General features: G+C 38.9%; 1 protein-coding gene across 1 annotated transcript; it reads right to left on the bottom strand.

The window, feature by feature from the left end:
* Positions 1 to 63,739: 63,739 nt before the first annotated feature.
* Positions 63,740 to 211,084, bottom strand: LOC121958119 (glutamate receptor ionotropic, NMDA 2D-like). Its single transcript, XM_042506990.1, is given in 18 exon segments — positions 63,740 to 66,904; positions 79,944 to 80,114; positions 82,210 to 82,271; positions 92,585 to 92,702; positions 93,374 to 93,443; positions 97,647 to 97,807; positions 99,656 to 99,772; positions 103,688 to 103,800; positions 107,246 to 107,371; positions 127,858 to 128,011; positions 135,266 to 135,434; positions 140,659 to 140,864; positions 152,767 to 152,881; positions 187,657 to 187,797; positions 195,190 to 195,304; positions 195,307 to 195,376; positions 206,857 to 207,123; positions 211,073 to 211,084. Coding segments are annotated over 18 exon segments (5,352 nt in total).
* Between the last annotated feature and the right edge of the window lie 67,417 nt (positions 211,085 to 278,501).

Here is a 278,501-nt window from a genome sequence, read left to right as displayed (position 1 = left end):
TGGTTTGAGTTTGTTTCCACATTGAGCCACTAAAAACCAAAACCTTTTCATACTGTTGCACAGACTCCGACTGGCCATATAGGGCAATTCTGGCAAATGCAAGATGGGCCCACACTGTGGCCCAAAGAGCCATTACCAGACAGTTTTTTTTTGCCAAAACATTACTGGCACTAACTTGCATATAATCTTGATGATGTCTTCCAAGTCAGGGCTATTCAGAGGGCAAAGGTCATTTTAGCGGACCCACATCTCCCTCTACATGCAGAGTTTGGACTTCTGCCATCAGGGAGGAGGTATACTCTGGGTAAAATCAAACAGATTTCTTAGATCATTCGTTCCTTCACCTATTGGGTTTTTATACAAGCTTTAGGCTCTGATGTCTTTGTGATGAACCCTCAGTGTTTTACATTCATTACAACTAACTTTGATGACATCTACTGTATGTTATATGTTAGATGTATTTATGCCTTTATTTGTTGCATTTATTTATTATGGTATGAACTGATTGTATTGACTACTGTTGCAAACCAAATTGCCCCTCGGGAACAATAAAGACTTTATAATCTAACAGCAAAACACTGTAAATTTGAATGCTTCAATTTTACTGCTGTAAAAATACGATCGAATTCTGGTGTCCTTTTTTTTCAAATTACATTAAAATACTGAATCTTAATGCTTTTTAACTGTAAATGTAACGGTCTAGTGCAGAATATTTTGATAGAATTAACAGTAATATGCTGTTGAGGTAATTTAGTGACATTATAAAATAATGGTAAGCTGCTGGCAACTACATGCAACTCAACAGATATCTCAGCTGTAACAAACTGCTGTAACAAACTGCTGTAACAAACTGCTGTAAAAAAAACAGCCAAATTCTAGAAATATTGTATAATTTTGTTATTTAGTTTGTTTCAAAATACCGTAAAACACTATTTATCTTAATGCTTTTGCGAGACAGTTACTTTTGTAAAAATACATACGATGATGCAATGATAACATCAATACTGAGCAATAATGCAGTATTGTGTAGGAATAAGATGAAAGCGTTAATCAGCAAATGTCATTATTGCATCATCAGTTGAAAACACATAAAAGAATGATTGATAATGAGTGAATTAACAGGAGTTTAAGGGACTTCAGAGTTATAATATAAAAGCTGACCGGGCCCCGACCCTCAGGAGGGCCTGAAGGCTTCAGGTTCAATCTCACTAAGGCCTTAGCTTGTTTTTGACCAGGGCCCCCTAGAGCACAAACCGGTCCACAGGGGGGCCGGTGTGGCTGCAGGTTTTGTTTCCAACCAAGTAGCAGCACACCAGACTTGACTCATTTAATCAACTGATCTCCGTCTTCAGACAGTTGATTGGTCAAACTGTGTGCTCTTGGTTGGTTGGCACAAAAACCTGCAGCCACACCGGCCCCCCTGTGGGCCCAGTTTGACATGCCTGCCCTAGAGGGTTAATTCGGTCCAGTTTGGTGCAAGTTAGACCAATTCAGTTGGCTGTATGATCAAACATTTGTGAAATACTAACACAGTTTGATTAAAAGGGTCAATGGTATTCATTTTTCAGACTTGTATTTTCAAATATCTTTTTACTCAGAATGAGATTTAAGAGTCCTGCCAGTCTTTGATCATGACTGGCCTAACCACTGACATAATCTTTGTTTTTTATTATTTCAGTACTTTGTTTTTGAACTTGAACTTTTTAAAAGTTTTTTCCACAGTTTTTGTACAAACTGTAACATTGCATAACATTACATGACCGGTCCATTAATACAAAAGAAAAATAAAAGTGAAGGTATTGCACAATAAGAGGCACAATATGATGAGGTCAAATAATGACTATTTTGTAGATCAATCTGATTCATAGCCAGCGCCCCCAATTCAGACATTTTTTTATTTTTTATCTTTGTTAGTCCAAATTAAATTGAAGTCCCAGAGATTTCTTCCATTTCTTCAAAAACAGCTGAGTCCTTCCATCGATATAATGTTCTTTTCTTTCCAGAGTCACAACCTCAGAGATCCCAGATTTCTTTATGGAGAGAGAAAGAGGATCGTCCCTGACCCGCATCACCATAATGGCTTTCCTCGCCAGCATTAAAATCGATTAAACTTGAACTTTTTAGAGACGTTAAGGTACAAACTCGAAAACATATGAGAGAGAGAGAACGCAAGAACAGGATGTCACGTTAGAAAAAAAAAATTGTGCATGTCTCCCTGTGCTTTTGCATGTGATATTGTGTAAGTGTGAGAGCGTGTGTGTGTGTGTGTTTGTGTGCTTGTCTGTTATGCCTCCATACCCTCTTTCATGGTTGAATGGCCCCATCAGCCCCTGGCGACCCACAGACTGATACAGTAGGCTGTGTTGCCCTGTGACTCACTCTGTGCCTGTGTGTGTGTGTGTGTGTGTGTGTGTTGTGTGTGTGTGTGTGTGTATGTGTGTGTGCGTATGAGTTCATGTGTGGGCAACAAGGGAATTCATCCCACCTGTCAACACTAAGTTAACACACACAGACACATGGGAAGACACACACGCACGCACGCGAGAGCCTGCTATTGGTACTCAGAGAAAGATACTCGCTGGTTTGTTTGTTTTTTGCCAGAAGAGTGCTGCAAGAGTGAGTATTTAAACCTGGAAATGAGTTAGCATTTTTCCACTTCTGGTTCCCTTGTCTTAGTGTAAATAAAGTGGATGGGTTTTGGTTAGATGCCTGAAATAAGCTCTGTGGTTCACACTTCACATTTTATTCTACACATAAAATGTGTCAGTAAATATCCCTCGTAAACTTTAAAAAAGTAAAAAGGATACAAAACACCAGGTCATAAAATTGTACAAACATTCCCAGAGCCCATGCCACTCGTTCACAAATTATGGTAAAGATAGGCAATGCAACTTTATTAAGGTTTGGGAAAGATTGTGGCTACAATCGATAAACAGGTCAATATTAACTGCAGTTATGTAAGTTAAGTTTCAAATTCAGGTCTTTTGCTTTTAAGTAAAATGTGCAAAATCTCCACACCCTTATTTTCTTTTCCTCGCATTAACCCTTTAATACCTGGACTGACATCAGTCCTCTTGTGCTTCATGTAGATGCCTTTCCCAATCATTTTAACCTCTGAAAGCTAAGAAAACTGGTTTGATTTTTTTTTTTAAACATAAGAAAGACATAATCAATCATTCGCTGCACTGCTTTTACATTGAAGAGCATTTCTTGCAGGACAAACACAGCATGGGCGCAGCTGAGGACTCCTGCAATGACAAACAACACAGCAGCCAGTGACACACTGGTAAATATCGTGAGGAAATCTATATCATCTTTAAAATGATGTGCATGCCTGCCTTCTATATCATAATCCTTTCAAGTGCATCAAGAGCCTGATGTGAACTGACATGTTCCATGTGGTCTCTATAGGGGACAGCGTCAGTGGTGATCACATCCTTCAGTACGTGTTGACGCTTCACAGCTGCCGGCCTATATTCTCACACCACTTAGTAGTATCTGCCTTCAGATTAGTTTAGTCTCAAAATGGGTCGTCCCCACTTCAGGTAGGCTCTCATCCCTCCGTGTTACAGGACGAGCAATCTGCCTCCATAAGTCCCGTTCCCAGGGGTGGACTATAAACTTCTTATGCAGGGTTGAAAATGTGTGTGAGCTGGAGGGAAGATGTTTCATCATCTGCCCAGCTCGGGCTTCATGGAAAATGTTGTCTGTAGGAACTGTGAAGGTGTTTTTCTTTTCTTTTGTCATTTGTAGGTATCTTTGGTATCTGGTAATTATGCTTTATGTCAAAAGTCATATGACACAATCCATCATATTGTCTTGGATTGCTGACAAATACGAAAGCTCTGTTAACCTTTTGAAACCCAAGCAAACTGGTGTGATTTCTTTCGCAAATATGAGAAGAGGGCAAAGAGCAATAAAAGAACAAATTATTCAAAAATAAGCAATAAATCAGGAAAAATGTACAAGAAAATTACCCGAAAATAAGTTTAAGAAAAAATAAAAAAAAGAAAAAGAAATGATTATTATAAATATAGTTTTTTCCTAGCTTTTTAAAGATGATTTCCTAATTCTACTAATTTCAATTTGTGGAGCATTTCTCACTAAGTTGTTCATTGCCTTGTCTCTTATGTGTTTTGAAAGAATTTGCATTAGTTTACTTTGGGGTTTAAAGGTTTTATTACTTCTGTCACCTCAAAAAAAGAACATGGTACATGGTAGCAGCTAAGCCAGCAGCTCACAGCTAACAGTGCTAACTCGATAAACAGCACTTAAACACAACTACTATAACTTTCTACATATAATGAGATATTTGCTGATGAAATAAGTTGCATTTACCAACACCAAGTTTTGAAGAATTACCATTACTATTGTTTATTGCTGTCAAATTTAAAGGTCAGTACTTTAACATTAAATGGAAACCCTGCTTTGGTGTTGAAACTGCTGACTTTGTAAACCACGCTACACATTTCTCAGACTGTAGAATAATTATTTTGAAGTAGCAGATTTGCTCAGAGACCTAACCTCAAAAGCAGAGATCTCATTTACAGAAACTAAAAAGACTTTTCAAACAGAGCACAGTTCTGTTTGAAAAACCCTCCACAAGGCGGGTTTCCATTCCGTTAACTCTTGAAAACAACAACTTGAAATTGCAAATACAAACTGTGCCTGAATGGAAACACATCATTTTCAAAAGAACTCCCATTTATTGCAAAAAAGAGGATTTTATGCTCACATGAGGTGATATTTAGATATATTTCCCAAAACTGCGATGGAAACATTTTTTTCACTTATAACTAACTATCACATCCCAGAAATCCCTAATACATATAAGGGGCTTGCCTTTCCATTATCGCTCACATAACACGCCTACGTTATCTTTAATTAGAAATAATGACGGCTAGTGTGGTGGCTGCAATAGAAATAAACCTGCAAATGTTTTAAACATCCATCACCATGCTTCTTAGCATATTATTGCCAGAGGAGAAGTTAGTTTTGAGCAAATCTGTGATAGAAACCAACCTACTACCTATGCTTTTTGCATATTAATCTCCCAAACTTTCAAACAATAGGTATATTTATTTAGACCTCCCTCACAGTGGTTAACAGTGTGAATTTGGAGCAGTGGTGAAACAGTAAGACTTAAGCAAAGTCTGATGGTTGCACCAGTAGTTATTTTTTCCCCAATCTGTGCAGCAGCAGAAGGCAATTTGACTGCGGACCAGTTGGCCTGACTCTGGAATAACCAGTTAAATAGGCCATGTGCTCCCTCGCTATTACTATGTTTGTGATTATGAGTCACACTTTACTCCATAAATGGCAGGAGGTTCCTTAACCCTGCGCTGTTCTGGGCCTCATTAGGCGTGTTTTCACTGGGAAGATGAGTTTCATTTGATATCTAACTCTGTTTGAGCTCTTTGCCATTAAAACAAAATATTAAAAATAAATAAATAAATTCAGAGCACTGTAATCTGTTGAGTTTTAATGTTTCAAGGAAACAGATAACAAATAAATACACACAAATAATTAATGAGTAAAATTATTATTTCTGTAGACTCAAAACGATATAGAATACCAATACTTTTGTAAAGCCTATTATTATGCAGGGGATATGTGGAAATCTTACATTTTTTTACATTTCAACAGTGCTGTAGTTAACCATTTTAAACCTGGATCGACATTAGTTTTCTTCTGCTGCATTTGGATGCCTTTCACAAGTTATTTGATTCTTTGAACCCTGAGCAAATAGTTTTAATTCTTTATCTTAAACATGAGGAAAAAAGGCCATGGCGAACTTGGCAGAAATGTCAAAGAAATCAAAGAAATTGTCAAAAAAAAAAAAAAATTGAACAAAAATATGCAAAAATAGACGATAGAAAATAAAAGCCAATTTCCACAGTTTTCAAAGTGTTAACGACTAGATTATTAGATTAAGGCACAAAAAACCACCTGTTTACAGTCATAGTCATGTGCACCGCCCGCCCGGCACACTGGGTGACACAAATCAAACACCCCCAGAAGGTGAACGTCAGGTGCGTGCTGGGCGTGGCCAGCGCAATTGGGCGGGGTTAACTTTTTAAATTGTTCATGGCGTTTTCTCTCTGTAACGTCTTCGGTCACTCAAGAAATTTCACCATTGAGCTTCAATCTGCTGTGACTTTTTTGAAAAGTTTGAGGTCAAAGACGCTGAGTGGACTGGTTATACTGGGACAGAGAGGCCGAGAGGACTGGTTTTATTTAGCACTGAGAGTGAACAGGAAGAGAAGTTGGTACTGGAGCAAACTGCGAAGTTCACGAACAGAACAACCTTCAAACAGGTGAGTACAACAACAGCAAACTTTTTCGCTGTTCGCGCGCATTCTGTCCTTTTACTCTGCTGTGTGCGTTTGTTTGTTGGCTGCTGTCAATGTTTCTTTTATATTTCATGTCTGTGTTGGCTGCTTTGGTAATGCTTTATTATGCTGCTTATAGTGTCGGTTTATGTTGTTGATGTGGCAAAAGAATCCTTGTAGCCACTGTGGTGTGTGGTTTATATATATATATATATGTAATGCGCGCCATTTATTCGTATTTCGCGCGCCTTACAATAAGATGCGCGGCCTGATTTACTAATGGTTAGTCTAATCATAGTGATTCATAGTGATTTTATCAGAGTGTATCGTCCACCCAGTCTCTTTTACCTGTTTAGATTTGATAAATTGCACTTTTTCACCTTCCAAAAAATCATTGCAGTTTCTATTTTGTCACTGAACGTTTGTTTTGGCATCAGAATGACTTGATTTCTTTGCCAAGGGTTGTAATTGACTGTAAGGACTCCATAGTTCACTGCTTGTTGGTCTTTTTTGGTAAAGGCTAATTGTCTGAATTTGTTCTGTTAGCTGGTTAATTCTAGTGAGGCTACAGGAAGGCAGTTATATTACTGATAATTAGTTGTTACAAAGTATAAGGTTGCAAAATGTTGCCTTTTGAAAATAAACCAAATATTGTTGGTTTGGGCATAAGTTTTCTTTGTTTGGATGTATAGGCTACAGTTGATGTTACAACACTTTACTTTTTTGCACTTTAGTTTGTTGATAAAACACTGGCTGTGACAGTGCTGATGCTCACCAGATGCAGAAGGGCAATGCTTGCAGGAAAGCAACATTTGAATTTATTGTTCAGTGAGTTAATAAGCTTGTCAGAATATAAAATGTGAGAAAGAAGAGATATATCATGATGCAAAATACCACAACGTGTTCTACTGTTTGAACTTATCGCCAGTCATCAAATCAGTTTTAACAGTGGAGTAAATTCCCTTGTGGTGTAAAATTCTTCCTTTTTGCTTTCCTCTGGCTTTGTATTGTACACTTAAACTAAAGTGTTCCTTTGTGAGCAACTGTAAATATCACAGAATCAATACTAATATCCGTTAGAGAGGCAGAAGTCTTTTTTTAAAGACGGAGTGATAATCAATAATTATACAAAGGGCAGAGTTCAGAGAAGGATACTTTATTGGCTCAGAGGGAATCTTAAAATGGCAGTTCACAATCAATATGGTTATTGATCCAATGCTCATAACACCAGGAATGTTACATGAGTGAGGTGACTGACATGTCAGCATGTGAAGAGCTAGTTTCTGGCAGGAAAGTGACCCACAGTGATTTATAGCTGAAAAACGTAATTTTAAAAATTATATTTTTACAATTTATTTTTGAGTCTTTCATAATAAAATTTATTATGATAATAATACCTTTATGAGGTAATGAGGTAATTCATTTTTTATGCATCCTTGTTTAAAAGCATTCCAGTGATTATATTTCAGTTGGTAGATTTTGCTGTAAAATTGAGATAAAGCAATCAAAATGCTACACAAGAAGCACCCATAATTAATCAAGAGATCTAGAAAACATTCACATTTCAGCCAAACTGGGCTCAGCTGTAGCCTATGCTTTTGTCTGGGTCCTCAAGTTAGATTTTAGGGTCTAAAACAAAGTGGCCTGCAATAGTGTAACTGGTAGGTCTGGCCTTTATTCTGTCTTATCATAATAGTAGTAGTAATTTAAAAAAATTGCTTTGCATGTAGTTTTTTGAAAATAATTATTTTTTAAAGGTTTTTTTTTCCATCTAAAAACATAGTGGCATCATGACAAAACCTGGCATTTAAAGGGTTAAAATTCTGAAAATTATTGAATATTTGATATCTATGATTATGACTTTTGGTTTAAGAAATAAGATTAATGAATGTAGAAAATCATTTTAACGTATGATATTTTTATAGCTCGATTTTGATTTAAAAATGTCACTTTGGGCTCTGGAAAATTCCGATGGCAATTAATTGTCCATTATTTTCTGACATTTTATAGCCCAGACTAAATGAATTATCCACAGATTAATCTGTAATGAAACTAATTATTAACAGCAGTAATCTTGGCACCTCTGTACAAGTCAACTCTGAACAAAACAGTTTATCTCAAAGAAGTGATAAAAGGGTGAGTCCCACCTCTCCTGAATTTTAATCAGCCTGATGTTCAGATGGATAACGTGAAGCTGGCATCCTCGGCTGCAGCAGCAGCTCGATCAGCGCTGAACACAAGCTTCTGCTTAGCACAGCTCGTAAAAACCTCCCAGTGGACATAGAAACCTACTACTTGTGCCTGAGGCATCCTTTAAGAGCTCCGCTGTGGAGTAACTCCAGTAAAAGTCCCTCAGCACCAAGTGGTGCTATAAGGGATAAGTGGGCACTGCTCCACAAATGTAACCGTCCGGGGTTTAACCGCCCTGCCGCTAACTGCTGCCATTGAGAATTTTGTTGTTTACACATCAATGACAGAGAGGCAAAACCAATTATAATGGCAACATGATGAAAATTTAACAGTAATCTCCTGTTAAAAGACACTTTTTGAACAGAAACAATGGCAAGTATGCAAAGAAGAATAATGTAAAAGAAAAGCTGCATTGCAAGTTCATCATGCAGAGTCCATATAGATTCTCCTCCCCCTCCTCTATCCTTCTGTGTTTGTCTTATTCCTTTGGGGTCCCTCTCACCCCCTCTTTCCTCGCCCCTCGCTCTATTTTTAGCTCCCTGACAGGGAAATCCTATACATGAGCCGTGCTATATATAGCCAGCTGTACATTGATCTACACACGTGAGCAATAGCAGAGAAAGCAGGGATTTCTACATCAATGGACTGCAGACGCTGCTGGTGGTAATGAGGGATAGTTAGCTGCCACGTCTGCAGTTTAATGGTGTGCTGCAGGACTGTATGTTTCCTGGAGGGGTTTTATTTTTAAAAATGCTATATTTCTGTTTTGAAAATATTAAATGTGAGCAGATTTATTCTGGTTCACTTGGTTGCAGGCTTTGTTTTCCATCTGAAAAGCATTAAAGAGATTATTTAAAGCAAAGTAACAAAGACGACTGCTAAAATATCAGCTTTTGAAATGAACTAGTTGGACAGCTAATTTCAAGGTTGGGCTCATCGCTGCATATCATTGAATTGGGGTAGGAAACGTGCACAGAAACATCCAAAACAAAGACAAGGGCATAATTCCTCCATAATAGCATAGGCTGTGTAAATGTCAAATGACTCAAGTGTGTTTATATTTGCATGTGTTCATGCATGTGTGTAATCTGCCTGTGTGCACACATACTGCTCTTCATGTGTACAGTATTTGTACTTGTGCATAACATGTTTGCTTTAATGTTTGTGTGTTTAACTGCCTGCACGTGGCATTAACATGAACTCTGGGAAATCTGACTGTATTCAAGTGGAACAAAATGCATTAGATCCTTATGCTGCAGCACACAGCCTTGAATAGATTAGTTTTGATGTTATAAATTTCCACAGAGTGCTATTAGAAAAAGTAAAAAAAAGGCATTGATGCAGCATTCAGATGGACTGTATATGTTGACACAGAAAAATACACTGGGCAGTTAATGAGACTAATTAGAGGAAAATGTGTCTGCATTGCATTCTGGTCTATTGAGGCTTCTTTAGATCTTACTCACTCTACCTCTTGTGGAATATTGATGCAAAATGACTGCTACAGAACTTTAAAGCTCCCCTAATCAGTTTTTAAATTAACCATAAGGGACTGTTTGGCACATTTTATGCACTTTCATTCTTCATTTTTTGATACTTTTGGCTGTGTTCATGCTTATGGCATACATTTTGGTAAGATTGTGTACTTTTGTTTGGTACACTGTGTAAACAAAATTGTTACATTCATACTCTTGAGTGCAAAAATGCGTCATTGAAACTCATTCAAACTGCAATTTTTTATCCCACAACCATCAAAGCATGCACTGTCACAGTCAATGTTGCTGCAAATCATTGACATGTCCCAGGCTGGGATCATCATCAAAATGCTTTGCATGTAGCATATTGAAAATAATTATTTTTTGTGTTTTTTTTTCATCTATGAACATAATGGCCCCAAAGCAAAACCTGACATTTAAAGGGTTAAAATTATACACATTTGGTATTAATGATTAGGACTGATGTTGGTTAAAAAGTTAACTCAAAGAAAGTAAAAAATAACATTAATGTTTTTTATTGCCTTTTTCTGAAAAGCGCAGAGAGACACGATTTTGTGTAATATTAAAGCGGGCCCTGCTTTATTATGCTGCCAATAGTGTCGGTTTATGTTGCTGGTGTGGCAAAAGAATCCCTGTAGCCACTGTGGTGTGTGTGAGTGTGCAACTACATGCAGACTTCAGGGGATTTGTGTGCCACAGCCTTGTGTAGACCACAGACCTATACATTGGTACAGACTTTGCCAAAAATGAAAATAAACAGGTTGAGAATAATCTGCTGTGCACAACATTGGTTTACCGCTGTGATGTGATGGTCGTGTGAATAGATAAATGCATGGTCGATTTTGAAGGATTTTGAGATGTTTTCTTGTCTGGAGTTAATCACAAATGTGGGAGATAGCACTCGCGTCTGATGCTGGGTGCACAGTATGTGTAAGAGGCATGGTGTGCTGGAGAACAGTAGTAAACCTGGTCAGAAAACACAACCTTTGCTTGTGTGAAAGCTTGTATAGAATACTTTCAAAATCATTATGTGGTTGCTGTGACAACTGTGATTTCATAGAAATTCCAGTGGGAAAATAACATGGGGTGGAAGAGGTGAAGGATAGAGGGAAAGAAGCAGCGAGGGGGAGATTATAAAATCAGAGGAGAGGTCTGACAGTGAGCTAACAAGACTGTGATGTTATTACAGAAAGAGAGAGAGGGGAGAGGAGAAGGAGGAGAAGGAGGAGAAGATGGTGGAAAATAAAGATGGAAGTAAAACATTAGAGCAGGAGGAAGTGTAGGAAAGATGAACATAAAGAAAGAATGGAAGAGGACTACAAAAGAGGGAAGGAAGGGAACAGAATTAGTCAAAGATGAACAAATGAATGGAAGAAAACGGGTGATTCGAGGACAAAGGGAGGCTGATGAGGAGCTGCTGGAGCAGAGAGGAGAGCAGCAGGAAGGGAGAGGAAAACTGTTGGACAAAATACTGAGAGGAAAACATGAGTGGAATACTAACAGACAAATTAATTATGTTTATCAGAAATGACTGAGGCTGTCTGACAGACAGAGACGGACTGGAGTAACGATGCAGAAAGCCACTGAGTGAAAAATACAAGAACATTTTCAAAAAGCACGTTTTGGTAGTTTAAAACACGCACTGCTACTGTTACTGGAACATGAGTTTCTCCCACAGGAAGCGGAGCTAAAAGTTTTCAGTTGGAATTGACCGTTCACTCACCCGGCCTCCTTAGTTACTGTTGCTACGTCTGTCAGGCTTTCCATCCTAGAACTGCACTCACAGTTTGTAGCTGATGGTGATAACAAAAGCATTTAAAATACTCTGTAATTTTTAAACAATGGGTCTTACATTTCACACCGGAGAAACAAAAGTGGACTATTTTACTTTAGCTAATTGCTAATGATAGAGCTTCTACCCTCGGGGCACCAGGATCCCAAATGAGGACTTTGCTTAAAGGGATAATTCTGGATTTTTAAAGTGGAGCTGCATGAGAAGAATTGTAGAAATCAGAAAAAAAATGCAATTGCTGCATCTCTACTTGGAAAAAAAGGGACAGCATCATTTGTCACCTGAAAGGCAGCAGTAAATAGAAACATATTAATAATGCTATTCATTGTTAGAGGCCAGTGAATAAATTAAGGCTTTAAACCAAAGCAAGCTGCTGTTGTTTGTTGTAAACTCTGATAGTTAGCATTTTGGACTCCACACAGTGGACGACCCAGACAAGTGGTTCTTTAAAAGAACCTGTAACCTCTCAAAATAATGTAGTTAATGATATGCCCTGGCTTTGGTAAATAACCAGGTTAATACTGTAGGTGGTGGGTTAGTTAGACAGCCATGGTGATGTTTGCCACTCTGCAGATAAACAGTTTAATCTGTCCCAAACACTCGAGTTTTGTAAGCACCCTCCAAAGCCTTCAGTATTGCAATTACTACACCCCCATGCACACTGTTTCAAACCCAAAGCTTGACAGACGTGCATAGCATGCCTACGCAGTATTTTGGGGGCCTAAATGATTCATTTGAGGGCACAAATGACTAATTTATAAAAGTAGACAGATTTCTAATGTGTCCCTTCTCTGCACCAGAGTGGACTGTCCCAGCGATATTCTAAGGACGGAGGGAAGCCCTAAAATCTATCAATCAAATCAATCATTTCTTTACAACAGGAGACAAAACTTTATTCATATAGCTCACGAAGAGCTTGATTTGATCATTCAAACAGCTGTAAATATTTTTTCTTTACAGAAACTACATATTGAAGAATCTAAACTAATGAAATACTGATGCTTAGGGCTGGGCGATATGGAAAAATGTGTGATCAAAATATTTTTTTGTCATCATCAGTAGATATATATATATTTCACAATATACATCAAATCACTATTTCTGTTAAGCTTAAAGGTTCTTTTTTACTCCTAAGTGAAATATGAAGATATCATAAGGTTAATTTTGGTTTAAATATTTATTTTCTGTCAGACATTGAACATGAAAAACATATTGTAGAACAGGCATCACCAACTGGTGGACCTATTCAACTTAAATTCACAGAGGTCCAGTTACTAAAATTCACAACACAAAGTAGTCTGTAGTAATCTTAAGAAGTCACTTTCCATGAAGACATGGCTGGAATGCATTATGTCGACATTCTGTCGACTAGGTCTCATATTTCAATCGAGGTAAACTTATTTTGTGATTGATATCATTATCGTTTTATCACCCAGCCCCACTGATGCTGAACAAAGGCTTCACATCATCCTTCTTAAAATTCATATGCTCCTGCACTACTTTACAAAGTGGCAAACAAAGTGAAGTGAGCTAAGCTAGCGGATAGAGAAAGAGGATCAAGGGAGGGATGACAGAGGCAGATTGACTGAAGGAGAAAGAGTGATTTTGCTGCTTCGACAGTCTCAAACAGGAAGGTCAGCATGTTCAAAGGACAGTCAGGAAAAACTAAAGGCAAGAAACAGGGAGGAGGATAGAGAGAAGATGGGTGGTAAGAAGGATAGAGGTACGGGAGAGGGCTGTGGTGTAATGTATGCACATAATTATTATTTCTAGTGGATCAATCACAGACATTAAGTGGAATAATACATTTATTATTGCCAGTTTTGTCTTTAATGAAATTGGTAGTAATATATGAACTGGAGAGCTGTTTGTTTGTTGCCCGCTCACAGTGAATGAATCCTCACGGTTAAAGGCGCCTCGGTGTCTGTCACATTTCTACTAACGCTAACATCAAGCTGTTGATTGGAAGTTGCAAGTTCACAGCAAAAATCGACCCTTCCTGCCTGAGAAAAACCTGGTCCTTCAAAATAAAAGCACCATGGCCCCTGCTTTGATTTATATAATTGTTACAATACTTTTAAGAATTTCATTATAAAAGTCCTCTAGTTAACTTCCTTGGAACTGCATTTTATTAACTGTAATTATAACAATTGGTTAGTCAACTTAATTACATGACAATAGCTACTTTATTTGAGTTTATTATTTTGTATTTAAGTAGTTAACATACATTTAAAGAATATATAGAAATAGCAAGATGTATCAGAATATAGTCGTAACCTATTATTGAAAGCCACATTGCCAAACCATAACCTGGATGACGGAAAATCTTTACAAACATGGACAAAGAAGAAACTGATGATATATAATATATGCATTCTATCACAGGTAAAACTGACAGCTGTAGTTTTTTTAATGTAATAAATTAATTGCTGTTTAACCTTAATAAAGGCAACTGCTGCAGAGGAATACGACCGTATTTGGTAACTAAATATTGAAACCCACAGTTTGACATCGGGCCTCTCTATTTAACCTTTGTCAACCTCTACTGGTGATCAGTAGAAACGAAAGAAAATCAATGACTTGACATTTTCTTCAGTCATTTTATGCACACTGGTGACGTATAAGCCTTATTTACGCCCCTATATTGAATGACTAATCTATGGATACATTCATGTGTAGCCCTTGTGCTGTCTGTGAGGCCTTGCTGCCCTCGAAAAATGTGCGTCAGCATGTGCATTATGGTTGCTGCTGCGTGAGCTGTCAATACTGTATTGTACATCTCTGCACCAATTATGACTGTTGCCGTAGAGCGAAGGAGAGGAGGGAGGATGAAAGAGAGGTGAACGAGAGGAGAGAGGCAAGGGAGGTGGCGAAGGACAGGGAGAACAATACGAACAGACGGCAGAATGGCTGCCAAGAGAGAGGGAGAATGAAGGCAGGGATGAGGTGGAGGCTAAACCCCCCGAAAATCAGTTTGGCAGGAGCCTTTTTTCTCCCCACAAAGTCATTATGATGTGAAAATTTTAGTTTCAGTCAAACAGACACAGGGTGAGATGTGTTTTGACGGATCAGAAAAATCATATTTTTAAGTGATAATTGCCTTAAATGTGCTGATCTGTAAAGATGTCGTAGCTGACTATATGTTTCTGCACCTATTTCACAGGACAAATTCCTGTCTATTCACTGAGCAGAACATTATCCATACAGTTTACATGAAGGAAATCAGCCGGCGAGATCAGCTTAGTCACAGGGACACAAACATCATATGCGTAATGTCAACTGGATTTAGCATTGACATTAAGAATGGAGCAGAGAGGAGCAAGGAGAGGGACTCGCCGTGGGAGAAGGAGAGATAGGGAGATGGAGGAAGACAAAGATAGAGAGGAAGACACAGAGGGAGAGTGGATTTAAGTAGAGAGGAAAATTAGTCGTCTGCAGAGGGTGCAGAGGATTTCAAAGAGGCATTATGTCTTGGCTCAGGCTTTTCTCTTTCTCTTAATCCTTCCAACTTCCATGTACTGTATCACAGCAGGGAAAGTCTCAGCAGAGACAACAGTGAGGATCCACTTAATTTATTCCCACTATGGCGTCAGTGCTTCTTATCGCATAACTTTGGAGCCTCGCTGATAAAGCAGCAAGAGCAACGATTAATAGGAGAAGAGTTAATGGGAGAAAAATGGTGCGATGTTGCAAAATGTGCCCAGTCAAAGCATGTAAGATGCCCTAATGTTGGAGCTTTAATATGCAAACTGATTTGAACTTTGGCTACTTTATTTTTTTCTTGTGTGTGAGGGGATGTTGTCAGAGACAGCAGCACCCGCCTCAGGCTGCCTCTGTCCAAGAGCTTGCAAACACTTGAAATGAAATATGGCAGTGATCAGACTGGAGGCGGAAACGAGGCGCACTGACGTGGTCGTAGTTACATAACGAGTGCCACTGCCCCCTGTCCCCAAGTGTTTTCAATGACTCGAGTATTAGCAGAAATAGTGCTGATCATAACCGAGTGATACGGGGTGAAAATAATCAGTGTTTAGTGACCAGCGCATGAATTTCGTCAACTCCAGTTTGTACATTTTTTACAAACATATCCTACAGTAACTAATGACTGTTTGTGGTTAAATAATTATCAATTAATTATTAGTAACTAAGTACTGTAGTTGAAGCTGTGGTCTGTTTTTTATGCCTCCATGCTGGTGGCGGTGGTGGCTGAAAGCATTACCTTTTCTTGTTGTAAACATGATATGTCAAGAACATCTTGAGGGAATTTCTTCAAATTTGACACAAACATCCACTAAGTCTTAACAATGAAATGATTTAACTTTGGTGGTCAAAAGTCAAAGTCACTATGACCTCATGTCTGTCCCATTGTTTTGAAAGCGATATCTCAAGTGATATCTTGGGATTTGTTAAAATTTGGCAAAAACATCCACTTGAACTCATATATGAACTATTTAGATTTTGGCCGTCAAAGATTGCTGTGACTTTGCATTTGTCTTATTCGTGAACATGAAAAGCCAAGAACTTTGTGTGGGTGATTTCTTCAAATTTTACACAAATGTCCAGTTAGTCTTAACATTTAAATTATTCGACTTTGGTGGTCAAAGGTCAAGGTCACTGTGACCTTGTGTCCATCCCATTCTGGTGAATACCTGAAAACCACCAAAATCACATCAGTTTATCCTTTATCCATTTGAGTTTTGCACAAATGTCTACTTGGCCTAGAGAATGAACTGATTGGAAATTGATTGTCCAAGGTCACGGTGACATCATGCAACATGTTTTTGGTCATACCTCAAGAAATAATTCTCTAAAATTTCACAAAAATATCTTACAGGATATAATGATGAATTTCTGACATTTTTTTAAGTGAATTGATGACACTTTCTTGACACTGTGCTGATGGCATCAATCTTCTGTGCTGTTGAGGGACGATATGTGTTAAGCATCCATGTTTTCACAGACATAGATGAAAACTGTAAGTGCAAATTGGCTGGTGCACGGAGGCATACAAGCGCATGGCAGTGATTTGAGTTTTGGTGATGGAATAAGGTTAAATTTATGTAAAATTGTTATTTTTGTTTGTTTTGTTTTGGCCGACATCCGTCCATCTCATTCTAGTGCACTTGAACACCTTTAGGAAAGTTTTAAAGGATAAAGGATAAACTGTCCATCTCATTATTGTGAATGCGATATCTCAGGAATACCTTGAGGGAATCTTTTGTTCAAATTTGGCACAAATGTTCACTTGGACAATGACTGATTAGAATTTGGTGGTCAAAGGTCACTGTGACCTCACAGAACCCTGTGTAAAGCCACAACTTTAGAAATCATTTACTAATTCTAACAAAATCCTTCTTTATTATTATTATTATTATTATTATTGCAACATTAAAACAATACACACAAGATGCACCATATTACCAACACATCACAAACCATCAACATGCCACAAAATTAGTAAAAACAGACAAACAACAACAAACAAAATACTGACAAAACTTTACACAACTGTCTAATAGGATAAAAGAATGAAGTGATGACATTTAAATCCAACTAAGTTCAACTTCACCGTGACATTTTAATGTTCTGCGAAAACACTTAATGATATACTTAATTTTGTTTTGCAAACCGAGTTACTAAATTTTACTGTTAAATTGAGAATAATAAAAAAATCACACTGTGCAGATTATTTTTGACATGGAAACATATTTGATTCTGCATGATAAAGCGACATTTAAATTCTTCCATTAAAAAAAATAAATAAAATGTGATTTCCTGTGAGATGCTGCTCCATATGGGAACATTAGCATGCGGTATGTTGAGTGACATTAGGCTCTCTATAGGAGGTGAAGGTGACTAATGGAGTCTGTGTGCTGCTAATAATCTCTGCACAGCAGTCGGACACATGGCTGCTCATCTCAAATCTGAAGTAAAATATATCTAATAACATCAGTTATATTAAGCTGATGATGAATGATGAAAAGAAAAGTGGATATTATTTATTGCAATTAATAAAGCTAATTTTGAGCCACTGCTAAGGCAGCTTCTTTATTAAGTGAAAATGACTTCAGTTGATGAATATATAGATCACAGTGATTGGTTGAAATAGCATCCCTTTTGACAAAAAAAAGAGCCAAAAGAAAACTAATGTCATAAATAAACATCAATTCAGTCTAAATGTGATCACTTAAAGCAGTTTATAAAATTGCATAAAGCTTTCTGACATCAAGTCTATCTTCACAAAACATGTATTTATCTCATCCCAAAACAAATAAAGAAAAACGACAGACATTTTTATTCATTTACATTATTTACATTGATGAAAGTGTTTTGATTTCCATGAAAATAGAAATCTTGATAAACAGCAGCTTTCTCTTCCTCGCTGCTTCCTGTGAGAGAAACGCCGCCAGCCACGTTGAGTCGGCAGACGCTGCCAAGGCCTGGAGGGACCTGGAGCTCTGAACTGACTCCTTCCCTCCTCGCTGACTATATTTACCCCTCACACACACACACACACACACACACACACACACACATTTATTGTGTATACGCAGTCAAACACGAAAAAAAAATTAACATAATCTGTTCACATGCTCATTCAGACACATGAACATAAATAAATCTCAGCTTGCTAATGCTAACACTCATACCAAACCCTATTATTACTTACCATGACCATAAATTACACGGAATGATGTCATCAAATCTGTCAAAATTAATAAGATAATTTAAAATCCTAACTTTTTAAATGGCAGACGAGAGGTGCATATGTTTTCCAAGGTTACCTCCAAAGAAATGTGACCTATGAATACTAAAATATGGCTGCTTTACTCTGTGTGTGTGTGTGTGTGTGTGTGTGTGTGTGTGTGGAGTGTGTGTGAGAGAGAGAGAGAGAGAGAGAGAGAGAGAGGGAGAGAGAGAGAGAGTGAGTGTGTGTGTGTATGTGTGTGTTCAGGTCTGTGATGCCTCTGACCCATTTAGGGCCTCCTGCTCAGCCAGATGAGCGACTGAATGTCTGAGCGGCTGAATGTTTTTTAGCCCTCGGCCACTCGGCTCAGGCACATCTGTGACAGACTGCAGGACTGGAGGCTGGACCTCCAGTGTGTGTGTGTGTGTGTGTGTGCGTGTGCGTGTGCGTGTGCGTGTGCGTGTGTGTGCTGATGATGTGAACCTGAACTTTTGTTAACTCATGACCTTTATGTGTAGATTTACTAGTGGGAATGTTTAAAGTAATTTATGCAGATTAATTTGTTTGCATGCTTTTAAACGTTGTGTCTGTGTGTATCTGTGTGTGTGTGTATTTGTGTGTGTGCGTGTGTCTGTGTCTGTGTTTTATCCTTGCATTCAGAAACATAATTCACAAGTGCACAATTGTAGGAGAAAAAAAAAGATTTAAAAAAAAGGTAGTGTCAGTGTGTTGCCACTAGCCAGCAGCAAACTCTTCTCATCCTGATGTGCTCATCATGTACAGAGTTCAGTTTTCTGTCTCATAGTAACACAAAGCACATCTGTCTGTGAATCAGAAGCCCGTCATGAAGGACTGGTGTGATTTCAAGTCATACCTGTGACCTCCTGACAAGAAAGACGAGAAAAAGACAGTTACAGCAAAGACTTGAATTAAGTACAACACATTGTTATATGGTTATTTACCAGTGACTGAGGTGTTTGGCCATGTGTTGGCATTTATACTGTATATATGTACAAATATTTGTTAGTGACATTGAAACTATACTTGGTAACATTAATATAAGTAGCCTTTGGTCATATTTGCTGAAATTGTCACTATATTCATACAGTAGTAGCGATGAGAGAAAATGGCAAAAATGTATTTTATAAAAGTTACCAGCTGTAGCTTGAAAGGAGTTTACTGGTTTTTTTTTTAGTTAGGTTTTTGTCATGATCTTTTAATCTCAAAACAATCTTCCATGACAAATGTGCATCCCGTAAAGATTGTATGATATGATCAAAAACTTGAGAATAGTTGCTAAGGCACCGTTTACATGGCAACGGTTCTTGCATGAAACATGAACCTTTTGTTGCAGTTTGGGCTTTTGTTTCAACAGCGTTTTGGGAGCCTTAACAAACAAACTTTTGAAACCAGATTCCAGAGTGTATTTTTTCGAAAATGCAACCCATTCTGTCGCCGTGTAAAGTGGCGATGTGCGGATCCTGTGAGAACAGCGACATCACGGCTGCACTCTGCACATTTGCATGATGTTCTTTTATGGTGTGTCATTACAAAGTTATACTGCTAACTACTGGCCTTGCATGCATACTACATACTTCATTTAATTTTGTGGATTTGTGACACGAGGATTGTTTTCATAATGTTATCATTTGAACGCAGATTTTATTTTTAATACGCAAAGGAAAGACTTTTATGTTTTTTGTATGGCCTAAATCTTCACCCCATGTTTTCATTCTCTTTTTCAATGATGAGATTTATTTTCTTTAGTGGCTCTAGTCAGAGAGTTTTTATCATGAGGGTGTGCAGAGACCATATTTTATTGCTTGTAGAGTCCACACATGCAGAATAAATCGTACTCAAAAACATTCCTATATCCTCATTATGACTTTTTAGAGACTTTGGACCATAGGATGTTTACACACTCACACATTTCTGCTTCATGGTCATCACAAAAAAGTGTTGAACCAGTGAGTGAAACACCTCATTAATCAGTCCACCTTTGTGAAATATGACATTTAAAAACTCGAGCTGACAGACAGAGAAATGAGCATTTTGCAGCTTCAGACTGTGCCCTCGGCTGGTGAGAGCCCACAACACTTTACCATCTGTCAGGTGTCACTACGAGCGGCCGCCATCTGCTGCTCCAGGTGGGGGCGACCGCGTGTGATGCAGCGTGTACAAGGTGGCCGTCTTATTACCCTAACGACCTTTACACCCTGTAACCCGCACACACAAGCAAACACATACTAAAACAGCAATCTCAGAGACGAGACAGGGAACTTTTTAGTTTTCACCATCAGGGGTTACGCCTCTTAACGACCCTGTTTATGAAACTCGCAGCTCGTTAACTCGTCCATTAATTAACATGTTTTAATTGCTGCGGTGATGTATGGCAGCGACACCTTACAGGCAGAGCTGCCCTTTGAGATTATTAATTTTGGGGGAACATTCATTTTTAAAAAACAGCTGCTCTGCTGTGCGTTTTTCAGCAGCTAGTAGATGATGAGTCATCTCTGTCACACATCGACACTGCTGTTATTGTTGATGTTGCTTCAAACTGGCATCTTTTTTTGTATCGGGAGTCTTTTTATACCATCCACCACATTCACAAGAGAAAATCTCAGATCCATTCTCATCCAGTTTTGTACAATAAACAGTATAGAAAACTTGAAGTGGTATTGATTTGATGCTGCTATAACTCCCTGAAAGTTTAAAATCGTTATCTGCCAATAGATGTTTGGAGGTGGCTTCTTTTGTGTGAAGAACTTCACAGGGATTTTTTTCTTCCAAAAGTCAATGCTGTCTGCACCAAAGCTTACCAAAATACAAAAACTATGAAGACTCAGTTCACCTCAGCCCATTCTGACTGTGTGTTTATCATTCAGACAGTGGCTCGATTTCTGACTGCGCCCATTCAGATTGGAATCCATTCATTTACGAGGACAAACAGATCTTTAAACGTTTGTTTCCCATTTCCATCTCCAGTTTTCTTTCTTTTTACATTCTTTCTTTCTTCCTTCTTTGTTTTCAAGACTATGGAACACACCCCCAAAAATGGCAGCATCTGTTGAAACCGAAAAAAAAAAACACTCACCTGTCGTCCTTGTTCAGTTGCTTTATGTTTAAAAATTAAAATTTTTCTTTTTTTTTTTATCCTACTGTTAAAGCTTCTTTCAAAAGTGCTGATTTATAAAACGAGGGTTTGAGTCGAGCATGTGCTTTTCCTACAAACTACAAACGAAGAGAAGTGCTGCTTAGGGGGGAGATGATGGTAATAAGTGTCAACACGTCATTACATATCACCGGTGAAGGAGCTGTATTATTACCACGTTCACCTGATTGTTGTGTTCTCATCAGTGTCGATCGGAGCCAGAGGCGATAAATACCCGTGTCAACTGCAGAGGCATTTAACGCAGGTGTGAATGCTGATAGTACACATTTCCATTGGGCAAGCGTATTTTAGCGCATTTTGTAATTAGTTAATTACTATAAGTATAAGTACTACTATATTAAAGTAAAAATTCTCTGATTCCAGCTTGTTATATGTGAATATTTTCTGCTTTCTTTACTCCTCTACGACAGTAAATGGAACATCTTTGGGTTGTGGACCACCAGAAAAGAAAGAAAAGAAATTAAGAAAAGAAAATAAGAAAATAATTGTCAGATTAATCGGCAATGAAAATAATTGTTGGTTGCAGCCCTAATGTTGTGCCTGTAACTTAACAAACTTCAGCCATACATATATCAGATCAGAAAATGCTTACGTTTTTTGTTTTGGGAGGCAGATTTTTTTTTGTCATTTTGACAAGGAGAACATGATGTTCTTTTCTGAAGAGAAAGTATGCCCAAACACACACACACACACACACACACACACACACACACACACACACACACACACACACACTGACAGACTAACATAGAGACAAGGCCCACATGATAACATGGTATTTATCTGTTTTACATACATATATTCAGGGTTAGAGAATCATGATTGACATACAAAGCATTTATTCTCTTTTTTGTACTTCTCTCTCATTCACACACACACACACACACACACACACACACACACACACACACACACACACACAAAGTCGAAGAATCATATTTTCACCCCCCTCCATCATCCTCCTCGCTTTTCGTCTCCTCTCCTCTCTCTGATGGAGTCGGGCTCGGGGGGGATGCTGGATCTCCTGCTGACTGTCATCAGCCAAGGCTTCACCTCCACACACACACACACACACACACACACACACACACACACACACACAGACAGACACATACGCACGCTGTCTCTCTCGCTCTTGCCCCCCTGCAGATGCCGATATTAGGTAGCCAGCTCAGACTTCATACCACACACCATGAGGTCAGATTAAAAGAAGTTTATTGCCCCCCCCCTTCAAGGTCTTAAAGTCCTGGTCTCAGTACGTCTCTGCTGTCTGAACCGCTGCATATTTGAATCATCAGTTGTGGATTGAAGTGACAGTAGCTCCTTGTAATTAGGGCGCTGCGATGGCAGACACACTTCTCTCGTCTTGGTCTGGAAAGGCTCAGTGGGCAACCATTTGGGATAGAAATCATATCAAGTACGAGTGTTCTCTCTTCTTAAATTGAGACATCAGCAGGAATGCTTTGCTGTGACTGGACAAATTGAGGACTGAGTGGGCTGTCATAGCTCGATCATAGCTAGATTTTCAAAATCAATAATTTGATGAGCCAAACCACGGGTAGAAGCAGGGCTGTTTGTCTGTGCCATTATAGTTACATTGAAACTTTTTCAGATATTTGAAACATGACAAGCTTCCTTTTCATCACTGCTTTTGCATATATCTTCTTGTAGTTGCTGCTTTTCAGTTTACAGAAGACTTTTTCATAGTAAATAAGAAGCATGACGTTCAAATTTGTGATGTTATCAAACATAGTTTAGTCTGTTCTTGCAGCTGCACACCTTCTTGTTTCAGCTCCAGTTTGAGAAATGAGCATCAGAAGCATCCATAACAGAAAATTCCATCCAGGGCAGTGATACTCAATGTATGGTCTGTGGGCCAAATCTGGCCCCTGGATGCTGGGTGGCTGTGAAAATAAAGTTGTTCACACTGGGACTTGTATACGTAAGGTTGCCAGAGTGCATAAAACAGAGGAGGATCCGCCGCACCCCATGACAGAGCTCCTAGCCAAGCCACTAATGTCTTACATCTTAAAGTCCTAGTAATGTCCTGAAATTTGAGAAATGTCCTGAAATCTTGAAAATGTTCTGAAATGCCAGAAATGTCCTAAAATCCTAAAAAAATGTCCTAAAATCCTAAATATGTTCTAAAATCCTAGAAATATCCTACAATGTGAGAATGTCCTAAAATCCCAGAAAAGTTCTAAATTCCGAGAAATGTCCAGAAATCCTAGAATTGTCCTAATTTCTGGGATTGTCCTAAAATCATAGAAGCTTCCCTAAAATCATAGAAAAGTCCTAAAATTCGAGAAACATCCCAGAAATCCCAGAAATGTCCCCAAATCCTAAAATCCTAGTAACATGTACGGCGTTACTGTGACTGATATTTTGCAAAAGTGGCCGCTAAGCAAAGCAGGTTGGGTATCCCTTCTTGAAGGGATTTACCTAAACCTGATGGCAGGTCCGTCTATTATTTCAGTTTAAATTAGTGCAGTCTGAGCAGGAAGGCTATTTTCAACCAAGAGAAACTACACTTTATTTGAACCTAGGTCTTGTTTTCATCAGCTCAGGTTTCATTGTTCTCACCAGCGTAATTGCTGAGATCCCAGAATACAATCGCATTGCTACAAAGAGAGCCAACGGGGCCACAAACACAAGAAGTCAGACGATCATAGAGGTAAAACAAACCAAACAGCAAAATTACAGCCCACACTGTCTGTGTGAATATACGACCCAAGTTGTAATAAACTGTAATTTTGCTCTCACCTCTCTGTGACTCTTTCTACCTGCCTCAGTATCTCTGTTGGTGTTTGAGGCAGCTGAGTCATCACAACTACCACATTAACAGGATGCAGCAGGGAAAAATAAAACATAAAATTAGTTTTAACAAAGCTGTCAAAGCCTCTGATACTCCATGTTGTGGTCACTGTGTCATGGGAAAGTAAAATGTGTGCGTACACATACCTTAAAAGCTGTATCTGCTGGCTTAAAGGTGCAGTGTGGCTAAGATGGAGAAGTAACAGTTACGGAGGTTTTATGTGTTGTGTTACAGAGGTATCTGTTGAAATATGTATATAAGCTTGTCCTGCCTTGTAATGTGATTTGTACCCCAGGAGGTGATCTTTCTATGTCCTTTGACATCCTTTGTCAGCTGCTGGAAAAAGTAAGATGTCATTGAGGGACGGTGGATTGCATGAAATGACTGCCAAGCTGCATGACTGTTTGAGACCAACAAGCAAATAATTGTAATTTTTTGAGTAATTTTTTTGATTAATTGCTGTGTTTCCAGTAGCTTTTTAGGCATTCACACCTGCGTTAAATGCCCCCCCCCCCCCACACACACACACACACACACACACACACACACACACACACACACACACACACACACACACACACACACACACAACTTAACATAACATTTTCTTACCATAACCTAACCTAACCACAGTGTTTCAACATGCACACTACATAATAATACACACATTTAATGGATTAGTAGTATGCAGAAATGTACAACAACATTTTTGGGTTGACAGGCCAGTACAAAGTCAAGCTAGCTAAGGCAAGTCATTTGCAGGTTAACTGTTTGTTTGCTTAAGTCTGCGATCTGAGTAATGACAACACAAACTGTACATTTCAGATAGCGCTGATGTATGGTTTTATCATGGCTTTTCTCTTGCTAGATGATCAAAGTTTTTTGGTTTTTTTTTTACTTTTATGTTTTTTTGACTTGTAATTAGCTTGGAGGTAAAATGTTGCACCATGTTAGTTTGGAGCATCTTGCATGGCATAAGGCTAAATCTTTAAATAAGCTGCATATCCAGTTGGGATGTCGATCTTCTGACTTTATTGTGTTCATCAGCTCTGAGGTCATGAAGTGGGAACGACATGGAAGCTACAACGAAGATTTCATTTTGATGCTAAGAGCGTTTAAAAAAGATGTTGATAGCTGTTTCCAATTTATATACAGTTCTATAAATTATTTATTTTTTAATATATTTTATATATTATATATTATATTTTCTATATATTTTTATATTTAACCAAGGCCACTCTACATGGGCTGTAGTTAACATTAATACCATATTACACTTTCAGATCAGAAACTAATATTAAAATATTAAACTGATATATAATACATGTCTATGCATTTATGATATCAAATTGGCAACTCGTGTCATAAAATAACGTTTTTATCAGTGTTAGTATGCCCACCTTTTATATTTAAAATGTGCTTGCTAGCTACAGCTAATAGATGCATATACTGAAATGTGCAACTACTACAAGTAAATGATACAAGTAAAAAAAAAATAAAATAAAAATTCTGATTTTTTTCTGTCAGTTGTTGACGCTGTTTCCAAGCTTTCTTCCATTTCTGCTGCCATGAAATGTCATGCAAACATCAGAACTCGGCAACTTTTCATCTAAATTTCCCATTTTCTTGTGTTCGTAGCTTGTAAGTATGCTAAATATGATTTTTCCAAGGAGCACACGAAGGCAGCATTTATCTGAGATTTGAGATGCAGAAGTAGGTCTGTGTTTTCGTCTTCCACAGACAAATGACACTTAATAGCCTCTTTCAGCACAGTAGAGTTGTCATCTCGGTTGTAGAGCCCCGTCAGTGTTAAACTGGACAGCGGCACTTCCATCTCATTCTTTCTTTATTGTCACCTAACTCACCTGAGTCCAGGTCAGTCCACTGTGTTGGATTTCTGTCCATTCCACTCTGCTGATTCTGCCCTAGTCCAGTCCAGTTTAGTCCAGTCCACACAGTCCAGCCCAGAGTTAAAAAACAAGGCATGACAGCTGGCCAGTAATTACACTGCTGGCCCCGGTAATGTGATTTATTAGGTCAGGCTGAAGCAGTGAGGAAGTCACTCAGGCAGGTAGTCGGAGAGGCAGTGCAGAAAGGATTCCCCTTCCTCCCTCTCCGACTGGAAAATCACTGCAGCTGGCACCCTCTGCTGGAGGCAGCACTGAAGTGCACCGTGTCCTGGAACATATAGTTTCGAAATATACTTAACCCTTTAAAACCAGAGCAAATTCATTTTATTTCTTGCAAAAGCCACAAGAGAAGAACATAAACAACTTAAAAAGACATAAAATAAGCAAGAAATGAATGAAAAGATCCAAGAAAATTAGCAAAAAAAGTGCTGATGATCGAAAACATATGTATTTTTTTAAAACAATTGTATTGACAACCATTATGAATATAGTATGTATTTATTTGTTTATTTCTTGCTTTTTTCCTTTATTTGTATAGGAAAGCTTTAGCGTGACAGGGGCAGAGAGAAGGGATGACACGCAGCAAATGGTAGCAGGTTGGAGTCGAACACACGGCCACTGTGACGAGGACACAGCCCTTCCTCAGGGGACGCCCGCTCCAACAGGTGAGCCAAAGGGTTAATCCGCAGCCCATAGCTGAGAAATGACTTTTGAGGTGTGGTGATGGAGCTCGTTGATTACTAAACTGAGTGATGGAATTGATTCCTGGCAGCAGTATGAGTCGTCAGGAAAAAAAATTATATGTGTGCAGAAAAAAACAGAATTCAAAATAAGTAGTCAAAACAAAATATAATACTGGAATAAAGAAAAGGAGAATGCATTCGTTTCGGCATTTGTCACCAGCCCTCCCCAAGCGATCTGGTTCAAGGTTTGGCTTTTGATAGCAAATGCTTTTTTTCTGTCACTCTCAAGAGCCTACTGAAATCTAAAACTAATAAGATTGGCTCCTTTGAACAAATAAAAATCCCTACCCCACTTGTCTTTTTGTTTTTTGCAATCGTAAGACAAAACATTTAGAGTTCTCAGCTCAGGGATAATGATGTTGACTTTACTGATAAAAACACAGTGAAACCACGAGATTCTCTGCTGTCAGAAGTATCCACAAGCCTTTTTCTGTTTAAGACAACTTGCAAAGACTGTTCTCTATAAGGTTGGCAATCTTTGGAATTAGCAAGAGTGAGAATAAAAAAAAAAAATTCCCTGCAAGATCACAAACCAACAGCTCTCTTCACAGCGTAGAAGCAGCTTTAACACGCTGCTAAAATTAACATCTGTACTGTTTTTTGAAAATGTTGCCAAAAGAAAACTTGTAGCTAGAAATCATTGTAAGTTTCTAAGTATGTTGAATCCCATGCCCATATTAACTGGTGTACCTCAGGTCAGGGTGTGTAGTTTTTCGTCTAGACTCAACCTTAAAATCCACCTCCACAAAACAAGCTTTAACTGTAACTCTTACTATATCGCATCAGACACTAGTTTAACACCATAGTTTGTAACAAAAAAATACACTTTTTACTGGGGACCCTTTCAAGAAACCACCTGTGGGTCTCAGGGACTCTCTGCATTGAAAAGCCATCATCGTCTGTGATCTTCCTATCATTCATGGTACATTTGCTGTACATCTCGAGCCACCAAACCCCATCAGCTGCTTGATGCTTCAAACAATGTTAAATGAGCTCATAGCTTTCACAGGAACGGCAGGGGTCTCGGGTCAAACTGAGCTCGCCACAATACAGGGTTTTCAATCACACCTGCGGGAGATGGGGGAGCGTGTTTGTGTGTGATGAAGATAAGTATGACGCATGGAAGGCTATTATTATGTATCGTGGTGATTTTAATCACAGCTGTGTCACTGTTTGTAGGCGGATGTCACATATGAGGCTGTGGATTATATACTGTACGTGTGCAGGTGTTTGTGTGTGTGTATGTGGTAAATGACTAATGTGTCAGTGGACGCTCTTTTTTCATTTGGTGTGTCTGCCTGCAGCTGTGTGCTGTCAGCAGAGGCCAGCGAGGAGCTGATAGGGAGCGTGAACTCAAACCACGCTGCCCTCCTCTGGTCAGTGGAGGGATTATTATCTGCACAGCCCAGTTAAAGGGTCAGTGAATAAGAGCTTTATTGCACCATAGCTCACAGTGGCCATGATATTATATCTGCAGCAGCGTGATAGGTTTATTGATCAATACAAACAACTCAGTGGGTGCTTTCAGACTGCCTTGTATGGTTTATTGTCCATGCAAAATTGCTGTCGTGACATTTCTTTAGGATATATTTCTGTTGGATGTCTGCTTCGATCAGAGTGATTACGCAGTATAAAGGACAGTTCGACAACATCATATATATATATTATATATATATATATATATATATGTATATATATTTTAACACCATATATATTTTAAACATTTAATCTTATTTCTTGTATCTGTAGGAATGTTCCCATATTGTGAAATTTTTTGTTACTTTTTCAGAAAAAAAAGACCTTTGAAAAAACAAAATTTAAATTGAATATGCAATAGGGCCGGGCAATGTGTCTTTAAAATAGTATTACAATATTTTACATATATTATTATATTTTTTGGCTATTTTGATAAACGATACAAATCTCGATATTTTGAAATCTCCTCTGAAATACTGTCAGCTACTAAAATACAAAATGATTAAATGAATTACAGTTACAAATATATTAGTTACTTCCATAAAGTAAAGTAACAAACTACTGTTATAATAATGTTAAATAAAACTGCTATAATGTTAAATAAATTAAAGTAAATGGTTAAATAAAGTACTGTTATAGTTAAGTTGAATAAAGTATTGATGTAATTAAATAAATCAAAGCCATACATCAAAAACATGTCATTTCCTGTTGGTAGTTGGTGGTGCTATAACTGAGTAAATATTGGCATGTAGATGTCGTCTGGTTGTGAAGAAATGTGAAGTTTGGTTCAGATTTGGCCATGTGCAGTGGAGTTATAAGCCACTTCCTGTTTGGTGGTAAAATATTGAAATTTGATGCCTCTTCACAGCCAAGCTGTTCGACAAAAACCCTACAGCTTCGCAATCTAGCATTGCCAAGGTCTTCAGGGGAGCTTCAAAGACACATTTGTTTGTTTGTCACATCTGAGCATAAAACGCACAATTTTTACCAGTTCTGATATGTGTGCAAAGCTTTGAGACTTTTCAAGCACTTTAAGCACCTCAAAAATGAAATTAATTTTTCCAAATAGTAAAAATAAATGGACCAATTTCACTAGGGTCCTTGCATCAGTCGGATGCTTGGGCCCTGATTAACAGCATTACAAAATGTGTTTCCATTGTCCTTTTAAATCATCTTTATCTATTCATTCTGAGCCCCTACATAACAGTATCAGACATTTGGAAAGGTGCTTACAAATTGTTCTTTTTTTGTGTAATAGTTAATGCAAAAAAAAAAACAAATTAATTTTTTAAGGTCTACACCTCATGCACACCTCTCCATTACATATAAATAAATATGTATGAATACTGATTTGCACAGTAGTATTATTACTTTTCACCCAGGCAAGTCTCAAAACTGTACACCAAAGCCAATTATGAAAAACATGCCTGCATTTAAGTGTGTGTGTGTAAATTGAAAATATGCAAAGTGGGAAAAAAAATCAATCTACTCAGAGGCCATAGTAGCTCAGTTTATACCATTAATACGACCAGGAGTTTGCAGTAATTTAGAGTTGTATGTATTCAATCAGTAATTTATTCAGGTGGTGAGTCAGCCAATACAAATATAAACCATCTATTTAAAGTGCATTTACCCAACAGCGCACAGACACAAAAAAGCAATGTAATGTAGACTATTTTCAAATGAAACTCACAAATTAAAAAGCTCTCAAACTTTGTGTCAGACCTTTAGAGGTGAGTTTTGGGTTCTGTGCTTTCACGCTGAATGCTAAGTGACAGAAAAAGAGGGAGTAAAGGAGGGTGAAGAGGTGGAAAGTTGAGGGTAGTGGTGCATTAATTTACATTATCTTAACGGGTTCCCAAATAAAAGGAATTATCGCCTTCACAGGATCTTTGGCACAGACTGAAGGAAGGAAACACTGAGAGAACACGGGGAAGCTGACAAAGTTGACTCATTATTTTCTAAAATGAGCGATCCCCTCCTTGACACTGTTTAATTTGACAAATTTAACACTTGCAGTTGCAAACCATTTGTCATTAAAAAGAAACTTGTTTGAGGTATCCTGAGATGTTTTCCGAATACTCTGAACACTTAAGAATAAAACCTCACCATTAACTTCCAGAACAATACACATATAATAATGAATAATCCCAGATACAAATAGTACACTTACTTATAGAAACTTAGCACAATAAGTACTGTGATATGACTAGCAATTTGAATGTAGACTCAAGATTCAAGAAGACACAGCAGACAAGATAAGATAAAATAAAGTAATCCTTTATTAGTCCCACAATGAGGAAATTTGCAGTTACTACAGCGAAGGGATATCAAACCAGGTATGTACAAGATAAATAAAGCAAAACATTATAAACAGTATAAAAAGACACAAAACCTAACAACAAAAAATAAAGAACATTTACACCTTGAATTGCACATGGAAATGATAATCAAATTGCTTTTTGTTATAATGAAATTGCAAAGGTCTTCCATAAACAAGGAGACTGTTGACCAGTGATTTTTTTTTTCATAAATTTTAGGCTCTATTTTAAAGGAAAAATTACAGAGGACATCAGGCTTCAAATAAATTAATAAAAACATATCAACACAGGCCTGGTAATCAACCTTGCCATGAAGTTGCTGGTTGTCAGCCCATTTTAATCTCTCTAGGGCTCAATAAGTAATTACACTGTCTTTTGAGAGATACAAACTTAGTGTTATATTTTTTCCCTGGTTTTCCAAATACTTTTTACCCTTTTTTTGGATAAACACCAAATGCTTCACTGCCACTCAACATGTCCTGATGATTGTCCAAAAGAAACAACCCACGAAGGGGAGAAATATATCCTTTTATTCAACACTCTTAAATCTCTAGCCTGTGACAGAAGTGTAAATATTCACTCTACATTGAGATTTGACTGATTGCTAATCCAACAGTTGATATTGGACGAAAGCTTTATTTTTTCTTGGTGTGGCGATAACCAATTATTTGCCATCGTCTCAAAAGTCTGCAGATTGTCATTTGAACACATAAAAAACATTTTTGCTGCTTATTTCTCTGAAAGCAACCAGAGAGTTGGGTTGAATTTGTGGAAACAACTGTTGTAGAGCATTAATGTAAAACAAAAAAAACAACCTCTCCACCGGGTTCACAGTGTTACAGCGTTAACGGCGTGGACCAAAAAAATCTCCAGACATCATTAGACTTATCAGGAGAGGTCAGCCATTAGTTTGGGTCATGCACGTTTAAAATTACACACTGCCACGCTGGTGATAAAATAATTTACTGGACCAGCACAGTAATTGAGGAACATGAGGCTGCTCTTGTGTAATCATGCTAGTTGTTCAAGTGTGTGAAACACCAGATGTTCATGTGGCTGAAATCAATATTACTGTAGGATAGCAACAGTGAGTCAAAATAGAGCAGGCAATACATGCCATAAATATTATCCAGGCATCACTCTTTTATATACAGTTTGTATTCCTGGGACTCTGGAGACAGTAAACAATCAAAGGACCTGGTGTCATGACAGGCTTTCAGGGAAAATCCACTAAAGCAATGAGATATCGGTAGAAGACTAAAGTGAGCTTCATGCAAGTCTGTCAAAATGAAAACACATTAAACATCCAGTACACCAGTGACACTCAACCTACTGCCTACGGGCCAAATCTGCCCCCCCACCATAATCATAATCATAATCATAATCATATTCACGATAAAAAATAAGTGATTCACACTGGGCATTGTTTTTGAATTTTTTGTATCCATAGGGTGCCAGAGTGCATAAAACTGCATTTAAAAAAGGCTGGCTTTGTTATGGCTGGCTTGTCTATCAAAAAAGTGCCAGTGAAGGATCCCCCACACCCCCGAAAGAGGTCCTAGCTAAGCCCCTAATGTGCTAACAGCCTAGAAACAAAAATGTCCCAAAATCTGAGAAATGTCCCAAAATCCAATAACGTCCTAAATTCAAGAAATGTCCTAAATTCTGACAAATGTACTAAAATCCTAGAACTGTCCTAAAATCTGCCATCCTAAAATCCTAGAAATGTCCCAAAATCCAACAATGTCCTAAAATTCAAGAAATGTCCTAAAATATGAAAGAAATTACCTAAAATTTAAAAGAAAGTCCTTTAATCTGAGAAATGTCCTAAAGTCTGAGGAATGTCCCAAAATCTTAGAAATGTCCTAACATCCTAGAAACGTCTTAAATTCTAGAATTGTCCTAAAATTCTGTATGGGGCCGCTGTGACTGGCCCCTGGCCTTCTGTCATTTTGTAAAAGTGGCCCCCAAACAAAGCAAGTTGAGTTTCCCTGCAGAACACTATTATTCATTCACCAAAAGTTTTCTGGTTTCTCGTCTTCATCAGGATGTCTTGGTCAGGTTTCCTTCTTTGCCTTTTTTCCTGAGCTGAGAAAAGACGTTAAATGAATATTGACATTTTTGCCCCTCCAGAATGACACAGTTATTTGACCATGCACCTCTCCCGCTCAGTGTTTGATTTACGATCTCCTCTGCTTATCATCAGCCAGCTGCTGCAACGTGAAGTCCTGTCATCCTCTTGCCGTGTGTCACTGCGCGTTGTGTTCTGATGGCGTATGACTGATACGTCTCGGCTCTACTGTCACTTGCACTTGGCAAGCGAAGTCTTGCTCTGATTACCGGCTCCTCAGAGGGCCTCTACAGGGTGAGATATTAAAGATCTTGAGTCAGAACAAGCCTTTTGTTGTTTTCACCAAGATGCTTTCATAGTCATCTTTTTCAGATGAGAAAAATACTGAAAGTGGCCAGCAAATTAAAATTTAAATTGAAGCGAAGAATTAGACCTCATTGCTGAATATGTATTCAGTGTCACTCTCTTGGAAATTAACAAATGAAGCAGTGCCGCTTTTTCAATTTCACAACTAATAATGATAAAAAGGAACACTTAACAATTTGAAAAGAACATGTTGCTTGTGTGTCACAGCTCTTATATTTTCTAACTTTTAAAACATTGAAAAATGAAATGTGTTAAAAGATTCACCACAGTCCCAGTGATATTTAGTGGCAGCTATCATTTGGTTATACAATCAAAATAATTAAATAAAAAAGATACAAAACTAATTAAACCTCTCAGCTGAGTGTAAAATACCACCGACACCTAAGAAAATTGTCTGTCTTTTTAGGTGCTTGGTTTTCAACTTTTCTTCAAAAGCCGCTCATTTACTTTACCTTAAAATCAAATTTCTGGCCATTTCACATTCCTACATTGTCAAATACTAACGCTTTTTCACAGCCCTCTATGTGTGATATTGGCTCCTTAGTGTCTTTCGAGATCTGTTGGGCTTTCAACTCACTCCAATGTAAACCCATTTGCTGCCTTAATTCACATTGAGAGTTATGCAGTATAAAGACTGATTGTTGATATGGAAAATATGTCTTGATATAAGTTTAAATTGTCCAAACTGTCTTAAAATCTGCTCTAAATTTTGTAAATTTACTTAACTTACCAGGATTTAAAGTCCTAAATTTTGCTTTCAAAAATGCCTGATTTGGTAACAAATGATTGATGCTGTCCATGCTGCCGTTCATTGTTCAGATCACGTCCAGGTTGAGAGTTACCATAGAGAATAATAAAAAAAAACGAGCATTCATTGAGTGTGAAAGCCAGCATCTAATCCATCTCCCTCTGTGTCTGAATCTTTCCTTTTCACTTTTCCTCTCATTATTTCTCTAACCTCATCCGGTTTTTATTGCTTTAGCCAAATCTGCAGAACTCCTTTACCACCAGTGTCTCATCTCTCTGCTGCAACGAGTTCAGCTCATTTTTCAGGTCTTACCTCCTTTGTTGAAATCTGTTATGAGTGGCACTTTACAATCTTGAGTCACCGCACGTTTTCTGCATCAGTCCCGGTGCTCACTTCAGTTTTGTATATACAGATCCAACCCTTAAATGGAGAGCTTTTACTAAGTTATTGAACATAGTGTTGTTGTGTGAATGGATGATTCATGACATGATGTTAGGTTGAATGGTTGTGCATCGTGGCAATGCAGTGATCAATAGTTAACCTACTTGTGTATGCACATAGCTTTTCCAAGAAATGATAGTCGTTTTTTTTTTTTTCACTGTATCATGAAATATTCCTCTGCCTAAAGCCAGTCCTATGTCAAAGTCCCTCAACTAAAATTTGAGGTTTAAACTTTTAAGACCCTGATGGAGGTGCAACTTCAACCGTCGAAAGTCTGAAACTTTAAATATTCATAATCATCAGCCATATGTGTGAATGCTCAGCAACTTTCACCAGAATTCAGCCACAGTTGAGCAAAAAAATTCAAATACTTTGAGTTAGAGAATTATAAAGTTATTCAAACTGTTTTCCCTCCAAACTGTAAAACACATTAAACCTATCTACGCCAACATTTTCACGCAATTACCGTAGACTTGCTACACAACACCTTCAGACTGTCCTCCACAAACAATTCAGACAGATTTTTGAATTAATAAATAATGAGCTCACAGTGCATCAAAAATGTATTAGTGTAAACTAGGGATGATAACGATCAACTGATGATCAGTTAATCAGTTGTTAAAAATATAATCAAATGTAAAATTTAATAGATTAATGAATATGAAATGCTTTCAAAATATATACGCATTTTGTTGCTGTGAGCTTTGAGGATAAAATGCATTTGGTATTATTTTAAATAAGCAAAGTTTTTATGTTTTTAAAAAAAAACAACAATTAATCGATTCATTGATTGTCAATTTTAGCGATTAATCGGTTAAGGAAAGTGGTTACAATTTGCAACCCTAGTGTAAGCAGTACTTTAAATAGCTACTGCAATTCTTCGCTATAATTAAATTTACAATATTCATGATGAAAAGGACAAAATTTTGACAGAATGGTAGGAGTAGTGTGCTAGATTTCTAAATTTTATCTCAAAAACTCAAAAAATGTTTGAGAGTATTTTGAATTCTGTTCACATGTTAAGTATTTCAGTCATTTGAAATAAATTGGAATAAGAGCATCTTTTAACACCAGTTTGCCACTCATTGAGCAATCAGTCTTTGTTAAATAAAATTACAAACTCTTCGTTGTCTAGATTCTGCGACCTTCTTTTGTGTTTTTTAATCTTTCTGCAGCCGACTCTTCCACTCGAATGTAACATATCGTTAGTGTGTTACAGGGACTGTGATAAATACAAATGTAGATCCCCATTTTTTACTCACATTTTATACATATGATGGAGTGTTCTTTATACTGTGACAATTTTCCTAAAATTGGATTTTCAAAAACAGACATATCACAATACATTGTATTGTAACCCCTGTATCTTGAACCTTATCTTATTGCCAGATTCTTGCTAATACACAACGCTAATTGTAACAGATTTTGGGGTGCATTTTCTTTAAGTTATGCCTCCAAATAAGTGGTTAGAGAGGGGATTTCTAATCTTTTTAGCGTTTGACCCCCCAAAAAGGCAAAAAAAGGCAGAGATTTGAGTAATTATGTGGAGAAAAAAAAGCCCTTTATTGGGTAGCTTAAATCGTGTTTTTTTCTGCTTTACTATTTGTTAATCATCTCACTACTCCTCAGACTTTTTTGTGACCCCTATAGGGGTAATCACTGGTTTATATAAAAAGGAGACTACGTGGCAATCCCAAATGATGAAGATTAAGTTAACGAGTAAAATATTATCAAAACCAGTTGGAATGAAAAGTAGAAATATAAGATGTGAAAAAGTATTTAAAGTTTCCAGCTCTTTCATCATTAAAAGGACACCAACACGGCTACTTGGAAAGTCAAACCTGACATCTCATTAATAGTAAAGTGTAAAGCTATAAAATACTGCAAGATAAATAGACTAGAGTAAAAGGAGAAAGATGAAAGGGCAAAGATAAGGACAAATAATGACAACAGTGGAAAAAGGTGCTTTTAAAGGTGATGAGCAGTTTCAGAATATGCACATCTTAATCTATCAGCTTCTTCCTTTTTCTGTCCGATGTCCTCTTTTCCTGTCGTCCCTCTCACTTTGCCTCAGCCTATCTGTCGATCAGCCATTTCCTCACAATCAAAAATATCTTTCCCCACTTCCTTCTAACTCTCCAGGTCTATCTTGGTCTCTTTATTTCTGTTATTCCCTCCTCTCCCATCTCTGTCGATCTATCTCACAGAGTCTCTCTGTGTCTCTACCTTGGCCTGATTTCCACTCCACTTTGTCTACCAGCGATAGAAACAAAGAACATCATGTTTTCTTTGTGTTTTATACTTTGCTATGGTGCCATACTATATCCAAAGAATATATAATTATAGCTTCACCAAGAATACAATCTCAAAACAGCATTTATAGCACAGTACCTGTCATCTGTTTTCAGTGGCACGCACTGTCATTGGCAGGTAGAACCACGGTGGCAGGAGTCTGTCTTTTCTCAGAGAGTATGTGACAAAAATGACAAGCATATTTTGCAATGGTTTACTGAGATAAATATAGGCATTGTCAAACCCAGTGTACTGTATGTGCAGAGGAAAATTTGTGCAGAAACAGTTATACGAAGAGCTACATGGATAAATGTTTGTGTCTATGTGATTCAGGAGAAAAGATCCTTTGTGATCACAACAAAACACTGTTTTTGTTCCTGTTGAGACCGCAGAATGATTGTGATCTTAACATTACCCACTATCAAAAATTGGTTTCTCCATAATGCAGGAGCACTCGAATACACAAACATTTTCTTCTGATCACATGTAAAAAGCTGCTCTTGATGTTGATGGCTACTTCAACTTCAGTGGAAACGGTACGACATTATTTTATAGAATTTATATTTAGAAAATAACTTTTTAGCAGACAGGAGATGACTGTAAATGTAAAAGAAATAGTCTTGTTTTTGAATCTCCAGGTGAGATTGACAGGTGACTTGTTGCAGGAAGAAAACAGTGGAAACATTAGAGAGAGTTGGAGAGAGGACTGCTGGGTAGATTTTGTTGTGCTGGAGTACAGAAATTGCAGTTAAGTGTTATCTAAAAGATTTTGAATGTCATTGCTGATTTTGACAAAATAGAAAAGTCTTTGAGATTTCAGAACAAGATTTCTCTTTAGTAAGACTTGGACACAGAACAGAAGCGAAAGGTGCAGTAAATCATTTCTTTGTAGGGTCCTGTTACAGTTTGTTTCCAGACACTCAAAATTACAATGTGAGCCTGTTTACAGGGTTGGGACATATTTCATTTTCCATACCTTCATACCTTACTAAAGTTTAGAGGGGTATATGGTATATAGTATATGATGGTGTAAGTACTGTATGTGATGCTACCTGAATTATTCTCTCTCTGCCTGCTGGCCGCTGGCTGTTTACAGTCCTGCAACTTCTCCCTCCACCACTAGGTGTCACAGTGTCTTTCAGCTCAGCTTCATGTTTCACCAGTGGAGACCAGAGACTGACCTCTAGTTGTGCATGTTGTGTATGACATACTATGAGTTTAATAGGAAGAGGAATGACTGTATTTATGACAATATTGAATAACATACCTTCAGGATTTCCTGATATACTGTCACCGTGACACAGACCAAGTGAATGTAAAATAGCAGAGTGCACCTCTCCCAAGTGGTTATATTGCAGCCTGTTTTACCGCTGCAGGTCTCAATATCAGACCAATTTCAAAAATTGTTATTCCCAAGAGTCACTTACACACAAAACCATAGGGTCCAGGTTAAAAAATAAACATACTGTAGCTCCTTTTAAATCTGGCTAACATTGTTATTCCTGTGTTCATTGGCCTTTCAATGGGTTTGCTATTCTTGGAGCCTCCACCTATTTATCACGTTGTACCTTTCCTTTTTAATTGTTAAACAGTAGTTCAAGAATTGGTTGACAATTTCTGAAAACAGTTGCCAATAGTTGGCAATCTGGCAGCCATTACTATGAAGCCATGTGGTGGCGGAGGTGGTGACGTGTTTGCCATACTGTGTATATGTTGATAATGAGTACCAGTCTGATATATTGCTCTCTTTTCCTAAAATTCTAAATTTGTTACCTCACGCTTGTATCTCACTGGATTAATGAAGTCATATATTGCAGTGGTACAATACTGAATGTGACTAAAAACGTTTTTTTTAATAATTGCATGAAACTGTAGTTGATGTGGTATTGTCTAGGGCTATATTCTAAAGTGGAACATTCAAATCATCAGTCATCAGTCAGTCACCCCTCAGTAATTTGAGACTGTTTGTTTGAGTTGTTTTTTTTTTTTGCAGTCAGTCAGCCCCAGATTTTGCTCCTCGTTTTATGCTCTAAAGGTTGCTGCAGACCCAGGGCTAGTCTGAGTGAGAGGGGGGCAGCATCCTGGAGGACGAGAGGCTTTGCCCATTAGGCTCCGAGATAACATAATCTTCTGCCCTCTGCATGAAAGTGGGGAATTTCCCACTCACAACTTGAAACGATAAAGTCTCTGGCTTTTGTTTGATATCTAGTGTCGGCAAAAAATATTGCACATTTCTAATTCACTGTTAGCGTGATTAGCATACATTATCTCAGAGGGCTAACACGGTTTCTTTACTACATAACATGAGTTGCTGTGACCCTTAACGTTCTGCCGAATCCACCTCAAACTCTCAAACACTGTCTAGAAAAAAAGGAAAGATTAGCCAAATATTCATGTTAAACAGACAAATCCGATTAGACTGACATAATTCTGGGTCGGATACAGCCCTAGAATTGCTGTATACCCAATTAACGTAACAGGGTCAACATGGGCGCTGAAGCGTATCTGCCCAAGCTGAAAGCGTAAAAGTCCTTCAAGACTACCTGAACCTACAAATAATGGACAAACCACATATGATGACATACTCAACAGACTTGTACTTTTGTCTCAGCTGGTAGAAATGACCACAAATTACACACCCGAGTAAAACAGAGGCGACACACTGAGTGATGGGTGGGCTATGATTGCAGTGGCTTCAATAGGCAATGGATAAAGAAATGAATCCATACATTTTCAGGAACAGAAACACACAACATTATTGCCATTGCTCCTTTTGTAAAAGAGAATGAAGCAAAAGTAGGGCAGCGAAGACTGTAAACTGTAAATAGGAACATTTTTAAAATAATGAGAACGGGTATCTCAACAAGCAAAATGTGTCCCCACCTTTAGATAACAAGCTATTGCAGACGACTTTGCAGCAGCAGTAAGGATGCTGGACTTCACAGTTCAACTTATTTCTTTTCTTGCCTTTTGTCTTTTTCTCTCAGCTCATGGCTCTGAGTTACTTGCAAAAATGTATTCCTTCTCTCTTCCTATTGAGATTCATACCAACTCAGTAAACAAGTTTATTTTTTTGCCTCCACAGCAGCTCTGGCTTCAAGAGATGCTTGTGTAACTGAAAGTTTAATGGTCAGCAGAACCGACTTTAAGGTGAAAACACCTGACCTCATGTAACTCAGAGAAGTGAGCCATCTAAATTAGTCTGATCTTATAATAAACTTTTCTATTTAAATATTTGAATTCTAAACTTTAACAGTAAAGACTTTAATATTCAGGCATATGAGCACCTGTGGAACAGTAAAGGATCTGGTAATGACGAGAAAAAAAAGCCGCAGGAGGCAGCAGAGTCACTCGTGAGTTATGGTTTTTAATGAAACTGTAACGACCCAATGTTAAAAACTTCCATCTCAGCTTTGAATTATCACTCAATATCACTTTGAATATATTCAAGACAAAACCCAAAGAGAGAATTAGACAACAGTTAAAGAAGGGAGGCAACAGAGATCCAGCAAATCTACTCTTTTTATTCTTAACTGCTATTGAGATGAAATGCATGCAGGGAATACCATCACTATATTTATGAGATTCAGTACCATTGCAGTTAAAGTTTTTATATCTTATCTATATTGTGGATTGCAATGAATCGGACCTCCAACAACTTTATTTCCATCCGCTGCCTCAGCAAAAAGTTAGACTTAAACTTATATGTCTCCAAAGTTTCTTTTGTCTCCTGTGTGCATCTAAAACACCAAACTAAGACTTTACTTTCCCTGCTTTTTTGTTATTGTGATGACAGCAGCATTGGCACGGCAGAACGGAGTCAAATGTCTGGTTCAACAAGATCATGGTGGAATATTACATTTTAATGTATTTTGTTCACTTTCATATCAGTCTGCTGGATATACTGACTTTAGTAATACCAGCAGACTGCTTTTACGGAAGAATCATTTCAGCCTTTTTTCTTTTTCTCATACTTCTAGTTTTTTTGTGGATATTAACTTTTGTGTATGATCACAAGCAAGGTCAAATCTTCCAAACACCCAAACAGTGTAGAAAACATTTCCTCTCTCTCTTTCCCTCAACTGTCAGGACAGCAAACAACATGTCGACACAAACATCAATATTCCAGAAAGTAGGACGCAGAGGAGGGGCAGAAAAAGGCATTTTTTTAGCCTTTAGACACACCCAATGGGTCTCATTTGTCAATTTGAGCCCGCTTGTATCCTCTGAGTATAAAATGTGGTCGTAATACCACCGCAGTTCACATTTATCAGCCTTGTGACAGCGAGAGGTTTGGGAGTTAGGTACCAAAGTGAGATACACAGCATTTCAAAAGGATTCAAAGTGACTTCAAGGCTGACATTTCAAAGACTGTATTATGGTTGTTTTTAAAGGGCACCTCTGCAAAAATCAGAGGTGCTAACTTTATATACATTTCTGCATATCACGGACACATGTTATTATGTAGCAAACTCATTGGAAATTTAAATTTCAACAGTGCTGTGGTTAGCATGTGGTTAAGTTTATAGGTATAAAAAATACTTGGTTATGGCAAGAAAAAAAAATCATGTTTTTGCTAAAATACCAGTTTTGGGGTAACAGTCCCATGGTCTAATGCAGTGATTTCTGTTAAAGAATTTGCAGCACTATCCCGGATGGAAAACAGCTGGGTTGTGACAGAACACCTGCAGTGACTTGCTAAAAGACAACCGTTTTTGTGGTTTGTTTGGTCTCAGACAAAGACTTTGTGAAATAATATATGTAGCTACAGTCACCCATTGTTTTTTTTTGGACTTTTGTTTTCTCAGTTGTCATGAATGTTGACATGAGCAATGCTCTAAATGTTGCATGCTGAACCTTTAAAGTATTTAGAGTAATTTGGAGGAAAGTTAATACGGCAAAGTTATATTCAAAGCATTAATTCCGCCAGGAATATTAAAAACACTGAATGGTTTTGACCTCAAGGCAGAAATAGTATTCAAATAGAAGCACACCTGTTCCCACTAAAAAACTACTTTGACATCATTAGAATGACATTGACATTTCTGATCTTGGCATGTACTGGACTGATAGAAGGCAAAAAAGAGAAATATTTATAGAGAGTATTTTCCTGATGCTTCCCAGGGCCTGCAACAAATCAACTAGTCACACAAAAAAACCCAAATCTCTTCATATGATGAGGAGTACAAATTCTTGCTTTTGCCCCCCTTTTAGTGACAGTTTATTGGATGGATCTTTAAGTACAGACCTGCGAATATCAGATATTAAAGTATGGTTGAGTTCAGGCACAATATGAGACAGTAATTGGAGCATAAATTTAATGGGCAGTCACTGTCAAGGAGCCGAAATTAAGCTGTTATGTGATCGAGGGATGTCTTCTGTCTTCACTGAGTTCTGAGTACATTTTTGGACAGAAAGGGGAAAAAAAAAGATCTGATCAGGTTCACTTAGGGTCAATAATCATTTTTTCTGTTTCCCTGAAAATTGAACTAACGAGCTTCCGTAAGAAGGTAGAATATGAATCTTAGAGATGAGGATGAAAGACTGAAGAGAACAATGCAAATACATTTTTCATCTTAGACGGCGCCAGCTGCCTTCTGCATCAAAGAAGAAATGGAAAAGGAGGAGAAGAGGAAGGCCATTTCTGTTTCATCAGTCTGAGGACACACTGGAATATTTGGAGGATGATTTCCTGCATGATTTTCCAGTTTTGATAATTAGAGGGGAGACACTGACTGTCTGGTTTAATCCAGAGGTTGTCTGGTAGTGTGACAGCTTTAAAGCTGTGTTAATGACTTGAAAGGTATAAAAAATACTCTTTAAATTACAAACCAAAACCACAGGCACTACAAAGAAAACACTGTTTTTTTCATGAGAGAAACAATCTCGCCTGTATCGAGGCATCCTTGAGATACCCAGGTTTACCTTTGTTTTACTAGAAGTAATTTTAAACATGTATTAGAGGTGTACTGAAAGGTCATTATCTGCATTTGTTCAACCGACAAAATAGATGGTCTCTCTATTTGGAGACAACCAGAGATGTGCATGATTTATACCCAAATTCATGTTAAATCTGGCAATTGTCATATTTTCCAGCTGAGACAACGTTGCAGTATCTGGGACTAGCTGCATAAACAAAATTACAAAAAGTCAAAATGCAGACATGTTACACCGACAGAAATCAGCGTAAATCGGATTTCTTGAAACTGGACTAACACACCCAGTTCAACTGGACGTCAGGCTATTCCGTCATGTAAACACTGAAGTTGGACTTTAACTGGACTAGGTGATCTGTGCATGCTCCTCGTTGTGGTGCCGGCATCCCTCAGTGGTTAGAGATAGGGACTGTCCGTCACTTATGAGGGGGGAGTGGGTGCTGCAAAATGGGTCAGGCATTAAAGAACAATTTAAAAACTGAAGAGGGGCTTGTGGTTTTAATTTTGGGTTAGGTGAGGGACATACAACTTGAAACAGTAGTATTTTATATATTTTTTTAAAAAGGTCAAACTCCAGCCACCTTCCACAACACTGGCACAGAAGCTAAGCAATGCCCCTTGTGGACGGGGGTGCTGCAAAACATACTTAAGTCACCTAAATCATTTATACATTTAAGTATAGACTATATTTGAATATTTTCTCCTCTTGGAGTCAGCAATAAACCAGCAACTCTGCTGTTCTGTAGAGTAAAAATCAACACTCCGGTGTTTTTGATGTAATAGCTTCAAATCCCAGTTGGTAAAGGCTGTCTTACGGCAAGGTAGAGCAGTGAAAATATTCCAAAGACAGTTAAGATTACGCTTAAACTAATAATGATTTTTTTTAGGTGGCTTATAACTAATCAATTAAGGCAAAGTTTACTCAGCACCATTTGATTATATGTTCGTGACATGTCTGTTTTCTACTAGGAAGTAACTGTGAATCAACAGTTGTGATTGTGATTCGGTCTATTTCATAGAGTGAATAAATAAGACAGGGCACATCTCTACCTGCCTTGAAGGAGTCACACATACTTTTGTCAATAAACTCACTCTCTCCCGATGCTTGTATACTGGGACAAGGTCAGTAATCCAATTAAATGGCCTTATCTGAGCTATGACTGCAGCTCCACTAAACTGTGCTTATGTGTTGTGGGCTTGCAGTGAACATAGTCTGAGCTCTGTGATATAATGTTAGTTGTTGCAGACACGAGCATTTTTGATTGTGTCCTCAGTCTAGTCAACGCTTTTATTTGCATGCAGACATTGCCGTGCTAACATTTTGATGCAGTTTTTCTTCAATGTTCAAAGCTTGTTTCCTTGTCTGTATTGTTCTGGATGGTTGGCAAACAACGCCACCTCCTTTGCCAACATGTGCATGCATGTTTTGATGACTTAAGCTGTAAAGGCACATAAAAGTACTTGTGTTAGTTTTTGGCATCTATTTGGTAAAACTGTGACCTTTTTTTCTAGAATGATTAGATGCATAGTTGATCAGTGCAGTGCTTTTTTTCAGACTCATACTTTTCCCCCAAATTTTGTTCAGTTTAACTTTAAGTTAAGATGTCTTTCATCCTGCAAATCAGCAAATCGATGCTTAAATGATTACTGTCAGTCCCACAGGAGGTAGGATTTTCTCTTGAGTGAGTGTTACTTTAAATAATTGAAACAGTAAAATTACCAGATTAAGTACAATAAGGGCAATCATGTGTCATGAAGAGCCAAGAATCTGCAGGTTTAAACTCCAACTAATCAGAACACCAAGTGATTTCACTGATTAACGCAACGACAACCAGACAGGAAGGACTAATCAGTGAAATCAGCTGCTGTGTGTGTGTGTCTGTCTGTCTGTCTGTCTGTACTGAAAAACCTGCAGAAACTGAGTGCAGGCTCTGTGGTAGCTGTTTTCTCCTGTGATTTTATGTAAATCCGACAGACAAACAAACCTCTTCATTATGTGTGTGATGCAATGTGTCAAATAGCTGTCAGGGCTGCACAAGTCTTCCAGCTTGTCCCGAGGCTTGTGGCGCCGTCCTCCGAGTCAGCGCCGCTTATCCTCCTGTTACCTGAGTTGCCCCTAGATATGGGCACGATCGCTTTTCTTCTCCTCCCGTCACGCCCTGCCTTGTATTCCAGGCACGCAGGCGGCGAGTGTGAGCGTGTGGCAGTCAGGGGCGCGCACACACAAACGAGGAGAGGAGAGACACATACAGAGAGACAGAGACACTCATACACAATTAAATACACGAACACAAAGTGACAAACACTCACACAAAAAGGAGGAATATACTCTCTCTTTCTAACACACACACACACACACACACACACACACACACACACACATATACACACACAACAACAACATTATCAGGCTGTTGCATCAGCAGATTGCGCCCCCTCCCCATGACTGAAAACCATTTAAGTTAACTACATTCAGATAAGCATATCTGGTTGTGTGTGTGTGGGTATGTGTGTGTGTGTGTGTGTTTACAGTAGAAGCTGAAATTGTTGAAAGCCCACAACATGAATACTTAATGTACAGACAACATGCATATGAAGAGCTGAATTATATTTGAAATCATGAACCACGGGGCATGAGTCTACACATGAGGACACTCTTATTTCAAGCGTGTGTGTGTGTGTTTGTTTGTGTGTTTGCGTGTTAGGGCAACCACTTTTTTCCAAAAATCAAGTTTGAACGAGTAAATGTTAACTGTCAAACAGACAAACAGTCTTATTTTATTATTATTTACCCTGTCATCTACAGCATAGATCCCCAAAATCCTTCCACACACTGCCTCTCAGGACGGCTTTTCTCACTAGCATCCTCCATTTTTGTAGCAAACAACATAACTAGCATCGACATTACCAGCTGTGGGGCTCGACATTAATGCTTGCCCGCAGCAAGTAAACTGTGTTCATGCCTCGTGCAGTTGTCTGATCGGGCAAGTGAAAACTAAATGTGATGTCTAGTGTAAAGCTATGTGAAAACACACTGTATCTGCATGAAGAGGAGCTTTTCAGATGAGGTGTGTGTGCGAGTCTATCTTGCTATCAAGCCTTGAACAGAACCGATGAAAAAATTCTGACATAATGGACACTATAGAGGTTAAAGGAGAATTTTTCAAGCTTATTTTTATGTTTTTGTGCTTGAAATTGGTCCATTATTGAGAGAGAGGGCTGCAGCTCTGCATGCCTGCAATGTAACTAGATGGGTAATTGTGCACCATTACTGTGTGTCATTTAAAGTAGGTAATTTGCCCACAGACAGGCTCAGATTATTTTTCTAAGTGTCTAAAAAGTCTCTCTACCTTTCATTTAATCCGGCTGTTTTTTCATTGTGTCTAAATCTTGATTGAGGAGAAGTCTTTTGGGGATGAATCTGCTTGTTCTGCATCCAGCAGCTATGCAGGGAACAACTCAGTCTCCAGAATAAATGTTGGCATTGTGCGTTTCTGCAAACTACTGATGCAATACATTTGTACATTAGGGAATATGGAAACATTGTGTTCCAACAATGCTGTTGTTTACATGTGGTTAGATTTAGGCACAACAAGCACTTAAGTATGAAGATAATGTAGTAGAAGTGCTACTGATTCTTTGTGGTGATCACATGCAAGTGTTCTTTGGAAACTTCAGTGGTATTATGCTTGTTGCATATTGTGGAGAGTTCATTGCATGAGTTGAATATGGCCTCAATAAAACATAAAATGCAAGTCTCATTAAAAAATAATCTAAGGCATACTGTAGGTCGTTGGTCATTTCAAATACATACTGCCCTGTATAATATGGGCATATTAATTTTGCATAAATCTTACAGTGTGCCTTGGATTTGTATTTTATATTTTTAATGAGATCATATTCTGTCTATGCAAAGAGCCCCTCACAAGATGGAATAAGCACTTGCTTATTGGTTTGGAAAATATCATGTTCTGATAAAAAGTACCTGGTTTTGACAGCTCAATCCTAGCTGGAAATGCACCAAAGTCTTTCTTAAAATCAACTGCACTATCCTGGCTTAAAAAACAGTGATGGGTTGCTAAACAACAACCACATTTGGTGGCTAAAAAAATATGTTGGGAAAACAGGAATGACTAGCTGAATAAACATTTTGTTTTACCAGAATCAGGGTCTACAGTGCTTTGCAGTTTTGCAGGCATTTCACTCTCCACGCCATCCACCTCCCAATGACAAATTCGGCTCATACCTCACTTAAGAAACGTTGATATGATCTAAGATATTTGTAGTTTCCAGAAACGTACAGTATCAAACATTTTCCTCTGGTGACTGGGCTGGATGGAAATTTCTGGCTCTTTAGCTGCTAAATCCTCCACTTTGTGCACCTGCTAGTCAGTGAATTTGCAGTTTTGTGCTAACCAGGTTGTGTTGAAGGAGTTTTTCAAATGAAAGAAAAACTGTTGGCTGGAAAATCAAATGATTAACTGAACAACTCTAGTTAAAAGGTGGTTGAAAGGCAAACTATTAGTAGCATTTTTTTTTTAACATGATTCACTCCAGTACAATCCCACCACCAACTCTGACCTCTATAATAAACATAAAGCAGAAATTCCACCTCTCTAAAAGTGTCGAATTGAAATTGAATTCATGGTGCAGCCTTTTTGTTGGATCGCATTAGATTTCACAGGTGCACTAAATCAAGTCACCAGTGAGTGTTTCTTGTTGTTTGTTGAGTGTTGCTTGTTCCAGCTCTTCAGCAAAGCTACAAATATCCAAAGCCAAGACGCCATACAAAATTGCATATATGTTAACATTTCATGAGATAATTTCCAAACAGCTGTCAACACGGCGCCAGTGTAATGTAACATATGCCGGTTCCATCACACAGATAATCAAAGTGTGTGCTGCTATTGTGATTGGACCTGTTAAGAGAAGATAGCATTTTATTAAGCTCTTTGAGAACAATAAGGGAGATGCAGATGAAAGCGAGGAGACAGGGAAAAGGCTGATTCTTAGAGGTCTGTAAGTGTTTGTATGTAAAGCATTGTTTATAGAGTGTGTAGCAGAGGTCGAAACTGCGTGTAGACGTTTAGATATGCATCACACCTGTCTTTGATGATGTGCAATGAAAAACGAAAATGGTTTCTGAATGCATATGTGAACATTTAATGAGATGACTACATTTACAGCTGGCAGCACCGTGTCGGTATAAAGTAACATATGCTGTTTCCATTAAACAGATAATCAAAGCGTGTGCCGTTATTGTGATTGCACCTATTAAGAGAAGATAGCAGTTTATTAAGCCCTCAGGGGACATTTAGGGAGACGCAGATGAAAGGGAGGAGAAAGGGTAAAGACATATCTTCAAAGGTGCTCCATGTGGTGGCTCCACACCAATTAATCATTATCACAATAATTATGATATTAGTATGATCAAAGAAGTACTTAAAACCATTATTGTAAACACTGTCAGCCTCCAGAGGCCTCTGCTGTGCGTTTACAGCACAGATGAGTACTAGTCACCCAAGTAAAAGGGGAGAAGCAAAAATACATTAATTACTATTGGCTAAATTGTATTTCTGATTTGGGAAAACTAATTTAAAAGACCATACTGAACAGCGATTACGGGTGAAAATCACTAGAAGCCACATGATATGATATTATCTCAATACTTACGTTACGATAAAACATTTACTGAACAATAGAAACAGACACAAGACTGTTTGAGCTGTAACTGTTTAAGAAGTCTATCCCAAAAAAGTTTTTAGCGCAAATAAACGTCTTGAAGTTCTCTCAGGAGTGTGAATGCCTCAACAATCTATATGTCTTTCCATGCCTTTGCACCGCCTCTAAAATTTGTTTTGCATTCACTCTGAAGCCCCCATATTTCATCAGCTTGTTCTGCTACCAGCAGCTGCTGTTGTTCAGGCGGTCAGTTGGGGACTTTGTTGCTAGGAGCAACTCCCTCTGACACCAGTCCATCGCAGCTTCACATTCATCCTCGTGTCTGATTTGTGACCAAGTAAATAATGACAACAGGGCTGCAACCAAAGAGTAGCTACAACACCAACTAATCTGTAAATTATTTTTTGATTAATCTATTAGTTGTTTGGTCAATAAAATGTTAGAAAATGATGAAAAATGTTGTTTTTACCGAAGCCCAAGATGATGTCCTCAAAAACTAATATAGAGGGTCAAATAAACCAGAAGATATTCATTTAAGAAGCTGTAATTGGAGAATTTTCATTCTCAAAAAATTACTCAAACCATCAGTGGTCAAATTAGATAGTGATTAAATTGATAGTTGACAATAATTGATTAATAATTACAGCTCTAATTGACGAGCATCTTTTGCCCTTTAACAAATGCCTTTGTTGGAATGTTGCATGTGCTCTTTTTATCATTGTAGTTGTACTGCATTTTTGTTTTGCTAACAAAGGTAGCCAGATGTAAGCTTTCTGCTGCTTCCCTAGGCTGCATGTAGGTCAATGTGCATAAGGTAGTTCTAAATGTCATTGTGGCTGTTTTTCATGCTTATATGGTGACATTTTAGCTATTTTTATGTACTGTCATGTGATGCTCAAAAATTCATAATCCCCTTAATCATGGGCCAGTAGTTTCTGTTTAAGAAACTTAATTATTAAGGCTGTGATTACGTGACAAATGCGCTTATAGGAGTGTAGTGGAGTATGTTGGTCAAACAAACACGCAACTTTCACACGAGAAATCAGTGTTTGTGTCCAGTGTTAAACCAACTGAACTTTGAGTTCTTTTGCGTACCTCGTCACTTCCAACTGTGATTCTTGTTTAAAACTTCATCTTTGTAACTTTACTTTCCTAAATTTAACCTACGTAAATTCACTGTCCTGAACCAAACGTATGTATATTTTGTGAACCAAACCTTTGTAACTCAACTCTCCTAAACTTAACATACATAACTTTACTTTCCTAAATTTAACCTGGTGACATGATTGAGTTATATAAGCTTGTTCACAGAATACATGATCGTTTGGCTAAGCCCATTATCCACTTTTGAAATAATAGATGTGATTTAAGAGGGAACTCTTTAAAATTGCTTCCACTTAAAGTGTGTCTCTGAAAAGAGAAAAAAATATCTTCACACTTTGTGCAGTAAAAGCATGAATCATCTTCTGGAGGACGTAGTGCGGGCCTTTTCAGTTTACTTCTTTTTGTAAAATAGATTGGGTAAATTTTGATTGACAATGGTTATTTTGGATAAATTTAAAGCTGATTTGTGACTATTTTTGTAATTATAGTATGTATATTGTGTAGTTGTATGGTTTGTTTGTTGTAGTTGGTGAGTCTGGTGTAGAGGATTTATGTCTTAAAAAAATGTTATATATTTAAAGTGAAAATGCCCAAGCATCATTCAGTTGCTAAACTTAACCTTACTGGTAGGGGTGCTAATATCTTTGGTGCTGATTTGTTAGATATCACGCCTGTATGAGGATATATTGCTGCATTTGTTACCCTTACACCTTTGTAAAAGCTGCTTCCTAACACAAATCTTATCCAATCTTGCTGCTGTTTTGTTGCAATTTTACTTTTCTAGATGTAGCTAGATAGCACGCCATCTATGCGGTAATATAATGTTCCCTTTTTTTAATCCCACCTTCAAAGCTCTGATTGGTTGACTGTTTCTTGAACTGAGTGACACAGCTGTCAGTGAGCACAACAACAGACCTTTATGGGTGAACAAATGAGAGATGCAGTAGTATGAGTTCACCTGGACAAAATGTGTTGATTCTGTTTCTCCATTTATTGTTTGTTTCATTTCTTCCTCCTTTTTTAGATAGTAGAAGCGACATGTCGCTACACTGTTGTTAATCCTTTGAAAGCTGTATCAACATCACTTGCAGTCAGATGCCTTTTACATGTATTTCGGTCTTTGAACCCGTTAAAGCAAATTAGTTAAATTTCTTTCAAAAACATGGAAAAAAGGTCATAAGCAGAAAGAAAAGCAGAAAGAAATTTCCTGAAAAATACAATAAATGTAGAAAATAGTTTTTAAAAAACCTAGGGAAAATTACAGAGAACCATATGTCCAATTATCATGATTATATATTTAAAATTATTTTACAGAACTATTACTCATTTTAAGCAGTTTTTTTCCTGATTATTTTCCTTTTTGTTTGTATGGGAGTTATTTGTGTGCTTATTTACAGTTTTTTTACCTTGTACTTCTAACCAATTTTTGCTAATTGCTGGATCATTTCTTCCTGAATTCCTGAATCACCTTCTTCCCATGTTTTTGTAAGAAATCCAACCAGTTTAACACTGATAAAACTGAAACATGGTCTGTGCAAAAAAGGGCACAGAGCGGAGTTTATTTATTATATTTCCTGCCAAAGTTCATTCATTATAAAGCCTTTATTAATATGTAACATGTCGTCCATCTCAATGATATAACCCTGCTAATTAAATGAAGGGACCAGCGTTGCAGGTTCAGATCAAATGTGCATGCGTGTGCACATGCATGTGTCCTGAGAGTACTAAAACTGAACTCAGCCCACACAGCAGTAAATCAATACAAGCTGGAGCTTTCACCTATAAATCAGACAGATACACGCCTGCTAATGTACGATGCCTTGAGAGGTATTTCATACGTCAAGGTTGTGTGTGGCTGTATATGTGCAGCTGTGTCTCAGAGTGCTTCCTCTGTACTCGCCCCTGCAGTCTATGATCATTCTTCACTTTAACTTACTTCTGGGATAACCGACCCTCCTGGCGTTGATGGCTTATGGGAAAAATGCCCTCTTTATGAGTGCATATGGTGCAAACTGCCTGTGAGCAAGGTCAACGGGAATATGTGGTAGTGTGCATGTTTGCCAGAGGCATACTGCGGTCAGGATTATGAGCTGATCGACCAATTATCAGCCACGATATTCAGCATTTTTTGAGATCATTGGAATCTTTTCAGTTATTTTTTATTTATTTCTTTTTTATTTTTCAATTCAATAGCTGATCAAATAAATTAATTGAAAAATGTGCTACTGCTCTGATGCCACCACCTTTCTCTGTCTGGGGATTCAGTAGATTCCTTAGACAGAGACTGACCTGTTTTTTTTTAGGGGCCTCACATGGATTGTTCTTTCATATCATGACATAATTTTTTGACATATAACTCCAGATAAAGGTGTTATACTGTATACTTTATTCACTTAAAACCTTTTGACATACAGTAGGTGATTCCCTTATAACTCATCATGTGACAAAACAGGCTGCATCAGTGATGGGTTGGATGTGTTTTACTGTAGATGTAGTTGCTCATTTTTATAAAAATAGAAATAGAAATAAATAAATAAATGTTTCATGTCATATTTGCTGTAACTTATTTCATATACCACTGTATCCTCACAGTGGTACATGAAATAAAGAAATCATGCTCTTTCTCCTCCTTTTAGTGCTCCTAATGGCATTCTCAAAAAAACTCTGCATGCCAACCAAAAACAACCAATCAGAGCTAAGAAATTTCTAACATGTGTGTCGCAGCTCATAAACTGCGGCCTAACTGTCAAGGTAGGCGGCGCTGGTCAAATATGAATCCAGATTCTGTAACCGCATTTCCTATTTTTTTCCTCAAATGGTTTTAGATACATTTTAGAGTACTATTTAGCTGCCGTTGCTACTGTTACTGCACTTTTGACATTTTTTGTAACTTTTTTTAAATTAATTGTTTTAATTTTTTTTTTTTTGGTTTTTTTTTTCTTCTTCTTTCTTTCTTGACTTTTCTATTGTCTGTTACCTGCCAAGAAACTACGGATGTAAATTAGCTGTCCTGATGTTCATTAATATGCTGTATCCCTTTAAAATTAAATTAAATTAAATTAAATTAAATTAAAAACATTGGTGGTCCAGCTGCCATGCCGAAAACAGTTGAGCCAGAAAAAATAAAAAATAAGAAGAAGAATAATAATAACTAATACTGCCTACCAGCCGGAGTAAACTTTTTATGTTTCTATAGGTTTCTGAAAACATTTGAGGTGAGAAATAGGCAATGCGGTAAAAGCATACAGTGACAAAGCTCTTTGGTTTGAGTGTGTTGCACTGCATAACCCATCAGTTTATATATTTTCAAACTGTCTGGATGTTGTGACAGTTTCAGCAAATAAAACAAGAAGTTGTTTTTTTTTATAAAGGTTACCAACTGTAGCTTTAAATGAGTCAATATTTTAGCACACAAATGGTTTGTATTTTATATTTGTACCTTACTGTGTAGAGATTTATTTTGACATTATGGGTCTTTTGAGTCGTAGAACCAACAAACATAAAAACATCTAAGGGGGTGAATACTTTTGTATGGACACCGTTTTTTGTGCGGCCGTGTATTCTTTGACACCAAACATCCGCTAAAGTCAGCAGTGAATGCATTATTTTGTGGTGTCATTAACTGTATGTGCAGTACAAATGACCACACGAGCATGAGCCGGCTCCATCCTGATGACCTATGACCTTGACATTTTACTACCCTTTACGTGAGAATGTACTATGTTGCAGGCTTTGTGTAGACACATATGTACTCAGGTATACACCCCTGGAGAGATTAAGTGGAGACATTGATCAAACAACACACACACACACACACACACACACACACACACACACACACACACACACACACACCCCAGTAGAAATACAGTTGCCTTTTATAGTGCGCTTTGTGGTAAAAGCTCATTTAGAGTCAACACGTCTGAACTTGTGAACCTGCCGTCTAATTATAGGACTGTAAAACTGAGGCGGAGGGAGTATTAGAGGGTAATTCCTGCTGTGTAAGACGAAGAAAGTGTGCATGTATGTGTAGCTGCAAAATGTTTGAGTGAAGGAGAGCATGTAAGAGGGGGAATTGTGTGTGTGAGATTTATCCATATCTGCAGTGTTGCTAATACAGGCAGAGCTCAGTGGTGGCCTATTGTTGGCAGAAATGACAACCGGCTCTATCTTGCCCCGCAGACAGCTCGAGAACTGTCTCCCCTCTTTCTTTTCTTCCTCCCACCTTTATTTCTTTTTCTTTCTCCGTCTTTTCGCAGTCCTTATTCTATCAGTGTTGCTGTCTATAACCGACTCTTCCCCTCCTGCTCTCCACCCCCTCTCTCTGTCACTTTCTTTTTTACTTTATTTTACTTTTTCTTTTGTGTCGCTTTTTTTCTCTCTGTATTCTGCGTCTTATTTAGCAGCCAGAGTCTTATCTTCCCCCCCTTTTTTTGTTCCTCTACATTTTCATCCTTATTGTCATTTCTTTATCTTGGATTTCAAAAAGCATCAAGCTGGAATTTTATTGACTCTATTGTAAAATACATTCATCATTCTACCACAGCCTGGGGCTATAACAGACAAATGTCTCATTAAGTCTAATCTAAGAAGCCATTGATTCGCTGTTTTGCTCAAGTACAAATTGGGCTAAAACTTCCTCAGTCAATAAGTAATTGAATGATGACCTGTTTCTCTAGTGTGCATGTGTGGCTATGTGTCCACGTCGGTCGATGTTTTCCTTCTTTTTTAATCTCATTTGCATATTACACAAGTATCCTTTTATCCAGTCAATAATGGTCTCCTCTTTGCGCAGGAATAAGCATGTCATGATTAGTGATGAGGATTGTTTATTTTTTTTTATACTGATGCCATTATCAAGTTTGTAATTGCTTAACACAGAACTGTTTTTCATATTCCTGGAGAAAACATTTCTCAGTCAAAAAAACTGTATCATTCAAGTTTATCACCAAAAACTAAATTTTCTTTTTCTTGATGTTACATTCGAACATTATGATGAGATTTTATTTAACTTTTGCAAAAGAGTCATTTTACTGAGCTGACCTTGAACACATCACAATGAAGCCTTTTACAATCTCATTTATTTTGCTAAGAAGCTCTTATCCTGCCGATTTCAACTCAGATTTCAGCATTTTATTACTATTTTTAACTGACTAGACTTGCTACAAAGTTTAGGTGTGCTTACCGCTGCAGCTGTGAGTGGATGATGATGTTGATGATGATGATGATGATGATGATGAAGACTGTACTGGCTGTGCAGCAGCAGCTAGAAGGAGTTTTTTTTCTCCTGAAGACAGTCGAAGGTTCTGCAATTAGGTTTAATTTGATGTACAATTGATGTATTCAGACCAATGATTGGATTTAAATAATATGACTTAACTCAAGATGTAATGTCACATGTAGGACCCACGGGACTCAGCAGTAGTATCGATCGGTTTTGAATAAAACAGAACTGGGTCCTCAGTAGAACCTGGTTTTGATCCCCATCCCTAGTAGGGATACAAGAAATTTGGTCAATACCAAAGAAATTTCACAATTCTTGACACACAATTCAATAACACAATTAAAAAAAACAACTCGAATTAAAAAAAAAACTATAAACAAAACAAAAAAATCATTCCTTTATTAAAAAAAATTATTAAATTTTTATTTTATTATTAATCCCTTGAGTATCTTTTGTGTGCTTCTTGTTTTGCATATTTTTTTTGATTCTTGTGTCATTTCTCTTTACATGTTTGAAGTAAAAAAAACTACCTCATATTAACATATTGCTCCTTGTTGTTCAGCACTTGTGCATGTAAGATGTGACGGTGGGTCTTTGTGGTAGTATTTAGGTAGGTATTTATCACGCCTCTCCTCCACTGTAATTTGACAGCTGGGTAAAAAAGTGATAGTGACAAGCACAGCATTTTACCAAAAGTGGAACCTTGGTTTAGAAACAAAACAAACAAAACATTGCTCTTTGGAGTCATTTCCTGTATTTGTTTGCACTAAACTGAATTTATTGGCACACAAGATGTGAAAAAAAAAACAGGCAGGTAATTACAAAATGTAGAAGGAATTGCTCAGGAGAGGTAAAGAAACCCAAAGTGGCTTTTAGTAAAAAACTTTCCCTCTAGAATTTATAATTGATTCAGATAGTAATGGTAATTGTCTCATTAACATGACAATATAACAAACAAACAAGTAGTTATAATAAACATAAATGGAACAGCTACATAACACATCAACACAGCTGATAAATTAACTATAACACAAATGTTTTTCGTATTAGACTTAAATGAAAATAATGATAGACAAGTGTGAATAAAGTGAGACTGGTGTTCCACAGTAGCGGTCCTCTGTATTTTAAGGCATATTGTCGGAGAGTTGTACAGCAATAGGGAAGATGAATGTCCTCTACTTGTCTTGTTGGACATGAATGAATATCAGTTCATAAAAAAGAAGTTATGAAATTTATCTGGTAAGCTGTTCTTTTGAAACATACATTTATGCATAAAAACATTTGTTTGAAAAATACTAATATTAAAAATGGACAGCAGGTTACATTTTTTGAACAGAGGAACCGACAATTCCTAGCGATTTAATGCAGTTGCCAACCAGACAAATTTCTTTTGGACTAACATAATTTCTGTCCCAAACCATGTTACAGTGTGATATGTTTGGATACATTAAACTATAGTAGAGAGTTTGTAGACATGACTGATTCACTACTGAGCTAAGCTTTCTTATGCCAAAAAACAATATTTTCTTTTTTACACACCAACTCAATGTGGTCTTTCCAGGACAGTTCATCATCACCTAATAGACTTTAGCATTTTGCAGAGATGACTTCATGATTTCAGTATTATTGATGGAAAGTTTAGCATCTTCCTTTTTGTCTCTGAAAATTATAATATTGGGTTTTTTGATAGTTTGTTCATTTGAAACCAATTTTTAGTACTTGATAGGAAATGATTGATTGATGCACAAAGCATTCGCTACTGCTCCTGCCCCCTTAGGACATATGGTGGAGGTCCAGCGTCTATTATTCCAATTGACTCGAAGTGAACGCGAGCACCAATTATGACCGATTTTTTACAACTCACATACCTTCCTAACATTTTGACACGAAAATAGCATTTTTCATGTAGAAAAATCAGAAAAAAATGACTTTGTTTAAGATCTATCTCTGTTTGAGCAACACACTTGTGTTATATCTGTCGACAGAAGACATGATCTTGTCTTCAGATGATGAGCTTCATTAAGCTAGTTGATAAAAATGAGTGGCAAAACCAGGAGCAAACATGAAATTTGTACTGTAAATAGTGTTGTATTGTTCTGACTTTGCTTTTATCCATCCACACTAAGTTCACAATAGGGGATGCAGGGGAGAGGCAGTGCATAACTAGACTTGACTGGAAATGTGTATGATTTCATATCATTGGCGCAGCCTATAATACATTGTCTTTTGTTATATAACAACATTGTTCTTTGCTCACTTGTTCTTTCTTAGGTTTCTACCATTTTTTCACCCCCTTTATAGTTATTTTTTGGGGGGAGTTTTTCCTTAGTCGATGTGAGGGTCTAAGGACAGAGGGATACCGTATGCTGTAAAGCTCTGAGGCAGATTGTAATTTGTGATAATGGGCTTTATAAATAAAATTGACTTGACTTGACCAAAGACAAAACTTCGAACTTGTAGTCTTTAGCACAGAATAGACTCTCAGTGCCTCATGATGCTACTGGTGTTTGTGCAGAGTGGAAATTCGCAATGCTGATTTTGCAAAAAATCAACTAACTATGTTGGCCTCAGAAAAAAATGCTTTTCTTTCAAAAAGTCGAGGTGGGGCTGTAGCTGCAGCTGCAGCTGTCGATGTTCTTCCGTGCTGGCAGGCGTTCTTCCGCTTTTGGCATTTCACTGCAGACTAGAACACTTGTGGATGTATAAGTTGCCAATGCAGTTGCATCCCAGTTACTTACAAGACTCAGAAAAACGAATACCGCCACAAATTTTGGCATTGACTTGGTACCAGAGTATTGGTTCTTGTGACAACCTTATATAGAAACATACATCTCTGTGAAATACAGTATTAACTAATATACTCACCAAACTTAATCTACAGCTAGTTGCATCAATGAGTACTGTAATTTTATCTTGCTTCCACTCTGGCAGCAGTCATGGCCAGAGGTGTTATGTTTTCTGGTTGTCCTTTCGTCCATCCCTCTGTCTGTCAGACAGTCCATCAGTCCTATTTTTGTGAATGCAATATCTTAAACACACCTCTAAAAAAATATTCAAATTTGGCACAAACATCCACTTGGGCTGAAGGATGAACTAATTAAAATTTGGTGGTCAAAGGTCAAGGTATCTATGACCTGGTCCCTCTCATTATTATGAGTGTGATAACGCAATAAAGCTTTGAGGGAATTTCTTCAAATTTAGTGTAAAATGGTAAATTTATAGCTTTTTTGCTGCAACATCTAAATTTCATATCATTGTTATTTGTCATGGCGACATATTAGGATGTTAACTATCTGCAATTTTACTGGTTCACAGAGGCATACATCTGCAAGGCGGTCACTCGTGAACAGCGTGAATGCTGAATGTTTGTTTCTTCCTGCAAACTTATCTCCTTCTCTGTCAGGCCACTCATCCAGTGTCTTTTTTATCAGTCTTTTATTGAGAGTCTTTTCAGTTTTTCTTTTATTTGCTGGTTTCAGAGCCTGACAGTTAAAGATGGGGACAGCCTGAACAGTATTATAATATCTGTTCTAAAATATTTGGAGATAAACAGAGAGACCTTACTGACTACTGTAACCAACAAATCCTAGGAAGGCTCTAAGTATCCTGGCCTCTCCGGGGCATGTCCTTGTAGGTGGATTTTCTTTGTTGAAATCAGGGTGTGGTTAAGCTTAACCTGCTTGCAAATGAACCACCGTTCAAAATCTTTTATCCCTTTAGTGGTCAGACTTCTAAATTCCCTGTTAGCATTATACACCTGTATACAGTGTGTGTTATATTTTACTGTATGCACTGTTTTCTCATGCTGATACTTTGGCCCCTGGTGCACTTGCCTGGTTGTATATTATGAATGTAGCTATGCGTGTTTTTGTGTGTGTGTGTTTTGTAGTTTGTTAATATGCTGCTCTTCACTATTTTCGCCAAGTGGGCTTCATATAGTTGTTTGATATTGAAATTGAATTCTTCCCCTTAAATTAAAATCTGCTATCCTGACATCATGCATTATATGATGTCCTTAAAATTCAGAATCAGTTACCTGTACCTCTTGCTTCTGCTGGGCTCTGCTGTCATTTTTCATTTTTTTTTGTACCCACTGACCAAACCAGCAAAACAAAACTCAGGCGTTTGTTTCAGTTCTTTATTAAAATCATCTTTTTATTTCTGTACTGCTTGCAGTGCAGCACAGTATTGTCATCGTCCCCCACTGGTGGCAGATGTGGCTGAAATAGAGTGGCAGCAGCATTTACCGCCTTCGCCTGTGTGTATGTCTGCATGCGTTTGTGTGTGCTCATGTGAATCTGTGTGTTTGTGTGTGTGTGTGTGTGAGGCGCTGACAATAAAGTGTAGCACAACTAGCCATCACCCCGTACAGTCAATACAGCAGTATTAATACAAGGCCTTGAGACATTGTTCAGAGGTGTACAGGCAGAAACTGTGGATGTGTTTCCACTGCAGGCTAAAACTGGGCTTACCAGGGCTCAAGCCAATAAATGCTTTATATTTTACTGAACTCAGAGTTGAAAATTGTTTGACCTTCGACCTTACTGACTTAACATCGATGTATCATAAGCACATAAAGGTGCAGGTTGAGCAGGCGCTTGGATCTCCTTTCTCAGGCAGTGTTTCTGTGTTCTACCAAACTATGTGTGCAGGATTATTATTGTCCTTTTAGGAATAAAAGAGGCAAAAAGTTTGTTTACTATCAAAAGAAAGCCCTGGTTGGGCCATTTTTGGCCTTAGTGGAAACCACACTAGCGAGCAGATTTAGCCCTGCCCCTGACAAGTGTCGTATTAGCTTTACCAGTTTTGAAAATTAAGAAAGAAACAGTGTGTCTGTTGTGTATAATTGTTTTTTTTTCTTTAGTTTTTACAGCACAGCAGCTTGGCAGATACAACACACTATGTACGTATATCAAAGTCCTTATATATACCGTATAGGTTGGTTGGCAGGGGTAGCTGTGCATGTTTTTGTATAGTAATACAGCTACTAAGAGATGCAAAAAAAGCCTGTGCTGCTTGCTACATTGTGTTTCAAAGAGGTCACCTTACTCTACACTGCGGTAAAAACTCCAGGGCTCCGATGTGAGCCCGAGACAGGGTCGAGAATGTGACCCCTATGTAAGTGAGAGTTGTGGTAAAAGCTGCTGTATCCATAAAAGGTTTAATTAGTCAGTAATCTGTAGCCCAAACCAAAAATAAAGGCCCCTCTGGGTAGACAAACACACGCCACCACTGCTACAGTGACACGGTCATAAGACACTCGCGCACCCCTCCACATTGTCACTTTGTTGAAATATTAGCGTTAGCTACAATAGATAGCTAATGGAGGCGAATGGTTGGTCTTAAGTGAGCAAAAACACAGTTACATACTGGTCTCTGTTTTCGCTGGGGGGTAGGGAGCTGGGCAGGAGGTTCGAGACAAGGAGAGACAGACAAACAGACAAAAAAGACATATTCATTGAGATAATACCGAAAATTTAGTAGACAAACTTATATAACATAGATCTAAGCGCTTTGAAATATACTATCATATATATTTAGATATGCTATTTTTTTTAGATGAAATAAATATATCCACAGATACTCTTCTTTTTTAAAAACAGACCAGCTTTACAATTGCAGACACGCAACAACACAATGGATACACATGAGGAAAAAAGGCGAGGGGAGAGAAGGAAAGATAGGTGGCTCGTTTTCTCTGAGGACACACCCAAGCTTTGTGTTCACACCGCCAGCAGCTGCTGTGCTGCGCTAGTGTACAATTAACCTGTTTCTGCTAACTCAGTGATGCTGTAGTGTTTCAGCAACAGACTCAAATGAGCCCAAACGGTTTGACTGCAGCCAAATTTCAAAGGCAAATCTAAGCTCATTTTTTAGGTCACAGAGATTGTTTGTACTTGGGGCAACAGACTCTAGTTGCTTGCGGTGTGAATGCACAGAAAACATGTCACACTTACTCAACGCTTTTCTTTCTTTCATATAAATTTGTATAAGCTGTTGATTGCTGATTGTAATAAGCACTAAACTGCCTCCAACTTGGCTTAATGCAGTCAATCTTTGTTGAAGAAAGTAAATCTATAATTTCCCTGTTGTCATTAGTGGATATGAGGGAATATGTGTTTTTAACACATTTTATGTTATTATTGTGATGAACTTGGAATGAGAAACAATATCCCCAAATATCAAGATGCTAAACAACAATTTTCTCTAACACTACCCACCGCCACAAATATATATATTTGATAAATTGGTTTATATATATATATATTTTATTTTTTTTCATAAAGAAAGGCAGACAAACTCTACACAACAAGGTTATGTTAAAAACTTAAGTTATCTTTTTGTGTTCCTCAGCTGAAGTAAATTATGGCTCAGATGCAGTTCCAGGCAAACGAGAGCTGATCAGGCTGTTATGGGAAAGATGGCTCAGGCATTATGACTGACTGAAAAACACAAATGCTGTCGTGCCAGCGGCTCTTGCTAAAACTCTTCTGATTTCTTGCGTCCTGATGCTAATGTTGATGGATGTCCTATAAGTAGCTACTCTAGCTAAGTGCTTGACATCGAAGTGTAACTGCTGGTGTCAGCTCGGTCATGGGTTAAAAAGCTATAGCTCTTGGTTACACATGTACAAGATGAGAAATACTTTTAAAAAATTGCACAGGAGGTGCTACTGTGTCTTTCATACACCGTCAATCAGTTCTACTGTCTCAACCGCTAGCTAACATCCAACATAGGCACAGTCTCTTTGACATCAAAACGGCACTCAAATTAGATCTAATTTTGCACCAATCAAAGTCCTCCCTTTCCAATCACACTGTCTTGATGGCACGAGGTTAACTCTTAACATGTTGGTTAAGTACATACCTTCATACTTTACATGAAACATATGGCAGGAGCAATTAGCATAAGGCTGTAATTATTTATTTCCCTGCAAATACCTTTCAACTCATTTCACAAACTTGTGCAGCTCCACTTACCATGGTAGACACTCCTGCTCAAACCTGGGTTGATAAGTTTTAGTTTTGGAAATGCTTGCTGTATTCTAGTCTTGGCACCAGTTGGACCACTTGCAGGGGAAAACAAAGAGGAGCAATTAGCATAAGGCTATGATTATTTATTTCCCTGCAACAATCTTTCATCTTTTGTAACAAAACTGTGCAGCTCCACTTAGCATGTTAGACACGTCTCCTGTTCAAACCTTGGTTGATTATTTCTAGTTTTGCAAATGCTTACTTTATTCTAGTCTTGGCACCACTAGACCACTTGCAGGGGAAAATGTAAGAAAAGTTAGAAAATATTTTAAACGTAAATCCATTGCAGATCTAATCCATAAGCAACAAATGCAATGCAGGATTCTAGCATACCGATGCTTACATCAGGCCACGTCAACAATGAACTGAAGCCCCTTATATTTTTTCAGTTACCTCCATCTGCTAACCATCAGAAATGCTACTCTTTCCATCTCCAAGTGTCTAAATTGTTGCAGCACACTTCATGGCGGCTGACTTTACATTCAGTCAAATGCAGGGAGGGAAAAGACACTGCTTCCGTTGTCGTACTTAGGTAGTTGAGAGAACGTTTCATGTGCAGCTTGAGTAGTATGGCACAGTGCTTACATTGTATTAGACTTAATACATGTCTTGATATATAGAACACAATCAATAACAACAACAAGGTACTACAGCACAGAAGTAAAATAAAAGTTTAAAAGTATAAAATTGATGACATGACATGAACAGAGGGTGAATAATGTATTGCTCAAGAAAGAGGACAGATGGATTAACTTGCTTAGATGTGTGTGTCCTTGCATGCTGTGCATGTATGCAAGTGTTTGTGTGCACTTTTACGTGTGAGTGTGTGAGTGTGCATATGCATGGCTGCATATTTTGGAGATGATGGAGCACTCTGCAAGATAAAAGGAAACATAGCAGCTAACATTGTACAGATTGATGTCAAGCTCTACTTAAGTTTGGCACTCAGCTTTTCATTAAGCCAGTAGAATATCAGTCACAGTTGACTTACCCTGTTGTCAAGAATACAAACACAGAAAAGCACAGACACACAGAATAATCACATCAAGGAGAGGAGCCAAGAGGGGAGGACAGGAGAGGAGATGACAAGAGAGATAAGGAGATATACACTTGAATAAGGTGGGAAAGGAGGTAATGCAGAGAAAGAAAGTGAAAATAAGAGGGTAGAGGCGGCAAGAGGAGAAAAAAGAGGGAAAAGATAGTGTACAACTAAAGAAAAGAGAACAGGAGAGGGTGTGTGGATAACATAGAGAAGACAAGGTGGTTATCACCCTCCTCTCCCTCTAAACAAGAAGGTATTGATCATAAACAACAAAGGTGCCTCGGGAGGGTGTCACAGTTCTGCGGGGGTGTAAACAGTTTGTTAAGGAAAAAGGAAAGTAGGGGTAAGCGATTTGTTTAAGGGAAAAATATAAGAACACTGTTCTGTGTTAAAGGCTTCCGAGAGCAGCAGGCATACAGTACTACAAAGTTCCTGAGCCCTCAGTAAGCATTAAGAATCTTCTGAATACAAACTACTGCTCTGCTTCAACATCCAAAGCCCTTCACTGTCTATAGCAAAGGAGTCTCCTTCAGTTGACACTTTTACTGTCTGATTTGCTTTTAGTGTATTTGTTAATAACCCAGTTCAGAATGCAAGTTGTTGCTGTGGTAGTAGTCTTTCACATACTGAGAGGAATGAAAGGAAACAACAGAAAAAACAAGATTGCTTCTGTTGTCCTTTGACCTACCCCATAGGGTTTGTTTGGCTTTCTGGTTTGTTTGTTTGTGCAGAACTTTAGGAAAGGGCTCAGTGCGTAGACTTTGCTGACTTGGCTGTGCAGCAGTGTTTGCTGCCGGGTAGTTTCAGATCCAGGTCACCTGCTTGGCCTCAGCCTTGCAGGTCTCTCTTATGACTTGCTGAACTTCAGACCTCGCTCTCCACACTGGAGAAATGGGCTGAGCCCCTTCGTGAGCAAAGGCTCTTGGCTTTGAGGGGTAAGTGAGGAGACTGAGGAAACCTCTGGGGCTGGGGTACAGAGCGCAGTCTCTGATACTGTAGTTTAGCACTTGCCGAAGCCATGGAAGAGGGCTGGGGCGCCCCCGGGGTGGATGAGACCACAGAGGGAGAGGATACAGAGGAGGAAGAGGTAGGGGGAGGAATGTGGATAGGGTGAGATGATGAAGGAGGAGCTGGAAGGGCAGGGAGCGGGGGTGGCAAGTTTGCTATGTGGCTCTGAGGTGGGGATGATTGCCTTCCTCGGTCTCTATCCCTGTCTGTTCTCTGTGTCCGCTGCTGGATACTGAGGTTTGACTGACTGCCAGATTTTGAGGGATTTTGTGAACGATCAGGTTTGGAGGAGGATGAGGAGTCATGTTTGGGCTTCAGGGGACCACCAAAACTTTGGCATTGGCGGTACAGCTCTTCCTGGCTGCGCGATGTCACGCGGCCCCATTTAGAGGAATGGGAGTGCGGATGGTGTCGGGGGGAATGACAGGAGGAACAAGCTGCATGCCCTCTTCCTTTGTCCTTTGACTTGCGTTTACTCTTTTTCTCATCCTGTATGTGGAGTTTGTCCACAGACCAGTATCGCCGAGGAGGAGGTGGTGTGAGAGGAGGCGGGGGCCAGTGCGATCCTGATCCCCACCCTCTTTCTCCTCCATTGCCTCCACCACCACCACCTCCACCTCCACTAGATCCCCATCCACTTTCTGCTGTCCCCCACCTCTCCCCTCGCTCCAGAAACAGGTCATCTCTACTGTTGATACTGCCGGCTTTATCCCTGGAGGGGTAGGTGCTGAAAAACCAACCTCCCCCGCCAATCCCTCCTACCGCCCTGCCTTCATGATCCTCCCAGTACCTCTCAAACTTGCCAAACTCTCCCGAAGAACCATCATCATCAGAATATATCCCGACTACCTTATCACGTTCCCGCTCCTCATCTGACATTGTCCTTCCTCCTCCACGCCTCTTTCCTCGCTCTGCTTTCCGTCTCTCAAGCTCAGAATCCTCTTCCTCACCCTCTACTTCAGATTCCCACTCATGGAAAGATAACCCCTCCTTTGAGTGCATCTCACCTCTTCCATCCCGTCCCAACAGTGGTCTCCTCTCTCCTTCCATTCCTACAGCATCCCTGTCCGAACTTTTACTCTTCCTTCTTTTAGAGGAGACAGGCAACAAGGGCAGAAAGGCAGATGGAATGGTGTCAGAGGATGGGTTGACCCCTCCCCAGAACTTGACGGATGTTGAAGGCTTACTGCTAGAGCTATGATAGTGTTTGCTGTTCCTTCGCCTGTTATGTCTTTCTTTCTCTCTGCTGTCCTCCCCATCCTCCCTTTCTTTCTCATCTCTTTCTTTTCTGTCCTCCTCGCCTGGGATATTCCATCCGTAGCTTCGGACTGAGCTTTCACTCTTTTTCCGAAAAGACTCTCGCCTCAGGGGTGGGTATGGTGGGAAATCTGGTGTCCCTGATTTGAGTTCATCTCTTTTTTCAGCATCTGCTCCCTCCTGCTCTGACCTCTTCCGCTCTCTCTTCCTCATCTTATCCTCTTTCTTCCTCTTCTTTGCTTTGCGCCGCTTTCGCTCCCTTTCTCTCTCCCTCTCCTCCCGCTTCTTCTTCTTTCGACCCTTCTTCCTCCTCTTCCTCTCACGCTCTCTCTCTTTGTGGTGTCTCTTCTCCTCTCTACCCAGTCCCCCATCTCTTGTCGTTCCTCCCCTCCCCCGTTCTCTGTCTCCCCACGATGCCCACCACTCCTGTAATTGGGCCAGTTGGCTTCCTGTTCTCTCTCTGCCATAATCCCTCTGAGGGCGTGGTTTCCGGGGCGGGATCGGGGGAGGTGGCGGACTGCATGGCAGTGAGCGTGATGACATGCGACGCGAACGGATCTTCCTCCGTGACCCCAGGAGGAGGCTTGACTCCTCTGTAAGCAGATCTGAGTCATAATCGTCATCGACTGTAAACTCCCGGTCGCCTGCTCGATACCGGAAACTCAATGACGAGTTGTAGGAGCTGTCACTGGAGCAAGAAGAGGGGGAATTTGACCGAGACAGCGAGACCGAGGATGAAGAAGAGGAAGAGGACGAAGTAGAAGAAGAGGAAGAGGATGAGGCACTGGAGCAGGAGGAGTAGAAACGGCATGGGGAGGAAGGACTTGTAGGAGTGTGTGTTGGGGAGGAAAGGGGAACAGGCAGAGGAGGGGGCGGAGGAGGACGTCGCCCTCTCCTTCCACCTCCATCGCTTGCTCCATACCTCCCACCTCCTCGCCTCCCAAGAGGGAGTATATTCTCATAAAGTGGACCTCCTGAGCTTTTCCTCCTTGCCTGAGCTAGGCTTCCTCGTCGCCAGAAAGGAGGCCTTCTTGGGGAAGAGGGGATCGGTGGAGGTGGCTTGGGGATTAAGTGCCCTTGTTGGGGGACTTTGGGAGGCAGTCGTGGCATCCCAGAGGCTTTGGGGCCTCGAGGATTAGGTTTGGGAGTCTGCTGGGTGCCCCCTGCCTGTTGCTCAGAATTAGCTCCTAGTCCCTCTGGATCTATAGGACCATAGTAACGCTTATACTCATCTAGCCCTGTGTCACCTCCTCCCCCTGCTCCACCTGCAACTCCACCTTGCAGGCTCCAGTGCTGTCCAAGATTTGGCTGATACTGTGGGGGCTGAAGTTCAGTAATCCCTCCTGCTATCCCCCCAACACCCACTCCTCCACTACTACCTCCGCTTATGACTTTCTCTGGCTTTGACCTGTTCCAGCGATCAACCACAGCAAGTCTGCGGTCATGGCGGGGCAAGAAAGTAGAGCAGGGCATGGGTCCTTCCAGTAAGGGACTGTTTGAGGGTCCCAGAGCCATTGCGGAGTGTCCTGTAGTTGGTGGCGATCCGGGTAGCATGGTGGTATAGGTAGGCCCCTGTTGCTGTTGTTGGTGGTGCTTCTGCTGCTGTTGCTGCTGAACCATGGCAATGGCAGTAGTGTTATTTATTGTGGCTGTGACGAGGTGTTGTTGGGCTGCAGTAGGCATGCTGCTCATGGTATGGTATTGGGGCAAAGTACTACCTCCTGGTGCTGTCTCATCTTCAAACTGGCAGCAACTGTACATCCCCTGGGTGGAGAGATAAAAGTGAGATTGTAATTAGACCAGCAAGCAGCCAAGTTTGATAAGGATGAACTGAGTGTGTATGTGTGAGACAGAGAGAGAGAGAGAGAGAGAGACTCCGACATACCTTTTGGAAACAAAACCTATAGAGAAGTATTGGTTTGATACCTACACAAACCATATAAAACCTTCAGAAAACCTTAGTGTCATTGATCCAGTAACCAGTTTGTAAAGAATTTTCAGATCTTTTGATGCACTTTAACATTTTATTTCTGTGACTGTATATCTCCGTGCACCCAAAACTTGTTCTAATTCCTGCATCAATCACTACAGTTCAGAGTAAAACCAGATTTTTTTTTCTGTCTATCTTTATACTAAAAAAACGATATACAATTACAAAACAACTGTATTATTAAAATTTCACCACAATTTACTAGACTGTCTAAACACACCTAGAATATGTTGTTAGATTGTTATAAAGGGATAGTAAGGGTTTTTTCAAGTTGGGTTGTATTGGGTACTGCTGTGGTTGGGCATGAGGAAAATGCGTATTTTAGCCGCTGAAAAAACTTCCACCTAAAAACATCAATATCAGCTTAAGTGTACACTATAGAGAGAGTATTTTCAATACTTTACATTTCCATCACATAGTCCGTTTTGACGGGGAGGCCATTAATAGCTCTTGTCAAAACCACCAGACTCCATTAAGAAAAAAACAGTCATTATAGCTGCTGATCTACAGCTGCTTTGATCAGTTACTTGGGTTGTTGTTACTGTGTGACTTTTGGAAATCCAAACCAACCGTTTTAAATGTTTAAGTGCCGCAATAACACAAACTAACAGATTGAAGCAGTGGAAGACCATTGGCCTCTTTGTTCAGCAAAGTAAAATACTGTTTTTCCCAATGGAGTCTTGTGATATTCCAGCTGAATCTTCCAGTTGGCAGTGGAAATACTCTCTGTATAGCATACACTTAAACTGATACTGATTTTTTTAAGGTGGCTGAAATATTTTGTTCTTTACCTGTACCCCATACAACCCAAATAAAAAAAAAAAAGTCTGCACTATCCTTTTTCAGCAAAGAGGTTGTGGTAAGAATATTGTACTACCCCCTAGAATCTAATAATAGTAGCTGTCAAAATAATATTCGCATTATTGATAGTCATTCTATTAGCCTGCCTCGATAAAAAAAAAAAAATCCACTTAAACCTGTGACAGGTTGCAGCATCAAGAGAGACTTGAAATTTGTCTGCAATACAACTTCTTTATCCATCATCCACCCTATTTTCTTTTATCTTCATTCAGTACATTGCATAACCACTGACCATGTGACTTTGTCGGCTCAACACATTTCTCAAAAATAGTCCCGAGTTTAAAAAGAAGAAAAAAGTCTATCTTTATTCTGCCTCTCAGCATGCTGGGAAATCGCTCTAGGTGGTTTCCCTCTACCTCTGGTTCTCTGTGTCACCACATCTCCTATAAAGGCAGACAACAGGGGAGTACTAGCCATTAAATATTAATGAGAGCTTTTGGAGAAACTTTGGACTGAGTTTACCAAGCTGCTTGGAGTGTCAATTTTCACACTATCAAACCAAACAAAGCTTTCAGCAAACAAAACATCACTCAGCTGGTACAGGACTGGGTTTTCTCCAAAAGCACTGTGAAAAGTAATTGTAGAGAGGGGTTATGTGGAGGAGTATACAGCTTCTGGAGAGGAGTCAAAACAATGGGGGAGAGCGAAAGCAACAGAACCCATTTTGTCATTGTGCAAATAAAACAACCGGTGACAGATGCTGAATTTTAAGAGAATCACCTTCCCTCTCAGCTGCCAGTGAGGTTATTTAACTGAAAGCTAAATAACAGGAGCTTCCTGTCTTCTTGATCTGTCTTTTTTTCAAGCAGAAAATTTAGATAAAAATAAAGAGTAGTAGAATTTTCTCCTGACACATGAAATTAGAGATTTTGGGGGCAACAATAAACAGACCTGTTTCCAATTACTAAAACTTTAGAGTTGACTGCACCATTCCTCTCCAGTGTTTGTGAAAACAAACACTTAACGAAAAGCCTTACTTTAAAAAAAAAATCAAGTGACTGATCAATTTGCTAGTGCAGTAAGAATATTTTCGTGCATCTCCAAAAGAAATCAATTTGTCTGAAAAGTGTTCTAGAAATTAGTTTCTGTACCTATAACATTAAGGGACAAGAGAATCCAAAAATTATTAGATCAAAAATTATTATTGATAAAATACCATACATGAAACACATTTGTTTGTATTTCTTACTGCTTACTCCACTAGCAGTTATTTAAAATGTATTTCATTTGATTTTATTTTTTACCTACGCTTGAGGGGATCATGTATTTGATCGTGTTTATGTTGTGAGCTTGTCTGCAGCTAATCTAAATAACTACTAGATAAATCAGCCTAATCTTTTGCGTGCACATGTATGACTGTATGCTCATGGATCTCTCTGATGGTTGCAGTCATTCATAATTGTTAAAAAACCTTTTTTGTTGACTGTTACTTACCGTGACTGACTACTGACTCCTCACTCCACTTAGCCCCCTGGTAGGGTTCCTTATGTTTGGCAGAAATTGTGTTGGCTAAAAACAACTAGCCTTACCGTCTGTTGCAGGCTGCATTTTGTTCTTTGTCATGGCACAACAACTAACACCATAGAAATGTTGTCTAACTTTGAGTCGGAGCATCTACAGATTAATTCCATACCCAATATGTTATGATCCCCGAAAGTAGTGCACAATACAAGATAATAAATCACCATTTTTCTATCTTCTATCTTTGCTGCTATCTTGACTGTAGAGGAGCTGGGAGGGACAATCAGGTCCAGCTCTTTGTGATCTAGCTAGCTGGCCACCACCTGGTCTTGTGCCATGTTTTGTTACCTGTTTTAGTTGCCTAATTTTGTGGACTTGCAGACTCTGCTGATTTGGTCTTTTTTTGTATTTGATATTTGTGCTTCTGCCATAAGTAAGTAGGCAGTGAAATGGTTTATTACTTTTGTCTGTATTGGCATTAATTTATTTAGATGACACATTTGATGACACAAGGAATTTAGATTTTAGAGCCAAAAATGCTACTACTTATCTGATGTCAAGATTCATCTTCTCATCCACATAAAGTCGCACAATTTGTTTCCTGTAGCTGGCAGACTAAAACATATTGGGACAGGGAATCATATTTTTAGATGTCTTGGTGCTGTTTTTTGTCGCCACTTGAGTTTAAGTAAAATAGTTCTCACTAGCTTTTAATGAAGTGTAGCAAGTGCATGTTTTTTTTTTTTCATCTTAGCAGCATCCAACAATATTTGATATGAATAAAACATGAAATGAGAGAGTCAGAATGGAAATTACTAGCTCCTCATGACACCTTTTTAAAATTTAAACCCCAAGCAGAATCAATCAATTATACAATCGTGTCAGATGTGCAACGTTACCTCCCCTGTGCCCGTGTACTCTTTCTCAACCCCATCTTAATATATTTGCACCTCGCTGTAGATAGATGGGACTCAATTAGCAGTCCTGTGGAGATCCATGTAAATCATAAAGAAGCTATTATTCTTCATATGTGAAGATGATTCATAATATCCATCGATATCTGTCACATCTTAATGACAAAATGTGTGGGGCCTAGTGTACATCTCTGTTCTCCAATAGGACACAGATCTGATGGGGAGACTGTAATAATGGCTGTTTCTGACACATGAATCAGCAGTCCCAGTGGCAGTAGTGCTATCACAGTCCCCAGAGCACGGGGCACAGCATACTGTGAAATTGAAACTCGGGTGAGTCACTGATTGGGTTAAAGTGAGCCTCATAGGCCAGCTGCACAGGCTTTAAAGCAAGCACAGCATATAGCTCGGAAGATTGAAGCTAACTGGCGTTGGGATTGCCCTTTGCATGGGATTGATGTTTTTATTCTTAGAATGAGGAATGCTGCAGACATGAGTGTAGTTTGATCATGCGAGAAAATATATGGGTGCGCTGTGAATGTATGAAGAGAGGTGAAATTGCACCCCAAAGGGTCTGCAGGGAAGCCCATCCAGCCATATCTGGATATCATAGAGTACAGGGGACGTGATGGATTTTCACCCATATGGTTGATATAAATTATCAATAAACAGCAGAGTGTATCCAGTCAATGGCACCTCAGCCTACTATCAGTCCATAGACAAGACCTAGACCTAGAATCAGATGAACTTCACAGATTAAGGCAGGAGTTTAAACACATTTTTCAAGTGCATACTGCAGGTTAAGGTAGGCTTTTTCAACAACACAGGTATGCTGTATTGTAAAGTCCTCAAAGGCTAATTGTGATTTGTGATATTAGACTTTATAGATTAAATTAAAACTGAACTAAAATTAATATTGTTCAGCTCTTTGGGTAATGCTTTGTGATTGGCCTAAAATGAACTAATCTGTAAATCACTTTGGATTGCCTTTAGGTATGAAAAGTGTTATAGAAATTTGTTTGCTTTGCTGTAGACTTAAAAAAATGAGAAAGAAAAGCTCCTTTGGCAGCTCACCCCTCGGTGTCCTAAACCATGCCACCACATGATATACCTGTGTTTCATACAGCAACCCAGTCTTTCCCATACATTGATTTATTTAATGTCATAGTATAGCATGTCAAAAAAACCTCTAAAAACATTGTAATATAGCATGTTGAAAAGATGACCAAAAACGTCTTAGTATAGTATATTGAAAAATGTCAAAATATAACAGCTGAAGACACATTAAAACAGCATGCCAAGATACGTCATAGCATAGAATGTTGCAAAGATGGCCAAAAACCCCATGATATAGCATGTCGAAAAAATGACCGACAATGCCATACTATAGTATTGCGCAAAATTAAAAAATATGACACGTCAATAAAAAAGCTGCAAACCACATGAAATTGCATGCCGAGACACGTCATAGAATAGAATGTTGCAAAAATGACCACAAACATCATAATAAAGCATGTCGAATAAACGGGCGAAAATATCATACCATAGTATGGTGTAAAATGTCAAAATATGTCCCAAAAACAGCTTAAAACCGCATAAAATAGTGTGCCAAGACACACCATAGTATAGAATGTTGCATAAATTGCCAAAAAACACCATAATATAGCATGTCGAAAAAATGACCGACACATCATAGTATGCTGAGGCACGTCATAGCAAAGAAAGTTGCAAAAACGGCCAAAAACACCACGAAATAGCATGTCAAATGAGCCAAAATGCAAGGTTATAGAATGGCAAAAAATTTGACATGTCCTAAAAACAGCTGAAAGCTGTTAAAAAACCACCCAAAGTAGTGTGTTGAGAAACGCCATAGCAAGAAAGAAGCAAAAAGGGCCAAACAACCCATAATGTAGCATGACTATAGCCTTGCATTTAGGGTCATTTTTTCATCATGCTATTTTATGGTGTTTTTATTGCAAATTTCTTTGTAATGGCGCGTCTCAACACCCTATTTAAGGAGGTTTTCAACAGTTTTCAGCTGTTTTCGCATATGTCAAATTTTGACATTTTTGCCATACTATAGCCTTACATTTTGGGTAACTTTTTTTGACATGCTATTTTATGGTGTTTTTGGCCGTTTTTACAACTTTCTTTGATGTCGTGTGTCTCAACACACTATTTCTGGAGGTTTTCAACAGTTTTCAGCTGTTTTGGGGACATGTCAAGTTTTGACATTTTTGCCATACATTTGCCTTGCAGTTGGGTCATTTTGTCAACATGCTATTTTATGGTGTTTTTGGCTGTATTTACAACTTTCTTTGCTATGGCGTGTCTCAACACACTATTTCTGGAGGTTGTCAACAGTTTTTATTGGTTTTGGGACATGTCAATTTTTGACATTTTTGCCATACTATAGCCTTGGATTTGGGGTCATTTTTTTAGACATACTATTTTATGGTGTTTTTGGCCGTTTTTGCAACTTTCTTTGCTATGGCGCGTCTCAACGCGCTATTTAAGAAGGTTTTCAGCCGTTTTTGGGACGCAGGATATTTTGACAATACTGCCATACTATACAATACTAATGGTGTTTTTCACCATTTTTGCAACTTTCTTTGCTATGGCGTGTCTGAACAATCTATTTAAGAAGGTTTTTTCAACAGTTTTCAGCCGTTTTTGGGATGTGTCCAATTTTGACATTTTTGCCACTCTATAGCCTTGCATTTTGGGTCATTTTTTTACATGCTGTTTTATGGTGTTTTTTTTGCCGTTTTTGCAAGTTTCTTTGCTATGGCGCGTCTCAACACACTATTTAAAAAGTTTTTCAACAGTTTTCAGCCGTTTTTGGGACGTAGGACATTTTGACATTTTTGCCATGCTATAGCCTTGCATTTTGGGTCATTTTTTTGACATGCTATTTTATGGTGATTTTGGCCGTTTTTTGCAAATTCCTTTGATATGGCGCGTCTCAACACATTATTTAAGGAAGTTTTCAACAGTTTTCATCTGTTTTAGGGGCGCATGACAAATTGACATTTTTGCCATACTAAAGCCTTGCATTTTGGGTCATTTTTTAGACATGCTGTTTTATGGTGTTTTTGGCCGTTTTTGCAACTTTCTTTGCTATGGCGTGTCTGAACAATCTATTTAAGAAGGTTTTCAACAGTTTTCTAGCCGTTTTTGGGATGTGTCCAATTTTGACATTTTTGCCACTCTGTAGCCTTGCATTTTCAGCCATTTCTTTGACATGCTATTTTATGGTGTTTTTGGCCATTTTTTTGCAACTTTCTTTGCTATGGCTCATCTCAACACACTATTTAAGAAGGTTTTCAACACTTTTCAGCTGTTTGTGGGATGTGTCAAATTTGGCGTTTTTGCCATACTATAGCCTTGCATTCTGGGTCATTTATTTTTTTTACATGCTGTTTTATGGTGTTTTTGGCCGTTTTTGCAAGTTTCTTTGCTATGGCTCGTCTCAACACACTATGCAAGAAGGTTTTCAACAGATTTTTTCAGCCGTTTTTGGGACGTGTCAAATTTTAACATTTTTCGCCATAGTATAGCCTTGCACTCTGGGTCATTTTTTCGACGTGCTATTTTATGGTGTTGTTGGCCATTTTTGCAAGTTTCTTTGCTATGGCGCGTCTCAACGTAGTATTTAAGAAGGTTTTCAGCAGTTTTCAGCCGTTTTTGGGACTTGTCCAATTTTGACGTTTTTGCCATACTATAGCCTTGCACTTTGGGTCATTTTTTCGACATGCTGTTTTTATGGTGTTTTTGGTCGTTTTTGCAAATTTCTTTGCAATGGCGCTTTTTCTACACACTATTTCAGAAGGTTTTCAACAGTTTTCAGCCGTTTTTGGGATTTGTCCAATTTTGACACTTTTGCCATACTATAGCCTTGCACTTTGGGTCATTTTTTCAACATGCTGTTTTATGGTGTTTTTGGCCATTTTTGCAACTTTCTTTGCTATGGCGCGTCTCAACACACCATTTAAGAACGTTTTCAGCCATTTTGGGACGCAGGATATTTTAACATTTTTGCCATACTATAGCCTTGCATTCTGGGTCATTTTTTTTTTTTTATATGCTGTTTTTGTGGTGTTTTTGGCCGTTTTTTGCAAGTTTCTTTGCTATGGCTCGTCTCAACACACACTATGCAAGAAGGTTTTCAAACGTTTTCAGCCGTTTTTGGGATTTGTCCAATTTTGACATTTTTGCCATTATTGCCTTGCACTTTGGGTCATTTTTTCAACATGCTATTTTGTGGTGTTTTTGGCCGTTTTTGCAACTTTCTTTGTCATAGCGCGTCTTAACACACCATTTAAGAAGGTTTTCAACCGTTTTTGGGACGCAGGATATTTTGACATTTTTGCCATACTATAGCCTTGCATTTTCGGCCATTTTTTTTGACATGCTATTTTATGGTGTTTTTGGCCATTTTTGCAACTTTCTTTGCTATGGCGCATCTCAACACACTATTTAAGAAGGTTTTCAACAGTTTTCAGCTGTTTTTGGGACGTGTCAATTTTGGCATTTTTGCCATACTATAGCCTTGCATTTGGGTCATTTTTTTTTTTACATGCTGTTTTCTGATGTTTTTGACCGTTTTTGCAACTTTCTTTGCTATGGCTCGTCTCAACACACTATGCAAGAAGGTTTTCAACAGTTTTCAGCCGTTTTTTGGGAATTGTCAATTTTGACATTTTTGCCATACTATAGCCTTGCTCTTTGGGTCATTTTTTCAACATGCTATTTTATGGTGTTTTTGGCCATTTTTGCAACTTTCTTTGCTATGGCGCGTCTTAACACACCATTTAAGAAGGTTTTCAACAGTTTTCAGCCGTTTTTGGGAAGTGTCAAATTTTAACATTTTTGCCATACTATAGCCTTGCTCTTGGGGTCATTTTTTCGACATGCTATTTTATGGTGTTTTTGGCCGTTTTTGCAACTTTCTTTGCTATGGCTCATCTCAACACACTATTTAAGAAGGTTTTCAACACTTTTCAGCTGTTTTTGGGATGTGTCAAATTTTGACATTTTTGCCATACTATAGCCTTGCATTTGGGTCATTTATTTTTTCGACATGCTGTTTTCTGTGTTTTGGCCGTTTTTGCAACTTTCTTTGCTATGGCTCGTCTCAACACACTATGCAAGAAGGTTTTCAACAGTTTTCAGCCGTTTTTTGGGACGTGTCAAATTTTAACATTTTCGCCATACTATAGCCTTGCACTTTGGGTCATTTTTTCGACATGCTATTTTATGGTGTTGTTGGCCATTTTTGCAAGTTTTCTTTGCTATGGCGCGTCTCAGCACGTAGTATTTAAGAAGGTTTTCAGCAGTTTTCAGCCGTTTTTGGGACTTGTCCAATTTTGACGTTTTTGCCATACTATAGCCTTGCACTTTGGGTCATTTTTTTTCGACATGCTGTTTTATGGTGTTTTTGGTCGTTTTTGCAAATTTCTTTGCTATGGCGCTTTTCTACACACTATTTCAGAAGGTTTTCAACAGTTTTCAGCCGTTTTTGGGATTTGTCCAATTTTGACATTTTTGCCATACTATAGCCTTGCATTTTGGGTCATTTTTTCAACATGCTGTTTTATGGTGTTTTTGGCCATTTTTGCAACTTTCTTTGCTATGGCGCGTCTCTGCACACCTATTTAAGAAGGTTTTCAGCAGTTTTCAGCCATTTTTGGGACGCAGGTATTTTGACATTTTTGCCATACTATAGCCTTGCATTTTTGGGTCATTTTTTTTTTTTCGACATGCTGTTTTGTGGTGTTTTTGGCCGTTTTTGCAAGTTTCTTTGCTATGGCGCGTCTCAACACACTATTTAAGAAGGTTTTCAAACGTTTTCAGCCGTTTTTGGGATTTGTCCAATTTTGACATTTTTGCCATACTATAGCCTTGCATTTTGGGTCATTTTTTCAACATGCTATTTTGTGGTGTTTTTGGCCGTTTTTGCAACTTTCTTTGTATGGCGCGTGCTATTTAAGAAGGTTTTAAACAGTTTTCAGCCGTTTTTTAAACGCAGGATATTTTGACATTTTTGCCATACTATAGCCTTGCATTTTGGGTCATTTTTTCAACATGCTATTTTATGGTGTTTTTGGCCGTATTTGCAACTTTCTTTGCTATGGCGCATCTCAACACATTATTTAAGAAGGTTTTCAACAGTTTTCAGCCGTTTTTGGGACGCAGCACATTTTGACGTTTTTGCCATACTATAGCCTTGCATTTTGGGTCACTTTTTCGACATGCTATTTTAAGGTGTTTTTGGCATTTTTTGCAACTTTCTTTGCTATGGCGCATCTCAACGCACTATTTAAGAAGGTTTTCAACAGTTTTCAGCCGTTTTTGGGACGCAGGTTATTTTGACATTTTTGCCAAACTATAGCCTTGCATTTTGGGTCATTTTTTCGACGTTCTGTTTTATGGTGTTTTTGGCTGTTATTGCAAGTTCCTTTGCTATGGCGCATCTCAACACACTATTTTAGAAGGTTTTCAGCAGTTTTCAGCCATTTTGGGGACATAGGATATTTTGACATTTTTGCCATACTATAGCCTTGCACTTTGGGTCATTTTTTCAACATGCTGTTTTATGGTGTTTTTGGCTGTTATTGCAAGTTCCTTTGCTATGGCGCATGTCGACACACTATTTAAGGAGGTTTTCAGCAGTTTTCAGCCATTTTTGGGACGCAGCACATTTTGACGTTTTTGCCATACTGTAGCCTTGCATTTTGGGTCATTTTTTCAACATGCTGTTTTATGGTGTTTTTGGCTGTTTTTGCAGATGACACCATCCTCATTGGACTAATTTCTGGTGGCGATCAGTCAGCCTTCAGGTGGGAGTTTGACCATCCTGTGACCTGGTGCGGTGAGAACAACTTTGAGCTCAGTGCTCTGAAGACAGTGAATATGGTAGTGGTTTTCAGAAGGATCACTGCCGCCCTTGCCCACATCACCCTCTGTGACTCCCTAGTTTCCACTGTGAAGTCTTTCCACCTTCTGGGGATGGACCATCATCACCCAGGACTCAAGTAGGACCTGAACATCAGTACCCCCCCACTGCCCACATGACACAGGCTCTAATCCAGCCGCAGAGTCTGAAAACATTACATTAATGTTAAGCTGAATCTGTTTTTATGCGTCACATTTACGCACACTGGACTGGACTTATGTGCACTGCCCAGTGCAATTTTGTACATATTTTTTGTGTCCTTTATATTTGCACCAAAACACTGAGTCACATTTCTTGTATGTTTAAATGTACTTGGCAATAAAACTAGATTCTGATTCTGATTCTTATATTTTGCCATTATTTGCCATACTATAGCCTTGCATTTTGTGTTGTTTTTGTGACATGCTAAATTATGGTGTTTTTGGCCATTTTTTTCAGCTTTCAGCTGTCTTTGGGATGTGTCGTATTTCGAAATTTTTGCTATACTATAGCCTTGCATTTTGGGTCATTTTTTTCGACATGCTATATTAAGGTGATTTTGGCTGTTTTTGCAACATTCTATGCTATTTTTAGCTGTTTTTGAGGACAAGTCATTTTTGACATTTTTCTCCATACTAAAGTATTGCTGTTTGGGTCATTTTTTAGACATGTCATATTTTGGTGTGTTTTTTTTTTTTTTTTTTTTGTTGTTGTCTTTGCAACGTTCTGAACAATGGCTTGTCTCTGCACGCTATTTCATGTGGTTTTTAGCTGTTTTCAGCTGTTTTGGGGCAAAAAATGTCAAAAAATGATATGTCTCAAAAACAACTGAAAACAGCTGAATACCACATTAAAAAAAACATGCAGAGACACGCCGTAGCATAGAATGTTGAAAAAACAACCAAAACCACCACAATACGGCATGTCTAAAAAACAACCCAAAAAGTAATTAGTATGGTAAAAATGTCAAAAAATGACATGTCTCAAAAACAGCTGAAAACAGCTGAACACCGCATTAAATAGCGTGCTGAGACATGCCATGGCAGAGACTGTTACAAAAACGGCCAAAAACACCACAAAAAAGCATGAAAAAACGACTAAAAAACAACAAAGTAAAAAAATGATTTGTCCAAAAAACAGCTGAAAACAGCTGAAAACCGCATAAAATAGCATGCCCAGACATGCCAAAGCACAGCATGTTGATTTAAAAGCCAAAAATACCCTAATATGGTATGTTGAAAAAAATGACACAAAAAGTAATACTATAGTATGTCGAAAAATGACATATCACAAAAACAGCTTAAAACTGCATAATATAGCATGCTGCGACACACCATAGCATAGAATGTGTAAAAAAAGAGCAAAAACACCATAATATGGCATGTCAGAAAAATTACCCATAAAACAATTCTATGGTATGGCGAAAATGTCAAAAAATGACATATCCCAAAAAGAGCTGAATACACCTGAAACCAGCAAAATATAGTGTGCTGAGACGAGCCATAGCGTAGAATGTTACAAAAACAGCCAAAAACAACATAATATGGCATGTCTAAAAAATGACCAAAAAAGTATTACTATAGCATGGTGAAAAATGTCAAAGAATAACATGTCCCAAAAACAGCTGAAAACAGTTGACAATCACCTAAAATAGTGTGCTGATATATACATTAGCATAGAAAGTTGCAAAAATGGCCAAAAACACCGTAAAAAAAAATAAGCATGTAAGATAAACAACCAAAAAAGCAATAATATGCTGAAAAATGTCAAAAAATTCTATGTCCCAAAAACAGCTGAAAACTGCAAAAAAGTAGCGTGCTGAGACACGCCACAGCAGAGAATGGCAAAAAAATGTCAAAAAAATGACATGTCCTAAAAAAGCTGAAAAACTGCTTAAAATAGTGTGCTGAGATGCACCATGGCATAGAATGTTGCAAAAACGGACAAAAACACCAAAATATAGCATGTTGAATAAAGCCTGCCTTGAGCAGTTTTAACCTGTTCCTACCATCTCTTGGTGTTCGCCTTGTCATCCTTCTGAGAATCTGGTCAACCATCAAAATAAACACTTTGTTTCCATCAGTCAGAGAAGATAAAGACACCTCACCTTTCTAATAAGTCATTGGCACAGCCCGAGGTGTACAATTATTTAGATAGTCCAAAAAATTCGTAATATAGCATGTCAAAAAAATGACCAAAAACATTATATTTTATGTTGAAAAATGGCAAATTATGACATGTCCAAAAAAACAGCTGAAAACCACATAAAATAGCATGCAGAGACACGCCATGGCATAGAATGTTGGAAAAATGGCCAAAACCACCATAATGAAGCATTTCAAAAAATAACCGCTGACATGCTATCTTGTTTTTGTACGTTTCTTCAACATTCAATATTATGACATGTCTCAACATGCTTTACTATGTGGGCTAGTTTTGCTGTTTTCAAGGACATGCTATATTGTGACTTTTTCATGCTAATTTTGACTGCTATACAGTGATCCTTTTTTATGTTACTTTGGATGACATGTTATAGTGTAACTTTCTTTTTTGCTATTTTAGATATTATGCTGTATTACAACTTTTTTATGGTAATTTTGATAGATTGTTAGATAAATATAACGGGGGTTCCCATCTTACCCTGCTGAGAGCCAAGAGGAAGTCCATCCCGCCAGATCGCTTCACACAATGCCGTAGTTTCCAGTACACCAGATGCTCCCAGGCAAATACCAGGAGGCTAAGGCCCATGGCCACCAGCAGCATGTAGAAGACCCCTGCCATGTTGTCTATGTCCAGCTTACTGCTCATAACCTGGAGGGGGAGATGGGATGGATTGGGGAAGACAGGAGGAAAGGAGAGGAATGGGAAACGTTATAGGAGGTGAGAGCAGAGAGAAGAGTTGCGTAAAAAGAGAGGCAGACGAGGTAAAGGGGAAACATATGAGAAGGGAGGTGCAGAGATGAGACAGGAGAGTATATTTATCACTAACGAGGGCCAATTTGTCTCTCAGACAGCAGATAAAAAGTTAATTACAACCAGCAGTACAATAGAGAATCCTTTGCTGTCACTGGATGTCAGAGCACACCATCTGTGATATTTTAGACCCCCTGTGCTTAGAACACTGATGCAAAGACCAAAACATGTCAGTCACCAAAAATATATGGTTCGCATCCAACAAAAAGCTTTTCAGCCAATTTTATTTATTCAGCTTCAACATTCAAGGCTCTCACTACAGCCAGGCTGCATTCACTTTTAAATCAGTGGCTATTATTTATTTGTATAACATCAAACTACTGCACATACATCCCTGAAAGACAGAGTGTCTGCCATCCTCTGCGAGACCTGTACTGAAGTGTTGTTAGGTGTGTGTTATCATCTAAAAGAACTAAAGGAAAAAAAACACAAAATGCAGGGTGACATCTGATCAGCAGCAGTTAGTTGTGTTTGGGAGCAAAACAAAATTAATTGGTATGCAGCAGTGTGGCTGTGCAATTGCCACACACACGCACACGTGCGCGCGCGCGCGCACACACACACACACACACACACACACACACACACACAAAATCAAACCTGGCAAGATAACATTAAAATGATGTGGAGAATCAGAAACTCTAGATTTTGTCAAGACTTAAACAGTTTTCCACTTTAAGCTTTAGTTTAAAAACAAACCAAGACAAGCACAACAACAAAAGAAGACAAGGTTGTGCAGGTGAGAATAAAAGACCCACCCAGGCCTTTAAAAACTCTCACCTCAATAAGGACAATAAATATATACAAAAGTCATGTAAATAAAGAAAACTAAACACGCAAACAAACAAATAAATAAACAAACATAGATTCATGGAAATGAACCAAAAACAATTTAAAAAAAAGTTTTCCTGCAAGCACCTTTAACAGGACAGATCACCCAAAATCAAGGCAGACATCTCTACAGCTGACACTTCAACACTCATTAACTCACTGGATAATCTAGATAAAAAACTAGAATATAGATAAAGAGGAAAAATATTTGCTGATTTTTGGGTGAACTGTCCCATTAATATTGGAAAAATCATCTCTTCCATAATGCCAATGACAGTATCACATTTATCAGTGAAGCTTAACCCTTTGAGACTTGGACAAATTAGCTCGATGCTACCCCAAAATAAGTATGTCTGTATGTATGTCAGTATGTATGTATAAGTAAATAAAGAAAACACAAACAAACAAGGAAATTACTTGAGAAAAATTGTTTTAAAACTAGTAATAATTCTGTAAAATATGTCATTATGATCGTTATAAATATAGTTTTGGTACATTTTCCCCTAGCTTCCTTTGAAACAATTTTCCAAATCTACGTATTTCATGCAATATATGGAACAATTCTTGTTGCTCATTAGCTTTTTTCCCCCATGTTTTTCCCCAAGAAAGTAAACCAATTTATTTAGATAACAAAAAAAGTGACGAGGATCCAGGTTTCAAAGGGTTAAGGTGACAATATTTAGTCAGACAAGCAGGATAAATATTTACCCTTTTTGTAGATAACACAGCTAAGGGAGGTAGAAAATGAGAAAGTGGCTATATACACTGATATACTATCTCTTTAAGGATTTTTTTCCCCCTCCAAAGTTATACAGGGTGAGGATGATGATAACTTGACAAAGTCTGGTTTTGGTGATACCAGGTTATCTGCCAGCGAGAATACCAGCAAAAGTGCCTTAATCTGGGGTCACGGTAACATCAGCACCATGGAGAGCGCTACTAACACTACATTGATTGAACAGCTATCACACTTCATTCCTTACTGACTAGCTGATTATGATTCATGTTAAACTAAATTTACTTTATTGTGAAAGTTAGTGCAAAGGCTGACTGAGAACCAGGCTGATCGAGAAAAGCAGAGAAAAGGCGTCAGACGTCATACCTCGATCTTATCGTTGTGGCAGATACCCGACAGCCAGAGACGCTCCAACATATCAATCTCATCTGCAAGAGAAAAGATGGAGGGAGAATAAGGAGATCAAACATAGGAGCAGCTAAAAGAAAATGACATAGAAAAGGAATAGCGAAGGGAAAAGCAGGTTTACAGCTCGTGATGGTGGGGCAGAAGCAAGAGAAAAGAAAGGAATTTGTGGAGTAAAAGCCAATGCGGGAGTAGGTGTTAAAACAATACAGAAAATAAAAGAGACAAACATTAAAAGGGGATTACTGCCCTCTTGTTACAAGAGCAAGGTGTTTGATCCCCCGAGGGAGAAGAGCGAAGCAAGAGAGCGAAAAACTGAAGATGTGAAGAGAGAAGAAGGCAAAAAAACAGGACAGATGATGAAATGCAGCATGAGGGGAGAGAAATGAGAGGGGAAAGTGAAACTTTGCTTGTATGATGTTGAAAAGAGAGGAAAATGTGACTGATGGAAGTGAGCAAGGAAAAATAGCTTATATAAGGGTTAGGACTATCTTCTACAAGCAATCAAAGATATATAGCATCTTAATGTCTAAAAACAAGTAGACTAGTGTTATGTGTTTTGTTGAAGTCTGTTGTTAAAATGATATCTGTAATTTTAATCAAGGACACCATCTGTGTCATTTGGTTACCATCACCTGTCAGTGTCTTATACATGCTTAGGGACTGGCGTCTGCAAGAAGCTGTCATAAATTAACTTTTAATCCAGTTTTAAGGTCCAAATATGGTAATTTCTTAAGGTCCAGCGTGTAGGACTTAGGGGAATTTATATATGTCAGTCAGTCAGTCATTTTCTGTAACCGCTTGTCCTCGTAAGGGTCGTGGCGGGGCTGGAGCCAATCCCAGCTGTCATCGGGTGGAAGGCGGGGTACACCCTGGACAGTTCACCAGACCATCGCAGGGCCGACACATATAGACAAACAACCATACACACTCACAGTCACACCTAAGGACAATTTAGAGTCACCAATTCACCTGAGCTGCATGTCTTTGGACTGTGGGAGGAAGCCAGAGACCCCGGAGAGAACCCACGCAGACATGGGGAGAACATGCAAACTCCACACAGAAGGGCCCCTGTTCCAACCGGGATTCGAACCAGGAACCCTCTTGCTGTGAGGTGCTAACCACAAAGCCGCCGTGCCGCCCAGAATTTTAATATGTAGGCAGAAATTGCATATAATATCCATAACTATGTTTTCATTTTATTAATGACCTGAAATTGGAATAATTGTTTTTTTGTTGTTTTTTTAAAACTTTAGAATGAGTAGTTTATTAGAACTGGTCCCTTCATTTATACACCATTTATGTACAAACATAGAGACTTATCATACTCTTCTGCCTTTTTAGACTCATCATACATTGTTTCTCATGGTTGTATCTCACTTGAACTATGCTACATTGACACCATGATCTCCAGCGACACTGCTCCGTATCGTCCATATCCATAAGCTTTCAAAAAATGTGAACAAGTATGGACAACGTGAATGCAAAGCACAGACAGGAGGCTCTGGCCATGCTAATTTCGGTATCTAACATAAAGCATAAATGAGCAGTTACTCTGAGTCTGCCATGTTTCTACTATAGCACATTATGGATATATCAAACACTGACTCCTGATGGGGTTTTCGCATTTACGTGTCGGCGACCAAAGTTCCCCTACATGCTTGGAACACAGGAGAAAATTTAGTTGTGCAACTTCATTGCCAGATGCTTCTAGACCTTTAACAGGATGAAGGATTTTAATAACTGGACATTGGGATCTTAAGTTATCAGAGACAATGATCTACTTCACCATTAATTACATTTAATCAGGAAGTAGGCCATTCTGATAGAGATTTTTTACCTGTCAAAACAACCTACGCCACCTGACAGAATGACCTGCTCCACATTTACTTACATCTAGGGACAATAGACTGTGAGTGACTGAAATATGTATGTTTTTCAAACTTTTATGTCTTTTTTGTTGTAGTTTTCACTGTGATTGATGGTGTTTAAAGTGTCTGAGGAAACAAAGAGGAAAGCAAATAAATCCTCAGAAAACATCAGTACAAAAGGTGGCCATTAATTCTTTGGACCAGTGTAGTGACATCATTGTTTTGAAAGTTCATTATGCTACAAATTACAAGCACAGAAATATATAATATGAATGGAAGATGAAAAATCAGAACACAGGGGAGAGGCTAAGGAAACGGTGGCAAGAGAAAGAATTAGAGGCCATTTGCAGAGAAAGTCGTGAGACTGAAGAGAGAAATTACAGGCGGTGAGAGAAGCCCTTTGAAGCTTCTTGTGAAATGGCCCGGCATCTGAGGCGGGCACGCTCAGGGCAGAGCGTCGCGACAGCACATGGGAGATGAAAGGGGCGGCACGCACACAAACATTACACTCAAACTGTCACACGCGCATGATACACACTCTGAGCTGCAGCGTAATGGGACTCTCAGCGTCGGATATCAATGCATTAATCAAAAAGAATGAAGCAGCAGGAAAGAAAATCAGGATCAAATGTACAGAGGGACTTTTGGAGATAGATGTGCGGCGACCCGGCTGCAGAGGACTTTTAAACCTAGCACACACAAACACACTGTCATGCACACACACCACCATGCACTCTGAAGATGTCCCAGTCAAGGGAAGTTCCAATTCCCAGTGCTCACAGTTACAATATTAATCGACCTCTGGGTTAATTAACGCTGTCTGGAAACCCCTCCATGAAGTGCCGCCACACGGATTAGACCACCACGGCTTAGCCATGTTGACGGAAACGTCAAATCCTCTCAAACAAAACACCAGTCTGACACCAACATGAATCACTGCGTGCCACATTTCACTTCTCCAACAGTCATGTGTGGGAATTCAAACGTTCCTTGACAGCTAAATTAAACCGGGCTCAACTCCATCGACCCTGCCTCCTCTCGCCGCACTCCCTGCACACATCCCCACAATGGAGGCTAATACGCATGTTCATTCTGTGTGCAGCTCGCTCCCATAATCTAATTTATTGAGTTTCAATGAGTACTCGGATGATTTCTCTCCTCCTGTCCGGCTCTACGCCTCCCTCCCTTTATCTCCCTGTAAATACGTTAATCATGGCAGCCAGCGGCGCTTAAAGCTGCTCTTTGGGAAAAATCTTCCCCACAAAGCGGTGACAGACAGGTGGAATTTTGGCTGTATCCTCTCTCACCTGCTCCGAGGAGGAAAATGCCACAAGTAAAGAGGGCACACAAATGAAAAAAGCAGAAGTGCAAAAATTGAGGGGGAAAAGCCGCAGTGTATAATTAAATTCATGTTTCATTTTGTTGATTTTTGACAGCCAAGCAGTGATTGGGGAACAATTCAATTCAGTTTCATTCAGTGGTATACTAACCTCGAGAACGTGTTTGTCTCCATTTAATAGCTTTACACTGGTCAGCAGTGAGGATTTAAAGCTCACTGATCTTCAATCCTCTCTGTGGCATTATAAATAACAACTCCTTTATCTAATCTGTGCAGAAAAAGCTTTAAGGGAAACTGTATTATGAGCTGGAGAAGGTTTATAGGTAGAGGCTCACCTGGAATACCTTAACAAGGAGGCAAACAGGAGACCAGGGTATCAGAAACTTAAATTTAATGCTTCAAGATCATTTTAACAAAATGTAAGACTGATTTTTGGACTGCCGTCTTTTCTTAGTAGTAGTAGTTTGTGGTTATGAGGAGAGGGAGGTTTTATGTAGAACCATGGTTATTAGAGTAAGTTAGCTCAATCTATATTTTACCAACAAGTGCAAGTATGAAGTAAAAAGTTTTAGGTTCAGTGAAAAGTTTAAAGACTTGTAACATCAGAAATGTGGACTTTCAGGCAAAACAGCTTGAATCATTTTGACAAAAGACATAAAAGATGGATGAATGAAAACATCCGCTTAATAATGTAACACATTCTCATCTCAAGTTGTCACATGTCATTGTTCTGTCAGTAGACTTCCACATCTATGCATTACCCTCTAGGTATTCTTCTGAATCTGCAGTTGATGTTATGGGATGCCGTATACAATGTCCACAAAAGCACATGGTTAGGATTTGGCTGTAAAGGCATGGATGGCTAGGTTTAGGCAAAAGAAATGGGTGGTTAGGTTTCAGAAAAAAATGTCACGTTTGGCTCCCAAGTGAAAGTCCAGGGTTTGTTTGATCCATCACCATCCCTCCCCTCCGTCCTATAGGCACCCTCGCACTCCTTATTTTCTGTCGTTACCCGCAGCATTTATACCTGATGCCATTCAGCGGTGTATCATTTGTCCACAATGGGTTTCATCGGGCTGCGTTATAAACTGCTGCTATCTGTTAACATATCATATGGACACACCACGTGCAGTCTGGTCTACCAGCAGTGTTTCATAACACAGATAACAAAAAAAAAACTCAAGTGGCTGATCCAACAAACCTCAGACTTTCATGCGGGACTCCGCTGTTTGCTTCCTGTCTCAATCTGATGTTTTTGGGGTTTTTTTTGTTTTGTTTTTTACTCTGTACCTTCTCCTAATCCTAACCACCTGTGACTTTGTTGTCTAATCCAAACCATCTGTGGCAGCATGTGCATTTGTTGACCTGGTGTTGGTTGCCATGTGCTTTTGTTGCCTAAACATAACCACATGCAGTGTAATCCCACCATGTGCATGTGTTGACATCACATTAGCAGCATCTCGGAACATCATCAGCAGACCCAAAAGGATACCCAGAGCCTAAAATGTTGATGTGTAAGTCAGCTGCAAAGTGGCGACATGTGACAAGTTTGGGATGAGAAGATGTTGGACTGACAAAACTACCAACTGTGTTAGAGACTCCCTGCCTGTAATTGGTTGTTTTCCTCCATTTGCAGTGAATTTCAAGCAAATGCCATTAAGAGCACTACAAGGAGAAGGAACATGTTTTTGTTTTGTTTTTTTCACAAAGTCTCTATCCAATGTACTACTGTGTCGATGTAGTGACACTTTCAGCAAATATGACAAAAGTTACTTCTCAAGCATTACCAACCACAACTTCAAGCCAAACTTGGCCAGAAACCACTGTGGTGCTTAATGTTTCAGCCTGGCTAAGCTAAAAAAAAAAAAAAAAATGATCCTGAAGTCAGTGCAAAATTCTTCCCACATGGAGCCTCACTTGCCCATTGGATGCTGTCGCTATTTCAGCTATGTAATATCAATTCCAAATATCCTGCATCAAGCAAGATACATGATGCACAAATATTAGTAATTACCGAGTGCAAGTTTTTGTTACACCGACAAATGTTGTTCTTTAAAGTGGAAAAGTCAGTCAGCTTGTTGACAAAGAAATTGCTTTGGTCTAGTTCTATGTCATATTTCAAAAGTTGTTCAGTTTCATATTTCATTAGATTTTTTGGAGGGATTACATTTCATCCTCAGTGACACTCTGAACAGCACCAATATTCAGTATATGAATATCTGTAGATGAAGCAAAAGTGAACTTTGCAAGGAGAGAACTACTGGACGGAACAAAACACACAGAAAATGATTTAGAGTTACTTCATCAGCTTTTTTGTGAGTGACAGAAGTAAATTATATGAGTTGCTTTCCTTGTGTCATCGCTGTTGGAAAGAAATTGTTTTGTGAAAACTGAAAGTGTTTTTTGTCAGTCAGCCCGTAAAAGCACAAATAATAATAATTGGACACCCAGCCTGTCAGACAGTTCATGTTTACAGGGGGGAGACGTGGTGTGTGTGTGTGGGAAGTGCTGAAGTCTAATTAATTTCTGGGGAGATGAATCTCCAAAAATATATATCTCGTGAAGGGTGCCTCTGCAGGGCACTCAGAGTTATGGGGGTTATCAACAAGTCAGTGCCAGTATATTTGTCCAACTGCCAGAACAATTTTAACTTTAACAACCATCTCATCTTTTATTCTACCAACACAAACACACTGTGAGGGGACTGGAGACAACCAGGGTGACTAAACATTGATGACTTATTGACGTAATTTTTACCCAGAGGAACAGAGTACATATATCAAATGTGCAAGTAGAGATTAATATTATAGAAGTGCTGCTGTATGAGATAACGTTGGGTGAATTTAGGTAAAGTGGGACACATTTTTTTAGCCTCAGTGCCGCCGACAGCCGAGGATGAAGGCACTATGTTTGTCTGTCTGTTTGTATGTATGTACCATTCTCGTGAATAGAAAATCTGAAGAACGTCTGCAGGAATTTTCGTCAAATTTGGCTTAAATGAACACTTGGACTTAATGATAAATTAATAAGATTTTATTGATCATAAGTCATAAGGTACTATGACCTTTTTGTCTCAATTTAATTTCTTCAAATTAGGTACCAATGCCACTTGGACTTAAAGATGAAGTGATAAGATTTTGATGGTAAAAGGTCAAAGTGACAGTGACCTTGTGTTAGTCTTATTTTCATTAAAGCAATATCTCAAGAACACCTTGTGGGAATATCTTTAAATTTGGCACAAACATCCAGTTGGTCTCAAGGATGAACTGATTGGAATTTGGTGGTCCAACATCAAAGGTCACTGTGACCTCACAAAAGATGTTTTTGGCCTTAATTCTAGTATTCATTAACATAATGAGCAGACAGAAAACAAAAATCAAACATGCCGACAACAGTGATGCTGTCCAGTTTTTCAGCAAAACAAAATTGTGTTTATTGTTTCATTAGTACCTTAAAACAGCAGTTGTAACTCTCTATTCCTCTAGCTTTCTCTCTCTCTAACTCTCTCTCTCCTATAACAGTTATGTTCATACTGGTGGCCTCTTTCCCATTTTGTTACTTGCAATTACATGACGAAGTGTCTCGGGCAATGTTGTAGAGTAATGCAAAAATAATGTAATGAGTTGTGTCAATAATTACTTTCTTCAGAAAGCAATTAAGTAAAGTAATGCATTAATCATTTTAAAAGTAACGAGTTATGTGTAATAAAATACTTTTTTAGCGTAATGACCCCAACACTGCTGAGGTGTATGACAAATATCACACTAGAGGCAGAGGCTGTTGTGTTAACGGTCATTCTAACCAAGCCTGTTTTGATTCTGTGATGCCGGCATGCTGTCTTAAAGCACACAGCAGAGTGGCATTTTGCTGCTGTTGTTTAGATCTGTCTTAAAATGGAAAGGTGGCATAAATAAGGGACTTTGTAGTGGCTCTATTGTGCAATCTCTGTGTAAAAAGGGCTATTGTTTAGTAGCACAAAATGCTGCAGCAACAAACCCATATCAGTTTTGCTCATCTGTCCCAATACAGCTGAACACCTTACCTGAATTTACCCTACAAACGATTCTGTGTCAGAAAGTAAAAATCATCTTTTAAAGGAATATTCCTGCCGTTTCCTGTCTTTGTTTATGCGTTCGTTTATTTGTTTTTAGATGTTGATCCCAAGTGATCTGCGGGTTTTGTTTGACTGTGTGGAACCAAACTAAACATAAAAACAAAATTGCAGGTTCAGAGAAATCTCTGCGCCTCTATTCTCAGTCTGTAAAATTAAAATCAACATCCGGGTCTCTGAAGATTCAAAGCCATCTGAACAAAAAAAAAGAATGAGGAGGAAAAAGGAAATCAATTTCCCGAGGGTGCATCACGCTACCATCCTCTGTGCCAAAAGCATTCACATTTTCTTTTTACCCTTCTTTTGTGTGTGAGGTGTTTTTATTGGCTGTGCTCAGTCAGCATGAATCAATGTGAGTGACACAAAGGGGAAGTGGAGCAGAGGCGAACTTTGGATATGCGCTGCCGTGGGATTTGAGTCCAGGTGCAGCATCAGCAGTTGTAACAGTACATATTTCTGTATCTCGGTCCTTCGCAAGCGCCACTTTGAAGACAGTTTATTTCTTGGAAGTCGTGGAGCCAAGCGGGACTTGACACACAGCTTTCTCATCTTCAAACGGTTTTCTTTATCAAAAGTGCTGCTGTGCATCTGCTCGCCAACTGGGTCTCTTCTTTATGTTTTTAATTCATGGGGGGTCAGCAGCACTCCGAAAAGAGGGTTCAACTACTATTACAGCTTGTAACTAAAGGGAACTAAAGGGACAATAAGCTTTATAAATGTCAGAATGACAATGATGGTTGTGCTGACGACGGCGTGATTGGCCCTTATGTCATCAAAGAAAACATAACTGATATTTGATATTTGATAAAGAAATACAAAGAAATATATTTTCAACATATGTTTTTGTAATATATTGTAAGATTGGTGCACAGTATGCCTGGAAATGTCATCTATCTATCTAATAAATAGCGCTAGATAGAATAAAATTAGTTTTTCATTTTGGGGGTGAACTGTCCCTTTAAAATGAACTTCAACAGAGATGTTGACAAACTGTAAGTCAGAAGATGGGAGAAAGGCGAAGTGTGTTTGTATCTTACAGCTTTAGAGGGTGACTGGTGCAAAGACGAAAACAAGCATAAACAACAAATAAGTAAAAATAAATGCGTTTATGCGTTTATTATAAATAAGTGATACGAGCTGTAAATGTGCATAATCAAAGAGATGAGACAGAAAACATGTGATGTGCTGCAGAATGAGTGAAGACAGAGACAGTGAGAGTGTAATCTGACAGCTTTTACATGGATCACACCCCTCGTCCTCTTCCTCTGTCCTTCCTCTTCAAACCCTCCTCCTCTCCTTTCTTCACTCACTTCCTACCCTCACCCATCCAGTTACACCTTCCCTCATCCTCACTTCTTTCCTCCCCATCTTTCTGACTCCAGTCGAACTTTGAACTTTGTGCTCTTTTATCCCACCATCACGTGTCATCCCATATACTAATAAATCTGTTGTTGAACCATAAAATAGAAAAGCAACGCTTTTGATTGGAGGGTTTTGATTGGATGTTTTATACTTTTGACAGTGTTGTTTTCCAAGAAAGTCCAAGAAAAATTATTTTTTCAGTTGGATGCAGGCAACTACAGGCAGCAGCTTTCTTTTGCTTTTTTTAAACTGATTTTTTTCTTTTTTTAATATCTGTACACATTGCAAAAGATGACCGGCATTTTCAAATGTACTCAATTTGGACAGTGAATTTCGAAAAGCCACATTTTTTGGGGCATTAACACATTTCCATGTCAAGTCAAACTTGCCAGTGTTGACATGGCTTAAAAAAACAAATTTCCCCCCTCTGTGCTTCCAGCTTGGTCTTAATAGTTTTGTGAAAATAGTGCAGCATGCAAAATAAAATACAGAATGTTTCTCACCCTCCTTAAAAAAAAAGATAACACGCAAATCAACTTGGCAAGAAAAAGAAAATATTTGATTTCCAAAACGAGCCATAAGACTGTTCCAAAAATATGAGCACTCTATGTTCACTGTTTTGACAGTTTGTCTGGCTCCGTTTATACAAATACTACTACACTGTAAAGTTTACAGAAAGATTGTGTTAATGGTTAAAATAAATCAAAGTCAGACCTCAACTCTGCCTCAAAATACTTAATTTACTCCATGATGGGCATAAAAACAGTTCTGTTTATACCAAAAAAGATTTGTTTAGATACGCTCTTATGTTTGAAAGCTTTAATTTGCAAGACTGATGACAGAAACCTTACTAACCTCTTCAAGCCGGGTTGGTGGTTTAAATTTTGGCGCCATTGGGTGAAAATCTTATATGATAAACTCTAAGCATTTTAAAATTCAAGTGGTCTGAGAGAAAATGAGAGTTCTTAGGAGAGTGAGAACGATCACAGCCTTTCAAAACATGTGGGATCTGCACGAATTTGGGTACATATATTTTATACTTATGAGCTTTTTTTTGAGAACTGCCTGAATGAGAAAAGCTGCCATTTCACATTCTGCTTCAGACTCTTTCTTCTTTTTTTTTTTTATATAGCCATATTTCAGCCATCAGTTTACCAACATGGACCTAACGACGAGCCAACAGTTCCACATAACAAATAGATGATTACTACTCTCAAACCTTTATTTAACCAGATTGGTCCTGTTAAGATTAATATTCTCTTTTGAAACTCAAGGAGCTGGTGTCATTAAATGTTTTTTTAATCTTAAGTGAAAGACAGATTTTATAGGATGACGATGTTTTTAGCTGCCTGGTTGTACAACCGACTCCCAGAAAGCTCTTTTTTGACTCACAGATTCTCATAGTTCTCTCTTAATGCATATTTTAGTGCTTGTACAATGTGTTTTGTCTCCTTTTGTGTCTCTGTGTGCAACTTTGTGTTTTCACTGCTCACTCTGCAACAGATTCCAGGCTGAGGGAGCAGAATACCCAAAAGCACTTTTTCCCAATTTCTGTCCACGCATTTGGGACAGATAGCATAAAGAGGAACAGAGAACACAATGAATACTGTCCGGTACTTTTCTACATGGTAAAAATGAAAAAAAATGTCTTACCATCTCCAACCAGCTGCAGCAGAGCCAGATCCAGTGGACGTTTCCAGCGGGAGTTCTTGTGCAGGGCAATGCCGTAGCCTGTAGTGGCAAACACCTTACCGGAGCCGATGGTCATCACCTTGTGGAATAAAACACACAAACATAAGAATCCCCAGACGGCCTGATTCAAGAAGACAGATGGTAATGAGAGAATGAAAATAAGCTTCTTCTTCTTCTATTTATTTATTTATTTACTGTCTATAGTCCCTGTTGCAAAATGCAAAACAGTTGGCTGTTCTCTGAAATCAACATCCCAGACAATCCCAGCACTTGGATATTGTTTCAGTGGAGGAATTAATATAGATCCACATCAATTGTAATAATTACTGCTGCAGTGGCTGTTGTGTGAAGCTGCTGGGAGCTCAGGCCTCCCACAGACCTTATTACAAATGATCACCAGGCAGGATTTTCATTCTCGCTGTGGGAGCTGTATCGAATGTGAACTAATAAATAAATCAACACCAGCGCTGTCCAAAAATGACAATATTAACTAGCTACAGGCAGCGAGGGACAAATATGAATGCGCAGGGTGTGTTTGATTTATTTAACGCAGATGTAGCGCTTGTAGAAGTGCTCATTTGGCATGCTCCTGTTGCAGGTGTTCTTCCCTCAAGAAGAGCCAGAGCATACCTAGGATCTTTGGTAGCACACAATAGCTGCAGGGTACGAGGGGGCATCAACAAAAGCTGCCACTATGCATGAACATGTTACTGTGCGGAGCTGTGAAAACGACAGAGATCTATTTCTTACCTTGCAGCCCTCGTCCTTTCTGGCCATATAGTTCAGCACCGCAGCGTCATAAATGAAGGCATCCAGTTTCCTGCAGGGAAGGGAAGAAAGGGAGGGAGGAAAATTACTACAGAGAAATGGAAATCACTGACCTGGAGCTAAATGACAACAGAGGCAGTGCAACTAGTGCACAAATGACAGAGATGATGGATAAAGCAGCACAGGGACAATGACTGTCTAAAAAGAAAACACACACTGAAGGCAGAGGAGCTCCTTTCTCTACACCTTTTTTGCACCAACAGTCAACAGTTGCACTGAGCGCTATTCATCATAGTGGAGGCAGAGATGTCAATTCTCTTCCTGCAGTAGCCTCAAAAGACCAGAATACAATGCAGCAGCAGGGGAGGCTGTAATGCAAGTGTGGTGGCGTCTCACTGTTGCTCAGCAGGAAAATATTGTTACTTTCATGGTCTTCTAAGAGCACTGCTGTCACCTAATGTTGTTTATTATACGGAAAGAAAATAAAATTAGTTATTATTAGATGAAAAACTCAGAGAATGTGCCTCTTATGATGTCATTTCAAAATATAAAAATGTGATTTATGCTCTTGGTGCAGCATGTAGGCAGACAGAGAACAACAGGGAAAAACACAAACAAAAAAAAACCCTTTTACATTATTTCAATATGGTTATAGCAACACTGCTACCCTGTGGGATCCATGCCATAAAAGAAAAAGCAACCAAAGTGATCAGTCTTCAAACACATTTCTGTTTGTTCACAAGTTAAACCAGATATATTAAACTACATGTAGGTTATAGTGCATTATGTTATATACAGTTGTGAATTTGCAATAACTTGCATGAGTGATAAGATATAAAAAAATCTAAATCCCAATGTTATTTTGCAAAAGTGTGAAAAATTGCAATTAAAACAATTAATTATTTCTTAATTGCAATGTATCAAACCGTTACATCTGTACCTTCCTTATGCTACAAATATGTTGAAACTTTGCTTTTTTTAAACATTTTAATCTGTTTTTGTCAATTATACGTTGCAACAATGCCGTGGTCTAACGTTTGATTAGGTTCAGTGATAAAAAAAAACCAAAAAAAAAAACACTTAGATAGGGTTAAGAAAACATCATGTTTTGGCTTGAAATACTTGGTCTGGATGCTGCAAAGATAGCTGGGAATGTCCAAACTTGACTTAAAAAAATGTGCACTTTTTCACCCTCTAAACACAGCTTGAAATTTTGCTCGTTAAAAAATACCTGCTGGTGATCCTGTTACTCAAAATAATCCACCTTGCTGTGTGCTATTTATATGAGAACTGTTTTCTTATACAGAACTATATCCACCGACCGCATCGCTGTGCAGAAGGAGGAGTGTGTCTACTCAGTCATAAGAGGCTCGTGACAGCATGAGATGTAAACTTAGCTGGCTTAGTGGTGCTAAGAGAGCTAGCAGGAGATGCATGCTTCCTTCTGCACTGTGATATGGCTGGCGGGTGTAATTTGCTAGAAATAAAATAGTTCCTTCATGAAACTGCTCTCAGCTCTTTTTTTGCGCTTTGAGCACCACAAGCCAAGTGCCATTTGGTTCCATTATATCCATTATACACCAAATCAATCTAGACTGATTAAAAACACCACAGATTAGAGGAGAAACATGATTATCACTTTTAGCTGAACTGTCCCTTTGTGATAGGAAAAATGATCCTTTTGCACATTGTCAATATCAGTATCACATTTATCACTGAAGCTTAAGTTAATAATATTTAGTAAGACACGCAATATAAAATATTACTTTTGTCAAAAATAACAGACAAACAGGAAAAATTGTTTTTATTTTGGGTTGAACTGTCATTTAAACTATTAGTAAAATGTTATTTGAGTGTGATTTCAGATCTGGAGTCATTGACTACATAATGTCTCTCAAATGACGAAGCTTTTCATTGAGTTAAATCACTAAGATGAAGAACTTTGAACTGTTCAGTAAGTCAAAAACAAACTGAAAATTTGACTTTGGGACACAGTGATAGATATTTTCCAGTATTATCCAACATTTTTAAGTTACTAATTTAAAAGCGTACACTAAACTACCATGGAAAAAATAATTAATTGCATTCACTGAAATTTATGGCAGAAGCAGAAAAGGCAGGTTGAGGATATGTGGGTGTGAGCTCAACCACTTTATCATGAAACAATGGATTGAATGTAACAGCTCAGCTCAGACTGATGATGAACGTCGCAGGATGTGATGATGGATTTGTAACTACACCTGCTCTTCTACTTCACTTTCATTTATATTCACTCTTGGGAAGCCGCACTGAACAAGCAAAGTCTTCCCGGAAAGAAAAGAAGAGGAGGAGGGTGACTGTGCTGAAGGATGGGAGACTGAAAAGAGGTGAAGGGGAGGAGGGGAGGAGGTGGGCGACAGGAAAAGGAGAGAAAAGGAGGGGCTGGAGATAATGATTGGAGGGAGGAAAGCAGAAGCAAAAGGAGTTGATGAGCAACGAGCGAGGAGTTAATGAGGGAGGAGGAAGAGGCCGGGGAGAAGACAGAAAAAAGGATAAGGGAGTGAAAAAAGGGGGAAAGTCAGGATAGGAAGAGGAGACAGAGATGGAGAGGTGATGCTCGGTGCCTCGACAGCCAAATCAAACAGGAGTCTTCACACCGCTTTGCTTTGACGGCACAAACTAATGTTTCCTCTGTAAATACTGTCAGGGCAAGAGAGAGAGAGGGAAAGATAACGAAAGAGAGATAAAGAGCCAATAATGAGAAAGATGGCAAAGACGCAAAGACAGACAGAGCTAGATGTAAGAGGAACGAGGCGGAGGATGATAAAAAGGAATGCATCATGGGAGTTTTTTAATAACACAGTACGTCAAATCTGCTAAGGACTGCGGCCACTGCTTGTCTGGTTGCCAAAATGCGTGTTTGCTTGTCCCATTAAACATTTGAACCCTCATCTGCGTCAGCGAACATCGCTCCCCCTCCTCCCCCGAAAAACACGATGAGCAAATTTTACAGCAAGCGTTTTGTGTACTTTGTGGCCCCACAGGCGGATAATAAACCCCCCTTGTTGAAGACAAGAGGCGCCTGAGTGGCAGCCAGTGCTGAGATGGCAGGACCCCCCCACCCCTGCACTGCGGTTTGCTGCTTGCATGTATTATTTAAAAAGTTTTTTTTTCTCCTCCACTTCTTGCGCCTCGTTTAGTAGCCGTGATCCTGATGGGGTTGCACAGGTTACAACAGTTATCTGAGGCTCCCGAGGCAAGGGAGATCAATGCAGGTGGAGAGAAGACAAAAGGGTCCTGTAATTGAAACGAGGCGTGGACAGCAGCATTGCCTCATGTTAAAAATAATATATATATATATATATATATAAAGCAGGGGGTGGTATCTGTTTAAAGTAAGAAGTGCTGTCAAAGTGTGCAGCTTTGACTTGTGGATTACAGGAAGAATGAGGCAGAAAGCCTAGTTTTTTACCTACAGTGGACAAGAGTGGAGGTTTATTCTCAGTAACAAGATTTCTAAGGATACAACCTGATTGCTTCCAGTCAGTGTCTGATTTCTTTTCCTCTTTGTAGCTCCATTCTGCTGTTTCCCTTGCTTTTTGTAAAGTGCTGAGTTTCACTTTGTTGCACTCTAGCACTCTGTAAAAGCCTTTATTCGATTTTCTCTGCCAGACCTGCCTTTTTAAGGCCATATTTAGCAAGCAGGGCCCTACTGAAAACAGAAAAGTCCTTCTTTTGGGGTTTTTAAAATAATCTGCATTCATATGATAACACTGCAAAAAAGATCCATATGTACACGGATCCGGAAAGAAAACGAAATCGCTGTAGTATGCATGCCAGGTCAGCAGATGGTGGTGTAACTTGCAATGATAAATCACAGAGGACGTCACAGTGCAACAGTGACGTCACTGTTCTTACAGGATCTGTGCACTGCCAGTTTACACGACGACAGAAGGGGCGGCGTTTTCAAAAGATTACACTGTAACCCTGTTTAGTTTGTGTAGTTGGAAGGATTTAATAAGTATTCATTTCCTTCTAGTTCTTTATGGACACAAGTACTTTTGTTAACTGAATATGTCTGATGGGCACTCTGGTGTTGTTTTTCTGTCTTATATTTTATTTTTCATTCCCCTATTTGATTAGGCATGTTCAAACTAAAACAGAAAAGTTTTATTTCTCATTTCTCTCACTGTAAATGAATCCTTTTCCTTTTCTTTCCTCTATTTGTTTCCTTACTTATCACTTCTCCACCCCTTTCTCTTTTTCCTTTTCTTACCCAGTCTTGAGGTTGTCGATGGCCTCCTCCACACCCTTCTGGTTGTTGCGGATCATGTACTGATGCATGTTTGGATAATTGGAGCGGATGTTCTCCTCCGTGCTGCCGTTTGGCACAGTTCCGAATCGCAGCGGCGGGTACTGCTCCGTGGGCTGCTGAAACTGTACGAGAAGAAGAGGTGGGCGAAGATTAAAGGGATAGAAGGAAAGAAGGAAGTTAAAGAGAGGTAGACGAGAAGGGGCGGAGGGGAGCTGATCCCCACCGCAGGATGAACTGCTACAAAGTCTTCACTTTGAAAGAACGGCCTCTCCGCTGCACTTTTCTGAAGAGCTGAGGGGGAGACTGATGAAACAGATGAGCTTTTAAAGTGTTGGAGCAGCAGGATACAGTTTTGTGGTTTCTGCTGAAACTGCACTGAGAAATAAAAGAAGAGGAGGCAACCGGGAGAGGCAGCATTTTGAGGGAGTATTTTATGTTCATGGGTGTAGAATTTGGACATGTCCCAACTAATATCCAGCGATTACTGAACTGTCCCAACACCAATCATCTAGACTGGTCCTAGGCCTCAATGATTGGTACTGGGACAATTCCAAATGCCTCGCCTACCCCACTAACACCAAACACAGGCATCTTTAGCCCAAAATAATTCTCACTATGAGTGGTTATTGTCACTAAGGCAGGGACACTCAACTTTCTGCAAAATGACAGGAGGCCAGGGGCAGCAGCCGTTTCTAAGGTTTTTTGGATGATTCTATCATTTAAGGACATTTTTGGATTTTAGCACATTTTTAATATTTTAGGACATTCCAAAGATTTTGGAACATTTCATGATTTCAGGACATTTCCAGAATTTAAGAAAATGTTTTGATGTTAGGACATTTCTAAGAATTTAGCACCTTTTGAGGATTTTAGCACACTTCTTGAATTTTAGGACAGTTTGAAGATTTTAGAACATTCTAGGATATAAAGATATCTCAAGGATTTTAGCACAATTCTAGGATATTAGAACAAGGGGTTAACCCTTTGAAACCTAAGGAAATTGGTTTGGTTTCTTACAAAAACAGGTGGAGAAAGCAATGATAAACAAAAATCGGCCAACAATTTGTAAAAATAAATTACAAGAAAATAAATTACCTGAAAATAAGCCAAAAAAAAGAGAAAAAAGCGACAAGAAAATGAACCAAACTGCTGAAAAAAAATCCACCCTTAAAAAACAAAATCATCTAATAATTTTCATCTCTTTTTCTTGTCCCCTTTTACTAATTTCTTGCAATATGTGGGACTTTTTTTTGTCAAGATGCTCATTGCTATCCCCCTACGATTTTTAAAGAAATCAAACAAATTTGCTCAAAATTGTTTGGCAGCTTGTAAAAGGTTTCTGAACCCAGTACAAAAAAAGACGCAGATTGAGATTTCAGAGAGTTAAAAATGTATTCAATTGAATTCATTCAAGTGTGTGACTATGCACACACTAAAAATAAACCTCTCAAAGCAAAAGAGGACTGAAGAGAAAACTCTGCCTATATTTGTGCTGACTCAGCAGAGCTAGTATTACATTTATTTACAGCCTAACTGCATTATATTCCATCATATTTTTCATCTTAAATTGTCACCTGTTCCCTGAATTTTGTGCTTTAAATAAAGACATTTCCACTTTAAATTGGTGCTTCAAAACTCCCCAGAATGCAGTCATGAGGTATCCGAAACTCCAGACCCCTCACTTGCTACATGCCCCCAAAATGTTGAAATGTTGACATTAAACTTTCATCCTGAAGCGATTCTGAAGTTCCCCACCTGTTGTGGAGAAAGACAAGAACCAAAACGTCATCTGAAGAGTGACCTAATTTCTCTCTCTCTCTCTCTACTCCATTTACTTCACAAGACGAACAACACATTATGTAAACGCACACGTCACTCTGAGTCCTCGCTAAGCTAAATACTTTTTTTATATCAGTCCATCTGGACATCCACCTGTTCATGCACGCATCCATCAGTCACTCCATCCGTACCTTCTTATCCGACAGCCCCGACACGGTGTCGATGTACTCCTCCTGGATCATGAAGGCAGCCAGGTTGGCAGTGTAGGAGGCCAGGAAGATGACAGCGAAGAAGGCCCACACCAGCACCTGATGGAGGAGTAAGATCAATGAGGGCCCAGTCTGACAGGTGTGGAAGTATTTTAAGATTTCAGTGACACTGTTTTCACTTCTTGGCATTTCATTGCTAAACCCACAGCTGATGCTGTCTTGCCTGGAGGGGAGAGTCGTATTTGTCAGCGTGACACCTCAGCCGGAAAGGGAAAAAAAAAGAAAAAGTCTCTGAAACTCTGGCTTTTGTCCTTTTCTTATTTAAATGTATAATAATGATAAAGTGACAGGTTGGAAATCCTTGCAGGAAAATCTTTTTTTTTTTTTCATGAGCCCCCTACTGACATCGTTATACCTTGTTCTGGGTAGACCTATGAGCACCTCCTGTTTTAGGTAACTGTACTTGGATTGTACGAGTATTCACTTTTTATGCTACTCTATACTTCCACTTACCCATAGTTCAAATGGAAATATGGCATTTTTACCACATTACATTTATCTGACAGCAATTGTTACTTGTTATTTTGCTGCAGAGGCTTTACTGTACCTTTACAAAAGCTTGAGAGTAGGACATGTACATCTAACAGAGTATTTTGACATCGTAGTATTATCTCTTAAGTAACATATCTATGAGTTTCCACTTGAAAACACCAGCTGACCCAAATTACTGTAGTGCACAGAAAAGCTCCTTTAAAAGGTGGTTTAAGGATTTGGCATAAAGACCTTTAACTGTACAGAAGTGCTGCTTTTAGTGCTGCAAGATGCTACTCTGTTGACATCCAGCCAAGAAGCGAAGTGAGAGATGTGGATTAGTTTTAGCACTAAATTTGCACTTGCAGTCGGTGATAAACGGGGCTATTTGCTTCCACAGTACTCTCCTGTTTATGCCAAAAGTTCATTTGCATAATTTTCTTAATGAATAAGATGAAAAATTTACTCTCTCAGCTCTGGCAACTGAGGCATAATCTAAAAAAGGAGCAATCTTAGTGAACAGGGATTGAGTGTTTTGCTCAAGGACACTTCAGCTAGAGGATTCATCCAAACAGGAGTGTTGAAGAACGGACTCCTTCCAATGGCTCCCTGGTGAGTTTCATGACTCTTGAGCCTATATAAGACCTATTAAACTTTAATGATCGATATTAATAATACATGTTTTTCAATTATCAACAGAGTGCATGCTGGGATAGACACTTGTGAGTCTGAACAGGCTTATTTACATATTAAAAATTAATGAACAAATGAAAGCAATAGTTGATAAACAGCCTTCATAAAAGACTAAATTCATCTTGTAATCTTTTGTGATTAGTTTTTGTCATCGGATATGATAAAAAAAAGAAAAAAAGATCAGATTGGGATTTTGTCTCTTTTGTGTATACTTAAAAAAAACTTCTATAGTTGAATGAAATAAAAGATGCTTGATGTGCACTGTAAAGTGAAACTATTTGTTCCAACGTAACCCTTTAAACCTTCAAAGTTATTTAAACCTTCAAAATCTAAGAAAATCAGTTTGCTTCCTTTTGAAAGACATGGGAAAAAGGTAATGAGCAACTCAGTAAGAACTACTTCGTAAACTGTGAGATATTAGCAGATTTGGGGAAATTATTATAAGGAAGCTAGGGAAAAATGTCCAAAACTATATTAATAATTTTATATTTAAACTTATTTTAATTTTTTTACTGACTATGTACTTTTTACAATTTTTTTGTTATTTCGCTCATTTTGGGGTAATTTCTTCCTTAAGCTGTGCATTGCCTTTTATATGTTTTTGAAAGACATCAGGCTTATTTGCTCAGGTCTCAAAGGGTTAAAAAAGTTTGCGTCCAGGCTGCCCTTACATTTTTAAGTTTAAGTGAATTTGAGAAGACAAGTTGAATAATTGCAAAATCATTATTGTCTTATCAAATTCAGTCAACTAAACGTTTTAAAGCAGCAAGGACACTAACTTTTTTTAAGTCAAATCGAACAGTTTGTTTTATGTTACCTAACAGGTGACATAAAGCAAACCAACAGTTTAATGACAAACTACAACATTTCCTGAAAAAAAAGTAAAAATTTCTCCTCTGACCCCTTTTGTAAGGCCTATTGAGCAGCTAATGAGCTCTTCAGATGATTGGAGGTTGCTGCGAAAAAGCACTCGTGCAGACAGTGAGGAGAAAAAAATATACACCTCGAGTTTTTCACCTCCTGTGGTTCTTTGCTGCGCAGCAGAGGGGGCAACCCTTCCACTGATTTTTCTTTTTATGTTGTGAGGGCAGAGAGCAACAGCAGGTATTAAAAAGACCACCGCGGTGAAACAAGTGAATGAACACTCTTGAACTGATTGCCGAGGCGCAAAACCTTGTAAGTTTGACTTTTTTCTTGATAAGAATACAAATAAGGGATGTGCTATTTTGTGTGTGTGTGTATCTCAATTGATAAACCAATCAGTCAACTCATAGAATAGTTAAATATTTGATCTACTACTATAAACTTAAAGGGACAGTTCACCCCGAAATCAAAAGTATATATTTCTCCTCATTTCTATAGTGCTCTTTATCAATCTAGATAGTTTTGCTGTGAGTTGTCACGTGTTGGAGATATCGACCAAAGAAATGTCTGCCATCTCTCCAATACAATGGAAGTAAATGACACTCAGCTTGTTGTGCTCAAATTGCCAAAAAAAAAAAAAAAAACATTTTAAAAACAACAGAAATGTCTCTTTACAGAAATAGTGACCCGGTTACTCAAGAAAATCCACAGACCTTGCTGTCAGCAGTTTAAGGACTATTTTCTTTCTACTGAATTACACTCTCAAAATGTATCGCCCACACGGGGAAATGTGCTCTGACTAAGCACTAAACATTAAAGCCAAGCCCCATGAACAGTTTTGAAGCCGAGTTGATGTAGTCATAGATGTAGAAACGTAGATACCACGTTTGACGTGCATCTGCGCATGCGCCATATTGGGGAGGTCAAGATCCGCTAGTAAACAAATACATATGTTCTGAGAGATGCAGATTTCACTACCAAATCAACTGGAACTCGCTTAACCAATTTTAATGAAATTTGTTTTGTATTAAACAGTCAGCATATACGATTTATGTCCCTTCAATACATTATAATGAGCTGAGTTTCTGGGCTAATATTGTTCGACTGAAAGTGAACAATCTTATATATCTTTTTCAACAGCTATATTTTAAAGTAGGGCAGCTATTTATTAAATGAAGGAACTGTTGGTTAAAGGCTATCATTTAAAGATTATACGTAATCAACATGTTCTCACCCCAAGTCGTCACATACATATACACATACACATATACAACATATTATCCTTCTGTGTCTGCTGTTGACGTTCTGGTATGCCGATTATGTTTGTTTGTTTAAGCAACAAAAGCATTTTGCAACCAACACTGGGACGCTGCAGAGAACACCGGATTCCCACATGAAAGTCCAGGGTTTGTTGGACCCATCCACCGACCTCCCACCCACCCTAGAAAGACCTTCATGCTCCTTATATTATGTTGTTACTTTTCGCATTTCAATGTGATGCTATCTAACGATGTATCGTGGGGTCCTGACTGGTTCCATCTGGCTCAACTGACACTGCATATCATCTGCATATCAAGCTGTTGCAGCAGGCGCTGTCCCGCCATGCGCCAGCATATAATAAAACGGCGACTGGTTCTGTTTGGCCGCATTCTCAAGTGACACCACTAAAACCCAATGCAAAAGGTGGCTTTTTGTGTTGGGTTTTACCCTGCAAAAGCAGCAGCATGTCGTCAAGACTTTGGAATGAAAATGGGCTGACGTAACTCATCCATCTAAAACCGCATCGTTTCACCCGTGAATCATTAAATGAATGCCTTCTAGGTCGTGAGTGATCATCTCGTTCCAAAAATAAATGAAACAATCAAGTCATTGAACAGTCAGTCTATTAACCAGTCAGTCAGAGAGTGAATGGGGTGCAGTGATTACCATTATCTTGCTGGTGGTTCCTCTGGGATTCTCCACAGGCACAGAGTTGTTGAAGACCAGCGCCCACAGCAGCCAGACGGACTTCCCAATGGTAAACTTAGATCCACCCGACTCTGACAAATATAGGAGAACAAGGGATAGTGGGAGAGAGAGAAACACATGGTGAGTATAATATCCTCTAAAAATTTTAAATAGAACTGCAGAGGCCTAACCTAAAAAACATGAAAAACTACAGATGATGCCCACATACTTCTTTTTTCTGCCATATAGTAAATATTCATGATAGTGTTGAGTTGCTGTTATAGCATGACAAACTGCCCACGGTGATCTAAGAACTGTCTGATGTTGAAAACCCAAACAGGGCAGATAGAGCTACAGGGAGAGGAAAGACCTGCATGGCTCTATCAAAGATTAAAACTGGCAGTGGACTCCCTTGTGTTGAATCTAGAATCATTAAACTGTGAAGCCTCTGAAGGAGAGGGATAAGAGACAAAGTAGAGCAGATAGAGGAATCCAGTTGTAGTTTTCGGGATGAAAGGTGGTGGATTTCTGACTGGAAAGGTAGCCATCATGCTGTGAAGGTATAGATGAGATGGTGGAAGATACAGGGAGAGAATATGAGAGTTTGCAGAATCTGTTGTTGTCGACTTTCTTGTAGTGAAAATGAACGTATCACTGAAAAGATGGAGGGAAACAAAAGAAGGGAAGAATTTATTAAAGCCATCTGCAGACTTCATTTTGCTAAATTGGTCATTAAAACTTTGAAAAGAGCTGAAAGGGGAGGTGGACGCATTTACCACTTACTGTAACTCTTGTGGTTAACTAATTATCAGCCTAATTGCCTGAATAAAAAATGACCTAGTACCTTTCTGAAGGTTATGTTACATTTGTACCTTTTATATGTAGCAGATATGTTGAAGCTTGAAATAACATTTTGATTTCGGATTTTTGATGGTATTTTTTGATAGGACATCTAGAGAGATGAGAGGAAATGTAGATTAGAGATAGTGGGGAAGACATGGAGCAAAGGGCTGCCAACTGAGCCACCCGCCACCCCTGTGGTTAATGTGTGGTCATGTTTAGGCATAAAAAACACTTTAGGGTTAGGAAAACATGTTTTGGCCTAACACACATGGTTTGATTGTCACAATCTAAGCTAGAAATTACTAAAACTGTTGCTAAAAAGTATCTGCTTTAAGGCCTTCCACTTTTGGATGACACCTGGGACTCCATTCTCAAGCAAACACATCTCTCCCTGTAGCAGATTTGGGCTTATACAATTTAAAATTGTACATAGAACTCACCTTTCAAAGGCTAACATGGGCTAAATTTACCCAAATTTGGATACCACATGTGACAAATGTAAATCTGTACCAGCCAAATTAATTAAAATGTTTTGGACACAGCCAAGATTACCTTCCGTTTAGGGTTAAATTTTAAATTTATTTTTTCTTTGGCCTCTTGTTTGTGGTCATGCATTAAACAACAGCTCTGTTGTTTCTTCAGCAGACAGCAGTCCCATCAGAACTGTCCCTTGTCTCATTCTGATGCTTTTAACGCACACATGAAACTCCATTTACCTCCATTTCATTGGAGTGGAGGCAGAAATCTGACATGTATTTGCCAAAACATGGACAAATATTACTTAAACTGACTTTTAGAGATATTAAATATGACTAACAGTGGTTTCAAGACCTGGGATTGGTGACATCTGCAAACAGTTTATGGTAATTGAGATCAAATGTAGACTTATAACTGTTAGACTTTTGAGCTGTGTCTTACGGCGGTCTTTTGGTTTTCTTGTTCAAAAACAAGATAGCCTTTGATATCTGGTGTGAATGTTTTCCGTGAGCTTCCTTTGACCATCTTAGATACTATTATATGAGGATAATAATGTGCCCCAGTAATGAGTACAAAAACATGGTAATAAGTTAGAGTTAATTAAAAAGTTAAATTTCAGCACCTCCCGTTCCCTTGTCTCTAAGTCATGGGTTTTTGGTTAGAAGCCTAAAACCAAGTCTGCGGTTAACACAAGCTTAAAAGACTTTCATGTTTTGTTCTACAGCATAAAATATGTTAGTAAATACCTCACTAGCAAACTTTGAAGCTTTTATGCGTCTTTTAAAAGGCAGTTGCTTGCAAGTGGCTAAATGAGACTACAAAACGTCATTATGTTGTGTTGCGTTACAGTGCTTACAGTAAGTCCAGCAAGCATATGTACAGTTGTACCAGTACTCCTAGTGATTGCATTTATGCCTCAAAAAAACCTATAAGTGGTGTTCATTTGTGAGGATTATCTTACTGAACAAAATTATCATTAACTTGACAACGCTTATTTTCTGTAGTAATCCAAAGTCTAATGGAAAAATCTCATCGGCTTTTTGTAGAGAGAAACAAGGCAATAATAACTCCCTGGTCGACTTAAAATAGAAAAAAATCGTCCCAGCCCACTAAGTTGGTGCAGGGAAAATCAACTTGCTTTGATTTGTGGCCACTTTTGCAAAATGACAGGAGGCCAGGGGCCAGTTGCATGTTTCTAGGATTTTATGACATTTGTAGGATTGTAGGACATCTCTCAGATTTTAGGCCATTTCTGGGATTTTAGGACATTCCTAGTATTTCTGCACATTTCTAGAGTTTAAGACATTGGGGGCTGAGGGAACTCCATCAGGGGGTGCGTTGGATCCTCCACTGGCAATTCTTTTTATATAAACAAGCTCTATTTTGTGTTGTTTTATGCAATTTAGCACCTTATCCATACTAAAAGTACAAAAACAATTTACAGTGCAAATTACTTTATTTTTATTGTGAATTAGAAAATGGCTTGAAGGCCACATGGCACTCGATTGGGGGCCAGATCTGGCCCACGGGCCAAAAATTGAGTATCACTGAGTTAAAGGGTTATGGTCTGCTAGTACGCTGGCCTGGAGAGGACTGGTGTGGTTTGAGCTTTTCCAGTCTCTACAAGCTGATAAATCATCTTTTCAACTACTCAGTCTATGTTTTTATTCATTGTAGGATCAGAAGAATAGGTAATGAGGAATGAAGAATATGATTAGAAACAGTGTGTTTAAATGAAGAGAGAAAGAAGCAGAGGTGAAAAGAAGTAAAAACTGACAACCAGTGATGAACCAACACCTACCTGTCTCTCCAGCTCTGTGTAATTCCACTGGTGTCAATTGATTAGAAAGTAATGAATGACATTTTCAAATGACTATTAAAAATGAATGTAGCCGTACAGAGGAGCAGCCAGTAAACAGCTGAAAACATGATGAACTGACAAGTACTGTGGAAATGTCAAAATCAACCACCACCGCGTTGTCAGTGTTTGTTTCATTATAAATAAATACGCCGGATCGTGGGTGTGGAGTGATTGTTTTGACTCGTGTTGTGAAAAAAAAGCGCCGCTCTTTGCATAATTTGAGCAAACACCCTCCTCAAATCAGCCCCCCCTCACTTATATAACTGACGAAGTGACAAGTTGGTAATAATGTTGTGAAATGAGCAGTAGCAGCAGGTTGATTGGCGTGCCCGCGCTGGAGTGACTCTGTCTCTTACTCTTGGCGCTCTGCAGGCTGCGGTTGTATCCCACGGGGCTGAAGAACTCGAAGATGAAGACGGTGACAGCCACCACCGACAGGCACATCACAAACATCATCACCCACACTGCCGGGCTGTAGGGCTCTGCAACACACACACACACACACACACACACACACACACACACACACACACACATAAGATATAGTTTCTGAAGTTTGCCCGTCATCTGTAAAGTGTCACTTTATCAAATGAGAATCTGTCTGTAACAACTGGACTGTGGACAAAGAAATCGAGTCCTGAAAATAATCGTTACAAAAACCTCTGTCAACCCCTGAACCAAGTTGTTGACATGATAATATTAAAAGAAAAATCCAATCAATAAAACAGTTTGGTAAGAGTCACAGTTTATACCCCTGAAGGCCATCAGTGCTCTACCAAACAACGCAGTGACTGACTGCATATTTACATCACAACGCAACACCGCTCACTCCAAAATCGCCAAATAGCATCACTCTGTCAGAGCTTTCAACGTACGAGCGTGATGCCAAAAGCCACCGTACGTGTCCAACTGGAGCATGGCTGGATGGCATCGGATGAGAACGTACTCGGACAGATCCTGTGGCGTTGTTATAACCCACTGGCAGACGGCAGGATGACACTAGGCACGTCAACATGCAATGTGCATGGGTGACGAAACTTGATAACGAAACCAGTTGCGTGCGCATGAAACACTACAGGGAATAACGCTGCCAGTGACAAGATGACATAAGGATTGCAAGTGCACTTATAGGGCAGGCAGGGAGGTGGATGGGTCCCACAAACAGCTTACCTTCATGCAGGAGTCTGGATTTTGCTTTCTGTGTGAATGTGTGGCTCTCTCGGCGAAATCTAACCATGTGTGACTTTGTCGCCTAATTCCATCATTGTGACTGTCTGCGCACAAGGACCAGCTGCTTCACCCCACCATGTGCATTTGTTGACATCACTGTAACGCCATTGTTGAGCATAAACAGCTGATGCAGAAGGTTAATAAAACGCCACTGCCCCTCCCACCTGCAACTCCTTGTATAATTATGATATTGGCAGCATTTTAATCTGTCACTGTCCTGCTGCATTTCATGTGCGTCACAGGTTCCATCCATCGCAGGCACATGAAGTTCTCAAGTGATTCTTCCTGTATCATGTGGAAGCAGCAGGGGCCACTGGCGCATAGCTTATCTTAATCTTATCTGACATCCTGCTACAGAATTTCGTGCGCATGACAAAGGTGGCTTTTTGCATCGTGCACTTACTCCAAAAGCACTGTCAAAGTGATGCTATTTCACTAGTTTGGAACAAGAATGGGCGGGATATTTTGCCTTTTTACCAGGTCTCAATACGAAGTCTGTGTCCCCACAGTCGTCTCAACACACCACATACACAATTTTGGAAGAAGACACAAGTAAAAGTCACTTTACAAAATGCAAAACAGTTGACTGTCATTAGGGTACGATTGACTTCAGCTGGAAATAATTATTTTCAGTGGTTAATGTTTTTTTTAAGTTAAGACTTGGCAGATAAGACAAACCGTTCCATTTCATGCATTAATGTGATGATAAACAAAGGCACTGACACTGTGAAAGAAGTTTAAGATAGATTCTATGAAAACAAACTCTGCATAAAGAGACACTTCAGCTGTTTGTCTCACTGCCTTTAAAGAAAATACAAGCTTTCTCCTATCTTTAGTCAAAGTAAGACATGTCTCAAACCATGAGAGGAAAGTTCACACATTTATTTGTTTATTCCAGGACTTCCTGAAGGTTAGAACTCAATGGGACTTTCCTGGATAAACCTAGAAAAAAAAAGCATCAATAAAATATTATTATTAATATTATTTTCTTTTCAGTAAGAACTTAAGTGATGAACTTTGCACTAATACAAATGAGTATCCTCAAGGCCAGACATTTAAGGGTGCATCAATGTAAGAAATATCGAATTTTTGAGTAGAGTAGAACTTTAAATTAGTTTTCATTTTGCTTTCAGAAATAAGCGTCCTGCCTTAATTGCATGTCAAAGCAAATGAGCAGTAAACAGCAGAGGTAAAAGGCTCTGGGTGAAGACAGAAGCACTGGGTGCGAGTCAAACTGCCGGCTGCAGGAAACGAGCAGTTACTTCTGAGATTTGCCAAATTAGTGAGGGATTCGCTACCCGACACTGACAACAGCAGAGCTAGCAGCTGTAACGCTAATCAAACAGCACCAGAGAGACGAACCAAGCGCCGGGTCGACTCATCAACACCTTCGTCTCTCAGTGTTACATCCAGGAAGAGACTGTGTGCCAGCATACCAAAGAGCAACGGGCGCTGTTTACATAGGAGGCTGCTAGCCGACACTCCCCTGCAGAGAGCAGTACAGTGAGGGAGCAGGTGGAGAGGCTCGGGATTTATCCATTAAACCTACTGCCAGACAGGGTTAATATGCTTTTAAGGCTGGGCTGTCAGACTGAGTGCCGAGAGGACTGAGAGCCTGCAGGTTTTTTTTTTCATCTGGGTTTGTCGCAGCGGACGATATCACAGGTGCAGAAACCTGTGACATTTTGTCCACACATCATTGAGTTTTATTCTGTTTTTTTATGTTTATCTATTCTTTTATCATCTGATATTGGTACAAACATCAACAAATCATAAAATCCTCCACACACAAAGACATATGTTGTTGGTGTTTGTTAAATCCAAAAATGTGAATGTTAAACTCTTTGAAACTAAAGTGACATCACTTTTATGGTGCTCCCTCCACAAGTTTTTAAACCTTTGAACCCTGAGCAAATTGGTGCATTTTTTTTAAAATCATGGGAAAAAGGATAATGACCCACAAAAAATGTTCCTCAAGAAATTGGTATATAGAATTATTATTATTATTATGATTATTATTATTATTATTATTATTATTATTTTAAATCTTGGGAAAAAATTCTAGGGAAATATTTATAATGATCAGAATCACGTTAAGGAATTATTCAACTTTTAGCACTTTTTTCATGTCTTATTGGCCTTTTTATTCATTTTTTATTTCCACCTTTTTGTTTTATTGCTTGTTTGTTTTAACTGATTTGAGGTAATATTTCCACACTTTTATCTGCTGTTGTTGCTCATGTCATCCCATGTTTTATGAAAAATCAAGCCAATTTACTCAGGCTTCAAAGAATGAATAGACTAATCACAAGGAAGTTAATCAAAAATAAATTAAATTCAATATAATGCGTCTGAGTAGTAGGAAGGAAAATAAAAAAGGGATAAGAAAAAATAAAATTGAAAGAAAATAATGGCCTGCTGTCTATTAAAAGAAACATGCAACATCATTTCTGCTTAATCACAAAGTGAAAGAGACTGATGTCACAATGTTCCCTTTACCTCACAAGGTTTTATTTTGGGAACACAGGAGGTCAAGGACACAATCGACCTGGTATTCAAGTGACTGTTTTGTGATGGCCAATAAAGCTTTTCTGATTCTGGCTGAGGTCACCTGTTGCTAGGTGACCGCTGACAGGAACTGCCACCGTGTTATTTGAAAATGGTTTATGATTTTTTTTTCTCTTTGTGCCAATGTCATGCCAGGAGCAATAAATGTCTCAACAATAAAATGTATGAATAGAAAAGTTTAGGAAGGGTTCGGCACTTTTCACAACATCTCCACTGCAACTCGTGACTAAACATTTCCATCCACGAAGCATAATGTCAGCGGGTAGGTGAGGAGCACGCTTATTATGAGCAAGGAAGAAATCACCACACTTGAAGGCACTTCAAGTGTGAATTATTTGACTGTGTAATCTAATGCAATCCAGTAAAATACAGCAGCATCTGGGAGTTAAATCAACTTTGTACATTTTATACTGAGATATCTTCTTTGTCTACCAGATTTATAAACATGAGTGCAGTCTGTTAAAACATCATCACAGCCTCAACAATGACCGTCGAGTCAATCTGTCTGTGTGAACAAAGATAAACTGTCTGCCTCTGACTGTCTTCACAAGGAAATGATTTGCTGTAGGGCTTGTATTGACTTACATTAGATTGCATTCTTAATGAAGTGATAACGCACTAAAGCAGCAAATATGTTTGCCAAGAGACCCACAACTGCAGCAGTATGGCAGTGCAATTACACTGAGTTCACGATGCAAGCCCTAGTGCTCGATTTAGATTTTTTTCTAGATCTGATTATTTTATGTAGTTGGTCACATTATTGTCTAAAATGTGGCCAATATCAGACTCTAATGTGAGCTGGTCAGGCTCTGATGTGGCAACAAGAAGATGACAAAAAACGGGCATGGGCAGTGGGTTTTATGAGACAGCCTTGTCAGTGTCTACCTATACCGATTCTCAGCGCCCAAGTGTAATTTCAGATTGATTGGGGAACCCATCAAGCAGAAAAACTGAAAGACAGATGGACAAAGTTTTCTTCATTTTGTAGAAAGATGTTGATATAGAGTAAAAGTTGCATTGAATTCCGATAATGGCCGTATGGCTATTCAGACTGAGGTCGCATAGAAAAAAAATTAGATATGTATCTGATTTAGAACTAAGCACTACATTCACAATTTGCCCCTATGTGACCCAGATGTGATTGTTTAATGACAGCGTGAACAGCACAAATCACATAGAATCTGATCTTTTCACATTGGATTTGAGCCACTTTCTCATGTAACATGAAATATGCTTTAATCTTTCTTCTTAATCATTATTATTATCATATGTGTTCCAAAATCAGATATCAGATAAACACATTTGCTTGTAATGTGAATGTTACAGTGGTTCACTGTATGAAGAAAGTTAACACTTTACATTTCATTTTTACTTGACATTATGAAGTCTAGGCATAAAACGTTTATGTTTTCAAGCCCTGAGAGACTATTTGAACATGTTTTTTTTTTTATCAACTTGTTCTTTAAAAGCAGCAGGGTCTGTTTTGGTAATATTTTTCTTGCAAAATGTGTGTGCTTGAGTACTGAGAGAGGTCTGCCAAGCTTCTTTGTCTCGTGGTATTTGTTCAGCCTTGGGGAGGTGATTAAAAAATGATTTGAAACATTTGATTGTGTTCTTTTGTTTGAAGTCTTTTTCCAACCAAAGATTACAGCAGCTGAGTTTACTAAACAGCACAACACCAACAAGAGAGAAGGAACTAAGCAGCAGAAACACCTGAGCTTTCTCTTATTCAACAGGTCATCTTACCACCAACACAAGCATCAGTTTAGCTCATATGTGAGTATTTGACAAACAGTAAGTCCTTGTGTTTTTTTAAAAGGTCATATTATTCCAATGTTTTATTAATTTATCATTATTTCATTGATTTTAGTGAATAATGCAATCTTTTTTACTTCCTTAGCATTAGATTTATCCAACACTTTCTCATCCCAAGTCATCACTTGTTGCCACTTTGCAGTGGACTTCTGCGTCTAATGCGCTCAAGACATCCTTTGGCGTCTGTTGTTGACGTTTTGGGATGCTGCTACCATGATATCAGCCTCATTTCAAAATCATCAGCTTTTACAGCAGCTTTTGCAGTGCTTTTAGCCATGCTGCTGGATGGCTTCAGGTTGAAATCTTGTCGGTAAAGATGTGATAAAAGGACTATGAAGGTCCCTATACGGTGGGAGTGGGTAGGAGTTTGGTGTTCGCTGAATGTGATGTTTTTTTTCTACACTTGCATGAGCATTTGCTGATGTCCTCGTGTTGGTTGTCATGCTCTAAACATCACCACGAGCAGCATAATCCCACCATTGTGGTGACGCTATCCCAGAGCATAAATACCAGAGGAAGAAGGATACAGAAAGCGTAATAATGTAGACGCAGTAATCTACTGTAAAGAGGCAACATTTGACGATTTGGGATGAGAACATGTTGGTAGACACTGTAAAAAAATAAAAAAACACTTGGTGTCTGGGTTACCTTCAAATTTTAAGTTAACTAAATTTGTCTTCTCAGATTCAGTCAACACTAACTTCTTCACAGTGTATTTGTTTGCTCATTGTGAATGTTTTTGACAGGTTGAGTCTGTTTATATTTTTGCATCCCAGTAAAATTACTGTCTGCTGGACTGAATCAGGTCCTATACCATCTATCTCTGTGGTTAAATCAAAATTGGCTTGGCAGAGGAAGTGTGTAAACAAGTCCAAAGGTACTCTGCAAACACCCAATGTTCCGTTTGATTTATTGTCTTTTTCCCGCTGACGGCCGGGCGAGAAGTGCAAAGCAGCTGTGTGTTGTTTTCAAAGTGCTGTCAGCCTTGCTTTATCCCTGTTTTATTTTGCATTCATGCACTCTCGCAGCTACTCCCAGCAGCTGTATATCCATTTTGGACAACAGTGGATCTATTTATACACGCATATTTAACCTGAGAACGTCAAGAGAAGACATATGCTCGTTGTCAAAGAGCTCCTCTTTAAAATTCACTCCTGGGAGCTGCCAGGTACAACCGCAGTCTGATTCCTGAGCCAGTGAGCAGATGGGGTTAAAGTTGGGGTTAATACGGTTTACGTGCCCTTCCTCAAGGGCATTTAAGCAGCAGTTTGCAACATAAAAAGTGATGCATTATTTATTCATTTTGCATGCCAACATGTTCCCAGCAGGTAGTGGGACTCAAACTGGTGACCTTAGTACTCTGAGAGCTGAGAGTCGCAGTCACCCAGAGAAGTCAGCTTCAGTGCAGGTTTAGTGAGAACCTGAGCAGCAAATGACAAGGACACAGTGTGCTTGACATGTCACCAGCCTTATTTACATGAACATAATAATGTGATTATGGACAGTAATTACAGTGCCTCCAATTAAGATGTTAAAATGGATCCAATTCATATTCCAGTTTCCATATGGAACATATGACAACAACAATATTTACATACATCTCTCCTCCTTCTGTCTTAATGATGCCACTGTACGCACCTGCAGTGTTTATTATGCAAATAACATGTGCATACATTATTTTACCTCATTCATGCCTGGAATACAAGTGAGGATGAAAATTGTTATGTGCTCATACGCTTCATGAAGCATTAATGAAGCCAATAAATTGAAGCTTGTTGAAGGATTTTGCTTTAGAGAGAGTGTCAGACACGCTTTTTTGACAAATTTTGCTGTAAAAGTAGTTATTTTTCTGCTCTGACACAATACAGCATGTGCAAAGATGTTCACACATATAAAGACTCATTGCTTGTTAAATGCCACCACTGCTGTTAGAAGAAAAGGAAGTTTGTACTCGAGAAAAGCATTTTTGAAGAACAAAATAATGGAAAAGAGAAAAGCTTTTTTTTCAGTAGAAATTGTATGAAAGAAAAAAAGAGAGATGTATTCGAATTTTACCACACTAAATACTTAGTGATAAAATCTAAAAGCATCACTGAACTCATAACATTCAAATATTTCTTTATTTTTTTGAATTTCTTCTACTTTTCGCCCATTTGCTGGGTTCTCACGCATCTTTTGAATTCAGCAAGCTGCTACAATGTAGCTCACCTGCTACCAGATTGGACGATAGCAGAATTCTATTGCAATGGCCGAGTTTCAACCATTAGAGGGTCACAATGCAAATGAATAACACAATATGAAGAATTCATACTTTGTACTAAAGTGTCAAAATCTGACACTACACTGTGAATACTGAGAAGCTGACTTTAAAAAAAATCTAAGAAACCGACTGACTTGAAAAATGTAAGTAAATAGAAGTAATAATTTTGATTTACGTTTACTTTATATGCAGTTGTCAGGTTTCCTTAAAACTTTGTCATATTTACTTAGTTTTGCTAAGTGGGTGCAACTTAAAAACGACAACTTTAACTAAATCAATCCTTCTAAGTTTGAGCTACTTCAGTAAACTTGGTTTACTGTGATTTACACTGTATATGTATTCTGCTGGTTGCAAACTTGTCAATCATGTTTTTGTATTCTTAAACATGTTAAGAAAACAGAACTCACAGATCTCTGAACTCCATCTTTGGCAAAATCCCCTTTATGATGATCAAATTAAGTCATATTAACCTGGTCTACTGAAGCTGCTAACACTTAGAAAGAACATGGTAATTTCACTTGTTGTTTTTAAGTTGCAACAATTTCACAAAATTAAGTGAACACAGCTAAATTTCAAATAAACTGAAGCTATTAAGTAAACATAAATAACGATTTATAATTATATTCACTTTCCTTTTTCAAGGCAATCACTTTCCAATATTATTTTAAGATCAACTGATTTGTGCATCACAGTGCATCAAAGACCCTTATATGATGGTTTTCATTAAAAAAAAATGGTTTGGGGTTTAGTAACTCTTTAAATATTCAATGGCTGTTAAATTCCCAAAAACAAAACCACTTTCTTTTCTTTTTTGCTTCTATAATAGAGTCATTGTTAGGTTAAGCAGCTTACATGGATATAAATGCCCTTCAATAATGTGAGTATAATTGGAGTCCTTCACAAATCTTACTTTAATAATACCTGCCGTGACTATGAGAATATTCAAGCATATGGTGCTTAATTGGGTTTTTAAGCAAAGCCACTGTCTTTCCACCACAGTTGCTTTCTTTGTGTTTTCAGAGCTGGAAAACAACTTAAATGCAACACTAAGCGCTTAATAAAAATACACTTGTCAGAGGAAAAGCACACAAATTCACTGTCATGTTTGTAATGCATTATTCTGAGACAAAATGTTCTTTTTTTTTTTTTACATTTGAATCCCGAACAGTCAGAGAATGATCACAGCAGCTGACAGTTTGAAAGATATCATTATGTTTCTATATGTTTAAGGTTACTCTGACCCTCTAGCCTGAAAGCTTCACATGTTTTATATCTTTGACCTGAGATCTGAGCAGCCCTGCGGCGTGCAGGGACCACAGAGCGCCAGCAGCCAATGAGAGAGGAGCAGATAGCGATACAGAGTCTGGCTGTCTGCCTGCTTTGTTGCTGCGATTAGATTCATGTTGAATCACATCAGTTCCTGTGAGATTAAAGGTTCTGCAGAATAATCCGCTGTCTGTTTGATCCTTATTTTACAAGGTGAGTCTATTAGGAGCAAATTTGTTCGTACAGTCACAGCATGACAAGAGCCAACACGCCTCTGGGTGATGACATGAGGGAGTGAGGAGAAAAAGTAATAATCAAAACGATAAAAAACACAATAAAGGTGATAGACAAAAAGGATAGGAGTAAATTAAGTGCTGTGAATGTAGTCTGGGAAATTATGTTTTGAAAGAAAACAATCATAGAGTGACGTTTAGTGATCTCAGTATGTATTACAATGCTGATTGTTTGAATTTAAAGTGTCTCCAACATTAACCCTTAAGGCCCACTTTACTATCACACACACTCAAATCGCTCTGCACACAACATGCGTTTTTTTTTTAAAAATCAAGCTTTATAAAAAATGTTATACATTAATATGATTTTCTACTTTCATTGAGCTAATTTTTAACCAACATGAGTCCTCATCATAAATAGCAAATATTTATTCATTTTAATGCTTTAAATTTCAGGTTTTTGTCATGATGCCACTATGTCTTTAGGTGGAAAAAAAAGAACACAAAATATGAATTATTTTAAATATCGTACTTGCAAAGTAGATTTTTTTTTCCATACTATCGCAGTCTGAGATATGCAAATGATTTGCAGCAACATCGACTGAGACAGTGCGCCTCGGGAAATAGCATGTTTTTTTTTTTTCTCTATATGCCAAATGTGGGAAAAAAACGATGTAATTCGGTCATGAATAATCAAAATTACAAATTACAAGGCAAAAGCCCAAAACAAAATGCATGTTTCTATGCTTTTATGGCTGGGATCAAAAATTGTAGCTTGAATGTTTCAATTGTGGATTTTTTCGCACTTAACAGTAAGAATGTAATTTTTTTTTTTTTTTTTTTTTTTTTACACAATGTACTTTGAACTTTTTGTAGGTCCTGAGCTGGATAATCAAACATTAAACAAAATTACAAAATCTTTCCAAAATTTGTGCCATCTGAAACATGGAGATGGACAGAATTTCCCCTAAACCCCAATCATTGATGCTGGTAATGTGTTCATTTCTAGTTATTGTAGAACTCGTCTTAATTAATGAGAATTTCATTCTGAGTAGCATTAAAAACATCCAAAAAATTCTAAATCTAACTTCCCTTAAGACGTAGAAACCCTGTATTAAAAGATATCACTCATGCCCATCTCCGAGCACATTAAATCAGGTTGCACAATGTCTGGTTTTGAACTGTCTGGTCTATTGCCCTGTGATGTGGTCCAGAACAGCAAAAAATGACCTTAAGAAACCCTCAGAAAAGTTCAGTACCAAGAGGTTGAGGCGATGCATGCTGTGCTGTTTTGGCTGAAAGAAGAGGCAGACTGGAATAAAGTTTTTTTTTTCTTTAGAATAACCTTAGGAAGAAAAACCAGACAAGCAGCAATGGATAAAGTAGCCCTCCAAAATCCTTGAACTAATGTTTTAAAAAACTATTTTGTACAATCACACCATGATGTACCAGCGTTTATGAGAAAAATCCCTGACAGGATCACCTTTTGAAAGACTTGAAGAGATTTGGGATGAGTCACTCAGATTGAATGACTGGCTAGTTATGGACATTTTACTGCAGTGTCTAGGTGCATATTAAAATCAAGTACTGAAGTTTGGATTGTATTATTTTTTAATGTATTACCTGCTTTATATGTTTATAGTTGAAACTGTAGTGTTATTTCTTGCTAACAGGGATCCAAATTAATAAATAAAAAGTGAGACAAGATAGTTCATTCAGAATCACCAACAGGTCATTTTTTAAATGGAGGCCATTTTGATGGAAATTTAAATTACTGATGGCTGTATTTGTTTCAGTTTAAGGGTTCTAAAATTGTTCTTACTAGCTCAGTACTCATGGCTTATTGATAGGCCTGTAAGCAACAAAGTCATGTTAAATGGAATATATATATACATATATATATATATGTGTGTGTGTGTGTGTGTGTGTGTGTGTGTGTGTGTATATGTGTGTGTATGTATGTATGTATACATATATATATATATATATATATATATATATATATAAATACATACACAGCAGAAATTACCACTACACTTTGTTGCAGCCATTCCCTGGCTGCAAGTACACTAAGCCACATATAGCTACATGCTAATGCCAGGAAAACATATAATCTTGTTTGCTGATTTTGTTAATTTCTCCCTGATTTCAGATTATATTCCTGCTGGAACATGTCCCAAGGAAATATTTTTGTTTAGAAGCTTTTATTGGTGATTTTATGTGATGGAAAGGTGCGTCTAAACTCATTAACCCGGCTGCTATGACAGTTAAAAGATGCCAAGATACAGAAAACCTAGAAATGCTGACTATTAGGAACACACTGGGCTTTTTGAATATAAAGGGATGTGATAACATTTTAAGGGACACTGAAAATACAAATAAAAACCTGGACATGTGCACAGCAGGTCTCCTTGTTAGTAACACCTTTAGTACTATGGCAAGTCAAATGTCTGCCATGAAAAAGGCCTGCGCTTGAGCACTGCACTTAACATCAAAACATTGTATAGATTGGTTATTTGTAAAAGGCTAAATTGATTAATACAGTGTTGACAGCTGAATTCACTGGGTTTACACAATCCCCTAAGAAGCACAAGTTGTTGGTTCAGTCTGAGAGTTTTGCTGCACTCTTTTGTTTGTGGAGGCTTTTATCTCTCAATTGACAACATGAGTGACAGCAGTGACTGCAGCTGACCATCCCTCCCAACACACACTCACTCTCTCTCCCTTTACTTCTCCTCACTTGTTCAATTTTCACGTCCCTTTTTACTGGGTCCCCTGACAGTTTAAGTGTTTGTTATCATCCAGGCTTAGACTTTGTGTCCTGCCTCACTCTCCAGGTCTGTCTGGGTCTCTGTGTCTTGCTGTCTGTCTCGTTTTCTTATTCACTGAGTGTATCAAGGTGTTAAGAGGATCAACTGAGCTGTAATTACTCCACCTACTTAAATAAACACAGATGTGTAATGTTTCAATTTAACTTTCTATTGAAAGCACATTTTCTCTGCTGAATATAAAACTTCTGAGTGGTTTTTGACCAGGGCTATAAATGTATTCCAAAGCTCCATGTTTCAGTATTTAAAAAATATAAATGGTTTAATTCTACAAAACAATTAGTAAAGAATTCAGTAAAACTGTTTAAATTTTGCTTGCATTTAAAGTAGAAACTAAAGCAGAACTATTTAGTTTAGATTTGGTAATGAAATAGCTTCTTCTTTTTTTTTTTTTTTTACCCAGCATTGTCTTACAAGGGCATTTTCGACACTGCAACTTATACTGCATGCTGGATGTGAAAAAATCCTCTGTTAGCAAGTGTTTTGACTGCAGAACAGAAGCAGACAGAGTCATCAAACAACTGTCCGGTGGCAAAAAACACAATGTCACAGAATGTCAAAGTATAAGATAGGGAGACCGAGAAGGCAGTCTTAAATATTTAAACAGTTATAGAAAATGTTTCCAGCTCCCAAAACTGACCGCTTCCAAGAACTTGACAGGAGAGTATGTGACTGAAAATCTGAATTAGAATATCTGAGAATATAACACTTGTTATAAGAGCTGCTATTCATACCGTTAGATTTTAGTTTGTCATGGTGGCGATATCTCTTTTATGATAAATAATGGGATTACATGGCATTACTTTATTGCTAAATTATTTCATTTTTAAATTGTATTAGCATTTTACATATGAAAATATATTTAAAATAAGTAGAATTACGTTATGACTGACTGCGCTGTCTTTATCCATGAACCGCTCATTTCTCATGCGCTGTTTGTATATGTTCCAGCAAAAAGTGATGCACCAGAATTCACATATATATCACGTGTAATTGGAGGGCTACTATCACCAACAAGCTGACAGGAGTAAATAAAAAAATCAGCTTTAGGAGACATGTTGGGGTAGATGTATCAAACAAGCACAGGACTTTTCCTCAAAAAGCCTGTGTTTATGTCCCCAGCCCGCTCTCAGTCTGAACTCGTAAAATATTGCTGCTTTGTCAGTGCTTTCTGTGTAAGTGCGCGACACCAAAAGTCACCTTCACACGTGCGCATGAAATGCAGCTGGACGGCGTTAGCTGAGAACATGGCCGGACAGAACCTGTTAGGGGTGCATGAAATTCTGAAGGACCCCGAGAGGGCGTCTATAGGATGGGCAGGAGAGGTGGTGGATGGGTCCAACAAACCCTGGATATTAAGCAGGAGTCCAGTGTTTGCTTCCCATCTGATTGCCTACACATTACCATGTGCACCGTAATCTCACCATTTCCAGCTGTTAAAATCACAGCAGCGGCATATAGCTACATGCTAATGCCAGGAAACATAATCTTGGTTGCTGATTTTATTCATTTCTCCCTGACTTCTGATTATATTCCTGCTGGAACATGTTCCAATGAAATATTTTGGTTTAGAAGCTTTTATTGGTGATTTTTTTGTGATGAAAGGTGCGTCTAAACTCATTAACCCGGCTGCTATGACAGTTAAAAGACGCGAAGATACAGAAAACCTAGAAATGCTGACTATTAGGCACGCACTGGGCTTTTTGATTGTTATTAACACCTGTAGTACTATGGCAAGTCAAATGTCTGCCATGAAAAAGGCCTGTGCTTGAGCACCGCACTTAACATCAAAACATTGTATAGATTGGTTATTTGTAAAAGGCTAAATTGATTAATACAGTGTTGACAGCTGGATTCACTGGGTTTACATAATTCCCTAAGAAGTTGTTGGTTCAGTCTGAGAGTTTTGCTGCTAAATAATTTGACAACACCCAACAATGATTATTTTCATAAACTTAATGTTACTTTACTAAACCTAACCAATTCGGCTTTACACACAGTATGTAACTTACATTAAGTACATCATGTGGTGACGCCTAGCCATGCTGCTAATCAGCAGTGTTGAAGTGTTAACGATACATTTTTTTCCCCCTATTTAATGTGAAAATGTAGACCTTTGAAGTGGAATAATGGTGTACAACAACAGCCCTGATAACTTGTGTAACCCTGTACAGCGTTTTGTAAATGATCTTCCATTATGTAGCAGGCCTTCACTTAAGACATGCTTTTGTCTCTGACTTGAAAAGACTCTCACGTGTGGATTTGCATCTCAAAGCAAAGTTGCCAATCTGGACTTTTGATTTGATATTCTCACTATCCAAGCCAGCTCCCACAGTGATTTTTTTCTTGACTTAAATATATGTCTCAGTCAAAGTCGGCCTCTCCTAAGATAAGACCTCTTAATTTACAAATCTTCTTAGACTAATTCCAGACATTTCCAAGCATGAAGAGATGAGAGAAAGAGGGAGATAGAGGCAGAGAGAAATTAAAACAAAAGGAAGACAGAGAAGGATAAAGAACTTGGGAAAAAGAGATTCTTGTCATGTACCAATATAAACCAAACACAAAAGAGGGAGGGCGAGGTTGAGTGGCTTTGATAGAGCGAGCGATAGAGCTGCTTCAGATATTTTCAGACGCTCTCAGATGTTTTAATCTGAGCAGCAACTGATTGACATGCTGCTCTGTGTGTGTGTGTGTGTGTGTGTGTGTGTCTATTGTGCAGGCCAGATGAGATGATAACCCATCACAAAATGATTTGTTAGTAACGTCTCATGTGGCTACTTTTTAAATCCATCTGTGCCGCAAGCCTGCTTGTGTTGATAAACCAGAGTGCACATTCTGCCATTATACATCTTGTATACACTAAAGGCTTTTTTAAAACTTTTAATTTTAAGCTGAATAATTTCTAAATCAAAGAACTGCATAAATGAAATGTGACAGATTCTTTGACAGAATTAGTTTGAAATCATAATTAACATAAATTTGTTGTTTCCTCATTTATCAACGTTCTTCCTTGTGTTTTTATTTGTACTTGATGGTTTTGTGATGACATAGTTTCCCTTAATGGATCAGTCAGCGTCATATTATAAGCTAAGTATATATCTAACCTACACTTAAAGAGCAATAATTCTCTTAGTATCAGACTTGTCAAACAAATTAAAGTAACTGAAGACAGCTATTAAAATATATTCTATACATTAGTAATAAACAGTATTATTATTTATCCTTGTTATCCTTGTATTTATCCTTATCCTAATTAATATGTCAAAACTCTGATACCTTATCATTTAAGCTGAGTTACAGCTAGCTGGCTAACCTTGGCTAAGGTCACAGTTTGCTGGTTGGCTGACCCCAGCTTGCATTACATTGCTCTTGGCTTAAAGCATTTATAGGCCTTTGCTTTGTGCCATTGCAGAATTTATTGCAGGTTAAATCAAAAACTTTCTCCATAATACAGAAGTTGCCATCATGGACACGCTACCTTGTAAACACCCACTTCTAACCTGTAAGCTGGCTCACGTTTTCTGAATTTGTGTCTTTTTAATAAAACGTAGTCCTTTAAAGCACATGGTTTCAAACAAGTCCGCTTCAGGAGTCGACTTTTATTCCCCCTCCATAGACCTGATCTTTTCCTCCCACCCCTTAAGGGATCCATTTCATACTTGCACTGCTGCAGTAGTACATCTATCCATCTGTCAGAGGAGATTTAGGAGACAATCTGAAACACGTCATGGTTGGACAGAGGAGCGGGGCTCCCAAGGCCGTTTTATCTTAAGACTGCCAGGTCCAAAGAGCTGACAGTGACTCTGTACTGTAGCTTGGCATGGTTGTGTGTGTGTGTGTGTGTGGTTGTGAGTGCATGGGTGATTAGGAAAGGGGGGAAAAAACAAAGATAAACAAGTCCAGAGAGAGGTAAAAGGCAACATCAACATGTGAGGAAAGGTCAGAGGTGAAAGAAACAATCAAGTGAGAAAGAAGAAGTGGAGCGAGCAAGTGAGGAGGCAGCAGGACAATTGCTTCTGATGGAGGTGCCTCAGAAAACACCCCAAGCAGTTTGACTAGAGCTGGTTAGAGAGGACAGGAAGAGAGAAAGGACAGGAGAGAAAAAGTGAGAGAAAAACATGGCAAGGTAGTCGCAAAGCATGCAAGGCAGTTTTAACCAACAGATACATGCCACCATGCTCATATTTTTCTATCGAGAATAAAGGAAATACAGAAGCAATGAGGAAAAAATTCTGGTAACTTTTTCCTGTTCTGTTGCAAACTGCCTGTAGGAAAATGCGGTCAAATACGGTTTGTTTGTAAATTCAATCTGACACTCTACACTAAAATGAGAGAGCTGTTGTTTGAAGTAACAGAGCGTTCTGTTTCTACATGAATTAATGAACAGTGTAGTTAATCACACATTCACTCCATTTGGTGCTCTGCTGCTCCATATCCCCAGACAGAGTGCCCAGAGTACACTCTGCTGCTCCAAGAGCGCACTGCTCTGGATAACCGAACAGGATATTCCAACAGCGCTCCGAATTTACAAATGGTCGAGTAGCATTCTGATGTCAGCCCCAGATATGTGAAGTGGTGGAAAGCATCGGCATGTGTTTTTCATATTTTGTTTTGTTTCCTCAAGTGACATCCTGTTGTGTCTCTGGTGTTTGAGGCTGTACTGTATTTGAATGGGAAATAGCTTCATTATAAGAAGAACTCCCTTTGGTAGCTACTGTTACAAATGTCTGACGCCCCACCTGTTTGGTGTCATCACATTACATACTTAACATAAAGTTACAGACTTAAACTTACACAGGTTAGGCTGAAGTATCTGAGTTGATGGTAGATACAATAACGTAATAACTCGTAATAACGACCCCTGTACCCTGTAGTCCCGCAGTAATCCCCACAGAGCTCCCTGAGAGACACGGTCGTTTCTCCAAGTCTACAAATCACATTTAGACAGGCGAGGACTCATCAAGCAGCCCTGTAGGGGTACAAAGATTGCTCTACCACCATGCCACGACCAGGACAAAATCCCTGTCGCTCCTCCTCAATCTGACATTTCTGTCGCCCTTTTCTGAAAACACACCCATGCGACATTCAACAAATCTTGAAGTAGAAATCCACTGTAGAGACCAATTCCCACAACCGCACTTGCAGGACATATAGACTAGAATGCAAAAGAGGAGCCAAACAAGCTGCATTTTGAGCGAGGATTCAACTTTATTTTGTTATTCAACCAGGTACACATTGCTAAGAGAAATGCTGCCTTTTTCACAGAGTCCTTGCTCATAATTGCACAATTACACACATTCACACCTGAAAGCTGCTCATTAACACTGTGATATAGTGGCCACTGAGCAGCTCCACTGGCACCAGTAAGTGCCTTGCTCAAGTGCACTCACAGGTGATAATGAGTGGGAGGCAAGTGTTGTTCTTTGATAGCACTGGCAACCTTTGATTGTACTGGCAAGTCTCTATCCTGTAAGCTGGGCAGATGCTGGTACTTATTTTAATCAATGTTGTACAATTTAAATTGCCTTTTTGCACGGCCACAACCTGCAACTCTTTTGTCCATGCTCAGTTTTGTTCAGTGACAATACCAAAAACATTATGCAAACAACACCAACCTTAACAATGTTGACTAGAAAGAGAGAAAGGCAGTTGGTTTGCTTTGTGCAATTCTACTATGAAGACAAACTAGACAAAAAAAAAAAATAATAATATGGAGTCACAGATGGCTGGAAGATGAAGACAATATGGTCTGTCTGTTCCCCAAAGACTTTCTGTTCTATATCATAGCTTAGTTTCGGTCAGGATTCCAGTTTTAGCCACAACACGTAGAATACTTCTCCAGTTAAACGAGCTCAGTTTACAACCTATTATTGGACAGCAGTCATGTTGGAAAATTAGACGGCTGAAGTGCTCAAACTGCATACCAACCAACTGTCCAACAGCCAGATAGAAAGAAAAATTAGAGGTTAGAGATTACTTCTGTCCAGTTCTAAAGAAAATACCTAAAATCTGGCTATATTCATGCAGTGTCTGCCCAGCCTAATCAGGTAGGATTAAATGAAGTGATCAAAAGTTTGTTGTCAAAGAATTTGACAATACATGAGTGCTGGCTTTGGGTGCCATGCAGCTCACGTGGTAGAGCTGTTACCCCATGACCAAAGGCTGTGTCCTTGCCTCAGCAGCCTCAGGTTTTATCCTCAGCCCTTTGGTGCATGTCACCCCCCTCTCTCTTCCCCTTTCACGCTTCACCTGTCCTATCAATAAAAGCAAAAAGCCCCAAAAACTAATCTTAAAAAAAGAGGGTTGGGTTTACATGCACACTCAACAGTCCTTCAAGGGGACCCATTGTGCTCACTGGAAGGTTCATACTTGTATTTTGGGTTTCTACCAGAACATGTTTACATGCTTTAATGTTCAAAAAACACTATTTTCTTCTTACCGTCTGTGTTGGAACACCTGTATTCACACTTTGTCTGAAATGTGGCGATTTAGTGCCTGTCTCTTCAAGCTTTCTTCTGTACTTTGAAAATGCAGAGTCTGCTGTGAATGGTAAGAGTTTACGCCTCTTCCGCATCTTTGCACCATTGCAACCAGAGGATGACTGTAATGCAGAATAGTGGCAAATTTTACCATGATAAATTACCAATAAAAGCCTCTCAACCCAGCTGGACATGTTCTAGCAGAAATATGATCCAAATTCCTTGACGTTAGCACATAGCTACATGTAGCAGCGTGCTTGCAGCCAGTGAAAGGCTTTAGAAGAGGCTTCTAAACCAAAGTCTTCACGGCAACACGTTACAACAACAATAATATCTCAAATCTAGAAGAAATGAACAACATCAGCACCCAAGATTACATACTTTTCTGACATTAGCATGTTACTAGATGTAGCAGAGTACTTGCAGCCAGGAAATAATTACAATGAAGTACAGCGCATTTTGCCATGAGAAATCACCAATAAACGCTTCCAAAACAAAATCTTTATAACAGGACATGTTCCAGCAGGAATTTTGGTCTGAAATCAGGGAGAAATTAGTCACATCAGCAACCAAGATTTCAAGTTTTCCTGATGTTAGCATGCAGCTACATGAAGCAGTGTACTTGCAGCTAAGGAATGAGTCAGTTTCAGAACTAATTTGATCTGAAATCGCAGTGTAATTGGGGGCCAAGATGTTTTTCTTAACATAACCTACATGTGACAGTGTTTGTATTGAAAACACTTGTTGTAACACTGATGACCAGCAGACCATGTGAAGAAATCCATCACAAGCTGACGTCAGCATGTCTCAAAAGCAGAGAAAAAAGTTAAAAACAGGGTTTCCCTTTTAACATACATTTACCTCATTATCTGAAACGTTGGCCACATTTATAATGAACATTCAATATTGTAACATTATGTAACTGACAGAAAATAAGATAAAGCACAATAGGTCCACTTTTAAAAGGATAATTCATTATTGATCATACCTGTTGTGTCTAAACTGTAGTCAAAAATAATCATCTCATTAAGACTTTAACCTTCAGCCTTTGGTTCAACAGAATTTACAAGTGCTACAAATTCAGACAAAACCCTGAAGTACTGTTTGATGGTGCTGCAACTTTTTTTTTGTACGATAGAAGTTCTATTTCCAGATATCTGTGAATGTTTTTTTCAAGATTGTTATGTTGTGTTGTACTAAGAAACCTTTGGCTTCTGTAAACACTTGGGCAGCAAAGTGGATTTAGAAAGATTTTCCACACCAGCAGTAAAATAACAGCAGGTCAATACTTTGGAATCTCTCTATTCTTCAGCATTATCCCTCAGTAACACACACAGCCAATACATCACTGCAGGTTCTGGTTGACTCAGCAAAGGTTTGTTTTGCCGTCCTTTTTTTAGAATATACACGTATATTATCAGAAAAGCTGTCTCCGGGTTGGCAGTGTGTGTGTGAGATATTTCATTTAAGTTTTGACTATAAAACCTGCGTGAGAGAGTAAGATCACAACAATGACGAAAATAAAACTGTAAAATTCCCTTTTGGTTTGATGCCAAAACATAAACACAGTAAGTAGGACAGAGAGAGAGCGCAGCATGTAAATTATCTGCTGCAGCTGGGACGGCCCAATGGGCTTTACTGAAATAAATACACCTTAAAGTACATGTGCATGATCTAAAGGAGGTTCTTTTTTTTAAGTTCTTTATGCTCTGTATTGTACATATTTTATTGGACTTTACTGATATGAGTCTGCAACAGTTGATGTGCATTTATTTGTGAAGAATACAAATAAACTTTTATTTAGATAATAAAGTTTATCATCCCTTTTTTTATAGTGGTGCCCGAAGAATAAACATGCAATTGAACATGTTGATAATATGCTAATTGGCTAATAGGGTCAAGATGATTTTCCAGCTTCCTTTTTTTTGAGTGACGATCACAGACTACCATCGTTTGGTGGTATAGAGTTATTTCTTCTGATGCAGGCACCAAACTTTCGTGCTGGTTGGCGGATGGCTGTTGTCTTTGCTGTACATTCATGTGCAATTTTATGGCCGAGACACAGGTGACGTGAGGTGATGTAAAAATTGGCTTTAATCACTGCTAGTTCTTTGATCTCTGTTTGGTGTATCTGGGTCTCAAAAGCACACTAAAATTGTTTTTAAGGCTGCGACTGGAGAGACTGTTTTTGTCAATCACTTAATAACCCTTTACAGCTAAACGTACTTTCTAAAACGGCACGAGTTATATTATCTTATCTTAATGCCACTGAAGACAACGACTCACCAAGGAAAGCAGAAGGCGACACAGTCCCGTTGCTGCGAGAAACCATGACGCTGATGCCCGTCTCCACAAACGGGACGGAGAACTCGACAACCTCTGACCTCTCTTCGTTGATGGTGAGAGAACCAATGGCCATGTCAGCTCTGTTAGACACCACCTGGAAAACAAGAAATCAGGAGTTAAAATTATTTTTTGCGTAAGGAGTTTGAACAAAACAGATGAGAAGGATTTTTTTATCAAGACAATACGCTGTTAATTTAAATTAGATCTCATGAGTTCAAAACTCTGCTATTGTTGTCCCACATCATTTTTGTGTCTTGTTTGTTTTCTGCGTCTATATTCTTTTTATTTAATTGTTGGAAAAAATCATAAATTCATGAACTTGACACCCCACTACAAAGCGTTTCCTTAAGACGCTGCCGTGTATAGAAGCGCACGGCAGAGTCTTTGAAAAGAAAAATCCAAAGCACTTTTCTTTAGTAAAAATGCTTTATAGGCTTTGTCAATAAGCTGAATGTAAATTAGAGTGTTTCCTTTTGTCTCTGCATGACACTGAGTTTCTCCTCCGAGCTCTGCCGACAGCTGTAAACGAGGCTCAGGTGGTCTGCCGTGTTTCTCCTGGCAGGAAACAGAGGTTACTTGACTGCAGCCGAGGGACCGTGGAGGTTAGCGGAGCTGGCTACTGACCAGAAGTTCATTAGTCTCAGTCCTGGCCCAGCCCCAAAACTCTGTGAAAACAAAAGACTCTGCGGCTCTTGACCAGACACCACTGAGACGCCTCTCACACAAATGCACTCCAAGTTCACAATCCTTAAAGCCCTCTTCCTTTTTCCAGTGTTGACATCTTGTGTCCAGCGGTCATTGTTATCACCTGTCAATCAGACAGCAGTGGCTGTGTGGGGAGGTCTTTATCTCGGAAGGATTTGGGGATTCTGTAGGTGGTAATCATGTCTTTATTGAGCCATGATGGCTATTTCTGATCTTGCTGGAGAGCAAAAGAGAAATGGGTGAGGCCGCTCGAGTTGGTTCAGACATGTCTGTAATATCAAAGTGGAGACAGCAGAATACAGAGCGAGCCGAAATGGTGTAGAAGTCCTTAGACAGCTGAAATTGTATATAGAAAGTATTTGAATGATCCAATCATTGATGCAAAGTGAAAATATGAATCCACATCATTATATTCAGGATATACCTTCATTTTTAAATTTTGTGTCACTGTCCAACAGTGCCTGGCAAATAACAGCAAGCAGACAAGAAAAAGATGATAATGCTATTAACTTGAGTATAAATCAGATGTGTGGAATATAATAGATTTCAGAGAAGCCATGGACAGGCAAAGCACATATATTTTAACATGCTGTCATAAGATAAAACTGAGGTATCTCACTTTGCTAACGTCTTGTTACTTCTTGTTTCAACAGCATGTTTCCAATAACCCTCAAATTGTGCATATAAAATACACCTACTGGATGCCATTTTCAAAAATATTATATTTTTCTATATTTTGCAAAACTGCAATGGAAACAGTTTTTTGGCTTGTATAAGTCACATGATGAAATGTCCTAGAGATGTCCTAAAATCCTAGAAACATCCTAAGATCTTGGAAATGTCTTAAAATTCAAGAGATGTCCTAAAACCTAAAATACGAGAAATGTCCTGAAATTCAAGGAATGTCCTAAAATCCTAGAAACATGCATGGGGCTGGTGCGACTGGCCCCTGTAATTTTACAGAGGTGTCCCCAAACATAAAAAAGAGTTGAGTATACCTGCAAAAACTTAATCTGATTTTTAAAAATAACTTGGAAAATACATCACTTTTTGGTCATTGGATAATTCCTTATCACAAACTGTTAAAGACATCAATCTTTTACACTGCAAAAAATACAGCTGTAGAGATGTTAAACTTTCCTGATTTCTAATGTTGGTAAAGCTGTGTATTTAAGGACTGCATTTATATAACGCTTTTCTAGTCAAAGTGACCGCTTAAAGCACTTTACACTACCGATAATTCATCCGTTTACACTCAAAACTGGAAACTGCAACTCAGAAAACTAGAAGCAGGTAATTTCAAATGGATAATGACTATTACAGTTATTTCTTATATTAAAATATTGCAGTTCAGCAGCTGACGGTCACGATTTGGATCTCAGAGCTCTGAGGGCATCAAGCTGAAGAGTTTGTCTAATTAGTTCGTACTTTCTAGACCATCGCCACGAAATGACGTCATACCATAATTACATAATATAATTAAACATAACTTAATGTTCCCTGTGATGGATTACCTTTATCAAGCAAGTTTCAAGTCTTAACATTTCATATCATAATTGATATCATAATGAATTATAATGATATAGCATAATGCCATCATGGAATTAATGTGAATTAATGGCTGGCTGAAGGCAAGGGGGAGAATGTGGAGAAATAAAATGTGCTGCTGAAACAACGTGCGCTCAGTTAACCTCCTCTGGATAATGGCAGAAAGAAAGTGTTGAACTTTTTGAGTTTACTTTGTAAAATCAATAGTTTGTCTTTGAAGCCTTCTGCCTCCTTTAAAGTAAATTTCTGCATGAGTGTGATGGTGCACAAAGTTTTATACTTTTGATACCGTATTATTAAATGCTTTTCTGCCTGTGAAGATCAATCAATCCCCAATAATTGTTCCATTTAATCAACAAGGTCATTTAGAAAAGTCTGAAAGTGACACCTGTGACACTCCTACAGACTTCATATTGGGGACAATATTGCACTAAGATGATTCATAGCTGAGGATGAGGAAATGTTAAGGACGTCGGAAATTACAGGCTGATTGAGAGGCATTCATGTAAGGAAGAAGGACAAATACTGCAAGGCTGAATGATATTTTGAAAAATAGCGGAAATGATTGACTAAGTCTGGCCTTTCACTGGAGGCACAAGGACACAGAGCGAGTCTCAGGAAGACGGACGTATTAGCCTCAGTGAAATGTAACTTTAGAGTTCAGTAAACAGAAAAGAATACAATGGAAGTACAGAGAAAATAAGAGAAAAAAAGTAATATTGTGCTTTTTTTGTGTATTTGTGGGTTGGTGTTCCCACCTAAGTGAGGTTTAAGTCTGGAATTTGGAGCCACTGGCGTATAATTTTTTAAACTTTTTTTCCCATTATTATTATCATTATCACAAATATTATTTTGTTAATGTTAATTAGTTTTATTGTCTATGGACCTCCTCATGAGCTGAGTCCGTAACAAAGTTTTGAACTGAACTGAATTGAATTGAATTGAATTGAATTGAATTGAATTGAATTGAATTGAATTGAATTGAATTGAATTGAATTGAATTGAATTGAATTGAATTGAATTGAATTGAATTGAATTGAACTGAACTGAACTGAACTGAATTGAATTGAATTGAATTGAATTGAACTGAATTGAATTGAATTGAACTGAATTGAACTGAATTGAACTGAATTGAATTATTCACTGCAATTTTGGGGTTTGGGTAGAAACAATTTCTGATGCAAGCAACAAAAAAACAACCAAGGAAACAACAGTGTGATACACAACCGTTTTCACACAGACTCAGCTGTCCCTGTGCACACATGTTCGTCTACCGCCATAATTAAGCAACTTAATGAGTTAGTGACAGAAGCGAGGCAGGAGGCAGCTGGGGACAGAGAGAGAGAGAGAGAGAGAGAGAGAGAGAGAGAGAGAGAGAGAGAGAGAAACCACCTGCATCTCTCAGGTCCCTCTGAGACAGACGCCTTGTAAACAGCGACATCAGGACGATTAGCAAATAGTGATATTGTCTTTGTTTGGTTGTTGTTACACACAAATAGATACACACTCGTAGGTACACACAGATTCATTCACACAGACACACAAACTCGCACTCAGACACATTGTTACACATATTGCGTGTCACCCTGTAAAACTCTAAAGCTGGGCTTATACCTCCAGCTATCAGAGGTTAAATGCTTAGTGTTTTCTAATACGTGTTGTTTAAGCTAAAATGCACACACTCAAAAATCCCACAAAATGCTGAGTTTACAGCGACTAAGGGAAAATAAGAAGAACTGTGACTGGTGTTTTCTTCCACAGTGGAAACGTTTAATAGTGATCACATCTGTGGGTCAAACTAACTATAAGCAGATGATCGGAATAAACGATTATATTTTCTTCCATTTTTCTTTATTTCTCATGCAGATGACCATCTTACTGATATTCTATTACATGAATATATGGTAATGATCTGCATTACAAGAGAGTTATCAATGTGACTGAAGTCACTTAACGGTGACTTCAATCACAGGTGCTATTCTGTGTGCAATCATTTTCTCTTTTCATAGCTAGCAGCCATGACTGTTTCTGGTTGTTTGAGTTGAATACACAGTGTTATATCACACACTGGCGGACGGCACCTGCCACATCCGTACGACTCGCGTACACTCGGCAGTCACACTTGAGGTGACGGCTGGGCAGAACCTGTCACTGCGCATAAAACACATCGGCAAAAAGTGACGCGCCAGAATTCGTATTTATCACATGTAATCGGAAGGCTACGATCACCAACGTGCTGACAGGAGTAAAGAAGGAAATAGTGTAAAGAGCGAAAATCAGCGTTAGGAGGCCCTTTGGGTGGTGGATGGGTCAAAGAAGCACAAGAATTTTCCTTAAGAGCCAGTGTTTGTGTCCCCATCCTGTTCTCACTCTGAACTCGTAAAAAAGCACCGCTTTGTTAGTGCTTTTGGCATATGTATGCAACACCAAGAGTCACCTTTCGTGTGTGCGTGAAATGACGCTGGCGGGTGGCATCAGCTTGGAACATGGCTGGACGAAACAATGTGTGGTGTTATATACACTGGTGAATGCAGTGACTTTGATGGGTAAAGATGCAAAATTGCTGTTTACCTTTAACTGTCTAATGATGAAATGTGACATTGTTGTCACATGGAAGTGTGCTATAAAAATAACCCTAAAATCTAAACCTTAATCCATTAAAAACTGTGCAAACTGATTTCCTTAAAAAAACATGAAGAGAAGGCAATGAGCTACTCAACAAGACATGGCTCCAAAATTAGCAAGAAATTAGTAAAAAGTACTGGAAAATTTCCTTGAAAATAAAACAACAACAACAACAACAAAAACATACAGACAGTGCTGAAAATTCAAAAAACTTTTTTTTTTTTCATTTGACACATTTTTATACATATATTCCTAATAACTATAAATATAGTGTTCAGGACATTTTTCCCTTTTATCAACTTTTAATAATAATAACTTTCCATGTTTTTGGTTTGAAAGGGTTAACCTAAGAATGAAGCCAGAAAAATGTTTTCACTGTAAACGTGTAAAACTGGACCTGGTCCTCAGAAAGACACAAGTACAAGACCCCAACACACAAACACACACACACACACACACACACACACACACACACACACACACACACACACACACACACACACTGATAATTCGCACCCCCTGTCTAACTCCATGTTAAACCAACTTCATTAATCCAGCCACCAGAGGGGGATTGGCATCATGGAAACAGCCGAGTATCTGCCAACACACACACACACAGTCGTGTACAAACAGTCTCTCAGTCTGCGTCGTCCTCTCTCTCTCTCTCAGTTTCTCCAGCACTAATCTTCCTGACAGCCTCTCTCCATATTTCCTCTCTTCTTCTTCGATTCGGGTCCAATCCTCTCTCGCTAGGTCGAGTTTTAAAGGATTTGAAGCGGGATAAAAAGAATTTCACGGGAGCCCTCGAATCAAACCCTCTTTTTGTAAACACCACAAAAGGAAATAAAGAACAGAATAAGAAAAAAAAAACGACAATACTGCTGTACAGGGAAAAATGGAGAATTAAAAACATAGCTACATTATATCACTGAGACACACACAGAAAAAAGGGTCATGGTGTGTTTGTGATCTGGGCAGCTAAACTTTAGAATAAACTCCCAGAGGAAAATGCAGTCTGCAAGTGGCGGCGTCTTCAAGTCCCGACTGAACACACAGTTTTATAAACTTGCATTTAATCTCTCACCCATGCTGCTGTCACTGTGATGTTTGTTTGTATGCTGCGAGTTTTGTTATTGCTTATGAATGTTTCATGAATGGACATTTTATTGTATGTTGAGCTTTTACTGTAGCTTTGAAGGAAAAGTTTTGCTTTTTGTCAGTAAAAAAAGATGGCAAACTTAGAAGCCTATTCTTAAAGAGCCTATTCTTAAAGACATATTACGCAGGTTTTTCCTTAAAAATCAATGCATAGACTCATACAAAAGTGATCACTATCAATCATTACTTATGACCCACTAGAAGTTAGTTACAGTGTATTTATCCAACACAGTTGGCAGAGGAAAATTTTGCAGTGTGTGTTGCTGCAAACCATGTTTCAAAATTGTCATGGTTAAAAGGCTGTCACATTTAGGCAGAAAAGTCACTTGATTATGGTTAGAAAAAGATCCTGTTTTGGCTTTAAATACCCATTTTGTTGGCACAATCTAGACTGTACATATAGCAATGTCTCTGTGAAAAACAACTGCTATTAACCCCAGCAGGGTTCTAGCGATTTATCAGTAAAGAACAACTGCTTTCTACGGCAGTATCCTGGCAGGAAATGCAGTGATGTCTCGGTAAAAGATATCCACTTTCATGGCAATTTACCAAATGTAAAATACAAATATGGTTTGGGAAAAATCAACCGCTATTTGTGGTGGAGAAACACTGTCCGGTTGTAAAAAAGCACCCACATTTAGTGGCTAAAAAAGACAGTGTTGTCACCATCCACCATCCCCTCTACCTCCCAATGATGAAGTCACCTCATATATTACATAACTTTGGAAAACACTGGTATATAATGTATATAAACCAACAAATCGTCGCCTTAGAATTATGAGTTTCGATCTAACATTTTTTGTCAAAACAATTTATCAAAAAATGTTGTCATACCTATATAGATATTCTGTGACAACTTAACACCATTTTATGATGTGTGTTTTTTAAATGATATGCATTTTTTTTTACTTTTTATTTAAAAAGTTTCACATCACGTTATTTGAAATAAAAATATTTAAATTTCAATATCTCAAAACCCCTCAGAACGCAAATAGAACCTTTTTTAATTCAAAGGTTACAGAATGTAATGTATCAGTGGTTTGCAGAAATGTACAATGCCAACATTTTCCTCTGCTGACTGGACAGCATTTATCTGCAAAGGATCGGCTCTCGGTCTGTATTTTCTTATTTTCTTCTTATTTTACTATGTTTGGGACATTTCTTGGCAAAGCTTGCAGGTCAGGTTAGGACTTTACAAAAACATAACAACAAGGAGCCAGACCACAAGCAGCACACATCAAAGAAAGTTTGAAAATTAACGACGATAATTTTTTTACTCTTATAATATTAAAACCAACATGAAGGTCCTCACCTCTCCGACCATGCCGTTCCACTCCCCATCAATGTTCTTCCCGTGCCTCCCATTGGTCACCAGGTAAAGGTCATAGGTGAAACCCACAATTTTGGCCAGTCTCTTGAGGACGTCGATGCAGAACCCTTTGCAACAGTGCTTCATGGGCCCAGTGCCATCCACCATCAAGCTGAGGAGACGATGTGAGAAAAGACAGAGAGGGGAGATGGTCAACATGCTTTTTTATGAGATCTGAAGTGTGTTTTATCAAGGACGTGTTGACCTGGCTGCTTGGCTGTTTTAGAAAAATAAGGAGAGGGAAGGAAAGCGTGCTGCCAGGGGAGTGAACAGAGTACCTAGCAGAGAAAATGTAGCAGAGAAAGAATGGGAGAGCGAGGAAGGAAAGGAAGGTATGAATTATTGGCAAGAGGCTGTGAGCTGATTGATACTGACAGTTTGGGCTGTTGTGTTTGAAGAGGCAACGCTCGACAGGTCAGAGAGCTCAGCGCTGCATTATTAAAAGAGAATTAAACTCCATTTTGTGCTCTTGGATGCCGTCTAAAATTAGAGAAATTCTACAAAGGCCTCTGAAAATGAACACTTGAAACTCTGAAAGCATCATGAGCAGGTCACATATAAGAGAATCCAAGTGCATTTAGGTCACTATCATTCAAGCAGCTGCTGTGCTCTCCATCAGCTGTCCATACCAAGTGCCCCTTTGATGGGCCCTGAGACTTATGGCAGCCATGGCAACCCTGTGGCTCTGTTACCTAGCAACACAACTTGCTGAATTGTTTTTTTTGTTTTTTTTTTTTTTTTTTTTAAATCAAGCCAAAGTAAAAGATAAGCCAAACTTATCAGAGTGGGATAATTACAGTAACTCTGCTGTATTATTTGTATAAAAATATGTATGTAAAAAGCTTTTTTATACAGTTAAGGTTTAGACAAAGAGAAGTATTCCACTGCTGATAAACATGGTCTTTTCATAAATTTTTGCTGTCTATGCAACAGTATTGACAAAATACAATAATTATTATAGCACCTCTCGTACTTACACACACACACACACACACACACAACACACACACACACATATATATATATCTATATATATATATAATGAAATAACATCATTATACAGCAGATGGTTACCATAACTTTGGAAATAAGAAGTGGAAAATAGATAAAAGAAATATAAATATAAAAGAAATATCAAACAATGCATGTCAAAACAGCAACAACTGCATAAAAAACATAAATCAACTTTAGAAGAATTTATAAGAAAAAGCATAATATGCTATACAAATAAATAGAAGGTGGAATTATTTAAAAGCAAGAGCATAGAAATGGGCCTTGAGCTGCTTCTTAAAACTATCTAGAGAAGTTATTTCTCTTATTTGCTTAGACGGTCTGTCCCAGGCCACAGGTGCATAAAAACAGAACGCTGCTTCACCATACTTTTTGTAATTACTAACATTTAAACAATAAATCAGTGACTAACATTGAAATATCCTGTTCTTTCTGCATCTTTTACTTTTTCTTTTTATTGTTAGTAAATGTGTAGGATTGCGTAACATGTGCACGAGACAACTGTAAGTTTGTACCCACATTCATTATTTTCATGTTTCTTAACCAGCATTTAAAGATATGTATACTGTCACTTTAAAGCTCATGAGCTCAGTTAGGTTCTGTTATTTTATGGGAAATGACTGTCTGAAATTAAGACAAGTCATATGTGTGAAATGGTCCTCATCAAAAATGGGAAATATTTTGAGTAAAAGGCAGTTAAGTTTAAGTGCTTGGCTGTGCCTCTGTGATTCATATGCGTGTTCATTTTAAGCAGCGCGCAAACAAATCATGACCTTGGAGGTAATGATGACAGGAGTAAAAAAAAAAGCATAAAACATCGAAGCCACTACTCGGCAGCAACATCAGAGGAAATAAGCTATGACAGGTAAAAAAGATAGAAAATCAATTACACACTTCATAAAATGGTACATAAAAGCACAAAAACCCATATATATGTACGAAAGAAAATACAAGCAAATGAGGAAAAAAATCTATTAAGGAAAAAAAAAACCTGGGTCAAAGTAGGTTGATTAAAACGAGAACTAACCCAGCCAATAAAATTGATGGAGGATGAACTTGTTATCTTCCCATTGGACAGGTCATGTGCTGGCAGGAAGGAAGCTTATCTGGGATAGACCAGAAGCCCAGAGCGCACACACACTCACACACACACTCAAACACACTCTCTGTCTCTCTTTGCCTCAAATGAACCTTACATACTCATGAAAGAGGACAAACACTGATTATTAAGGATTCTGAATATAAATACTTCTGTATACCTTATATGACACATGATCTAAGAAAGATTTCCCTTTAGTCATCAGAAATCAGTATGAACTGGCTATGCTATCTTTTCTGGCTGTTTTAATGCACTGTTTGCATTTTTATCCCAAGTCGTCATATGTTGCCGCTCTGCCATGGACTTTAGATGTTGGTATCCCTCTGCGTCAGCTGTGGCCGCTCCAGGATGCTGTTACAGTGATGACAACAAATGCACATGGTGGAATAAAGCAACACGATCCTCATGTTTACATGACAGCGCTGACCGTCACAATGGTTGGGATTAGGCAAAATCACAGGTTAGATTTTGGCAGAAGAGGCACATGGTAAGGTGTAGATTAAACACACACACACATACACACACACACACATCCATGTGAAAACAAACTCTGGATTCCTGCATGAAAGTCAGTTGTTTGTGCGACCCATCCACTTCCACAATCACTGCCCTATAAACGCATTTGTGCACCTTATTTTACATTGTTAACGGCAGCGTTATTATCTGACGCTGTCCTTCAACATTTCACGCGCATACGACCGGTTCCGTTCTCAAGTGATGACATCTGTGGGCGTGACATGTAGACGTTAGCAACTGACGCTGTCCAGCCATGTTCCAGTTGGACACAAGAGTTGGCTTTTGGCATCAAGCTCATACAACAAAAGCACTAACGGAGCAGTGCTATTTGACGAGTTCAAGTGAGAACGGGCTGGACTCACTGTAAACTGAATCACTATATATTTGCGGTGGTACACAACATTTTTGAAGCATAGAAAAGGATGCAGCAAGGATCATTTGTGCCATGATTTTAATTATCTGGATTGATTAAAAGACAATTAACCTTACTTTGCTGTTTGGTTTCAAGTTTTCATTACGGTTTTTTAATGAACAGCTATAAAAAAAAAATTAAAAAAAATCATGCCTTGCTCTTAATTGCATGCTTTCAGGTGGTACCGTATGACTTTTAATGTATCTATAGCTGCTGTGAGGAAAGTTAATTTCCTCCTGGGATAATTAGGTTATTTTGTGATGTTTTAATCTATTGATCCCAGAAGGAAAGTCTTTCTTTAAGCCAATTCCTCCCTGCTCTCCAGCGCCTGGAGATGGTAAAGATTTACTGTCTTGTTCATGGACGCTTGGCCAGACATTTCAATTTCACAAGGGATCACAGCTCGGACCATTCTGGTTTCAGGATGGTCTCTATCTAACCACTTTCTGAACCTTCTTTGCAACTTTCCAGTAAGGCTTATAGGCTGATAAGGGTTTAGAGGAGAAACCAACAGGAAACATCAAGGTGAGAAATCTCTTGTTATATATGAAACCGACTCGTATAAAACTTTTTCAGTCCATTTCTTAGATAGAAAATATGACATATATCACTCTGACGCTCTCTGCCTATGGCTGCAATAAACTGCAGGTTATCCTGACCTGGGATGTCTTTTGGAGAGTTACAGAAGTATATTTCATTTTATATCAACACCACTCACAAGTATTTTTATTGAAATGTTGTTGTTTTTCTATTATCTTTTTGCTGTTGTATTGCTGAATCATTTTAAAGCTCTCATTTTCTGCCAAAGAGTCAAATTAAAACAAACCTAAAACTAACTTCACACCACTTTAGTGATGAAGGAAGCGTGTAGGTGACATTTTGATATAATGGCTATAATGGGCAGTCATTAAAAGGGAGCTATTATGCTAATTTTCAGGTCCATACTTGTATTTTGCACTTCTACTAGAACATGTTTAAAGCCTCTAATGTTGATTTTTTTTTTCTCATACTGTCTGTGCTGGATAACCTGTATTCACTTTCTGCTGAAACACTGTTTTAAGGCCTGTCTATTAAAACCCACTTCCCAAAAAAGCCTTTTTACCATGACAAAATCACCAGTAAAAGCAATCAAATTCTTCCCAAGCAGAAACATTCTACCATGTTGGGGCAAATTAAACAATATGGGCAACCAAGATTACATGTTTCTGAAGTTTGAATGCAGCTATATGTAGTAGTGTATTTGAAGCCAGGGGAAATAATGTAATAAGGTATAGCGGCACTCTCCACTGTGAAAAACCCTCACTCTGAAGTCAAATACTGCCACTTTTGCAGTGCTTTTGGCTTAAGGTTCTGATACCAAAAGTGGCTTTTGACTTGATACCCCATTGCTTAGCGTCAGCTGAGAATGTGGCTAGACAGAATCATTGATGGTGTTATTAAACACCCGCCAAGGCAGCATGATACCTAATATACATAATATAAGGAGCAAAAAGGGGTCTATAGGGCAGGTGCAGCAATGGATGGGTCCCACAAACCCAAGACTTTCATGCAGGAGTCCAGTGTTTGCTTCCCGTCTGAATTTCATGTTTTTTTTCTACACCTTACTATGTGTCTGCTTCACCTGGCCCTAACCATGGGTGCTTGCATGTGCATTTGTTGACATCCCAGTATTGGTTGCCATGTGCTTCTGTTGCTTATACATCACCTCTTGCAGCATAATCTCACCATTTGCCTGTGTTGACAACACAGTTGCAGAATCCTGGAAAATAAATTGCGGACACAGAAGGAAACCTAGAGCGTAATATGTAGACACAGAAGTCCACTACAAAGAAGCAACAAGTGATGACGGCTCTATTTTAGCACCTATCTATTTAATCCCTCCACCTGAAAAAGCCTTTTTACCGTGAGAAATCACCCGAAAGGCCTCTACACCAAAATCTTCACAACTGGATATGTTCAATACATTGAAGAGAGTACTTATAGCCAGGGCAATTAATGTAAGGGAGTACTGTAGCACAGGCTGATGTTGACTTCTTGAAAGTAGACCCAAAAAAGGCAAAAAGAGAAATCAGAGAAGTTTAAAGCTTGAGGTTTTTGCTGTCAAGGATTACTTCTACATACGTTTGCCTCATTATTTGAAACTTTGGCGGCTGATCATTGAAAGCTGAACGCTGCAGAGTCTGGATGCAGTGAGGGGCAAACACAGTTCAGCAATAAGAAATCTTTGCTGAAGATGTGCGTATAAATGATTTAGACTTGCTGACTTTGTTTCATATCCCAGGGCTGTGGGTTTGTTACCTTGTGTTAACTGGCATCCGACAGGGCACAGAGTCGCGGATGCAGGAGCTGGTGCCTGGGTCAGCTGGCTCCACAATGACAAAGGGCCTCTCCTCCAAGGTAACCACTCGGAGGTGCTGGGAGTCATCCAGAGGCTTCAGGAAGGAGCCATAACGAGACCAGGGATGGTAACGCAGACGCAGGTGGCCATTTTCCCACCAGCCAACCTGGATGGGAATAAACACACAAACACAGATGCTCAGGTCTTAAGCTCTGGGGCGACAGTGGCTTAGAAGCAGTTAATGATCACATTTTTAGTCCATGTCTCCACAGCATTTGAGTTAAAATTTGTTATTTAAGCATCTGATCAGTTTTATGTTTTATCACAATAATTTCACCTAGCTAGTGATGTTAACACATTAGCCAATGTGACAGCACCTTGCTGTGAACACATCTGATATTCACAAAACCCATTTTTTTCCTGAGATGTAGCACAACCTTGCAGTATGTCGTTGCATGGGTTGTGTTGAATAATGAGCAGTTTGTTCTTGTTAACTGAGCTGAGCGTTTTCATGCTGCAACGTGGTATTTTGGAGCAGAGACTGAGACGAAACACAAGACAGTTTACAGTGTCACAGTGACCTACATGTGTAAACAAATCTGTTCACATCAACTGAGGATGTTACTGGATGGATGTGCAGCCACAACACAGGAAATCTGTCTTTTTTAGTTTGCCATTTCCTAGCTGTGGTGTCATATATTTAGACGTTATTTGCATACAGCCAGTTCTCCTGTGGATTTCCCTGATGGTGCCAGACGTGGCTGCTGGGATTTGTTTAAAAATATGCAAAGCCTCTTTAAACACACACACATAGGCCTACACAGGTTTTGTTGCTTACGAGGACATTGTTTATAAATTTACATAAATGTTAACAGTAATTGCTACATGCCTATGCCCAACTCAGTATTGACATTATCGTAATCCCACTAAAGCACGTCTTAAACCCAAAATAAATGGTTTATCTTGAGGGGACAAGCCTATTGACATCAAGTGAGGCCCCACAATTTGACTGTCTGAATAGACAATACACTTGTGAGGACTCTCATTTAGTGTGTTTACATGTGCACTAATGTTTCACAAATATTCCAAATATGCCAGTATTTTGAATTTGATATGGGTCATGTAAACAGCATATTTTGTTGCGACAATCCACATAAAGCCTTCTCCCTAGATAGTTTTGGATGCACTACCTGCAGGAATCAGTAATTCAAGGTACATTACTTCAAAATCAACAATCCAATATGCAAGAATCATTGCTTTTGCAATCATTGCTTTCCAAATGCTCTGCGGGATCAATATTCCTTAGTAGTCAATAATCTTACATAAACTATCTCAAACGAACCAATAGCTCCTTCACAGAATGCACAACTTGGAGTGGAATATTTAATTTTCAGGATGTTTTTTTGTCTGTTCAGCTACATGTGGCTTCTAACGTGGCGTGAGTTTATGCTTATATGAGTGAGTGAGTTTGAGAATGATTTTGCAGTATGAGGTAGGATTATACTATCTGATTATGGTCAAATGTAACTTCTGATCCTGATAAACACCATTAATATTAAGTATTTGATGAAGTGTCTGCTCATATGTTGATCATATAACGTATAACCTATTTTTGCAGATTTTCTAAATAAATATCATTACACTAACTTATATCCACTTATGTATTAGTTTGATGGTGTGACCTGCTTCCGTTTTGCTTTTCAGTAAACACCTACATCATTACTACTTTTTAACTAAGTTTGTCCCCATATAGTAGGACAGTCCCCATAATATAGTGTGGATACTGATGTCCCCACAATGTTATGAGATGTGTTTTATGTATGAATATATCTAGAAATGAAGAAGGTCTAGAAAGTTTGGGAATTATTGTATCACTTGAGATAGTAATACATTGTCTTATTTTGGCCAAATGGAATTCAAAATCCTGCTGTTTTTTATATGTGACCACTATCTGATCAAGTTTTTGGTCATATATGTCCATATGCATATTATCTTTTTTTGTCCAAATATTCTATATACATGTTATTATACAACAACTGATACTAGCATATGTGTGTTTGGTGCAACCTGCTTTCATTAGAAAGGCATAAATCTTAACTTAACTATGAACTCAGTTTATGCCTAGACAGGACAGTCCCCATAACGTATTGTGGAGACTGATGTCCCCACAATGCGATGACAAGGACATTCTCACACACAAAAAACAGGCGCATGCATTGCACTAACTTGTATACAAAGAAGTTACAAGGACACAATATCTCACACAAAACTAACTGACACCAAAGGAGGATCAACACACCTTTACATTGTTAGTCATTTAGTTTGACCACTTAAATATGTTAACACCATAGATATAATCAAGAGAGCAAAATTCACCATACCAGGTACCTTGGACTAACTTCGCTCACTGTATCTTTTATGCAGTTTCTGTTCTTCTATTTTTTTACTGTGTTTCTGCTCTTCTCGCTCACTCTTTCTGCTGCATAAATAATCGTAGCCAGATCCAGCAATTCATTATGGAACAAAATGAAGAGTTGCTCTTCTGTGCTCATTTGTCCTCCAGTTCACCCGTCTAACATGTTTTGCATAAACCGAGGTAAATGCTTTGTGCCGCTCTTTAAACACAAAACACACACAAAAAAGACATTTATATGCACATGCACACACACAAACACACGCATGAACACACACACACACACACACACACACACACACACACACACACACACACACACACGCACACACACACACACACACACAGTGCTCAGACAGGGGCTGAATCCCTGGACTGCCAGCCCAGCAGAAGGCAGGGATCGAGCATGATGTGGTATTTTGTGGTTCTCTGTTACCATGGAGCTCAGACAGACCTTATGGTTTTTATCAAAATGTTATGAGTGTCAGTGAAAACAGCAGCATCACATATAACTTTAAGTAAAAATGTTAAGCTCCTACTCACATATTACAGACAGCACAGATTATGTTAAGTGTTTGACTGCCTTGCCAAAATGCTGCATTAAAAAAGTCAAATGCAGCACGTTCACAAAGAAGTGATGTTGATATTTACTGCAATCCCTTCAGTTTTGAAGACATGGAGCTGAGTCACGATCATTTTTAGTCTCTTCATGTCTATCTCTGACATTTCCATTACAATCAATAATCTGAGGTTCACTGCTCAGAGGGCTCGATAGTTTTGGGTGCACTACCTGCAGGAATCAATAATTCAAGGTACATTACTTCCAAAATCAACAATCCAATATGCAAGTATCATTGCTTTTGCAATCATTACTTTCCAAATGCTCTGCGGGATCAATATTCCTTAGTAGTCAATAATCTTATATAAACTATCTCAAACCAACCAATAGCTGCTTCACAGAATACACAACTTGGAGTGGAATATTTAATTTTCAGTATGTTTTTCTTTGTCTGTTCAGCCACAGTGGCTCTGGCAGCTCATTGAAACGCAGCTCCTCTTCTGTTCATTACAAACAAATCACTGCTGCTGCTGCTGCTGCAAAGGTAAAACTCATCACTATTTGAGCACCACAGGACCTTTTCATACAAAGACCAAACACTCAGTGATGAGAATAGCAATTGTGAAAACCTGGCTGAATCACAGTTATTATGGTCTGCCTCTAGAAGGCAGCGAATCACATTAATTCATAAAAAATGTTGAAAAATACAGCAATTCTATCAAACAAAATAAATCTTGGCTGTAATTTTCAATCAATATGAATGACTCTGCGATCTCTTTTTGTGTTAACTGAAAAGTATATTTTCACAGTATATTAGTCCCTCTGGGATTTTGCAGACTTTATTGGGAGTCTTGCAACGTAGAATGCCTGATTTTGGGCAGCATTTTTAAAAGATTGCAATGAATATTGCAGTGTTTTAGGCATTTTTCTGCACGTAAGATTCATGAAAAATTGAAGGCAAATTGTTATAGTGAGAAACAAACAACACTGTTCTGAGTTTTTCATTTAAACTACAGTAATGTTATAACTATCCTACTACCAACTAAATCCTCTCAGCAGGTGCAATAGATGTGGATGCATCAGCCTCTGTCATGGTAATGTGTCTCTTTTGTTGTCCATGCTGTTTAGCCATTCTTTGGGTGTTTTTTATCAATTGCTGTCGTTTATGTTCCACCACAGCGTTGCAAACTGTGCAAAACAATTTATTCCCAAGTTCATGCAGAACAGGGAATTGCCTTGCACAGTTTCATCAGTAATTTTTGTTGGTAAATGTGAGATGTTTGTGTTGTGCCTCTGCGTCTTTAATGATGTGAGGGACTGCTATGATTGCTAAAACTCACCAAAAACTACAACCAAATGGCAATGTTGCACAGAATTCATGAGTAATGGTTATATTAGCTATAATTGCTGGGATTGCATCATCGTAACATCCTTGAGAGCCTGGTATAAAGTCAGGATGTCTCGACCTGTGCTGCTTTGACTTTGGCACTATTTTCCCTTTTCCTGTCTCATTCAAGTCCCCTAATTTGATCTAATTTGCTGGAGTAGTGCTTTAAATTGATTATGATGATTCCAGAATGTAGAGGGACATAGTTTACTAAAGGCACGAAACATGAGAACAATTTTTGCCCCAAAGTAAGAGTATTTTTCAATGACTTTGTTGTTGTTTGTATGTTAAAAGATGAATGTATTAACTTTGTAACCTTCAGTATTGAGTATAAAGTCTAATTCATTTTGTAAGTCCTGTTCTTTAAATCAATATTCTTTTTGAGGCTTTTGCTGTCTGGACTTTATGTCTGCTTCTGCGCTTTTCAGGAGAATCATTATTTATTTTGGTCATACTTGCACTTGCGTTGCCCTGGCTTCTGTTCTGTTTCCAGATGATGTCGACCATCAGGAGAGGAGTCAAGGCTCTTAAAGTATCAACACAACTAATATTCGACCTTGTTGGTTCCCTGAATGCTAAAAAGTTACTGTACCCAACTCCAATATTGAAATTTCAGGAGGGAGGACTGTAGCCCAGAAATCCGTCCCACAGAAATAATAAAAGCACAGCTGATTCTCGTTTTTAACAATCATTGTAGGACTGGCAGCCATTTAATGGACAGCGTAGTGTCGTTTGGCATGCATTCATCCATGTGACTCCTGCCAGCAGTGGATTCATTACTACTTTTAAGTGATTTCTGCCTCTATTTTTGCTCTCCCAGTCCATTCTGAGTGCAAAACAGTTGTAAATTTTTTGTAAACAACTGAAGGACAAAATTGGTCTTGCAGCAAAATAGCTTACAAACTCCAACAAGCTGCACCAATGGAATACCTCAGAAATGTGACAAATAATTGTGTCAACTGAAACGGAACGAATAAAGCTTGATTAATGGTTTGGGTTAATTCAAGTCCATCATCAGGGCTTAACCAAGGTCTGGTTTAACTAACAGCTACGGTATTTTTAATACGTACCAAATATGAAAACATGAATTCAATGAGCACTGAACATGGAGAGTGTAAAAACTCAAGGTTTGTGTTGTCGGCAAGGTTTATTACAGTCCAAAATTCTGTCAAGCATACACCATTTAAATGCCTGATTGGCTAAAAATTTCCCAGATACCGATATTTGCAAAAGGTTCAAATAGTCTCCCGCTAATCAAACTTACTTCGCCTTGTACTTTTCAATTTCAACAGATTTCTGGCATCAGATATTTAACATCCCCGCACCTTTCTTTTTCCTATTGACATAAATCTTAAACCTGAACTTTTCATGGCTCCATTCAGGCTGTTCTCATACATTTTATTTTTACTAAGGAAAATACTGCATCAAATACCTATTTATGCATATCTGACATAATCACGAGTCTGTAATCTTTAGAAGGCCAATGTGCAGATGAGAGCAAAGAATAAAGAAGGAAACTTTCCCATAAGGGTGGAGGTCTGGATGGTGGATTGGTCATAAAACACAGAACCTTCCCCTGGGCAAATTTGCATTTTTATCTAATATTTGAATAAGGACACCATTCATTACTTATTATTTTGATTTGTGTTCCTGTTAATGTTTTTATGCCTTGCATGTCAATTCAAGCTCATTCTGCCATCTTTGATGAGTCACTTTTACCCTTGCCCTTAATAGTGGTGTAAAATCAAATATGAGATTTAAGGGGAAAAAACAAAATTAAACTTAAGGTTACTCTTGCTGAGCTTACAGGTTATTCTAAAAGGTCAAGCAATGACAAAGATTTTGACAAATTCTATATTTAATATATACACTACATGCATAATATGTGATGTGGGTTCAAAATGCTAATTTAATAACAATTTAATAATCCTGCCAACACTGTTAATTATATCAAAAATAATAATGTGATATAATGAGAAGATAAGCTGCTCAGTTCAACCTATGTCTTAGACAATGTATTTCTCACCTCAGCTAATTATATGTTCAGTGATCACTGATAAATGTAATCTTTATCATGCTTTCTTATCTGTCACCTTGTGTTATTGCAACCTTACGTGCTCTACATAACAGAGAGACAACATTGCTTGGTCATGATTTTAACTAGAAAATTAAGCTTTTTAGTATAATTTTTATTTGCATGAATAATGCCATGCTGTGATTTACAATATCCAGAAATCTCTATGCTGATGTCCTTAAAGATTGAGTTAATTTTTTTTTCATTTTATTGTTATGTTGTCTTATAACATTTAGTTGAACAGGCTTCTATCAGAGTAAACTCCAGTTATTTGTAATTGCAGGACAGGAAGTCTAAACCCTGCCCCCTTGTTAGGTACCTGCTGAATCACTGTAATCGATTAACTCTATCAAACTCTTCCTGCAGATATACTGTTATTATTCTGTGTTGTGAGGTTGTAAAAATCTTATTGCGCCTTTAAATTGAGCTGAAATGGGATTCAGCTTTGTGTGGTTTAGGATTCCAGCTCTCTTGTCATGTTGATAAAAAAGATAGCGTGGCTGTCTTCTCTCATTTGCTCATTGATCCACCACCGTATACTTCCCTGTTTATGTTTCGTCTCAAAGAACAAACAAAATGTAGGACGACTTGCTCTGCTGTTGCATCACATAAAACCTAACCTCATAAAACCCATAGAATGAGAAGCTCAAAAGATATGAAAAACGCTCTGTTGGCAGCAAAACTAAAAAAAAAAAAAATTAAAAAATCAAACAAAGGAACACCTTCATTTCCAATATGATCTGTACCAAAGTGCACATGCACATAACAATAACAACATAATCTGATGCAGAGGAAATGGTATAATATAGTGAAAACAACATCGCTTGAGAGTGTTTAACAAGCAACTTATGTAAAGGCAAAGACTAACAAAACAAAGATGGAAATTTATGGATCATTTTATCTTCCTTTTTGATGTTTTGACCAACTTATGTGGATCCCAACATTATTTCTGAAGTTATTCAGGAAGAACAAATGTAAAAATGGCTCAGGTTGTCAAGGATCAAGTGGTGCTGTTGGCCTGTCCTCATGGTTCAGCCTGTTCTCACTCCAAAGTCGTCACATACCAGCACTTTGTTGACCATTTCAGTATAAGATAGTGATGCCAAAAGCCACCTTGTGCAGTAGAATCATACGCTGTTGAGCAGCGCTTGTCTGAAACGTATCCAAAAGGAACCTTTCGTGGTGTTATGAATGCCAGGGTTGGCCAGACAGCACCTGTTGCAGCCCAATAATACGCAGCATCAGAGGATCATGTGGCCAGACCGACCCTGTCATGGCCATATGATATGCTGCTGGATAGCATCAGGTTAAAATGTTGCTGGTAACCATGTGAAATAATGAGCGTGAGGGCGCCTATAGGGTGGGTGGGAGGGGCATTGGATGGGTCCAACAAACCCTGGACTTTCACCTGGGAGGACAGTGTTCTCTTCCTGTCTAATTTTCCTTAACTTAACCACCTGTGCCTTTGTAGCCTTACCCCGATTACATGCCTTGTTGACCTCCTGGCGTTAGTTTCAGCATCCCATTACCTCAACAGCAGGCAAAAAAAATTGCATGGTTTGTGCTTTTATATGCATCATACGTTGAGAGTTTAGCCTCGACATCACCAACTGTGCATCCATGTGCTTGTGTACAGCACGAGTGTGGATACTATGGTGTGGCTTCCTTTAGAAAGAATCAAAATATTCATGACATTAAAATAAATACAAGAAATTACACACAAATTATTCACTGTGCTCCATCAAAACAGGTTGATTGCCAAACCCACTTGGCAATTACAAAAGTTCACAAATGTGTTCTTTGCCCAAAAGCAAAACCAAAAATCCATCTCTCTGTGATTGTTGTGACTCAGAGACTCTTGATGAATACAGTCTCGGAGATCACTTTGAGCTCTACAGCCAGCTCTTATTCAGCTGCCCTAAGGTTGCTGTGCTTGGCAAATATACTCCATGATTTAGTTCAGGAGAGGTTAATTCAGCAAATACACGCCTGGGAAACGGGGATGTTCAGACAAATGAGGTTGGAGAGAACCACTGGGCAGTAAGGGTCAAGTGCTGGCCTCTGAGGGAGTTGTATCGAATCTGTTTGTCCTTTGCTTGGACATTATCTCTTAGGTCAAAACCTCCATACAACAGTCACTTCAAGAGACCTTTAAGTTCCTGCCTGATATGATGGAGGAAAAATTAAATAGCATAATGGACTGAAGTTTATGGTCAAATAGAAAGGCAAGGCATCATCATTTTTATCGGCTTCTTTGCAAATGCTCAAAAAAAGATACATTCTATATTTATAAAGTGATTTGAGTATGTTTGTCATCTTTGTGTTTGGTACAAGTTCTCATTTGGTTCTCCATGGAAACAACTTTAATGTTTGACACTTTAAATTTGGTATAGGATTACTTAGATTCCTTGGATCTGTGGTTTCCAGGGGTTGAGTTTGACTTAAAAGACGCCAGAAAAAAAAGCAGTGATATGAATACGAATATTTTTATTGGATTTATGTATTAATATTAGGAGTATTTTTGTATCATTATTTAATATTATCTGTGTAGAATAACAATTACCTCTGCTGTCATGTATGTTTGTGTTCTTGTTTACATGATATATTCTGTGCATGTTTTTGTTAAATAAAGCTGTAAAAAAAATTTATTACTTTGAGTGTACCTGTGCTTTGTGCTTGTCCTTGGGCATTCTAAGAACCAGATCACAAGCGCACTTTAGTTTCAGTAATTTCTAGTGAGGGATCATAAAACTGTAAAATTACTAAATATTGTACAATCCTAAAAGGGGGTTTACTGTTAGAAATATGACATGGCTGTCCAGAGTATTTCCTCTCGACTCACCTAAACATCAGATATAAAAGAGCAGCACTGGAGTCGTCTTTTGAGAGCAGCTGTGCAAACTAAACTCTTATCTGTCAGGTTTTTTTTTCTGCAGGCTGTAGCCAGTTTTTCTTTTTCTATCTCTCCCAACCCCATGGAGTACAAGACAGTAACCTGTCTCCTCTGTCAGTATCTGCACCTTCATTCAGTAAAAAATTCAATACAGTAATGGCGAGCTGCATCAGAAAGGGCAGAAAATGGTATGATTCCCACAGATGGAGGAGTGCTTCTTGCAGCAGGCACACACTGTAATGTTCTGCTCTTCTGTAAGGTTAACTACTGCCAGAAGAAATGCAGGCTGGATGTGCTGAACTCAAACACCAAAAGAAGACAGAGTGAGAAAGACTTAAAAAACATGAATAAAATAGCTGACACTCTCCAAAAATAAATGCCCCCTGTTCAGCAATCAAATGATAAGAGGCAGCGCTTTTATTTTTCATGAGCATTGCCTATTTGTCAGGTTTTTTGGCTAAGCATTGTCAGTAACTTTAATATTTCCCCCCCCGATCTGAATCTTGCTCTGAGGCTTGTTATCTTCTGCAAAACAAGATTGGGGTCAATTTCAGATCATAACAGGCACAATGTATAAAATTCAGCAAACCCTCCGTATAACACCACTTTTCAGTCCAAGGTTTCTTTAGACTGCAAATTCCCGAAAGTGATTCAGAATTTTAAAGAAAAGTCCAGAGGGAGAAACTTTATGCAGCATTGTGAAGTTAATGTGTTTTGGGGGGGGAATTGAGGATTGAGGATACTCTCTTATTGTTAACATGTTAACATTGTTAACAACTCGTCACATGCTGCTGTTCTGTCAGTGACCTTCTGCGTCTACAAAGGACGTTTTAGGCATCCTGCGTCAGCTGTTTACGCTCCAGGATGTCGGTACAGTGATGTCAACAAATGCACATGGTGGGATGACGCAGCATGGTCCTTACACAACAGGTTTAGGCACCAAAGTCACAGATTATATTTAAGCAAAAGAGTTACATTGTAAAGTGTGGTGAAGTGTAAAAGAAAAAAACCCACACACCTCCACAGGGGAAGTGAACTCCAGACTTCTGCGCAAAGTAAGTTATTTTTGGAACCCATCCACCTCCCCACCCACCTGCTGTATAAGCACACTCATGCTCCTTATATTACGTGGTTACCAACAGTGTTATTACCCGATGCTGTTCTGCAGCGTTTCATGACAAACCCATTCATTATTCTCAAGTGACACCACCTCTGCATGTTGCATGTGGATGCACCCAGTACCATCTGGCCATCTGCCAGCATATAATAACGCCAACGGTTCTGTTCGTGGGCATTCTCATCTGACACCATTCAGCCGTGTTTCGGTTTGACGCGGTAGGTGACTTTTGGCGTCATGCTCGTATGCTAAAAGTTCTGACAGAGAGGCGGAATTTGAAGAGTTTGGAATGAGAATGGGCTGGTTTAATATACTTCAACTAAAGAGATCATGTAATAATCCCAATAAAAAAATGCTTGTCATAATTCAGCCCATTCACCAGACGACTATGTTGGCATTGCGCATTTCTGCAACAAAGGATGTGTTACATTTGTACACAGGATGCCTGCCACGCTGCAGACCACTATTTGAGACCCCGCTCACAGTGAATGAATCCTCAATATTAAAGGCACCGCTGTATCTGTTCAGAGAAACAACATCCACACGAGCTAAGTCCTTCAAACTAAAAGCACCATGGGTCCAGCTTTGATTTATTTAATTATTACAGCCCTTTTAAAAATGTAATTAAGAAATGTATTTAACTTCCTTATAACTGTATTTTATTGAATGTTACTTTGACAATAGTGTATTCAGCTTTTTATATGACAATATCAACCTTATTGAACTTTTTGTATAACTGCAGTTCATTCAATTATTTTGTGTGTAAGTAGTTAACATTATTTATAAGGACATTTAAAAATATTGAGATATATATTGTATATCACGATATAGCCTTAAAATATTGCGACATTATTTTAAATCCACATCGCTCAGCCCTAGACACAAATTGACTGTACGTATTCCTTAAGTCACACTTATTGCACTCATACCTGAACCCATTCATTATTCTCTCATGGAGCCAAGCTGAAATACTGTATAGAACTGCACATCAAGAAGGAAGCTGAACTTTGACAGGAAGGTGAAGAACCACAAAACTTTTTAAATCTAAGGACCCACACTGATATTATGTTGTTAATGTCTTTTTCCTTCTTTCAAAGGTTGATTTTTCCTTTTTTGTTATCATCCTTTAAATGATGGGGGGCGGGGTGGGGGTCTTGAGTTTGCACTCTCCGGTAAACATATTGAGCCGTAAAAGGTCAGGAGCAAATGAAACACAGCGAGAAAGAACGAAAAAAAGGTTTACTTGTTTTTCTCAGGTCTTGAGGAATTGAAAGTGCCATCTGAGGGCAGACCTTGGATTTAGTGCTATTACTGTACAACTGCCACGCATGGCCCCTGATGGAGAGAATACTGGACTGTGAGTTAGCGCTGGCTAACAAGGCTGACAAACAAAGATGAAAGAGGAGAGGGAGAAGAGAAGAGGGGGAGGCGGAGGAGGCTTAGGGGAGCTCTAATGAGTTTTGGGAGAGAAAGAGAGACAGAGAGGGGGAGAGTCAGTGAGACAGCAGAAAGGTGAAACTGAGCAGTGATGAGTTAGCATGTCTGATGGGCTGTGAAATTGCGGATAGCTCGTCTAGCCGCTGCACTAGGGTAATTAGTGCCTACTTGCACAGCTGCGTACTGACCTCCTCCCAGCCTCTCCCGTTGGTGTAGGAAATGACATCAAGCAGCGGGTTGGACAGGTAGCCGTCATTGTTGAAGGAGTAGTCCCGCCCACCGATGGATATGTTGGTGAAGTACCTGCGAGAGGAGACAACACAGAGGTGAAATAAGAGATGGGATCTCAATGACCTACAAGATGTGTCCATGTAAGCGGAAAAAACAAGTGCACCAGTATCTATGTATGATTATCAAGGCATCATCTCCTGAGAAGGTTAAACCTCATTTCGCCTGTGAAAGAATTTTTAGGTTCATAGTTATATTTTGGTTTTTTCCATGCTTTTAATGGTGACTTAAAAAATAAAATAAAACACAAAAAATGTATTTCCTTCACACTGTCTAAGCTAGAACACCTCTATTTACTCTCTATAAATCCTCTAAAAAAATCCTCTAAAAAAGTCCTCCAATAGTCCAAAGACCACCAATAAAAATCTTTACAACCGGAAATTATCCACTAGCAATATGATTTAAAATCTGGGAGAAATTAACAACACTGTCAATCAAGATTACGTGTTTTTCTGACATTAGGAAGTAGCTACATGTTTTATTTTTTTTCTGTATTGGCAATAGTTAGCGTTGGGTCATCACCAGACCTAACTGAATTGTTGCACAAATTGCAGATTGTTGGTCAACAGTTAAGAGATCTTAGTTGTTAGTAAGCTTTGCTAACTGTTCCAGTGTTACAGAGTCGAGCTTATCATTTTCAAGTATATACATCTCGCTTCTTGCCAAATTTATGTAATGCATGTTCACTGAATGTGCACTAAAACGGTTTCCATTTTATTTACTCAATTTAGTCTTTGTTGCGCAACTTTCAACAATTTTTAGGGATATCCTACGATAGATGAACGATATCTCTCTATTTTCAGGTACAGAGCTGACAACAGACAGCAGAGGCTGACTGAGCAAAGAGGAAGCAGATAGTGTAAAGGAGAAGCTGGATTACGCTGAGCTAAGCTTGACAAAATATAGTTCAGGTTAATAGAAGTTTTGCCAAATCTGATGTTGCACAGTACAGCTGAGCCCGGCAATCTGAAACCTTTCTGGTGTATCACTTTATGGCCTTTTTTCAATGTTTCAATCAATTGAAACACCATATGTGACATAGAATCTAAAAATATATATTGTTCCTAAGAAACGCATCAGACAAAAGACATCAAGTATTTTTTTCACTTTATGAAAAAAATTAGAAATAAAGAAAAGAAATCAAATAAGAAAGAGAAAAGAAATCAGGTAAAGTAATCAAAGCTGTGAGGGTAAAGTCGGGACCTTGACTGCAGGGAGCAAACATCAGGGATCCTGCACTAAAGACAAAACACATTTCTGTTGATATAAGAGGAAATCACATTGTCGAGGTGTAGAGACTGCGAGGGGGGAGAAACAAAGAGCCGAAAGGAGGCGAAGCAGGGAGGGGGAGTTGACACGAGGCGCAGAATTCACTAAAATGTTTCCCCATCTTTAGCTGTATTTGGTTTGCGGAGACGCGAAATGCGGGGGAGAGGAGCTGAAAGAGAGTAAACATTAGAGGACAAATACTTGAGAATACTTTTAATACGAGGAAAGACAAAAGCAAAGCGCGTTGGTGTGAAGCAGAGATAGAACACGAGAGAAAAAGAGAGCTTTACCTTTGATGTTCTTTAATGAAATATCTACCTTAAAAGCATCTGGAAAAAAGCACATCAAAGCTTCCTAATGAAACCAGCCCGCACACTCACAAACATGCAGGTGACCTCGCTGAAAGAAAGCCTCAACATCATCTCAAATAATACTTAATCAACTGCAATCGGACCTCAAAACAGACAAAGTATGCAATGCAGAAATAATTTTTTTTTAATAAGAAATGTGCTGTAGTAGCTACTGTTAGAAGAAGTAAAGAGCACATGTTGTACATATTATTTACAGGGATAATTCACCCAAAAAGGAAAATTTAGTCATGCGGATGAAAAGTTGGGTTAAGATTTATAATCCACAAAGGCTACAACAAGGCTAGAAATATGACGCCAGTGACATTTTTCAAAACAACTTGGCACCTCAGGGCTTCAGGACACTTGGATGACTTTGGACAAGCAGTATGGAGACATTTTTTGGTTTAATTTTTATTTCTCTAACGTTTGAATCTTGGTCACGATTTGTTTCTCTTGGGAGATGAGTGCAACGCCTTTCCCCAGTCAAACTCTGGCAGTTTTGTGAACTATCAAACTTCACCCAGCTTTCCATAGGTACAAGGGTGAGTAGATGATGAGTAACAAATTAAGACTCTTCATTATATATCACTGAAATAAAAGACATTCTGGTGCACAGGAAGTGATGGATTTTAGTGTCAAAAATGACACTACCATTTACTACCTTTCTCACAGTCATTGTTCTAATCTAAGCAACTTAAAATTCCATTCAGCTTCATTTGATCACTGAGGACTCTGAGATGTGGGTCAAAAGCTCTGATATAAGTGGAACTTTGAACATGATTTTAGTACAAAGTGCTCCAAAAGGTCAAGCATGAGCTTTCATGTTCAAAGAATGATTCATAAACCAAACTTTAGCTCCGTACAATGTGAAAATTCACTTGCAATTTTACAGAGCTCAACTTGTCTTCTTTAAGGTATCTTGTTCCGTTGAAAAGCCAATGTTTTTATAAATACAATAGAAAGAACAACAGCTAATTATTTTTGATTTAAGGAGCAAAAATCATAACTGAGGTTTTTGTCAAGAAACGAATTAGTTAATCTCCTCATTGTTACCATTCATCATAATTTAGTAAATCTATAGAAACTTTGTTTTATAGCAATAATAATAATTTGAAAAATGATATTGCTGTATCATGGAATATTTGTGAATGCAGCTCCAACACTAGGAGCTAAAGGCTACAACACGGCTAAAAACATGGCACCAGTGACGTTTTTCAAAACACCTCGGCACGCCAGGGCTTCAGGACACCTGGATTACTTCGAATGAGTAGTATGGAGACATTTTGTGGATTTAGTATGTATATTTTTTTTATGTTTAAATCCTGGTCACCATTTGCTTCAGTTGTTTGGGAGATGAGTGCAATGCCTTTTCCCTGTGAAACTTCTGGCAGTGTTTTGTGGACTATAAAACTTAACCCGACTTTCCATCCGCATTAGGGTGAGTACATAATGACTGAATTTTCATTTTTGGATGAACTATCCTCTTTAACTGTCACATTAGTGTCAGACAAAGCCAGTGTGCATGCCTGAAGAACATAGAAACAGTATTTACCATTATGAGTGTGGCCAATAATCCTTAGCGGTCCTATATAGGATTTTTTTGGTCAAAGAGAGGAAAATATCCCTCCAGTCATATGTTGCCTTTAAGTTATGTATCAAAAGCAGCGGGGAATAGAAATAATGAAAAACAGCATTAGAAAGCAGCTTACAGAAGCTTGAAATCAGGATATTATGCATATCCCAGCTATCATATTCTGCTTTCTAATAATAAGAGTATGAGCTTATCCCTGCTATTGTAAATGAAATATGGTGTTTAGTCAATTTGAATATTTACATTTACATTTCAGGCACTAAGCACAAGCTTTTCTTCAGAGGGACTTATAGCCAAACAGTTAAATGAGATGCGGCTCCTATAGGTGCAGCTGACAGAAAAGTCTTTACTGCTGAGTTGGGTCATTTTGGCTTCTTCTCCCTGGAGGGGAACTGTTGGCAGAACTCTGAATTTAAAATAAATGGTCATTTCACTAATTGGTTGAGAGAAGCTTGAGTTTCTTCATGGTAATGCGGTCCCAGAGTATATTTGAGACAGATAACTCACTGCATTGTTCATGTGCAAGAGATTTAGGAAAAATGCATGAAGGTAGACTTGAATAGCTGCTGCTGCTTGTCATTACAGACAAACAATATTATCCGGCTGAAATTCAGATGCTGAATAGATGCTGAAATTGCAGCTTGCACTCCGGAGAACACAAACAAAGCATCAACGAGAAAGTTGAACCTGATTCATTTGCAGGTTGTATTAATATACATTCCCACCCAACCTGATCATACTGCTAGTGCTTTTCAGCCACCTCTTTTAACCCAACATCCATCAAGTGTTTGATAGCGGGGCAACGACAAACACAGCAGCCATTATATCAGAGTAATATCGGAATATCAATGTAATCATGTTGCAGCGGCTGGAATAAAAATCCAGCCAAAACACATTCAACACGTCAGCTGATGTAACCAAATACACCGTGCAATCTCCGAGGGCACTTTGACAAAAAGGTACTCGCGTCTACACCTCGGAATTCATGTCCACCTTTTCCGTGACTGGAAAGTGTTTGGCCTCGCCGGCAGGAGTTATTGAGAGGAGACCTCTAACCTGCTCCTGTACCCACAAGCACATGATGTTAACTGACACCTGGGGTGTCCCAGAGGACTTGAGTATTTTTCTTTCACCTAGTTTTACCTCTGCAAACAGGGGAAAAATAAACATCAGCCTTCAGGCTCGGAGCAGCAGAAGTCAGAAGTGCCTCCGTCCCTCCAATCGGACAGTGCCACTCTGCAGCTGAGCATGGGTTACAATCCTCTCACCTCCTCCATCCTTTATTCTTCATCCTCCCCCTCTGCTTCCTCCTTCCACCCTACCATCGCAAATTCTCTTGATTTTCTCAGTCGGTGGGTACAGTACAGTGCAGAGGAGCAGCGAACCAGAGGTGACAGCAGCGAGGAAGTGGAAAGAAGCAGCAGGAGGATGGGAGGAGGTGCAGAGAGCAAAAGAGCAAAGAAGAAGTAGAAGTGAAAGAGAGAGGGACAGGAACAGAGACAGAATAAGAGAAGGAAGCAGCAACGGGGCAAAAAAAAGCAACAAAAGGGAGAGACAGACGCAGACAGGGAGAGAGCGTGTGCTACAGAGAATGAGAGAGGCAGAGTGTGCTGCATGGCACAGAAACATGAGCTGCTTCACTGTGAGGGGAGGCTTCAAACAGGTTCGCTACAGGCACAATCCAACAGCTGCTTCATGCACATGAAGGAAAAAGCCAACGAATATATGTCAGAGATTGTTCGGTAAATCACTCAAACTGCAACCGATGTGATCACATTCACATTAAATCATTGGTGAAGTTATTGAAATGGGTTCACTGGCCTCAATTCACTATTTTCATTTTACAAGTCTTTGGGGAGAAATGAACTGAATTGCTTTGCAGCACAATACACTCTTTGCGGCTGCAATCTGTTTCCAGCACCTGAGTTATTAAGACGGGAGCTCATCACACAATAACTTCCTGAGCTGATCCTTGTACTGTTCTCCTGATGCACCCCGCCTGTGATGGAAAGTTCATTAACAGAATTCAGGGATCAAAATTAATTTAGAAACAGATATGATAATGTAGTGATCTTGATGAAAAACTATTTACTTGGCTATTAGACCCACTCAAAATGTAATGTTTCTCTATAAATTCTCATATTATAATCTGTCTCAAATCAGTAATAACTTCCAGATAGATAAATAGATAGATAGATAGATAGATAGATAGATAGATAGATAGATAGATAGATAGATAGGTAGATAGAAAGGCACACTTGCAAACACACGACAACCTTCTGAAACGTTTTCATAAGATGTATAAAGGTGAAACACCTCATTTTCACTCACATCACTCATTCAACAAACTTGCATTAATTTCAGTGAAAATGTCACAGGTTATTACTTTAAATTTCACCTGTAAACCTGGAGGTATAACCCTGTGAAGGCGAAGAACACAGAGAGGAATGGGTGAGGAACAGAAACAGTGAGAGAGAGAGGCAGCAGGTTGAGCGTGCCTCGATGGGAGATGCTGCTCTCCATCTGTATTATATCTGCACAACAGCAGAGTTGAGACAGAGCCTTATTTAATCAATGAATTCATTACTGAGACACGTGACAGCCGTGAATCAAAAATAGAGGGGGGGAGAGAAAAGTTCCCTGTGGAATTAGTAGCTGTTTTATTACTTTACAGACTGAGAAAGAAGAAGAGGGAAGGAGGAGAAGAAAAAAAGATATCAAGTGAATTACAGGTGAAGATGAGGAGATAAAGGAGGAGAAAAGGCAATAGAGAGGATTTAAAGCAGAGAGAGGGAAACAGACCGGCTGACCAGAGCTTGAAAGCAGCGATTCAGGGATACAATGGAGGGTAAAACTCAGCTCGCCCCAGTTAATCCACCTTTTCATTCGCAGGAATAAAGTTTACCCAGACCTCCATCTGCTCAAGCTCACTGAGGTCTGCCGCAAATCTTGTCACAAAAAAAAAACGGGATAACAAGGACTGTGGAGATCCTGAGGTGGCCGGTTTAGTGTCAGTAAGTTCCTATGAGCGTGCACCTTTTAGAGTTCAGTGTAACAGCCTCCAGACAGGAGCTTAACCAAACATCCTATGAATTCATATTAGAAGATTCTGCATGCAACAGTTTATATACACAAAATTCATAACGCAAACTCACAAGCTGGTCTTACTTTTATACATATCGTAAACTGATTGCCTTGATAAAGTAAGTAAATAAAACTATCAGTTTTAATTTGTGTATATTTCATACCGAACTGTTAAGTTAACTTAAATTTTAGTTGCATTTACTTAATTTCACAAATGTGTTGCAACTAAAAATGACGATTGAATAACTAGTTCTTTGCAAGTGATGGGAACTTAAGTTTTTAAGTAAACCAAGTTAGTCAGACTTAACTGAACAGTTTTATTTTATATATTAGCAGTTATATTCATGTAGTTACATTTTTTTTATTTTGAAAATTTAAGAAACCGTGTCTGTAACCTAAGTGCTGCTTGATTTTGACCGTTACTATGGACTCAGTTTCACGATTTTAGCTACATGACAGCTTTTTATTTCACTTTACCAACATTCTTGGTATATATTATAATAATTGCGGCCACTTGTTCCAGCCTCTGCCATTTCCATTACTACTGTAGACAATAATGACAACTGCAAAATCACTGGTTTACTTCTGAGGATAGCTGGGACTGAAACTGGAAAACAAACAGCACAGTTCCCTTCCTGCTTTTGCAGCACAAAGTCTTAAAATGGAAACTGATAACAAATTATAATGATTTTAATAATAATATTATTATATTGTGAAATAATTCTGGATTGATAGGATTACAGTTTAGAGTGTAATGTTTTTTTTAATTATTTCATTCATTTACTTTGATTCTTTGGTGTTGCTGTTATTATGGGTTGGTTTGGTTGGTTTAGAATAAGCCAATAAGCCTTGGGCTTCAGCCTATTCCTTTCAGTTATTGATTGAAAAAAATGTGTAAAATAATCTGTTTCTCATGATGCATGTAACCAAAATAAAATACTTCATTTATTCATTCATTTATTCAATGGTTAACGTACTTCCTTTTGTGCCGTAAATGATGCTTAATTTTTTTAATACTGTTGTTTTGTTTGTTTTTTCATTTTTTGATCGCCATTACATTGTCCAATCAACATTAAATTCATAATCAAATTATTAAGCAAAAAAAAAAAAAAAAAAATCTCTCAAGTCTTTAATAAAGCTTTAAATAACTTGTGATTTGCTCATATTGAGGATTTCCTGATGGACACTAAGGTGGTGGTTGAGGCCGCGGAGCTGGTTGGTCGGTCAGTTTCAGGCCTCAGTGTTCCTCACCAAGCAGAATCTCTCACTTGGTGATAAGCCTGTTACTTTACCTCCCTGCTCTGCCATTGGCCAGCTCTCCTCTCTCTTCTGTTTTTTTCTGACCTATCGGACTGAAGCCGTCGGAGCCTGGCAACTACAAGTGTGTGTCATGACAGCAGATACTTCAAATAATACCACCAAAAAACTGAACATAGATATCTCCTGGTGAAAACGATAAATCAATCAGGTGAAATTTGTCCAGTTTATTCAAAATAGAAAAAACTGAGCTAATCATTTTAAATTATTTGTTTTTACAAGTACTGATGACTAATGATGAGAGGCAGCAACACTGTGCCTGCATGTTGGCAAAACTGTTGGCTGGCCATCAATTTATTGGGCCTCATTAAATGCGCTGCATAAACAGAAACAAATATAAACAAATAGATTAATGTGCCCCCGTGAATTTCCTGCTCAGTTAATGTTGTTACAGTTACATGCTAATGCATGTAACTGCTGATTGCATTTCAGCAAGATTTGGTGCAAAAAGCGCTGATCTCTGGCTGCAAACGTCACACCATTTTTATATGGAAAAAGCTTTTCCATTATCCTCTGTCACAAAATGAAATGTTCAAGAAGCCTAAAAGCTGTGGAAAATCCACCCTAAGCAACTATTACGGGCAACATTTTTAAAAATATACATATGCCTTTCATGTCTTTCATAAGTTCTAATGTAATGCATGACAGTTCACCAAAGAAACCCACAATACTCTGATGTAAATACTGCAGAGGAAAAGCAGAAATCTGGACTTTTGCAGATGTTTCAATTAATTTGTTCATACAGAGGCTTGTGCTATAGATGTGCTTTAGCAGCAAAGATCTCGCAGGCTGATGTGTGTGTGAGTGTGTGTGTGTGTGTGTGTGCGATTTTTCCATCAGTGGAAACATCCAGCCTCTTTGCCAGCAGTTATGGGAAAGCTTTCTGCGTAACCATGACAACTTCTTCCAAAGTAGGAAGGAAGAGAGAGAGAGACATGAGGAGTTAGAGGGAACAAGATGAAAAGAAAGCGAGTGAAGGAGAGAGAGAGAGTGAGAGAGAGAGAGAGAGAGAGAGAGAGAGAGAGAGAGAGAGAGAGAGAGAGATGAGCCAGTTAGTCTGACTAATCAAGAGCCATTTTTCTGCTTCATATAAAGGAAGTCTAGGATCTGTCAGCATTTATTCCCCATCTCTCTTCATCTCTTTTCATCTCTCGATCCTCTTACCTGTCACTCTCGATTTTATTTGCAGCAATACCAGTGTCACATTAAAGGTAAAATGATACAGTATTAAATATAATACCATTTTCAGAAAATAGATAAAAACAGAATGTATAAAAATTTGCAAGGTGGCAACTTAAAGAGGTCCTTTAGAAACTGGTCCATCCACTGAGCTAAGATTACATTTCCAGTCAGGATATATAGAAAAAATAGGTGTGTTGAAATGCTTACCAATTGCAATAATCAGTATGTATTTCTAAAGCATTATGTTTGATTGTGAACATGATTATTCAACATTCATTCATTATTCAACACAAAAGGGACACTATGGTGCAGTATGCAGTTAAAGACTATCTCAAATTCTAATGTGACTGACTGAAATATATGTATGAAAAAAACAGCAAATCTCAGGGAACAGGCCAATAAAAGTATTTTGCTCAAAGGGCTGAAAAACACAGAATATGAGAAGTGCCGGGCAGTAAAAGAATCGTTTACCTTGTACCTTGTTTACCTTACGTGTGTAGGTGTGGCACTTAACTCGCACAAACCTCAGTAAGGAACCACAGTACAACCCTTTATGACAGCATATTCGGGCCAGGTTGAGGGGGAACTATACGCCAATAAAAACTCATATTTATGAGATTAAAATAATTTATGAGTTAAAACTTGGATATTCCCTGAGATTATAAAGTCAGAAATTTGGGAGGACCAAAACTCTGATTTAAGTCATAACTTTACAAGACAAGAACTAAGAAAAATTGTGTTTTTTTGAGGGCTGGACCCAAATATTCAGCTATTCCAGTATTTGTTAATTGTGTAGATGGTCTCCTTTCAATTTATGATTTTGTGTTAGGCTGTTTAGCAGTGTTAGTGATCCTGCTACTGCGCCTGTCACACACACGGTGACAGGAATGATCATTTTACAACGGTTATTAACAGCTCATTTGTTTGCACTGGAGTGCAAACACATGAGCCCCACACTTATCATTTTAGATGCACAACGGAAATGAACAGACTAATTTAGAGCACTTGACTAGGATTAGGCAAACGAGGCATATAGATAGGTAAAAGAAAAAAAAAACATTACATTCAGATGGGAGCAAACACCAGAATACTCCTGCATGAAAGTATGGGGTTTGTTGGATCCATCCACCACCCACCATAAAGGAACCCATAGGCAGCTTATACAATGTCGTTGCCAGCACCGTTTCAACCTGACGGCAAATTAAACTGCCGTCAGGTTGAAGCACCAACCTTCTAGCCAGACAAGAGTCACCATAGTTGACTGTTGGTTGGACAAAAGAAGCCACACTTCAGTATAAAGAATGCAATGTTTGTTAAGATCTTGTTTTCTATATTTGGAGTCAAAGCTTAGCGCACCAGACTGAATCAATATCATAACTCTTATGTAAGCAGAAGCCCTCAGCGCCTGTATCCTCAAACGGGTAAACAACCACCAACCGTCACTCTTATACACTCTATAGCAGGGATACTCAACCTGCTGTGCTTGGGGGCCACTTCTGCAAAATGACAGGGGGCCAGTTGAGGAGGGCCTATACATGTTTCTAGGATTTAAGAGCATTTCTCTGATTTTAGGACATTTCTAGGATTTCAGCATGTTTCTAGGATTTTCAGACATTTCTGGCATTTTCAGATATATCCAGGATTTTTAGACATTTCTGGGATTTTCTGATGTTTCAAGGATTTTAGGACGTTTCTAGGATTATAGGATGTTTTGAGGATTTATGGAGAATTTTATGCACTCTGGCACCTTATGTACACTTAAAGTACAAAAACAATTCAACAATTCCAGTGTGAATCACTTTATTTTCATTGCAAATTAGAAAATGTTTTGTGGGCCACCTGGCACCCTGTTGGGGGCGAGACTTGGCCCGGGGTCCATAAGACGAGTATCACTGCTCTATATCTAAATCTGTGTTGTGTTATGGTTATTTCCATCTAATAGGTGAGGTCATTTTCTTTTAGGTTGTGCTTGACTTGGTTGGGTTGCATTTTTGTGCTAAGCTGAAGTTGCCCCAGTGCTCTTTGGCATTTTGTAATGCTGCATGGTAAGACGGTAGTTCATACGACACATTGCACTCTCTCTCTGTCTCTGTCTCTGTCTCTCTCTCTTTCTGTCTCTGTCTCTCTCTCTCTCTGATTCCCTGATGCAGCAGATACAGCTGATTGAGCTTTAATTTAGCAAAATTTCCCAATTTTCCTCTGCTCCATCATTCATAACCAGGCTGATCCATTAGAGAGTTAAATACAAAGATGAATGAATGAATGAATAAATACACAAAAGCCCACTGCAGCAAAAAACTCAATGGGGTTTTCGTCGGCAGCCCTCCCTCCCTCCTCTCGCTGCCTCTCTCACTCACTCTTACCTCCTCTTATTGACTGAGATGATTCATAGTTCATCACTTTCCATGACAGAGCCGCTGTGAGTCCCGTCCTCTGAAACTAAACGCACCAGCAGAGCTGTCTCTGCTCCTACACTGTGGAGACCAATGTTTGTATCTCATGCTATTGCACACACGCACACACATACACACACATAGCCATGGCTGAATCACTCAACACAAATGAAAGGCTCGCGGCCACGAACAGCAAAGGGAGCGGGCAGCCTGACAGAGCCATAAAGGCGATCATGACTCCTCTGTGACTCATAGATTTTGCTCTGAAGGAGACCAAAGCAGCACAGGATTTTTGTATGATTTAACTGGGCTACATGTGGCTCTTTAATAATCTTAAATCATTACGCCATTCATCATGAGATGTTTTAAGATGCTGTTAAGAGGACCTTTGGTCTGTAGAAGGCTTAGTTGCTGCATCTTGAATGGGAAACCACCGGGGGGGGGGGGGGGGTTGTTGAGGGGAAATTTGTTGGACTGTTCTGAGAAAAGAAATTTGAGCCCTGATTATAGATGCACTCCCATCAAATGAAGTTGCTAACCAGATATGCATGCTCATAAAAGTCATAATTCTACATTTTCGTACATGATGACTATGGAATGAGAACAGGCTAAAAAAGCCGTGCATCAAGCATAGGCACACCTGGCTTCAAAGGGAATGGGAATGATTCACCCAAACCACACGATTATTAATTAAGGAAGTACAACCTCTTTGCCAATTGCATCTTAATTTGCACCCATATTATGTTCCATTTAATTGGATACACACATTCTAAATGCACTTGTGCCATGCACTAAAGACCATGAGCTATATATTGCCAAAAGATTTCTGTTTTTTGATCATTCTTAAGATGATCACGACTGGTAACAAATTTCGCTGGCAAGTCTCCACACTTAACACAGCTTGCTAAAACAGCATCCTTGCTTCCAAAAACCACATCCTGATTCCTTCAAGCTGTATTCACTCAGTCAAAGTCTGTCTCCAGTCAAAAGCAAAAACAATTATCTGCTCAGTGTCTCCTTGCAGAGGGCAATAATGGTCAACATGTTTATAAAAACCATGAAAGTTTAGGAAAGAAAAAGTTGTGCTTTGTTTCTCTGTCTTGCTCTCAGTCAGCTCAGCAAACCCCTTGAATTAAAACAGAAGCATTCTAGTTTTCTATTAACAGTTCAGTTGTTATTCTCGCCTTTGGGGCACACGAGTTCAGACAACATTTTCAAGGACTTCCTGCTGACTCCAGAGGTGTTGAGTGGGAAAATTCAAGGACTCAGAGATGATAGTGGAATATTTCAGCCCTGACCGAGTCAATAGCAGCTGCTGTTGTTTCAGCGTAGACCTCCATCACAGGGCTTTATCTTAAAACATAAAGCGTTGTTCACTGAACTAAGAGCACTGAAGCATACTGATGAAAAAACGCAAGCATTCAAGGCTATTCATTCAATTTCTCAAAATCCATGAACTCTCAAGAAAAGTGCTGTGTGAGGCTTCACAGAACAACAGAAGTGTAAAGTTGTAGAGAAGATGTTTCTTCATGCTTGGATGTATTTTGTGAGCCCATGAGAGTTGGACGCTGAAGGTCTGTGACAGAAATAAACCAATAATAAGGTGGAAGATGGACAGCTCACTACTAGAACTGTGACTGCCTCAGAGAGGAGCATTGAGGGAGCAGTGCTCAAGAAATTAAAGGGAGAAGGAAAGAACAGAGAATGGAAAGAGATAATAAAATTGCACTCTATAAAGTGCAGATCTTTACTCGACAGCTGCGCAGGCTGATGGTGGCTACGCTAGACAATAATCGACTTGTCCATCAATACTCCCTTACAGTCAAGATCGTGGCGAAGACAACGGAAATGGTTAATCATCTTGTATTGTGCCCAACATTTTGGATCTTAACATATCAGCTATGGAATTAATCTGCACATGCTCCACTTCAAAATGAGCACAAACTTTTCTGAGAATGTCGGTCTTTAAGATGTGATGAAGGCCAAAATATGGCCCACAACAGACAGTAAAACTTGTTTTTAGCTAAGACGGCGGTTCAAAATGAGACCAAACTTTTCTACTTATGTCACTTTTCGGGCAACAACAAAGGCCAAAATGTGGCTGTGCAGATGGTACGGCTTGTTGTTTTTAGTCAAGATCATTTCTAGAAACCATGCTGCCCCTAACAGCCTGTTAAGATGAGTCTGTCTTTAATGACAGATAAAACAGAAAATAGACAATAGCAGGTATTTCAACAATAGTGAATCCTCATAACCATGAGAGGTCCTTGAGAAAACAGTTATTGATGTAAACGCAAAATATTAGGCTTATTGGTCCAGTAGTCTGAGAGATTTGCCGAGGAAAGACAGATAAATGCTCGACCAAACACAGGATGCCCTCCAAGCTTATACCTGGCAGGACTACAAAAAATGACAGGTAGCAGAATAATTATTTTATGCTTTGGACTCACGAGGAGTTGGGCGATACAAAATTTAAAAAATCCTGCTGACAAATAAGAAATAATTCATCTGACCGGGGCTTCAAGTCCTCCATGTAGCAAAGTATTTCAAATTGGATGAAAATCTGTAGCGTAACATTGGAAACACTCAGTTCAGCGTGCTGTACTGTTATATTTCTGATCTCAACCTCATATTCCCTCTCTATTGCTTACTTCCCTCTGTCTCTACAACCCTCTATTTCTCTAATCTCTTTTTTCCCTGCACTCCATCTTTCTCTTTCTCTCTTTTACCTCCTCTTTGAATCTCTGGATTTCTCTCTTTCCTTCTTTCTTCCCTCTGTCCATGTCTATCAACCCCTTTTTAACCATGTCTCTCCCTCGTCCCAACGGGGTTGTCATGGTGATGTGTGCAGCTTGGCATTACATGTGTTTTCATTAACGCTGTACATGGCTGGTGGTGAACCACAACAAGGCAGCGAAGGCAGGGTGTTTGAATACAGTGTTGTCCTAACAAGGATGTGAAAAAGAGAAGCAGAGAGAGGAAATGATGTAGATTAAAAAAATGTTGACCAGAAAGTCAATATTTGTCTGTTAACAATGGCTCACAATAGTATGTTTAATGAGAAAGTGTCCTCAATGTCAAGAGATTGAATTTGTGATTAAATGATTAAATTCTGGGTTGGATAATAACTCCTCATTAAGTAACTCAGTAAGCGCCTGAAGTACCAACATGAAACCAATCCTATGAAGGAATCTGTCTGCCCCCAACACATTTTCATCTCAAATCATCACATAATGCTTCTTGCTGTGGACTTCTGTGTCTACATATTTCGCTATAAGTACCCTTCTGTGTCTGCTGTTGACATTTTTAGGATGTCGCTACCGTGATGGCAATACAAGCACATTATGGGATTATGCTGCATGTGGTTATGTTTAGGCAACAAAAGCACATGGCAACCAACACCAGGGACGTCAACAGATCTATATGCCAGATGGTAAGAATTTGGCAAGAGAGGCACATTGTAAAAAACATCACATTCAGACGTGAAGTTAAAATCGGTCTCCAAGTGAAAGTTCAGGGTTTGCTGGACCTATTTACTGCCCCTTCCGCCTCCCTTTTAGGGACCCTCCACCTCACTATAGTACGTCCTTACCAGCAGTGTTTCAACCCATACCATCCAGTGATGTGTCATACTGCCGCAATAGGTGCTGTTTGGCCAACTGGCGGCATATCATAGCATCACAAAAGGGACCATTTGGCTGCTTTACAAACTGATGCCACCTGGTGGCGTATCACATTACCATGGAAGGCGGCTTTTGCCAAAATCACTGAAAAAGCAGCAGTATTCAACTTCAGAATGAGAAAGGTGCAGAAGAAAAACATAACATTAAGACAGGAAGTGGACAGCAAACTCCAGGGTAAAAGTCCACAGTTTCCGCCCCACCTGCCTGCCCTACAGGAACCTTTGAGCTCACTATATTACATTGTTACCTGCAGCATTTCAACATGACACCTACCAGTAGCATATTGTGTGGACAAGACAGGTTCTGTCCCGCCATGTTCCAAACTGACACCACCCATCTGTGTATCATGCTGCCATGGCGGCGTATAATAATGCGATTGTTCTGCTGGCTGAGTTCACAGCCAGCACCGTCCGATGGCATATCATGCAGGTGCAAATGGTGGCTTTTGACGCTGGGATCTTTTGCAAAAACCACTGCAAAAAGCGACTGTATTTGAAGACTAAGGAATAATAACGGGCTGAAATATGGCAGGTAAAGACTGTCAGTGAAGAAGAGAAGGGAGGAGTGGGGAGAGCAAGGGGTGTGAGGAAAAGGGAGAGGAAAGAGAGAGGAAAAAGAAAGGAGGTGAAGAAAGATGGAGAACAATAAAGGGAGGAAGCCAGAAAGCAGAAGGCGCTGAGGACGAAAAGAGAGCAAACAGACAGCTGAAAAGGAAGCAGGAAAACGAGATGAGAGCAGACAGAGGAAACAAGGAGTGATGGAGAGGCAGGAGAGACAATTAAAGTAGGGGAAAAAAAGTGGTGAGGGGAGGAAGAGGAGGAAAGAACATGGAAGGGAGCGCCGGGTGGAAGAGAGGAGTTACATCAAACAGCATGGGGAAGAATTTAATGGTCTTTTTACAGCTCCATTTGCATGTTTATAAGCAGGAGTGGCAGCTCTTGTATTCGACACTCATGTACACACAAATACACACTCTCATATTAGCACTTCACTCCTATCATCACCCCGATGTGACGGCCTTCATTAACACTGATAGGACAGGTCGCAGCAAGGATACTGGGGTATGTGCATGTGTGAGTGTGTGTTTCACAGAGCTGACAGATTTCACAGCCATGGAAGCGGAAGTCACGGAGCCCGAGGAGATCTGCTCGCCATTTACTGACAACCGGTAATTTAGTATGCAGCGAATGCAGCGAGTCGACTGCACATCATGGAGCACCTGCTCTCTGCTCCTCGGCTGCAGCGAGCAGGTGAATCCAAGTGAAGGCAAAGATGATCCATCACTGATTAAATAACGTCTCGTAATGTGATTGTTCACGACTCCTCGTGGAGAAGGCGTCCTTGTGTTTTCATTCCTCTGCAGGCGGGTTGGAGTCAGCTGCACACGGCGTGAGGTTGAGGAGGTGTTGTGAAGTAAGCGTGACTGAAAAAGGCTAACTGTGTCTCCCTGCCGTAATAAAGACCACATGCAGGAGAAGGCCATGGGTTTTAACCCCTTAAGTACTGGGACAAATCTGACAAATTGATCTCAATTAAAAATAAATCTACAAAATCAATTTCCTTGAAAAGGGTATGTAATTATGACTATATTATTTATGTTTACGTTAAGTTTATGTAAAATTTACATAAATGTAATTACTTTTGTGACATTTTTACATCTTAAAAATGATAACTTTAATGCAATCAATCATTTTACCAACTTCAGTAAACCAAGTGAACATGATTAATATTTATATTACTTTCCTTTCTCAAGGCAATTGGTTTCCAAGATTATTTAAGTAAGATGAAGTTGAATATGTGCAAGTTCTGTTTTTATAACATGATTAGGAATTAAATATGACTAGTTTGCAACCAGCAGAAAACAGATAAACACCACAGTGTTCATGTTGTTTCATTGAGCTTGTAAGTTGTGATACAACTTAAACTGTGCGCTGTAGTTGAAATCTTAAGTAAAGTCAAAATTATTTAGTTTGAATAATTCTGTTTTGAAATCATTATTTTATGAGGTTTAAAGGTGGATTTGTTTTGATTATAACAGTCAATTTGATTCAACAAACAGCGGCTCTTTCGAGATGCCTATAAAAGCAGAATTTTGTGGAAATTAAAAAAATAATCCTGCAAACTAATAATTCTTTGTTGTGCTTATTATTTATTTAAGGCAATCAATTACCAAAGCTCTAAGGAGTAAACACAACTGTATATTTAGACAGACTAACTTAGTTTACTTATGTTGCTCCACTTAAAAAACAAGCTTTCATTAATAATTTTTAAGTTGCAACAAATTAAAAAAAATAAGCAACTAGATCAACATATTACATACACTTAAAAATTAGATACAAAGCAGGCAAATCATACAACTAATGTTTATATTTACTTATCTTTTCAAGGCAATCCGTATCCTAGAGTTTCTTAAGTAAGATCAACTTGTCAGATTTTACAGTAGGCTCAAGAGGCTATAAATAAAAGCTGTTTTTGAGAAATGCTATAAGATCAAACAGCCTTGCCCTTCAAAACCGATACTGGGTTTACAGTTCAGGGTTATCATTCACTGTTATGTCTCCGCCCAAACATCATGTTCAACAGGAATTGCATCACATCAAAGAAGTAAGATGCAGCTGTACGAGGCCTTTGATTGTTTCATGCCTTCTGTGAAAACTTGGCGGTGGTTACTTCTCCTAATATATCTCTTATTTATTGATTCTCTCTTTCAAAATCTTTGCAGACAAACTTGGAATGGTATTTTAGTGCTGCTCGGGAGCAGAGGGGCAGTAATTAGTAGCGGCACGTCATTGCTCTCTGTTTAAGGAACCAAGTTTAAGGTGTTCAGTCCATATCATAGACTGTAGAAATATAATAGTTTCTTTACAAGCAACTAGCTGAAATGTCGCCACCTACCATGGCAAAGTTGGACATACTTCCATCAATAAATGGAGTCTTCCCCAGGACTTGTATACTGGGACAAGGATAGCAGTCATATTAAACAGTCTAATTGAGCTATGACCATATCTTGACTGAACTGTGCATGTAAACGCACTGAGTAGCTCCGCTCATTAACCACTTGACATTGTGTCTTTTCAATACAGGAATGTGGCAGAGCACAAGTCGTATGAGTTGATTAAGAAGATTCAAGATACATCTACATTTAAAAATACCATTTGAAACATGGGTAAACACTTGAGTATTTCCTACAACTACCATGTTTTCAACAATCCTGAAGAACTATCTTCCTATAAGGGCACTTTGAAAAAGGGTCCTTAATGGAACCCATTGTCTAACAAAAAACCCTTGAAGAAACGTTTCTTCTTCAAAAAAATGTTCTTTTCAAGCAATTAGTTCTGGATAGAAACTTAGACCATCAGGAAGAACCTTTTTTAAAACCTTATTTCTGAGAGTGTACACTAGACAAATCCTGAAAGATGAAATCTTTCACCAGGGTTGCTGCACCATATCATATAGACATGTACTGTTTGAACAGAGTCAGTGGTCATGCTTGTAGACCCTGCAGTGTATTATCTAGTTTGCATGGTCACGTGTACACTTAAACCCCATGCATAAGCAGCAGCAGAACTGTTGCTGCATATTTCACCTGGCAGAGCTCACTGCAGGTACAGCATGATCAATTGATTGAGCTCCCTGTGCATTTTTAAAGAAGTGTGTGTTGGTGATGCATCTGTGTCTTTCCGTGAGTGTTGTGTGTACCTGTATCCATATATTGACACATCCATGCATCTTCACTTTCGTGGGGGAGTGAACATGCACAAAATTTTGCCACCTTCAATACGTCCACCTCTCTTGCTCTTAGCCAGCTTCTATCCCACCTTCCCACTCTTCCTTTCTTTCCTTTCTGCCACCGTGCCTTTTGCATCCGAATCCAATTATCCAATTTACATGCAAAACGATGCATCAGATGCCTTTGTGACCGCGGTCCCCTGAGGAGCCGAGATGGGAGACAAAGATGGGCGGGAGAGCAGAGCAGATAGGTAGAATGATGGAAGGAGCGCTAGATAGAGCAAAAGGGGAGGGGGAGTTGATTTAATAAGCGTAAAGAGGGGATGAAAAATGAGAGAGATGAAGGGGTAGAGGGGGAGAGTGGGATGGAAATTTATATATGAATAAGAGAGGGGAATGGAAAGAAATTGATGGAAAATGACTGACTGGATGATTGAATAACAGACTGGGTGACAGACTGGAAGATGAATAACCAGTTAACTGACCAAGCTAATGGATGATTGAAGGAATGAATCAATGACTTACTCAGTCAGTCAATCGATTAATCCACCAATCAGTGGGAAATTCTGGGTTCATCATGGATGGTTTTATTTTGTAGTTTTGGCCAAGATTCAGAGATTTGGAAGCACAGTCTGATATTCGTATGATTGGACAGGTTTGAAACAATCCACCAGAAAAGTCAAACACATTTGGAGGAGATCATGACAGTGAAGAGTAAATTTACTACCCATCTGTCTGCTGCAATCAGTTTATGAACCCACATTCTGGTTCAAGGGATTGTAACAATATTTCAGGAATGGTCACTTTCACTTTCACCTTCAAATAAAATGATTGACGGTGTCAGGATAAAGTTTACAACCTGTCTAAGTAGGCGGGTTTCCATTAACACTAAAATAGCCCAAACTGAAATTGTGAACAAAAAATACTCCTAATGGAATATATGTCAATTAAAAAAAAAAAAAAAAAAAAAAAAAACTCAGAAAAAATGTTTACACTCATATGGTATTTCATTACTTATTCATTAATTCATTCATTTTATTCATTTATTCATTAATTAATCATTAATTAATTCATTTATTCATTAATTAATTGGTATTTCAGATGATTTGAAAAAAAAAAAAACATATGTAGCAAAACTGCAATTAAGAAAATCTTTTTTGGCTTCTACAGGTCACATGATGTTATGGCTATGCGCTTGTCAGTAGCAACTGGCTCCCTCAAACATGATGCAACAGGTGCTACAGGAGCTGTTATTGCATCACATAACTCTTCGAAAGTTGATCAGATCATCCGGATGTTTTGAATCCACAGTTCCTCTGTGAAATTGTAGACTATCACAAATCTTTCATACATGACCACTTCCACATATAAAGGGCCTGCCTCTCCATTTTGCACTTGCATAACACACCTACATCACCTTTGATTGAAAATAATGACAGCTAGTGCAGTGGCTGCAATAGAAATAAACCTGCTAATGTTTTAAACATCCATCGCCATGCTTCTTGAAATGTAATTGCGAGAGGAGAAGCTGCATAATATCATGAGAGAAGTCGCAAAACAATGCTTAATGGAAATGCAGTCATGCAGTCTTGCAATTGTATTTTAACAACATTTCGAAAATATCGCTAAAGTTTTGAGTTTTGTGCTGTCTCAACCCAAGTTATGAATCTCTCAAAGCTGAGTTTATTTATGTCTGTGTACTTCAGTCTCCCCGTCAATGATTTACTCATGAATTAAACCTTTCATTTGAAGGATGTGTTCAGATTGTGTTAGTCCAACACTCACATCCCCATGTATAGATAGATAGAGTTCTTGGTGGCTGTAATCACCCCCTCACTTCATACTGGCCATGAAGCAGCACTTCCTAAAATGACTCCATTGTAAGAGATGGGGAACAAAATCTGCAGTCCTTGTCGCAGTGCAAAAGTGCCCACCAGAGTTTTTTTCAGAAGACTTCTTTTAAGAGCAAAATTTTATCCCCTCTCCGTAGACCAGCAGGGAAATACTTTCCAGTGAATTTCATTACAAAAAGGCTAACTTTGGAGGAACCCCGCTTGATTTAACCAACTCAGGCTCCTGAAGCCTTGAATAAGCTTCAGCTGAACTTTGAAATACATTTATGCACGGAACAAGGATTCTGTTCCACATTTCTCACACTGCAGCGGCGCCAGAATCCTGACCTCATGGCCAGTACAGAGAGGAAGAATGATTTCAGAGAAAGGGAATGAGATTAGATTTATCAAACGAGGGGAAACAGTTCATAAAAAAAGCTCAGATCCTACAGAAAAAGAGCAGGAAAGGCAACGCTGCAAAATGAGGCCAGAAAAAGGGTGCGCTTTCATGTAGAAACCTGTAACTAGAAGGCATCTGTGCTTATTATGCACGTTAATTTGGACTGTTTTCTGTGTATCGGGCCCATAAATTAAGAAAAAAAATCACTCAAAGCGAAAAAAACTACCCTTGAAAGTATATAAAAAGGTCCTAATATGGTAATAAAACCTTCCTAAAAACAAAATGGTCATTTATAACAACACGTGTAGTTTTGGTGTGCTTTTGTCTGAGATAAATACCGGACAACAGTAACATAGATGCCGAAGGAAGACTGAGCAGCATACACTGTGCAAGCTCGTCACATAATTGGTCAGCACTGATGAGGGTGGAAAAAAGCATTAGGTCGGCCATTACCCCCAGCAGAACCATTAACAAAGCCCTGGTATAATTAGGCAGTAAAGTCGACCCTCCTTTTTAAAACCCCCCAAGCACATATTACCAAAACTAATCCTCGGCCTGACCTCCCATTGGCTCCGACCGTCCCAATAAATTATCCGGATTGTTGAGGACACGAGTCATGTAACTTTAACTCGACTCCTGGGGACGCACCTCATGTATGTTTAAAGCGGCAGGCATGACATGATGGTTCAACGCTAACAGCCGGAGAGAGACAGCACAGAGGAGACACAGATGGACATCATGGACAGCAACTAAGGCGACTTTATCAGGGCCTGGTTCTGAGTACGCTTGATACAGTCCAGTTTGCTTGATTAGTGTGAACACTGTATACTGTACCCAAGTACAGTACGCATATCCGTGCTTGAGTTTTAAAAATCAATTACATAAAACTGCACCAAGACATGAAATGAACTGGTATTCAATGCAACTACGAGGAGTTTTTATCCGGACGTGAAATAGTCTGAATTTAATACTGACACTTACATATCAAAAAGCAGCACAGCCTGCCGTAGTTGGACCTAGACCTGGCTTAGTGCCTGCCTTCCACCTGCTCTTATCAATAGCCAACATCGCACTCGACTCCAAACTCAACCTTACGCATCTACCTTTGTCGTTTTAGGTAACCTTCTGTGTCAGATGTTTACACTCTGGGATTCGTTACGGTGATGTCATAAATGCATATGGTGGGACGAAGCAGTACAGTCCACATGTTCACACAACTGCACGGACCGTCAAGATGGTTGGGATGAGGCAACAAAGTCACAAATGATTAGGTTTAGGCAACAGAGGCCCATGGTAAGGTGTAGAAAAAAAACACACACACACATCAACACGGGAAGTGAACTCCAAGCTCCTACACAAAAATTTGTGGGACCAATCCACCTTGCCACCCACCTGCCCTATATGCGCACTTGCGCTCCTTAAATTACATGGTAACTGGCTGCGTTATTACCTGACACCTGACCTTCAGCGTTTCATGCGCACGCATCCGATTTCGTTTGGTTGTAATGTGAAGTGACACCACCCGTGCTTGTTGCATCTGGATGCCCCTGCTGTCCACCAGTGTATGATAAAAATGCCACCAGTTGCCTAGCGGCCATCCACCAGCATACAATAACAACGCCACCGGTTCTGTCCTACCACATTCTCATGTGACGCTGTCTGTGCGCGTTAGATCAAAGCGGAGAGCAACTGCACTCAGGCACGGTACAAATAAACGTACCTAATATGAAACTGCCTTTAAGTCTGTCTACTTCTGATCAAAGACATCAACTGGTTTTGGTCTTCAGTATCAGAAATTCTGCACCAACACTCAACAATTACGGGGACACGAATCAGAGAGCAGCAACAGACGGACAGAGAGAAGCAGCGGTTGCCTCGGGAGAACAGGAAGCTCTGCAGACGGAGAACACGCTGTGCTGCAAGCTAAAGGGTGCAACACTAAGGACCCTGTTACTCCACTCTCTGGCTGTAACAGCAGCACCATTTAAGCTTTCTCACACTTCATGGAACAAGATGAGAGGCTGCACTGTCTGTGCTACCATAAGGAATTCTGGAAAATGAAGTAAATCACAAAGAGGAGAACAAAGCATGCTGAAAGTAAACACGCAGCTTGGTTGTGGATGAAGTACCTGAAAGCCACACTTGAGTAAAAGTACTGATATTTTACCAGAAAATGACTTTGTTAGAAGTTAAAGTCACCTATTAGAATATGACTTCAGTAAAAGTCTTAAAGCATCTGATATTTACTATACACAAGTATCATTTTTTTTATATCAAATGTACACTAGTGCAGAAATTACAAGTACAATGAAATGTTGGAAATACAAAACCGAACAAATTTTGAGAACTCTGAATTTTAGTGTTCCAAAAAATGGAGCCTATAATACAACCAAAGAGAAATTAGGTCTTTTTGAAAGTTGAAAAAGTATAAAAACTCAAGTTAAGTACAAATATTCCCAAAAAATACCTAAGTAATGTGACAAAGTCTTATTGTTTTGTTACATTGTACCACTGATGGGTATAAAAACTCTTGCTGTTGTTGCTATAAACTCAGTGCAATGTAAGTTCAACCCAATCACTACAAGCAGTGTTGGCATTGTAAATTTCTGCAAAAACTATGGATACACTATATTTTATACATACATATACAAGTATGTAGCACATATGTTGAAACTTTACGTGTTATGTTATGTTTAACAACGCTGTGCTAAACATATTTATTACATTTAGGCACAAAAAAAAACCAATAGGTTAGGAAAACATTAGAAAAAGAAGAGGTTTTGGTTTGAATATCTGTTTTTGGTGGCACATTCTCTGCAGGAAATAGGGTGATGTCGCTGTGAAGAAAAGATCAGAAAAACAGTAACAAGTCTTGGAAAACACCCCTGTCTAGTGGCAAAAAAAAAGCCTCTGAAAAAACACAACAATGACTTGCTTAAAAATATCTAGATTTGTGGTTATGTACTACGTCACTTTTTGAAATGTTGATATGCTAAAAAACGTACAAATTAATATATTAATAATTGCAGAAACATACAATTCCAACATTGTCTTCTGGCAACTGGCTTGGAAAATTATATATGAGTTACAGTTACTAATTATCTCAAAAGTAATTACAATTGCTCACCAACTAAAGCATATAAAATCAGTTAGTTGGAAAAGTAACTTTTGTGTTACTTTTAAATATCTGCTTCAACATAATTTAAGTGTAGCTGCTGCACAGCTGCCACCTTTTATCTGTGAATGTACCCATCATCACTGTGATAAAAAGTAAGAAGTGGAACAATAAAACATGATCGACATGTTTTGATGAGCCTATTTATTGGAGCCTTGACAGGCCCTCAAATCAAGCAACAAAAGTTTGTTTTTAATACTCTAGGCAGCGTAAAATGAAATAACTTGTTTCTCAGACAGCTGACAGTAATTCCTGATAACAAAAGGCCTGATTTAAAAAAAAAAACAAACAAAAAAAACAAAGGGATACAGGTTATTTTCAAAAACATAACACACTGAGGTTTATGCTTTGTAACTACAGTAATTTAAATCCTGCACATAGATTTAAGTCACCACGTCTGGCCTTGATCTCAAGGAGGGAAAAATAATATGCATATTTCAAGGATGGCAATCTCAATTTGTCTAAATCCTTGACTATTGAATGAGTCTCTCTCATACAGTTCATGCATGTTTATGGCATTAACAATGTTATGAAGAATGTCTCATTTGATGCTCAACCATGATGTTTTTTTCTAAATGTATTTATCTAGTTTCGTTTCCTGAACCTAAACAGGTAGTTTGGGAGCGGAACTGCAATCGTTTCATGACACTTAGAACGTGTTAAAAACTGCAATTGTTAGAACAAAAACATACAAAACGTTCTTTCCCCAAGTTGTCATACATTGCTGCTTCGTCGGTGGACTTCCACGTCTACATATCACACTCTAGGCATCCTGCATATTCTGTTGATGTTCTGGGATGCTGCCAACGTGATGTCAACACAAGCACATGGTGGAATTAGGCAACAAAAGCACATGGCAACTAACGTCGGGATGTCAACAAAAGCCCATGCTTAGGATTAGACAATAAGTAAACATAGATCACATTCACATGGGAAGTGAACACAGACCAACTGAGTGAAAGTACAGTATTTATCAGACTCATCTACCGCCCTTCTTGTCCTATAGGTACCTGCATGATCCATTAAATGACATCATTAATGGCAGTTTTTCAACCTGACACCGTCCAGCAGCATATCATGCAAATGCAATACTTTCCAGCCGGCCACTTTATCAACTGAAGCGACCTGTCTGACAGCCAATTTTACACTGAAATCTCTACAAAAGCAACAGCATTTGACGACTTTGGAATAAGAAGGGGCTGAAATATATGTAGTTTTAGAAATCGACTTATTCTGTCATTTAGGTATGAGAGAGCATTGGAAAATCATAGATACTGCCATTACATCAAGTACAGTGTTTTTATATGTCTAGAGGGCTCATTTTCATCTCTTTTTCATGGTAATAAAAGGGACTAAAACTACCAATCTCATCACACTGATGGATCTACGTGTTACATCACAAAAGCATGTCAAAACTCAAACAGAAAGAAATTAAATCAGATTCAAATGGATGCCCGAGGACACAGAAAGGAGACCAGGGGAAAGGGAGGTAGAGGTAGGAAAGGTGTCTCGCCCAATAAAGAAAAAACTAAACAAAACAGTGATTTTATGTGTGAGCCAGAGGAGAGAGAGAGAGAGAGAGAGAGAGAGAGAGAGAGAGAGAGAGAGAGAGAGAGAGAGAGAGAGAGAGAGAGAGAGAGAGAGAGAGAAGGAGCGGGAACGCAGGCTAATACGAGGCCAAGAAACACGACAGATGGGAGGTTGACAAGCAGACATGTTGATGAGCAACGAGGGAAGGTGAGAAAAGAGAGAAAGAAAGACAGAGACAGACGATAAAATATCATGACCGGACGTTGAGTCCTGACACTTCATGATTCATCCCATCTTTCAGTGTAATTAAGTTTTTTATAAAGCGGAAACAGATACAGAATCCTACATAAAGCTAAAAATAAGCATTTGATGGACTGGATCTGGTAAAATGTGACGAGAAAATAAAACAAGCTATTTTACGTTTTTTATGGCAACTGCAATCATAATTAATTACCTGTTTCTTTGAATGCAATCTGACGTCTCCAGCTCCCTAAATGATCAACTGATTTCATCTCTCCGGTAAGCTGAGTCAGGGTTAAGCACTGAAACATTGGCAAATCTGATCGAGAACTACAACATGTTTCTCACTTATATTTTTACATGCATTTCCACTGTTTACACTCAATGCCGATTACTGTTGGCTGTTATCACCATGGGTTGAAGTGTTGTATGAATATATTTCGTGTACTGAAAAACATTACGCTACATCTCTATATACACTGGGTGGCTGCAGCTCCCCTGCTGTGTAAAGGCATCATAAAAAAGTACAGAAAAGATCACCGTAAGAAGTTTTCCTGTAAAATTATGGTTAACCTTTGGGACTGTAGATGCCAGAATCCTACTGTTATTTTTACAGTGTCAATACATTAAATTGTTTCAACAGTATATTACTGTTTATTAAGTTTATTATAGTATTCTACAGTAGAATTTGAGCTTTACAGTAAAATATTGGCTCAAAAAAGCATCAAGCTGCTGTGATTTAGAAAAATTAATTTGACTGCATTTTCACAGCAATTTCACTGTAACAAATGTTCATGTAAAATTACCGTAAACTGCTGGCTGCTGTAGTTCCCAGCATTATCTTACAGGATCACTACTGTGAATTGCCTCAATATTGTACTACCATCATATATTTTACAGTATTCTACGATAAATTGTGACAGTCTATGGGTTTACAGTGTAATATCGGCTCCCAAAAGCATAGAGATTTCCGGTATTTTCAGGTATTTTGGAAAAGCTTTACATTACTATTAGAATTTGGCAGCATCTTAACAGCAATTTCACTGTAACAACTTTTCCTGTACAACTACTATAATCTACAATATAATGTGAGATTTATAGTGTAATTGGCTCCAAAAAGCATAAAGATTTACAGTTGTTTTTTTTTAACTGCACATTACTGTTAGAAGTTTACCAAATTTTTACAGCAATTTGTTGCAGTGAGGGATTTGGGAGATGAAAATCTCAAAAAGGACACAGTTACATGGTTACTAAAGCATAAGAGAGCTCAAAGAAGAAGTGTGAAGGGTTTTCTGGTTGTCCTAAATGAGTGGCTGTTGAAGTTCACCGCAGTGTGCTTATTAAAAAAGTGAGACAGAGAAAGAGAGAGAGGGAGGGCAGTGTGACACTCCAGCTGAGCAGTCGCTCCCCCTGAGGGTTCGAGGTGACTGCCTGAGCTCCTCCGCTGTCTCCCCTCTCCTCTACTTCTCTCTGTCTTATCTCCTCCCTGCTCTCCTGTTCCCCTTTTCTTCTCCCCTCTTCCTCCTCGCCATCTCCTTTCTCCATCACCTCCTTATCCTCTTCTGACGTCTTCCTGTTTCTCACTCTCCTCTGCTCTGTCTCGTTGGGTTTTTACATTAAGCTTTATCATCAACGCGAGAAAAAAAAAAGCAATATTTTAATTAACAGCCAAGAATAATATCTCCCTTCTTCTCTGCATCTTCTGTCCTACATTCTGTTTCTGTGTCTGAGATTATGCTTCAGTCCAGAGAGACTCACAGTTGCATTAACCCTTTGGGCTTTATTTATTTTCCTTTAAATGGGGAGAAGACAATGAAAAACTGAAAAAAAGGACCCGGAAATAAGCACCAATAAAAGAAAATTAAAAAATGATTGACCTCCCAGAAGTTTTTGAAATTTATTTATATTCAATATATATATAATTTTCTGGGGTTTTTTTGTTTTTTTTTTTTTTTTACAATTTTCTGTCTCTTTCTCTTTCTACAATCTTTCTGTCTCTCTCTCTCTCATGTTTTAAATTTGATAAATTTAAATTGATTTAAATTTATTTATTTACTAATTTTCAGGTTATGTTCTTGACACATTTTTCTATTTTCTTGCCTTTGCAGGACATCTTTTGACAAACTTCAAAACAGGTTTCAAAGGGTCAATTATGCAATTTTACAAATAAAAACATTGCAATGACCTCTTTGTTATTAGAACGAGCTACATTGTGGCTGTCCCATTCTGGCCTTCGTGTTTTTCTTCTGTCTGATACGTCATCTGACATCCTCTCTGTCAGTCCACACTAGTGTTTTTTTACTAATTCATTTACAATGCACTCCATGTCTTAGTTGTCTAAAGGCATTAAATCCTCCCAAAATCTGCGTCCCCTCCCGCCTCAGCATGTCTGATGAGTCTAATTGTTCCAAACAGGATGTCACTGTGGCTTTTACCTGGATCCACCTGATTAGTGGGTTTCAAAGAAAGTGCAGGCAATCCTAGTATTTTGTTCAATAAAATTTCTTTCACCACAAAGATTTTTTTAAACCATTTTCATGTTTAAAAATTATAATAACAATAATAGTGGCCATAAACGGGCATGCATCTAGAAAATATTATCTTTGAATGTGTGCTGAAGTGTCAATAATCTCTGTAAATTTTTCCCATTAGCGGTGTTTCGGTGTGTCGCGGTGAGCCGCACTTTGCTGTAAAGCATCGAGTTTTATCTGAACGCCGTCATTACGAGCTCCACTCTGCTCTGTTGTGCTGCATGTGTTCATTTATTTCATTGCTGCTGTTTGTAATCTGAAGGCCGGGAGCTGAGAAAATGATTTCCAAGCAGACAGCCAAATCACCGGCATCGCCATCATCATCATCATCATCGTTATCTCTGCCTGCATCTCCCGTCATCTCCATCCTCCACTCACCCTTTCTCTCCACCCTCTCCACTCTCCTCCAGCTCTGCCTGCCAAACTTCCATCTCACACATTTCCTGTCTCCTCAGTCTTTGCACACTTTGTGCGTGCCGGGGTTTGCATACGTGAGCAGCTGCTTGTTCAGTGTTTTTTGGGGTTTTTTTGCCATTTTGGTGAATGTAGTCAGCCATGTCAGTGTTTCATGTCTTGTTTTTGTTAAATACACATCTGTCTCAGCTGTCAGAGCACACAAAGAGCAGAAAGACTGACTAATGGAGATTGTTAGGAAGCGAGAAATGTGTATTGTCTCATCTGATTTTTCAGTGTGAGCCTCACGTTCCAAAGAAAGATAACACTTGCTGTCTGTGCGAGGCTTTTCAACCATACAGAGAGTGAAATATTTAAACATCAAGCCATAAATCTATACGCTAATTAATAATATCAACTTTACTTGCTTTACTGTCTCTTAATGATTAATTATTCAGGGGAGATTCGCTGAGCATGCATTCACTCTGCCTCCCACCCCTCTAGTACTATTCACTCCAGCAGAGGAGCACTGTTGGCAAGTGTGCAGCTCCATTCATCAAGACCATTTTGAGGTTTCCTTCAGTGTAAAAGAGGATGTCACGGGTTTGAAAGGCAGAACTATTGAAATGCTACCTTGTATTCACAGCTCAGTTTTTCAAAAACAAAGAGAGCTGCACGGGAGCCATTTTTTCAGCAGAAGCTTCACAACAGGTAATAACATCAATCATGTGGGAAGGTTTATTCCCACAATAACAAGCTTCTTTTTTGTGAGCTTGGATTCAGAGCAAGGCCAAAATCTGAATTGGAAACAAAGCGCTCTGCCAACAAGTCTGTCTTTTGAGTGTAAAACATGCTCTGCCTGTTAGGTATAGAAACAAAAAAGGGTCAAAAGTTTTTTTGTTGTGTTTAACAATATATGAATGTGTGAAAAGGTTTTTTTATGAATACATTCAAATAAAAAACATTTTGATCAAACATTTTGATTAAAAAAAGCCTTAGTATATGTTGTTCAAAGTGGCACAAAAAAATCATAGTATACAGTGTGCAGCACCTGCTGCATCATGCCTAAAGGAGCCGGTTTTTGCTCTTTGTTGTACTTAAAAAAGAGTGTTTCAACTGCAGTTTTGCAAAATATGGCATTTTTGAATTGCCTGAAATAACACCTCATGCAAGCTTAAATTTTTTTTTTTATATGTAAGTTTTTTCGAAATCGACCTGTTTCCATTAGGCGTATTTTCGTTTGCAATTTCATTCTGCTCAATTCGAGGGTTAAAGGAAATTCGCATTCTGTAGGAGATCTATGCTGTGTTCAAAACGGTCGCCTTATTCACTTACTCACAATTCACTATGTAATGTATATTAAATAGTGCACTATACAGGGAAAAATGAACGAGATTTCAGACACTACATTTGAATTTTTTCCCCCTGGAAATGCACGGCTGCATTGCATTGTGGTATACAGGAGTTAAATGTAGGGTACATCATATGTATGTAAGAGTGGATGAAATTAACCACTGAGAATTCGAACACCGCTACAAAATGGCGAGCACACTATCTAGTGCACTATATCCGTGATAGGGAATGGTTTCGAACACAGCTCTTGATGGTAATTCAGAGCCATGGAAGAAAACATGTTCAAACATACATAGACTTGAGAAAACAGCTATTGCAACACATCAGAGCAAGAGTGAAACACACAGCATATTAACACCTTAGCACCTCCTGCCCTTTGGGTGGATCAGATCAGATATCTGTAGCCTGGTGGAGATGCACCGAGGAGCATTTGAAATAGACTGACATTCTCAAACCTGGTGTGCCACTAAAGCCTGATGTTGATAAGGTGTGAGTGCAACCATCTTCCCAAGCTGCATCTTTACTCCTCTCGAGTGTAACTGCACAGTGACTGGAAGAAGCCATTTACAGGTTCTTCCCCCATCTCACCTCCTGTTAAAGCAACAGGAAAAAAGCAGCGCCAACAATTTTAACACTTGACAAATAGAGGGTATAACGAGGTGTTGTGGCGTTTATCTGATCCCTCTTCAGTGCAACCATTGAGTGACTTAGCGTTCATGATAGTGAGCAAATATTTTTTCTAGTTCCATCAATGCAAGTGATCCAGATGGTTATTAGCCATTAGGGCTGGGCATTAGGGCTCCAAAATAACCCCAGTCATAAAAAATTCTCCAGTCAAACTAAACCTGCACTTGATCCTTTTTATATTCAGATCTAGAAAAAAATGACTATTTGTATGGTTTTTATTTCAGCCAATCACTGCAAGCGTTCTTCGATTTCATGGGACGCGTGACCGGCCCTCTACTGCGAAATAGAAAGTAAGCACAGTGCACTTAGCCCATCATATAGCGCCCAAGCCTCTTCATGATCTACCTCAACAGATGCATACATTTAGCTAAGAGTGAACCAAAACATTTTGAATCTTTTTAGACTGACAAGTGGGGGCCCTTAACACTCTATGAATTGTTATCCAGTTATTCAGAAGCTCCTAGTGTTCCCAAAATAAATTTGTTTACACGTGAACAAGGCCACACAAATGTTCAAAACACCAACAGGTTTAGTTTCATTTCTATGTCAGCGACGCTTCAGTCACAACGCAGCCATTTTCAGTTAGGTGTTCGTCTCCCTCGAGAGTGAAACCCTTCACGTGTTACAGGTGTCATTCATGCTGCTGCGGAGAGGACTATCACCGCCACTCGATGAGACTCCCATGAGCCCGGCGCCTGTCAGCATGACAGACAGCACTGCTGCTGATTGAGAGCATTCAAAAACCAGATTCTGAAGGGCATGAAATGTTTTGCCGAGTTTAAAATGAACCTCCTCACTTCATTAAAGAGCGCAGACAGGCAACCTGCGGTAACCATCCATCTGCAGTCGCACTTATTGTCTGTGCGGGGAAGATTTCTCTAATGCTGTCATCAATCTGTCATATCTGCACCAATCTGTTATTTTCTGGTGTTAGCTGTTGTTTTGTTGTGCCTCATCTGCATCTACTTCAGGATAAACATTTCCCAGAGTGTCTTTCAATACCCATACAATTAGAGGGAACAGGTGTGAACATCTAGTTTTCTCAATAAACGTTAAAGGGAAATACAGTCTCCCTTTGAAGCTTGATTCACAGAAAATAAAATGTACCCTGTCTCGATTCAATACGCCCAGGGGTGAATTCACAAAAGACATGGAGTGCTTTTGCAGCCGCTAAACCTGCTCAAATAATGTAAAAGGAAATTGCGCAATTCACAGAGCATCCTCAGAGGGTAAAATGCACCCTGACTGCACTGCCGATCAAATGGCCTCTCAGTGCTCCTGTGCTATTTGCATGTATCAAGGTAGGTAAAAAGTAATATGCAATCGTTTGGTGCAAAATTGGCACCTTTCTAGCAAGTTAGCCTTAATGCAAAAACAGTCCATTTCAAAAAGATCAGCACTAACAGTGGCATGCAGTTACAGTGAAATTATTAGCATCTTCAGAGAGTTGGTAGTAACAGAAGCACACTGACAGACTGGGGTATTATATCATAACTATAAGTATAGTATTCTTGGCTATTTTTTTTTTTTTTTTATATCTAATAATCTTACCAGCTGTCTTTCTTCCAGTTTGTATGGCATTTCAAGTTATTCATTATGTTTTTTTTTCCTTGTTTTTAAAGAAATCAAACCTAATTTATCAGATTTCAGAGACTTAACTACATGTAAAAGGAGTCTGAACAGAGCACAAATAAAGGTTGTTTTTTTTTTTTTTTTTTTTTTTTAAATTTGAGTTGCAGGCTGGCGCCTATCAATACCGCCGCCTGTCCTCGTTAGAACTGTTCTGAACCGGTCAACTCATTAAATTTTCAAGGCATATCAGCAATTACGAGCCAAAACAAGATCAGAAACACGACCCCAGATACTCGTCATCTCTGCTGCTGTACAGGAACAAACAGAACGTTGGTAATTTCAGCTTCAACTGTTTATTTTTAAAATGCAAATTAAAGTCACACATAATGCCCTATTGTTTTCACACCTTCGTGTGTTGGAAGTTTGTTGTGTTTTTTTTCCTTCTAGAAACACGCCTCTTCACATTCAGTTCAGTGTGAGGCCTGAGTGCGAGTACAGCTGCAGTTCAAATGAAGCAGTGAGGGAGTCAGTGCCTTCCTTAAGGGCTTTTTGACATTATCTCTTAAGATCAGGGTTTCTTAGGGTATATCTCCTGATACAGAGCTCTTTCCCAAAAGCTAACTTAATGCCACAAGACTTACAAACCGTTCTCTGTGCATACATCCTGCATCTCCCCTGCAGATAATTCATTTGTGAGCGTTATACAATAAAACTGCATTAGCAAAATTGAACACAGATCTGCAGAGCTGGTCTGGCAGCAGGTTGCCAGACAGCTCCTGTAACCCTGACAGCTGAGAAGAGGGCAAAACCTGACTTCTCCAAACAGTTCCCAGAGGGGATTGTGCCAAAGAGCAGCAACGGCAGTCAATCAAGCATGCAGTTAAAGTTGGACTTCTGCTGTCCTGCTCGTCTGCTCATTTCCTCTCCATGTATTTTAAGTCCCTCCGGGTATGAGGGGAAAATTATCTTAGATGTAAAGCTTGGATGTTTAGAGATACTGTAAATGGCTTTCCTGCTGGACTGTAAACTAATGTTATGGACTAATTTTGTTGGTGTTTTGACTTCCTGGTGACTTAAAAATTGGCAGCCAAAAGCAGGATTAGTTTTCTTTCATACAAGGCCTGATTGGAGGTGAGGAGCAGGTTCAGCTGCCCTCAGTCCTTTGAAGGACCTGCTATCCTTCAAACGCAACGGTCCATGAATTTTGGACACAGCTTGCAGGTCACAAACTACAACAGAGCCAGGGGAAGCTTGACTTGTCTTAACAAGACATGAGCTCTCCTATAGACCATTTTAAGGGGTCTTTTGGTTGCTAGGATACGACATAGATTCCACTTAGACTTGCAGTGCGGCCACTGCTGCATGAAAACATGGTCCAAAACCATCAACTTTACAACACGTTCTCTCTCCAAAGTCATCACATATGGCAGCTTAGCCAGCAGCTTCCAACTATGATGCTCTGGGTGACCCATGGCATCTATCGTGTCAGTTTATGTATGAATTTCAACTCATTACATGCTACAGTGTCTTTCAAACTAAACTGCAGTCTTCACAGATATGCATATGGTTTATGCAACAAAATTACAGTTAGGTTTAGAAAAATGATCATGGTTTGGGTCACAGCTATGTTTTCTTGTAAATTAACAAGTATGTCACTTGACAAGTATGTCATGATCCTTGTCCCTTTGGGGTTCCTTGTTGTATGTTTTAAATTGTGATATGTGATATCAGGCTCTATAAAACTGAATTGAATTGAATTTAATTGAATTGAATTGAACTGAATTGAATTGAAAGATGCCTTATTCACTGATAACAGATGCCAAGGGACACTGACTAGGCTGCCGTATTTGACGTCCCTAGAATGAGGACAGGTTGGCTTATATCACAACATTTTGCAACAGCTTTTCTTATTTTCTTTTCAGCATCAGTGGTACAAAAGAAAAGAAAAAAGATAAAGAAAACAATGATCTGATGTAAATGCAATAGCTATGGAAATACAAAGACATAATTCCACAGATACAGAAGCAACTAGTCCTTTAATAAGGGCTATGAATGCACCACAACGTCTGTCCACGTTTGGAAGCACCGAATGTGACCCTGACAGTGCTGCTGAGTTGCAAAATCAATACGCTCTCAATGTCAAGGTCTTTCATTATGAAATATGTTAATATGTGAAGCCAAAGCAGATAAAACATTTGTCATCATGCTCCTGATGTGTAGTAATCATTCCTCTAAATATGTAGGAGACCAGTAAAAACAGAAATATTTACAGCAGCAGCCACCGTGTGGAATTTCACCTGTACAGCATCACTACAGAAACACAACAGCTGTTTCCAGGTCACAGTGACTCAGCTCTCTGAAAGCTCCACTGTTTGCTTTTCCGTGCTGCTGCTGTTTGCTCGCTCACTCTGCTGCATGTCAGGAGCCGGCATGAACGACATCGAACCTCAAAGTCACCCCCCCGACCCCTCCCGCTCACCTGATCCTGTCTGGCACTCGGTGGGTCTGGTTGCCGTCACTCTGGCAGTTGCCGGCGTACTGCGACCGGCTGGTGGTCCCCTGGTCCCTCCGCAGAGCCATCGCCCCGTGGGTGAGCACAGAGACGCCTTTGGCGATGCGCCTGCAGGATTAGGGAGAGAACAATGTGAGACGGAGACAGTGGGACATTTTCAAAGGTCCTTTATGACACTGCTGAGGTCCTGGGAGATGCAGGAGAGAGACATTGTCTGGGTGGAAGGCGACTGTCACCGCTTGAATGAGTGATAATAAAAATTCAGCAGACTCAAACTTCCTGTAATAGCACTAAACTTACGAGGGAAACGAATGGACTCCTCTTTACCTTAAAGCTGAACGGGGCAAAATTTTATAAAACACCCATTTTGGCAGTTTAAATGATGTGTGACTACAAAATGAAAAGTAATTACATCTTCACTGACTGAGACACTGTAAAATTACCCAGTTTCTACAAATGAGCTTCTGATGTTGGGGATGTGCACTTCTCTGCATTCACAGAGTGATGAATCAAGACTAAAGGGCAAAATCCAAGCTGTCTCCTCATCAGCTAAAAACTGGATTAGATCATCAGCATCAGATCTCTTTCCTCTTCTCTTTTTCCTTTGTACAAATCATCAGAGACAAGGCGGGCCGAGAAATGTGAGCATGCTGTCAGGATTTCTGGGTGTTTAAAAGATTTTCCATTATTTTGGGAAATACATTTTTCTGCTGTTTTGCTGGGTAAAAGGAGAGGAAAAATACATATTCCAATAAAAGAGATAGTGCTCACCTTCCAAAAACTCTAATCTTATCTTATTTCATAATATATATTATTAGCTGTTGAGTTAGCCACCTATAGAGTAGTAAAATTAAAGTGTAAGTTTAATACCTGGATCAATATCAGTTTTCTTGCGCTTCATTCATATGCCTTTTACCAGCATTTAAACCTCTGAAACCTTAGAAAATTGGTTTATTTTCTTTCAAAAACAAAACAAAAAAAAAAAAATCATTGAGCAACTTGGCAAGAAATATCCCACAAACTGCAAAACATTTAGTACAAGGAGACAAAGCGATAATTACAATAGTAGCTGGGTGGGATTATCAGATATTAACAAAAAAAAGTGAAAAAGTAAAAAACAATTTCTAATACTCTTTGATATTATGTATTTAAAATTATGTTTCAGAAAAAAATGTTTGTTGTGCACTTTCTTAATGTCATGTTGTTGTTATATTTATTTATTTATTTAGATCTGATTATTGTTTGTTTTGTTTTTAGTGTTTGTTTTTAAGTTGCTTGTCACCCTCTTCTTATAATTTTGAAAGGAATAAAGCCAATTTTCTCAAGCTTCAAAGGGTTAAAAATGAAACCATGCACACCTATATAACTCTGACTGGATGTTACTAGTCAGCTGGTTACCGAGCAGCTGATTAATGACTCACTGACAGCCAAAATACTGGTTTTTGGTTGATCATGCAAGATACGTTATATGAGCAAATTTTCTCTTTCTTTTGCTCGTATCCATTATTTTTTTCTTATTTTTTTAGTACCCACTGATTTTTGGGATTCACCAATGTTTTCTTATTTTTGCTTTCTCTTAGGTAAGAGAACATTTTACAAGTGGTCAAGAGCACTTTGACCAAGATAAGAGAAAAACATTTAATTTAAACATTTAAGGCCACAAACTGTTGCCCAGGGCAAAAAAAAAAAAAAGTTTTATATTTGAGGAACATTTCAAAAAAGGAATAAGGTCACTTAATCAAATTGAGATCCTGTTTTAGATTGATTATGATGGTTGGATTATTAAATGTCAGGGCTAAAGAGATACTACTATACTTGGTGCACTGATCTCAGTTACTGTAGTTTCAGTTCCTTTATGTCCCTCCGCTGAGTGATGGAAAGTAATGAGGTACATTTACTTAAGTACTTTACTACTTAGTACAAATCTGAGGAACATTTACTTTGCTTTAGTATTTTAATCTCATGCCTCTTGCTACTTCTACTCCACTACACTTAAAAAAGAAATATTGTACTTTGTACTCGACTACTATTATTAAGTAACTACTTTAAGGTTTTTCTGCAAAAAACCTTATGAAAATCTACAAGTGCAGCTAAAAAAATAATTGCCAACTATTGTTAGAATAGTGTAAGTAATTTTTCATGCAAAAAACATATTAATTCATAATTCACATCATAATTCCAGCTTCTCATATTATAATTATTGCCGTGTGCAAAATGTGAAGAGTGATACATGTGTATTTTTAAAAGTAACAAACCATTAGTATTTAATTTAGAAATAAAATAGTAATAAAATAACTTTTTAATCTTTTCAAAAACCTTCTCATGTTGTGTCTTCATTGGTTGCACCAAGTTGTATAAGATTTTGGATATTTTTTGTATTGATTAGCAGTATCAGTATCAATATCCGCATCAGTTTCTGATAGTACAGCATAAATGAAGCAGCTGGTGCATGCACGACTTCAGTACAACACCGAACATCCAGTTTCTAAATAAAACTATGTATCAACTATCCCTCACTCCAATAAATAAATATCAGCAGACTCTCTTCCATCTGTCTCAGGACAGTTTAATAATAGATCATCAGACTTTGATCTGCAGGAAGCTTTCACACAGCAACAGACTATCTAAAAGCCACCGCTCCTTACTATGGCTGTAAAGTGAACTCTGATTTGTAACGCAGCTCGTAAAATCAGCACTTAAACATTCCTCACTTCTTTTATACATAAAGGAAAAAAACATTTATTATGTTAAATAAACATTTAACACCAACAATATGTTCTCGCTGATGATAAGGCCTGCTCGAGGCAGGCAGGAGACCCTAATGATCCTAAATCATAAAGCATTTCAATGCCTCTATAATTCAGAGCATTACCACTTCAAACAAGCTGGCAGGGCAGGAAGTGAAGTGGCGAAGGACTGCAAGGAGAGTTCAAAAGTTCAAAAGTGCTCAGCACATACATTTGAGGTGTCACGTATTCAGTCTTCACAAGGGAATTAAGTCGCAGTCATTGTATCCTCGGGACAGGAAGCATCGTGTTCACAGTTGTACTTTCTTGCTACCGTCACTTTAAGAGTGGCGACATGGCTGTTACAGCACATGTCCTGGTGTTAAAGTCTTCCCTCGCATGTTACGATATGTTGAATCACTTTTATTTCACATGTGACTTCAAAGAGCTGTTAGCGGTGCAGCAAGGTTAGACTGCTCCCATCGCAGCGAGCGACCGTTTCTTTAATGTGTTCACAAAAACTACTGATCCACATCATAAGCGTGGTTTCTTTACTGTCTAAAAAGGCTCTCTGGAGGATCCATCAGCAGCAGCGGCGTTCATAAACACTGCAGCAGCAGAGAGCAGACTTACTGTAATGTAGCACTGAGAGGAGGCGGGGATTACTGTGTCAGAATCATTTGAAATATTTAATTGTGGGGATTTGGAGGACACAGCTGGTGTATCATTTGCACCCTCCGTATCCAATAATCCATTGTGCACTGGTCAATTGTGTAATGGTGCGTTTGGGCAATTTTCATCAGCTCATTAAGCTCTGGAAATATCATGTGACAGAGTTATTTTACCAGGTATTTGCCTTCAGTCACTGGTTAATATTTCATATCAAAAAGACCAATTAAAAGTGTGGTAAAAGTACCTCAAAACTGGGCCCACGCTAATGGAAGATGATCAAAACTCAAACTTAAAGGGGCAGTTCATATATATATATATATATAATATATATATATATATATATATATATATATATATATATATATATATATATATATATATTTATATATATATATTACTTATTTATCTAAATAAAAAAGTATTTACTCACTCAGTTTTATACCCAACAGGGAGCATTTAATACAAAGTTTTTGAACACTAGAAAGTCCAACACCAGCGATACTCAACTTACAGCCCGCAGGGCCAAAATTTGGCAAATTTGGCAAATTTGGATATTGGCCGGGTTGTTTTGATGCACCTACAGCACAGTATACAGCAGGGATACTCAACTTGCTTTGTTGGGGGGCACTTTTGAAAAATGACAGGAGGCCAGGGGTCAGTTGCAGCAGTCCAATACATGTTTCTAGGATTTTAGGAAATTTCATGGATTTTACATTTCTTTGATTTTAGGATGTTTATTGGAACCCAGGACTTTTCATACATTTTAGCACATTTCTCCAATTTAAGACATTTCTAGGACTTTGGGACATTTTTAAGATATTTCTCAGATTTTAGGACATTTCTAGAATTTTAGGACGAATATTAAATTTTAAGACTTTTTTTGACATTACTTGGGTTTTAGGACATTTCAGGGATTCAGCATCCTATCAGGAGCCAAATTTGGCCCTATCAGTCGAGCATCACTGATGTAGGACTTTCTAGTGTTCAGGAACTTTGTATTAAATGCTCTCTGCTGGGTATAAAACTGCCTGAATGGACCATTAGCTCTAGTCTGAGTGGGTCTATACTTCAGTGACTGAGTGCAGGTTGAGGCTGACAGACAGGTCTTTCAAAGGGCACATCTGTGTTGGCGACATCTCTTTAAGTACCCAGACCTGTTCTTGGGACAAACCATCTGTGTTCCACTGTGAACTGTGACGCTCTGCTTGGTAGTGTGACAAGTGTGCCGCTCACTCGGGGCTCTCCTTTCTAACCGACAATCATTTCACAAGCACAGAAATCAGATGCAGCCGAAATGCTTCTCTGCAAGCTGGAAAGAATTCTGCATCTCAGCGGATTTAAGATGGCCGGTAGACAGCGAGTGTTCAATAAAGCACAGAGAGTGACGTGGCGGTACCCAAGGTGATGTGTGGGATGATGCAAAAAAGAGTCATATCCTTGAGCTCAGTGGGCATTTTATGTCTCCTCAAGTTTAGGAATAAAAGCTGTTTGTTTACTGAACTATTTTGTAGAAAATACAAAACTTATTTGACAGTTTGTAGCCCTTAACCTGGTTTGGATTTGTGATGCAATAACATTTCACCTACAAAGTAAGCTTTCATCTTTGCCCTGCATTGTTGAACTTTCCTCGTAAAGTGTAAAAATCCTTCCTGACCTGCCTCTGCCATTGTGACTGAGGTGGATTTAATAGTTCAAATCAATAAAGGATTCCACCTTTCACTCGGATTCACTCGGTCAGTCTATGTAGATTAGATTAGATGAAAATTTAATGATCCCCGGTGAAAAATCAGGTCACCCCTGCAGCAGACAATACATTATGGACAGAGCAGGTGGTCGTAAAATTTTACAGTGCACCTCCACGTGCTGCTGCAGGAAACACATGGAGGTGCAACAAGGTGGGTTTTTCAATGTGTGTATTCTTGCTTATCCTAAGGATTTTTTATGAATCGACTTTCAGCAGCTTTAAGGTTCAACATTTCAGATATAAATTGTCAATTTATCCGACAGAAAAGAAACTGCAATATTGGAAGTGAACAGAATTTCAGCTGCAGCGGCTCTACATATCACCAGAGAATCATGAAAAAAGCCTCCTTGTGTTATAAAGTAGCTTTTAAGAGCATGCAATTTTAAAAGTGAGCAACATTAAAGGTTCATAATCATAGTATGTCCTTCAGTTACATTTAGACAGAAAAACACAGGGTTCACTAACTGGGTATTTTGCAAACTTCAGAGAGAAAAAACACTGCTACTCGGAAGTTGATTAAGTATGACTGGAAATAGAAATAAACATGAATGTTGTGAGGATAGTCAGAGGTGTAAGAAGAAAAGGAAGGTATATTCACTTTAAAAGTAAGGCCATGTTACTTATAAAGGCAACAATCTTACTTTTATGGACAAAAAAACGCAGAATTCCTCGTCAATGCTATAATCACAACTGTGATGCATTTTGTTGCAGGATTCTTAAGATGGGTTTATACTTGTGCACTGAGTCAAAGCTGTACCAGCCCATTCTCATTCTGATGTTGTCAAATACTGATTATGTGATTTATAGTCAGACACTGGCGGCAAAAATTTACTTAATTTACTTAAATGGCTACCAATGGATTTGAGTTAGCTCATTAAGAAAGTATCACGGGATTGGGCAGAGTGAAAGCAGCACTCTGAGTAAGTTATAAATTACTGAAAGAACCATCGAGCCCAATATAGGCTGTGCATTAACAAGTCCACCGTCTACCTTCTTTCTCTCTCTCTCTCTCTCTCAACCGCTTTATATTCCTTGTCAGAGGCACGTAAATGTTTGTTTTTGTTTTTGCATAAGCAAAACACCTCTTGTAATGACAATTTCCCTGCAGCAGGTTCATCTGAGTTTTAGTAAGCTTACCGTTCAGCACCACGGACAGCGCATGGCCAAATCGATGGCTAAAAAGCTCTCACGACAATTCAGTTCAAGTTCAGGTAGGGTGAGTGCGAGTACACTGATTTACAATAACTTAAAGTCCTCCTCCTCCACTCAAAATATTGATTTTTTTCTTCGTGTTCCTATAGTTCAATGTTTGAGCTTCACTGTACAGAATGATATATGTGCAAAGTCTGACACTCGTAGGCTGCTCTCACATTCATCTGCTATGATGTTTTGTGACATCACAGATAGTTTAGAAGCCAGGAGTGGTCCGATATTCAACTGGCACATGTGTGATGTGGAAACTCAAAACCTCCAGTGCACATAACACTGCAGACTTTTCATTCTCACATTACATAAATGTACAAGCGTTTACATTTTCAGGAATGTAGGTATCACATTTGTAGTAGGCAACTGCGACTACATTTGTGGTAAATTTATTACATTTGTGGGATTATAACATTAAAAGCTGCCGATTTGTGTTACATGTGTGGCTGATTACATTTGTGGACTATTATTGATGGAGCCTATGCACAACTATAAATTAGCCTTTACTGGATCTGCTAAAGCAGGAAGCTTATGGCAGTTCGAATGTTAGCAGATGTTTGTGAACTTTAGATATATAAACATTAAGCATGGATGTTACTTGACATGGTGAAAACATATCGAAGACAACATGAAGACTTTTCTGTTTGTTGCTGCCTTTTATTAAATCAACATTTTTTTAATTTCTTGCACTTCACTGTAATGCTGTTTTTGAATTCTATTTTAGCTTATTTTTGCTTTCTATTCTCTTGGTCTTTATTGGCGGTTATGATGATGTTTTTAATCGTATTAAAATGTTATTTTATAATGTGTTTCTTTTGCACGTTGTCTTAACATTTTTGATGTTTTTTTTGTAGCTGAAATGTGCTGTATAAAATAAATTTGCCTTGCTGTACAATTTGTAGTCTCAGATACAGCAGATACATTTTGCTGAATGAGCTGAGCTGAACTTGAAGGACAGTCCCTTCTCTCCTTTTTTGTTTAGAAAAGCAGATGCTTTGTGTATTAATCTGAACCTGTTTAATATTCATTAAACCCCAAAAGTCCATCCATGCAAAGTGGAAAATTCACCATATATTTAATATCTTAACCCCTACAGACACCCTGTCGGAGCCCCATAGCCCTTGAACCCTTGTAGCCTTTCTGCTCTACTCATACCTTCGAGGCTCGTCCCTCCAGCCTTGCGGCCGGATGGCGAACAAGGCCTTTGGCAGCCCCTCCAGGCCCAAACCGGACAGGGCGGGTCCCACAGCGAACCACATGTGACTGGCCCAGCTTGACCCGCCGCCCAGGCTGCCCGGAAAACCAGCTCAGCCTCCTCCAGGGAGCAGTACAGCAGACGGACCTGGAAGGGAAGGGAGAGAGGGAGACAGTTAATACACAGAAGCACGGTTCCTATTGTGAAGGATTTTTCCTAAAAAAAGATATATATATATATATATATATATATATATATATATATATATATATATATATATATATATATATATGGACTCAAACAAAAGTATTCCCTCCCATCAGCAGTGTGTGGTGGTGTCTGTATGTGCAGAGAACCTGCCCTTTGCATTTAATTGATTATGTTCTTCTTATTTTGGTTTCTTTTTAAGGAGCTGTGAAAACCCTGGGAAGGGTGGAGGGAGGGGTTGGAAGTAATTAGTGGTACAGGAAGAGAGATAGAGGGCAAAAAAGTAGGAAGAAGGAACAGAAAAGGACATTTATGGCGGGGGGAAAGTAAAGGGATAAAGGGAGGAAAAAGAAATAGATATAGAAGAGCTGCTATATCTATCTACAAGAGTGGGGGAGTGAAGTATGAATCAAGAGAACAAAAGGAAGGAAAGAGGAAAGGAGAGACATAAACAATTAAATAACAGATACAGGAGAAAAGGGAGCAAGAACATAAAAACATGACTGAGAGTTGGTAGAAAAAGGTGTGAGAGATGTAATGAAGGAAAGCTATAGAGAGCAGGAAATGAAGGACAGAAAGTGGGAGGATATTCTAGATTGAGGAAGAAGGAAATGATAGGTAGAGATGAAGGAGAGAAGACAAGAAATAGAAAAGAATAGATAGGAAGGGGAAAAAAATGGCCAAGGGTAAGGAGCAATCACACACACACACATTTTTTTGGTCTTTCCCGAAGCTAAATACATTCCTGTCTGAAGTGTTTAACACTCTTAACATTGTGTACAACACCGTAATTATTCCCAGTTCTCTCATTGCTGTTTTTAGAGTTCCTCTATAGCCTGATTTGTCTAAAGGCATACAACATGACCTCGTTTTTATCAACTTGATGGCAATTCGACTTCTTAAATGGACCTCCTACTCACAATAGGTGGCTGAAAAACATTTTACTGCCCATTAAACTGGAGAACCATCGATTTTCCCCAGAAAATTCCTTTCATTCTTTTGAAAAAATTTGGAAACTTTATATTGATTCTTGACCTTACTGCCAGGCTGTGAAAACTGAGCCTTCTATTATTCTTATATATTTATTTTATTTTATTTTTTTTGCAGTTGTTTTGTTTACTGTTTTTCCATTTTTTTCTCATTTCCTTGCTTTATTTATTTTTTAATTCATTTCCATCAAAATATTTAATATTATTTTATTATCTTATACATGTAAAATAGTGGTTAATTTTGGTGTCATTGCAACCCTTGAGTTTTGTCATGATTGTTGCCATTAGTGTGATTTCCATTATTGCCTTTATTTCTTTTATGGTCTCTCATTGGGGGCTGTGAGGGTAAGGGAAGAAAACACGGGAAAAAATGGAAGAATGCTTGGGTGCTCTATGATTTATAGAGCGTTGTTCTTCTGGTAAAAGAAATATTTAATTAAACAAAACAAGAAAATGGAGGGCAAGGGGGGAAAAGTGAAGATATGACAAGCAAGAGAAAAAAGGGCAAAGACATGAGCAACAAAGCAAGAATGAAAAAGAAGTTCAGCAAAAGAAAGGAGGAACAGATGTGGAGACAAAAGAGACATTTTTCATATTCCCTGCTTCTTTGGTCCCTTAATGCCCTTTCATGTTTCCTTTACAGTTATGGATTATATTCATTTATACATCAGTACACCCGGTGCACTCATACATTACTGCTTCCGCTGTTTATTATTTTTCTTAACACAGTGAGCTGCACTTGAAAAATGATGCCTCTTGGTCCGCTTGCATTTCCTCCTCATACATTATTAAAGAAGGGGGGATAGGACTTCGGGAGTGAGATTAAAAAAGACAAAGCAAGAGCAAAAGAAAACGTGAAAATAGAAGAGGGTGAGAAAAGGAAAGAGGCCCATGTGTGTTAGTGTGTGTGGTTGGTGCTAAGGGTGCTTCATATGATTACTCAGAGGAAACGAGAGGAAAATTTGCGCCACTGTATCCTAAGATAAATGGAGAGGTTATAAAACTGAAATCAAACCCAAATGCTCTACTAACACACTTTTGCACCAGCAGGCGTGTGGTGTGTGATTTCTGTCACATGCTGCACGTCCGCAATGGTTACTGGCATCAGAGACGACAGTGAGATGACGTCGATCCCTCCCACTCAGCCGACAGCAAACGGAATCGGGGTCGGCGTGAGGTCCAAGCTAACGCTCAGTCCCTATCAATCACATCCTGCGAGCAGTCAGGGTATATTAAGATCTCTTTACATATGGCCTTTAAGTTTGTCATCTGTAAGAAGTAAAGAGGATCCAGTCTTTCAGACAGCTCCTCAGATGGAGCTGAGTTCTCTGTTTCCCACCATCCTTCAGAAAGCATGGTAGAAGGGCCTAATTTGTTATAATTTCGTGCCATCAATCACTTTGCCAGCGCAGGTGTTTCATTTTTCAACAGTTGGACATCTCATTTTGGAAGAAAACATTTCATTTAGATCCCCGTGGGTCTTCATATTTTATCATGACAGAGCTTAATCGCATCAACATCCAGGTTGAAATTAAAAAAAGTCTCTTTCCAAAAAAATTTGAATGTTCGCGCAAAAGAAACCACTTTTGATACAGAACATGGTCTAATTTAATTTTGTTCACTTTATTTTTTTGTTTGTTTTTTTTTACACTGTGCATCATGTGATTTAAAAGGTAGGTATTTTAAATCAACAATGTGAGCACCTCCAATTTTACTTTTGATAGCATCTTCTCGAGAAGTCTCATTTAAAAACTTCTGCAGTAACACAAGGGTGTGCACGCAGGTTTTTTAAACATGGGAAAACCTGCTTAAAATAGGCTGCTAGCTATAGACTGCTTTCCCATTGCCAGTCTAAAAGAGCTGTGTACACGGCACTGCAGCAGGTGAGTATGCCTTTCTGTGCATTTCTTTTTTTTTTTTATTTTACATTTGTTGAATGTTATCTTTAAATATTCATGTTTTCATTTTTTCACCACAGCAGTTCTATAAATTAACCCTTTGACTGTAGTACAAGGATATTGATGACAGCGTGACATCTGTGGCATTGTATTGTGTGCTATAACAGCACATTTTACAGTGCTCTTTTATTATGACTATCCCAAGGGTGAAGTGACACAAACACTGATTTTAATGAATTTGCATTCAAAGTTTGAGAAAAATGCATCTTTTGAGAGTATAAAAAGTCTCACATCTTTAACCCTTTGAAACCTAGATCAATGTCAGCTCCTGTCACAGCACCACTTGATTTGTCATGCGTTTGTTCTCCTGCAATGTTAAAGACATGCGGAGGGAAAACAACATGCCTGCGACCCTGCTCACCAGCCATAGCACTGAGATACGAATCATCAGCTGATACCTGCGGTGTGCTAATTAGCAAAGGCATGGTTTGAAGTCGAATAAATGGCCCGTGCAGCACGCACTACAGCCTCCCCTATGCCTTTAACATTATGCATAAAAGACACATAAAATTAATCATTTTGCATTAGCTGTGGCACAACGTTGTCATGTCGGCAGAGTGTATTTATGCTTTGTGAGGGGTAGATGTATTCAGCAGGGGCACTTTGGGCTAATTTTAATTTCAGGTGTAAATGAAATACAGAGTGTTCGCGTGAGGATATCGCTGGTGAGACATGCTAATGTATGATGAGCGAGGGAGCAGGGGGAAAAACGAGGATGAGAGATGAAGAGAGCGGTAAAGAAAAGTCTCAGTGGGGAACAGTCCTCTCTGTCTGAATTATACTCACATCACAGCACAGACGAGGCTGAACAGCTTTTAATCAATGAATCCAACATCAAGTGTGTGTGTGTGTGAGTGAAGAGGGGATTTCAGCACACACTCACAGAACCAATTCAGTACTAAACCCACACTATAATGCTACTATGGATACATTATGAGACTGTACCCTTTGGTTTTTCATCAAAGGCCTCGGCATCATGGGAGGATTATGCAGAAACTGGCGTGCAACCCCACTAGCAGCATTTCAAAAATGGAACTGTGACAAGGTGTGAGCTGCACAACAATGAAAAGACAGGCAGGATCATAGTACAATGACGGATCTGCACTCATGAAGCCCGAGGAAGCAACACAACCTAAATCTGCAATTCAAAGTCTTAGTTTGGCAACAGGACCCTAAAGGCTACGTCTTATGTGTCATATGCTGTCTTCACATGCTCCTCGGAAATATCGTATTTACCGTATTTATGAGTTACGAGCACATGAAAGGTCCAAAGTCGTAATTACGATTGGGAAATTCGAAAATTTCAACAACACCGAAGTTGCCGAGTTGTGACATTTCAGGGCGTTGTAAAACTTCAACTATAAGTCTATTCCCTATTAGAAGCCAAGTCCCTTTTACTTGCCTGGTGTGGCTACACATTTTGACAAATAAAGGCCTGTCTCAATTAGAAGCCCTGTTGACATGCAGTTCATTTTTATCGAAGTTCTTTGGATGTATAAATCTCAGTTGATGGTCACACGTTGGCAATATGTTAGTTAGCTGCTTATAATGCATACAAATATAAATGTCAATAAACGTTTGTCAATATGGATATGCTACAAGCAAATTTAGTTTGGTAAAATTCTCCACAATTCAATCACTCACTTCAATTTAGTGAAACCGTGAAGACCAAAGAAGAGCTGATACCAGCAGAGTGAAGAGGAGAGATGCAACAAAGGGGTTTAAAGAAACAACATCTTTGCTAAGCAACACTTTTATGTGAAAGGAATCAAAAGTCTGTCTCATATAGACACCGGTCCCAAATATAAACCTGTTAAGTTCTCTGATATAAGCAAACATAAGCCAGGGCTATTAAATTTTTTACAGTATGTAAAAAAATGTTTCCAATGTAAGAATCAGTATTAATTTGTTCATCAGTGCACAAAATGTCACCTCTTTTGTGATGACTCACAAGGGAGACAACAGCACACAGTCTGACAGAACAAGCCAAAAATTCAATTTTTTCTGTCTATGGGTCACCACTGAAAGCAGAATTTCTAAAAAAAAATGGAATTTTTTTTCCAAAACATCAGTTTTTAGTGACCTAAAACATAGTTTGCGTGTGGCCAAAACGCACCGAAAGGGCAAAGTTTTAAAATACACCTGCATATATGTGGACAAGGCCCTAATCCTAGGCTCCTACAGGCTAGAAAAGCTTCAACATGTTTGCATTACTTTTCTCTTCCTTTCATGAGATGCAAAGAAAAAAAAGGAAAACGGTGTTAGAAAAGAAGAAACACTGGTACATTATTTCCTCTCAGGCATCATCTGCAGCAGCATCAGTGATGATGGTGGTAAAGGTGCATCACCTGTCAGTTTAACTTCTCCGTAGCATCTTTTGTTCCCTCAGATTCTTAACTGAAAATGCTTTTCTTTTAAACTGATTTTGACAAAGTAATTTTACCACAAGGTCCGTTCTAGAGCTTTTAAATCAGATGGAGTTTGTCAGGTATCAAACTCACTTTGTATTTGCACAGATAATGTCATGGGCTGTCTCAGTGCACCTGACAAGGTGAAATACATGTTGTCCCTTAAAATGAACAGTTTGACAGTGCCCTTGGATGCACAACAAGCTAGTATGAGGGAGAGGGGTCGGTTAGGACAGTGCCTTTTCAGCAAGTTACAAAGCAAATACGCCTGTGCCCTTTCTCAGCCGCAGCCTCTTCATTTACAGCCTCAAAGTGGAAACTTCTGACTAATCCTCATATTGTTTCAGTTTTAAAATCCTTTTTATATTTTATTCTAAAGTACTGTAATTAATCAAACTACATTTAAAAAAAAACATATCATTGAAAAGCTGATTACCTGGAGAATCAATTGATGCTTGTGTTAGCTGTCAGTTGCGTGTGGGCAATTCGGAAGTGTATTTTATAGTTTCTGTTTTGTTACAAATTAACAAAAGTAGACAAAAACAAGACAAAAGCTTGTTGTAACTGACTAAGACCCACTGTGACGTCACTGTTACCTCTTTTTGACCCTTTTGACCATGCACCCAATTTCAACCCTTTGGAGCATTTTGATCTAAAATAAATTGAGAACCCGAAAAACTGGTTCTCAGCTGGACCCAACAAATAGCAGGTTTTCCTTGACCTGAAGTGTGAATGTTGACTACATCAATGAGTGTGTCATATTCTACAAGTTAGAAATAGAAGATGGAGAAGGCAACAATGGAGAGGTCAAGCGAGAAATCAGACAAAAAAAGAGCATGCAGTGGTCTCGATGATAGTTAGATAAAGCTTGTTATTTTAGGTAAAAACAAAACCCTGTGATCCTTGTTTATACTACTTTTTTCTTCCACTGTGCATGTGCAAAGCCCTTCATTGATGAAACATCGATTACAATTGTTTTACGCAAAGCTGGTGAAAAAGCTTGAATTCTGTGTGGTTGGTACAGTATGTATGTTGTTATGTATGATGAGATTTAGACTGCAATCAAGTTGTTGCTATTGACCTTTTCTCTTTTTTTGGTCAAAATGAAACAAATCAAATAGCCTACATAAACCACAGGCTACATTTAGCATATAGTACCCACATTGAGCTGATAGGTGACACTGAAATGAAGACCTGGTAGGCATACAAATACCATATCTAATTAAATTATTACATACAATCATTTGATGTGTTCTCTTCTGCTCGGAGGATTGTCTGCTCAAATTTAGATTGAAATTTTTCAATTAAATTATTAAATTATTTTCTTAGTCCAGAACAAGGTGTCTGAAACATCCTGGGGAGGTGGAATTTTGGGAAAATGCATTCATTGTACTTGTTTGTATTTGAGTTTTTAAATGTGGTACATTTTCAGCACATACTCTGTTTAAGGATCACTTTTATTATACTGTCCCATTAGTCTGTGAGTAATGGAAGTTTATTTCATGCTGACGCAAAACCCAAAGTCCCAAACGGCCGCGCTCTCCGCTATTTAGACTGTGTACATTCAAATACTAAATGACCTTTGTTGTTCCTTAAATTCATTCATTATTTAATGATTACATCATGATTAAAATGTCTTAATGTGTGGAAATAATGTAATTGCCAAAATGTTTAAAGGGGAAAAAAACAGGAATAATATTTGACACTCCTCACAAGTTTAAATCTGCTGCGCTGTAGTGATGCAGGTTCAAAGCAGCCCGATCAGCCGCTGTGTCCAATGGCTAAAAGGGTTCCAGTAAAGGGTGATGATCCAATAAAAGACTTTTGCATATGATGCTCTGGTATTTCCTTCCTCAAGCCTCCCTGCTCAATGATCTTTACTCATAATGTACTTTATGATACAGTAGCAGACCGGATCAATTTCCAGATCGCCCAAGAATCGAATGAGGAGACAGAAAATGAGTTATATATCCCTAAACTCACTGCTGCCGCTTCCAAAGCACACACTGCTCCTCAAAGCAGGAGGGCCAATACAGATGCAATAAGCTACTTTTTCAAGGACATGTGCTCATATATTCTTGTTAAAAATACAAAATTTAGATGGATGACACTGACCCTGGAACCGAGGAGCACAATACCCAGAGGGCAACATTTCAGAGAGAAAAAAAAACATATCCTTGGAACATGTCCAAAAACTTGCCCTGAGCATGACTGCCTTTTGTTTACTTTTGTTGGTGTAGAAGTGCACATTTTCGTGCTGGCCATTAAATTATAGTTCAGCAGCCGCAGCAATCCTCGGCCGACAATTGACTTTTAGCACCAGGATGTTAAGGTAGTTTGAAGTACCACCTGACATTTCCAGTAAATGTTGGACCTTTGGAAACGATCAATGTGTTTCAAACATAAAAATCTGACACCTGCTGCAAGCTTAAGATATGAACAACCTTCAAGAACATCGGCAGAGTTAAGTCTCAGGTCCTACAGTGCTTTTGTTTGCTATATATACCAATGGCAATACCATCAAAGGCAACCAAAGTATTGAATTCACCTTCAAAATTATAAACAAGTGACACAATTGAAACTTTGAATTCTGCTGACAGCGACATATTCAGCTGTGACGACAAAACTACTAACGTGACTAGCAGGATTGTGAGTCACTACATGGCTTCCATTAACCCTCAAATTGTGCAAACCAAAATTGCAAATATAAAATATGCCTAATGGAAACTTGTGAATTTAAAAAAAAAAATTTTTAATTCTCACAAAAAAAGTTTTTATGCTTGCATAAGGTGGTATTTTAGGTGATTCGAAAAAGCCATATTTTGCAAAACTGCAATGGAAACACTTTTTTAGTTTTTCTAGGCCACATGACGCTATGGCTGTGTGCTTGTCGGTCAAAACTGGGTCCCCCAGACATGATGCAGCAGGTGCAACAAGAGGTGTGATTGTGTTATTAACTCTTCAGAAGTTGAGTGGATCATCTGGAATTTTTGAATCAACAAGTCATCTGTGAAATCGTGAACTATCACATCCCAGAAATCCCTCATATGTGGCCGGCTAGTGCAGTGGCTGCAATAAAAACAAACCTGCTAATGTCTCAAGCATCCATCGCCATGCTTCTTGGAATGTCATCGTGAGGAGTCACATAACATCCCTCAATGGAAATCCAGTCATCTTGCAATTGTGTTTTATCGACATTTCAAAAAATATTGCTTAAGTATTTTGCAAATATGTAATTTAAACCCACTTTGACAATTTCACAGCCGAGACTGTTGTTAATGTATAACAATGGTTACATCCCATTAAGAGTCCTGAAAAGCCATGTCACTGAGTGAACTTGCACATTACCAGAGCCCTGAAACTGGCTTACCTATACAAAATGCAGCCATCATGGCTAGAAATACATTTAATCATCTATTCCCTGTACAGACTCATCCTTTCAAAACAGATATCTAAATGTATACATCTCTTTATCTAAAGCCCGGCACATTCATTCACTGCCTCCCTATTCAACATTTCATATCACTTTCATTAAATTACATCATTTCACTCTGGCTCTTTTTGCTTCTGGTCCATTCTCCCTCTCTTTCTGTCTTCCTTTCTCTCTCCCTTTCATGGGTTTCATTCTGACAAAGGTCATTTACTCTCACAATGGTAAAATGGTGGAGAACAAGGAATGAACATGAATAAAAAGGATATGTGTGAAAGAGAGATGTAGAAAAAGAGAGGAGACAGTGCTCATGTACACAGATGAAGGTTGGGGAGAATGAAAAGGAAGGATCCTTGTCCTTGTGTTACGGCACAGCTAAGGTCACCACTTCACTGATGTCTGTTCTGCTTTACTGTGTATTTTTTCCAGACTGTGTGGTTTGTCTGCAGCTTTTATGTTTAACAGCAAGGATGCAAAGAAAAAGTCTCTTCATTTCAAAACTGTTAACAGAAAAAGTTTCAAGGTAATGGGTCATTGTACAGTCTGATTGGTATTTCTTTTTAATTTTGCACTTTTGAGGCTGCTGACCAAGATCATCCAACTTTACAATAGTGCCCTTACAGGGTCAGTTCACCTCAAAATCAAAAATGCACATTTTTCTTCTTACCTGTAGTGCTTTTTTTTTAGGAGTTGTTGAGTGTTGGCGATATCGGCCATAGAGACGTCTGCCTTCTCTCTAATATAATGGAACTAGATGAGACTCGGCTTGTGGTGCTTAAAGCGCCAAAGAAATATATCTGAACAATTCAACAGCGATGTCTTTTTGCAAAAGTCTTGATCCAGTTAATCAAGGTAATCCACAGACCTTGTTGTGAGCAGTTTTATGTAGGAGTTATTTTCTTTCTACTGAACGACAACTATCTGTGTTTGTGACAAAAAGAGATGTAAACTTTAATGGTGTCTGCCTTGAATGAGCTGGAACGTTTATTGGTGCTAGGTACGATTTTATAGTGGTTTTCAATTTCTTGTAGTTGTTACGCATTTTTTGTGGTTTTGTGTCCCTGTGTGATCATTTTGTCTGTCCGTGTGGTTGTCTTTTGGAGTTTTGTAGTCATTTGTCTCTTGTTGAGGTGATTTTGTGTCAGTTTTTGTTTGCTTTGTGTTACTTTGTAGTTGTTTTGTGTCTCCTAGTGGTTGTGTCTTTGTGGTTGTTTTGTGTCTTTTTTTTAAAGTTTTTGGTCTCTTTTTAAGGTAATTTGTCTTGTTGATGTAATTTTGTGTCTTTTTTGGTTGTTTTGTGTTGCTTTGTAGTCATTTTCTTTCCGTCATTTAGTAGTTCTGTTGCGTCTCTTTTAGTTGCTTTCAGTCTCCTCCTGATCAGTACATATTATTTGAGTGACATTTCACAAGTGAAGGCCAGGGGGCCCCCTGACACTTTGGGTTACACTGGTCCTGTGCCCGGTAAGCACATTCAGTAATTCATCCATGTCTATATGGCCAATACCTCCAACAATGGGCAACTCACACCAAAGCAATCTCGACTGATAAATATCACTACAGGTAAGAGGAAAATTATGTTTGTTTTTAATGTTGGGGTGAACTGTCCCTTCAAAATGAGCTATCACAGATAAAAACTTCTCTACCTGAAGGCACTGAAAAACTGAAAATAGTGGGAAAGTCAGAGAAAAAAAGAAGTCTGGCACTCTAAAAGTAAGAGCAGTGTCACGCCGTATGTTTTTAAGATGTGCAATTTGTAAACAAGTCTGCATTGAAAACCCTCTCACAAGTGGACTCATCATACAGGTTGAAGCACCACTGAAGAATCCCTCAGTTTAGTGCCGAATTCTCAGTGAGTCAGGAGATCAGCTTCAGTGCAGAGCTGCAACAGTTAAATGCTGCAGTTAAACTACAAAGCTCCCAGGTGTGTGCGTTAGTGTGTGTGGTAGTGTGTGTAGGCGGTGTGGGTAAGTGGTCTCCCAGGATGTCAGTGTAAATGAATAGCGTGTCCTCAGTCAACCTCCCCTAAATAGGGCTTTAACTGTAAGTCAACTTTAAGTGGAGAGATGTTATAGCTTTTCCTCTGAACCTTTCCTCTGGTTAAACTGCCTGCAGAAGAAACTTATGGTGTCATAACTCTGGGTGCAGAGGGAGCACTGCAAATATATTGATCTGACAAAGTTGATTAACCTGGTATCGAGTTTTTGGAGTCCAACTGAAATTAAATAGCCTGTTTCTCCTTTTCTGCAGCATAAAGAGAAAAAAATCAAACGGAAGGAATTTATTTTTTATATTCCTGGGGTCTTGTGCACCTTATTTTTGCAGCAGAATGCTGTTTTTGATTTTCATGTAGCCAATCAAATTATGAATTTTAAATTGTATGAACACTGGAAATGTTACTTCATTGGCTATGGTAATATTGCCTGACTGCTTGCTTACTAAATATTTTTGTTTGTTAAATCTAACAAAGTAAGTTTTAGAGCTTAAACCTAAGAAACCACGTGTTTAAAACGGTGACCGTTATGGCACGTACATGCCAGCATCTCGTAAAGCGATAATAAGCGGTTGTGGTCATTTCATGTATTTCATGTTGGCAGAAAATATCAATAAATTAGCAGAATAATCAAAACTGACTCACCTGGGCTTCGTTGTCTTTGAGCAGCCGTTTGGTTCGGGCCCCGCCAGGGTCATCTGTAACGTTAAGAATCACCACGCTCTTCTTTTCCCAGCCAATGAATGAACCGTCTGTCATACCCTCCACCATGGCCAGGAAGTCCTCATAGCCGTGGTGACGGGTGGTCACCACAGAGAAGGAAGTCCAGTCGTATTCTTCAAGTACTTCAAAGATGACCTCGAGCTGGAGGGCGGTGGAGCAGGTGAACTGGAGGTAGATGGAACCGCTTTCCTGAAAACAATGAAAGAGACAATACTAACCCATGAGTACATGTGAGCATTTAGGTAAGTAGATATTATCCCTACATTTAAGTTACAGTTTGAAAAATATGAACATAGTTAACCCGAATGACAGGCACAATAATGTTATCAGGGCTGATTGCTAAATCTTGCTAAACCCTGTCAAGTACACTCAACTACGCGACAACACAGACTGTGTGAGCTGTAGCTGCTGCTGGGCCAATCAAAGAAAGCTTTTGGCGATTGGTTGTAAGCAAAGCCATGCATATTGTAATTTTTTAACTGATTTGGGTATACAATTTTCGGATGTAGGTATTGTGTGATCAGAGTTCTGATATTGCTTGGTACTGGTTTTTTTTTAGCCAATACTATCAGACACCTGTCCATGTCCTTCCTCTGTAGCCTGGCAGCCAACTCACTCCTGTATCATGGGTTGTGGTGTGCTGTGCTATGCTGTGGTGAGTTTAAATTTTTTGAGTGACGGCTGTGTAACGTGCAACATCACTGTTTACTACAAGACAGGCAGACAAGCCAGCAAGTGTGCAGTGCTGACTCCCCTCACCCCTACTTCCTTTCAGCTTTTCAGACTGATAAATACACAGCAGAAACAAACAAAATGTTAAAAAAAAAAAATATATATATATATATATATATATATATATAAATATATATATATACGAGGTGTCACATGTCTTTAAGCTCAGCTGCCTGTTAAACCAGTAGAAACTGGAGACTGAGGTCTGGTGGTGCATGCTGTGCACTACATACATACAAAGAGGGGCACGTGTATTTACAATGATATTGAAAAAACATACCTTTGGGATCTTGGGACAAAGCTTACTAGCAAGTAGGTATTGGCATTCACTTTTCACTTTTAATTGTAATTCAGGGACTGGTGAACTCATACTGCAAGTCTCCCAGTTATGTTAGCCTATGAGTATCTAAGATTGTTACTGCTAATCTCAACTAGTGCAGCTCTTTTCTTTGCCACGTGGTTGACTTACTTCAGTTTCACTGAGAGGGGAACACTCGGAGGAATAACACAGACTGTCCATCAAAAAAGTCCTTGGCTTCTGAATAAGGCTTTCAGTGTCAATGAAAGAAACAGTGATAGCCTTCCTCTCTGCTGCTCCAGTCACATTTAATCTGGATAGATGAGCTGCTCACAGGTTGAAAGAGGAGTTCATTCCTGTCTTTCTTCTATTGTATTTTTCATGAATGTCAGCTTAAACACTGAAATAAGGACTTATCATGGCAGCGTACATATTCCTATGGACTCTTTTGACATGGTCCAAAGTCCTTACAAGTGCAGTTCACAATTATTTCTCTCTTTCCTGAAGATAAACCAAAGAGGCAGTGAGCATGTGTTTAAATTAATCACCAAGTCTCTGCATCTTTGTGAGCAAGTAGATGATCAAAGAGGAAATTTCTGTGAGTATCGGGCCGCCTTCCCCTGTCGATGGGGCTCACCTCAGGTTACACTGCACTGAACTAGGTCAAATATCAAACCAGCATCAGCCTGATTTATGATGTAAGCTTGTCTGCTTTTCTTAACCCTGCTAGGAGTGGAGTGTGCAGGGAAACGTGCTGAGAGTGAGTATTGAGGTTGTAGTCTGAAACAAAAAAAACAGTTTCGTGCCGCCTTGGAAGCTGGAGCTAAAACACTCATGAGAGTATTCACCAGAAACAATGAATGACTGACGCTGTGTCCCAAGCCTCAGTTTTTGAAGCACGAGTTGACACAAGGTTGATTGATTCTTGGCGTGTATCGGGACAAAAAATGCATGACTTAGCATCCCAAAGGCAATTAAGAACTGATAAGACTTTAGTTTTACAAACATTTCTGAAATGCAGAGCTGCTCTGGGGGCAAGTATGCCCATTTGTTGTGTTAAACCCTGACAGGCAGGGTCACAAAAGCGTAGCTTCTCCAGCCAAGCAACATTTAACTCCAACACAGTGTAAAAGAAAAGAGATAAGCTGAATCCTTGTTCTCTGCTCGTAACTGGCAATCTATTTGTGCTAATTTATCTACTAATTAGCCTGTCTCTTCTAGTTGAAACTAAGCTGTGGGGGTTTATAAGGGCCAGTCAGGTAGGCTTCCAAGAACACAACTGCCATGATGACCGCATATAAAAAGAAATGTATGCTGTATACAGCTCTGGACAAAAAAATACTTAAGAAGCTATTTCAAATTTTTCTTAAGTCAGTATCTCTGCATGTATGACATTCATTTTATTCATTTCCAACATAAGAAATCCTCATGATTAAGTGATCACCTGAACCAAATGTTATTTAACATTAAAAACACTGGTGTGGCCATCGCTATCCTAATGGGACCAACTGGAGTGCAAAAACAGTGCTAGTAGTACCTCAAAAATAATTAGAATCAAAAACTAAGTTTGAAAATAACCATAAGCACCGCACCATAGAAGACTCAAGTATGGTCATCTTCTCTGATAAGACAAATTTTCACCTTTGGTCAACACCTAGTCATCTAATAGTGAGACAGCGACCTGGAGAGGCTTACGAGCCACAGTGTCCTGCACCCACTACGAAATTTGTAGGAGGATCAAAAGTGATCTGGGGGTGCTTCAGTAAGGCTGGAATCTGGCTGTTTTCTGGCTGTTTTCAAGCTTTTTAAAGTCCTGGCTGTGATAGGAGACTTCGGCCATTTCAGAAAAAGGGTGTTCCTATTGATTGTTCTACAAATGCAGACATGTGGCAAAATCCCTGCTTTGAAAGTCCAATTCAATCGCAAATATACTGCAGAGAAAGTTGATAATATTCCAACTTCCTACACTGCAAAGCAATACAAAAAGGGAGCACAGACCTATCAATAAAAGAGTCTAAAAAGTGACAGAGGCAATAAATAAAATAAAGATTTAACGATGAAGAGGAAATGTTGCAGTTTAGCCTTCTGCTAAATGTAGCAAAAGACTCACGGCTTTGGCTTCAAGTTCACATGTACGTAGCTAATGTTAGCTAGAGCCTCAAATCACAGTGTGTCCTCTGCCTCAATCTCCACCGCTATGAACCCCCTCTGCAGGAGGAGAGCGGGAAGCAGCTCAAGAGATAGACCCCCATGAGGGCAAACCCAGTTCCAAGGGATGGAGATCCCCTTAACTCCCTGTTGTATTTGCAAACTTTCTGTTGCTGCCTGTATGCAGGTTAGATCTGCCCCTGCTGCTGGCCACCAACTCACTGAGAGATTTACAGTTTGAAAATTCAAGTTGCTACAGCTACCAACTACAGGTCCGTCTCTGGAGCTGCTGCCTGCTCTCCTCTGGGGAAGCAGTACGCAGCGGGGAGTAAGACAGAGAGAGCATGGGGTGGCTAGATAGATAGGCTAAATAATTCTTTGCTCATTTGTGGTCTACCCCACCTTTAAGGCAGCCAATAGAAATACTTGCTTTTCCCTTGAAAATAAATAATGTCTGCTCTCATGTCATGTCATGTCATGTCATACTATGCTACTCTATGCTATGTTATAATACATTATGTTACATTATGTCGTCTTATCTTATTTTATCTTAGATTATCAGAGTCTTATCCCTTGAGCAGCTCATCCATGTGGCACCAAGAGTTTGAGGGAAAATCTTAGAGCTAAGTGAATCTTCATATTGCAATTAAAGAGGTTTGGTACAAATCCAGCATCAGTATTTAAACATAGAAGCAGAAGCACGTGAGTTGTAGAAATGTAATCAAAGGGACTTTACTGAGTCTAACAAGAGCAAAAGTATTTCAGCACCTTGTGAGACTTCAAAGCAAACTCACCTCCCACCTTAATCTCAGCCGCTTTGATAATGAATATTTTCACATGCTGACAGTTCAGTTACGAGCTGTAGTGCTATTTGAAGTTACAGTTGTGCAGAAATTGTACTAACCACATTATACTGTCAAAAAGATCCACTTAAAGTAAATTGGCCCATTTATTAAATACCACATCTGCCATGCTGAACTGCTTTGTTAGCTTGATCTACTTATCGCTAATGTCTGTCAGCAAAACATTACCTTTTGTCACACACAGATTAGCCACTTGGAGAGCTGACACCCATTAATTAGTCTGCAACAATGGGCAAGCGAGCATCATTTAAAACAGAATGACACAGCAGTCATCGTGATTAGCTGGATTTTGAAACAGAAACGCTGGGTTTGATCCAAAAAATGATCCGCACAAAAACATGTGGATAAAATGTGAAAATATATTGATTGCAATTGCTAATGCACCCTTTCACAGTTGGACTAATGCAGTACTAACTCAGTGTGCACTAAGAAAAATGTCAAATTACAAACATATTTCCTCTGCTCAGTGACAAGAAGCACTTCTGATGCTGACGAGCTTAGCAGCAGTGACAGAACTAGAGCAATTCTGACAAAAATGAAATTTCCTCTTCCTCATTGCTGCTTAGTGATGAGGGCAGAGCAGCATGTTTTCTGAGATGTTTAGCATTTGGAAAATAACGTCATCCTGCAAGGGACTTTAGTCTGCATGAAACTGCATATTTTTCACTCAGCTTACAGAAAGTGAGTGTTACACATCAATATTACTTACAGGTCTGAAGCATTTGTCACATCCAGAGCTAAAATGTACATTTCTGTGAGGAGCAACATCAGCTTTGAGTTAGTGTCAGTTCTTGCTTTGATGAGAACCTAATGTGGTGTAAGAAAATTCCAAAAAAAGTTTGGAATTGGCTTGTTTTTGTAATGAAAGCAAACTCAAACCCACCTTTTCAGTTTGGCTTTTGATTGAACTGAATTTATCAATTGACAATTTATTTCTACATTTTAGTCTGTTTTGCAGTTTTACTACTCCCTATTTTATTTTAATATTCATTATTTTACTTTGTGCTGTTAGCCTTTCAATTACCTCTTATTTACATTTTAAGTATTATACTTATCTTTACTATTGTCATTTTATGTATTTGTTAATTTACTTATTTATTTATTTTTATCTATCTAAATATGTTAATACATTCGTCAAATAAACTACATGAGGTCGTAATATGTTAATGCTGTTTTCATATCTAGTTGTGCTACTTCCAAGAGGCCAAAAAATAAATAAATTTATGTCAAATTAATGCAAAATTGATAAAATTGATATATTTATCATGAATTCAAAAAAAAAAAACTCAAAAGAATAACTCAATAATGCAATTCTAAGAAGAACCCCATCTCATAATAGCTTCAGATATACTTAACAATGTAGATTTTCTCCCCCAACACTTACACTGAAAATACTTTGGGATTAGACATTTTAAAATGGTCAGTATGAACAGAAGGGAGGAGCTGAAAGGCGGAGCTAAAACTGTCTCTGTATTTATATGGCCACATGACTGTTGTTTAACCCTATGAAACATGAACTAATCTGATTGTTTTTTTTAAAAAAAAAAACCAAGTAATCCATGTCTACCTGTGGCTCTCGTCCTAGGCTGGCCCCTCCCCCTACGGCAACCACGGGAACCCCCGTCTGCGCAGAGACAAACTCCAGCATGGGGGCCAGCGGCGCGCGGTTTGGCGGTGGTGGTCTCTCCTCCTCGAACACCAAACCCTGGCACAATGACACAAAGCACAGAGACAAAAAGCATTACATCAGCCTAATTTTTACATCGCACTCATATTCATCAGAGCTGCAATTTCTTTTATTCTTATGCATGGGACGTTAGACATAAATTAACCATTAGGGCTACTTTATTGTCACTTACATTTGTATTGCTCTGCGCACAAAATTCACTTTAAAAAAATATTAAAGCTGCAAGTAGCATTGAAAGGGCCCTCGCACCCCCACATATGTCTGGGTGCTGATGGGACACTGGCTAACATGACTGTTAAAGTCGGATAATGCACGCAGAGAGCATTATTTGTATGTCTGGACATGATAGAAACATGTACCAGATTTCATACATGGCATGGTGTAGTACCTCCAGCGGCAATTAAGTGGCAGTGGAGGGGACATAAATTCCATGTCATCTTGGTGTACATAATTTGTAGACCAAACCATTTAAATATCATGTAGATCCAATGATGATTGTCCCTCAAGGCTTACTTGCTCTTGCCAGTTGGTGGCGCTATTACGACTGGTGAATATTGTCATATTGATGTGTTCAGGGCAGGACCCTTATAATACCTATGAACTTTCAGGCACATCGGACAATGTACTCCACAGTTAAAAAAATGTCCTGATTTATAGCAAGACATCACAATTTTATGCCACGCCACGGGAAAACTGCAAAAGATTTGCATGGACCTTTGATAGATATTAATCATGAAGGGGTTAGGATTGGACATACCCAATTTGAAAGCAATTTGATTAATTGTGTAGGACAAGTTTCCAAAAGTATGAGGCACGAAATCGCCAAAAATCAGCACAAAATTTAAAATGACTTTGAGAGGAAACTGAGCTCTGTTTGTCTGCCACACTGCGCTGCTGTCCAACCATCAGCTGTTTGATCCGCGATGATGAAATGCTGTGGCTGTCACACATTCAGCTGTTCTAGAGTCAAAGTTGTTCACTTTTTTACATGATTGTTCTCCGTCCTCACTGTGTTTTGGCGTGAGATTTTCTTCGAGCCCAAAACGTGAGACGCATGGCAGATGTGTGGGAGTTGGCAGCCCCTGTGGGGAAAGGGTTGACTGTGGGACACATACAGGAGAGGGCTGTCGCACATTTCTGGGCTGGAGCCATCTGTTGGACGTGTCCACGATGGAGCGGGCTGTTGGACATGTCCACGTGCAGTAGCCAGCTGCTTGCATTCCAAGAGGGTCCTTGAACAGTTCATGCTCAGGCACTTAATATACATTTCTAGTTTCATCAATGTTTTTCAAAAGCATCAGTCCTTATTATAAATATCAACTATCCATTAGTGTGCAGAATTTTAACCCTTTGCATGTCAGGTTTTTTGCCATGATGCTACTATGTTTTTACATGAAAAAAAACAACAAAAAACACACAGAACAACACAAAATTATTTTCTATACACTACATGCTAAGTATTTTTTTTTTTTCTTTTTTGATTATCAAAGCCATCAATGGATATATCAATGATTTGCAGCAACATTGACTGTGTCAGTGCACCTGGTGGAAGCAGCATGTATTTTTACCATATACAAAATATGGTAAAAATGACATAATCAGGTGGAAAATAGTAAAAATTAAATATTCTAAGGCAAATGCCCAGAATGACGCCATAAATATTAAAAAGCATGAAAACATGCTTTGATGGCTATGGTATCAAAAATTGCAGTTTGAATGGGTTTTATTGGTACACTTTGTGCACTTAGCCGTATGAATGTAACAATTTTGTTTCCAGTGTATTTTAGACTAATTGTAAGAGCTGAGCTGGAAATTCCAAGATTAAACAAATATGCTATCTTGCCAATCTTATATGCATGAGCACAGCCAAAAGGATAAAAAAAAAAAATGAAAAGTGCATAAAATGCACTAAACAGTCCCTGAGGGTTAAAAAAGTGAGCAAAATAATTGAAACTATGTGTTTGTACACATGCTGGCCACAGAGCTTTATTTTCTTGCGAACAAATATCAGGATTGCTGAAGAAACTCTTTATTGAAGTAATGAAACTGTTGGAGGCTTTTAAAAATGAGACTTGTGTACTGCTCTGATTGGCAATCAGTGTTCGCAGAGATAAAATCGGATTTAAGTCCCTGCAGTGGACTGGCATCCTGTCAGGGGACGAGTGTGTGTTGCACCTGTACAACTTAAGCTGCTTCACACCACGAAAACAACAGATAAGCTCACGGCTTACGAGCCACCTCGGCTCCTGCAGGGCTCTCTAACAGGTGTGGCTGTTGCATACATGATGCTGCACACAAGGCATGTTGTGTATGAACGTTCTGGTGACCAGAGTTCTGTTGTGATCTCCGTTCAAGAAAGGATTGTCAGCAGCCGTAATGACATCTCGATATATGCACGAAGTTCTGGAAATTGCCATTACTTTCTGTAATGATATGAGGAGGAGCAATGGTGATTTAAGGCTGGCTTGATGACTTAACGCTTGTTTTCTTGTAGCGATTCGGGGGAGCAAATTGAAGCTAAGTGTAGCTGACAGCACAATTCTCACAGGAAGCATTTGATATGCAAATAAGCCACAGACAGGACCTGAAAATAAGATAGAAAGTGTGACTTAAAAGAGTTAATATCATCCTCAATTTAAGACATTTCTAACAAGACCTGTCCAGCGTTCTGAAAACAAATAGAGTGATAGACTGAAACATGCAAAATTCACTTTTTTCACAGAAGAATGAATGGATGATTGTATGAATGAGTGAATTGATCAAGAGTATAGCATGTAGTGTGTTTTATTACCTCTGTCAGTATGATCACAAGCAGCTGTCAGAGTTGAGGTGCAGACTCCCCTCCACAGGTGATATACTATGGATGAATGAATGAATGAGTGACAAGATGAAATGAGAACGAACATGAATGAATTATGGGTCAGTTTGTAATTTCAACAACACAGTTGCATTAACAAACAAGCAAAACATGGGAACAACATGGTTTTTTTTCTATTCTTTTTTTTGTGAGTGATTTGGCATATGGAGATTTTAGTCTTGGAAGCCTTTTTGAAATCCTCCTTGCTGATTGTCAGATAGTTGCTTTACTATAAACTTTGATTAAATGCACCAGTAAGGAGGTTGGAGAGTTATGTCAGGTGGGCCGTATGTGTACCTGCAGAGGTGTGGTGGCCAGCAGCTCACACAGCTGCAGCAGCAGGCTGCCCGGGCTGCTCTCATTCACTGCCAGGTAGATGACGTTGGCCTGACCCGACGGCGTCATCACCGTCTCCCCGACAAGAGCAGCCAGCGACAGAGATGTTGAGAAGGAGGAGGAAAACGAGGCCATCGCTGCTGCTGCTCCTTCCAACGAAGCTGTATCCGTAACTCCCCTTCCTCCTCCTCCTCCTCCTCCTCCTCCCGCTCCACCTCCACCTCCGCCTGCTCCTCCTGCTCCCAGACCGTTTCCCAGACCAGGACCCTGCCCCGGCCCAGGCCCCGCTCCCGGCTCGCCGACCCCCGCGCCTCCCACCACCGCCGTCTCCGGGAGCAGGGAGGAGCCCGAGTGGACCACAGCGATGTTGACCCCACCCGAGTCCCTCTCTCTCTCCCGGGGCCGCAGTAGCAGGGGGGGCGAGGGGCGCACGGGCCCCGTGCAGGCCAGGACAGCCAACAGCAATGAGAGGGCGGGCCTTGGGGCCACCATGGGGTAAGGGGAGGGCCAGTGGTAGCTGTCAGATGGGGTTTGGCAGGTGAGGCCAGGTGGGATTTTAGGGTTTCGGGTTAGTGGGTGACGTCTGTGGGGGAGGAGGGAAGGTGGGGGCGGGGGGACGGGTTGGCGGCTCACAGTGCTTCACCTGATGAGGAGAGGAGACCCTGAAGAGGAGAGAGAGGAGAGGATGGTTCAAAAACTGATATTCTTTTTCAACATGAGTTCCAACTTTCTCTCTCTTATATGAAGTTTGTGTGTCAGCGTTATCTTGACTCATGAAGCGCTTATTCTTCAGTAAACAGGCTAAATAAACAACAAACACTGCACCTACTCATCCTTGAATTTATTCCTCCTTCTCAAACTTCCTGTAAGCTCCTAAACTTAATTCTGTTTACATTCCTACTAATTAAATGCTGCTGACACTAAGGATTAAAAAGGACAACAGTAAAAGTTAACAGATAAGGATTTGTCAGAGCTCAATGCAAAAACTCCAGAGTGATTACTGTTTATCAACTAAGATGTCATCTAAATCAAAATGAGGATCTCGCGGATTAGTACTTTAAATATGTTGATGATATTGTAAATATAAGATGGGTTTGAAGTCTCAAGAGAAGCAAACTGGCTTTTATCCCTGCTGTCTTACCTGGGTGACACAATTAAACTTTAGGGATATCTATTACATCTGTTAATGTGCGGGCCGTTAAAAAGAGATTGAAAGGTAAGTATGTCATTCCCATGAGTGGCCTCTCTTCCCCTAAAAACTTTAAAATTTTCAATTTGATTTTATTTATGAAGCCAGAAATTTCAAAGCCTTAGAGTGGAAAAAAACATGTAGAAACCTCAGGAAGAGCAACTAAGGAGGGATCCCCCTTCCAGGATACACAGATGTGCATTCAATGTCATGTTTAGAGACAGATCAACATAATAAAATAACAGTAAAAGACAGTATCTTTCAACGTGATTTCATTGTTACTGCGCTCAGGACTTTACTGTGTCATATGGAATTCATAGCAAGTGTTTCTGTTTAAAAAGAAGCCAGCAGATGGAGAAAAAAGCACATATGCAGGTCAACTCATTTCCTTTGAGACAGGCAGTCCAGAAGAGTGTTTTTCATTTTTAACAAATTTAGTTTTTTTTTTCTACAATCCAGCACAGACTGGGGTCTAAGTCACAGTGTGCGGACGGACCCAGAGGAACAGGCAAGAACACCACCGCAGGGAATAAACGGTGAGTGCAAGCGGAATAAAGAAGCAGAGGAAGACCAGCAGGTGACGGAGGGATAGAAGATGAGGCAAAGGGGGATCGAGGGAGGGAGAGAGGATTAGATAGAGGAGCGTAGATTCAGCTGCAGTGGGAGGACAGATGCAGTGTGTGTTTGTACGGGAGAGCAAAAGGGTACAAAATGAGACCTGCATATGTATGAGAGTGAGAGGGAAAGAGTGTAAGTGTGTTTGTGTGTAATAGAGACAAAAAAAAGACAAGCAGTGCTTCTGAATCTGAACAATGACACTTTGCAACATGCTGCAATACATGCTGGTTTCTGATAATAGAGAAAAAAATCTGTGCATATTTCACATAATGGCAATGTCCAAATGCAGTTCACAATGCACAGGAAATAAAAATCACAATGGAGAAATTACAGCAACGAATTATCTCCACAGCTGCCCTTCAGTTCTGCATTTTTCTGCAGGAATCCCTAATGAGAAATTATTTCACACAGCTGGCTGCATATAATCATGCAATTGCATTTGCTTTAAAGTCATTGTATTTTAGAACCAAAAATGTGTAGAATGTGGAGCTTTTTCTCATTTTGAATCATTTGAATTAAAAGTCTACATTAAAAAAGAGAAGTCAGTGAATATTTTCTGTGCTTTTGGTTTTTATTGTACAACCACAGCTGTCAATCAGAATTATCACTAACTTTTGATAACTGCAAAGTAAAAAAATTGTTGTGTTATATAAGGATATTATAATGTTGTTGGTTTTTTTTTTGGTTTTTTTTTAATTAATACGCCAATTTATTTCACAGCTATCTAAATAGTTGGTGTAATACATTAAATCAATCTATATGCAGATAATGTCGCATTATTATTAAGCTAGGGAAAATTGTCTGGGGTAAAATGTCTAGGGAAGACAGAAAAAAGCTAGGGACAAACTAAATTTATAATTATCAGATTAACATATTTAAAATTTCATAATTATATATATTCTATATTTTTTTTAAAGCACTTTCCATTTTTTCTCATTTTCAGTTAATTTTCTCTTTTATTAATATCTTGCTAATTTTGGGGTTTATTTTTTGTTTGTTTTTTTTCCATTGCTCATTGCCTTCTCTCCATGCTTTTAAAAAAAATCAAGCTAATATGCAGGTTTAAAGGATTAAAGTAAGGAATTTAGTAATTATAGCAAAAGGCTATGATGTATTATTTTACACATTTATATAAAATCTTTGTTTGATGAACAGTATTAAAGGAACTGCAGCAGTAAAAGGTGTTGGCATGAGCATATCAGAATATGTCAGGCTGTAAAAGCCATGCTGTACACCTGCATGTATATGATTGGACATTGCCTGTCAGCTGATAACCACACAGCTTGTGAATGAGAGTGATTTTAAAGCATGAATGAAAACAGCTGACGCACGCACAACTTCACTGCTCTGCCGGCACCGAATCTCTGCTCCATTTGTGATTTCATCTTCTCAGCTACTACTGCAGTGAGCTCATAGAAATAAAGTGGCTACAATGTCCCAGCACAAGAGCACAAGAGCACAAGGCTTATATAAAAACTGACTGAAGACAAGTCTCCTCACATGTCAGGAACAAAAAAATCTGTGGCACTGGAAGACCAAACTAACAATCAGCATTATCCAGACACAACATTTACATGCAGGGCACAGCACAGATGTGAAGTTCATTGCTAGACATTTTATCTGAACAGCTTGTCCATTAGCAGTCCCAAAGAAGCGCTTTGTCTTCAGATTTCTTATCTTTCTTTTTATTACTTTTTTCACTGTGTGAAGGCGTGTGGTTCAGAAACCTTTTGCACGGTTGAAGGAAACCACTCAGCTATGACAGAAATTGCTCAATTGTACCACAACAGAATATCGAGTGCCAGAACAAAAGAATAATAAGAGGAGAAGTTAAAGCAAATATTAATATACAAATCTTTGTGTTTGAACAGATGAGTCACGTGATATTCTACTAAGGTTACAAAAAAATGCAGATTTGAGCTTTATGATCACGTTTTACTGGACAGTTCACCTACAAATGAAAAATACATATTTTCCCTCTTTTCCTTCTAGATTGTTTTGGAGAGAGTTATTGAGTGTTGGGGATATTGGGCATCGAGACGTCAATATAATGGAACTAGATGGCACTCAGCTTATGAAGCTCAAAAGTGCCAAAAAAATTCATGACCCAGTTACTCAAGATAATCAACACACCTTGTTGTGAGCAGTTTCACATATGAATGGATTTTTTTCAACCTAATTAAACCTGCCATCCATATAACCAGCCCGTTTTCATTCCCAACTTGTCAAATACAGATACAGCCACTTTTATAGTGCTTTTGGTGGAAGATCTCTACACCAAAAGCCATAGGCATGCGCACAGGCATGATAAACTGCTGGAAGGCGTCAGGGGAGAACGTGGCTGGACAGAACCAGTCATTGTGTTGTTATATACCAGTGGATAGGCAGACGGCACCTGCCACTGCAGCATGATCCACATACGATCTATATCAGTTGAGAATGTGGCCAGACGGCACTTGCCGTGTCCACGATACATTTCTACATATACAAAAAATATGTATTTTGGATTTCTGGCTGAACTGTCCCTTTAAGGCACCTTGCACTGATGCCTCCAAAAGTGCCTCACTGGACTGCTAAAATGTGAGAACAGATTTTCCCAGTGAAAGCAAATGAGAGGAGAATTGTGTCTTTACCAGAAAAATTCTCTTACACTTTTAAATACCATCAATCTTATATGTTCAATACTTTCCAGTGTTTGGCGTTGTGATTTCCTGTCTGTGTGTACTCACTTTCCCCTCAGATAAACTCTTCTCAGTTAGTGATTTCATCACTTTGCTGAAGCACATTTCATCAACCTCGAGAAAAGGTTTCAAACTTCTTTGTTGTTTTGAGCTTTTGTCTGTTGTGTTATTTGGGGGTAATACAGCGATGATAACACAGTGCGAGCCAGGCGGCATTCTGCTCTATTAAAGCTACTGTTGAGAGAGAAATTGAGATCTCTGCTGACAAGTAAAACCCGACTCTTGTGCAATTCTGGCAGTGATGGAAAAGGCAGAATTGTAGGGGATCATGGAAATAAATTACAGCTTCAGAAAAGAGCCATGTGACATTCACCAATGGATGAAATAACAGAGGCAGGCGTGAGTCAGCGCTCATTGCTAAGGTACAATAAGCAGGAGATGAAAATCCAAGACCTTCAATTGCAGCTCAGCTTAGGGTCTACGGATTTCATTGCTGAGGACTTTTTTTTTACCTTAATCTTCCTTATAAAGATTAAATGGTGTTCTCATGTATATACAGTGATAAGGAGCACTAAACAAGCTGTTAGACACATCCTGTACCTTTCTACTGCCAAGCACATGCACCTCTATTACCAGCAAAAAATGTTTACATTGTACGTTACTACATAGCATAGAAAAATCACATTTGCACGTCCTCATGCAGCGGATACAGGTTTAGGTACAGGTACAGGTATATGTTTTAGGCACAAAAACCACTTGGTAATGGTTGGAAAGAGACCATATTTTCTGCTGGAAATTCAGCAATGCCTCGATTAAAAAAAAACTTTTCATGGCCTTATCCACGATGGAAATGCAGCAATGTTGCAGTCAAAAACAATCACTTTTCATTACACTATCCTTATTGGAAACACAGTGACCACTTGTTAAAAAACATCCACATTTGGAGGCTAAAAAAGCAGCTGGCAACACAGTGATGAGTCACTAAAAAACAGCTGCTTTTGTTGTTGTTGTTGTTTTTTTTTTTTTAAATGGTGGTCTGCAGCTTGGCAGGTGTCACACCAACCACCATCCCTTCAAGCCCACAATAACAAAGTCAGCTCCATATAATACATTACAAATAATACCAGACATGGAAGGTACCATGGTTTGCAACTAATGTTCATTGTCAACATTTTCTTGTGACAACTTGGCTGGCCCCTTTGGCAAAAAACAATGGTCTCAAGACCTCAGTGACACACTCGCATCAGCAGTTAACATTGTAAATTTCTTTAAAGGTCGCTCCACCAACAAACAACTTTTCACACAACAATGTAATGATAAAATATACACATGCTCTTCTTCTAGTGTGATTCTGTATTTTAGGGTATGCATAAAAAACAAGCACCTACTAAAGATATAATTTCCTTGTGAACCACTGAACCAATGCACTGAAAAGAGAAGAAAATAACATTTTCAATCAAGCAGGCTTGACCCATTCAAAGGATGTCAGAGCTCTTTGAATGCTGACAAGGAATGTAGTCAATAAAAGAGTACAGTACAGTACGTCTCATCTCAGTGGCTACTTCAAGATACTCCACTCAAGCATCACATTGCCTCTGCTTTGTCCCTGTGGATTAGCATTTCATAAACTCACAAATGGCTGAATGAAGCCAGAGGAACACGCATTTGCTATGTAAGCTGAGATCTTCCATGTGTAACAAACATGTGCAGCACAGATGATATTTGCAAGTACATAATTACTCAAAACTGGTCCAAGAATTGCAGAGGCTAAGCAGTTGCAGGCTTCTGGCTCAAACTTGATGCAATGCAAACATGTAAGTGAAGCATGTGCTTGTAAGGACGAGTACCCAAGACAAAACAAACTGCAGTAATTCCCAAAAGTGTTTTACTGGCAGTTTATTGTTGCTGGGGGATATGGATGGATATGCACACCTTAAGGTTGCTGAATTCCTAATCAGCTTGGAGGTAGATGGTGTAAAGAGGTAAGTTCTGGATCGTCAGAGGACCCGGTATTGCATCAAGGCTGGCTATATATGCACTCTACAGATTCCTCTCCCACTCTGCAAAAAATACCTAAATATCTCACTCATGAAACAGACATAAAACTTTACTCTGCATTACTGGCTGATAGCATACAAGCTCTGGTGTTACAGGCAAAAAATGAACACCTCTACAGATTGAATACATTTTGACATTTAGACACTACTATTAAATCAGAAATTATGATAACATGGCAAGGGCAACCTGAGATGGGTTTGGGTGGTATCCCAGTGTTATGGTTCACCAGGGTATTTAGAAATCCCACAGGTATGTTTTTTAATACAACTGCTTCTCTTTCTATCAAACTCATTGTATGTAGTGCACAGCACGCACCACCAGAGCTCAGTCTCCAGTCTCTACTGGTGGAACAGGCATTTGAGCTGAAAGACATAGTGACGCACAGTGGGAGAGGGTGAAGTTACAAGACTGTAAACAGCCGTCGGACAGTAGGGAGGCCATGGAGAATAACAACATGTTTTTACATAACTTGTTGAATTAAGGATTTATTTGCAAAGACTGGAGCAGCTGCTTCTTGGAAGAGTGGATTTACTAGTAGATTACTAACAAGAGTAACCAAGACGGTTTGGGTGAGTTTTATTCTGTTTCTCTTGAGTTTAAATTCAGTGTGTTTATAATGACTTAAAGTTGCCTTTTTTTCTGTTTGACAAGGGAAATAGGTGTGAGGATATTACTTTTATTAACATTTTATGGGTTTCTGTCATGTAGTTATTACTCTCAAATTTAAAAGTAAGTCGCTGTCAGCAGATGTAAGAGAGTTTTTTGACCATGTCCAGAGATGAGGCATCGCAGATAACTGAAGCGTTATCTGCTAAATATGGTTAAACATTTTTCCAGTTTGAACCCATTTTTAAAACAAAATTGCAGAATTCAGTTGCACAAATTGCAGTAGATACTTTAATTTTGTTAATTTTTGTGTTTGCAAAATTGCAACATTATTCTTGAACTGAGATGTTGGTGACCTAAAGCCTGAATGAAGAGCTATATTGGTTGGACATAACAGCTGGAAGATATTGCATGAAAGTCAAAAAGGATTTATTGTGCTGAAACACTCCCATGATTCTGTTATAGTGCCCAAGAGCACCCTAAATCCACAAACGCTCTCCCGAATGACTGTCAGAGCTTTGTCAATTTTAAGTCTCTGTGAGTGCTATAAACAAAATCAGGAGTTTCATATCTTACCAATAAACCCTAGAAAGAGCACTGTAACTATATATCAAAAACACATTCAAGTTAGCACCAAAATTTTGATGTCTCCAGCGTCAAAGTCACTGGAGATTAAAATGTAATGAAGGATGAAGGTTGCTCAGAAAACCTGTATGTGAATCATACATATTATTCTACATAGCCTTTATACCAGCCATTAGTCATGCTGTTGGCCTTGGCTGTGCTGTCAGTGCAGGCTCAAGCTGTTGACACTCATCTGCCTTGGATACGCAGAGAATGTGAAGCGGTCTGAGGGCCGCAGGCTGCCAAACAACAGAGCCAGACAGCTGGTAAGGTACTGGCACCGTTGCAGCCTTCAGAGGTAGGATGTCCATTTGGAGGAAACTGTAAATGCTGCAACCAAAACTGTCTGGATATTATTTAAATGTCTGTTTAGCTGGTACTGAAAGGCCTTTGAGATCACATACTGTAGAGACAGCCATGGTTGTGGTATGCCAACTCAATCGTCAGGAAAAAAAATGTTATCATTGTTTGTTCCTGTCAACCATGTGTATGTTACATTTGTACATTTTTAGCACGTGTTTTTAAATAATGCTATGGTGAAGGTGTGGTTAGGTTCAAGCACAAAAAACACTTGGTTATGGTACTTCGTTTTTTGCCCTGTTCAGTGGCTTAAATGCTACCGGGAAACACTTTGATGTGTCATGAAAATCCCCTAGATTTGGTAGCTCAAGCATCTCTGGGCAATGTGTCTGTGAAAAATACCAAAGCTCCATGGCCCAAACACTACCAGGAGATGCGGCAATGTGTTGATGAAAAACAACCAGGTTCCGTGGCTCAAATGCCGCAGCTCAGTTCCACAGCTCAAACACTGCGGGAAATGCTGTGATGATTCGATGAAAAATACCCAAATTCCGTGGCCCAAATGACCAAATGAGATGCTGCAATGTGTTGGTGAAAAACTTCAAGGTGCTGTGGCTCAAACACCACTGGGAAATGCTGCAATATTTTGAGGAAAAATACCAAGGTATTATGGCTAAAACACGGCTGGGAGACGCTATGATGTTTTGACGAAAAACACTCAATTTCAATGGCTAAAACATCGCTGGGAAATGCAGCCGAACCTATCATATCCACATGACATGCAGCAGTATTACATCAGGTTCAAACGCTGCTGGTAGTGGTGTTATATAGGGTGCGTGAAGGCACCAGTAAGGTGAACTGGAGTGGTGGTGGATGGGTCTCACAAACAATAGACTTTTGTGCTGGAGTCTGGTGGTCACTTCTCGTCTGGATGTGATGGTATGTGACAGTGATGTTGCTTAGGTTTAGGCACAAAAACACTTGGTTATGGTTAGAAAAGCTTCATGTTTTGGCTGAAAACACTCAAGGTTGGTGGCACAAAAGCCATTGGGAAGCAGGGGTGGGTTGGTGAAAAGCACCCAGGTTTGGTGGCTCAAACATTGCTGGGGAACGCTGCAATGTGTTGGTGAAAACGTGAGTCTACAAGCCGATTGGTGATGTCAAGGTGGCCATATCCATTACTTTTAGGTCTATGGTGTTGCTACATGCAACACTAGTGTTTTGTATATAGGTTTTTTTTTTTTTTTCTGAACTGAATTCAACATTTTCTTGTTTGCTCTTGTACTATTTCATTCAATGGCCGTGCTTGGCCAGTGCACAATGTACCAGTTCATTCAAAGCTTCAAAGCCTCATATTTCGGTACAGCCTGTCCTTTCAAGGTAAAAAAATAAATAAATAATAAAAAAAAAAGATCCAGCAAGTGATTTTCTGAGAGTGGTACATCCATGTGATGTTGGGGTCAGTGGTAAATTATTACCACCTCAGTTTGAAGACAGGTTTGGGTTTGTTGAAAGCCATCTCTGCTTCACAAAGAAAGCTAGGAGGGGGGAAAATCTTTTCGGTAGTTCTTCTCCACACAAACAGACACACCAACGCTCTGCGGCACACATGTTAACTTTAATCGATACAGAGAAGATAATCTTGTCCTGTGAAACGATAAGATGACATAAAACAAGATGAGATTTTAATGATGCTGATGGAAAAATGGGTCACTGCAGCAGTGAGATTATGAGGAAAATGTAACTAGAACATTTATGAAGATTAGAGAATGAGATAATAACCTTTATCATCATTAATCAAAGTGACAATCTGACAAAAATGGTTTTATTTATCAGATTTTTGTTTCCTAGTAGAGCTTACAGGACATTCCAGTTTTCTTTACAACTTTACATTTTAAAAAAGGTCTAAAATTAACTGAGCACAGGAACACGCTCAGCCTAGTTGCCAGGAGATAATGTCGGCATTGTACTCTTCTACAAACCAAACATACATTTCATTTGCATGTTTCATTCTTATATGAATACTCATCATATCCGTGTTTCTAAAGTGACGTAGAAGATGAGGTGACTTCATGATCTGGAGATGGAGGAAATGGTGAAAGGCGTAATCTAGGCAAGATGCCTGCCAATGGTTAGGATAGGGCAATAAAAGCACATGGCAACCAATGCCAGGATGTCAACAAAAGCACATGGTTAGTATAAGGCAACAAAAGCATGCGGTAACCAGGATGGTAACAAAAGCACGTGGCTATGTTTAACCAACAAAAGCACGTGGTAATCAAGGCTGGGATATTAACAAAAAGCACAAGGTTAGGATTAGACAACAAAGGCACGTGGCAACTAATGCCAGGATGCTGACAATAGCACGTATTTATGTTTCAGCAACAAAAGAATGTGGCAACCGATGCCGGGAAATCAACAAAAGCACATGGTTAGTATTAGGCAACACAAGCATGTGGTTATGATTAGGCAACAAAAGCACATGGCAACTAATGCTGGGGTGTCAACAAAAGTACATATTTAGGTTTAGCCAAATAAATATCATGGTTTGGCTTTACATTCAGAAAGGACAACAGTGGGCTCCTGGGTGAATGTCCGGAGTTTGTTGAACTCCTTTACTGCGGTTTACTGCATTGTGGGGAATTTTTATGCACCAAGTCCTCTGCTACCTTCGTGTCTTGATTGGGGGGATGCATGAATAAGTCAACACAGCTACTGTTCAATGGCAAAAATTGGCTTGCCATAGCTTACTAAAGCTGAACATGGTGAGAAACATTTGCACATATTTACTTATTCACAACACGCTTATCAGTTGATCTCTGCAATTCCTTTGAAATGCATTAAATTTGTATTGAAATGTGCTGTTTCTCATGCTGGTGCGCCCAAGCCTCATTGAGTTTGATGAAATTAAAATCTGAATGGTTATAAGTGTTGCTGAGCTAATAAATAAAATAAGCTACTGGACTTGATGTTTTAATGGTCCTTAATCAAAACTAGCATGTAAAATGTGAGATGAACAGCTGCAGTGACAGCGAATGTGTCAAAATCTGCATGCGAATAAAGCTGTTGTTGGAAAAACAAAATGCACCCTACGCAAACACCCTCTGGATGGACAAGAACAAGAAACACTGTCAAATGGCTGCTTGAGGGGTAGAGGCTGGAGCATACTGTGAGTTTAGCACGTTGCGGTGCTGGTGAGATGGATTTTTTTTTTTTGTCTGTGCTTGTGTGAAGGCTGCTAATGCATGATTGATTGTCAATCAGTACTCTGCTGCCTGAGACGCGGGGAATGATCCAGACCTGGAGCATTTGAAACATCTACAACTGTGTGAAAGTAAATACTGAATCCTTTGTAGAGACTGTCGAAGCTCATACATTTAAACTCTTTCAATGCTCTGTATGAAGAGCTGAACAAAGCTTTACAGGTGCACATGTGCATTGTCGAATCTGTTCTGTTCTTGCATGTGATTGGGCTCGTTGTGCTTATGGGAATGCATGTGGGTAGTGTGATTTATGAGGGTGAGGGAAATAATGGCCACTGTTAACAGACCCTCAGCTACAAAGACACAGCCTATAGATGCAGAAGAAAAAGAAAGAGAGGGAGACATTAAACAAGACTTGAGTGAAAGCAGATAGAAAGCAGAGAGAGCACAAGGGACGGAGACGTGTAGAAATGCAGTGGCAGAGATATTCCTCCAGACGCGGGGTAGATGATGAGGGGGCAGAAGGGAGCGGTCGGGAGTCTACATTACGATCAATCAACATCAATTTAGGTCAGCTTACCCACAAAGCCAAGTACAGTACACATCCTGGGGAGCTTTGAGCCTCCCACTCCGAGGGCAGAGCGAGCGCAGCTCCCCTGCGTATAAATTACATCTACTTATGGTGCTCAGGAGTTTCATGTTACTGTAGGTTTTTCTTTTTTAATATGGCTTTTTTTTTTTTTAAAGAACTCTCACGCTGGTTCTACAGCCGGTCTTCTTTGTCCCACTGAGCACTGCGGTGATATGAATTACTCTGTTCTGCCTACTTCAGTAATGACGGTTGTAATAGTTCATGCTACAAAGAAAGTAAAGCTTTCATATTTATTGTGAAATTTGTACTCGGTTTGCATTTCTTGGTTAGTCTTTGGAAACCAGCAGCTGTGAGGGATTTCACAGGAGTTTTATGCAACCTGTTCTCATTTTCAGGCTTTTAAACTGACGCTTCGTCACACACCTGGGAGTGTGATACCGCGCCATGGGTACCCTTTCGCATCTTTATGAGATGCACCATGCTCTTAAAAAACTCCAATGTCACCCCATCTGCCCTAACACTCGATGCTCAGAACTCATGTAGTATTAAGAGAAAGAGAGTCTGCGCAGAGCGAGAGGGAGTGGAAATGGATTGGTCAAACAAACACAGACTTTCACCTAAGAGCCCACTGTTTGTGTGTCCTGTGTGAAACCACAGGTCAATGCTTTTTAACACAGCATTAAGTAACCTACATCCATCCATCCATCACACGCTTTACATTAACATTACACATGTATTTTAACCCAAAATTTGCAAGAAGTTTACACTCTCATGAGGTGGTATTTTGGGCAATTCGAAAAAGCCATATTTCGCAAAACCGCAATGGAAGCACTTTTTTTTATAGGTCACATGATGCTATGGCTACGCACTTGACAGTAGGAACCGGCTCCCTCATGATGCAGCAGGTGCTACAAGAGCTGTTATTGCATCACATAGCTCTTAAAAAGTTGAGTGGATCATCCGAAGTTTTGAATCCACAATTCCTCTGTGAAATCGTAGACTATTACCTCCGAGAAATCCCTCATATGTTGACACTTCCACATATAGGTGACTTGCCTTTCCATTATTGAGAGCAATTTCTACAAATTAAGACTGCTTAACATTTTGTCAGTGTCATTTTCTGTCAAGCTCAATAAGATGTAACACAAACTAGATGTTCAATAACACGTCTGCCATTTCATTTTGATAAAGCAATGAATAGAAACCAAAAGCTATATGGAAAGTAGCAAAAATGTTTGATAAAATATGAAACTCTACCTAAAAAACGACATTTTTTACCCAACATCACACCCTCTCATTGAAAGACTTCCAAACAAGATCATTTATAAGCTGTGCTGGGATGTATCTTCTCATTCATGTTTTTAATGGTTTCCTATGCCTAGAAAATATGCAGATGCAGTTTCTTCATAGTTTCACCTACTGTGCCATCTCTGGTGGTCAGATGTGAAGAAATAGTGACAGTTTCTTTGGTAACAGCAAACATGTTTGTGCAATGTGTAGAAGCGAGAGAGTAAATGTGGTATTTTCCCCTTTAAGGACCCTGAGTGTGAGGACTGAATTGTGTTTTTTCGCGATAAATCAATGGACCCACAGCTTCGCAATGTGCTTCCTTCCTCCCCTCATCTCTTTCCATCTCGATTTTATCTTCCTGTGCATTCCCTCTTCCTCTTTCAACCATCTCCTCTCTCCTCTAGACCTACTCTCCTCTTCTCTCCTCCTTCCTTTGGTCCTGTTCTCTCATCCTCTTCACCATGCCTCCCCTCCTTTTTTCCTCCATTTTCTTTCTCCCTCTCCTCCTCTTCCTCTCCTGTGGGCCATCAGAATTCATTACAGGCTGAGCTGATTCATGGCTCAGTCCCACATCATTGGAGAGGAGGCATGGTGAAGACTATAAATCTGCGGCTGCACGTTACACACACACACACACACACACACACACACACACACACACACACACACAAGCACAAAAATACACTGCATGCATACATATCAGCATATCAAAGGCATGGATAAATGAACATAGGGCATGAAACAGAGCGTGAACGTGGACACACACACTGCATGCAATTACACCCACACATCACACGGACACGTGTAGGAAGCCATGAGCAGTCCGTGCTGCAAACCATCATCACAGGCAGCAACCTGCTGTGTGTCCTGTTCTGTAGGAGCGGGGCAAATGACTCCTTGGCTTCATAATAACCCGGGGGGGCTTATTATAACCATACAAACATACTGCAAACGATGATTTTTTTTTGTGTGTGTGTGTGTGTGTGTGTGTGTCAGAGAGAGTTGAGATCAAGGGTATCTTTTTGGGAATCAGCTGCCTCGGCCACCTGCTGACTGCTAACGTCCAATCACATTTACACAAGTATAGAAGGCAGCGGTTGTAACCTTTCACTAATGACTCGCTGCTTTTGCTTCTTTACCCGCCCCGACTTCCAATATGCTGCACCTCATTTTATTCATGTGTTTGCTAATAAGGGATGATTTAATGCTTGTTTTGCATTTCAGCATATTAAGTATAATTCCAAAAAATAATTTCAACTGATTTTGTTTCAAATCATGCTGTTTGATTGTGCTTTTACCTATGAACAGTAATGCACTATAATTTGTATATAAAATAAATAGACATTTTACCAGGGTAACGAGTATTTTGTAAAAAGGAACAGGAGGAGAAGTCACTTAACATCACTCAGTGGAAACACAGTCATCTCGCAATTGTGTTTAATCAACATTTAAAAAATATCCCTTAAGTTTTGCCCAAATCTGAAATGAAAACCCGCCTGTTTATACCAGGGTATTTAGAAATCCCAAAGGTATGTTTTTCAGTTCTGTAATAAATACAGGCACACTCTTTCTATTATACTTATTGTATGTAGTGCACAGCACACACCACCAGCACAGTCTCCGGTCTCTACTGGTGGAACTGACAGCTGAGCTGAAAGACTGAAAGACAGCTAGTGGTGGAGGGAGAAGTTACAGGACTGAAAACAGCTGGCAACCAGCAACAGCAGAGAGAGACTGTGGGGAACTTGCTAAATTAGGGATTTATTTTGACCACTCACAACTGGTGAATGTTGGAACAATGGATTTACTAAGTACATTACTAGCAAGAGTAACCAAAATGGTTTGTGTGAGTTTTATTTTGTTTCTGTTGAGTTTGGATGATGTACTGTACATTTCATGATTAGTCAATGAGGAAACCTTGTCAGTCGTCCGTGACTGTGAGAAAGTTGAATATAAAAAGTGCACAGCTGTATTTCTTCATGAACAAGAAAAACAGGTGTAAGGAAATTACTTTCCTTATCATGTTGTGGGGTTTCTATTCTGTGTGGGGGTTGTTGCCACACACTTCTACTCTCATGTACCGTGCACCCCAGTGGTGTGAAGGTATGAAATATTACATACCGCCCAAGTCTAGTTCTTAGACTACATTATGGCTAAGGTGTTCTGCTTGTCAACACTCACTGTTAACTTGCCGCACAAACATGATTGGTCAAATACAAACCAAAACTAAGATACTTCTGATACCAAAATGTTGTCCCTTGTAGTCGATATTCTGACATGTAATGGTAGTAAAAACTCAGGTGTGAGCGATGAGGTTAATCAAAGCTGCATTAAAATGTTCCAGTTCAAGAGCCCACGTCTTGTGCTCACTGTCATGAGTTACTGCAACACTTAGAGAGAACTGAGCCATCGTTAATTTTATTAGTTCCACCTGTGCTTTTCCTGCTGTGAGGAGTCAAAATGTCTGCCATGGGAGAGGACCACTGACACCACATTTTGTCATTATGAACTACAGTCTATATGACCAGCGGCCATTTTTCCCTTAAAGGTCAGTCATCCATCTCTGGATGATGGAAGTGACAAGTCAAAGACACATGTGCCGAGTGTCAGGCTCTGAAGCGAATCATCCGCCACATACGTGTAATTTTAGTAACTATGTTCTTGTCACTTAAAAGGTAGGACGTTGTGTGTTTAGGTGTGTGTTTAAGGATAGTGTAGTGTGTGTGTGTGTGTGTGTGTGTGTGTGTGTGTGTGCGCATCTATCTCAGTGTGTAAATGAAATATGGGCCAGGAGGTGAGCCAACTGAGGCCTTGACTGGGCGTCCAGGAACGTAAGGAGATGTAAACAGCGCATGTCGATGTATCATCTTCAAGTCACTGAGCTTGCCAAATGTCACGAACACACACACACACACACACACGCATGCACACACTTTTTAAACACTACCTACACATACACACACTCTCCATCTTCCTTCCTCTTGCCTTCACTACTCTCCGTTACACACTCAGTCATTCCATTCACTCTCTTTAATTACCCCCCCCCTCCTCCCCCACTTCTCCCCTCAGGCCCGCACAAATGCATGCCAAGACATCAAAAACACACACACTCTCCCCCCACTAAATAGCACATGCACTTGTCCATACACACTAACACGGACACAAAAAAATGCATATACCACACTGCAAAACTGGAAAAGGAATCTTCTAAAAAAAATTAGTGTAAGGCTGCCGTCTTGCAGCCTAAACTTTATAATTTGAATTACTTAAGGGCTGTGGGACAACACGAGGACAACATCCTTTTTCACATCAGTTTTTCTGTGTATTTAACGTCTGCTTTATCAGTAGGACTACGACGACTCAACTGAACATACAATGAGGTGATTCGTCACTTCACATCTCTTGTATCACTCCGCGATCTAAACCACCCTTGACCTGAAAGGGAAGGTGCATGACATTATGTAGTTCCTAACTTAAACTTAAAAAGGAAGCATACAATATAATGGCTGGATTTACCATTAATGAAATTAACTTATTTGTCTGAGTTAATCAGAGAATAGAATCAGGTTACCGACAAAATAAAATAACTCTTCAAGAAAAAAAACATTAACATCACAGGGTAATTTGGCAGGCAGCAGTATCTTATTTCAGGATGACTCAACTCTCATTTTCTCTCATTTAAGATAAACGACCGTGTCAAGCACCTCTTACATCGGATCACAAAGCTTGTCTCAAGGTAACTGGTCCTGATGCAACTATTCTTCAGCCACAGACAGAGATAAACAACATCGCTGATCATTTTCAAGCATATCTAAACGGACATTAGGCAAATCAGTGTGCTAATATTAAGAAAATTGACATTAAACAAGTTGACTGAAGCTTATTTTGGGAGGGTGGAGCTTGTATGTGACTAAATCTTTTTAGTGGTGCAGGGGCAAAGTACACGGTGTCCACTACAGAGACCTACTGTAGTTTTACTGCCTGCTGCAGCAGATACTGCACTGCTGACCACCATCTGCAGTGCACACAGTGTGATGAGGGTGTGGGGAAGTATCATCAACCTCTGAGTGTTACAATTACATTCTTAATGTCCATGTGTTTCTCTTCTTCAAAGAAGCTGAAGTAAAAGACAACTAATCTGTCTTTAAGAGCCTTTATCTTGAATTTCTGAGTTTTAATTTCTTAACCCTTTGAAACCTTCACAAATCGGCTTGATTTCTTAAAAAAAAAAAAAAAAAAAAAAAAAAAAAAACAGGAGGAAGGCAATAAGCAACTTAACAAGAAATTAATGAAAAAATAGCAATAGAAAAAAGTTACAAGAAAATTACCTGTTAATCAACAAATTAAAGGAAATTAAGAAAAAAAAAAACAAACATAAAAATTACCTGAAAAAAAGGCAAAAGTATACTGTACCATATTTGTATTATATAATTGTAGTAATCACAAATACAGTTTTCAGACTTTTTTCGATAATTTGCATTTTTATGCCCAACTCAACACCTGTAGCAACAGGTATGTTTGACTGAAGAGAAAAAATATCGCTTCACTTGAATCAAGAAAAACTTCTTGATTTTCAAGATCATAGCAATAAACTTTTTTTCTTAAATTTACATTATACAAAAAAAAATACAAAAATTGCTTGATAAAATAGGGGGTTATCTGATGTGTGTATTTTTTTAGCAGGTGCAGTACAGTCCAAAATATACCAGAGAAACACACACAAGTATGCAGGGTATGAACACTCAGACACATTCCAATCTGCAGACTTATATGCCTGTTAACACACACACACACACACACACACACACACACACACACACACACACACACACACACACACACACACACACACACACAATCCATAACTGTCACCCTCTTCCCAGATTGGCTGCTTTTTTCCAAACATCACTTACTAATGTCACTGCTTTGAAGCAGAAGGCTTTCTGATGTAACGCTCGCTCTGCCTCCATCTCCTCTCTCTCTCATCTTTCTCTCTCTCTCTCTCATTTTTCTCTCTCTCTCCTCTCTGACTCTCCAACCTCTCTCCTTGTTTTTTCCCTCTAATTTCATTTCCACGTCCCTGCGTCCCTGTTTTTTTCGTTCAGTCTGAGGAGTCTCGAGAGTGAGGAAACAGATGGGGGGGATTAAGATGATGAAAACTCCTCATTTCGGGAATGAAGGGAGTGAGCTGCAACAGATGAGGAAGAATGTACTGTAGCTTTGGTGGAAATGTAACAAGGAAATGGTTAATGTATCCTGAGCCTGTGTGTGTGTGTGTGTGTGTGTGTGTGTGTGTGTGTGTGTGTGTGGGGGGGGGGGGGGGGGGGGGTGGACTTATTCATGCCTTTTTTGCAGAAGGAAAAAGATGGAGCAAGAAAGACAGAGAGATATTGGAGTAATAAACCACAGAAAGTGCAGCGTATAATGAGTGCAGCAGCAGGGGGAGGAGGGGGAGAAACAGGAAATGGAGGGCAGAGGGGGAAAAGGGGAGAAAAGAGATATTAAGGCGACGGGGGGAGGAAATAAGAAATATACCTGATACGTCTCACTCAGGCTGCGGCGAGGCCTGAAACGAGCCGAGGAACCACTCCTGGTTTGTGAAACGCACTACATTATTCAGGCAAATATTAAAGGGCTCACACAACCGTCGGCCATGATGGGAGGAGATGGCAAAAGTGTGTGTGTGTGTGTTTGAGAGTGTGTCATTCCCTGCCTGGCAAGCACATTATTGACTGTTTTTGGTAAATAGAAGCAATTTACAAACAATTTTTACCTGCCACCTTCACATTTGTCTCTTTTTTTGTGAGGATATTGCCTTGTGAATGCAGAAATATTGTCTCATTTTGCATCAGGGGCAGGGGTGTGTCTATAGGGGGCCTCGGGTGGCATGGGCCAGCCCCGAAATGTAATTGGAGTTTTCATTTATAGGTGCAATTCAGTCCTAACCCTTTGAATCCTGAGCAAGTTAGTTTGCTTTCTTGCAAAAAAAAGTACAAAAAAGGAGAGGAAAGGATCAAAAAATGAAAAAAAAATATGTGTACACATTTGTTCTGTAACACTATTCAGAGCTTTCTATTTCTTGTCTATATTTTCACCTTTTCTCTAAACTAATTTTCAGGTCATTTTTTTGTCACCTTTTACGAATTTCCTGCAATTTGCGGGACATTTCTTGCCAAGTTGCTCTCTGACTTTCTTGCCCACTTTTTTAAAAGAAATCAAACCAATTTGCTCGCATTTCAAAGGATTAAGCAGCTCTAAAAACATCTGAAAGCAGTACAAGAAAACTGATGTGTCTTGTCTGCCAAAAAGCCACAAAAGAGGAAAAAGATCTGTTTTGATTTGGTGCTTTATCCTACATTTGTGTGGTGATTTGTAGGTCTACTTATCTGTTAAACTAAACTATGAACAGAAATATAAAACACGGGAATGTTAGTAATTATAGTACAATTATACTCTCTTTTGATTTCATATCATTTGCTTCTGAATGTTTATTACATTGTTCGTATAGTGTTTAAAAATGCTTGTATACCAACTTGTGCCAAAATAAGATTCCTATCATCAGTGCCCACAGCATGCGGTCGAGCGTTTTTACAAAAGCAGGATAATTAGAAACAACCACAGTGATTAATGGATTGCCAATGTAGGCTTCCACAACCTGACCTTTATTGTGTTTGTTGTTTTGTGTTTCTGTACCAGCTCTTGCTTTTCTCCATCACAGTGCAGTCACAGAGGGCAGGCAAACATCTCGTGCAGTCGTGTAAATATTTCACTCTGTGCTTTCACTCACTGCACAGTGATTCTTATGACCCCACTTACAGCAGAGCAGCTGTATATAGTGAGGAATGAGGTGCGTCTTTGTTATTTTTGTTTACACCAAGGCCAACAGAGCATAGTTCTTTCTGTTTAGGTGCCAGATGTCCACAAAAATTCTGTTTCAGGACTAGGGATGATAACAATTAATCGATGATTGAATAATCGGTCATTAAGAATTGAATCGAACATGCAAAATTTGATAGATTAATCGATAGGCTATGTAATGCTGTCAAAGTAAATGCAATATGTTGCTATGAGCTTCGATTGAGGAAAAATGCATTTGGTATTCTTTGAAATAAGCAAAAGCAAAAAAAAAAAAATAATAATAATAATTAATCGATTAAAGAAAGTGCTTACAATTTGTAACCCTTATCAAGACACCACAAACAAACAGTGAGTGCCATTTAGTTCAACCTAATCGCCAGAAGAAAGTGTTGGCATTGTACATTTCTGCAAACACCAGATGTGTTAGAACGTCACATTTCTAAGAACCCGCTGGGTAACTTTGGTTTTGGTCAAGCATAAAAAAACATTTGGTTATGGGCAGTAAAGATCATGTTTTGGCATATAATACCCATGATTGGTGGCACAAAAGTTGCTAGAAATGTGGCGAGGGGTCGCTAAGAATCACCGTCATGAGCCTGAAAATCAAAGCAAATGCAGAAGAGGGTGGCCTCAAGAGTGAGTCAATCCCCATAGACACTAATGCTAAAATGCCCGACTTACAGCTAACTTCAACCTTTATGACAGCTGTGCAGAGAGTGAATATTGGTATAACTCTCCAGTTTACACTTTATGAAAGCTCAAAGTTACATATTATGAAAGGCGGGGTCACTTTAAGGATGTCTGCAAAGCAGCACACTCTGTGAGTCTCTCACTCGCCCAAGCTCCACCTTCTCATCAAAATTTGGTCACTTCTGGCAACACAGCCCAAGATGGCAATGGCCAAAAAGCCAAACTCAAAGCCACAAACCAATGGGCCACATCACAATGGCTATATCCATTATTTGAACAGCCTATAGACACAAATGCCATTAGAAACACTGCCAGCAATTGCTAAAAAAACAGCCAGTGATTTTGTTAGTTGGTCACAAACTGTGGTCAGCAGCTTGGTTGGCAGCTGTTGTACCTAAAAGTCAAACCATTCACAATCTACTCTAACTCCCGATGACTAAGTCAGCTCATACTGTACATCACTTTAGAAATGTTGATAAGACGTGTGAAATATACAACTGTAACTTATCTGTGGTCTGTAGAAACGTATATTGCCAACAATTTCTTCTTGTGACTGGAATGATTAATTGGTATGTCAGTATACTTTTTGGAACTGAGACTTTTGTCATGACTACTTCTATACAGGATCTAAATAACAAGGCATAAAAAGGAATGTAAAGTTTTTTTTCACAAGATCAATTTCTCAACCAATCAACCAATCATAACGTGCAGGACAGATGTCACTTTACAATGTCACAAAATGCTGCAATTACAAATTTGCATCACTGCCAGTATGGATAGTTTTGATGTTACATATGCAAAGGAGATCTAATCTCACATCTCAGTGTTGATTATTTGTCACGTTCCAGTGTGTAAAGACCTTAAGTAACCATATCAGCAACACTGATGCTTTATGCTAAGTTGCAAATTAACTGGAGAGACTAACCTCACTGTGTTTTAAACTGACTATTTACACGGATGTCTAATATACAGTCACCACAAGATTGTTTGCATGTCAAAGTGTCTTTTGGGAAAGATACTTTACCCAAAATTGCTCCTAAATGTTGAGCCATCTCTGTTTGAGTATATGTGTGTGAATGAGTATTAGAATAGCTCCTGAGCCTCCGCCATCAGTGTATGAATGTGTGTGAATGAGTGACTGTGGCATGTAGTGGAAAGAGCTTTACACTAGTGCGCTACATAAATGAAAGTCTATTTGCCATTTACACATGTTCAAATATTTGATAATGGCTGCAATAATGTGCTTTGTGGTTTCCAATTATAGAAAATAATGGACTCTTTTGAGGAAATTCTACTGAACATACTGGTATTCATTTTTTTAGAGTAATGACTGATCAGAGTTGACCACATGATTATTAATAAAATATCAAGCTGCACAGTCATCATTATTGGAACATTTGTTCAAAAATTTAATAGGGAGCAGTTTAAAAATGAACAAGTGTTAACACAAGAGCAGCTCTGTGCACATTTTCTGTAATGTTAAAATAAAGTCAGAGACTGAGACCAACCACAACATTTGGGGACACTGACCAATGCAATTTACAGATGGGGTAATACTGAAAAAAATAAACCATCCATTGCATTCATTGAATTCCATCCATCTATCCATCCATCCATCCATCCATCCATCATCTTTCTCTTATCTACTAAGCAAGGTACTCTAGAGGTCTCTTTTTGCAGCAGCATATTTCAAATCCTCCTGAGGGATTCCCAGGCATCCCCTGGCTGGATGAGATATATAATCCCTCCAGCATGTTGAGGGGTGACCCCAGGCTCTCCTACCACTTAAACATGCCCAAAAAACCTCCAATGGGAGGCACCCAGGAGGCATCCTGATCAGATGCGCAAAACCACCTCAAACGGCCCCTATCAACACATGAAGCACGGCTCTGCTCCAGATGTTTGAGCTCCTTATATCCATCTCTAGGGCTGAGCCCAGCCACCCTACAGAGGAAACTCATTTCAGCTGCCCGTATGCACGTTCTTACTCTTTCAGTCACTACCCAAAGCTCATGACCATAGGCTAGGGTTGGAAGGTAGATGGACCGGTAAATTGGGAGCTTTGCCTTTGTAACATCTTCCTCTTCACTACACTGAAGTCCTGGGCAATGTCCACAACCTCCTAGAGACACCTGCAAAGCTGTGGACGACTGAAAATGACTAAAAATCTGTTTTTTTACCAAGACATTTCTGCATTTCCAGCAGAAAGTTTGCCACAAAATATAGATATTTTAAGCCCAAAACATTCCAGTCATATTTGTAGTATTAAAAGCAAGTTGTTGTTTTTTTAACAAGAGCTATTTGCAAATGCAGCTATTTTTAACAAGAGTTTGGGACACGAGGTACTATTTTTGTGCAAAAACATATATGTTTTTACAAGGCAGGGACATTTCGAACTGTGTTTCAAGTGACAAAAGCAGGTGTTTTTTATGAGTGTGGGACATTTAACAAGTTTGAGAAATGTCCAACTGTGTTTGCTGCTAAAATAAGTGTTTTTTAACATGACATCTGGACTGAAAAGCTTCAGCACATCTGCTACATAATAATACACAAATGTAAGATATCCATAAATTTTCAGAAACTAACAATGCCAACATTTATTGCGATGATTGGGTTGGAAAAATACAAAAATACTGACATATTTTATTTCTTACCATTAAGTGGAGAAATAATGACACTGTGATGGTGAAGGATGGCGTGGGGCTCCAAAAGGGAAATAAAGGGATGCTGCTGGGAAATAAAGTTAAAACGGGAAATGACTTTGGGGAAATTCTCTAATAATTCTGTAACAATTCTGTAATTAAATATCGCTGCTGTCGGGTCTAAACCTCTTTTCTCCAAAACTGCTATTTTTTGTCACAAGCTTTGTTTTAAATACATTCATTGGTTTAGAGTGGTAAAACACACAGATAGATATGAGGGGGACCAATAGAATTAATTCATGAAAAAAAATTCATCTTTTTTTTTTTTTTAAATGTGGACAACACAAGGTTTGTGCCCAACAACAATATGCAACTATGATAATTATACATATATTTTTTGTCTAGCTTTTTTTATTTTTTCTCTAGACATTTTCCCCTAGTTCTCTGATTTTTTCGTAAATCTACTAATTTCTTTTATTTTCTGAAAAATTTCTTACCATGTTGCTCATTGCATAGTTGTTTTTGAAAGAAATCATACAAATTTGCTCAGGTTTAAAAGTTTAAATACTACTGATAGGAGCCTAAAAGCAGCACAAGAAAAGTGATGTTTCTCCAGGTTTACAAGGGTCAGAAGTGTAGTTACTGGGCTTTATTATCACATATCATAATTTTGTGCCCCTGCCCTCGTCCATCTCCAGGATGTCAGAGGCTGTTTGAAAGTTTTCTGGGTTATCCTGGGGAGAGAGGAAGTAGGTCAGCTAATCAATATGGCAGCATCCCTTTAGGCCAATGAAAGCATGATAGATGTACCTGCCAAAATGCTGAAAATCCCAACATAAAGGGTTTTAATGGGACACTCGGCTAACATGAGCCACCCAGATGGCCACAGTGAGTCCTGACAGATGACATCAAGTCTTTCATAGGTGGTTTCTTTCAAAGCTGAGCGAGGAGGCTTTACTTCTCCACAGGGTGCCTGAGATATCACACAGAATGCTGAATTAAACATGACAGGGACCCTATTTCCATATAAAAACACCCTCTACTGATTGCACTAACCCACAAGCCGTTACAGGTGAAACTGAGCGTTTGAAATGTTTATGCTGATGAATTCAATCAAGTCTTATCTGGTCCTTGATGGAGTCCGTCTGTTTATTTCATTTTTTTGAATGAGAAAATTTATATTCCTTTTGCAATGAAGTGTTTTTTTTTTGGGGGGGGGGGGCAAGTCACAAATAAGTCTGAAGTCTTTACACTCAAGTCCCCAGTCAAATCCCAAACAAGACTGACAAGTCTCGAGTTTGAACAAAAAATATTAAATGCTTGGCCACAAACATGATGCCAATATTAAATTTTATAAAAAAATGCATAAATGCTTTTTAAAAGTTGCATTAATTTAATAATCGTAATTAAGTCTAGTTAATAACCCCTTGAAACAGTTTCTTGTCCCCTTTTACTACTTTTTTTTTTTTCAATTTGTGCAACATTTCTTCTGAAGCTGCTAACTGCCCTTAATTAATTTGTTTGCTAATGTCTTAGGTTTAGGCAACAGAGGGTCAAAGCTGAGGGACAATCGTCATTTCAGCTAAACGTTAATACAAAATGGAATTTAAAAATATTACATTGCAGCAATTATGACTGGATGCTGTATTGTTAGATTGCCTATTGGGACAGAAAACAAATACAATGCGTTATGATTTTGCTGATATGTTAAGTATCAAGATTTTTGTTATTTGCCAGGCATGTTCATTAAATATTTTCTCATTATGGTACTAGAATATTTAGTTTGCTTGGATTTAAATTTCCCTAAAACATATCTTCTGTATAGTAGTTGTATATAAACATAATTTTAAGTAGACAGTGCTGAAATAAGATTTCAGATTTGGGAAGTTTGTGTAATGAGGCCCCTGGATGTGTCACATCATTATCACCACATCTTCAAGCTGAACTGAGTGTAGTGAGTCATCACTGTCACTGACCAAATCCGTGGGTTCTTGTTCCACTCAGTGGTGACTAAAAGTCCTGTTGTCGGCTCAGCTGTCATATACAGGATGTTACATCTTGGTTAAACGCTTACATAGAGACAGAAGATCACCATTATTGACTAAATTCTGTTGTTTCATCGCCTTTGGGGTTTATTGTTTCTGCTTTGTGTTTTTAAAGGTGCTATATAAATAAATTGAGTAATTTTCATAGTTAATATAAAACAGTTTGAAATGGCAACAGACTAAACTTACTTAGGGTTCCCCACACATTCAAGATGGATGATGCATTGCACCACACTCTCGGAGCACAGAGCATACTCTGGGCACAAATGGAGCAGCAGAACATCAAGCACAGTGAAAGAGAAACTTAACTGTTAATTGCTTGCTTTCACTTTAAGCTTCTTCTCTCCTCATCAGTTGATTTCATCATTTGTGACTGGTTCGACAGATCAATTATTCACCCTGTGACTCAAACTCCTTTAACATCTGCTGAGGAAAACGAGACCTAACAGAGAGTTTCACCACCTTTCACAAACCGCAAAAACATCAAAATTTAGAGAGGTGATACAGAATAATAAAAAAGGGGCACAGACACAAACTAAAATAAAATAAATTTGAAAATGATGCAGTCTGTCTTCCTGATTTGCATTAGATCAGCAGTGCAACAACTTCAAAAAATATACCTGCAAGTGCTTGAGCTGTATTTCCCACCAAGTTTGATTCCAAACACTCAGATGGTGAGCTGTAATTTCCACCTCTGACAGAAACGATTTGCGCCCAGCATGGCACAAGCAGAAATGCATAAGAAGCTTAATGGAAACCATTTCAGATTTACACTCCTGTCAGATCATCAGAAAGATTCAAACAACAAACTCAACAGGAAGAGTGAGGCAGGTTAAGGGAAAAGTGGGTACCAAAGAGAGCACTTTATCACTTTGTTGCTCCTGGAACGCATTTAAAAGTGTCTTTAAAGCAATGTCAGTGGTGAAAACCAACTGTGAATCCATGACCTTACTTTCCAATGTACCAGCCTACCACACACACACACGCTGATTCACTCCACCATTTCTACCTTCGCTGCGCTCTGCAGTGTACCACAAACGCTCTAAAACAAAAACAGCCAACAGATACTTGTCTCCTGCTGGCTGTCAACTGCTATCCATCGCACTTTTACTGTGAGGTTTCCCCCTGACTTGCTGGCACGATGAGGCATTGCAAGTGTGTATGTGTGTGTATGCGTGAAAGTGCATCCTCACTTCCAGGCTGGCGTTTGTATAAGTGTGAGTGTGTGACTGAGAAGTTTCTGCATAAGGCTGTGGGTTGTGTATCTCTGTCAGAGTTGCGCCTGCAGTGAATCCTGCGAGCACGATGCGAGCTTGTGAATTTAATGCTTATTGCGCTGTGGCTGTAACGAGGAGCTGCAGTGACCGGGGAGCTGACTGCCAGCCCCACAGGGCTGCTGCACACAGGTCAGGAGATGCACTGCAAACACGCATTCACACAAACACACACATTTGCATTATTGAACTTATTAAGGACATAATGAACTGCATTCGCTGCCTAACCTGTAAACACAAAGCCCCGTATTTACCATTCAGTCTCCATCATACCATTATTCTATAACTGGATTTAAATAGAGGTACTTGTGTTTTGTTTGCCTGGGAGCAGCCCTGCAGTACAATAAGAAAGCAAGAATAAAACAATCTGGAACTACACTGCAGCCAGTGTATGGGCTAAATACTCCATCTATCTACACACCAACCTGGTTTCACAGAGATATGTGAAACAACCATGACCCCCATTAATGCATTAGGTTATGGCAGCATGCAATGTGTTAAAATTATGTGCTACAAAAAGTGCCACTGGAAAGACAATTAGGAATCTTTGTGTTTAGTGGACACACAGATTCCCCAGTTTAATGCTGTCATGCAATGAGCAGTGGTTAATGTTATGTCCACATAGGTAGTATAAAGAGCAACACAGTCAGCATAGCAAGGAGGTCTGGACGGCAGATATTAAAACTTTTGAACACTGAGCAAATTTATGCAATTACTTTCAAAAACAGCCACTTTGTAATACTTGTGTCACAAGTTTCAAGAAATGAGTATATTTAGAAAATTATTTTGGAAAAGCTAGAGAAAAATCTCTAAGTAAAGAAAAAGAAAAAAGCTAGGAAAAAAATATTTATAATAATCATAATTGCATATTAAGAAACATGTTACAAAATTATTTTATTTCTCTATGCATTTTATATAGGTCGTTTTGATTATATATATTTTTTTTAATTACTTTTTACTACTTTCCAGTTAATTTTTTTGTACATTCCTATGTGTTGGGTCATTTCTTCTTTTATATGCTTATCTCCTTCCTAAAGTGTTTTTGGAAGAAATCAAGCCAATTTGATTAGGTATTAAAGGGTTAACAAGAGGTCAGGAAATTTCCAACCATGTCTGTAGCAACAGATAGTAGTATTTTTAACAATGTTTTTAACAAAGCTGTGTTTTTTCCGAAACTTTATTGAGTTGTTTTGTGCATAAACTTAATGTAAGAATAACTACAGCATTGTCACATTAAATTTTAAAATAAAAAACTTCAAATGTAAAGTTTCAACTAATCAGCTACATATAAAATGTACAATGCCTACATTTATTCTGGTTATTTGGTTGCAAACTCCACTCTTCTGGAAACCTGACCGTGGGGATTTGCTCTAGTTCAGCCATATGAGCAATATTAAAACCAGCCACTAATATTGGGTGATTGGGTCTGGATCAGAGTCAGATCCTTGTGCAGGACAGTCAAGTCTTTCAGCACCAAACTGGGGAAAACCTTGTTTTTTTGTCTTTTTAAATGGACTTTGCTGTCAAGATAAAACATAGCAACAAAGTGGAAAGGGCACTTCACCTACAAGAGTATGAAACATATGAGGTGCAATACTGTGTCACATGTGCATAAATCACATGTGCTCCTGCCAACATTCTGTCATAAAGTCCACCTTTGTCTGCAGCCTGACACAAGGCCTCTCTCCTCCAGCTACAGTTTCCCTGTTCATCCACTCTTTGTCTGCGTCTCTCCGAGGAACAATCTGTCCTGGGAAAATCTATCAGTAGCCACTGCTTCAGGCCACACAGCACTCAGGGTCAAAAAGGCATGTAAACCTCTCCTGTGTGATAAGGTGGCTCTATCCTCTTAAAGATGGGCCGAGGGAAACCTCTGCACCCGAAGGATGTGTTCAAAGAAGCCAGTGGAGACAGTTCAGGATGCCACCCTGATGTCTTTATGTTGAGGTATTGTGCGCACATACAAAGAGGAGGAGACACTTGGGGAAACCAGAACATGGAGCAGGAATTATACTGTATATTCATCACAGAGAGTAAACCCAATATATATGATTGATGGGCGACAGGAGTCACCTGCAGCATTGTGGGGAAAAACAAATGATCTGGATGGACTTACAATAGTGCTACTCACTTAAATCACTTAAATTTGCAAAGGATTGTTCATTATTTATGAGGGTGTTGAGGACCCAACTTCAAATGTATGCACTTTTTATTTGTATCAAATGCCATTTTCCTTTTAAAAATACGCCTCAGCTGTATGGTGAAGAGGCTCCCTAAATTTTGTGTCCCCCACTCTTACCATAACCTTACTGAGCCTCAGCCAGCCTTAACCACCCAGATGGCACAGGGCATTATGACAGAAGTGAACACTTTTTTAAATCACTGTTGGATTTGCTTCAAATAACTTTCATTTATTAATGGGTACGTTTTTAAAAAATAAAAGAGCTGCTGCTGTGCGAAGTTACTGGTAATATTCTGGCCACTGCTGCCACTATCGTGTGTGTGTTAAACCGCAGTTTATATGGGAAAATGATCATTAATATGCGCATGTCACCAATGCTGGCTGTGTGCACACTGTAATGTGTGTGTGTGTGTGTGTGTGTGTGTGTGTAGGCCAGTTCATTTTTCGTTTTAAATTGTAGTTTTGTGTAGGAGGACCAATTACGGGGGGCATCATGCACCCAATATTCTGCTGTGCTGCACACACAGCTTGTGTAATGATTCATTTTTAAGCTTTTCTTTCTTTTTAATTATTGTTGTTTTTTTCATGTTGTGTCCCTTTTGTATCATTCTGTGTCCTCTCTCTAAATTTGTGAAGAGTTGCAGGTTGGATAAGTGAGATGTCAATCCGGTTGATCAGCTGATCAACTTTCAGACCCAGCAAAATAATATGAGAAGGGTCAAGTTTCACTCTCACTGCACCTGAACTTCTGCTGCCCGTCTGTGCCCAAAACAAAACGAAAAAATAAACAAAACAAAAAATGGAAAATGGCATGGAAAATGTACTTATATACTTATGCACATAAAATAATAACTGTAAAATTTATTTTATTTATATAATTATGATTACTAAAAATATAGTTTCCTGGACATTTTCCCATAGTTTTTTTTTTTTTTTAAAAAAAAAAAAATGTGAAACACATCTGAATTTAAATATATGTATTTAAGTGAAACACGTGATGTCCAAAAAACATTTTTTTTAAATATATTTTCTTTTTTTAAAATTATTATCTATCTAATCTTAGATCAATCTAATTTATTTATTTATTTATATATTGGTGCAGGGAGGGTCATGTATTTTCTGGAAGTCAATCAAGAAGGCTTAAGGAAAAATAGTTGCATTTTTTTAATGTCACACCCCAGCCATCCTTCTCTGACAAAACAGTCCTTAAGTGGTGTACTTTTAGGCCTATTTTCTGCCACTTTCATCCAATTGTTTACTGTGTGACTGTCAACAGAATAGTGTAATATAAATTGTGCAATTTATCCCCAATATTCTCAAATCTGCTTTTAGATTTGGGGATGAATGTATTGGTAAAAACATGGGGTTGGTGTCTCGGGGCTCCAGAGACTTTACTGGAGAGTCAAACTCCAGCAAACAAGACATTGTTAAAGACTCCAGACGCTGCCTTTTAACAGTTACACTGAGAAACAAAATAGGAACAGACAGGGCCATTAATAGAGCAGCATAATGAGCAATAAAACGTTACAGGCTCAATGAAGGAGTCACAGGCAATCAGGGGATAATTACTGGGAACAGTCTTTGAGTTAAAGAGAGGTGTAGGAGTTTTGATTCTTTCTAACCACGATGACTTTTAATGAGATCGATGCATTAACAGTTAATAATGCAGCGTTTCATAAGGCAGCTCAGGCCGGACAGTATTAAAATCCATATGCTAACTTTATTGATACAACGCCTAAACGTACAGCTGCAGAGGTGCACTGCACTCTCACTTTACCGTCTCCAAAATTCAAACTGATTCTCATTAGGAGATAAATACTTACTCACCCACAATTTCAGATATTAAAATTACCCTTTTGGTTATGACTCTCAGCATCTCCTCGGCTGTGCCAGGCTGCCAATGACAGCTGAGAAATCGTGCCAATATCTTGCCAGCTGTCTGGCTCGGGGCTCTGGCAGCCCGCTGTCCGAGTTTATGAATACATTCTGCGCTGATGGATACCAACACTATACGTTCAATTTGTCACAAAGAAAAGTGCAAATTCAATTCTGCATAATTTCTTATCGCTGAATTCTTCCTCATAGAAATGTGAAATGTTATTTTACTTGTACTGCGCATGTGTCAGCGTTTACCTGTCAGAGGCTCTCTCGCAATTTGACTTTTTATCCAGTTTTTATCAAGTTATGGCATATCTTATTGATATACTTTTAAACCTTGGTAATTTTATCTATATACTTTAACTGGATGAAGGATTTTAATCATCCAACATGTTTTATGGACTTGCCTCTACTGACCACTCCTGGAAGAGAGCACGAGCTGGAGGAAGCCACTTTTGTGACCCGGTGCCAAACAAAACCAGTTTCTAACACTATACGTTTACCGATCACTGGATTACTTTAATAACTTTGTTTTAAGATTTCTTTTTTTAGGGATCTAGTTGTTTTATGTGTTTTCTTCGGCCTGGATTCAACTATAATGGCTGTGTGTGTGGGCTGCCAACACCAGTACTCAGTTTTAAGAGAGGATATCCAGCGCCTGAAGTCGAGCTTCGGGGAAAGGACCGGCTGTTGGAGAGCTTTTTCTCTGTAGCCGCTGCTCAAGCAAAACATATCTCCCACTCCTGGTCTGGCTGTCTTGCTGCTCCGGTGACTCTATCATCCTGCTCCCCAGTGTCATCGCCTCAGCTTCTGTGGCCACCCTTCCCTGGCCCCTGTTGACGCACGCCGGCACTTACACTGCCCACCCAGAGTGTCCAGCGGCCGAGGCCAGCATGCGAGCACTGGATGCAGGGGTACTGGGCCCGAACACCACCGCTGCTCCTCTGGACCCAGACAACACAGGACCAGATGATCCAGATTTCAGCGCGGGTTGGCACCGGCTCACAGTTCCGCCCCAAGCCGCCCCAGTCGTCCTGGGCCGAGGTGGTGTGCCGTGGCCGTGAGGAGTGAGTTGGGTGGAGTGAGGGTTTCTCCTTTATCTCCTTTAACCTTCACAAACCGCATCACCTCTCTGGTGGACATGGCTCCTGCCGATCCTGGTGATGCCCCGGCGGTACCGGCTCCAGCGGCTCCTCCCGGCACAGCTGCACCTACTCCACCTGTGACTAATGCTGGTTGGGCAGCTCAGTCCACCACCATGAAAAACATCTGGAGGATGGCTCTACAAATTGCAACTACATTTTTTTTTTTTGCAAATTAAAAAAAAATAATAATAATTCTATATTTTTGCGACAACTTGCAGGTATGGATCAACTAATAATACTAAAAACTTAAATTAATATTTGACATTCTCTTAACTAATAAATAGATAAATAAATGAATAATTTGCCATCATTTCTGAAGTCTCAAGCACTGGAAGGAAAACAGCTTAGACCAGACTAATAATTGTGTTCCTCACTTGCCTCTCAGGGCTTCCGTAGGTGATAAAAAGATGAATCGATGATAAAAAAAAAAAATCTAAAATTCCTCACCACCTGCCTCACAGGCTGCTGAGGATCAAACTAATGCGGTTCCAGTTACAGGACTGTGACCAACAGGCCGTGCTGCTCCCCAAATATTGACTGCTATCCAGATTTGCTCATGAGTGTGTCCCGAGTTAATCTGCTCACTATCAGCCTGCTGTTTGCATATGAGCTTCAACAGCCTGGCAGCGACCACAACTAAGTTAACAAAACCGCTGCACGGTCATGTGTGACACACAAACACCTGCAAGACACCCCAAAAGAGAGCAAGAAATCCTTCTCACAAAAACACACAGTTAGATTCACAACCACACACACGTACACAAACAGCCTCATAGCTGCATTTCACTTCAACAAGCCACCTCACGTTCACACCTCCGACAGTTACAGTGTTTAAATATTCACACGTTCTCACACACACAACAGAACACACAAATGCAACAGTGCAAGATCCCCTGGAGGACCACCTCCCCTGCGATAAACCAAACACACACACACACACACACACACACACACACACACCTCGGCAGCAGAATGGATTATGGCTTAGCAAGCAGCCTGGCCTATCATACCATACGCTGAGGCAGCTGTTTCTGGACCTGCACGCATGTGTGTGTGTGTGAAGATATATAACGGAGAAAAAACTATCAGTGAGGCTCTCTGTTATTGACAAAGCAATAAAATGTTTGTGTGTGTGTGTAAATGTCCGTGGCAGGCAGAGGGAAGGGGCCCCTGTTTGCAGTGATGGTATGGTAATTGATAACTCTCTGCACCCTTGACCCGTGCCTATTAAGAGGTAGTTTAAAGAAATGTGGACACCCACAGGAAGAGATGTGGGAAAATCAATTTCCATTTTTGCAATTGATTCATATCGACACTTTGATAAAAAAAAAAAAAATAGCCTGCACATGGAGAACAACTGAAACGAACAAGGAAAAGGAGAATATGAAGAACAAAACCAAAGCTGCTGATACTCAACTCGATAGTCATAACAAATGTGGGTTTCTATGCTTCATACAAATTTTGACACTTTACGCTTCAAGTTTAAATTTTATATGGTGACAATGCTGTAGGTAATGTGTGATTAGCTTAAGGCACAAAATTACTATGTCAAAGTAAGGAAAATACTATATTTTGTTCTAAAATTCAATTTTTTTTGCAACAAACATGGCTGGTAATGTCCAAATCGAAAATTCAAAATGTCCCAAACTCTCATCAAAAAACACCAGCTTTTGCTGCTCAGACGCAGCTTGAAATGTCCCAAACTCTTCTTAAAATATGGCTACTTTTATTTTATTCTAATTAATCCAGACTGCATCACAACAAACACAGCATTAAATGTCCCAACCTCTTTTTTAAAAATACCCGCTGTTGCTGCAAACACAGCTGAAATACAGTTTTCTTGATACAAACATGGCTGGTAGTTATCCAAACAGTTAGCAATGTTTCAACCGCTTGACAAAAAATATCTGCTGTTGCTACAAATACAGCTGGACATGCCTCAACTCCTGTTGAAAAAAACAACAAAAAAAACCAAACTGCTTTTGTTGTTGCAAAAACAACTAGAAATGTGCAGACCTCATTATAAAACATCAGTTTTTGTTGCTCTAGACACAGCTACAAATGTCCCCAATGCTTGTTAAAATATACCCACTTTTATTGCTACAAACACAGATGGAAATGATCTGAACAGTTAGCAATGTTGCTGCTGAAAAAACTAGAATGTCAAAGCGGTCTGCTGTTGTCTGCAGCAGACAGAGAAATTCGCCTAATATGCAACTAATATGATCTACTTCATTTACCACACACCTCACATATGAAATGAACTAATGCAACACAACTGTGGTTTGAAAAAATGCACAATGCCAGCATTTACCCCTTGTGACAGGTCTGATACTTGGTACACTACATAAACAATTTTACTGTCTTATTAACTGTTGTTAACTTAAATAATTTGTCCTAATTTTCATTCAAATCACTTCCCTGGATAGTCTCATCTGAATTGCAGCCAAAACCGTTGGAAACCAGCCCCCAGGCCATAACAGATTTATCATTTTCTGCATTTGTTTATTGGCAAGGGAAGAGGGGATCGGCTGTTATTTGGGAAGTTGATCTTGCGTGACAGTTCAATATTAAATCCTCTGAGAGACACATTATTTTTATGGTTGGATTGGTTCCTCAAGTGAAAGTTGACTAGAAAAAAACAAGACTTCCTGAGTTTTATGAAAAACAAAAGGGATCGAGGCACCTTGAGGAGGGGAGTTCAATGAACCCATTGGGAGATAATCTGACCATATTGGCTGGAAAATACCCAAAAATCCCATCGCTCTGTGTCCTAAGCCTAAAATCTGATTGTTATGTTTGGTCTTTAGTGAGTGTTGTTGCAGAGCTGAGTTGTTCAAGCAGGCTCATGGCTGGTTGTTGTTAAGCATTTAGGTATTTTCTTTTACCCAAAGGTGTTGGACAGAGCTGTTAAAAATGACAGTATATCAGCTCTGTCAACTCTTAAATAGGCAGGCAAGTATAAATATTTTGGAAAATAAGTATAGAAAATTGTTATTTTCTAATGTAAGTAGGCTAAAAAGCAGAATTTTATGGGGTTTTTTGTTTGTTTGTTTGTTTGTTTGTTTGTTTGGTTGTTTTTTTTTATCCAAAAAGTGACCTTTAGTTTCCAAATAACAGTTTGTTACTCCTGAGATACATTTCCCATTTAGGGGATGAACTGAACACTTTCCCCTTTGTTGCGTACTCCATGTGCCAACTTTTTCAAAATTTTATTAACAAAGTGAAGGTTGTTGTGGGGCTCTGAAAACCAAATATAAAACCAAGATATCACTTATGTGCTTCAAAGATAGTCAGTAGTCTTAAAAATTTGCTATTATGTCGTTTTTACTTGTGCCGTTGCATGTGTTCAACTAATGAGCTATTGGAGACAAGTTTTGGCTTGATAAGAGTGAGCCATTAAATCTCTAAAGGATCTGAATGGGTTAAGGCTAGAGCTGTTGCAAAATGGTAAGAAAATGTCAAGTGAGCAAAACAAAAACTGTGCCAGTCAAAGGCAGAGAGGTTTTATTCTTCCACTTCAAGAAAGCTACAGAATTAAGAGCCATTTATCCTATCACATCTTACTGACTGATCAAAAATCTTATTTAAGAAAAAGTCAAGTGTTAATGATTTAATACACTCATTCTGTTGTTTCTTTTGTTTCAGTGGGCAAAGAAATTAACCATCTCCGCCGCTGTGTCAGTGCTACTGTTATCTTCCTGATAATGAAGGGCTTCCAGGTGCTGCAATAACTCCCTGGTGACCATGTTGGAGGTCCTCAGCTCTTGGGCAGCACTAAAGATAAGTGAAGAGCAGAGTTGCTTTTCTAAATGTACAACTTGGCCGTCCCTACAGAAATCAATAAACATGGTGGAGAGGAATTGAGCATTTCAACACTGATAAATCTGATCGATAGCCAAATGCTGTCCGCTCAGATATCTCAGACTGTGCAAACACAATGTCCTCCTCTGTCCTTCCACTGTGCTCTTTAGAAAGTTTGACCTTCTGAACCTTCCACATGCTTACATGTTTTGTAAGCCATGGATATTTACAGTTGACATGTCAGGCGTGCTCATTTTTCATGTCCAAATAATCAGTTTAGGTAATAATGCTGACGGTGTTTGAATCCCTATTTTCTTAAACATGCAATAATTGACTTTTTAGCAAAATACTGTATATAAAAACAAAACATAACCTTTTAAGTTGATATGGTGAGCTTGTTATCAAAACATTGCCCAGTTACACACTTAGCAGTTACAGAGCAACATTCATTCATTTGGAATTGTGTCTGTGTCCAATATTCACTCTCTTTTAGCTCTGTTTTTGGTCTCCAGCAACTCCTGAACCGATTATCTGTCTTTTTAGATGTTAAAATGAACCACTTTGCTGACCAGTTAGTCTCTTAGCTGAACTATAGTTGCATTACCATTCACTTTTTTATGAGCATTTTAAATTTGCGCATACAAAAAACCCAGGGTGCAAATGCAAAAATTTGAAAAAGTCTTAAAGTATCATGAAAAAGGTATTATGCTTAGCTGCATGTAACTGCATGTAACATGCTGAAACTGAAACACCGTCCTTGAGCATCCAAAATTAACATTATAGTGTAAGGCTGGTTATCAAAGTGCCATATTTGACAAGTTGACAGTCATAATGTGTTGTTCTCAGCTTTCAGTGAGTGTCTTTACCATAAATTACAAATATAAAATACAACAAATAGAAACATGCCCATTTTGAAAAAAATCCCATTCATCACAACAACAACAACAACAACAACAACAACAACAACAACAACAACAACAACAACAACAAAATTATGCTCACATGAGGTGGTATTTCAGGTGATTCTAAAAAGCCACATTTTACAAAACTGCATTGGAAACACTTGTGTCACTTTTATATGTCACATGATGCTATGGCTATGTGCTTCTCAGGAGGAACTGGCTCCCTCAGGCATGATGCAGCAGGCACTACGAGTGGTTTTATTGCATCACATAACTCTTCAAAAGCTGAGCGGATCATCAGGAAGTTTTGAATGCACAATTTCTCTGTGAAATCATGAACCATCACCACCCAGAAATCCCTCATACATGGCCGCTCTCACGTATAAGGAGTTTGCATTTCCATTAACTCGCACATAACATGCCTACGTGGCCTTCAACTGGGAATAATGATGGTTAGCGCAGTGGCTGCAATAGAAATAATCCTGATGATGTATTGAACATCCATCACCATGCTCCTTGGAATATTATCGTGAGAGGAGAAGTCACATAACATCGCTCAGTAGAAGCGCACTCATCTCGCAGTTGTGTTTTGGCGACATTTCGAAAATATCGCCTTAAGTTTTGTGCAAATCTGCAATGGAAACCCACCTAGTGACAGAGAACAGTCATTGCTCTCATGTGTACAACAGGTAACGAACATGTGCACATACTGTAGGTTGTATTAAGCAATTGAAGAAATGTCTCTTTTCTACTGGGGATGGCATTCAATCCTCACAGACATCCGTAACTACATCATCCCTTAAACTGACCAGAGTTCTTCAATAATCATCTCTTGTCAAAACTTTTCCATCAGAACGTCCTTCTGCATCTCAGAGGATTGTTCTTCTTTCGTTATTATTTTTCTAAGAACATGCTTGTCCTTCAACGTCGGTGTGTTTGTGCTGCCGGTGCACAGGCCTGGGGCTGAGCCAGCTGTATCCTTGACCCTCAGCTGCTGCATGGCCATCCATCTCTGTCTCTGCTAACAGCAACGTCACTGCCAGCCTCAGACGGCTCCAGTCAGGAGGGCTGCACTGTACGAGCCCCGCACACGCACATGAACACACGCTCCTGTGCATTCATTATATGCAAACATAAGAACATACACAGATTGCTGTAAGGGCTATTGCTCAACTGCAGAAAAGAGCTGTCAAACGGTTTCATGTACAGACACACACATACACATAATGCATGATATGTGTCAAGCTATTGCTGCTCACAGAGAAAAAAAAACCCAGATGCCAGATTTCACTCTGGAAATGATCTCCCGCCCGAGGATAGTGGATAAAGATAGTCGAAGGATGGAAGATAAAAAAAAAAACTGCTAAGATTTGGCCATTCTAAAGCTGCTGTCTAATGCCTGCTGCCCTGACTGCAGGCAGTTAGACAGACAGAACCAAGAGACGCATGACGCCAAGGCCCGAACCGCTGCACCCAGACGCCGTGATTATATCCAGTATTTCTCCCAGCGCGCCTGTCGACACACTGGCAGACGCTCTGCTCTCATCCAAAAGAGCAATAGGAGCTGTCTGCCCTGTCTCATTGCCTGCCTGCCTGACTACTAACACACACACACACACACACACACACACACACACACACACAAACAAACAGAAATGCATGCATACACTGACAGTGTAAAAACATATTAAAATGTGTATATACATACAAATTTATGTCTACTAAGGCATGAATATCCAGATACAAGCATGCGCGTATAATGACTTGACAATGGAAAATGAAAAATCCGATTTATTTTAACACCATGGTTAGAGAGAATACTGACTTGTGATTGGCTGCAGTCCAGGCTAATCTATTATTTTGATAAAACTGCACATCTCTTACAAATTATTAATTATTATTAATTAATTGTTTTTTACGTCTATCCGATCCCTCCTTAGTTGCTCTTCCTGAGGTTTCTACCTTTTTCCCACATTATAGGGTTTTTTGGGGGGAGTTTTTCCTTCGTCAATGTGAGGGTTTAATGGCAGAGGGATGTTGAATGCTTTAAAGTCGTCTAAGGCAAATTGTGATTTGTGAAAATGGGCTTTACAAATAAAAATTAACTGAACTGAAATAAAAATAATACTCCTCTCATATTTCAATCAAGGAAAAGTCATATCGCAATTGACATCGTTATTGTTTTATCGCTCAGCCCTGGGTACAGGCATTTATCACAATACAGTAATTAGTTCAATTAAGAAATGGTTTAAAATAACTGTATTGAATTTCATCACATTTGATTACTTTCTTCTTCTTCTTATATTTGCATCTGTGATAAAAAAAAAAAAGAACTGCCTTGTATATGCAAAGTGAGAAAATGTTTTGTAAGCAAGTTTATCTCAAATTTGCAAGGTATTATCTTGTGTCGGCGATAAACTTTTAGGCTTAATTTGGCTCTTTTGACAGTGAGAAAGCTGTGCAGAAAAAAAAGGCTTTGTGCAAAACACAAAGGACCTTGAAAGCTCAGCCAAATGCAGACAAAACAAACGGTTTTACTTTTTCAGTTGAATAACTAGAAATTTCCACAGTAAAACATAATAAAGTTGTGCAGTGGCGCCTGCATGCTCGCTGTAATGTTGAAGTTCCAGTATGCAATCATTTCACTTTACTCACCAAGCAAGTGAGTAAACAGAGAAACAGTGCTTGATTGTTCCAAGGGTGTTTCCTTTTTTTCTTTTTTGTAACACTAACATTAACGATAGATTACTATCAAACTCTGATTAGCCTACTGCATGCATTTCAAATATCACAATCATTACTTCCACTCCCTTACAGTAGCAACAACATTGTGATTAATAGTGGTTGGGTTGTGGAAGGGTGAAATGATACATAATTAACGAGGAAACTATTAATTACATTCTCTGAAATGTGATCATAGCAAAGCTACACAGCTGTGTCAGCATTTAGACAGACGCTGTGGACATTCACACACAAAGGTTTGAAGAATGTCCTTTCACCTCCTCGGTCACGACCTGTACCTTTAAGTTTTCTTTTTTTCTCGGCCATTGTTCCATCCACTGTGTTCTTAGTGCAAAGGCATCATTTATGCTTTGCCGCATGGGTGATATCAATTATGTATCCATAGAAAAAATACCAAAATTACTGGCTGACATCGCTCACATGCATGTATTGTGTAGATGGTGTTTCAGCACCATGGATAGCACCGCTGCCCATAGTAACATCGGAGTAGCTCTTAAAATAGACATAATAATGTCATATTGCCCAATAGCTTAAATTCTCTGGTTTGAAAAGTCTTAAGTGGCACTTCATCGGCAGAAATGTAAGCCTGCCAACACCAATGAGACCCTTAAAAAAAATGATGACATCAAATCCAAAGCCAGATGTGGAATTCTAGATTTAATCTTATAGTATTCATTAAAGGAACATTTGCTGCAGAGCTCTTTGTGTTCAACAGAAAATCATAATGTTACATGGACAAGATCACCAGTTTGATTGAGCCTCAAGTAACAAAGATGACTAACGAAAGAAACACACACCGTAATAACACACACTAATACACGCCAGTGTGCACTCACAACACTCATACAGCCGATATCAGCGCAAGGACTGACAGCCATCACAGTTGTGAGCTAGTGGTAAGAGAAAAACATCCCATAATCTATCATCTGGTTCCTTGACCCCCAAATGCCAGCAGCCTCCTCTGGCCCCTCCTCTTTAATAATGTACTCCAACCCAGCCCCAACCCCCAGAAAAAACCATCGCACATAATATCACAAACAGAAGGTCACACAATGATTTAAACATCCAGCCTTACACACTCTGCCTCTCATACTGTTTTTAACTCACACACACACGCACGCACGCACGCACGCACACACACACACACACACACACACACACACACACACACACAGACACACACGCAATTCAATTTCGTCACAGCAAACTGCTTTTCACGGACGTTCACGGTCCCGCGTCTCCGCCATAAATGGAAATTTCATGCAGTTAAAGAAGTCTTCCTCTGGTTTCAATAAGACACATAATGACATTTCTGACCCATCACACACTTTTTAAAAACGTTCATTTATCCAAGAAGGTTGGCAGAGAACAGATTTGCCATCTCAGCAAACAAACTGCCATCAACTGGAGCGGCACACAGGTTTAGTGCCTCGCTCAAGGGCACACTGGCAGCTTTTACCGCGGGAGGAAAGAGCTTTGCTTTAATTTTATAACCGAAATTGTGAGCCCACCAGCTGGCTCTTTGGTGATTGACAAGCCGGCATCTTTATCCTTCCAGCTATTGCCTGTTTCATCGTCAAGTTTAAAAGGAGTTGCTGAACAAAATTTTGAGATTTAACATCCAAAGACACATCAGTCTTTTCAAATGATTCCTTCAAGCCATTGAAGTCCCAAGCCAGAAAGAGTGTAGTTTTTTTTACTTTAACCCTTTGAAACATGGAGCAACATTACTTTTCTTGTGCTGTGAAAGATGCCTTTCACAAGTATTTAAAACCCGAACTCTGAGTTAATTGGTGTAATTTCTTTCAGAAAATATGGGGAAAGGCATTTGGCAACTTGGCAAGAAATGCTCTACAAGTTGCGAGAAAATTAGTAGATTTCTAAAATTATTTTAAGAAAGCTTTGGAAAAATGCTTTGGAAAAAAAGCTAGGGCGATTTTTTTTTCTAATAATCATGATTACATATTTCAAATTATGTTACAAATATTTAGCTGGAAAGTGTTTTTAAACACTTTTTCCAGGTCTTTTACTAATTTATATATATTCATTTTTTTGGTAATTTTTGGCCATTTCTGTTGCTCATTGCCCTTTCCCATGTTTCTGTTTGTTTTTTAAGAAATCAAGCCAATTAGCACAGGTTTTAAAGGGTTAAACCAGTTGCCTGCAGCAAAAATGTTACTCAATTAGTGAACTATAAGGTAGTAAGTAATACCTGTTGTCTGTGTCACTGAAGTAACTGCTGTATATTTTATGGTAACAGCTGGAGTGATTAAGGATGCAAGTAAACAGTCTTTACTTGTTGGCTGTATGAAAGTAGAAAAAAATGTCTACCTGCATCACAAGCAACGAGCCAGAGTCTTCTCGGCCCCATTGGGGAGCATCGGTTACAGATCTCTCTCTTAGTCTGCGATAATTAACACATCAGTTCTGTCACTTCAATCATTCAAAGCTTCCTGTGTTTGATTGCTTCCTGTGCCAAAGTGTCCTAAAGAAACAGCTAATGAGGCTGTCAGAGTGGCTCTGCACTCTGCTGATCTGTGCCTATAGGCTGATTACAACGTACAGACAGTAACATGAAACAAAATCCATCCCCAGACTGGACTGTTGGTTTTTTTTTACTTTTTTACTTCAGATCAATCAGTATGTGAACAGTGACTGACAAAAGGTCAGAAGTTGCTCTTGTTTGACTCTACGGATCACAGAGTGCAACATTCATGCACAGCTTACTGAAACTGTTCCGAGGCCCTTTCGACCCCATCGCCATGAATATTGATCAGCTTCCGATCAGCCCATCTTTGTGCATCTCTGCACCTCAACGCCTTTCACATTCAGTTGCTGTTACAAAATTCTCAAAAAATGCACCACATTTGTCTTCTTTATCTCCTGCTGAAGCTACATCATAACCACTTCTTCATTATCCTGCTGGACGTATACTTTGTTGAATTTTTCAACCAAAGTGAAGAAAAAGGTGTTTCAGGTGTTTGGTCATTGCCCGGTTATTTATTTTTATTATTTAGATTTGGTAGCTTCACGGATTTAATAAGATTTCTTACTGTGTGTGAGAATTTTTCAAGAGAATGATCAATTGGGAAGATACACGGTAAATCTTTGTGTCCTATTGGTTGTTATTAATCATATGATTACTTGGGTGCCGCTCTTGCATCTGCAGCCACATACTAATTTTATGTTTTGTTCATTGGGAGCTCAATGGGAATATATGTACACTGTGGGGTTATGTATTGCACTACAATCTTGGAGCACAGAGCATACTCTGGGCACAGATGGAGCAGCAGAATGGCAGTGAAAGTGACACTTAACCTTTCATTGTGCTGGGTCTAAAAATTTGCTTTCATTTGCCTCTCTGCAGCTGCTGCTCTCATCCATCAATCTGAGGTGAATGACAGATCTGTTATTCACTCTGTGACTCAAACTGCTGCTGAAGAGAAAGAAAATATTTCATGATGACTTCCACCTGTGCTGCATCAATGAAAAAAAACAACAAGCTCATCCCTGTGCATTTGCTCATCTGTTGAATATGTGTCTTATTTCAGTAAAATATTCATCTTTTCTTAACCTCATCACTGATGGAGATGACTGTGCAATGATACAGTGGGAGTCATGTCTTAGTCATGATTCCTTCTGTGTTACAAATGATCTAAAACTGATTGGCTTCCAGCTGCTAAACGCAAACTGAAAGCTACATGTAACCTCTCAACGAGACCACAGAACAAGACATCAAAACCGATCTTTGTTTCCCATTTCCAAGCAACGCCACTTGATTTATTACCAGAGAAGGCCTGGAGGCTTCAAATACTCGTTATTTGAGAAGCAAACAGGAATATCCGCAAAGGATATGAGAGTATATTGAAAATGTAATTTCTCACATTCATTAAATAATCTTTGGACCACCCAAAACCATTAGGCGCCTGCAGGGGGTCAAAACTCCCTGTGAGGAATCACTGATTGACCCTATTCTCATTATTTTATGTAGTCTCTTATGAATGTCTGTATTAATGCAGAAATCTGCAAATGTGTGAGGTTTTACTGCTTGATAGCAATATTAGCACTGTATGTGGTGAGAAAGTCTTCTGCCAAATCATGAAGTCCATTTTAGTCTTGTTGCATAAATTTCTTATTTTCACCCGGCAGCAAAAAACAACATGCAGCTTAGTCTCAAGTGCATACATCTCCCATCACTTCAAAACGTGAAGCAGAGGCTGCTGTATAAACAATCGCTTACATTGCATCTGTAACACACAAACAACTGAAATTAACAGAACCATGAGAAAGTGTGTTTGTGATACATTTGTCCCCTGAGCCGTTACACAAACCAAACTGATTTAGCTTCAGTTGTCATCTCAAGTGTCCATGATGTTGCTCAAAAAGTAGAGCATGGCTCAAACATGATCAGGTTCTCTCATTACATATTTCATGTAAAACATTTTTTTTTATTATGTTTAGTCATAGATTTTCATTATTATTCATGCACTTCAGTCCTTGTCATTGTTCATTAAAAAAAAAACTGTTTAGCAGGCGTTTGGGTAATGTGTATGCACTTGCTCTGTTTTTTGTTAGTGGTGGTGTTCTGGTTGTGTATTGTACGTGGCTTTGTTGGTCACCTGATCGTCTGTGTATTCTTTCTTGTGTGTTGCCATGTTGAAGCATTTTGTGACCTACGTCTGTGAAAAGTCCTATGTAAATGAATTTTACTTCCTTACATAATATCACTGTTGTTCTGATAAGGTTAGATAAGGAACTTGTACCTTTAAAACATCCATAGCCCTGGGGCCTTAAGTAATATTAAGGTACCTATGCATGTTATCACACCAGTTACACTCACTGTGCAGGAAACATGAGCACAGAAAACACCAGAAAGTGCAAAGGCAAATTTATGTCATCCTCACTGGCCTCCGACCTACAAACACAGCCAATTGCGTTTGGTTGAACAAATAACCCAGCCCGAAGTATCCCTCAAGGGAACTAAACCTGTGGTCTGTGCAGCAGTGGATGGGAATTTGCATATATTACTATCTACATTTTGATGCTTTTAGGTGGAGGTGGTTTTACCTCTGCTCAATAGGATAAAGTGTTATTATATTTAATTATATTGTAATGCTGTGTGCATTGTTGATTAGAGCGTGTTACTTGATATGTTGTCATTAATTAAAATAATCCCCTCAAAATTATATGAAATTATCAATGAGATTCTTGAGATAAAGCCAAAAAAGAAAAGACCTGATTTTTGAGACACGATTAATTGACTTCTAGCTTGTGTTTTAAATGAAAGGTCACTGTTAAATACTACACCCAGGTTGTGGCCGCATGTTTGACATTTGTAGACAGGAAGTCAATATGTTTTGTAAAACTGGGATAGTCTCTGACGGACCAAAAAGGTTGTTTTCATATCCGTTTTTGTTTAGAGGGAGGAAGTTTTAGACATCCAGACTTTCTTTCTCTGAGACCAGATAACTGATGAAAATTGCCCTCTTTACTGCTGGGAGAAAAATATGGCCCAGTGGCAGCATGTATACACAGAACAACAGGGGACCCAGAATGGAGCCCTGAGGAACACCACAGTTAAAAAAACCCAGAGCGGGCGATTGAAAAAGTTATATTTGATAAATAAGATTTGAACCAATACAAAGCACTATTGCTGATGCCAATCCAAAATTCAAAATGTCTAAAACTGTGCACCCTTATCCTTGTTTGTAAAAATCAATGCATCAAGACTCTACAAATAATACATGATGACACAATTGCAGCCTTCCAGATTGGGAAGGCTGCAATTGTGTTTTATAAGAATTACTGGCTCATGATTACATGAGTTTTGTTGTTTTGTTTGTTTTGTAGGTATACATACAAACAGTGCATGAGAACAGCCTGATTTGGAACAGGTTAACATGTTTGCCTTTAGCTGACACATTGTACAAACCAGGTTGTTTCAAGCATGCTGAGCCCCAACCCTCTAATGTACTCATTATGATGCCAATTTTGAGTAGGGCAGCCATGCTGAGGACAAAAATCTATAGTACCTGCTACTCTACAGTCATTTGGGTTTTGGCATTACTTTTTACTATGGTGGCCTTGTTTTCACCTAACACATACAGAAAATCCTCTTTCTAAATATGTTTCTGTAAAAAATCTAATCTGCAAATCGAATGAAAACCACAGCACACTCACATGAGGTACAAAAAAATCCTTAATGTTCCTAAAATGCCATAAATTATAGAGAAGTGGCAATAAAAACATAAAAGCGGCAGAGCTGGATACTTCAGCACTATTTTACACTCAACCACCACTTTTATCTAAACCAGTCCATGTACTTCCCAATCCTTTTACATCACTTACATCCAAACTGCTGACTGAGTCCAAGAGCTTTGAGCCCTGAAGGCATAAAAAGGCTTTTAGCAGCGCAGGACGGTTAAAATACATATCACCTCCTCATTAATGTCCACTTGTACTCCTGGTTGCTCTGCTGATTTTTTATGGTTATTATTTAGTCGCCACAAAGTGCTTTTAGCTCAGAGCATATTTTGTTGCACCTTTTTACCTACCCTTTGAAACCTGAGCAAATTGGTTTGATTTCTTTCAAAATCATGAGGAAAATCAAAAAAGAAGAGACAAAAAAGAGGAAATTACAAAAAAAGTTCTGCTAATGAAAAACTATATATGTATTCATTTTATTGTATTTTTGTGGCATGATTTTAAAAATAAAATTATTGTATTTAAAATATATTTTTTGTACATTTTTCCTATTTTTTTAGGGACAATTCTCCAATAATTCTCCCCTCTTTTTTAAAACTTTTTTTTTTGTAATTTTCTTGCCACCTTTCACTAATTTCTTGTAATTTGTGGGACATACTGTATCTCATAAGTCAGTCATTGCCTTTTGCCCCACATTTTTGAAACCAATTCACTCAGGTTTTAAAGGGTCAAACAAGCTGTGAAAGGCATCTGAACGCAGTACAATAAAACTGATGTTGATCCAGGTTTCAAAGAGTTAACAAATTGCCGGTTATGCCTACGATGTCACCTTTGTAGCTCTGAAACCTTCTTCAAAAAAATCACATTTCAATACCACAACGCTTTGCAGCTCCACCTCATTCTATCCGTTTGTTGCTGACAGCAATATCACTTCTCTTACCATGTTTGTCTTCTAGCAAAAAACACTTCTAGCACTTCATGTTCTGGAAAGTTAGGTAATGAAGTAATTTAATATTAAATTGTATTTTTTTGTCGAAGACAACCAGTCATCCATAAGTTTGTTTCTGTGTCGGCTGGATAAAAGACTGAATGCCACCTCAGGTGCTCTGCAAGTTAAAAAATTCAAAGCCACGGTCTGAAAAGCCGAAGGCAACCTACAATTCCAGATGCAATTTTTATGTCAGGTATCAGAGAAATAATAAGCTACAGTGGTCACTGCGGTACAGATGGAAAGTACATGAAGCATAGAGAGGAGAAATAACAGGGGACTTTTCTGGCTGCCATTGTACTAAATCACAGCCCTGTTTGTAACAAAGGCAGCACGGCCTACAATGATTATGCTTACAAGAAGCTCTATTTAAAGTTGATTATTCAGCTTTAAATATATTCATGAGAGGTTCTCCTAAATATATTGCAAACTGCAAATTCTGAAAAGTTGATCTTACTAAAAATAATCTCAGGACCCACTTCCTTTGTTAGCAACCTTATTAGACCAAATTAATCTGACATGAAATAATCATGACAAAGATGATCTGTTATTTTTTCTTAACATATTTAAGAAAATACTAATACAGTTAATTCTTTGGGCCCAGCAGAATACAAATGCATAGCACAATAAACTTGGTTTGCTAAAGTTGCTAAAACATGGAAGGATTGATTTAACCCTTACTGAACCGAAACCGTTAAACCCAAGTAAATTGACGCAATTATTTTCCAAAATACAATGCAACACAAATTGCAAGAAATTTGTAGATTTAAAAAATATATTTTTAAAAATCTAGGAAAAAATCCAGAAAAAACCTGGGGAAAATCATGTTCATAGTTATCATAAAGTTCCCAAGGTAATTTCCTTAAAAAAAAATCTTGCTATTTTGGGGTAATTTCTTCTTTCATTGCTTAGTGCTGTCTTCTGATGTTTTTTTAACAGAATCAAGCCGGTTTTCTCAGGTTTAAGGGTGAATTAAACTTGTCATATTTAAGTTGTAACAACTTCACAAAACAAAGTAAATATGACTTTGAAATATGAATTTTAAGTACTTTACAATTTGACCTAATGTAAACATAAATTAAGAGCAGAAGTTAAATTTACTGACATTTTTCAAAGTAATCAGTTTTCTAGACTTCTTTACGAAAAGTTAACTTGCAGTGAAAATGCAAATTAATCATCATATGACTGAAATTCTGCTTGACAATGAGAACATGCAGCTCCAGGGATCTGTACACTTTCTTCTGGCTCAGTAAGAAAACTATAGCACTTATTTCCCTGCAAAGCCCTGTTTTCCCATCAGACTGGTGTGTTCCTGAATGCCTCAAAAGCAGTCCGGAGGGGAAACAATGAAACATGAAGAAGACGCAGAGCGGTTTGACAGCTATATGAAGACGACTTCAATTACTCCAGTTGATGCTGTTATAAATTGTCAGACAGAACAGATCTGATGGTTGTTAATGAGACATTAAGGGACATAGTTTAATAATACATTCAGAGAAGATCCGATGTGGTCTCATTATAAGTGGTCAACTTTTTTCCCCCCTGAAATAAAGTCATATCTAAATTTGCGTTCTCACTCAGCTGCATTTATTATAGGGGCCATGTGAATAAACATTTAAATTCATTTCGGATGGGAGCGAAAGCTATACTCATAAAAACTCCCAAGCTTTCAAATAAATATTCAAAAGCAACAACCACAGGCAACAGTCGCATTAAAATTTAAAAATAAGTAATATAGATGGATGAAAAGATCAAAGAGAAAGCTGTTTTTGACATCATTCACCAGAAGACCACAGCTCATTACTAAAACCACTTTTATCTAAGGAAAAGTTATTGTTATTATAGTTATGAGTATATTATGAGAATTATTTATGCGGTAAGCAGCAGAGGATTTTGGCCAACATCTAATTCCTGCTGTCTCCAAATAAACAGGTAGCCTAAGGACAACATTTCCCAGCAAATACAACTGATTACAAAACACACGTTCATTTGGTGCTGCAGACAGTAGCTTACATTATTAAATATCTGGTGAATATTTAACATTGTGCCTATGGTCCTGTGTTGTAGGTGTAGAACTCTGTGACAGCTGCAGCATTCACTGAAACTTACAGCTAAAATAACTTAGTAGTGCTGAGTTTGAATGATAAGATTTCACGTGTCTGCAATATAGATTCTTTTTAGAGTTATTGGTCTCCGTCTTTGGTTCTAAAGTAGGCGGGTTTCCATTACAGAAATGCTCAAAACTTGAAATGATATTTTTCAAAATTTGATAAAACACAATTGCGAGATGACTGCGTTTCGACTGAGTGATATAATGTGTCTTCTCTTGTGATGTTACACAACTTTCCTCTTGCGATAAAATTACAATAACCATGGCGACTGATGTCAAAAACATCAGCGGGTTTATTTGTGTTGCAGCCACTCATTAAAGCCAATGTAATATCAACATAGTTAAGAAGGTCTCTGTCTCTTCCTCCGTCCACACATGCCGAGCCATGTGTTGTCGAATGTCATGTGACTTTTTTGTACTTTTTCTTCTTAACTGGATCTACAGGAAACTTGAATATGGAGAATACACAATTTAAAAACAGACTCGCAAATGCAACGTCCATCTTCAGCATTTGCTTATTGTTCCTTGAAGAAAAGGATTTACTGCATAAATTTTGGTGGAGAAATTAGTAAGTAAACATTTGTGGACTTGGCTATTCAAACTGAAATATTATACGACCTGAAAAACATGGATGCTGGACATCTTCAAGATGAGGGCTGAATAGCTGTAGCCAAAACAAAGCAGATGTGACTGTGAATCTCAAGAATAAAAAGACAATATCTTTAAATCATTCATGAGCATGAATGATTTTTAATCCTCTCCATCAACAAAGGCTGCAATGCAGAGGGCTACTTTAAACCATTTAAACGTAAATGCCACCCAAATTCATCTTGATGACAGGCAATCATTAGTTTATGGGCTGAAAAATCCCTGCAGGCATGTTTCACCCGCTGACTCAAACACCTCTGCTCCTTCCATATTCTGCTTTCATTTCTCTGCCGATGTTTCTCCGAAGGAAACGCAGCTTTGCCTATTTCTTCTTGAAATAAGTGCATCCACCTTTTTTGTGTTTCCACCATCTTTGCATGAAAGCAATTTTGACAGTGGAAATGATGCAGGGGAACCGCTGCCGCCGCGCATGCACAGAGTGGCGTGTATGTATCTACGGAGATGAGTAATTGGCCAACTCCAAATATGTGGCTGACAGTGTGGATCACAGGTGAAATTCGTTATTTTCTGGATTGCAGACAGCAAGGCTGCCTGGCTGATTGGAGCTAAAGTGATCTAAGAAATTGCGCAAGATGTACATTCATACATGCAGACACACAAACCATGACAACCTGCAGCCCTCCGAGCAGGACAAGCAGACGTGTGCATGCATAAACAAACACGATGTAGTGAATATGTGCTGCAGTACAGCGACTCAAACATGCATATCAGTTCTAAGTGCTACACAAATGCAACAAGTACGTACAAAATAAAAGCAACATGCCAGAACGCTGTAGGAACAAACAGCAGTACATATTCGACAAGAGTAGTTCTTTGCCAGCATAACTGTTGTTCTTGTGATTTCCTCTTATAGATTTTTACATGCTGAACTAAATTCAGTTTAAGTGCTAATATATTATTTTTTGTGTTATCAGATAATAGCCATTGTTACTAAAGCAAGCGTATGACCCACAAATCTATAAAAGATGATATGAAGCAAGAACATGCATGAAACAGAGATAAATCAAATGGAAATGCATTAATGATGTGAATATTTACATTTACACATTAAAAAATGGTTCATGTTGGTCTCATCAGCCAACAGTTTGTTTATGAGCTTTAAGAGCAACTCAGAGGAGACCAATCTTGTGATTTAGCCCTTTGAAATTTGAGCAATTTGGCTTGATTTATATCAAAAACATGAGCACAGGGCAATGAGCAACCAAACAAAATATGACCTAAAATGTGTGAAAAATTAGGAAAAAGTGCAACAAAAGAAGAAAAAATGATTTTAGAAGTAAATTTAGAAGTTGAATTAGTTTTTTAAATAAATAAATTCCTTAATTTAGGAAATGATCTGGAAAAAAGTGTTTTAAACATCATAATAATTATACAACATAGTTTGTAATATGCAATTACAATAATTAGCTATAAAAATTGTTTTTTCACTAGCCCTTATCAGTTTTTCCTAGCTTTTTTTATATATTATTATTATTTTCTAAATCTATTGATTTCTTGCAATTTGTGGAACTTTTTATTTTTTCAAGATGCTCATTGGTTTTTATTTCTTTTATTTTGTTACTATGTTTATTCAAAAGAAATCGCACCAATTTTTTCAGGGTTCAAAGGTTTAAATACATGTAAAAGCTGTCGAAAAGCAGCATGAGAACAGTGATGTCACTCAGGGTTTCAGAGGGTTAACTTCTCTCATTGCTGTGTTGATTAATAACTATACTCTTAGGCATTTCATTATCAGAACACCATTTAATTTAAATTTCATACATGGATATAGTTTTACTCATTTTGTCTGCATCTATTCAGATGTTAAATGTGAGCACAAAAGCAAATAAACTCAAAATCAAAATGTAACAAACATTCAAAGCTTGCAATCTGTTTGGACTCCGCTCAGCGCCACTTTCAGCTTTAAATTTTTCTCAGAGTACAATATTTTGCAAGAGTACAATATTATTCTGGCCTCTTTGTTTCTCTGCACAGGAGGTTAATTTTCCTTTGGAAATGAAAACTGTGAACGCCTGACCTCTTTTAAAGCCAACACATGCTGCTAATTAATACTGCACACCCACACGGGTGATTTCACAGAGTCACACCTCTGCTCAGGCACATGGTCAAACAGCTAAAATGCCTCGTAGTGGAGCAAAAAAACAGCCAGGCTGCTTACGCCAAAGATGTGCACACAAATCCAACCAAGCGCACAAGGAGAGTGAGATGAGATTAATGAGACACTCTGAGCACTTGTGTTTCCTGCAGCGTCTTCAAAGTAATTAACAAAGGCTCTTCGCTGACCTTACAGGTGCCTTTTTCAATGGTCATTACCTTAATTGTAATTTAAGAGACGGTGCTGCAGATGGGTGAGGTGGGGGAGGGAGGCGGCGAGTGAGAGCAAAGTCAAGGTGAGTAAATATAACGCTGCTTTAATTGTAGGATACAAAGAGAGGCTGAAACAGAGAGGTGTCTTCTCTCTCTGAAGACTCTGTGTTTATGCGGCTCAGGATGCTAAACTTTAACCTCGGGGGAGACGGGATTACAGGTCTCAGAGAGCACCCGCCCCCGTGTGTGTGTGTGTGTGTGTGTGATTGTGCTGCATGTGAGTGTTTGTTTGTTGCCTGGGTTTAAATTACTTTGACAGCCCGCTTTGTCCCAAGGGCAGGGTGGTAATGAACTCTACTGCAGTCATTATACTGTAACTACAGTAATCGCAACTAATTATTTCACAATTAACATCTTTTTTTAGTTCATCGCTGCTGCACTTTAAGCTCTAAAATGAAACTTATTTCTTTAAAATCTAACAAAAAATAGATAAAATAAATGATTACCCTATATCCTACCAAGAACCAGACATGCACATGTGTTCTTTCACAAAATAAATCTTGTATATTCTTAGCTTTAGTTCAGCTTGATTAATCCTTTGAAACCTGGAAGGACATCAGTTTTCTTGTGCAACGTTCAGTCGCTTTCACAAGCTATCTGACTCTTTGAAACCTGCAGAAATTGGTTTAATTTCCTTTGAAATTATAGGGTAAAAAGGAAATGACCAACTTGGCAAGAAATGTCTAAACAAAATTGCAAGAAATAAGACCTAAAAATTAGTTTTAGAATATTAGAAAATTGTCCAAAATCAGAAGATATTGTCCAGAAAACTATGTTTCTAAGTACGATAAAATAATGTTAAAGAAAAAAATATAATAAATACGTAAAATAAATACATTTTTTAAGCAACCACCTTTTCTGAGACACACATAAACAAGTTTGTGAGTGGGGTATTTACTGGCGTAAAACAAAATGTGAAAGTCTTGTCAGCTTGTGTTAACCACAAACCTTATTTATCGCTTCTAACCAAAAACCTGTTGACTCTGAGACAAGGGAACAAGACGTGCTGAAATGCTTTCAGGGTTTTAGGACTCATTTCTGGGATGCTACATAACATTTCTAGCTCAAACAAAAAGGGGCAGGTCCTAGGAAAGGCAAATTGTCATGTTTGCTGTAGGCTGCTTGTGAGCGACACAGCAGTTTGATGCCTGACTGCATCCTGTGTCGACACTGACGGAGGACTGAAGCTGCTGCTTCTGCACTTATCTGTGCTGCTTTTGCTGTGTGGCTAATAAAACTATCAGATAACAGCACGATAACACCAAGTGTTCCGCTCTACCGGTGAAGCACATCCAACAAGTTTGGTCTACAGTCTTTGGCAAATATAAAAGTTGTTACCAAAGTTTTTCTTCTGAAAGCAGCAGCCAAACACTTCCCCATGCACCACTGACAGAAAGTATGACTGAAAAAAGAGAAACACTAGTTCAGGGTTCCCACACATCTTCATGGACTACATTTCAAAAAGATTTTCAATTACTTTTCAAGGACCTTTAACACTTTTTGGTTGCAATTTTTTTTCTCTAGTAATGTTCAGGATAATTAATAATATATACATAGCCACATCTCAACCATATGTGCCCATATATTTTAAAAAATTATGTGGGTAATGATACTCCAAAATTAACCTTTTGTATAACCCTCCTCCTCATAAATAAGTAAATACATTTTATTTGTATATTCTACACACACACTTTTTATATTTATATATATTTTTTCCCGTTCTTGTTTTACCATCAAATATGTCTTTCCATTTCCTGCCTGCGTTTCCTCTCTTTTATTTATTTTACTTTATTAAAAGACTTGATCAACTATAAATGTATCAACTTAGCACTTTATCAACTTTAGCACTGTGAAAGTTAAACAAATCAAGTGCAAAATATAAACACATGTATGTATTTTTTAACAATTTGAAAATGTTTTCTTGCATTTTATTCCGAAGAAGAAACAATAATGGATTGTATGATTTAATCCAATTTCAGAATCTTGTTTTGTTTGAACAACCTATTGTCAAGATTTGATCCAAATCTATCAGCAAAAATCAGATCAGATTACTGTAACAATTAATGTTGTTATGATAAAATTCCAAGACTTCTCCCAAACTTTAATCATTTTTAACAAACTCCATGACTTTCCCAGGCCTAGAAAATGTGACTGTGAAATTCCATGACTTCTCCAGGTTTTCCATGACTGTGGGAACCCTGCTAGTCATTCAGAAAGAAATGTTTAAGGTCAAAGCCCCCTCTTCCCTCAACAAAACCCCATCCCCTGACAATTTATAGGCCACATTATTCCCTATAGGAAGGTCTCTGATGCTGATTCAGAGCGTCCTCCACACTCTATGCCTCCGCAATTCAGAAATCAGCCTTTGGAAAACTCATGTGTTGACTGCGGTTGCTTCAAATCCTCAAATTCAGAATAAATTAAAAACCACAGGATGGGGCCTGCAGTGCCGGATAATTTACAGCCAAACTGCTCACAGCCATCTCATCGCTTCATTCCACCACCGCAGATTAAACACCTGTTGAATCACAATGAACACATCTCTCTGCGAGGCGAACATGGCACCATGTCGTGCCAGAGCCGTCACCTCGGCCCGCTCTTATCTGCTCCTCTTTGATTTAAAAATAGCCCTGTTTGTGTGTTTTGGCAAAAAAAATGTACTGAATCAGCATCAGAGACCTTCCTATAGGGAATAATGTGGCCTATAAATTGTCAGGGGATGGGGTTTTGTTGAGGGAAGAGGAGAGGAGAGGAGAGGAGAGGAGAGGAGAGGAGAGGAGTGAAAGAATCGATAGAAAGGACAATGGAGAGTAGAAAGAGGAGGGTAAGGGAAGGAAAGAAGTGAAATGTGGCTGGGAAGGGCATGGAAAGTTTATTAGAAAAAGGGATGGAAGGACGAAAGGATAAGTTGGAGAAAGAAAGAAGGGAAACATGGCTGGAAGGCTTGAGTAAAGAATGAAGTGAAAGAAAAGGGTGAATTACAGCGAAGAGGAAGGGAAGAAAGGCCTCTTCACTTTTCTTGTGCTGCTTCAAATGTGTTTCATAACTATTTTAGCCTTTGAAACTTTAAGTGAACTGGTGTAACTTATTTCAAAAACATTAAAAAAGGCACAGAGCAGCTTGGTTATAAATGTTCTACAAATTGCAATCAATGGATAAATTTACAAAAGATTTTTTTTTAAAGTTAGGGAAAATCTATATAGAAAAAAGAAAGAATAAAAGCTACCAAAAAACTATTTATACTGATCATAACTTATTTAAAATTCTATTACAAAATCATTGTGACTTTTACGCACTTTTTTCAAAGGTCACTCTTTTATTGTTTTGTTAAACTTTTTATCAGATGTTTTTAGGTTATTTTCTTGTATTTTTTGCAAATTTCTTTCTTTCTTTCTTTCTTCCTTTTTTTTTAAACAATTTTCTCCCGACATTTTTTTCTAAAGAATTATTTCTAAATTTACTAATTTCTTGCAATAGGTGGAAAATTTCTTTCCAAGTTGCTCATTGCCTTTTTTTTCATGTTTTTGAAAGAATCTGAAGCAATTTGTGCCAGGTTCAAAGATTTAAATACTTGTGAAAAGCATGTGAAAGCAGAAAAATGATGTCAATCCAGGTTTCAAAGGGTTAAAGCTGCATGGAAGAGGAGCTCTGGAGGGAGGGAAGAAAGGAGACCAGAACAGAGAGTTGGACAAAAGGAGAGTTGGAGAAGGAAGAAAGCAAAATATAGCTGGAAGGAGAGAGTAAAGGGTAAAAGGAAAGGAAAGAAGGATGAAAGAGGAGTTACAGACAGGAGGGAGGAAAGAAAAAAAGGCAAGAATAGAGAGCAGGAGTATGGGAGAGTTGAGAAGGAAAGAAAAAGGCTAGAGGGGGAGAGTGAATGATGGGGAAAAGGTAAAGGAGGAGTGAATGAATTAAAATACTGCAGGAGAGAAGTTGAGGAAGGAAAAGAAGGTATGAAAGAATGGAGGGGAAGAGGAGTAAGAAGCAGGAGGATGGAGGAAGAGAATGGAAAGGAAAAAAGTGAAATGTGACTGGAGGGGGGGGGGAGATGAAGAAGGAAGAAGGAAAACATTGCCTGAGGGTTTAAGGAAGGGATGGAGGGAAAGAAAAGAGTGAATAACAGCAAAGAATAAGTGAAGAAAAGGAAAGAGGACACACACATTGTAAGAAAACGAAAGGAATCACAGAAGGAATGATTCAGGGAGGAAAAGGTAAAGGAGAGCAAGGAACAAGGACATGAAGGAAGCAAAGTAAGGATGGAAGGAGGCGTGCAGAGAGTGATGGAGAGCACGAACGAAGAAGAAAAACAGAATAATCCTGAGGGGAAAACAACAGCTTTGCTATTTCGGTTTCTGTAATACAGTCGGCACAGTGGCTGCGTCTCTCCTCTCACATGTCCTCTGCGTGCCGCGGCAGGTTTCAGGTGAAGGAAAAAACCTTTTTGAAACAGACTGATTCATCATTCAACACTGTTCATCGTCTTGCTGTCAGATTTGCCCGCAAGGCTGCCAGTCAAAAAACAGGCAGCCAATAAACCACCTGGCGCTCGGCAGCGGAGAGGGGGGAAAGAAAAAGAAGCCACAACAAACCCGCCCCAAACTCTTCTTCATGTCTGAGGAAACAGGCGGTTGATCCGGGAAGCGGCGGGAGGAGGAGTGATGAGACGGCTGAGGAGACGCTCTGCAGAAGGTCGAGTCGAGCATTTGCCAACAGAAAGTGGTGCTTTTTTTTCTCGAAGACTCATCTGAGCATCATCTACCGCCATCAACTGCCGGCATTGATAAAACTCCAAAGCACGCCACAGAAAAGGCCTTATACATCTGTGAAGAGGAGTCCAGGAGGGGGAGACAGTGGGAGGGGTATTTACGATCAGCGCCTTTAGCCAAATGTTCAGACTGCGGCTCCGATAAGCAATTTACGGCCCTCGATTAAAGCGCAGTGTTCAAACAGAGGAGGGGAGCCATCTGCTCGCCGCTCTCCAGCCCTCTTATGTTCACATGTGTCAGAGAACAAGCCCATTAGAGGCCATATGCTGCCAATCTCTGGCACAGATGAGCGACTTGAGGCGGATTTTTGTGAATAGGAGCAGTTGGTGGTTATCTGCAGGCTTTGGTTGTTCGGCAGGACACGACGGAAACGCTGTCGGGTTGAATCCCCGGATGAATCCGGGCAAGCAAAACAAAAAAGCAACATTGTTCGTTTGGGTGAGATTAGAAATGTAAAAGAAAGTTGTGAATGTGGCCTCCCATCTGGCCTGCGCAGATAAAGTGCCCTTAAGCAAGGCATTCAACCTCCAAACCCCAGAGTGGAGTCAACAGAGGAATGCAGCTGTATTCAACAGGTCCCTGGGAGCCAAAACAGACAAGAAATGTATGGTTACACAAAATGAAATGGGATAAACTCGTATGATTCAAATAAAAATGTAGTCTATGTTGCACCTGTAACCACACCCAGCAGTGATGTCACAATACTGACAGACCCTGGAGTACACGTCTACATCACTGCAGCAAAGTGAGAGTATATTTGCAGAAGTGAAATATAACATTCATGATTTTTCTTTTTTCAGGCTGTTCCCATGCACCAATTGTACATTTTTCGAACAAAAAGTAAAGCTAAAAATGTGGACATATCCCACATACAAATGTTGGATCTCCTGTTCCGTCCTTGCCCTCTGGCAGACGATAGAACTCCCCACGGCAAACTCAACAGATTTAGAAACTCATTTGTTTCTACCTATATCAAACTTTTAAGCAATACTGCTTGAGGCTGAAGGGACTAAGCAATAGTTTCATGATATTTTAACAACAGGGTGCAACATATGTGCTACATTTATTGGCTATCAACTAGTAACTTGCGACTCGATTTGGGATGACCAAAACCTGGACACTGAAGTTTTCATATAGGATAGAAAAGATGCCGCCTGTTCTAATTCTCAGTTTTGCAGGTTGTAATTCCTAGCAGTAAATACCGCACTTGTGCCGTCTGAGCAGCTGTGCAGCTGGATGCACTTCCTGCCCCGACAGCCTCCACCAACTAGGAGGTTAAAGCCTCGTGTGTCCCTGAAGGCTGCAGCAAAACCATCAACCCCATCCTAGAAGATTGTCCCGCCGCCATGTTGGCAGACGGCTGACTCGCCATTGCAGCCAAACCAGATGGTAAAGGTGACAAAAGGTGCTAAAGGGGATTATGCTATGTGAGGGTTTCTGTATGTGTGTGAGGGGAGAGGATCAAGGCTTAATCTCACCATGTGTTTTGTGTTTGCTTCTTTATGTCACACCTGCTTTACCCAGAACAACATAATATTCATTTTCTCTGTTAGCAATTCTGTCCACCTGCGGTGAGGGAAATTTAATTTGGTCACACAGGCACAAACTGTAAGTAACACCTACCTAAATGCACTAATTTGGAGGAGGATGCATTTGCACACAAACAAGTACAATGCAGCCCGAGTCCCCCTCAGCAAACAGGCTGGAGAATTAACAGCAGACACACTTTCTGCAGCTGTGCTTTGCTGGTAAATACAGCTAATCTACCAGCCACTACGACACCTCACCATCCATCATCTGCTCGTTCTCTTCTAATAATCGAGTCAGAGGGTAAAATAGTAAAAACAAGACTGCAAAAACATCAAGTTAATAGTTGTTAATGAGTCCTGAAGGTCTTATTTTCTCAAGAGGTAAAAACTGTGTAAACTGTTTCTAATAAATCAACTTGTTTCAAAGAATTTGTTTTTGGCTCTGGAGCCACAATTTGTGTTAAGGCAGGGCTGCACATTAGGACTGTTGAGACAATGAAGAGAGGGCGGGACAGCTGACTGGACAAAGTCTGTTCCAGTCTGTGACAGGTGGTGCTGATAGTTGTAACAGAGATAAATTACAGCCACAAGATAGTGCCTTCCTTTTGTTGGGCTATACCAACACATTTTAATCCCAAATTGTCATATATGATGATAGAACCCCACACAAAGTTTTATTCTCAGACCTGTTTTCCTTATTGACCAGAGAAATACAACTATACAGCTTCTGAATTCAACTTTCTCTTGGACACGGAAAGCTGGCAAGGCTTAAACAGAAACCAACCACTTGGTTACTCTTGTGAGTAACCTAGTTATTAAGTCCACTGTTCCAACAATGACCACTCCCAGTTTGGTCGAAATAAATCATTAATTCACCAAGTTAGACGTAAGAAATGGGCCATTATTTACCATTATCTCTGCGGTTGCTGGCTGCCGGCTGTTTACAGTCCTGTGAGTACTCTCTCCACCACTAGGTTACATAGCGTCTTTCAGCTCAGCTGCCTGTTCCACCAGTAGAGACCAGAAACTGAGCTCTGGTGGTGCATGCTGTGCACTAAATGCAATGAGTTCAATAGAAAGAGGAGGGCCTGTATTTATGATGGTATTGAAAAAAAATACCTTTAGGATTTCTAAATACCCTGATATATCATAATATTTGTGATGCAGCCCAGGCCTAACTATAGGCTACACACATGCGCTAACATGTACATGCGACCGGACCATCTTACCACAACAAACCATAGAGAAGCCCAGATTACAACCAACACACAGAGGGGGCATGACTTTATTCTCTGCTCAGGATGTCATTACTCTACTGTAAGTTTGCATAGCAAATATTGGTTTTCTGCTTCATTACTGCTCTAAATGATACATAGAGAACCTTTAAGATTTTAACATTGGTGGTTACAATCTTAAAGTAGTGTTTGTCCTCATAGTTGACACTCACTTCTTCAAATGAGTTGATTAAAACTGGAATTGTCCTTCACATCTAATGCTGGTGGTGCAACTTTGGTTCCAGAGCATAATCATGACATTATTTAAATATGTTGTTTTGTGTCCCAATGTGTGTATTTTTCCACCATCCAGATTCTGAAAAACACATTTATTTTTGCTACTGAGCCAACAGGTTTAATTAAAAACCTGTGGCTGTTTTTTGTCTCTTTTTTTCAGCACATAAAGTTGGATCACATCACAAGCCCAAATCACTTTCTCTTTCCAGTCATTACTGTTTTCTGACCAGAAATGTGAAACTTCAGCAGCCAATATCATGTTTCATTTCGCTAAGGCCACTGGGCTGTGACCCTGCTATATGAGAGCATGTTTAGACTCGCCTTGCCTGCCATCACTTCAATCCACAGGATAAAGGAAAGGCTGCTACTTTGGGGATGTCAACAAATATTCTGAATTCAATTATATAATCGCATTGTGAAAAAAAGGAATAAAAACAGATATAGGATTGTAAAAATTCTTATTTGATTGTGGAAAAGAGGCAGCACTACTGCAGCTGTTCAGACACTGTTTATCAGGTATTCAAAACAGTGTGAATAACACATGAATTATGAATCATTCACTGATCTCGCTCAGATAGACAGACATATTCAGTTCTGACTCTACCACCAACCACAAAGAGGCACAAAGAGAGTAAGAGAAACACAGAGAGAGAGGAGTCTCCGGTCTTCAAATAAAGTTTTATGTTATAGGTAATTATTGTATTTGTTCATGATGTGTACAGGTATACAACTCACATTAATGTTAAAATGACAAAACCATTAAGGATATTAGTTAACATGAGCTACTCTCTCTCTCAAAGCCAGAAACCAGAGAGGTCTCAAACTTGTGACGTCGTAGGGGATTAAGTCTTAATGGGCAAAAGGAGGGTTTCCATTACAAAACTTGAGTGATATTTTCCAAATGGCAATAAAACACAATTGCAAGGTGAGTACATTTCCATACAGTGACGTTATCCGACTTCTCCTCTAGAGATAACGGTCCACAAACCATGGTGATGGATGTTAAAACATTAACAGCTTTATTTCTGTTGCAGCCACCATACTAGCTGTCATTATTTCCAATAGAAAGCGATGTAAGCATGTTATATGAGGGATAATGAAAAGGCAAGCCCCTTGTACGTGGAAGACCCCACATAGGAGAGACTTCTGGGAGGTGATAGTCAAGGTTTTCACAGAGGAATTGTGGATTCAAAACTTCTGGATGATGCCCTCAACTTTTGTAGAGTTTTTCAGTGCAGTTTTTCAAAACTGAATTGTTTCCATTATGCACGTTTAATATTAACAATTTCAATTAGCGCAATTTGAGGGTTAATGGAAACCCGCCTAATGTATGTATGTGGTATAAAAAAAGAAAGCAGACATTCTTCAGTTTAAGTTCTCTAAGTTTTAGATTTTGGAGAATTATTCATATTAAGTTATATTTTCTGGACTTTCTTAGACCATAGGAATAAAATATAAAATTCGAAAATGGATGTAGTTCCCCTTTAACCTCAAAACAAGTAATTATGTCTGTCATTGTATGGGTTTGCCCTCTTATGGATTTAATGCCTAAAATAACATGTTTTAATGATTTGAGCCTGTGTGTTTTTTTTTATATGATTGAACATCATTTTTGGACAATTTTGGCAGCTCTAAAGGCTACTAACAATGATTAATGGCCCCATAGCTGAACAAGAGCCCCTTGTGTTCCCTGCTTAAATACTGTAGCGGAAGTTTGGTATTAAAAACAACAAACAAGCATCAGGGTTAGATTTAAACTTCATATTATAATTGCCCATTTTATAGACTTTTTTTTACACTCAAACATTTTTTTTTCCACTGATGCAAAATCCTAACAAGCCTTATAAAAAAACAGGATGTTTCTTTCCAACATATTTTCCTGCTTTGCACCACATTGTTAGTGGATTTCTACTGAAAAAACTGTCAGTTTCTCTTGCTGATCTGAGGTCGCAGCAGCAATCACACCTGAATATTTGACAACTAGTTTAAATAAATTACATGCACAACTGAGCACTGCTCTTTTTAGTCCCCTCGTTTTATTTCACACGGATTTATTAGCTCTCAGTGGCACTTTGGGCCTAAGCTTCCTTATAATTGCTGACTTTCACAACATTATGACAAACCCGCATCAAAGAGATTGTGTTTTTAATGCGAATAACGTTATAAATTTAACAGAAAATATCATTAAAACATTTATATCTCCAACCCCGGGTATGAGCTTTCTTTACTCTGTAGGAATCAGAGGATTTCATAACTCATCCTGTGTCAGTATTATGCGTCTCTCAGCCCACTACAAAGAGCTCCTATCCAGGTGTTTGCACAAGACTTAGAAGAAGAGGGCAAAAATCAATAAGCAGCCTGCAAGGTTATTCATTCTCGGGGAGGACGGAGGCCTGTGTGCACTGTTAGACAGCTGGATCAACTTCACAAGAAAGTAAGCGCAAAAAACAGCTATCATTAATTCATGGACATGGAGTCCTACTGTAAAGCCCCAAAGCATCATTATCAGTGTGTTTGTGCGTGAGTGTCCTGGCGTGATCGAAGTAACATCTCTCCCCAGTGGACAGCAGAAATCCGGTTTTGCCTGTCTATCTGTGTGTTGGTATGTATGACCCAGGCGGCGAGGAAGGTGCGAACTGTAAATATGCCAACCTAAGCCCCTAAGCACGGGTGAAAAAAAGTGTCAGAGAGTAAATATAACCACAGAAATGAGCCAAACTCCAGGAGCATAAGAAAAAGATATAGGGGGAGATGTTAAAAAAAAAAAGTATGTGTGTGCCTGATTTTGTGTGCGCGTGCTTTGCCTCCGAGCCGGTTATCATCGCAAAGTCCTCCTGCATTATTTACGAGCCTGTCAAAGGACACGGAGAGTATAAGACAACACAGAAAAACAGCTCGGGGTACTTCAATGCATTTGCAGAGTTAATCTGAGGCTGGGACACGTCGCATGCTGCTGACTGAGACTGGCCGAGGCAGCTCAGCTGATTGGACTGATATTGAGAAAGATAGGCGGCAGTGTATACGGGCCGACGCGCGGGCTGGATACGGATATGGTAATGTGCTGAAGCCCCCACTGAGCTGAGTGAAGAATCAATTTCTCTGGGCCGTTATTGAATGGAAATTGCAGCACCATTACGAGCAGATGTGATAATCGTCATTATAGAAGCTGCTACGCCCTG

Source organism: Plectropomus leopardus, chromosome 18 (genome assembly GCF_008729295.1).
Source record: "Plectropomus leopardus isolate mb chromosome 18, YSFRI_Pleo_2.0, whole genome shotgun sequence".
NCBI classification, from domain to species: domain Eukaryota; kingdom Metazoa; phylum Chordata; class Actinopteri; order Perciformes; family Serranidae; genus Plectropomus; species Plectropomus leopardus.
The sequence above is the reverse complement of the archived record's forward strand: the minus strand, read 5'-3'. Positions and strand labels throughout refer to the sequence as shown.